Below are 265,270 nucleotides of genomic sequence, written 5' to 3' on the forward strand. Positions count from 1 at the left end.
GCCTGAATTTCCAGTTCCTTCTGAATGTAAAAGTAGTACCTGATCTCACTAATAGCCTGACATAATGTGAGAAGAACATCTGATTCTTCTAGTAAATTAATTTGTTTCAATTCATCATATGGAGAAGCTGACTGCTAATGTAAGTTGAATAGCTTTGCACTGCCATGGTGTCTAATTTGCCAAGATAAGGTTCAGGTCTGGAGAACTTTGACTACTCAGAAAAGGCAACAGTCTGCTGAAGGAAATGTCTCCTGTGCTATATCGTTGAACTACATTTTTCCTTTTGTTCTGAGCTCAATTGTGAAATGAGGGTGGGAGCCTGGAATTTCACTGGCTGCAGTTTCTCTCAGCTTCGATTCTGAACATATAAGAAACTACACAGCGTTGGTCCATGTGAGGCTCAAAAGTATTTTGAGAGCACACAGACTGGCTGAGAACACAGATTGCTCAGAGATTCCTGCAGTTCCTTTGGGCAGCTTTCAAAGGTTAACACGGGATCACTGAAAAGCTATGATCTAATGCAAGTGGAGATACAAAACCTTTCAGGTTTGATAGACTTAATCTGCATTTAACCTCCTCATTATTGCTGTCTCAGTGTAAGAGCACAAAATACCTAGCATGAGGAATGCTGATCATAAAGCAGAAATGAATATATGTATAATGAAGAAAGTGACTTCCAAAAGAATAAGACATCTTACCTGTATGACGATGCTTTCTTTGTTATTAGTGCCATACCTTTGCAATTCTATGTTCCATATCTAAAATGTACCAAAACCGAATTTAGCAGTTTGTGGTTGTGTTCTGCTTCATTCCCATCAGGTTCATGTTGATGGAATGAAAGAAGCCTCTTGCTCTTCAAACTTTTTTGGTCCATCTTGGCAGAAGCCTGTTGCAAGCCAATCAGCCCTGAGGGTGCACAGAGTTCTGTCCTCTGCAGCAAGCATTTGCTAAAGCTGCTTCAGTATTTAATCTCTTTGTGCATTGGCCCTGTACCCATGTTGTGGGGAAAGCACCTTCAGTAATTCACATACACAAAGGTGACAGTCAACACTGATGTTTAGGCAACTCACAATAGCTGTGTATTCAGAGAAGGGAGTTTTCCAAAGACTTAGTTTTAATGTTTGCGAAATACCTGTACATTTAATTATTCTTGTCCTCACAGTGACCAAAGATACATCTACCTGATTCTGACAAAAGTGATTCCATAGTACAAATGGGCTCTTGGACCAAGTTGTCTCTTTTTTTTAGGAATGTAATTAAATGCTGCTGAGGTGGGCTGTGCGCTTTAGGTTTGGTTGTCTTGGTCTCTTGCATTGTACCTTTGCTCTCACAATACTTGATTTCCCTGCCAGTGTTAAATGGAATTATTTCAGGTGGCGTTTTATGAGTACACCCACTTGTCAGTGTGGTGTTTCTCTGCTGCCAGCAGATGGATTACTATGTTTTCATGCTGAGATTGCAGATGGAAGTTTTTAATATCACTTTTGCTAGGTTATCTTAGTGAAATGTGGTCATTTCCTAGATGCAAACACATACACATATATTTATATTGTATATACATAGAAAGTATTATTTTGAGCTTCAACAGAAGTAAAAAAAAATTGATCCAGCACTTTAAGGTTGTTGCAGCATGAAGAGTGATGTGTACAATTTCCCAGATCTTAAAATGAGTGTATAAATATGCTGACAGCAGAATGTGTATATGGAAAATAAAGTTAATTATCATGTTTATAAAGCTTTGTTTCTGTCTAAGTAGACACAAATGCCATTTCTAAGAGCTTTTCCAGTGGAATTGTCAATGTGCTTGGATCATGATATTTGTGGGGAAAAAAGCTTTTGCTTCTAAACTATTAACAGATTTACATCCAAACTACTTGATTTTTTGTGTTGATTTGGTCAAAGCATGGGTCCAGCATCTGCTAACGCACCTCCTCTTCCAACAGAGTCCTTCCAGTAGGGAATGATATTAAAGTTTTATCTTGTTGCTAGTGTGAAAGCTGTTATTTTCATAGGATGAAACACAATGAGTTTGGTTTCCTTTTAAGACCCCACAAAACCAAATGCTTTAAAAGAGCTAAAGCAATTGGCAAACAGAGAAATGCTTGTGGGTCAAAAGAAGAGCCACTTCTCCAGCAGCACCCTTCTTGGCAGAAGCCAGAAGATGCCCTTGCAGGCAATTTGTGCAGGCAGAATGAATATGTTGCCCTGGTTCTATCAGCGCCATTTGGACAATGATAACTGAGCAGAGTTAGTTCCTAAACTAACTCTGGTTCAGGTATTTAACAGTTGTAAATAAATAATTTTTGCCAGATGGTTGGTTGTGATGCTTGGTGAAGAGTGAGTCTTATTATTGTACTGGGCTCCTTAACTCTTTGGTCTGGGGAAGTTTGTCAAGTGCTCAGAATTCTAGGATGTGTTACATGCTGCTTGGAAATTCAGTCCCTAACTGTGGCAGCACAAAACTGCATTTCTTAACACTAGTGTTTCAAGAATGTCACCACAGAGTTAATTTTACTGTAGTCACTTTATTTTAAATACAAAAAATCACTTCTTAGAGACTGATATAGATCAGGAAATGACAGCAGATAAAGTTCCTTGGCTATGGATGTAGGACAAACATACCATAATGCCCCTGTTCAGTCAGTAATTTTAGTAAGTGTGCTTTCCAAGTGGTACATTATCCCAAGATGTCCTGTCCTGCTGTGTTCTCATAGCTCCCAGCAAGCAGAGTGCACCTGATCTCTTGTCACATCCGAGGGAGGCTCGGGCTGCTCAGGGCAGCGCCCTCTGTGTTTCATCAGCCTTTGGGGGTGATAAACTTATGCCTTCACTCACCCCCAACTCTAACTCCTTAACCGTGAAAGGACTGAGCATTCACCTGCATTTTGCTGCGGCATTATAGCTGTGATCTCTCTGGAACGGGGAAGGAGAGGTCTGAGAACTTAGGGCACTTCTGTGCCTAATCAGGAGGCACTGCCAACCTACGAACCGTGACAGGAGAGGAGAGCTCCTCTCACACATCCCTGTCCAAGAGACTGCTTGATGTTTCCTGGGGCAGAGAGAAGTACTGGAGTGAAGAGGAGGGAGGGAGAAATGCATTAATCTTCCCACTTCAGAAAGGAACAGCTGGAAGGGTTCATGGGCAAACGATATTCTGTGGCCCTTGCTCAACACCTTGGGTGTGCTGAACAAGCTGTGTAAAATGCTGCAGTTAAGATGCTTCTGGGGCTGGAGATCCTAGAAAGCATTTTGAGAGCTGCCATTTTCACTTTTCAACTGTTACTGCAGTCATAATCCAGAACTTTTGCTGTTTATTATTTTAACAAGAATAATGCTAATAAACTACCTCCTTTTTAGCCTTTGCCTGAGAAATGCACATAAAACTATGCTAAAAAATAAGATCTAAAGGCAAGAAAGATGCATTCCACAAAAATCACTCCTAAAAGACCTTATGAAAATAGCATTTGCATACCAGAGATTTTTTTTTCAATCAAAAGTGGAATCTTTTGCAGGTTCTCTCCCCAGGGGAAAACTTTTAAATTTTGCTAATATTGATTTACATCAGAAGATGAAAAATGTGGATCCACACTCCATTGTATCTCATTGGTTTCCTAACTATGAGCAAAAATAAATTAATAGTAATTTCCATGTGCCTGTTTTTCCTAGCAGAAAAAAGTGCTGGCTTGATGTTTTAAAAAGGTAAAAGCCTCTGATTGACTTAGTCTAAATGCCTGGTGTGGGCAGGAGCTACTTCCCAATGTTGAGTGTGAAGATGATTCGGCCCAGGAAGCGGTCACTGTTCAGGTCGTTGATAATTCCTTTCCCATTCAGACGGCACTGAATGGGGACCAAGTAATTCTTCTGCACATCTGTAAAGTGCATAGCCACCAGCGGGGAGGTGTAGTTCACCTGGAAAGATAGGAGATTTAAGTGTAATTTTTGAGGGAGCAGGAAAGCAGGCAGGGCTTTTATGTTCAGTAAAATAATTCATAAATGGTTCATGGTTCCAGGCACCTCAGAGTGTCTGCCTGATGTCCATCAGGGTCCCTCAGTATGCTGAGCCTTTCTGTGTCTGTGCCTTAGCAAGGTGGGATCACTACACATTGCCTCTTGGTCATTGCCCAGGACAACACCAGACCATGGGATTCTCAAATGCTTTCTGCTGTCCTAAAGATCACACACACCCACTCATATCCACTCTTATACACATACACAGAGTTACACACACTCTTACACACACAGTTACACATTCACACACTGTTACAAACACTCACATACACACTTTGTCAGACACAGAAACAGAGCGCTGTAATCCCAGTGCCCATGGCCTCCGTCCTGCCCACATCTGCCCAAAATAGCCTCAAAAGCACATCTGGACCCTGTGCAGCAGCTCCTGCCCTCCCATTCCCAAGGAAGCATAACAGATATGCCAGACCCTTACTCACGTGAGTGAACTTGCCGTAGTAGGGATAATACATGAGGTCAAATGTCCCGTTCCCAGGGTAGAAATCCACCGACCTGAGGTGACTCTCATTGCCTTTCTGTGATCAAAAAAAACAGAGACACATCTGCACACATCAGGCATGGGACACAAAATACAGCTCTCTTCAGAGTTTGTCTCAGAGCAAATGCCCCTTGTCAGAGCCCGACTGAGCTCAGCCATGCTGTGTTTGCTGTGAACCCAGTGGCTGCCCTGCTTCCAGCCAGAGAACAGTGGAGCTAAGGAGGCATGGGCAGGGTTACGGATTGCTGCCTGTTGATTCCCTGCTGCACCTTTGGTCTCTAAGGGTGTAATCCAGCAGCTGCCTGGGCAGTGGGAGCCTGCCCTTCACCCCATTGCTGTTGCTTGCAGGGTGCCCCCAAGACTGAGGATGCTGCAGAGCAGCTGGAGATGTATATGAACACTTCCTACTTCCCACTGAGCTCCAGGCTCTAGCTGGGACCTGGCACCCAGGCCCACAGGCTGCCCCAGGGGCTGAGTATGGTGGTGCCCATGAGGTTGCAGGAGCAACATGGGAAGCAGGAGATTGGAACCTCTTTCACTCTCAGCAGACAGGCCTCCAATTGTGCCCAGACACATGGGCAGCACTGGGTCCTGTGGGGTCTGGGGGCAAAAACGAGGACCAATTGTGCTGAAGTCCCTCAGGAGGAGTCATCTGGCCTTGTTCCCACCACGCTGCTGAGCACGGAGGAAAGCAGTACCTGCACTTTGCAGTCCACACTCACGGGGCCCCCGGCACCAGGGCGGTAGCCTATGATCTGCAAAAGCAAAAAACATCCATGCTTGTAGGAAATGTAGTGTCAAGCACAGGCTGCCTCCCTTCTCCAGGGTTTAAACCTTTCTGGGTGCCAGACACATTGCTCAAGACAAGAGCTGTGTGTCCCTGCAACAGGGTCTGCCACCCCACACACTGCAACCTGCCCATGGCTGAGTGCCAGATTGCTGCCTGAGAACAGGGGCAAAGCAGAGAGCACAGAGAGAGTCCAGACCCCCTGGAGAAACACAGCCTCTTCCCCACACAGTTCACATCCCCTCCATGCTTATTTTCCCAGCAGTGAGCAATGAACCACCATGCTATTAGACTTCAATTAAATTAAATTCTAAGAAAACTCCCATTGTAAAGCGTCTGGGGTGTTCCCCTAAAGCTCAGTTCCTAATAAAGAAAGCCTGGCAGAAGACCCTCCAAGCACTAAGGCCTCAGCAAATCAAATGCAGCGAGTTTTACGGTGGGTTTTTTTTAATGTTTTCTAGCAGATATGGCCAGCAGGTTTGGGAATTCTAGTTCCCTTTTTCCCTGGGCCTGAGAAATGAAGGAGTTTCAGTCCTTGTGTGGTCTTCATCACACTGGGATGCCCCAAAAAAGAAGGAACTAAAACAAGCAGCTTTCTCTGTACCCGGTTCATCTTCAGCAGGATACAGGGCTGGCCTTTTGAGTAGCCAAACGTTGGGTCGTCAATGCCAGAGCAGTTCTGCAGCAGCGAGCGCTTGAACTGGCAGGCCTTCTTCTCCTCACTGTCATTTCCCCCTTGGATGAAGTACTGTCCTGGGACACACTCGATATTCTTCTCCTCCTGAATTTTGTCATCATAAGCTGGGGACCAAGAGACTTGTTAAAATCCCCCAAGTCCTGCACAGACCCAAACTCTCAGAGGACATTCATATGTCAAGGGCCCTAGGAAGTCATACCTGGAAAGACAAAGCTCCCTCCCACAGAAGCTCCTATGACCTTGTGAACCTCCCTTTCCATATGTGGCTCATGAGGTACCCAGGAGGAGACCCCTGCACTGCATGCATGTATCCATGGATAAAAACAACCTCTCCAGGGTGACAAAGAGCTCACCTGCTAGGAAGTGGTGCATGCTGTCCACGTAGGGCTGCCACGTGTTGGGCTGGGAGACATTGAAGGCAATGGTGAACCCATTCAGGTACGGTCTGATCATCACTCCTGAAGGAGACAGACCCTGATAAAGCAAGTGTAGGTGACCAGCCATGGGCTTGGGCTGTGTGTTGCAGGGGCTGGTGCATTGCGTCGGGGCTTGGGCTGGGCACAGGTACGAAAGGGGCAGCAGCAGCTCACAAATCAACTCTCTCCTCCACCTACTGATCCCTCACCTTCCTTTCACCCCAAACACATCAAAATGTCCAGGAATCATGGGAGATATGGAGAGTCTCAGTAGTGTTGTGGGTTAGTGATGCTCTTGGGGTTGCACAGGATGGTTGCAGGTCCCCCATATTCCCAGCTGTGTGGGGCAGTTTCAGACAAGGAACAGGGCAAGGGCCCTTTCTGTTTCCCACCAACACAAAAACACAGGGAAAATTCTGTGTCTGACATGGGGAAAGGATTTTCTGAACATTCTCTTGCCAGAACTCCCCCAAATAATAATACATAAAAGCTACTCTTGAATTGCATTTTATTTTGAAGTCATGAGGTATAAAGGGCCAGCAGCTGAAATGCATCAGCATCACCTGTGAAATACCTATACTTGGCTTTTGCCTTGAGAATAATGATAACAATAAACAGTTCAATTAGAATAATAATTAGCATCATCAGGGTGAATATTTCTCATGGGGCTTTTTAAGATGTCTGATCCTCTCCAGAGAACCTGCAGCTCTGCCAGTGCCCTGAGGTGAAAACACCCTGTGTTAGGGAGGGCTGGGTGACTGTAGGAGTACACAGCTCCAGCAGGGCTTTGCCTCAGGTCCTAGCCATGCCATTTTGGTAGGACACTGATGGGCAGAGGTGCCCAAGGCCAGGCTGGGGTACGTACCTGGCGGAGACACTCGGTCCCGAAACCTGGGCGTGTAGGGGCTCAGCGTGAGTAGCATCACATACAGGCAAAAGGCAAACATTCCCGCCAGGCATGTGTAGAAAATGAAGTAAAACAGTAAGATCAAGCCTGCAAAAGACACAGGCATGTCACTGTTAAGGCAACCAGAGCACATCCCGTGGGATGTGTCCCACTGGGATGCACAGACGTGCTCAGCACGGCGTCCTCTGCAGCTCTGAGTCCGTGGTGGAGGTGGGAGCTTGCACCCCCAGCCCTGCACACAGACTCTGGTGTTTCTGGGTGCAGGACTGCCAGCTGCTCTGGGGCCAGGGTAGCTGCTGTTTGGTTCTGTGCCCCTTTTGCTGCATGCCCCTTCCCAGAGCTGGGTCAGGACCAGGACCAGGTGTGTGTGTTTGTGTGTGTCCACCTGCCTCAGCTCTCTCTGACAGATGGACCCAACATTCCCTCTTGCCCTTCCCACCCCCTCCTGGCATGGTAACATGCAAAGGTACCCAGTGGCTCCAGCCAAACTCCTGACGGGGCTGTGGAGCAATGCTCTTGCCCTGATTCCTGTCCCCTGTATGGAAGGGACCCTCGTGCTGGGACTGAGCAAGCAGCATCACTCAGGGCTGCAGCACCACTGACTGTTTCATAGCCCAGACATTCAGGGAATGGGTTTGTTTTTCCTCTGGACCAGGCTGATGGCTGAGGATGTCTCAAGAGGCCACAGCCTATGAATAAAACCCAGCAGCTCAGAAAGCAAAGCAAAGCCCTAACCCAAATATTTCCCAGGAGAAATGTTTCGGCGGCTTGGAGGAAGCCCTGGGAACACAGATGTGCACTCCTGCCGTGCTTCTGCCAGGGCCACCATGCTGGGAACCACTGTGGGGCTGTGTCCTGCTGAGGGCTAAGCTGGGGCTGATGGGACCATCACTGCTGCTGGTGGCATAGAAGGGCCAGTGTCCAGCCCTGCCAGAGTGATGATGGATGGTGTTTCTGCACCAGCCTGGCAGAACTGGAGCTGCTGCTGGAGCACCAAATTGATGCTTGTTGGGCCCTCTTCCTACTTCTGCTCCCATTTTTATGTTCCCTGCAGTGCAGCAGGGAGAGTAGTCAACAGCAGAGAGGGGGGTGAAGCCTGTCCCAGGGATCACCTTGTGGACAGTTGTGTCCCTGCATTTGGTGAGTGCAGGTCCCCCTGTAGCCCCCATCCCAGGGAACAGCTTTAGAGCCAGCACAGGGGTGCAGCCCTAGGCTGGGCAAATTCCCTCCTCCCCACCCATGAGATGAGAGTGGGAAAGTTCAGCTCCACTCATGTCCAAATGCTCTCACTTTAAAATAAATTTTGATTTTCATAATGGCTTCTCCTGCCCCCATGTAGAGACATGAGCACGTGTCTGTGCACCAAGGGCACACATGAATATGGGCAGTGGGGTGACAGAGCAGAGCACTGTGATCCCAGGGAGGACAGGATATGCTGGACCCACCCCAGTGCTGCTAGCACTGCCAGCAGTAGCCTGACAGGGTCACATCCACACCAGACTGAGCAAATCCTCTGACAAGGATCTTCTCAGGACCTGGAAGAGCCTCCAGAAAACCAAACCTACATCACTAAGGACTGCCACCTTACTGCTCCCACACTACAGTCTATGCCTTCCCATCCAGCAAAGAAGCAGAATAACTGGTCTGCCTCTGTGGCCTGCAAAGGACATGAATGTCAGGGTCTGTCCCCGACTCATACTTGCAGGTCTTCAGACTCCTCTGCTGCTGGTGGGCAGTTTCCTCTGTTTCTCCCAGCTGTCACCACAGGCTTTTCAGGAGACCCAGAGCTCTTGGCAGGGGCATGGCAGGGCTGTGAGGCTTGTGGTGAACTGACAGTGCCCGCCAAGGGCAGCAAACACCAACCAGCAGCCTCTGGTAGTTCACAGCATTACACTGATGGATGTGCAGGTGGCTGTGGGTCAGGTTGGGATTTTCACTCTGCCAAGGGGGCGGTGTGCCGGCAGAACAGAGCTGCCGAGGTGGGTGGCACCGTGTGTGCTTGTGGCACCTTGGTTTTGGACCAAGCCTGCAACAGTGCTCGCCCCACAGGCTGCTCTTAACCACCCGGGGCACCTCCAGACTCAGCAATAATTTTTGAAGGCCACATGGATGTGGATAAAGTAGACAGGGTACCCAGAACCACCAGAGCTGGCACATCCCAGTCCACCGGCTCTGACAGCACTGTGGATCCTGCTGTGGGCACCCTGTCACTACCTGGGAAACTGTGGGGTGACAGTGCTGACCAACACTTCCCTTCCCTGTCTAGAGTCAGGGCTGCTCTGCCCCATGGTGTGCACCCTCCACAAAACACCTGACCCACAGCCCAGGCACTCTTCCCCCACCAGCCTGATGGTGCCAAAGTCACTGTCCCACGGGTCCCTGACTTACACAGGCAGGGGCAGGAGTGCAGGTGGCAGCAGGGGTGCACAGCTGCAGCAGACTGACCTGCAGCTCCCATGCTTGGAACTTCTTTTCTAAACTTCCTTCTGGGACACGGTCTGGGCAGCCTGAAATCTTTGCTTTCACATTCTCTGTCAACATTAACCTCCAGACCACGGGAAACTTTTGCATGGTTTTCTGCTTGTCCTCCTCACTAGTTATTTATTGCACTAGTTAGAAACATTAACACTAAAGAAATGGGCAGGGGTGGTCAGTCCAAGCTATCAAGGACATTCACAGGCAAGTGAATCCATTGTGAAGCAGAAAAGGCAACAATCCCCAAAAGTGGGGCTTGAGCAAGGACCTACCCCAGCTCTTGGCTGTTCTCCCCAAGCATGTTCTCTCCTCCGGGTTCCACAAGAATATCTTCATCTCCCCAGCCAGGTCTGCCCAGGTTTTGCTCCCCATGTCTGTCTTAGGCTCGTCCTTCTCTCTGTCAGGATCCTGGACCTTCTCCTCGTGCTTTTTTTCCTGGAAGAGTTGCAGAACACAACCCCCACAGGCAAGCTGAACTTCTCATTGGCCAAAAATAAATGCAAAAGCACTTAATATCTGGAAATGTTTCAAATTTCCATTTTCCCATCATCACTCTTGAGTTAAAGAGAGGCAATTTTGGCTGTTCCAACTTAAGCTCACTTAGAACCCAGCATCCATTTTTCCATGACATGTACGTCACTGCTGTCACACTGGGTACTGTCTCCTTGTGCTGGCATTTACAGAAACTCCTATTTTTCCACCTGCATGAACATGACCAAAGAAAACCTGTGATCTTGGAATGCTGGGACTGTTCCCACACTTCTGCAACATCTCTGAGTTCACGTGCACATTCTCTGTGCTGCCACAGATGATAGCAGGCAGCACTATTTAAGAGATCAACCAGCTTGTTTTTCTTGGCCTCTGAGCAAGTGTTCAGTCTTTGAAGAAATTCCTGCGTTGTTACTTTTTTGATTACACTGAGTTCCAGAAAAAGCATCTCCCCAGGTTGCAAGAGTTTGTCTTTTGCCTAAGAGGTGAAAACTTGTTTGTCCAGAACTCAGGAACACAAATATCTCTGTACCTGTGCCTGGGCAAAAGTCACTTGAGACACGGAGGCTGTCCTTCATTCCCCTTGAATTCGGGCAGGTCTCCAAAAGCAGGCTGGTGGGAGAAGGTGCCGACTTTGCTTTCAACTCAGGGCAGGGCTGGACCAGGCACCTCCGGGGAGAAGGGCGATGCTGTGATCTGGATGGGTTCATCACCTCCCCACATTTTAATGCAAACGCTGTTGAGGGGTTCAGCTGCTCCGGGCTGGGTCAGAGCCACGCTTGCCCAAACCTGCCACAGCTCCCCGAGGCGGCTTGTGCCTGCTCCAGGCGTGGATCCACAGCAGCTGCACTGCAGGATCACCCCTGCGTGTCTGTGCTCAGGGTCATGGAAACCTGCCGGCCCTGGGCACCTGTTGGAACTGGGACCCACTGATAAGAATTTGCAAACCCTGGGTTTCCCCAGGCGAGCCAGGACATTGCTGACAGCTTGGCAAAAGCATTGCTTGGAGATGCCTTTGAATTGGGGGTGAGAAATTAAACTTTGCTCAGACACACAAATACTGCAAAACAGTGAGAACGGGGCAAGAATATTGACTCCAAAGCCTGAATGTGTCCATTTGGGAGCCTGGGCAGAGCAGGGTTTGTAAACCATCCCCATCCCACTGACTGCCCTGATGGGCTCTGAATAAGGCCCCAGTGGGGCTCTTCTGGGAGCACTCCTGCATCAGAGTGCTGCTGCCAGAAAATGCCCACAGCTGCCTGCATGGCCAAGGCAGTGTTTGGCACAGGTCCCACACCCCTGGCTGGAGCCCTTCCTAAGCCAGCTCCTGCAATGGCCTGAGGTGCAGGGTACACAGGGTACCGGACTGATGAAAGCAGTGGATTTTGGAGTCAGGAAGCAGCAACCCCAGCGCGAGTCACCAGCAGGGACAGGACAGGAGGTGTGGGAGCTGTACCCTGCCAGGACACTCGCAAGGGAACAAGTGACTGACAAAGAGGGGGAGGAGGAGGTGTTCTTCTTCCCACTATCCCCAATAAATAAAAGAGCTACCAGCAGAGGTTTTGGAAACTTTTCTTCAGACTGCCAGAGTAGGGGGTACTGCCCAGATAAACTCCACACTGATGCTTAGTGCTGCACTGGGGAAAGCCCTCTGAATTTCATACAAACTTCTACTGGAGACAGCAAGAGCCCACACTCAGAAGCTGCTACCAATGCTTAGAGCTGGGGGATATGGGGACAGCCTCCCCCATCATGGGACCTCACCCTGGAAACTGAAGGAGGCTTTTGCAAGGAGGGAACTTTCCAGCTCTCCTACCTCTATGCTGTGTGACCCTTCACTTGGTGAAGAGTCCTGCCCTACCGGCTGGGAAAGGCCACAAGGGCTCCATGGCTGAGGAAGCCCCAAGCTCACCCCGTGGATCTCTGTGGGGCAGCTGGGCAACATGGGATGATCCCAGTACCAGGTCCCTGGCAGATGTCTCTCCGCTACGGAGGTAGGTCATGTCTGGAATGAAGCACAGGTGGTTTATCTTTGCAGCCCAGGACAGAGACAGTCTTGGAACAGGCCCTTGCACCTGGACAAGGGGCAGAAGGAGTGGCAGGAGTGCAGTGGGGCAGGGAGAAGGCAGAGCCACAGCAGGATATGTTGGGACACTGGACAGTCCTGAGTTTCTGCCTGCTGTGACAGCTTGAGAAGAAGATCTGGGGTTCATCTCTGGCAAAATCATTCTGTGCTGACTGTTGTGGGTGTCCTGGGGGAGCTTACCCCCATTCTCACCTCAGACAAGGTCAGCTCTCAATGTTGGATTCCCCCTGCTGAGATTCAGGTATGTAAAGTGTCACCCTCCCCGAGTGTTCCTGTGCCTCCAGTCCCCCTCACCACCCAGCACCACTGGCCAGACCTGCCACTGCCCTTTCAGTCCCACCAGCCCCCCATACAAAGTGCTTTGCCTAAGAGACAAAGCAGCATTTCCTAAAGAAAAGTAGTTATAAATTTATCAGCCACAAAGCAGGTCCTTGCAGCAGCTCCCACCCCACCTTGTGAAGTGAGGCTAGCACCTCCCAAAATACTCACCACCTTCTGGCTGGGGCTCCTGAGCTGGCCCTCCATGCCACTGGTGCTGTCCATTCTTTGGTGGGAAACATAGGAAAAGTGAGTGTTAGCACAGCAGCACTGGGCCCCCGTGTGCCAGTGTCATGTCGTCCTGGCTCTCAGAGACTCAGAGACAGAGCCCCCTCCCCAGCACTGCCCCCAGCCCTGCAGCACCCCCTAAAACAGCAGCTATGCCAAGGCTGTGGGGAGTAACGCTGTTTCCCTCCCTACCCTGCAGAACCTTGCTGCTCAGGAGTGGATCAAAAAATAACTTGCCTTCCTAAAGGGGGTAAGCTCAACGCAGCAGGATCCTATCTTGAGTCCTCTGGCATCTGGTATCCTTTGCAGCACCCTCAGTGCATCCTGCCTCGTATTTGAGTTCTCATCACTGCCAGCCAACGCCCTACATGGGGAAGCCGGGCTCTTCCTCCAGGAGACCGTGTAGCTGTTAATAAACATTAACAAATCGCTGGGGTTTCCGATGGCTAGAAGTGTCGGTCAATGTGTGCTTGTCAGTCACAGCGGGGCCGGGGTTAATGATTGCGAAATCTCTTTTGCGGTGAAAGGGCCAGTGAGAGGGGCAGGCAGGTCTATATTTATCCCCGCGAACAGAGACGACAGCCAGGAGTTCACAGCACCCTTTTCCTTGCCTCAGGTTTAAGAGCTACCCACAGAATCTCAGACAAAATCCAGAGGCACACCTTGCCGTGACACCCTGCAGACCGGGGCTGGGGAGTGTCAGATTTTCCTCCATCAGTGAATCACAGGCATGAGATGATGCACTGGGGCCTCCGGGGCGCGTGCTGGAGTCCTGCTGCTGGAACAGCTCCAGCGGTGCGATGGCACAACGGGGGCGGCCCGTCCCCGGTTGTGTCCACGCAGCTCTCGAGGAGCACTGAGGCTCGTTTTACACATCTGTCCCAGCCTGAGTTCGGCACGATCCACCTGCTCGTTCTCTTGGCCCGTTTCCAATGGCATCGGCGACCCTTCCGTTCGCCAGAGAGCCAGGCCCTGTTCAAGGGTGCGGAAAGGCTGCCTTGCCCGGGGCTGGGACTGTGCCCGAAGGCACAGGGACATCTGTCCCCGGCTCCCGCAGGGCTGCTCGGTGCCGTCCCAGCTGGCAAAGCACCATTTCTCCCTTTCCTCTCCTGAGCATGGCTGAAAGCCGCTCACCGGCTGTGCTAATAAATGGGCGCAGCGGGAAACAAAGAGGTCTGGCAGCTGCCCCGGGCTGAGCAGAGTTGGCCGGGGCTGCCACTCGTCTGCCACCGGTACCGGTATCGGTGCCTGCCCGCAGCCAGCCCGCCGGCAGGAGGGCACGCCGGCAGCTGTGCCCACAGCAGGACCGCCTGGCCAGGCCGGCGCCGTTGGGTCAAGAAGCTCGGGAGGTGGAATGGGATGCAGGGATTTAGCATGGCATGAGCAATTGTAGGGCACCAACTGCACTCCGGGAACACGCGTGCCCTGTGCTGCTGCAGAGCCCGGCCCTGGCACGGAACAGAATGGAAGAGGAACAAGAGACCTGTCTCCTCCGTCACTAGCACAGGGCAACTGAGCAGGAGGGGACCAGCGCCAGCCCCTCTGTCACAACCAGTGAGTTCGGGGCTTCTCTAGTTCGTCCGAAGTAAATAACTGCTATTTCTCTGGAGATGATGTGTTCTTCGCCATTAATTGATCTGGGCATTTGCCTCTCGTATCACTGTCAGTGTGCACTTTCCCTTTTCTCCTGGGAGAGGCTGATCATTAGGCTTTTATCCAGTAAAAGTGTGGGTTTTTAAAAGCAGAGATAGGATTAGTTTCTTTTAACTTGATGAAATATGCTTGAAATAATTACATGATTTGTGTTTAGCACTTCTCAGGCCAGGACATTAGAATCATTTACAAGAAATTATGAAGCCTGCTGGGAAGATGCTTTTATCCCCATTTTGCAGATAGGACATGGAATACGGAGGTTGAGGGCCTCTTCCTGCTCCTTGGCCATGGACAAGGGGATTGCAGATGATTGCTGTCTCCATGGAATAGGGCACAGGCAGCAACAGGCATTGCTACCTGTGCAGAGATCTCAGAGCGCCGAGAAATGAAACACTGGGCCGGTGGCCGCGTCGGGGTGGCTGCCCGGGACTGTCACCTGCACCTCGGGGAGGAGGGAGATGGGGAGAACGGGGCAACAGAGAGGTGCAAGGGAGATTTTGGGGAAGGACAGAATGTCCTGGGGCAGCTGGACTAGAGGAGGGTGGGAGCTGCTGAAGGCAAAGGGATGGAAAATGGTGGGGAGAGAGGTGGGGAGCCCCTCTGGCCGAACTGCCGGTGACTGCGCCTAGATCTCCCAGAGGCGGGACAGGAGCTCTGTCCCTCCGGAGGCAGAGCAGGAGCACTGTCCTCTCCGGAGAAGGGGCGGGAGCTCCGTCCCTCCCTTCCCAAGCCCCCCTGGGGAAAGGCCTCCGGCGAGGTGGCCCCGGCGCCGAGCAGCCGCTTTGGGCAGAGCCGCTCATCGCCGATCCCTGGCGGGCGCCGGGGCAGCCGCGGGCGGAGCGGAGCGGAGCGAGGCGCAGGCGCGGCGGGGCCGGGGCCGGTGCCGGTGCCGGGGCTGTGCCGCCGCCGTGGCCCGGCGGGCTGCGGCGGGAGCGGCGGCAGCATGCGGCAGTCCCTGACTCAGCAGCGCCCGGCCGGCGTGGCCCTGCCCGACTCCGTGGGTGAGTGCCGGTCCGGGGGGGGATCCCGCCGGCCCCGGGGACGCGGAGCGGGGTCGGCCGCGGGGCCGTGCGGGGCGCTGGGTCCCCGGGGTCCCCGCCGGGGCTGCGGCGGCCGGGCCGCCCCCGCCGCTCCTCCCCCCCCGCTCCGCCGCCGGCCGAGCGGGGCTCGGCCGTGTGTCCCCGGGGCCGCTCGGCGGGACCCCCGCGGCGGGTCATCCCGGACGGGGGCGGCTGCGGCCCCGCAGCAGCAGCGGCAGCATCCTCCGGAGCGGGGCGGAGCGCGGCCGCTGCCCTCCCGCACCCCCGGTGAGGTCGGGGACCCCTCGTACCTCACCGCGGTTTCCTCTCCCGTCCCACCGCCCCAGCCGGGCATGAGCCCCGCAGCTCCCCGCCCGTGCGCTGCCGGGCCCGCAGTCGGAGCCGTGGGGTCACGGCTCCCACGGTGGCGCGTTTCTAGCAGAAAAATGGGACGAAATGAGAGGGGCTGGGAAGAGGGAGGCTCGGTGCCATCTGCCCCCGGCTCTCCCGGGGTTAAAAGTAGATCTGGCTTCTTCCTTCCACAGAGCTACTCTGTGCCTGTTCCTCGCTTCTGGCTTTTCCCCCAAAGAACAAGATGGAGAAGTCGGTCGTGTTTCTATGCCATCTTGTCCATTTTTTTTTCTAATAATCCGGGGGGGGGGGGGGGGCGTGAATCAAGGGCAGTTCGAAGGTAAGCATTTTTGCAAACTTTTTAAAGTAATCTGGAAAAACTTGCTACAGCCTTGTCTTCGGAGTGGTTATAGGGCAAATATTACAAGAAGATGTTTCTGATGCTTAAAAGAAATAATCATTCTAAAAACCAGTGCCCGTTTGGAGTGCCATTTTGGCAAAAGCAATAGCCAGGCTATGGATAGCATTAATTTCCTTACAGTTTCCTAACAGAGTTAAGCACAGTGTTTTGGATCCTGCTTATGTTGTGGAAATCACTGCAAGTTTTGGGGTATCTGTTCGGGATAAATCACAGAGAAAAGGCTATTGCTATCTCTAAAAAACAGACATAGCAAAGCTGCCATAGCTCAGCTTCTGTGTGTAGAACTATACCAAGCTCAGGAGCAGAGAGGAAAATTATCTGATGGGGAATACTTTCAGCAGAAATTAATGTTGAGAGAGAGGATTTTGTCAGAGCAGTCCTTCAGCAGCTATTAGAGTGATACTGGGTATGACTCCATGTATGCTGAAGCAGCTGCAGGCATCCTTACAGAAGTACAAAACCACTTTTTTTACATGCATATCAAGGTGTTTTCAGAGAAGGAAAAAAATGTGATTAATATCCCAATACAGAGCTGAAGTGAAGATAGTCACATTATCTCCTCAGTTTCACATCTCTCTTCAGTATCATGTTAGAAGAATATGGCTGTTTTTTTCAGAACTTGAAATAAAAGCTTTTTTAAAATATATTTTTAATCTTATGGGGAACATTGAAAAGCTTTGAGAAAATTTCCAGTTGAAACCTTATGTTTCTCTTTTCTATTGAATGTTGGTGTATGCCAGTCCCAAGCTGGGAAACAACACAGAAATTAAGAGTGAAGAACATGATAGTGCTGAAACAAATACAGCATCTATAAATGGTGTTTCAAGACGCTTCTTTTAGGGTGGTTTTTGTGGTAACAGTTGTGATGGCAGTGCGGGAGCACTGGTTTGGGTGTGTAAGTGCTGTGCTCGTGTGCCCACGACACCCACCCAGCCATGCCCTGCACACTGGGAGCTGTGTAAGAAACACATGGTTGGACTTTATTTACCCTCTTCTCCTTTGCCATCCAAACCCTAGCAGTAATCAGAGGTTTGGTAATTCTATGGAAGCAAGATGGTTTCATCCTTTAAGTCCTTTCAGAACTGATCCATGTAAGAAACAGCAAATTTTCTCCAATTTTCGTCCCACTGCTATGGATTTTTTAAGACTTTTATGGGACACTTGCATTTAAATGGTTACATTGAAACTGAAGTGTGGCACAATGACAGTATTTGTGAGGCAACACATACAGAATGGCTTAATCTCTTAATGATTTTTGGATTATTTAAAAAACTAGATTTTATATTATTAACTTATTTGGCAGATTTAGGGGAACAACCTCAAATGTGACCTGCAGCAAACAGTCACATACCTTCATCTCCAGCCTGTAAAACGTGGCTTGAAAGACTAAGGATCATTGATAAAATATCCAGCCTGAATCTTGGGGTTCTCTAGGATTTATTTAGTATTTTTTTTTGTTTGAAATAAACAACTGTCTAGGTATTTATTCTAGCTAAGGACTAACCAGTTGTCAGGCTCCTTGCTCTTAGGACCAGTGATGTCCCAGTGGTGCAGTCAGACCTGTGCTCTGGAACATAAGCAGAATGTTTGTGGGTGGAGAGCTTTCCTTCTAGAGACAGCAGATCAGTCAGAAAAAATGGTGGTTTTTTTAATAAATCTCTCTTGCCTTTCAGGGAGAGCAGGGAGGTTGGACTGGATGACCTCCAGTGGTGTTTTCCAGCCTTACCCTTCTGTGATTTTGTGCTCTCCTTCTGTTGGGCTTTTAAGCCCTAAGTTTAACCCTTGTTCTGTGGTTTGATTTGGGTGAAAAGATCCAGCCAAATGCCCATGGCAGCTGTGCCAGCCGAGAGCATGGAGAGGGATCCCTCCTGCCAGCAGCACAGCTCCTGGGTCAGGCTGGAGCAGGTGTGGAGGAGCAGTGGGGAGCTGCTGTGCTTTTCCCTGTGGGGGGCTGTCCATGTGGAAGAAGGGAGATGATTTTTAGCAGTGTGTGTGGGCTGGTACAGCTGGATCAACGTAGCTGTTGGGGTGAACTGATCTCTTTATCTGCTGGGCATAAATACACGGACCCTATAGAAGGGCCTGTGGGCACCTGGGGCGTGCATCTTTGAGACAAAAAGCTGCCTAGCAGGGCCTGGTGTGCTCCTCTTTCTGGAGAATTTGGACAAGGGGGTTGTGCTTGGCTTTACCAAGTCTTTGTCAGGGTGTTTCTGCAGGTGTTTTACCTCACTGTGCGCAGGCTGCTAGGGAGCCCCTGGACAAGTGGGGATTCCCAAGGTGGTTTGCTTTAGGGAATACACTCAGCAGTGGTGAAAGCTGCTCCTTGCCATTGGGATACATTCCTGCCTTTCTCTGAAACACCCAGAGAAGTGCTGGGAGCCTCTGAGGTGGGAATACCCTTACCTGCTCCCATGGCCTGTTGGAGAGCCCCAGGCTGTGGGAATGGGATTCAGGGTGGCCCCAGCGGCCCACATGGAGTGAGGCAGGGGCCGCTACAGTCCATTATCCTACCAGCTGGGTTGTATCTACATAATATATGAAATATGATCAAAAGGATTATTCCACAAAGTGACACAAAGATGGCAAAGCACATGCAGACCAGACACGCCCTCAAAGATGTTGCTGAGCGTGGTGTCGCAGCGGCTTTCCTCTTGGCTGGTGGAATCACTCTTGTATGTTTATGCTCATTTGGAAAATCTATAAATATAGAAAAGAAAAAAATCCCTTCATCATCCAGCAGCTGTAGATGAGTTTTACTAATCCACAAATTCATTACTCAAGCATCTAAAAATACCTGGTTTTTGCTGAAAGTGGAGGAGAAGTCTGTTACTGGTGATGTCTGATTTGCATGGAAAACTGTGGATGCCTTATGATTACAGTCAAATTTCCCCTCTCAAAACAAGCAGCATGCAGTGGGATTATTTAGCCTGATGTAAGTAGACAGATCAGAAAGTATATAAATGTCTAATGTGAATATTTCTCATTAGCTCAATTGCCCCAGGCTAGAGGAGCTGGGAGACTCCAATGTATCTAAATGAGCTTTGCAGAGTTGCGGTTCTTAAGGCTCTCTTCATCTACGTCAGAGCAGTGTTAGTGAAGGTGAACAGTGACAGCCAAACCCAAAAATATTCTCAAGTCAGAAAAAGGGAAATTCATGGTGGTGTGGTTGGCAGTGGGAGGAGAAATTTGTGGTGCTGTGACTCTCCCCAGATGGAATCAGCAAATTCTGTTGTGTGTGTGTGTTTTTAGGGTCGTTCAATAGAAGAAAAAGAAATTCCCTCTACGTAACTGTGACTCTCCTCATTGTGTCAGTATTAATTCTAACGGTGGGCCTAGCTGCTACAACAAGAACCCAAAATGTGACTGTTGGAGGTTATTACCCAGGGGTTATTGTAAGTATAGAACTCCTAGGTAGGTCTAGAAAACTTATTGCCTACAAAGTCCCTTGTAATGCTGAAATTGTTATAAAGGGTGATCTTGTCCTCAATATTTTGCTCAGCTACTTCATTGTCATTTGATTTTTTTTTTAATTATTATTTTGCACCTGCTGCACATTCCCATGCAAAAATCACATCCAGGTGGCAGCTTCCTCTGAGCTTCAGTAATAACCTGCTTTTGAGCTAGTGGTGAGACAGATAAATAGATTTATTATGTCAGTCAAAGCAACTTTGGAACTTCTTTGTTTACACAGATCACACTAAGCCCAGGCAGAAGTAAGGGAAAGAAGGATCTTACTGCCAAAAGCAAAGAGACCAGGTCTTGAAACACTGGTAACATGAACTTATGGTCATAAAGTTTACTTGCAGAAGTGTTTAACAAATTGGAGTCCCTGGATGAGGAGCTGTGGCAGCTTGCCAGGAGAGCATGTACATCAAAGCCATGAGCACATCCGTTTCTTCTTTTTTTGTTATCGGCAGCTGAAAATGGGAAAGAACAATCTTGTAGCTTCTAATGGCTTAATTTAGAGAAGACCACTGGTGTCCAGCCTTCCTGCCATTAGATGTATACTCTCTTACAGAAGCATGAAGCATGTCACGACCCTCCTGGCATGAACAGAGGTCTAACACGAGCTGGAAAGCAAGTTCTTCTCTGTTCCTGTGCATGTCTAAGGCACGCTGAAAAAGAAGCACTGAACTGCAATCAAATTAGGTGTCTCAGTAGATTAAATGCAGCCAGTAGCCCCAGCTAGAGGCTCCTGGTGTAAGAGCTGTAGGATGCTGCACATTTGGTTTGGAGCTGTGAATTTTGAGGCTTGAAACCATTCTGGATAACCAGGTGGAAACTTGTTCTTGTCTTATTGCTGTTTAATTTATTTGCCATGCATGGCTGATCTCAGGGAACTTTATACTTTTCTGTGCCCAAGTTCTTCTCTGACTGAAGGAAGCCTCTTTACAGCCTTAACAGTGTGGAACATTGTTACAGATTATGTTGGGCCTCTTTGGTTTAGGTTTTCTGGCTTGTCCCAGTATCTCCTGCATTTAGGCCTGATCTTTTTCAGAGGGAAGTATAGAAGGAAGGTGTTGAGAAAGGTGACAGCCTGGCTCCAGACTCTCCACACTTACTCTGCAGTGTGCCAGCCTGAGCTGAACCTCGTGCTTCAGAGCCGGTCCTGCAGACTGATGCAAATGGGCAGAGTCTGCTGTTCACTTCCCCTTGACATCTCCCGAGCTATTTATGGTCCGGGAACGTCAGCATCACTCACGCTTTTTAAAGGCTTAGTCTACTCAAGGAATTAGTGAATTCCTGGACTTGGGAAGGGCGTTGAGTTACTTTATTCAGAGGCACCCTGGCAATTTGTTTTTGTCACCAAATTCCCCATCTAGGTTCATTAATCTGCTCTGTGGAAATGTGTGGTGACCTCACCGGTCTTGCTGCACAGGAAAACATTTCAGTGTGCTGCTGGATGTTTCAGAAGGTGCTTAAAATAGCCGATGTTTCATAACAAGCTGGGATTTCTCCCTTTACTGGGGAAAAAGGGCTGGCTACGGTGAATGAATATTAGGTGAGTTCAAGCAGATAGAGCCAGAAGTCTCTTTGTATGCTGGGTAACTTCTCTGTGTGTGGACCAGTTCCATGGCTGGAATCATCTTATGGAACATAGAATCATAAAGTCGTAGGCTGTTCTGAGTTGGTAGACACCCATCAGAATCATCAAGTCCAGCTCCAGGACAACCCCAAGAATCACACCATGTGCTTGAGGCCAATTGTCGAAATTCTTCTTGAACTCAGATATCAAATGTCTCATTGCTGCCATGCCTAAATCACCCTTCTTTCTTCCTTCAACTTGTGTTTCTTGGGCATGCACCTCTTGTTCGAGGAGGAAGCATGCAAAGATGTTTCCTTCTATGCAGGGGTTTATCTTCCCAGGCCTCTGCTTCCAAGGAAGGACAGAACCAAGCACTGGAGACCTTCCATACATCAGTAGGATTTTGTTTGATTGGGTTTTTTGAGGGTTTGAAGTTGGCTTTTTTTTTTTTCCCTAGCAGCTCAGTTTCTCATTGATACAACTGGAGAAGCTGAAGCAGAGGGTTCAGTGACATCCTGTAGCCAGGGTGCCTTCACCCTCCTCCATGACCATCCACACCTTCACAACTACATCAGTGAATACCTTAGCTGTGTCTTTGTGAGAAATGTCCTCACCTGTGGCTGGATGACAGACCTGGGACAGGGAAGCCTAAAGTACAACAGTGATGTTCAGCAGACAAGAGTAATGCTCAGATGCAGAAGACAAGGAGCCCTATGGGAGTGAGACTGTGAGATAGGTGTGCCGTCTCCAAGTTGTAACAGCTGCCACAATCTGTGTAAATGACTGACCTTTCTTAGGCTTTCACTGGCAAACCTCTTCTGTAATCCTTGCCAAGGATGTTGGCTTGGGGCTTTACTCTGGAAAAGCACATTCACTTAGTGTCCTGTCCTCCTTTCAGACAGACATCCCAGGGATCACATTCACCAGCAAACAAATGATGTAACTGAGGAACATTACTAAGATCTCTTTATCCCATCCACAGAAGAATGAGAAGTTTTTCCATTAGTGCAATGAGAATTCCTGTTTATCAGAATCCAACAATTTATTTGGTCTTCGCCTGCTAGATGTACACACTTGGTCTAATTTCTTCTTTTTGAATTATCTTAAATTATCTAGAGCGTTTCACCTCTTGTTTGAGGCTGCTCTGAAACACCATGCTGATATTTCTCTTAAAGCTCAAGGGCCACAAAACATTTTTCTTGAGCATTTGTCTTAGGTGTGCATTGCCACACAAGTTCCTTCCGCTAAATATCAGCAGACTGAAAATTACACCTGGATCCACATCACTGTTAATGCCTGAATCTCCCACATTTTTTTGCTTGGGCTTGAACTATAAATCTCCTGTTACTTTAGGAAGGTGGGGGCGTTGTTTGCCTAAGCTAAATAATAAGCCCAGAAGCAGTGGCAGGTCAGTGTGGGGCAGTTCAGCAGTGCCCCAGATCTCTGCCCTGCCTGTTTGCCATCCCAGTGGTAAGCAGACCCTGACTTCATTGCTGTGCTTCCCACCGTGGCAGTTTGTGTCTGATGTGGGAAGAGTGGCCTGCACGAGCTTGGAGTGCAAGCCAGGCAGTGGGGAAGCAGCAGCCTGAACAGCTGTACCACTTTAATCCCTGCTGTTTGAGCCACCTGCCTTCCCTGCCTGCAGCACTGCACCAAAGCAGGGCAAGGGAAGATTGAAGCCCAAGTTTACATCACATTTGTGCCTGCTAATCTCTGCACATGCGTCTGCCTGTTAGTACTGGATTCATTAAACTTTTGTTTTCTATTCCTGGATCTCAATAACCTCGATTCCAGGTTAGTTGACTCATTTTTGAATCACTACGTGATTGTCTCATGCCTTGTTTTTCTTTCTGGGGAGATTGGCCAATTATTGGGCATTCTCACATGGATCTTCACCGGCTCCTGGTCTGTTGTCTGGATTTGCACTTCCTTAATGTCATAGATCCAGCTGTAGGACTTATCCAGCATTTCTCATTTTGCCAACCCATGGAAGCGGGGTTGGATATGCTCTACACTAACCATAGACCTTTCTCAGTGTGACACAATACTATTTTTGCATCTTCCCTCTTTGTCCATGGTTCCTGCTTGAAGTCTCTGTTTCTGTCCTGGCTGAGGTGTGCTCTGTCCTAGAAACTTCTTAATGTAGCTTAAGGCTATGGAGAAAGGAGGTGGGAAGTTGTTCTCGTGGCTGACTTCACTGAGCTGAAATAAGTGTTGTCACTTACAGCAGCAAGAGAAAATGCTTTTGCAGCAGTACCTTATTCTGTTGGGCCAGTGTGAGCTCTTCTGGGAGGACACCCTGGTTTGATGCATCCTTACCCCTGGAAATGAGGGAGGAGTAAGAGAAGACAGAAAACTGCTAAATCTTCCAAAGTGTAAATCTCCCTTATTTCAGGCTTCCCACTGAGGAACTCTGTGAGCTGAAAACTGAGTTGGTTGTTCACATGCTCACTGAGTTCACAGAAACCTGGTCCTGGAGGTGTTAGTGCATTGGTCCTGCTAGGTTTGCATCTGGAGGCTCCTGAGTGTTTTTAGGGTTGTTCCAAGACAGCAATGCATATCTTCATCCACCAGCCATTTCTCAGCATCACTGTGGGGGGATGGAATTCAGAACTCATCCTTTTGATTTCTACACATGCTTTTAGTGCCATGTTTGGGATACACCTGGTAGTTCCTGCTAGTGAGAGACTCCACTGATTTCTTGCTAAAGGAAGAGTGCTCACACATCAGCAAATGTTCTTTTGCTGCTTCTGGATTTAATTGTGTTCCATGTGTTTGTAAAATATGTTGGGTTTCATCCTGATCTAAATGCTAACAATGCACTGTTTTTCAGCTTGGTTTTGGATCATTCCTTGGAATAATCGGATCAAACTTGATAGAAAACAAAAGACAAATGGTAAGCTCTTTATAAAAACTTCTCTAAAAAATGACAGGAACTCAAATATTGTGTGTAAAGTGTAGTGTTTTAGGTTTTCCTAACTCTTCCAGGGTAGTGTTGCATACCTCTGGAGAACAGGAGATGGTTTCTGGCAGCCTAGGAGCAGCAGCCTGTGGGCACTCTGCCTCCTGCCTCCACTCGTCTCCCTCAGGAGAGCAGCTGCAATCCCCCTCCCGGGTGGTTGTCCCAAGCTCTGGCAGGGAGATCCCTCCAGCCTTGCTCATGTGGGGCTGCAGAGTGCCCAGGGAGGTCATGGTGTCCCTGCAGCCTGTCCTGCTGGGCCGCTGCCTGCCTTGGCAGGGATGGAGGGGGCTCAGGGGTCAGATCAGCATTGTGTGCTGCTGACCAAAGCTAAGGCAGGTTCTGCAAAGGCAGATGGGTGAAATTCCTGCCTGTCCTAATCCAAAGTCTGCCTTTGTGCTGCCTTTGCTTTGCAAATAGCATGCTCCCTGCAGAGCAGGAGGAGAGGGTGAGGCAGATCCTGCAGGAGATGACATTTGCCTTTCCCACAGTCAGACAGGGTGCAGGGGAGGTGAGTTTCCCAGTGGATTTTTTTTTGTTGTTGTGTTCACCCTGGTTCTGCAAGAGCAACATATCCCTGTTCTTTCTGTCCTAGCAGGGTTTCAGCCTCTTGCTCATCTTGTATTAGCAGCATGTCAGTGTCTGGTTGAGCAATGACCATATTGTGCCAGTCCTGTACTCTTCACAGGAGTGCCCACAAGTGACAGTGTGGCTCTGACTTGTTTGATTATTTTGAAGAGCCCTAGGTGGCCTGGGCTTATTCTTTTCATCTCTCTATCATTTTGTGTCCTAAAAAACATTCATGACCCAGCTTTGCAGGGATTGCATCACTGCTGCCTGGGCTGGCAGTGAGCATGTCTCCACTCTCATCACAGGAAGGACACGCTGTAGCTGTCACTTATTGTCCCTGTACTTTAGTCACATGTCCTCCTTACCCAGGAGCGCTTTACAGCGTCAGCTTTGTCCACTGCATGTTTCCATGCTACCACTGGCCGTGGAGGATTTATTTTTTTCAAATTCTCTGAACTTCCCCTGTGTCCTAGTTTGCTAAAAGGCAGCCTTGGTCTGGCTTGTTGTGCAGCTGGAGGCAGAAAAAGTCAAAAGCAACTTGTGCGTCTGTGTTCTTGTGCATGTTCCTGTCTGTGACTGGCGAGTGTGAGGAGTGGAGCGAGCCAGTGTGGCTGTTGAGGAGAGCTAGCCTGAGGGAGCAATTCTCACTTACCCCAGACTGCTGACAGGAACAGACCTCTCTTTTCTTCCCCTCCCAAGTGTATTGACTTCCATGCTGTGCCTTCAGAAGGAAGGGAGAGGTTTTGTGCCAGCAGGGAGGGCCAGCTGCCCAGCAGTGCTGCCCGCACCACAGACGGGTCTGGCACACACCCCACTGCCCACTCAGCAGCTTCCAAGTGAGGAGTCAGCAGTTTACACGCCTTTATGACAGTCATCTGTGCCATGGAAATGTAAGATCCAGCACCTGCACAGCCCATGTGGGGCTGTACCATCACCTAAAGGGAACCTCAGCCCAGGACACTCCTGCACTATCCGAACCAATTTGTCTTTTGTTGTCCGAATGCTGCTTGGTGTGGCTGACTTCATCTGGAGTTACGTGAGTGAAGATCAATCAATAATATCACACTGCTCTATAGAGGGACTTCTGCTTGCTGCAGTAACAGTATTATCAACCCCAAATCAAAAATCTTATTGACAAGTTGAAAACTGGTATTTTTAAAATTAGTTTTGTCAAGAAAATTAACCCGCAGTCACTAGACGTTTATGTCTAAAAAAGGAGACAGAGGAGTCCTGTAACTTTATTCAAATAAAGAGAGAGGCCATGGGGCATTTCCCCTGGGGTCTCTCAAAATTTTTAGGGGATGCAGCCTCCTTTTTATTCTTATTTCCCAGCCACATTTCCTTCTCTCTTTCTCCACTGGCTGAGGTACTTGAGAGATGCAGACTTCCCAAAACACCTAATACCCCCTTCTAATGTATATCCCCCTGTTTTTCTTTTTCCTTGTGTCTCTGTTCTTTCGCTCTAAATCCAGAGATTTAGCACTGTCTCAAGTGAGTAACAGTTTGTGTCAATTAGTGGAATTCCTATGGAATTTATGGTTTCCCCCATTTCTTCTTTCATGTCCCTGTATCTGGCCTTATCTGCCATCACAGTTTGTTTGTAAAGACACCTCCTTCTCATTCCTTTAAATTTGTATGTTTCTATTTGCTGTTTGATGTTTTTTCTCTATCATAAATTCTCAGTGTTTGGTTTTGAGGCTTTTCTTTCTAAATCTGAGAGGGAGAAAACTCTGTGTAAATAAACTGAGCATCAGATACTTACCTCTTGGTAGGGCTTATGAAAGTATCATTAACTCTGGTTTGTTTTTTTCTTTTTAACCACCATATTAGCAGCTCCTATCTGCAAGCAGAGATGACCAACAAATTTCCTAATTGTATATATTTAGTGTTTGGCTCACTTCCTGTCTCTAAGGCTCATGCTATTTAGGGCGAATATCCTCTTTCATGTGTTTATGAAACAGAGGACAGTACTGAGAAAAACTAAACTTGCTGCAAAATAACCTATGCCATAAACCCTGTGTGTTCCACCAAGACTGGATTTTCTCCCCTTATGTGTTTTCACTGGTTTGGTGGTAAGACAGTGTGACTTTGTAATGGATGGTGTGAGTTGGGTTCCAGACATGCAAAGGATGGGGCTGAGTGGGGGAGAAATGCAGGAGTTTACAGCTGACAGAAACAGTGTCAGTGTAGGATCTGGTCCTGGAAAACTTGTCACTTGCTGCCATCTGCAAGTCCTGTGTGGCACAGCATCCAATATTCCAGTAACAGCTTGTTGTGATCATGACATGTTCATGTGGTCACTGGGATCATTTCACAGCCCGCTCTCTCTGCTGCTGCAGGTCTAATGTCTGTGCCTTGAATACTTGCCTCATCTAGAAAACCATTTTATTTTCCCTCATTTTTAAATAAGCAATTGTACAGGGGCCATTTCCACTGTCCCAGGTGAGCCCTCTGGCATCTCCAGTCATTGTTCAAGCTGATCTGGCCTGTACATGGAGGTTACTGGAACAAGATCTGTTTTCACTTAAGAAGATGTAGATAACACCAGTGTGATTAACCTAAAAATCCTGAGGTACTTTAAAAACACACACAGGATCCTTCTGGACTGTATTTGTCCAGAGGGTTGGCTTGTCTTTCAGAGAACTGGAGCCTTATGCAGTGGCAGAAGCTGAGGTTTGCAAGCAAAGTTAGTACCTAGAGCTTTGAAACAAACATCCCCAAGTCAGGAAACCTGAGATATCTGTCAGTCCTGGGTGGGCTAACTGTTAGCTTTGTATTTGGGCTGTAGAGATTTTTACTATGGCTTACAGCCCCCCCATGACTAAAGTCACCTTTGTACTTGTGGAAAAACAGTTTTTAACAGCTGCCAGCAATTGACACTTGAAGGTTGTGGTCACCAGAGTTGGAAAACCACCAGGGAGCTCCCTGTTCTTTACACTGAAATACTGTAAATATATTGAAATAACGTGTTTCAGTGTATGTGAAGTAATATTGAAAGCTGTTCCCCAAGCTGCATTTTGTGAACCTGAGTGTTGTGCTTGCCCTCCCTCTTCAGCCCTGCTGATACCCCCAGTGTGCTTTGGCAGAGGGGATTGGGATCAGTGTTGGGAGCTCTGTGTAAGGAGCTGGTCAGGAGCCCACTGGCAGCAGCTGGGCTGAGTTCAGGTGTGAGAGGGGCTGTGTCAGCACTGGTGCATGGCTCCTCTGAGCCCAGCTGAGCACTGGCTCTTTGGCAGACGTGGTGTTTGAAGTGGTGTAGTGGGAATAGACATTGTTTCTCATACCTGGATTGGAGATTATTTCTGGTTCACCTGCTGAATGCTTTCAGCCTTATTTTAAGAATGGGCAGGATGGGGCCAGTGGAAAAGGAGCATGCCTGTCTGACTGCCCTTGTCAAGCTGCAGGTGGAGGGAAGTCTCTCTCCTTGCAGCTCTCCATTGAGAGCCTGGATGGACTGTGCTTGGCACAGCCTGGCACTGAGGAGCCCAGCCGGTCTGCTGTGAGAGTGTACAGCGCCGATGACATCAGATGGTCACCTGCCTTCTGCTCTCATGGCTTTGTGCCTGTGCCTGCATCCAGGTGCTGTTCCCTGAAGGCACAGTCCCAGCAAAGAGGTTCACACACTGCAGTCTCCTGCATCCTCACAGCTCAGAAAGCGTTCACAGGAGCAGCTCCCCACAGCGCTCTGGAGTGGGGAGAGAAGAAATTCTCTCCTGTGTCTCCAGGGGAGAGTTAAGGACAGCAGCAGCCAGAAAAGAAGGTTTATTCTCAGCCCAAGTTTACCTGTTGGAGTAATGGAAAAACCTGCATTACTCTATCAAGTCCCCAGAGAACCAGTCTGGCACAATGCTCCTACTCCTGACACTTTGCCAGAGCAGACACACATCCCACTGCCTTCAGCCAGACCAGTCTGTGCAGCCCTGCAAACATTTGGGTCATTGATTGCTTGAGGGCTTATCGACTCTGGTTTACATATCCTTGTGAAGAGAGCACTAATCACTTGGTTGTGGAGAGGCAGACGATACTTTGCTTTGTTTTCCTTTCTCAGCTGGTTGCATCGATCGTCTTCATCAGCTTTGGTGTCATCGCTGCGTTCTGCTGTGCCATAGTAGACGGTGTCTTTGCTGCCAGACACATAGTAAGTGCTCCTAGGAAAACACAGGTCCTGCAATGCTTTTACTCTAAGAAAACCAGTGATGGTGTCTGCAATCCTGTATCAGGCCGCATCAAACCCTAATATATAAATATAAATATATATCATGTGCTGAATGAATGCTGCTTTTAATCACAAGCTTTAGAAAAATGTCATCATTTTTTAAAAAATGTTTTAAAATGTAGTAGTTTGAAGGCAAAACAAATGAGAGGCTCCAAGTCAGAGATACAATTTAATAGGGAAAAAAAAGGAAAGAAAGTAAAATAAAATCGATGCAATAATACAAAAGACCACTGACAGAGTCAGAATACAACCTGAGCGTAGTGATGGAAGCAGTCCAGATGAAGTGGTCTTCCTGAAGCAGTGATCCTGTAGAAAGGTCTGGTAGCTCGGGTCCTCTGGGAATCCAGTGGGTAAGCGCCCCTCTGTTGTTCAGAGTCTCAGCTTATATCCAGGCTGGAATGCTTGATTTCTCCCTCTGGGCGGAGCATCTCACAATGGGATGGTGAGTCATGTGATAAGGCCTGATGGGCCCATTAACAGGAGGTAGTCCAGGAGGGGGTTATCTGTCAGCTGTGTAGCAAAGGTGCTGATGGCCCATTAACAGAAGATAAGCCAGGGTGGAGGAGGCAGCGAGCACTGCCTCACCTGGTTTCAACAGTTCTTGAAGATGGTGGTAGAATATACTTCAACCCAGGACATAAAATTAGTGGGAAACACTAAGGTCTTAAAGCTTTGCTTTGGATTTTTTTGGCTTTATGTGTTAGTTACTGAGTATCAGAACACTTAAGATGTAATGTGAATTACAGCTATTGCCAAGGGACAAAATATGAGCAGTAACATCTATTTTGTTTTAAATATGGGCAGAGCTAGTTCTTAATGCAGACTGAATCACTGGATGCTGTAGTAGAATGAAGCAATTTGATACACAGCTCACTGAAGCGTTACAATATAAACAGGAAACATTTGCAGTAGGTTCTCAGTTTCCATTTAGTGACTTAAAAAAATTATGAGCTACTCCTGTCATGACCCATCACTAGTACAGTGGGATGTGCAGAAGCTTTAGTTATTAGTATAGAAGTAAAAAAATTCTATTTCAGCTTTTTGATTGAAAGTTATAACTGCAAACAGGTTTTTTTTTGTCCTGCAACTCTGCAGTTTGATGACCTTCTTTGAAATTTTTGGCAAAAAGGGATAAAAAAGACACATTTTCAGTTTATTTGTATCAGAATGGAAAGGAATTGCAGACCAGAATTACCCACGAAATGAAAACTCCCCGTGTCAGCTGGCTAGTTATGCTCCTTGTGATGCTGTCTCTTCTTTCCTGCCCCTGAGCATTCTAGTGGTAGAAAGGTGGCTGGATGGCAGGATTTGCTGACAGAGCAAAGGGCAGCTATGCTCAGTTGTGTGATGGGTGTCCGTCTGTCTGGGCCACCTCTGACCCCCTTTGCAAGGGTGTGACCTCATGGGTTGGGCTGTGGCATGAGCTGGCACCTCCTCCCAGCTGGCTCTGGGGGTGGCTGTGTGTCTGAGGCAACCAGAGCTGGGTAGTTTTGATGACAAAGGCTTTGGTTTCTGCCTCTTGATGAACAGATGGGCTTTTGGCCTCACTTTACCACCTGGCAGTCCAAAAATGTCACCACCTTGCTGGAGACATGCTCCTGCCATGCTGGCACAAAGCATTCTTCTTGTTGCCAGCTGCTGCCACTGCCCTGCCACCCAGAGCTTTGGATGAGACACCTGGAGAGCCAGTCTGGCTGCTCCTGGGAAAGGCTCGTTGATGTGGATACACAGCTGGGCATTGCTTTCCCTGAAGTTTTGCCTTGGAGATCAAGCTGCCCCAAACGGAGGCATTAATGCATATTTGCAGGCCGGAATGTTGATGATCCTCCAGAGCTTTCCCACAAGACACGTAAGAGCACAGGAAGGACAAATTTGCCAACAATTAATGAAAAATTGCTATGATTCTGCAAGAAGAACCCTCAAAATAGGTCAGGCAGACCTGGGATGTGTCTTGCAGGATGAGGAATAAATCTTTCAGTTCAGGATGGCCACTATCACCCAAACAGCCCAGCTTAAGAGACTGTACCTCCCATGCTGGCTGGAACAGTTTCGTGCCTCTAAGGACCAGGGTTAAACATCACCCCGGGTTCAGGGGGCTGGGGAGGGGGCTGCAGAGCCATTGCTGTATTAAGGTGCTGGTGTGAGATCAGGGTCTCTCTAAAGCCTGGTCCCTTTCCCCAGACACTTTGGGTGATTGTGATTTCGATTTTGCTGCAGGGCTAAGCCTGCTGCTTTTTCTCTGGCAGGATCTGAGGCCGCTGTATGCGGGGCGATGTCAGTACTACTCCAAGAGTACCACCCCACCAGAGGTGAGAGGTTCTGCTGTGTCCTGTTAAGGGACCAGCTTCTTGGTGCAGGTGGAGGAACCTGCTGCCAGGCGGCTGCTCCAGCGTCCTGGAGGTCTGCAAAGTGAGGAGTGGGTGGGAGGCTGGGCCTGGGGTGGGAGCAGGATGCTGGAAGCACTTGGGAGGTGGGTTCCTCCATGTACTGCCTCAATAGTGAAGGTGCAGATGAAGAGAAGGGGATGTAGGATAGGAAAATTCACCAGTTTCTCTAGATCTTCAGCTGTGCATTCATTGCAGGAGCTGGGTGATGGGTTAGGGTTTCAGACAGCAGTAATTCCTGTGTATATGAGCAGCAAGTAACAGCCTCTGCACCTCTCCTTTGTCTTCTCCAAAGAGAAGCCTGTTGGGGATGGATGATGCTGCCACATACTGATAGTGGGTATGGACGTCTTTGTCTGCCTTTGCTGAGCACTGATTGTCTCTCAGAGCTTTCCTCACAAGTCCACAGGTAGTTTTGCATAACCACTATCTACCAAATTAGAAGGCCTACTTGAGGGTGCAAAGTTTCATGCTAGGCCTAAGACTGTCCATGTGAACTGGGGTGTTACCACCCACAGGCACAATTAACCACTTCGGTCAGTTCTGCAGCACTGCGGGAACCTTGCTCTCAATTTGGGCCATGCTGTTGTCAACTCTGCGTTGCCATGGGGTGAGGTGCCTTAGTTCAGCAACGCCCTGGCTGCTTCTAAGAGTTACAAAACCTCCTTCCTCTGCAGGCATCTGCTTGTCTGTGAGTTCCCCACAGCAAAAGGAAACTGCTCTGTTCTAGCCTAGTGCATCTCTGTTCCAGTAACGGAGGACTTTGTGGGAGCAAGATAAGGAAAGAAAAATCTGCCTAGGGCTAATGTGGAGACCGCTGAGAAATCTACACGTAGAGCAGGCCAAACAGCAGCAGAAACTGTGCTTGAGGATTGTGTCATTCTGTCCTTTATGTGTTTTTTTTCTGTATTCACGCAGGCAGTCTGTCACCCACAGCGCCGTGCCCCCTGCACACCGAAAATAAAAACCAATACCTGCTTCTGCTGTGACCTGTACAACTGTGGGAAGTAAGCCAAAAATGCCACTCCTGGCCACGGGAAGGGCGGGAAGGGCGAGCAGTGGTCATGCTCCTTTGCAGTAGCTTGCAACTCGTTTGCAGGATTGTATCAGTTAATGACAGTTGTGGGAAGGGACCTTAAGTTCTGTTCGTTAGCAATGAGGAGTCCCAGACAAAAGCTAATCAAGTAGAGGTAGGTGTGAAATATACCGAGGCCATCCCAGCTGTGGGTTAGCATGATCTGGGGCAGCCCAGCTGGAAAAATGAAGAGCACAGGAGTTGCCATTACTTTCGTGCTTGGTGTTCTCCTCAGGTTTTCCACCTATTGAGTGTTACTTGTCTTACCACCTTCCTTCTCTGTTGGCACTGGGTTGTTTCTTTTTCTTTGAGAATATTGAAGATGCAAAAAAACTGGGACACTGTTCTTCTTCCCCTTGCCACAATTCCATTTCCCACACTGCTAACAGAGAGGAGAGTTAACAGGCTGGTGCCATCTGTACATTCATAAACCAGTGTTCTCTCTGCCCAGTGAATGTCTTTCATGCTCACACGGGGCTGGAAGGTGAACCAGCACTGTGCAATGAGACAGAAGGTGGTTACCAATTGAGAACCTCTGCAGAGTGATCACACTACTGAGATCGGGCTACTGTGCCTAAGCCAGATATATTTACAGCATGCGCTGCTTATACCTTGTGGAGTGTCCAGTGTGTGTCAGTGAGTAATTAATAAATTGATTTTTTACTGCTGGCTCTTGCCTAGGGCTGTTTCAGGCTTAGCATTTCTCACAGTACTTGGCTGGGCTGGCCTCCACTTAAATCACTGACTGTGGTGGAGGAAGGTCAAAAGCTGCTGTTGGGAGAGGGTGGGTGGTTCCCTGTGCTGGGAAGTGTGATCCCTGTTCTCTGTAGGACTTTGTGTGTGTGAAAGAGGGGTGCTGCTCATGCTTTCCTTGAGCAGTTTATAGAACACAATCCCTTTTTACTAGCTGAAGAGAATGATACACAGAGAACTGATTGAAATAGAAAAGCTTGAAACTTTTCTGTATTTCTTTTGTTTTTGTTGGTATTTTGTTTTTCCTCAGTCCTGGTTCTGGGACCTGCCCCTGACCCATTTCCTCCTATCTGATAAAAGATACCAGTTGTTGCTATTTTAATCTTGCTTGATACCACACACATCCTGCACTGTGGAGTTGCTGGATGGTGTCTCAGTAAGATAGGCACGGACACTCAAGGCTGGTTAGTGCACAGGTGAAGGATGGAAATAATGGAAAATGTGACAGCAGTCTTGCATTCTTCCTGATGCTGGGAATCCTGGCTTTGGCAGCACGGGGCAAGGCCCTTGCCGCTGATGAGGACGTGCTGAACAAGGCGGGATGTTCTCACTGAGAGATCTGTTCGCTCGCTCATCTCCATAGGAACGAGCACTTGCAAACAGCACATACAGGTTTTATTGTTAGGGGATCACGGTGAGAGCTCAGGTTACACTGAGGTCGTGCTAGCCAGCAAACAGGTTTTTGTAACCTGGAGTTAAGCTCTGCCTCGATTCTGCTTGAAACCCCCATCTCTCCTTGCAATGTCTCCCACAGTGGCCTGCTAAAAAGAAGGGTAAAGAACTTCTCAATTACTCAATTTCTAAGTTGAGTAATCAGCAAAGGAGAGTTACTCTTGTGAAAGGGGGCAGTTTCCTGCAGGCCTTGGGGAGTCTGCTGAGGAGCTGAACCTGGATCTCCTGCTTCTTTACCTTGATTATGAGCTGGTTCTTCCCCCTTTTCTCAAAGCTCTCATGTGCTTTGAGCCTAACCCTATGTGTGAGCTGGGAGATAAGTCATTCAAAAGCTCTTGGTACTGTTTGTCCCTGATAAATATGCTTTCTGGAGGGGTATTTGCTGTAGGTCACTACATCTGGTGAGCTGTGCTGAAGGCCAGCCTGTCCCCCACCCGGCAGTCAGAGAGAAGTCATTCCTGAAGAATTCCACTGCAAGGCTTCAAGGAGTTCACATGTTGCAGGAGTTGCTTTTCCTTTTCCAAAATAATGACCTAACCAGATTTGACCGAGTTTTCTGTCTCTCTTTTCTGCGTGTGGAAAAGGTTCAAAATGTGAGCAGAAAGACCAGCCAGCCCACCTAGGCTGTTGTAGGGCTGTGAGGGGCACGGAGCTGGACCTGCTTTGTGGCTATGCCCTGCGGAGCCAGGCGGGAGCTATGCTGGTCTGTGCCCATCCCACCCAGCTGCTCTGTGCCTGTGGGGCCGCTGCTGCTCCTCGGAGCACAGACTGGTTTCCCAGGGTAACTCCAAGACCGGTTTGTCCTTGGTAAGCCTCCATCACCTCTGTGGAGATTTCATATGAAAGAAATAATCGGCAGGTTGAGACACAAAGTCATTTGTTTCAGAACGGAGCGAGCACTTAGTGCAGGGAGATCATGGATGCCACAAGCATGGGATCTAGGGGACTTTATCCCCACTCCCTTGGTAGTAAGGTCCAGGTTATCACTGAGCTGCAGAATGCATCTTACTGTCCAGCAGTACTGCTTAGGTTTTATGATATGTGGTGCATTTTTTCATATACAGTGCATTTATCATTACTGTTGTTTTTTTTACTAATCTAGCAGAGTAGAGATTTCTGGAGGGTACTATGAATACATTGATGTCAGCAGCTGCCAGGACATCATCCACCTCTACCACTTGCTCTGGTCAGCAACAATTCTGAACATAGTCGGGCTATTCCTAGGGATCATTACAGCAGCAATACTTGGAGGCTTTAAAGACATGGTAAGAGGATATCAATTTATCTGTGCATTAAAGAAAACAAATCAGGCAAATTGCCTTTAAAAATAATAATGGAAACTATTGGTATTTCAGTGCAAATGATCTATGCATTACTTCAATCAGGATGGAAAGAAGGGCAAGAAATAACTATAATGAAAAAGTGAAAGTGATTCACTTTTCTGATATTATCAACACCAGGCACAGTTAGAAAATATTAACAGAATTGGGAGACCGTATTTTCAAAAGGAGCCATCAGAGAGACATTGGCAATACCAGGATGCTTTAAAATAAGCTCTTTCTTAAAAAATTGTTTTTCCTTTTCATAGTGTTCATATTCTACAAGGAAAACTGTGGTGGTTGCTCATTAATTGTTGATTTTCTAGTAGCAGTCTGAGTTTTACAGACTGTTTAAGCAGCTGTGTTAGACTAAAACTCTCCATCTAATTTCTTCATGGTGCAACCTGAGAGAGTGAACTGGGGATCAAAACCAAACTTCAGATAATTAAAAAAATACTGTTCTAAAAATGTGAACTTTGAAATACCCTCACTTAAGCAGGCTGCCTGTTACCTTCCATACAGTTTTGTTCTAAACTGCACAAATGAATGGGTAGAACTGAATGTTCAACAGATACATTTGGTGCTTTTTTAGTAACTTGTGACTTATTTGGAATAATACAAAAACAGTCACATAGAAAAGAGATTTGTTGTCCTGGCTATATGTTTTTCTTACAAAGAAATCTTGGGCCCTGCAGTAAGGGTACCTTATTTCAGAACTCTGAACTCTTTTCAGAGTCACCAATACCTTCCCAAATAAAACAGGAGACATATTCCCAGCTGTGCATCATAGCCCTTTGAGATTTGATCCACACCAGAGAGCCCGTAAACCTCTTTAAACAAAGTTGTATAGAAATGAACAGCAATTAAAAAAATGCACCTAATTTGGAAGTAATGAATCATTTCTCCTACTTGTGAAGATGTAAATCTGTTTTGTGTGAGAACTGGTGTGCACTGGGCTACTGCCAGCTTGTTCTGTGGAATCTGAAACAATAAATGGCTGTGGAACTTGGAGGTTAGCTGCTGCCTGAGAGGGAACTGGATTGCCAATTGCTAATTCAACAGAGTTGAGGTCTAAGGACACACAGTGCTCCTTTAAATCGTTTCTGCTTTCATTCAGCTGTCAGCTTTCTGTGACTGGGTTTGCAGCCTCATACTCTCTTCTTTCTGTTTTTATAGACTCCTTCCCTCCCTACGCTGAACTGCAGTGTTGAAAATGCACACCCTTCAGTGACCTACTACTCCAGGCCACAAGTGACATCTTACAACTCCTACTACCACAGCACTCCTCACCTGCCTCCCTACTCTGCTTATGACTTTCAGGTGGGCAGCATTACAGGCTGTTTCCTTGTTTAGCAGCAAGGTTAAATCCAGCCAGTCTGCAGGACTACTGGGGTCTGTCTTCCTGTCATTCACGCAGTTTAATTGTCTTGTTCCTGCAGAAAATACCAATTTTTTCCTATTAGGCATTGGTCCTTGGCAGTGGTCTCTCTTTACTAAGGCAGTGTTTTCCTGAAAGCTGTCCTTGAAGTGAAAGCAAGAGGGAGGACCTGCTGCCTGCCTGCCTCCCCATCACTTACTAGTAGAGATCACATTAAAAATAGGAACTGCCTCTGGTACTGCCATGTTCTGAGGACAGAGGCAAAGCCAGGTGTTCAGATGCTAAATTTTATTAGGCCAACAGCTGTGTCTGAGAGAAATAGATGAGCTTTTGGAAACAAGCTATTTGAGCTCCTGAAGAGGCATGATACCTAAAAAGCTATTTTGTTGGGGTATTTTCCACATGCTTCAGCTGGCCTAAGAGGGGTCTCTCCAAACATCACCTCTGCTGTAATGCATCCCTTCCTCTTTGAGCTATGGAGCTGTGCTGTTGGAAATGGCGATTTCATGTGAACCTTGCTGTCAACAACAGCTTTCACTTGTTGAAGCAGATGAGGACATTTCCTCCTCCCCTCTTCTGTCAGGTGGATGTTACCACAGGGGTGGTGTTAATTAACGTATCACACAATCACCAAGACTGGAGACTTTTTTTTTTAATTAAAAGAGTTTAAGATCTTGGTTGTCAACAAAGGGCTGTGTTCTCAGCCACCATATCCCTCATCTGAGCGATGCATTAGAGGTAACATGAGTCATAACCTTCCTGTGTCTGCTGCTAGTGCCACAGGACAATGCTGTTGTCAGGGCTCCTAAACATAATTGAATACTTATGTCAGAACTTCTAGGATTAATTTGTGACTTATTTTTGAGATTCATGAAACATGGGACAGTCACTGGTGCTGTGTAACTAACTCTCTGCAGTTACAAAAATGTCAGCCTCTGTGCATGCCAAACAAAGGTCTGCTACAAAGTCCTTTTCTCAGTTTCTCAGCAGTTCTAAGCACTGTCTGACCCAGAGTTTGCCAGTGTGGCAGCCCCAGTAGCTGCAGAGAGCTCAGCATGGGTGATTTCCCTGCTTTGTAACTGGAAGTACTGCTGGGCTCTGCTAACACTTACAGTTCAGCCTGACAGATCAAAGTGTCTGGGTCTCACTGCTGTGAGCACAGGTGTTGGCTCAGGAGGCAGCACAAAACCTGGGCATAAATTCAAGTCCTCTAAATTTAATATACCCTCTTTGAAATGAAATTCCAAGGCTTAGCCTTGCATATCTCCCAGGGAACTTGGGGCCTGCATGGGAGCATTAGCTGGGCCTCTGGCTGTGGAGACTCTTTTGCCTTGAGCCCTACTCTACTCCAGGCAGTGACTGTACCACCCTGGCCCCTCTCCCTTGCCATCCCACAGGACATGGAGCAAGCCCAGCCTTGCCTCTCAAATATCTTCCGAACGATGCACTCCCTCTGGTGCAAGAATGCTTCCCACTCATTCCACACATTTTTCACAGGAGAAAAACAACACGCCAGAATTCCTGAGGAAGCCTGGGCCCTTGCAAAAACCTGGCTTTCACACACAACTCTGAAATGACAGACCCAGGTTTTTGGAGCAGCCCATTCAGTGTTGCTACTGGTTGGTGTGTGACACCCAAGATTTGAGATAACTCATCAGTTTTCAGTTGCCCAGTCTTTGTGAAATGTAGCACACACACAGAAGTTATGAGAATTTTTTTTTAAATGTCTTCGATTTTTGGATCTAAGGAGCCTCATTTTTCAAAACTGTTACTAACAGGCTGTCCTTACCTCGAATGCAACAAGTTATCTGAAGTGTTATTTGTATGTACATGATTCACCGAAGTGAACCTTGAAATGTTAATTTTGTACTGTTTGGTAACTAAATATCTCTTTGATACAGTATTTTCCATTAGGAAATGGTTACATTACAGCCTTTGCTGTCTCCCTGCAGCATTCCAGCGTGTTTCCAGCTTCCACTCCTTCTGGCCTCTCGGATGACCCCCAGTCCCTGTCACCATCTCCCAGCTATATGTGGGCCTCTAATGCGCCGCCTCGTTACTCACCACCCTATTTCCCACCTTTTGAAAAGCCACCACCTTACACGCCATAAAGAATGTGGGGAAGAAGAAAAACAGTATTTGCCATCAAAATAAGTGTGAACATTTTGTATTTATATTTTACTGTGGGAGGGAGCAGGAGAATACAGAAGATAATTGCAAATAAATACATTAGATTGGACTGTCCTTTTTTGCGAGACTTATTTCAGAAGTTTAGCAATGACCTGTGTCAAAGGGGATAGACTTCTGATCTTTTTATGAGTCATTGAGTAGCAGGTGACCTAAATTTCAGCCTCTTCAGTTCATATAGTCCTTGATTTTTAATCAAGTGATCCAACACAGATGACAGATTCTCGTCTGCCTTACTCCATCTTGTGCCAAGCTGAAGTAAGGGTAGCCAAGATCAATAATTGCTCAAGATTATGTCTGAGGTGAGGGTGCAGACAGCATGACTCGACACTGGTTTTGTTTGGCGTTTGGGCTCCAGTTGCTGGGATTTTGGGGATCTAGCTCACATCACTTGCTGGCCCAACACACTGGAAAAATTCTGGGGGGAACTGTGACAGTGCCTCAAAATGTAACCCTATTGAAAAGGATAACATCATAGGATAGCCTCATGTATGTGTAGCAAAATAATCAGAATATTGCTTGGGGGTGGGGGGCAAGCTGTTCTTATTTCACATTTTTTCTTAAGATAAAAGAGGAAATGGAGTTCTCTCTCTGAATTCTGTGTAAGTAATGCTGAAGTCAAACAGTTTTGGTGGTTGCACTGCCTAAATTGTTCTTGTATTCCTATAAAAAACATCAGGAACCGTCTACAAGTCACTGAAACAGTGCAGTGAAAATGTTATTTATTTGTTTGTTTGTTTACCTTTTCTGTGGTTGGGAATTTCTTTTTAAGTTTGTACTTTTAACTTTTTTAATGGACTGAATCGGCACCCTGAATAAGCACTGGTTTAGTAGCTGTTTTATGGGCTGCACATAAGGAATATCCACTACTAGTTCTCCAAGATAGAAGTCTCACATGGATGAAATTCAACACCCTGTAATATAGGACGAAACTGAGGAATTTGCAATTACTGTTGTGACTTTCCTTTAATCTTCAGCTGATGACTGTGCTGATTGATCTAGATTCCAGCAGATTTTGCATGCATCCTGCATAATAAAAGGTCAGCTTTGATATGTGACACACTGACCTCTAAAGTGTGGTTCTACTCCAGGAAGTGATTTCAGATGATGGATCTGAGCTACTCAACCTGAGCATTCTCAACTGCTTACTTCAGGGATAAAAACAATATTAACATTTTACTCCTTATTTCCTAAAGATATAATTTCCTTAGCATCAGTTTGTTGACCCTAATCCTCAGTTGCCTTCCTTTCCTTGCAACTGATGCAGACAAAAAGGTACCTAAAAGGTAAATGTGGCTTTCAGAATCAAAATGGAATACATGCCAGTGGGTTGGGGGAAAATCCAGTTGGATTTTAAGCTGTGGCTCTTACTTTTAATTAATTTAAAAAAGAATTAAAATGCTGTCAACATGGAAAACAAACACTGAACTCTCTGATCTCACTTTTCAAAGTACACCCACACTTTATAATGCTGTTTTTAATTCTATGCATTTGCAAAGCCTTTAGGCTAGACTGCATATTAACTTTATCACTTCCACTGTCAAATACTAATCAGTATGTTAGTTCAGTAAAGGATGACACTATCCAGAAGCAAGAGTGACTTTTCTCCAGTAAGAAGGGAAAATAAACAGCTGGAGAAAAGAATGCAGGTCACAGGATTTAAAGCAGTAGTGTATGTAGAACATATCCTGGTGTCATTTTGTTTTACTATAGGATGTTGAAGTGCAGCTCCTATAAATTTGCATACTGGAAACAAATTTATATACTGGGGCATCCTCCATTTTATATTACACTTTATTGAATTAAATCTTGATAAAGAAATCATGGGCAATTTCAAAACAGACAGTACTTCTCTTAATAAAATTCCCCACAAAACTGGAATCAGAAGGGCATATTAATTTAGTATCAGAAAACATTTTATTGCTTTTTCTTTGAAATAAAAGCTAACAGTCCTGTCCCACTTCTGACAAACACTGCACCATTTGTGCCTGTCAACTAAATAGGGCTAGAAGGACAAGGGGACACCACAGGACAGGACTGAACATCCTGAAGAGAACAGAACTTAGCGGCAGAGAAACAATTAGGAGATGAATTGTGTCATCAGCTTTGAGTTAAAAAATACTTCCCTTAGGAAATTATCCAAATTCTCATTTTTTTCTAAGGAATATTTTAGCAAAAATTACATTGCTGCTTTAAATTCACTGTAATAGGACAAGTACATTTTCACATTTAAAAACTTACTGGTGATATTTTCTGTTGAATTACCTGCTTCATTCTGCTTGAGTAAAACTAAGCATTTAATGTAACTGCAACATTCTGCACTGTATTTGTCATTTCTTATGAGAATGTCAAGTTCGTGATTCATATGTACCCTTTTATTACTTTGCCAAAGTTAAATAAAATTGTGTGACTTTTGTAAGCATTTGCCAATTCTATTTTACATGTTAGCAACCTTCCTGTTTTACAAGCATCTTTAAGGTTATTTGAAAAAAGTGTGTAAAAATTGCATTTAAAAAAATCAAAGCAAAAAAAAAACCCCAACAAACAAAACCCTCCCCATCTTTATTCGCTATGTTGGAGACATATTTCTACCAGGATTCCTTAAGTTCTGTTTTCAAAGGTGCTCATATCCCCACACTTGATAATTCTGCAGTTTTACCCACATAACAGGGTGGCCCGACCTCAAGCCCTGTAAAGTTATTACTGCTGATTTTTCACATAACACAGATCTGAACAATCCAACCAGTCTCAGAGTCTCAGTGTCTCCTTTGCTTACTTTGGGCCTAATGCTGTCCTGGTGATGTCAGCTGCTCCTTCATGTCAGCAGAGCGAGGCAGAAGCCCTATGCCAAGGAGATAAAGGCATCTAGAACATAATTTGATATATTACTCATTGAATTGCATTCCTTACATCTAATAAGTCTACACAAAGTAAGCGATTATTTCCTGTTGGTCCCAGGTCACCAACAATGGAACTCTTGCAAATCATAACCAGTCAGCAGCTGGTAAGAAGAGCCCAAAGCATGAGTGAGCTGAAAGTCCTGCACTGGTCACTATGTATGTTTTACTGGTCACTGGGTAAGGGTTTTGTTTTTTTTTTCTTTACTTTGAGCTCATTTGCAATGCCAACAGTTGGTCCAACAGTTCCAGGGGAGCTCTGCCTGTCCTGAGAGTTCCCATCTACCCCACCCATTGCAGCATTCAGCTCACAACACACTGGAGTTGTTGAGCTAATTTGCTTTATTTAAAGTGTTCAACAAAACCAATTAGACAGCATCAAAACAAACAAAATTAAGGCCCAAATAAAAACACTTCTCCCTGTTCCCCCCCACAGTGGGTTCCCTAATATTCCCAAAGACTTGAAAAAGGAAGCTACAAACATGTTAGAATATATAAACTGAGTTGCCATCAAAAAGAAACATACTACACCCATCTTGAGAATTAAAATTTTATTTTTGCCATAGAAAGCTCTAAAAACTAATACCATGTATTGATTAATGAAAAGTAGAACACAACTTGAAAAAGTATGTTAAGGAAAGACTGTACAACTATATACATCACAGACTGGGGAAAACCAAGGAATGCTTCACACAGAACATTTCCTAGGCAATACCTGTAGAACTCAGAATTCAATGTATATAGTTGTCAGCTTCTGCACCTTTTTAGAAGCTGCATGCCTTAACAGAACAAAATAAATAAGCAGTAGATGTTATTCAGTATTTATTTAGTTCACATAGTGGAATGTTATGGTATGAATCTCTAAAGAAACCAGACAGTGAGGGTGCAACCACCATTACCATATTCTGCAGCAGATCTGTTAATGGTTTTATATGCATAATAAATGAAACTTTTGAAATTTTGAGATTTTTCATTCCTATATAAATGCTTTGTCAGATTCAACCTTTTTTTTTTCCATTATCCCAAAGCCAATTTCTTAATATTTACATAAGTTTTTTCATTAAGTTAAACTGGAAGTTAAATGCTTACAAAGACAAAAAACCCACAAATATAAGTGCAATAACCAGAAATCTAAATAGAAAAACTTACTCATGGCCCCATAAAAAGTTTTCAAAGAATGGATTTAACATGTTTCCAAACCAATAAATATCAGAAGTGAAATTAAAAAAAAAAAGCTTTACATACCTCTGGACTTTGGATATCAAAAAACACTTCCAAGGAAAACTGAAGACCCTGAGACACATGCAAGCACGAGTCTTCTAGTGAAAATAGTTACAAAGCCCTAATTTTCCAGTTTTCCTCCAAAAAGAGACCTTTACTAGGCACAGTTTAATTTAAGGTTTTAAATATATCAGCAGCAAACAGTGATAGTCATTATGCTTAATTCCAGGTCCCCATACAGGCCATGATCCTTGTGGGTCCCTTCCAACTCAAGACTATTTTGTGATTAAACGTGCATCATGTCAATAACAAAAATAACATTGCATTTGTCTCATCACAAAGGTCAGGAAGTCCCACCACAGCACCAGCCAGCTGAGGCTGAGCCACTTGAGCTGACACAGGCAATCCACACTCATGTCACATGAGGATAATGTCTGACTGCAGAAATGCCACCTCAGTTACATCCCACATTTGGAGCATGACCCATTGTATTCAAAGGGGTCTGCAATACGATCTGGAAATAATCAGGTATTTCATGTTCTTGGCTGACAAAAGAGAAGTGCTGAGCATTATATGCACCACATAAACAAATCCTCCTCCCATCATTGCCCATGTGGATTTCTGGTACCTTTTTTGTAGCTCAACTAATATTTGAACCATTTACCATTTAAGTGCCTTTCTGTGAAGAGTACTGTATGTCTAAACCCTTTAACTTTGAAAGTCATAAAATCAAGATGCTAACTTAAAACATGAAAAAGAAAAGAGAAACCTGAAACTGCAATTTAAGCAGTGAAAGGTTTCCATAACTAGTACTACGCACAACAGTCTTTTTCAGTCACCTCTAGAATTTGAGGAATTTTCATATTACCATTTACAAAAATCAACAAGTCACTGACTCTGAAATGCTAAACTATGACTCCAGTAAACAGCTGTTTTTCTCTACCATTTCCTGATCAAGCTGGATATCTAATTCATTTTTTAATTGCTTAAACAGGCACCAATTGCAAGAAGGATGAAACGGCAACATAATAAACCCAAACCTGGAAACAGCTGACAACTAGACAACCATAGAAAAATTATACTTTGAGTCATGGTGAATAAAGAGTATTTTCTGGTTGTTGGTTTAGTCCTCACCTTCCAAAATGTATAAATGGGGACAACTTTGGGGGGTGGGAAATCCAAAGAGATATACAAGATCTTCAGGATCTCAGTGCTAAACCAGTACAGCACTTAGATGAATTCATAGTTTTGAGAAGCCTTCAGCTAAAAACAAAAGATATTTTTATCATTAATTTTTAAACTCCAGACGGAAGCCATTCTTCTTGAAGTGGAAAAGAAAAAAGGAACAGTACTTCATATCAAACTAATGACTGCCATTTTTTCCAGTAGTAAGAAAATGCAACAACATTTCTCAAGCTTTAAGAAGGTAACATTGTCTCCTTCCTAAGTGTTCTAAGCTTCTTCACTATTGAGTTTTGTGGGGTTTGGTTTTTTCTCATTGCAAAGAGTAAAATATCATGGTCCAGGACACTGAATACTTTGCTCACCATACTGCCAAGTGTAAGTAAATTTTGTTCAGGTTAGCCCTAACTGACTATTGCTTGTTAACAAGACTTTTTTCATGAAGACAGATATAATTCATAATATTTATAAAAGCAGAATTAAAATGCTAGCTCAAAAACAGACTACTACAGTGTAGTAGGGGATCATCTATTTTGGCCCCTTTTTCACAAGTTGTGGGATTATTTTTTTTAAATAGTTCCATGACCAAGAGACTATGATGAAAAAAATCCAACTGTTTTCTTGGTTAACACCTAAACAGAATTCAACATTAAAGTGCTAACATGAAAGAAAGGGTTTACATGGTAAGTATAGGTACAGGAAATACCTCCATTATTTTAGAAATATTTCTAGTTCTTTAGAAGGAATTGTATATTTTCAAGCCACAAATCCTCATGTTTTGATCCAATTTAACATAACAGAAAACACTGCTAGTGCCTTAGAAATGCCTTTGTATTAAAGTAAATTTTCTGATTAATTGCTTCCAGAAACCACTGCAGTTAGCATGGCCCATCTAAGTGTTATATTTGGTGACTTTTTAAAAGAAGTTAACTTCTTTTGACTTGAACCTTTGATTTTACAATAATTTCAACAGTTCTGTTAAAACAGCTGCAATGCTCCTGCACTGAATCCTTTTTCCAGCATTTCAAACATTTCAGTAAGATTCTGGTATCACAAACTCAAACTCAGTACTTCCCTCTGACGGGTTTTGTTTAAAAATTGTTTCATTCCCCTGTGGAACAAAAATGTCATCCCAGCTGATTTGTTTGGCCACAGAGCTGGATGTTGTTCCTTCAGTGCCATCCTTCCCTGAGCCAACACGGTAGACAATTCCCGCCTCGTTTATTCCTGGGACACTGCTGGGGCGGTCAGTGATGTAGGCATACTGTCTGATCTGCAGGGACCTGCAGGGGTGCAGCCGGTACAGCTTGGTGTCTCCAGAAGGGTCTTGGCTGTGAACTGATCTTATGTGGGAGGCCGTAATTTGGTAGCTGATGAAGGATTTGCCACACGTCAAGCACTGGTACCTTCGCTCCCCGGTGTGGTGAAGTTCATGCTTGGTGCGGTATTCTGCAAGGGCAAAAACTTTGTCACAGTAGCGACAGGGGTACTTCTTCTCCCAGGAGTGGATGTTAAAATGTCTCCGCAAGCTCGTCAGACATGCGTACGACCTCTTGCACACAATGCAAATGTAGTAGACTCTGCCGTCCACTATGAGCTCGTAGTGGTCATCGTGCTTTACTTTCATGCGTTTCCCCTTTGGAGATTCATCATCAGACTTTTTGGGTGTGTCATCGGGCTTGGCTTCCCCTTCCTCAGAATCACCCTTCACAGGGATGACTATGTCATAGGTATCCTCACCGATATTGGCATAAACCTTACAGCCTGTGGATAAACCTCCTATTTCAGTTGCTGTATCTAATGTTATGATTTTCTGCCCATCTGCCACATTCTTTGATGCTAGACCCGAACTTAATTCCTTGTTGTTTCCAGAAAGGACATCTGAGATTTTTATTTTAAATTCTCCAGGTTTAGCAGATGTCTCTTGTGAAGATGTAACCACCTGTTTTTTCTGTACACCTGATCCTTCAGTGCTCGCTGCCTTGGGAACAGAAGGCTGCTGAACCAAAGAGCTGCTGCTGACCGAACCAGGACTAAAGGAACTAATGATATCAACATCATCTTCAACAACCTCTTCATCATCAACAGCAGTCGCTTCCACTTCAGTTATGGATCCATTATTGGATGGCTGCTGGTTCTCCTCAACTAAATTAATTGTAGGAGTCACATGTGTTTGATGCAAGGAGCTGGCACCAAGGGATGAGTTAAGCAGAGGCTTGTTTAGCACAATGATATTAGGAGCAAAATGCTGCGGCGTTGCCGAGATGAGTGATTCAGCACCTGGCTGTGTTTGGTTTGGGCTCAGCTGACTGGCAGACAAAGCGAGGTTCTGAGCTGCTGTGGTGCTCGTCAAATGGGGAGAGCCACCACTGCCACAGGATTTTTGGTCAGAAGTTCCAGCTGGACTTGAGCAAGGCTGGTTCTGGCTTGCAGCATTTTTTTCTTTAGTACATTCTTTTGGAGGAACAATCTCAGAGCAAAAAATTACATCATCATCCTCATCATCCGAATCGCTCACTGTAATTTTTGTAGTCTCATATTCTATGCCATGTAAGGAGAATGACTGTGTTATAACTGGCATCCCATCTGTTGCCTCTTGACCCTCTGGCCTGATTACAGTCACCTGTGTTTCAGCATCTCTCTGATTTGGGCTAGAAGTTGAAGGTCCTGAAGCACTGTCTCTGACCTCTCTTGGCACATTTTTGCCTTCAGCCGGAGGTATGCCCAGATCAGCTATGAACTTAACACCCAGCTCCTGCCCTGATTTAATCAGTTCATCAAGTAAATCAGATCGAACACTGATTATTTTGGAACTATAAATATAATTAAGAATTTCTGCAAAAACTTCTGCTCTTACAAAGCTCAATTCAACAACTTGACCAGCCACTGAGAAAAGCTGGTGAAAATATGTGCTTGAGGCTGAAAGGATGTTTCTGTGAGCTCGAAATTTCCGGTCCTCCACAATGACTGTAACATCACAAAAAAGTCCATGGCCACGTTGCTCATTCAAAGACTGAAGGAGCACGCTAGAATATTGTGTGTCTGTTGCGGAAATAAGCTTTTTCCCCTCCATTTCTAAAGGGAAAGCAAAAGATATCAAATTAGTAAAAACACAGATTTACAGTTTTAACCGCATGACAACGTTCACGTATTTACTGTCTATTCTTTCTTTAGGAAAAAACAAATCTGAGATGCTGTTCAGAAGATTATGTGCTACTGCACTCTGCAAATTTGTTTCTTGTTGTTTGTCTTTTCACCTTCTACACAAGGTAAGCAGAATTCTGAATATATTCTCTGTTCTTATAAGGTGGGGAACAGAGAAACGACTCATCTTAGGCAACAGCAAATAAAGTTAATTATAAAACCAAGAAGATTTAAGTTTTGGGTCCCTCATGTGGCTTTAAAAATTATTAGTAATTTCTTTTTAGTTGTGAAATATTCTATAAATTGTTACGAAAAAGCCCAGCAAGATGAAGTTATTTATGGCCAGTCACCAGAATCTGGGTGTCTGTATATTACCAGTCAACTGAGTTAATGAAAACGCAATAAATAGTGCACTTCCTTCCCCAGAAAACTAAACTTTTTTTTTTTAACCCCATATCATATATTCGCAAAGCTTTTTATTTCAAACTGAGACACTGAAGCAGCACCATAACAAATCAGATCTGCTAAGCCAAACTAACCCATGTGTCATCACTGCCCATTCAAAGCCCCCCATTAAGCTACAAAAAAAAAAAAACAACATCAAAATACAGAACAGCGAGTCACGGGCTCTAATTTTACCCGTGAAACTTTATTTCCGCAGGCCGGGCCGGGCCGGATGAGGCGCTGAGGCCGGAGCCCCGCGGCCGCCGCACGCCGGCCCGGAGAGCGCGCCCCGCCCGGCTCCCGCCGCGGTCCCGGGGGGCTTGACCGCGAGAAGGCGCGCTCCGAGCGGGGCCGCCTCCCCCCGGGGCAGCAGCGGCCGGTCCGCGGCCGGAGGCCGAGCGGGAGCGGCGGCGCTGACAGCAGCGGGCCCGCGGAGCGGCCTGGCGGCACCGGGCCCGCGTTGACGGGCGGCCCCTCCGCCGCTCCCCGCTCGCTGAGCCGCGCTGAGCCCCCAGCGGGGCGAGAGGGGCAGCCGAGCCCCCCGAGTCCGCGCTCCCCGCGTTACCTGCGCCGCGCTCCGGCCGCGGCTCCGCTGCCTCCCGCACCACCGGACCCGCCGCACCACCGCCGGGGGGCGCTGCCGGCGCTGCCCTCGGCTCTGACCCGAGCGGCCTCGGGAACCTTCGGGCCGGGCCCGCCCCGCGCTCCCCCGCCGCCGGCAGCCCCGGGGCCGCGGGACTCGGCGCTTCCGGGGCTCCGGACACAGCCGGGGAGGCACCGCCAGCGTCACCGCTCTCGCCTGCAGGAGGCCGCCTACGGCCGCCGAGGTGCCGAGTGTGGCCCCGACCCTGCTTCAGCGCAGGCCTTGGGACGCCTCGGGAGCCGCACACGGGCCTCGCTGCGGCCTTGGCAATTCCCGCCCGGCTCCCCCGCGCTCCGCGTCCCGGGCGGAGGCGGCAGTAAACCCCCGACACCTGCCGTACGGCTGACCGTGTGGATAAGGCAGTGGAGACGCTATTTCCCTCTGAATCTCCTTCCCTTCCCGGGGGCATTGGCGCTGCCCTGCCAACGCTGAGGCAGCCGGCACCTCCGCCCAGCACCGAGGGGAGCTGAAACCCACGCCTGAGCACCCTTGCTCCTGCTGCGGGAGCATTTATTTGGAATTCTTCACACCCTGGTGACACGTCTTAGACAGACTCTGCCAGCGCCCGAACTGACCCGTACGGCTTTGACACAAAGTATCTTTGACAAAATGGGACTCCCGGCAAATTGGATACCAAAGAGACACATCCTCGTCACTTGGAAAACGTTGCTGTTCAGGAATGCTCGAAAAACACCAAGATCGTAAAAAATATTTTTCATTTTCTGATAAAAGAGATGTTACTGATCTGTTCTTTTCTTCTTATTATTATTTTCTATTTTTTTTCTTTTTTTTTTTTTTCTTCCCCTATGCATTCTATGGGCTTGAACCACAGGGGTTCCTGATTTTTCTTAAGATTCAAAAACTTTGACAAGAACAAATGTCCTGTCAAGTTCAATGAAAAACATGAACAGGCCACAGTCACTGGCAGAAATTACTGCAGTCCTTCACTACATAAATCAGCAATGAAATGGTCCTGCCCAGGTTTATGAGCTCTTCTAGCAAGAAAATCATCTGCCAAGACTCCCTGTATTTGTATACTTAGTAACAGAAGTGCCTTTTTGAAGTGAGCCTTCAGATTTTAAATGTTACAAAACCAGTTTCTCTTTATTTATAAGTTTTACCAGAGAGTCAATTGAGGGAGAATAAATAATAGAAAACACTCATCAGGGAAAAAAACAGGCTTTTCTTCCTCATATGACCCTCAATTGTTTTCTCCTTTGATACAGGTTCTTAGTAATTTTTACACAGGAGGCTATATTAAATGAAAACAACACTATCATTGTTTTAATACTTAATCCAGCGCTTTTTTTCCTCCAAAAATGTGTGATGGCCCAAATTCAACAATTTCTTAGCCTTTTATCCTCCAGCTTTAAGGATTTCTCTTCTTATTGCCTCTTCCAACACTAAATAAGTAACAGGAAAATTTACAGCTACAGATGAGCACTGACTTGGAAGGAACCCTGCTCCTGAAGCATCACCAGATCTCTAAAATCAAGTTTGAACCACTTATTCTTAGGCACAGAAATACTGCCTGATTTTTAAAAAGCTGCTGGGAGAGCTGCACCATCTCCTTGAATTTTACCTTTCTCACAGCAGCCTTCCTCTATGGCAGCTCCTTCTGTCAGATATAGAATCTAGACCCCATTGTCACATTGACTGAAGCTGCCACTGTCTTGCTGCATCTGAAAGCTAAAAAAATTTTTTTTTTTTTTTTTTTTTTGGTCAGCATGCATCTCCTAGTTTATGGATTGTTTTTTATTTTTATTTTTATTTTTGTCCTTAGACAAGCCTTTAGAAAGTGTTTGGGGATTCAAGTCACATTAAAATCTTAAAATACAAATAACAATACAAAAGAACCATTTTATCTAAGATATTGACAAGAAACATCTGGGATATGGAAATGCATGGGGTATTCTTGGAACTGAAAAAATACATAAGAGACCCAATAGCAACTTTTGTTTTAATGTATAGAAGTGATCAAAAAAACCACTGGGATAGAGGTTTTGAAAATATCAAGTACAAATTTAAAGAAATTTATGTGCAGGCTTTTGTGAGAAGACAAAAAAGTATGCAATTCAGTAACAAGTTTTCAATTAAGCAATTTGAGGAGCTCTTTTGTTTTGTTTTGTTTTTTTTTTAATCCAGTTTGTGAGAATAGAAAATTCTTTTAAAGAGCTGACAAATTTGAGAGACAAAGTAACATTCTCCATCCTGAAAACATGTATTTTACATTAAAGTAAGTTAAATTTTATAAGCAGAATAGTTAAGGGTTTTCAATAAAATTGAAATTCAATAGTTATCCTACCTAAGACTATCTTTAAAAATAGAAATATTCTTCCACTGTGGAAATTTCAAATAAAAACACACTGCTTCTGAAAGACTCCAAAATAAAAATTTTCCACTGTTTGTGTTTTGAACAAATCTCTAAGAGTATTTCCCCAGCCAATCCCACTATATAAAGTCTCATATAACTGAATTAAAGTCCAGTGATCCTTTTTATTGACATTATAGATGCTGTTATGTACTGCATGAGCGTTATAACTTGTGTACAAAAGCACTTCAAATGACCTTACGATATTAGGTAACACAGGTGCAGAATGCTCCTGAGGCAGATGTTTTAGTCATCATTTAGTCAGATCTCTTTGCCAAAATAATCAAAGGAAGGGAGAAACCAGACTGTCCTCACACAGACACAGGCGACAGTAACACCACACACATGGGCAATCTCCGGTAAATCTTTTCCCTCCCTGTTCTGCACATGGTTACTTGCACCCAAAAAATACACAATTTAAATAGGCATCCTCCGTGTTACAGATTTTTTTATGCCACTTATGGTAGGTTTGGGAGCTAAAATATTGTTTCATTTGTGAAAAAGAGACTGACATACCCTGAAATAATTTCTAGACAGCATAAACTAGCATGGGCTTCCCAGGGTGGAACAGCTGCCCAAAATGCCCCGTTTACACAGAGCTGGCCAGACCCAGCGATATTACACTGCAGTTTTGGGAGCTGAGCAGAAACTCGGGGTTTTTTAAAAGAAAGCTCGGTGGCAACGCGGTCAAACCTGAAGGGAAAGGGCACTCACAGGAGAGTGGATGTCTTATCTGAACACATAATTTGTATCATTTTCATAGGTAAAGGTTAAGGTTGGAAAAGACTTAAGATCATCAACTCCAACCGCGAACCCAGCACCAGCACCATGTTCACCATTAAACCATGTCCCCAAGTGTCATCTCCACGTAACATCTCCAGGGATGGTGACTCCACCACCTCGCTGGGCAGCCTACTCCTGTGCATGACAACCTTTCCCACGAAAAAATTTTCCATGTACCCGACCTAACCTTCCCCTGACGCAACTTGACGCAACATTTCCTCTCGTCCCGTCAGCTTTGCCCGAAGACGCTGCACCGGAGCGGCGGCAGTGTCAGGCCGCGCTGGGGGGTGCCGGGCGCCTGAACATTGGAAACGGGCCTTGCCCGGGCCGGGCCGTGTCAGGCGGTGCCAGGCCCGGCCAAGAAGGGAGAAGCCCACCGGGACACGGTGAGCTGTCCGCGGCGCAGTGCTGCTCCCGGGCCGCCCTGGACAGCTCCCGGGGCCGGGGCCCCGCGCCGGTGCCCGCGGAGCGGGGCGGAGCCGGACCCGCGCCGCCACCGCGCCCCGCCCGCCGCTAGGCCCCCGCCGCCGCCTCACCTTCCGCCGCCGCCGTGCGCGCGTCCATGGCTGCCAGGCAGCCGCCGCGGGGCACAAAGGGAGCCACCGCCGCCGCCGCAGCCACCGCCGCCGCGTTGCCGGCCGGGCGGGTGGGGCGGTGACCCCGCGGGCGGGACCGCCCCGCTCCCGCCCCGCTCCCGCCCCGCTCCCGCCCGGCCGCGAGGGCGGCGGAAGCTGTTGGAAACGGCTGCGCCGCCGCCATGGCGCCGGCGTCCCGATCCCGCTCCCCGCCCGCCGCCAGCTCCGAGCGCCGCGGCCGCCGCTCCCGGTCCCGCTCCCGGTCCCGCGAACGCAATGGCCCGAGGCGCCTGAGCCACCGGCGGAGCCGCAGCCGGTCCCGGAGCCCCGGCGCGCCGCGCTCCTCCGCGCACCACGGGCACCACCACCACGGCAAATGGCCCGAGTACTACGAGAAGGAGAAGGAGGAGATCCTGCGACAGAGGTGAGCGCCAGCGCGGCGGCGGGCCTGCCCTGCCGGGACCCGCACCGCGCCCAAGGGACGGCGCTCCCGGGAGGGGCGGGGGCCTGCGGGTGCCGGGCAAGCGGCCAGGCCTGGTTCCGTGCGGCCCCGTCACGGACACTCAGCCCCTTCTCGGGCTCTCCGTGCGTTCCCCGCGGGCAGGGCCGCCCGGGGAGGACGGGACGGAGCTCGGCTGGAGCGGGGTTAACACCTGCTACCGCCGATCCTCTGCAGTGTGCCGAGCTCTGCTGCCAGACTGCCGGCCTGCGAGCCCTTGCTCCGAGTTGTTTCTTATCCTTGTTGTAGGTGGTTTAGGTGCTTAGGAACACTAACATGTAGGACTGAAAATGTCGGTGTGGCAAACTAGGCGTCAGTGACAGTGATTCCCTTTACAGGAGACTCAATGAGAGAGAGAGAATTGGAGAACTGGGGGCACCTGAAGTCTGGGGCCTGTCACCAAAAGTTCCTGACCCAGAGTAAGGCATATTGTTTCTTCATGTTTTTTATAGTATTATTGACATATCCGTTCGGTTTATAAAGATGTTTTATCCCTGCACTAGTCATGATGCCACAATACTTACTGTATCAGTTCCTTTTTGAAGCAACATAATGAGATTACTACCTTTTTTTCCCACCAAATAATTCCAACGTAACAATTATGCAAAATGTGATTTATTGTAGATTAGGTGATTGTTGTGTTGTGGTTCTGACTGCAGTTCCCAGGCTAAATTAGCTCTTTAAAATTTTACTCCCTGGCAAGGATTGACTCAAAATGTCTTTGGTCATATTTGTACCTTTGATCTTGAGTACAACAAAACAGATTTTAAGTAGCAAACTGTTATTTTACTCAGCTCCGATGAGCACACACCGGTAGAAGATGAAGAAGCAAAATCTAAGAGTAGTTCTTCGGATTCCAGCTCAGAAGGTATTTTGTTTGGCTTGCACAGCTTTTTTGAAAATGGGAAGCTACTGTGGCTTAGAATCTGCTGCTGCTGCTTGCAGGAGGTTCCCTGGCTTAGCTGGGTTTGGAAGTGAGTGGGGTGGGCTCCAGCTCAAAGAGAGTGTTGCTTTGGGAAGATCAGGGAATACATATGTAACTAGATGTTCTTTGTTCTCTAATGTTATCTTTAAAAACATTCCAGAGGAAAAGAAGAAAAAGAAGAAGAAAAGACAAAAGAAAAAACGTAAAGCGTCCAAAAGAAAGCGCAGGAAACATTCTGAGGACAGCGACAGTGACTCTGAGTCTGAGCAGAACTCCAGTGGTAAGACAAGAGGGTTTCAGCTTGCAGTCGTGCCTCAGGAAATGGGATTTCTGAATTTAGCATCCACTTTTTCATGCCAGAGATCTGTTTGATATGTTCTCATATTGACCAGTACTGCAGGGAGCTCTCTACTAATACTTTCCTAGTATAAACAAGCCCCATCAGTGTGTGTACTAGGGAATTCTGGTGGAGGCAATTAGTGATGGAAATAGGCTCAGGGTTGGGATAGTAGTTAGGGTAGTAATTAGGTTAATTGGTAGGGGTACTGGTTAGTGTAATTCTTAGAAGTAGGGTTAGGGGAGTGATTGGGGTTGAGAGAGCAAAAGAGCCTATGGCTCCAGGTGCACTGGGGCTGGAAAAGGCATGCCAAGGTGATCCTGGTGAGGCCCCAGCTGTGCTGTTCCTACATCTTTCTGATCTTTACTGCCACCCCTGGTGATGGGGTTTGGCTTAGGGTTATTGTTAGGGTTGAGAAAGTCAAAGAGCCCACAGCTCCATGAACACTGGGGCTGTAAAAGACATGCCATGTTATTCGCTGCTATACTACTACTATATTAAATAGTAGTAAACCATTTAGTTATAACTAAACATTTCATTTTGACAATAGATACACTTTCTTTTTCAGATGAAGATAAAAAGAAAAGCAAGAAGAGGAAAAAGAAGAGCAAAAAGTAAGTGTTGTGGTTGCTGTGTGTCATTCTGGCTGCTGTTGGCTGGAGGGCAGGTCAGTTTTCTTATCAGGCCCCAAGGGAGCCTGAGGACCTTGGGTAACTTGCAAGACCTGGCAAATAATATTAATCTGATGGATTTTATTTAAATCTACACAATTGTGCACAATCAGTCCTTATAGAACCACTTTCTCACACTCTATGATAGTCAAAACACAACATATATATTGTCTTGGCTACACTGTGAAGTGTTTTGTATGAAACAGCAGACAGCCAGTCTTCCGATAGGTGGAAGTTGCCTTGAGAAACTAAGTATTTGAGTATGATTCCAAGCACCTTTTTCATCTTAAATTTTTATAAATAGCATGTCTGTCTGGCTTTATCACAGGAAGAAGTATAAGAAAAAGAAAGCTAAGAAGAGCAGGAAGGAATCCAGTGATTCAAGCAGTGAAGATTCCGATGATGAAGTGCTTCAAGGGGATGATCTCTGGATCGAGAGGTCAAGTAGGTTCACCTGACTTTAAACTTGGGTGGAAACTTCTTGATTTCCTTTCTGTGAATTCTTTGTTAGGTGTTGCTGACCTGTGAAACACTTCTGATAACAAAGAACAATGGGCACAAGAGTAATCTTCCTTATTATTTGATTGTTGCAGAAAATACTGAAGCTGATAGTTTGATTGGACCAGAGGCTCCCAAAACTCATGCATCTCAGGATGATAGGCCTTTGAAGTGAGTACACGGCTCTAATGGTACTTTGATCAAATCAAGTAAATCAGGTGTGAAAGTTACTGTTCGAAAGGGCTATTGCAACAGTAAGGCATGCAGAGGGAGAAATGCTGTGCCAAAAACTCACAGACAGAAGTTCTAGTGGTGCTAGGCTGTCCCCTGACCTGTCTTTGGGTAGAAAAGTCTGGTTTATGCTTTTCAGCCTTGATTCCTAGAAAAATGAATCCTAAGTGCCTTTATTCTAAAGCTCTGCAGTATTGTGACTTCGTAGTGTCATCAGAATGAACTCAGCTGATAATTTAAGATGTTGTTGCTAGTATTGTCATAAGGAAAAAACAGGGCAATATGTGGGAATGAATAAGAAAGTGCTTAAAAATGCAGCTGTATATAGCAGTGAACAGGGAAGATGGATGTTTAGCTCAGGCTCTCTCTGTCTGAAGACTACTGAAATCACCACTTTTGGTTTTTTTAGCTATGGACATGCCCTCCTGCCCGGGGAAGGTGCCGCCATGGCAGAGTACGTAAAAGCAGGGAAGCGCATTCCCCGCAGAGGGGAAATCGGCTTGACAAGTGAGGAGATTGCATCGTTTGAGAGCTCTGGTTACGTCATGAGTGGCAGCAGGTATGGTTTTGATTCTGGCAGTGGTTCAGTGGAATTTTCAAGGTCTGCTCTCTTACTGACTGAACAGAAGAGTGCTTCCAAGCTCTATTTGCAAGCATGGGGAAGAGGGTGCTCTGCTTGTAATAGTCTACACTAAACTCCCCATTGCTAGAGATGGATAGTGAGTTTTTCAAGGAAGCTTTTTCCTCAAGAGCAAAAGTTCTTCACTGTTCTTCATAGTTCTTCACTTTTCTAATTATTTCAAATGAGGAGGTACTTGTGTCAGGTGGCTCAAAAGTGGTCTGTTTGGACATCCCCATGGATTTGCTGGCCCTTCAGCAGGAGACAAATCATTGTGTGAGAGGTTGGCTGCACTTTTTTCTTTATGACCAACACTCACTTTAATTTTGGGGAGCCAGCAGCTGACACCCTGGGGATAAGGGAGGCTTCTGGCTAACTGCCTGAGAACAGACAGCCCCCAGAAATCAGTTCCTTGCTCTACCACACTCCTTCCTGGGAAGGTTAGTGTGCAGTTTGGATTGTCTCACTTAGGTGTCTGTTTTGCCAGTTGGCAGGCTCTGCATCACAAAAGATGCAGATACTAACTTTTAGGGAGTAAGTATAATTTGCTACAGTGCAAAACTGCAAAGCATTACAAAGGATAAGTAATGCACTTAATCATTACTGCAAAAGATTGCCCAGTGTGATTAAGAATGATACATCACCAGTTATCCTAATACTTTACCATCATTGAGATCTGCACATCAGCTGTGGAGTCCTGGTCACAGCAAAGGATTGGAGAACCATTCCTGGGAATTCCTACATGGTGTGTCCACCTGTAGGCAAGGCCTCCATCTTCACTGTGAGAGGGTCCAGCTTATAGACTGCAGAATAAACAAGCTTACACAACTTCTAGTGCAGGAACATCTGGTTTCATACTCCTCTTGGGTTCCACCCAAAGCCTGGCCAGGGCTTGAGGAGGAACCAAGGGAGCTGGGTTTGATCATATACCTTCAAACAAGGCCAGATGTCTGATTTCATGCCTTTGTCTGGTTTCTAAATGCAGAAAGATAAATATATTCTTATCACACTACATATTTCAGTAATGATCACGCATATTACCTTAATGAGCGGATACAAATACAACGTTTTTGTTGGAAGGTTCATCTAGTACTTCAGTATCTTTTATTTAAAGCCCCTGAACCCATTTAAGCCAGTGGATGGCTGGGAGCTGTGACAGGGCACTGACACCCCTCTGCCCATGCTGACATGTTCTCCCCACATTCTCCCCCACAGACATCGCCGCATGGAAGCTGTGCGTCTGCGTAAGGAGAACCAGATCTACAGCGCGGATGAAAAGAGAGCTCTGGCATCCTTCAACCAGGAGGAGAGGAGGAAACGAGAGAATAAGATCCTTGCAAGCTTTCGAGAGATGGTCTACAGAAAGACTAAAGGCAAAGAGGAAAAATAGTGCTTCATTTGAGCTGTGCGCCATAGCTAGCACCACGTGGCAGCTAATCCAGTCCAGTTGTGATTTGAAAAAAGCTGCAGGTGCTGCAGCACCTTTCACCCAACAGGGCCAAGCCTCAGGAGTGAATTACTTGTATCAAGGAAACAAAGTTATTTTCATCAGGACCTTCTTGGATGGTTTGTTTACCATCTACAAGGAATCCCTGTAAAGAGAAAGGCTATGAGGCAGGAACAGGCAGGAAAGATTAGAGGTGTCAATGTTCTGTGCTCGCTTTGAATCGACAAGCCAAAATATCCCACGAGAAGGCTTTGTTACTTAATGCCAATAAGTGTGATTTTTTAATTCCATTCATTTTTATTAATCGTAGGATCATTTAGCTTGGGAAAGACCTTTAACAAGCTACTAGCACCAGTGGCAAAAATGAAGGAACTCCTGAGTTCCTGTCCTTAAAACAGGACTGTCAACCTCACTATTTTTTCATGAGTCTTTCAGATTTAGGTTTTTCTTCAAGATAGTTGAGTTTGTTTTGTGATTCAAACCAGATGTGTAAATACTTTGTAAATGAGTTGGTAATTTAATACAGATGGGCTTCAGTTACTTTAGAGCAAGCAGATTGCAACTGAGGTGTAAAGTAACAGTGATAGAAAGGTCTGATCTTCGATCCACTGAAACACATGGTGAAGAACAAAGTTGCTTGCTTCTTTTTCTCCTATGTTATACATAGGCATCTGTGCAGTGGGGTGCAGTGATTGGAACCCCTGGATGTACACAGGTGGTAACAAGGATGTATCTTTCAATTTATTTGAAATGTTTTTGTTAATGGAAGTGTTCTAGATTAAACCCTTGTTTTAACTCCTGTAGTATTTTACTTTGGTCTGTTTCAACAGTATTACATGTCTTGCTTTAAACTCTGTGCTTGGAGGCTTTGCTCAGGCGGTACTTACGTGGTGGTTATCTTTGATTCAACTGCATATTTCCAAACATATCTCCTGGAACTTCTTTTCTCAAAAGTGTTTGAAAACAAAATGGTTTTGCAAGATGGGTTGTTTCTTTTTTGTTCTCCTAATTTTTTTGTTGTTGTTCCTATAAGCCTAGCAGCAGAGGTGTCTTGTATGTTTGTATCAAGAAAATAAAAGTCCTAAAGTCCTACAATGTTTTCCCTGGAGTTTCACAGACCTGGCATTCACAAACAGCAAATCCTTCCCAACTGCCTCTTCCCATTTACACTCTGGAACCAGGTTCCATCCTGCTGCCCCCACCCATACCTGCCAGGGACTGTCACACAGAGACAGCTGTCATGTCAGGGCATAGCTGATTTTGCATAGGTTCAATGCCTTTTATCTAACCACAAAATAGAAATGCTGCTAAGGAAGACCTTTTCTTTCTTCATGGTGTTTATTTAGTTCTCCACAATAGAGTATTGGTAATGGTGAATTGGAGCTGTTCATCGGCAAGCAAGTCTTTCTATGCACATTATTTTATTTTCAATTATGTCCTGAAGCCACTTTTCTCTAAACTGGCACTGTTCTGGCCTGGAGAATGGAATAAAAAGAAAGCAGATTGTAAGCATAATACTGAATCCAAGTTTGGCCAGCTGAGAGCTGGCCTTTATTCACCACATAAGGCTATCTGCTGCAATAAAGACCCCCACCTAGACCCATGTAAAGCAGGACAGATTTCTGGAGAATGCAGATGCCCATGGGGTGGCTATTCATGCCTCTGGGGTTAAAGCTAGTGATAAGCAAGGTTGTTTCATGTAGCAAGATTTTGACTTCCACTTCTCTGCTATTATTGCAAACTTATTTTCATCAAGCACCCTGTTTGGTTTTGGAATGGAAAAGCTTGCTACAACAGAAGTGTAATAACACTTACCTCCAAATCAGCCTGCTGGACTCCAGTCTGTAGAAGACCTGCACAGGTACAGTCTGGAAGAGAACAGAGACAGAGTAGAGGCCACCTACAGCCCCTCAAAAAACAGACATTGTAATTAGGTGAGAGCTACTGTTTACTGAAAAAATAACCTCGATATTTGGTTGGGGCAAAAAGGGAAGATACTTCTCAGGGACTGTCTGGGCATTGTTTGGCTAGTGATGAGTAATTGTTTTCATTTGCATCACTTGTCTTTTATAGGTTTTTTTTCCTCAGTCTGTTACTTTCTTTCCCCAAATAGTTACTATTGTTCTATTTATTTTTTAATATTATTACAATCTTTTTTTTTCACTTTCCGTTCTCTCCCTCATCCCATAGTGGTGGGGAAGGAATAAGCAAGCAGCTCTGTGATGCTTAGTTGCCAGCTGGGGTTAAACCACTGACTTTTATTTGGGGATCCATAGCTGTTAAGTAGAAGCACTAAGGTTCAGTATGACTTAAGCCTGGAGGTAAGAAGTCTACTCAGTGCAATTTATTCAATTTTTTTCTCTTGAGTTGCAAGAGTTCATTGTACAGGTGCAAACTTCAGGCTGATCAGGAAAGGGATTCTGAGACAGCTTGAAGAGGGAAGTGTCACTCCCTCTCTACTGACCCCTCATTCTGTAACTCACTCCTACTCAGCCTTTCTTACAGCTGCCCAGAACAATTGTTGCTTGGAAAGGGATGATGGTAACAGCAGGAAGGCAGCTGTAGGATCCTGCCAGATCCTCTTTGTCAAGTTCTGTCAGCCGATGATTAGGGAACTAACCCAGCCTCCTGCTCTGTGCCTTGCTGCCCTTGCCAACTGATAGCACTGAAACTGTTCTGGCAATGTCCAGGCCTTGTCAGCATCTTCATGAGAACTGCTGGCTTGTCTCCAGTCTCTCCACTGTCCTGGTATTTCCCTTCCTCAGGAATGCCACTGTTCTCTTATCTCTTAAAGGACTAGTCCATCCACACCATTTCTGAGAACTTACATCAGGTTTGAATTTGGAGATCACTATAACCAAGTAGACACTGCCTGTTGCTTGTGGGATGGGTTTTCTGCATGTTGGGAGGCCCTAGCAAGCTCTGTAATGGTACCTCTTGCTGTCCTTCAGTTCTTCGTCATCAAGAAATACTGTGTGGTGAAGCCAGCTCTCATGAATGCCCCATGTCTGTTGAATAAATGCATCACACTAAGATTCCCTCTTTCTAGGAGAGCTGACTTGAGGGTGGTGCTGAAATGGAACAGAGGAGCTCTCCTTTAATTTTTCATACTTAACAGTGAGAAGGTGTGGCCTTCCAGAAAGGATGGAACTCTGACTCACAGAAATTAGTTCTTCAATTTGCTGCCGTCCTCCCTCCACTGTGAAGCTTTTCGCTGTGGTCCACTGGATATTTTTGATTACATGCTTGGTTTCTAAAACAAATAAAATGCTGACAAATCCTCCTGAAAAGACTGCAATACATTCTAGCAGAGCAAACACAATACCTTTCTCTTTTTCCTTGGCTTCTGGAACACGTTTGTCATCTTTTTCCTCTCTGGCAGTTTTTTCCTTTTCCTTGTCCGTTGGCTTCACCTTTAGAGAGATAAACGCACTAACACTGAGAGAGCACTGGTCTGAGTGCTGCAGGCCCCATCTGAGGAACATGGGGAGCAGCGGGCAAATCCCTCACCGCCCCTGGTTTGTAACCCGCTCACCCCGCTTGGCGCTCCCGGGGAGGCGGCTGCTTCTCCCCCACTGCCCCGGGCGAGCCGGGGGTCCCCAGGCGCGGCGGGGGCCGCCCGGGGGACTCCGGTCCCGGCGTGGGCGTCCGGCCCCGGGGAGCTGTGCCCGGCCCCGGCGCTGTTGCTGCCGCTGTGCGGGGCCCCGCGGGCACGGGCGGCGCGCCGTCACCATGGCGAGCCCGTGCCGCTCCCGGTGGCCTCGCGGCATTCCCTGCCCGGCACAGCCCGCGGGAGCGCCTCCCAGCAGCCACTGTCTCCCGGGAAGGGAAGACGGTACGAGCAAGAAAATAGCTGTGGGATCCAGGCAGGTTCTCTGCTTGTCATCTTTTTACCATTCTGGACAATTCGGGAGCTAAAGCAGCCTGCAGTCTGTGTTCTGCCAGGCTGGGACTCTGTCCAGCCGGGTGCACGGAGGTGCTGCAGGCTCCGAACCAGCAGCGCTTGCAACACACAGACCTTCAGAGGGAAAGGATCACGGGTACTACCCGAGAGAAGCCAGAAATGTTTTAACAGATCACAGGGTACTGAATTCCCAGCAGCTGCTCTTCCAGGATGACATGCGGCCTTGGGACAGAGAGTAGGAGGTGCTCCACGTGCATTCCCCTACAGCACGTGTTGCAAGACCATGGTGAGGCACCTGTGCCCCTGCCGGTCCATGGTGGAGCAGAGATCCACCTGCACCCCAGGAACGACCCCATGCTGGAGCAGGTGGATGTACCCAGCCTGTGACCCCGTGGGAAGCTCATGCTGGAGCAGGTTCTGGCAGGACCTTTGTGCCCATGGAGAGAGGAGCCCATACAAGCAGGAATTGTGACCCTGCTGGAGCAGCTGGTTCCTGAAGGACTGCACCTTATGCATGGGACACATGCTGGAGCAGTTCATGAAGAACTGCAGCCCATGGGAAGCACTCACACCTGAGAAGTTACTGAAGGAGTCTCCCATGGGAAGGACCCCATGCTGGAGCAGGGGAAGAGTGAGGAGTCCTCTCCTGAGGAGGAAGGAGCAACAGAGACATGGGATGACATTTACCACAAACCCCATTCCCCATCACACTGTGCGGCTCAGCAGGCAGGAGGCAGAAAATACCATGAGTGAAGCTGAACCGAGGAAGAAGGGAAGAGTGGGGGGAAGGTGTTCTATGATTGAACTTCTCATCACCCTGCTCTTATCTGTCAATATATTAAATTAATTTCTCTGTGTCAACTCTCATTTTCCTTCGACAGTAACTGATGAATGGTCTGTCCCTCTCCGTGTCTCAACTCACGTGCCTTTCAGTGTATTTTCTCTCCCTGTCCAGACGAGGACAGGAGTGACAGAGTGGCCTTGGTGGGCACCTGGTGTCCAGCAAGCATCACCCCCCCACAGCAACACAAGTACAAGGGCTGAACACATGTATAGCTTTATTTAAGAGTTAAATCATTTTCTGTAGATACATGAACGTTTCAAAGCGCTGACACCTTAGTCTATGTTCTCCAGACCCTGAAAAAGAAAAACAGCTATATTTGCATCATTCTTGCCACTAATGTGCAACAGGGCATATCTGAAAATGCAGATTTTCAAACTATATTTAATTACCGAGGTCTTAATTAGAACAGAATTAAAACGCACATCCCCAGAGGCAGGCCAGCTGCAGGCACCGAGTGAGATCTGACAGCCCCAAGAGCGACCAGTGCCCACCTAAGCGGCCGTCCCAGAACTCGGGGATGGGGGAGCAGTGCTTGGGTCCCGGTTCCCCCCGGCGGTACCTGCCCAGCGCCCCCAAAACCTACCTTGGGCACATAGTGTTTGTTGACACCCGACAGCCGCCGGTCCCTTTCCATCAGGCTCCACTCGTACGGATAGCGGGCGATCCTCTTCTCCTGCAGGCACAGAGCCAACCGCCTGTTAAGGCCTCGGGCAGGAGCTCCCGAGGGAAGGCGGGGTAAGGGGAGGCCCGGGAGGGAAGGGATCCCAGAGGGCCGCCGGGGACTGGGGGATAACGGGGCCTCTGCGTCCCGGATCTCGGGACCTGCCGCCCCGCCCCGCGCTGACCTTGCCGCCGTGGCAAACGCGGTGCATGAAGACGGTGGCCAGGCCGGGGACGGTGAGGCAGACGCCCATGATGGCCATGCCGGGCAGGATCTCGTACCACATCCCGCCGCTGCCGGTGCTGGTGTCGGTGCCGCTGCCCCCGCGCCGACTGCCGGGGCACTCCCGGCATGCCCCGCGCCCTTCCCGGCCTGCCCCGCGCCCCGCCCCCCGTCACAGCCCAGCGGGCCCGAGCGGGCAGCGGAAGCGACAAGCGCTGCGGGGGGACGCCCCCTTGGCAAGAAATGAGGCCGTGTCCGCAGTCCGATACCGCTCTCGGTCCGGGTCCCGGTCCCGGGCGCTGACCCCACCGGGACCACCCGTGGCGGGCGCGGTGCATGCTGGAAGTGGTAGTCCGGCGAAGGCAGCGGCGCCTTCAAGGCAGAGTCTCGCGAGAGGCGGCGATCATCGGGTGCGCGCGGCGCTGCCGGGCCCGGAGTCAGGATCGGGATCAGGATGAAGGAGGACAAGGAGAACGCCAGGCCCAAGGAGCGGCGCGGGGCCTCCGCCGGGCCGGGGGTTCTCCTGGCCACAGGGCCAGGCACGGGCCCCGCCACCGGCACGGACGGCAGAACCAGCGCCGCCGAGCTCGATCGCCTGGAGCGGCCCAAGGACAAGAAGGAGACCCTCAGCAAGGTGAGGCCTGCGCGGGTCACCCTCTGTAACGGGCCCCTCCTCCCTCCGGTGAAAGGGCTTCCCCTCTGTAACGGGACCTTCCCCCGCTAACGGGCCGCTTGCGGGGGCCTCCTGGGACGGGACGTGTCGGGGGAGGCGCGGTAATGACTGGTCACCGGCGCTGCCGCCGCCCTGAGCGCCGGTCCTGCCGTGCCGCAGGTGGTGATCCGCCGGCTGCCGCCCAGCCTGACGAAGGAGCAGCTGGAGGAGCACCTGCAGCCTCTGCCCGAGCACGACTACTTCGAGTTCTTCGCGAACGACTCCAGGTACGGCCGCCTGCCCAGTCCGGGCGCTCCCGGAAGCTGCCGCTACCGCCAGCCGGGCCCCAGCGGCGCCGCCGCCTCGTCAGCCCAGCGCTCTCGGTTTGTGTCTCTGCAGCTTGTACCCGCACATGTTCTCGAGAGCCTACATCAACTTCAAGAACCAGGAAGACATCGTCCTCTTCAGGGACCGCTTCGACGGCTACGTTTTTGTCGATCACAAAGGCAAGTGAACGGCACTCGATGGATGCTGCTGCTTCCCTGCTGTCTGGGATCTGTCCTGGTTGAGTTTTGGAGGGGTGGGTGTGAGCAGCTACGTCTGACTTGTTTGGATTTAGTGCCTCAAATAACAGTTCTAGTACATCTAGAAATACATACATATATAGTGCCAGTAACATTCTAAGTCCTTTAAATGAGCTGGTTTGCAGTGTAACAGCACACCGTGGTTGCCATACCCAACTGGATTTGTGCAACCATAAATGTAGTGTACCTGTCAGAAGATAAAGTTTTAAAGACTATTTGTAATGTGTTGCATGCCACTGTATTTTGTCAATTTGAGATTTGCCTCGGTTGCATTGACTTAAAATATTCTTTTTTGAATGCTGAACACAGAGTCTGTAGGATGAGGCCATTATGTGGTGTGGTGCCACTGAGGTGGCTGAACTGACAGTCATGGGCAGTCTTAAGTCTAGTGTGTCCTTCTTGTCAGTCTGTGAATTTGCTGGTTTGTTAGTGTGGTGAGAGTGTTAAGGTCATGAATTCTGCAGTCTGTAAAGTGTTTGGGGTTTTTTGTGGGTTTTTTAAAATTATTAAATGGGTTTCCAAAACCAATAACTTTTTTATGCTGTGTAAGCATTGCATATTTCTCTAGTATTTTATATTTCCTGTGAGACTTACTTTCCTGCTTTAGATGTGGATGTTATCATCTATTTTATACCCATTTCATCTTCTTTTTAATGTTTTTTTTTCTCCCAACAGGTCAGGAATATGCTGCCATTGTTGAGTTTGCCCCTTTCCAAAAAGCTGCAAAAAAGAAGAGTAAAAAAAAGGATGCCAAAACTGGAACTATTGAAGATGGTATAACAGCAAGCTAGTTTGTTTTGCATGTTTAGACTTGAAAGTCTTAGCAGTAGTTAGAACATAATGTTTTTACTGTGACACCAATAGGATATTTGGTTGATTACATGTGAAGTTTATGAGCGCTGCTTTGTCAGCTAGAAATCTATTAAATATGATTGTCCCAGACAAACGTAATACAGCAGCTCTTTTCAGAGCTGCTAACTTTTGTAAAGGTGGCATATGAACAGCCCAGCCTTAGTAAGTGTAACTGAGCGTGGTTAGGTCCACAACCCAGTGGATGATGCAAATACTTTTCGTGCTACAGTATCTCTTTTTTCTTTGCCCTCCATTTTTTTCCTTCTCTTGCGTGTAGATCCAGAATACAAGAAGTTTTTGGAAAGTTACAGTGCAGATGATGAAAAATTAACCTCCACTCCTGAAACTTTGTTGGAGGAAATAGAGGCAAGAAACAAAGAGCTAATAGGTATGGAAATCTGTGTACTATAATTACATTTTCCTAGATCACAAAGAAACAAATATATTTTGTAATTTGAAGCTTAACCTGGAGGAGACTGAATTCTTTTGTGTATTTGTGCTTAGTATTTGTTAAACATTTAGGCTAATATTATTTAGTGTATTTTGTTCCCATGCTCTAAATTCTTCTGTAGGTATAAGTTTTAGATGACAAAGTTCCTTCCTCATGCAGATGTTTGTTAGCCAGACCAGGCTGTGGAGTGACAGTGAGATGCAGTGGTGTTTAATGCACAGTGGTGTGATCAGTGATGTTCCATGCAGGCACAAGTTAAGAGATAGTGTGGTTGGGTAAAATACCACCAAAAATGACCAGGTTGCTCTTTTTAAGTATCTTGAGGGATCTCTTTAAATATGAGAGTGTCTGGGGAAAGCCTAAGGCAGACGAGTGTAGAGATAGATGTAATGGATATCCTATTAGTATCCTAAAGAAGTTTATAGAATCCTAATAGTTGCCACTGTTTGGAGATAGGTTTGGGATACTTGTTTCACTGCTGTATTGCTGTCTGTGAGAGGAGACAGGCAGGGGAATGTGTAAGGCTGCTTCCCTTCATATAGAGCATTGTTGTAGGTATTGCAGTATTGGGTGAGGCAAAACATTTACTTTTTATTTTATCTATTCTCCAGCTAAAAAGACTACTCCTTTATTGAACTTCTTGAAAAATAAACAGGTGAGACTTACCTCCAGAACTTTTTTTTTTTGTTGTTGTTATTTGAAAGTACAGTTTGTTCTTTGTATGTTGGTACATTTCTGCCCTTCCTTTCGAAGAAGGAGCTTTTGACCCAACTTGTCAAATTTTGGTTCATATATTTTGAAAGACTAGAGTGTTAGAATGGTGGTGCTTTGTGTACATTCTGGTCACAGCAAAACCCCTCTTGTTGCACTGACAAAACAGATTCCATTTTAGTGCTTATGTTTTTAGTGTTGAGGTCCTTGTAGATGATCTTTCTCCTAGCACATAGTATTACTTTAACTTCTAGCAATGGAGAAGATCAGAGGTGGGGCAGATTTAATTAAAATTTGAATGATAAAGGCTGAGGCCAGTTTGGTATTTGAGTTTTCTAAGACAGTACAAATTAAGGCTTATGAGTAAAAAAAAAAAAAGCCTTAGTATGTTCAGGTTCACAACAACAACAGAGATGACAGGACTTTTTTTTTTTTTTTCCTTTTATAGTAGAGGCAGCTTTGAGGTGAGTTGTTTGATGACTTAAAGAGATGTTTCCTGTTGTGGAGAGACACTGTTTCTCTTTGCTTTTACATACACAGAGACTGAGAGAAGAAAAAAGAGAGGAGAGAAGGAGGAGAGAATTAGAAAGGAAAAGACAAAGAGAAGAAGAAAGAAGAAAATGGAAAGAAGAGGAGAGAAGGAAGAGAAAAGAAGCAGAAAAGTTGAAGAAAGTAGACAGATGTCCAGAAAAAGAAAGAGACAGATCAAAAGAAGAACCAAAGATTAAGGTCTAGAACAGTTCTTTATTATAAACTGTTACACTCCCTTTCCCCTATTATTTGTATATCAGTATCAAAATGTACTTTGGGTATTGTGTGAATAATCACATGAGTTTGGTGTTAGTAAATGACCAATTTTTTTGTAATATCCAGTAGTAGGCATTGTAAAGGTTTACATGCTGTAATGTTTCATAGTAATATTTAAAGTTTTTGTCATGTGACTGTTGTACATGCTGTGGTAAACAGGATTGTGAATTCGCTGTGGAATGGAGACTATTTTTAAGCTTTCTAAAACACCCTGGTTTAGGACAAAAATCCTAGTCTGCTGTGTGAATAATGCTTACTCATACACTCCAGCTTTCAGAAATACTGTGATTTGCAGTAATACTTTTTTAATGTTTACTTCTTACTGGACTGTGGTTCCTTTGATGCAATTTCGGTGTTGTGCCAGACAATATGTATTAGAGTGAGCTTTTTAGTTGAGACTTCTGTTTTCTTTGTAGCTACTTAAGAAGCCTGAAAAAGATGAAAAAGACTTGGAGAGAAAAGAAAAATCCAAGAGACTGGAAAAAGAGACTCTGAGGGAGGAAAAAAATGCGAGTAGTGCATCTGCCAAACGATCTGATGGGGAGACAAAAGAAGAGAAGGCAAAAAAGTATTCTAGTACTTGCTATAAATATATATGTATCTATAACTTGTTTCCTGATTGTACTGAGGCTTAGGCTGCTCTGCCATGACCATGTTTTCAAATTCCTTTCAAATTCTTTTTCTCATATAAGGCATGGGCTGTGTTCTCTGTGCCAGTGCACATCCCCATGATTACAGAAAGCTCTGTGAATTACGTGGAAATTCTTCATTAGGGGACAGATTTTAATATTTTTACAATTCATTATAGGAACTCCACTAAGGGAGCCCATATGTAGGTGACTGCGGCAGGCTGTGAGCACTGTCCTTGCAATGAGATAATTATTATAACCATGGCAAGAGGAGAGGTGTTCTCCAGTTACCAGTCCCTCTAAGTCCTATAAAAAGTCGAAGTGGAAAATGTAATTCTCAACAGCTCCATGATCTGTTCAAGGTTCAGTTATGCCATGTGAAAAATACTGACAAATTCAGATGTTTTTTCAAAGCCAGAAGAGACTCAGCCAGCTATGCAAGTAGGAGGCTGGGAAACTCTAGTGGTCAGTGTCCTCTCTGGCTGTCATGCATGACCTGGGCTATCACGGCCTCCCAAGAGCTCCCTAGTACCTGCCAGTGTGTCGTCTTCCTATTGCACATTTGCACCACTATTACATTGATCTCCCAGCCCTATCTGATGAATCTTTTGAGCTTAATTTTCAGTTTTGTTTTCATACAGATCAGAAGATGAGTGTGTAAAGGACTACAGGGACCGAGATAGAGATTTTGACAGAGACAGAGAATATGAGAGAGCACAGAGAGAGAAACTGAGACGCCAAGAAGAGGAGCGTCGGAGGCAGAAAGAGCGCTATGAGAAAGAGAAGGTTTTTAGAAGAAAAGAGGAAGAGGTGAAAAAGGAGAGAGACTTACTCAGAGAAAAGGGAAAGAAAAGTGATCTTACGGACTTTACCAGCAGCACGGACAAATCTGAGAAAGTGACCAAAGATGATAAAAAAGAGGATACAATTAAGAGGGATCGTATCAGAAACAAGGTGCTGGATTTCTTTAAATTCTTGTGTTGATTCATAGGGATCTGTGGTTTTTAAGATAAAGGCACTTGAAGGAAAGAACCATGTGGTTTCTCTGTTGAAACTTCTCCCTGTTCTGCAACAAATTCTTCCATTGCTAGAAATGTCCACTAAAATTTGCTTAACAGAAGTATTTCTTGTCACTATATAAGAACTAATCCAAGTAAACATGGGTTAAATTGTAAGACACTGATCCTTTTTTATTTGCTTTATTTTTGACTTTTGCCATAGGCTAGCTCTTTAAGTTCTTGATAGAATATCAATAATCTGTCTGTGTCTGCTCATCTTACACGTGCCTGAAAATGCATCTCAAAATGGGACTGTATTTGAACAGGTTCCTTAAAATAGGAAACTGCAACTTGCACAATATGACATGTCCTCTAGGCTCAAGAAATAATGTCTTGGGTGTAATTTTATGTACTCTACAAAATCTGGTTTTGCAGCATCACTGTGCTTGTTTTCTGTATCATTAAGACATTGTCAGGTACAAAAGAAACTCAGGGTTTTGAAACTTTGAAGTTGGCCTCTCTTCTAAGTGTGTGAGCTGAACTCAACAGGAAACTTGTTACAAATAATATCAACTATGAGTAGTGTTCTTTGTGACTTGAACAGGGAAGTTGCTGTTCAACAGAGACAACCTTGATTTGGGACAATTTAAGTTATTTTGCCACCACTGTGGAATAGTTACACTTAGCCTGAAAAGTTTGAATTTGAGCCATTTCTAATACCCTAGAAATGATGCCATAATAACCCTGAGTGCAGCGAGCTATGAAAGAGTCTAAATAGTTTTGATTTATTTCAGGATCGCCCAGCAATGCAGCTGTACCAGCCCGGAGCCCGAAGCCGGAGCAGATTGTGTCAGTACGAAGACAGTGCTGCAAAGCCCCCAGATCAGGGAGTGGATAAGAAACAAGAGGGTGAGACCAGTCACACGAAGGAAGAGGAGTGACTCAAGTGCCAGCCTTATGTGTTCTGACTGTCTGTGCAGCCAAAGAGCATGTACTACGCAATCCAGAAGTGCCTTCGGAGCGAAAAAGGAACAAAGGAAGAAAAGGGGGCATTGTGCTGTTGGATGTTTCTGGTTAAAAAACCTCAGTTATAGATTCGGAATTTTAAATGTGTTCTCATTGTAATATTTTCAGTTATTTGAACTTATTTTCCCAACATCTGACTACAACAGAGAAGAGAATCTTTGCAAAATAGAAAGACTTTATGGCCTTAAGTTTGATAATAAATGAGTTGTGGTCAGGAGGGGATGAGATCTGGATCAAAAGCCAGAGCTCTACTCTAAGGCAGTTAGAGCCAGTGCTGGATGCACTTCAGCAGACCAAACTTGAAGCTGCCTGGAGTTAACACAGGTGTTGCTGTGTTGTGTGGTGCTCCTACATGAGGCAGTGAAAACTAAAGTGTGTCAGTCTAGCACTGAGACACATACACAGGCTGGAGCTGTTAGGTACCAGTGGATAGGAGCCTTTTTGGCACATAATGAGCAGAACATCTGGCAGTGCAGCAACCATGTTAGGGAGGGAAAGACCATCCTCTTCAGTGGTTCTCTGGATAAAGTAACTTAAGTTGGAGTGTATGAATAAGCTGGCTTAATAGTTGAATTTGTCTTGGTAATTTTCATGTAAAGTCTCCCTACATTGAAATGCTTATTTTTTATCAAATGTAGCTGGTTTAGGCATCCTGTTCTTTTCCAGCATCTTCCTTTCTCTCAAGTTTGAAACACTTCTGAACTCCTGCCCTCTCGGAACTGTTTCCTCTTCCCTCATAACTTGAAGTATTGTTTTACAGCCCAGAACGAGACTTCGCCAGTAGCAGCTCCTCCCAAGCTAGCGAATTTTAGCCATAGCTGTTTTTTGTACTAAATCCAAATAAACTCGCACAAACTCTCTCGGCCGCCGCCGTTCCTCACTGCGTGCGGGACCACCGGGCCGGCAGGGGGCGCTGCGCCTGCTTCGCTGTCGCCGCTCCGCCCCCTCTTTCCGCCTCTTCGGACGCCGCCATCGCCGGGACGCCGCGCCGCTCCGCGCCATGGTGAGACATCCGCGGCCATCCGCGCTCTCCCGCCGCGCCCCGAGCCCTCTCGCCGAGGCCGCCGCCCTCGGGGGTCCTGGCGGGCGGGCGGCGGGGCGGAGCGGCCCGAGGGAACGGGAGGGAGCCGGGTGCGGCGTTCCCGGCTCGCCGAGGCCTGGCGGGGCCGGGGCTGTGTGAGGGACTGACCGCTGCGCTCTCTTGCAGTCGTCGCACAAGACGTTCAAGATCAAACGCTTCCTCGCCAAGAAGCAGAAGCAGAACCGGCCCATCCCGCAGTGGATTCGCATGAAAACCGGCAATAAGATCAGGTAACGAGCTCGGCTGGTGTTTTCTGCGAAGCCGCGGCCGTGCAGGCTTAGTCAGGCGGCCTGGGCGGTACTGAGGCGTTTGTGCCAGCCAAAGCTCGGTTTTGTGGCCGTGAGGGCCATGCAGGGATGGAAGGGCAGGCGAGGGCTCTTGAGGCAGTGTGTGGCTTCCATGCCATTTTTCAGCACCAGTGCTCGTGTAAGTGTCGTGCAAGTGTCCACAGAAGTTCGGTGATAGTACGTGTAAAGTGAAAACCTGAACTGTACGTGTTGATGATTCATTCCAGATTTTGTTCCCTAGTAGCTTCTCTGTTTCTAACATTCCCCTCCCTAGTACTTGTCTTCTCTCAGAGCTGCCCCTTTGGGCTCCTGCATTTTCAAGGAACAGTTTCTGAGCATGGGTGCTCCGAGGTTCTGGGGATAGTGTGTAAGGACTTGTTGGATGTATGGGGAGTCAGATTGATAGTATGAGATGCTTGGTATCTGACTGTAGAATTAATTTGCCATAGTTTCTTACTTTCCTGTTGTGTTTGTTCTCAACCATTGTACTTAGGGAAATGCTGAGTGCTGTGACACACTGGATGCGCATGGTGCATGCACAGGGTGCTGTCTGTCCAAACCCTCTGGTTGAAAACTGCAGCATTGTTTTTTATCTTGTACACCCCTTCATCGGGGCTTTTTAAGACAACAGAAATCCCTCTTCTCTTTCTCTCTTTGTCCTAAGCAGTGAGGAGAGCAACAGCAGCACTGGCTGGCTCAGGCAGTGACCCAGCATTGCTAGGTTCTGTTCCTGTAGCTGCTCCCAGCTTGTTTCTAGACAGGATCAGTGATGCATGCACCCAGCTGGATCCTTGTCTTCCACATACCAGGTTACAGCTGGGTTCTGTTTCAGCTAAATTGCAGTACTTTGAAATACTTGACCATAGCGCAAAATCACAGATTTTTGTCTCCTGGCACTTGAGTAGCTGGGCCAGAGGTTCTGTCCAAGCTTTGTGTTAAAGCAGGCTGCAATTGCAGCACTTCCTGCTGTGGGAGTGCTGCCATTTTCCTGCTTAGAGCAACTCTGTTAACACTGTCTGTGGTTTCACCCACACCATGGTGAAAGCATTTGTTATTAACATGGACAAACACACGTTCACAAGTTAGTGTGCTTTCATGGAGAAGACTTTTTTCCTTCTGCTGTTCTGTTCTATGTTTAACAAGTGTGTGTGCACTTTGCTAATTTGTTCTGCTTTTGTCTTAGGTACAACTCCAAAAGGAGACACTGGAGGAGGACCAAACTGGGCTTGTAAGAGAGAGACTGTCCCGGGAGCTCTAGTGAACACTGGTCTTTCTGTGTCAGATCGATAACACCTTCAAGTGATTGCTTCTGTGGTGCTGGACTGCAGTCCTCAGTGTGGGGTTTTTATAAGCTGGTCTGGGATGTTGATGTTAACTGGGAAAATCTTTGTATCTGAAACGTGGAGACTGTGTTCTCTTAGTGTTCTTTCAGGCATCACCATGAGTATTGACAGTGCACAGGCTTATTAATAAATACAGACCTGAATGACTTTCGTTTTTAGAATTACTTCATATGTGTGTGGTGGGATTGTAAAAATAAAATTCACGGTAATGTTACTTACATTCTCACTTAATATGAGAGACCTTGGCAGCTCTTTTCTGGTAGAGTAGGCTGTGTTCCTTTTCACTTACTCTAAACCTTCAGGAGCAAAGTACCAATTTAAAAAAAAAAAAGTCAAAATCAGACTTGAAGAAAAATCTCTTAAAAATGCAGTACTGTAGAGCATAGCACGTAATGCCTGCGTACTCCCTAGAATATTAAATAATGTGAGTTTTGTTCGGGAGTCTCGGTTGATTTGACAAGTCAACACCAATCACTGGTGCAGCTTGGTACAAAACATTCTCAGCAGACAGGTAGAAATTTAGGATGGGGTTCAAAGGGAGAGTTTGCAGCTATTTAGGAAAGGGGAGAGGAAAAAGGGGATTAAAGGTTGCTGGTAGTTGGCACTCCATCACCCTTCTGCTGGTATTCTCTGCTGGGGCCTGTGAAACCAGTTCACTACAGGGAAGTGGAGGAGGAGGCTGTGGCTCTGCCACAGTCCGTTCTGTTCTCAGCGCTGAGCTGGGGTAGCTGCTCTGGTCAGCAGGAAATCCCTGTTGCTGTGAGCCTGTTCTCAGCTGCACCAAAGCCCATCCTGACACTGATGGCTGCCAAGGTGCTGGTTCAGTCCTGGGTTCAGCCTCAGGCCATGGGTCTGTTCCTGAGAGGCAGCTTCCTGAGGAAGCTTCAGGCTGCCATACCTTCTATGTTGCTGCTTTTCGCACTGAAAGTAAATAGATTTATCTCCTTCGTATTGCAACCCAGAGCAAATAACACTGGGCACAGAATGTGCCAAATGTGAAAATGCTAAGAAATACACATCTCAGAGGTCATGAGGTCTCTCCTTCCTAAGGTGTGCTGCAGGGTTCTGTCACTTGGGGCAAACAAGGCTAGGATTTTTACCAACTTCGGGATACTTCAGAGGCATCCTCTTACTTCTTACCCTGTCTGGTAAGAGCGGACTCTAGTTCATCATCAGGGGGAAGCAGTAACTCACTGCAACAGGAAAGCAGCAAGCAGCATTGCCAGAGATGTTTCAACAGAAGCTCACATGGCTGCATCCACTTTGACCCCAGTGATTTTTAAACCCCTTCTGCACTCTCTTTGGAGTGACTGTTCAGAAAAGAACAGCATGGCTGAGGACTGGAGTTCGGCCTTGGCACCCAGTGAATCTCCTCCAGCCTCTCCACATCACTGCTGGCAGGAAAAGCTGCTCATGGAGTTTCTCTGTAATTGTGTCTATGGGGATCTGGCTAAGGAGGAAAATTAATTTAATGGACTTGAGAATGGAAAGAGACAGTTTTTTTTTTCATGGCATTTGTGGGAAAACTTGCCTGAGCAATAGATTGAGCAATTTATTACTATTTATTAGAAAGTCTCCCTATTACTCTCATGACTAATGTTTTCATTAGATGGAAGTAGCTTCTACTAAGGAACTGTTTTGGAAAGTATCTTCTTGTATTATTTTCCCTGTTTGACTGAATCTGCTTTTCAAACTGGACATTAAGGGGTATCACAAAGTAAATTTAGTACAAATTAAACTTAGATTAAATTCAATCTTCTGCAGAACCTTAACCAAACAAATATCTCTGGGTTTGAATGTTTTCTGTTGCCTATCCTCTCCCCCCCCATGAGAGGTGATTGGGAATCTGCAGAATTGGGCTAACACATGATAACTGAGACATCAACAGAAGCTTTAAAGGAAAAATATTTGGATATTCTAGTCCATTGATTTTGGTGGATACGTTTTGGTTTCTGATTGAAAAGCAAAGTTAGAGCTGATTGTATACTTGAGGAACATTTTTTAAACATGTCTCTATATCCAAATCAACTGCCTTTCTGTAGATATGAAAATGAACTGAGCGAGACAAAGAGGTGGGTCACTGGAAGAAAATTTTTTTTTCTTTTTTTTTTTTTTTTTTCCTTCCCTCAGTGGAAATGGACCCAGCCAGGGCAGGGGGTGGTGTGGCAAGGATGTTGTAACACATTTAGAGAAGAAGCAGAGTTCTGGTCCTGCTCTTTCTGAAGTCCCCACGTAAGATTTCTCAGCACAGAATGCAGGGTCTAACCCATGACCAAAAGATTGGCTGTCTTTAGAGGGTTTTGGTTATCTCTCAAAGGAAGGCAATTTCTGAAAATCGTTTTGTTGTATTTAGGTGCAGCATTTGTCAGCGAAATTTTACTTTCAAATGGAACACTGAAGTCCATGTTTCCGGGTGGAGCATGACTAAGCCACAGGTACTATTGCCAAGGAAATGGTTCCTTCAAGGAAATTCTCCTTAATTCCACTGTTTACTCTGTGCCTTACTCAGAGGAGGATGTAAGAGCCATCCTGTGCCCCTTCCCTGACAGCTGCAAAAGAAGACTAATAAGTCAAAAAATATTTTTCAGTCCTGTCTGTCCTATCAACAGCACAGTGGTTACCCAGAACTTGACCCAGTGCTATTCATGGAGTTTGTGCTGGCTTGAGCAGACTTGTGAGAAGCCAGCCTGCTCTCCCATGGCATGGACATGACCACAGGAGTTCCAGAAGGAGCTGTATTGCCAACATCTTCAATCTATTAGAGCTAAAGCATTACAGGACTATTGTAGATCAGGCATTAAATCTAGTTCTAGTGTGTTTTGTATGTATCTGCTGCTGACCTCGGGGATTAAGATGTCCAGACACATCTATATGTCCACCCAGGCACCTGCACTGGGCATTATCCACTCATATGAAGGCTGCTTCTCCACATGTCATTACTGCAGACTGGGTTATTTTTGTGTCCAAGCAGCATTTCAAAACACAGTCTGAATATAACTGGAGTTTGCTCAGGATCTGTGAAACCTCCCAGCTCTAGTTCTCCAGAGGAAGTTACCTGTGTGTCTTTGTGTATCTTTCTGCATCAAGATTGAAATGTGCCTGTGTAGCCAGGCCCAGATCACCTTGAGTCCCTCGGTCACCCCTGCAGGCCCCCTGAAAGGCAGCTAGGAAGAAACCACAACAGCCCTTCTAAAGGAGTTGTCCCTGCAAGGGCTGCCCTGGGGAACAGAAACTTCCCAGTTCCTGCCTGAGAAGCACTTCTCAAACGGGACTGCTATTTAAGGATGTGGGAATAGTCTCATGCTGATGAGAAAGAGGAAGGGGCCGTTGTTTTTCTGAAGATATTTTGAAGCAGTCCTGGCCTTTGAGAATGTAAAAAGCAAGTTGAAATCATCAGGGCAGAGCTCCACTTGGTGAACAAAACACAAACAGGTGAGCAAAGGGTTTGCCATTTTAATGCAGTGACTGAGACATACACATGCACTGTTAATGCTGCTGCAGCATGTTCATCAGTTTCATTTTTGAGCATGCCCTCAGCAGCAATAAAGATAATCTCACAGCATTCACATACGTTTTCCACAGTTTCTGAGAATGAATCATCTTTCCAGAGCTGTTCCTGAACTCTAATCCCCACAGGAGCCACGACATGCTGCCTCCCTTGTGTCCTTCCTGCCTCCTTTGCTCTCGCCCCCCTTCCTAATGAGGTTGAGCATTTCAGGCTTCCTGGGATGGCGATCTCAAGGGAAAGGTTGCCAGTGTGAGTTGTTTTGCACTTGGAAAGGCTTCTCTTAGCCTAGACTCTTCTCACAAACAGGATCCTTAGCTCTTACTCTACTGAGAAACAGCTTTATAATTAGCTATCATAAACAAACATCAACCCAGAGAAGGTGCACATGGCAGAGATCAGGGGATCTCACAGGGAGCTGGCAACGGTTTGCAGCATGGGATCCACACATGGTGGGTCAGCATCCTCCTGTGGGCATGCAGGGTGTTGGAGCAGCTCCCCACAGCAGAGCTGACATGTGAGCCCCAACCATGGTGATCTGCTGGGACGCAGCAACGAGTCCCCACCCATGGAGGCATGGGGCAAAACCCCCTCTGCAGACAGGAAGTTTTTTGGAAGGGCTGTCCCAAGGTACTGCTCCCAGTGGCCATGGTGCTCCACACACACACCGGAACAACCTCAAAAGACCACATGACCCAGGGTGGCCATGGTGCACTGGCTTAACCCTCCCTTGGCCAGCATTTTCAGTACCCAAGTTTCCAGCTCCCTGCAGGCTTTTCCGGCTGCTGCCCAACATGGGTTTATTGGTGAATGGAGCCAGGAGAGCTTCAGCGCTCATAGAAGAAAGCAAATGCCTGTCTAACAAAACCTCGGAGGGTCGACAGGCTCCAGGAGTGCTGCGCTGTTCCCTCGGCCCCAGAGTCCACAGAGTCCTGCCCAGCCTCTCTGGATGACTTACAGTTGTTGTTGGTATTGTGAGAGTGCAGCTGGACCAAGTCCTCCTCCAAGGCCCCTGCCAGCTCCTTCAGGTCCCTGGAGGCGTCTGCTGGCAGGTACTGCCAAGCCTTGCGCCCGTTGTGGTCCCTGCAGGTGGTGTCTGCCCCATAAGCTCCCACCAGCACCTTGATGAGCACCTCGTGCCCCTGCAAGGCTGCCAGGTGCAAAGGGGTCAGCCCACCGCTGGCTGTGGGGATATTCATGTTGACAGGGTAGCCTTTCTTCTGGGCGTGGGAGATGACCTGGATGAAGCTCTCATGGTGGCCATGCTTGGCAAGCCAATGGAGAGCAGTGAAGCCTGTCACAAAGTCTCTCCTGGTCAGCAGGCTGGGATCCAGGTCCAGCAGCTTGATGATACTGTCCGCATCACCCTCAGCCGCCGTCAGCAGCCAAGCGTGCTCCAAAGGATCAAGGACAAGGTGCAGCAGATCAGGGCTCTGCTCAGGCTTCTGCTCTTGGTGCAGCCCTACAGGAAGACTGCTGCTGCTGGATGTCTTCTGAGCAGCAGCAGACCGCATGGTGCTGCCAGGGTTGTTGGTCTGCAGGAGGATTTCCTTCAGCTCCTTCCTCCGGGTACTGCTGGGGCTAACAGAGAACCTGCCTGAAGTCCTACCCCAGCTCCCCAGGCTGTGCCTGCCCCAGTTGATGTTTTTGTTGGTGTCCATCTTCTGCAGCGTATGGAAACGCTCCCTGCTCCCCAGGGTGGCTGGCCAGAGGTGGGAGCTGCGGGCCAGGCCGCCCACTCGGGACTGGGCGGCATCTAGGAAGGAGAACCTCCGGGAGATGCCAGCTGCCTTCTGCTCTGCCACGCTCTTCTCCCGCTCCTGCCGGGCCATGGCGGTGCCTCTCGCAGGGCTGTCCCCAGCAGGGCACAGCCCACGCTCTCCAGCACTCACTCCGCTCTTCTTCTCGAGGCGCTGGGTGAAGGAGGAACCGATTCCGCCCGGCGGGAGGGCACAGCGGCGGAGGCGCGGCGCTGCCGGGGCGTTGCAGGTGACCTTTGGTCACGCTGTGTCCATGGCTACCGCCGGTGCCGGGCACGGCCTCAAACACGGGCTGGCTCTGCCCCCCCGACCACACTCGCCTACAGCGTCACAGAGAGAGCGCGGCCGGGTGTGCGGGGATACAGGAGGGTGCGGGAATACAGGGAGCGTGCAGAACCGCCGGACCGGACGGAGGCACGGGGGTCCTGGGCAGCTCAGTGCTGACGCTACAGCAGAAACTGATGAACTGTATTCTCTTGCCTGTACAGTCTCGTTTAGCACTGCTGGCTCAACATTAGCACCTGAAGTAGCCAAACCCTTAGGTCGTAAGAGCTGAATAAACATAAACTTCTGATAAAACGATGCTGCTAGCAAAGCACTCCTGGAATTCAGCAGCTATGAGCAGCATGGAGATGATAAGGACCAAAGCAGACAATCTCAGGAGAATAAAGTAACATCAGAAGGCAGCCAGCCCAGCTCCAGAGAAACTCAGCAAGAAATCAAGATACTGCCTACCAGAATTTAGTGATTGACTTGGACTGGGTGATGAGTGTCAGGCGTATAACTGAGAGGTGTGAAATGGGGTAGGGGTTCCTGCCTGGAAGCACCAGCTTGAGCTATATAACCAACGAACTAACAAAAGACTTACTGGAAACATTCACTTGAACCCAGCATTCTTAGCAGGGTCCTAGGGTCAGATCCTGTTACATTGTCTGGCATGTGTATATCCATGACTCTGGTCCCAGGACACCTCTTCTGACCCCAGCAGCACCCCGAGATTGCCTTACTGAAGCGATTACCTTAGAGCCCCCTGAAATAGCCCCCCATGACTGCAATGCTTCTCCATGGTGCTGCACTCAGGAAGGCCCAGGTTACTGCCCCAAGAGGCCGTGTTCCCAGTGGCTGGTGGGTCTCTCTGATGTAAGGGAGACCCAGCCTGGGACACTGTTCAGGTCCTTGCCACCCAATGTTTCATCCCACGGGGAATTTGGCTTTCCTCTCTTACCATGATTCACCTTGTAGCACAGTCCATGCCTGGCGTTGCTGGCAGCTGCAGCCACCAGTAGTCTGTACCCTAATTTTGTTAGAAATCAGGACTAATTTTTCTGCCGCAAAAGCTCCCAGCCCTCTTTCTCTCCAGAAGTTTCTTACCCATGACTGCTCTGACACCCGTGGCTGAACTGTCACCAGGTGTTTTTGTAGGTGTTCAGGCAGCCAAAAGCTACACAAGCCCCTTGAACCCTTTTTCTTCGCCTTCCCGAAGCTTTAGCCCTGCTCTGACTTGCCCTGAGCTGGTTGTCAGCCCTTGAGGGCCTTTGCCTTTTTCCAACCACTTGGACCAGTTTTTCTGGGATGTGTGGGGAACTGGTGTAATCTCAAACCCCAAACAACTGGTGGCAAAAGCTTAATTGTCCCCTTGCTTCCTTTCTGAAGCTGCCTGGTTTTGTCACTAGGTTTTGGTGGCTTCTGTGGTCCCAGGGAGGCAGAGAACTTGGACAATGTAGTCATGAGATCCTGGTGAACTGTTGAAAACACCTTGGTGGCATCTGGAAAGGAAGAAAACAAGGAAGGAAATAAGGAGCTGCTCTTGGGAAATGAAGGCACTAATGTTGCAAAGCAAACCTCTCATTTAGGGCCACTGTGCATGCCTGCATTAGGGACTTGAACCCACTGGCGAGTTCTGACCATGATAAAACCAGGGTGACATCCTTGGGGACTTTACTCGGGAGTCCAGGGGCTGGGAAAGTTACTTTGGGGAAGGATTGACTTTCTTCTCTCTCAGCCTTGTTTGGTGCTTGTGCTGCCATCAAAGGAAGGGAAACCCAAGCGGCACCAGCTACACCCTCGGAGCAGGAGCTGTGCTCATGATAGGCCGGGAGTTTAGGCTGCACCGCCGGGAGGAGCCGGGCCGGGAAAGGAGCTGTGGTGCCACAAGGAGGGAAATCGGCACAGCCGCACTCAGTCGGGTGCTCGGGTGGGCCTGACCCGTCCAGCGGACCCGGGACAGGGCAAGTGCAACATCCCGCTTGAAACAGCAACTCATCTGCTGAGGCTGGGGAACCTGAACGGACCCAAACCGCGAACGCGAGCCCAGCCTCGGGGCTGCAGGGCTCCGGCCCGGCCCAGGAGCCACAGGACATCGGGACGGGTCTCCCTGCGTGGGCAACCCTTCCCCGCGCTGAGAGCGAGCACGGGCCGAGGGGCCGCGGAGGCAGCCGGGCAGCCCGCGGGGCTGCGGATCCGCTGGGCGGGGGCTCGGGACCGATGGGCCGGGGCTCGGGACCCCCGGCCAGAGCTCCACGCTCCCCGGGCCCCTCCAGCCGCCGCCCCGAACCTCTGCCCGCCCCGCCCGCAGCCTGGGCTGCACCATCAAGGGGTGCCGCGGGGAGGGACCGGCGGCCCCGCACCTCACAGAAGGCGGCGGCGGCGGGACCGGCGGGACCGGTGGGGTCGAGCAGGGCCGGGGGGGCGGCGGGGCGGGGCGGGGCGGGGAGCGCGGGCAGGGCGGGCTCGGGGGCGCGGCGGGGCCCCCCCGCGCGGTGCCGCGGTGGGCGCGCCCGGAGCCGCCCGCAGGCCGGGGAGGAACGTGCGGCGGGCGGGCAGCGATGGCGGCGGCCGAGGTGGCGCGGCAGGTGCGGGCGGGCGCGGGGGCCGCCGCATCGCGGGGACTGGGCAGCGCCGGGGCGGGGGGCCGGGGCCGGGGGGGCGCCGGGGCGGCGATGGGGAGAGCCGGGCATGGCTGGGCTGGCGGGGCCGGACTGGGGGGCGCCAGGCGGGCTGCGAGGAGGACACCGGCCTGGGGCCTCCCGCGAGTTCTGAGACTCGGCTCGGAGCGGCGGGGGCTCCCGGAGGGTCGGGCTTTGGGGGCCGACCCGAGGGGAGCTGAGGTTACCTGGATGTTGGGGTCTCCCCCGCTGCAGCCCGGCCCGGCGACCTTGGGCTGCCCGTGCCGCGGCGGGCGGGGGTCCTGCCCCGCCGGTGCTCCCGGGCCCGGCCACGGCCGGAGCCGCCGCGCTGCCCGGGGCCGGCCGGGCTGCAGCGCTGGGAGGCCCGGCCGTGCATCCCTTACCCAGGTCTGGGGGCCCCTCGCCGGGCCGAGGCACGGCAGTGGCATCCCTGTCTCTCCGGGGATGCTGCTGTCCTCGCAAAGAAACCATCAGCCCTGTTCGGTAGGGCGTGATGCGGGAAAGGAAGGTCTCCAGTATGGCACCGCGGAGGAGCTGTGGGAGCCGAACACCGGCACCGTGTCCGTGCCGCGCATTGTCCCCGAAGGTCCCCGGTAGTGACCCCGGGTGCCGCCGGCCGCTGCCGTGCTCTCCCGCCTGCCTGGCGCGGCACAAGATCCCTGTGTGTTTGCGGAGAATTATCCAGAAGAGGAGCAGAGGGAGTTGAGCCACCTCTGCGTTTGTCAGAGAAATGCTAAGGAGGCATCCGTAACGTGTTTGCATGTGGAAAGGTTTTGTCTGTGGTTTGATGGGCTTCCAAGTTTTATGTCCGTGTGTTAATACAGAAGTAATACTTGAAGTGAATGCTTTCCAATTTCATTTTCAAAGCGATATGTTTTAGCAGGGACCCAGTCTTGCAGAACGGGTAGATGTAGCCATTCCTTACCAATTTGTGATGTTATTTCCTCCTGGACATACCCTTTGCCTTGTATGTGACTGCCAAAATATGTGAAGTGACTCAGTTGCTCCCCTGTCTTTTAAAGAAATTGAGCGTTAAGCTTTCCTAAGATAATGTACAGGAGTTTGAGACATCTGCTTGTGGTCTGGAATGAAATTATTATACCACACAGCTTCGCTTTGGAGGCAAAAAGGAAAGCTGGCTGTGAGACAGACTTGAAATTAGTGTGCTGCAAATTGAAAATGTCCTTTTATGAACAGATAACTTGTCAGCCAAGGTCTTGGGCATCTGGTCATGTCTGGTTCCTGGAACAGTCAACTGTAATGTCCTGGTGGTAAAGGGTTTGAGGTGTAAGAGCTGGGGCTGGGTTTGTGGAGGAGCTGGGGTTACCACCCTGCTGTTGTCCTAGAAAACTGTAGATCAAACCCACACTTACTGCAGGGATGGTTGGTGAAACCCCCTTCTCCCCAGGTGGGCAGGGTGGCCTTGTCACCACCAAGCTGAGCCCCTTCTCCTGTCCTCTGCCAGCGGGGAGGATGGGTGCAGAGGACCGGCCTGCCAGACACTGTCCAATTCTCAGTCTGTAGTAGAGGTCAGAAAAATTACTGCAACTGCTGATAGTGATATGCATCTTTCAACTGCTGGAGGAGACTTCTCCTGGGAATGCATCCAAACTGCATGGCATTTCTGCAGCCTTTTGTTGGGGGCATAAAGAAGTGTAATCTTAAGAGCTGTCAGAATTTGAGATTTCGGGAGCACTTGACTGTTTGTGAGTTTGAATGGCTGGGTGATGCAGTGCGGCTGGAGAGGGTGGTTGATGGTCAGGACTCCTGGTGAAACACTTCTTGCTTTCCCTGGGGCCCGATTCAAAACTATTTCCCTCCCATTTTTGTGGTGTTTTTCTTTTATATTCTTGAGGATCTTTTATCAGCTGAGCAAGAAAAAATAATACAAAGTCTTAATCTAGACTTTACATTCCTGATTTACATTTGTCTCATGGAGGATGTTTATAGTGTCTGCTGGATAATTCTTTCATTACATAGGAGAATTACATACTTGTACAAGTGAGAAATAATTGGTACAAGTGTTGCTCTAATTTGCTGTTTAATCAGAGCCAAATGAGTCTGGGGAAGTGAATGCCAGAACGCAAAGGTCATGAGAAGGGATCTGATGTTGTTCTAGCTTAAGGATGATGTGAAAAACTATGGTGTGGAAACCTGAATTCAGGTTCTGCCTTGCTTTGCCATTTGACTTTTTGTGCAAGCGTTGTCTCAGGTTTGGGGGTTCAGCCCCCAGGTCTCAGCACTAAAGGCAGCAGAGGGGCAGGGGGTGGCTGCTGTGAGAGCTGGCAGTGGTGGGGGAGCTCTGTGAGTGTTGCTTGGTTCACTTTTGTTACAGGATGGTGCTGCTGTGTTTGTTGTGGCTGTTTGGAAATTTTTCTAAGGGAGTCTCCAAGGCCTCAGGGTTTGAAGTGATTCTCATTTGGGGAGAGGTGAGAAATTGTGTCAGAAGTACCAAGTGTCAGCTGTCACTGTCCTGAACAGAAACACTCAACTAGATTAGGTATTGTACTGCAGCCTCTGAGAGCAGTTTTGTGCTGTGTGGGCATCATTTGGACACTGAGCCCCTTGGGTTCAGCGCTGTAGCATTCTTTATTTTCTTTGCTGTGCTCTGCCTGAATATCAGCAAGTGGAGGCTTTGCCTTTGCCGTGGTACCCTTTCTCAACATTCCGTTAGACCTGGCCACAGACACAGTCCCGAATAGGCAGCGTTGACATTTGCAATGAGCAGCACCACTGCGTGTGCTCTGCTTTATCTCCACAAAGTAGCACCGGCCTCTCAGGGCTCCGAGGACATCAGGAGGTGACAGTGCTGTACCTGCTTGTCCTGCTAAGTAGATCAGGGCACGGGTGTGTATTCAGCAAGATTTTCCTCTAATCGTTTTTTCATCCTGAGGACCCTGGAGTGATTCAAACACCTGGAGACTAAATCTTGCCTCCTTTATGTAAACTAATAGCTAATGTATGGTGCTTTCAGGCTTGGGGTCACTTGTTACGACATCTTTGTATTTTCCGTATGATTCAAATAGTTTTCTGTAAGAGTTAGAGTAGGTAGCATGGCTTCTGTGGCATGGAGAAGCCCTTACAAAAGGCTGTATAAATCCTTCTAAGGAAGGAAGAAGTAAAATAGCTTCTCCAGGTGGCTACTTCTTACTTTCACTCTGCAATAGCCCTGCCTGATAATACAGCAAGAGAGTATGTTGCTCTTTTTGTTCTTTGAACTTGTTTGTGACAAACATGCTTCACTTCCTCCCAAGCAACAACAGCCCATTCTGTCTAGGCAGGGGGTCACTCTGTGTATATGGGGAAAAAAAAGGCATCTGGTATCTTGGTGTGGTGCCAGTGTTCACACTGGCTTTCCAGAGATTCCATCTTTGTCTTCGTTCCAAGAAGATGTAACCTTAAAATAGAGAGTACAAAGGCTCTCTGCCATCCAGCGCTCACTGATGCTCCTGGGAAAAGCCTTCATACATGCAGTAGTTAAACTTTGCTTACCTTGTTGGTACCTCTTCGTATGTTTTAAATTTGATCTGGTTTGGAGGATGAATGATGGAAGAGTCTTGGACACCTTTTCAGCAAAAAGCTTATAAGCTTAACATATTCTCCTTCAGTGTTGAACAAGGGGATCCAAACCTACATTTAATATACATCCAGGATGACTAATCAGTGTGTTCATGTGTTGTTTATGGTGGTGCTGTTTATATATAGCAGTGCTCTGGTACAGAGATATCACTTGGTGCTTGAAGACTGGTGACTTGCACTGTTCTTGGTGGATCAGACAGAAAATGTTTCTTTTCTCTCCACTAGTTTGGTAATTGCTGTCAACTTTCTGATTTGTGTCAAAACCAGGCTGATCTTAAAACGTTATTTTTTTTTTCCACTGCATCCAGTCACTTGATGCCTTGGCCAAGGAGGCTCTAGATTTTTAGGCAGAGTAGCACAATATACCTTACGGCTGCGTACTTAACATGGAGGCTTAGCTGCTGTGCCTGGAAATCACATTTTTCGGTAGTTGTTTCCTGGCCTGTACCAGATGTGAAGTGTAGTTTAACTGCTTTGTAAAACCACAGGTGACTAGAAAAAGAACCTACAGGAAATTACTTGCAGGCTCAATCCTGTGTGATGGTGAATGCCTTCTCATAGTTGAGAACGGTTTAACTTTTACCATTTGTTTTGTTCTGTCTGGATCACACTTATATTTAGGGATGAGGGGATGATTTGCTCTTAATGAGAGCCCACACTCCTGCCCACACTTCCTGGGGAGAGTAGTGTTCAAGCAGGTTCCAGTGGTGTGGTTTTAAGGCTGAGTATTAAAAATACACTTGACATTTCTCCTTCCCCAGGAGCCGTCTGCTGGTGGTTGCGTCTTGTGCCTTTGTAGGCTCTGTCCCCCACCTGTGTTCTTCACCAAGACTGTGGGGCTGTTGCCACAGGTCCAATACTGCCATGAGATTCCCCAGTGCTGGGGTTTTGTTTTGGTGAATGCAGTTTAAGAGAGTTTGAGTGTGTTGTCACAAAATCTGTGTGTTTGACAGCCTCCCTTTCTTCTGCATTACTGGACCTCACAGCTGCATTGTCAGTAGGCAAAACCAGAAACTGCTGGGGAGCCTGAGTGCCTTCCTTATGAACATGTCATTAGGAGGGAAGGTGCTCAGGGATTAATGAAGCACCATATTTGGTGAACATCTTGTCAGGAAGAGCCAGACTAATACACAAAATCTGGTAAAGGGGAAACATATTTACACATGACAGACTGGTAAATATGGTTAATGATTGAAGTGTGTTTGAAGCCTCATATCTGAAAAAAACCCACCCAAATCCACAACAGCAAAACAGTAACAAAACAAGAAGTTATACAGATGGGCTGCTGTAGTAAATGTACTCCTTGGGGATGTTTTCCCAGCCTAAAATACCAGTGTGATTAGCAGAAGAGGCAAAACCAGTTCCTATAAACAGGCTTTCAAGAGATGTGAAAGCATGATTGTGAAGGCATAAATTCAAAATCACACCCTATAAACTACTACCTTTTTGCTGTAGTATTTTTTGCAAACTGGTGGAAAGCTAGAGGGGAATTTTCTGTTTTTCACACTAAAACGCATTTTTAAGAAAAGCCTTTGCTTCAGAGAGGGAAATACCTTTTTGGGGCTGCAGGAGGACAACTTACCAGTACACACCAATATAGGGGTGCAGCACTGACTCTTCAGTTTGTCTGGTGCCATTTCTGTGGCTGAACCTCCACATGTCATGTTTTACTGGGCAGGGTTGGGACCCAGGGTGCCTTGGCACAGACTGGCCAGGTGAAAATTTCTGACCCCGCTCTCAAGGGTCGTGGCTCTTCTGGGCGTGGAGCACCACATGTTTCTCTTGGCTGGGGGGACCAGATTAGTGGTGTTGAGCACAGGAGAGAGCAGGGTGCAGGAGCAGCTTCTTAGGAAGTCCTTTGGGTGGCTGGGCAGGAGCAGCCCTTGCCCCTAGCAGGAGATTTGGGTACCTCCACTCCCAAACCCTCGTGGCAGGCTCCTTCAGGCCTGTGAGGTTATGAGCAGCTCAGTTCTGGACACTTTTTCTCTGCCTTGTTTTCCTGTAGGTACAGTTCTCCTTACTGTTTCTAGCTAGTTTCTATAATTGCAGCTGTGAATGGGAATTACATGTGAGTTCCAATTCATGTAAAATGAATTTGTAATAGGCTTGTGGGAGGAGGTGTCATTAATAGGTTGTTTTGCACAGAGGATTCTTTTTGTTTTCAGTATAAGGTGTGATTTGAGTTTCTGCGTATTTTTTGAAGAAGCAAGTGTTTTTCACCTCTTCATTTCAGCAGCTGTGTTTGTGTACATGTTTTGCACATTTTAGTGTTATTCTGTCAGGGCTACGTTCAGATGCTTGGCAGATGAAACGTTCTATTTGTGCCTTCTGGAATTGTTTTAGAGAAGAGTGAAGCATGCTGGCATGATTGACAGATCTGTTCAAATCTCTGCCTGTACTGTGCAGTTGATTCCACTTGGGAGGTCTTAAGGGTTTATACAGAGAAGCGTATTTTGCTTGAAAATGACACAACTATTTCATTGTATTTCAGGGTGAAGGCTGTCGTACTGTGCCGCTTTCTGGACACGTAGGATTTGATAGCTTGCCTGACCAGCTGGTTAATAAGTCAGTTAATCATGGGTTTTGTTTCAACATCCTGTGTGTGGGTGAGTATTTCCATTTTGGGAAGTTCTCTTGCTGAAAAATTTTCTGCAGCTGGATGTAGCTTGTAGTTTACAGCACTAACAAGGTTGCTTTGATTTAAATTTCCCCAACTGCTCCATTTTCAGTAATAAGAATTACTGGTGCTCTGGGAAATCCCCACTGAGGTTCTGCAGTATGGCTTTTTACCGAGCAGTGAAATAAAATGCCTAAAATCACAGGCTGTTATTATGATCTCTCTTTTTGTCATATGTTTGAATTTCACATTTTTAAAAGAAAATAGGTACTCATGCCAGAGTGCTTTGTCACAAGGTCTTGTTTGGTTAAGTATTGAATTATTATTATTATTATTATAATTATTATTATTTTAACAAAATACTAGTCATGCTCCTCTTAAATCACTAAAAGCTATTTTTTTCTCCTCCCTTCTGTGCATACTTGAATTGAGATAGTGTCTGGCCAAGGCTTAACTCTTCTGACAGTTATCCAAGCTGCTCTGTGGTGTGGCTCGCAGCTGGTGCCTGGCACTGTAGCAGGACTTGGTGTCTGTCCCTGCAGCCCATCTCACAGGTCTTTCCCAGAGTTAGGATCCCAAATAATCCCTTCTCTTAGGTAACGGAAGTAAAACCCTCTATGGCTTTGGTACCAGATTTTGGGAAGGTGAATTAGGAAATTAAAAATAGAGAATTAGTAATTGTCTGATGGGTTTGCTGATGCCAGGATGGGTTTCCCTGCCTCTTGGAGCAGGAGGTTACTGCATGGCCATGGCTGCTCAGACTAAGCTGTGTCTGCAGATGATCCCAGCAGTGCCTGTGTGGCGGAGGGGAGAGGAGCGGCTGTGGATATCTCCTGGGGACTCTACTGATGGTCAGCTCTGCACCCACACAGAGGTTTTTGTCCCCTACCATGAGACATGGCAGCTCATGGTATGGACCTGGTGTTTAGCCAGAACAGGGTTAAGTCTGAAATGAGAGTAGTAGAGCAAGGAGAGGAGAACTGAGCCCTGTTAAATGGAGCTGAGAAGACAATTTTCCTTACAGCCCCATTCCTGTGAGATGGTAAACTTTGCTGACAAGTGGATGTCACTGTCAGGCTGAGTCTCTAGGTGATTTCCACAGTACATGAATGTGGTATGACCTAAGGAAACTCCTGTCCCCACGACAGGAAAGTCTGAAGGCATTTCCTTTTCCAATTACTGGGCTGCAATGTTGTTTTTACAAGTTCTAGGTGTAGGAGTGGGTGCCTCCTGTAGTTATACCTTCACTTTGATGTGTGGTGGGGAGCTGAATGCCTGTGCTTTCCTCTTTGCAGGGCAGAAATGGAATGCATTAATCACTTGTGGAGGGGAGGGACTCACCAAGATCAATGTACATTAATTACTAATGTCAGTTTTTTATGAATAGTAATAACACAATCTTGAAATAAGAAACTTTGTAGAAAAATATAATAAACTTCATAAAAAAAAGATGTGCAAATATTTGTCCCCATGCTTAAACATCCTGGAAAAAGAAAACAAAAATTCCCAGTGTTCATCTGTCATTTGTTCAATTGGATTTCACTTGTACAGCAGAGTTTGGGATTAAAAATTGGAAGAACAAGGAAGCAAATGAAGATTGGATGGGGATCCTATAGGTAGGCTACAAAACACAACTGAAAGGCACTTCATTGCCCCCCATTTTTCAGCTGTGTGTGGCATCTGTTGGATGAAAAATCCAGTGATAATTCTAGTCTGTGTCATCCTGGATCTGAGCCAGTGATTCCTCCAGCTCTTGCTGGAGCAGCCAAGGAAAGCTTCAAAAATGACTCTCAGCAGCATGTCCAGAGTGGAGCAGTTTTTAGCTCTTCTCGTGCTGAAAGCTGTCTCCCCCGTGAGACTAGAGCCAAAGCCAGAATATATGAGAAAACCTCTCATTACATGCTAGGTGTTGCAGATGGTTTCTCTGATCTTTTATTTCTCAGCACAACCATTTTCTTCCTAAACCTTACATGATAAATTTTTGGTTGCCTCTTAGTTCAGTGCAAAAGCTGGAGAAGTGTTTAATGGCTGAGACTTTCTGTGCTGACTGTATTTCTCAGTGAGATAGGGGAAAAAGAGGAGGAACAGGCTGCTAGTTTTTGATGTAAACTTTCTCAGTTTTTGACAGGGTAGATTGTAGTTGCATTAAAATAGTTTCTCAGTTTAAGCAGGATTTCCCCCCTTCCTCTCTCCCAGGTTTTGCAGGGAATTTGTTCTAACTGGTCTATTCAGTGCAGTGAGAAAGGCTGTTTTGTGGCAGGAATACTTCATTTTCTCCCGGGACTGTACCAAGACTGTTCGAGGTCTCATTCCAAAGGAGTGAGCCTGTGATGTGCAGAAGCTCTCACCTTGGGGGAGGGAGGGATGGGCACAGGATTCCTGGTGCATTCCAGCAGGCAGCTCTCTGGGGTGATGAGCTGTACAGCCTGGAAGTTGCCCAGTGGTTGTTTCTGTGGTCACTGGTGCAACCAGCAGAGGAGAGAAGAGTTTCTCTAATCAAAATGCCATCTATCTGTCTCCTCAGCCTTCTCCTGCCCTGTGCTGCTGATGTCCTGGGGTGGATGCCAGGAGCTGGGTGCTCCTCTGAGGTGGTGTTTCAGTGTATTTTGTGAGTCCTTGTTGCCCTCCTTGCCCCTGCAGCCCAGGCTTTGCCTGGCAGTGGGGAATTGTGTGGTGCCTCTGCGTGCCTGTCAGATGAAACAAACTATTTTTCGCTCTCTCCTTGAGATATGGCCTTATCAGTCTGAGTTGCCTCAGGGCTTGTCTCAGCAAACCTGCTACATTGGATTAGCTCCCATTTCTACACATGAAAAGGCTGTGCATGCATATACATTTTCTTTAAAATTGAATTATTTGTTATCTGGAGCCATAGTTGTAAATCTTGTGGAGGACAGGTGCTGCTCTCTCATGAAAGGAAGCTCTTGTGAAAGCTGCTCCCTGCCTTTGAACTGGGGAATACTCCAAGGCCTCCTCTGTCCTCCCACAGAGTTGATTGATGATGATATGATCGGGGCCTCTTAAATCCTGAGAGTTGTGGGAAAGAAGGGCAGTGAGCAGTTGCTTGTTTCACTTAGCACATGCTAGGGAGAAGCAAATTAAATTTCCAGGCACAAAAAGAGGAGGTACAGCTTTGTGGTGTATAATTCAGCTCATTGCTGCAGGTGCTTAGAATGCTAAAAGTTTTGTGAAGAGAAGCCATGAAAGTTCATTCAGCACAAAGATGCCTGTCCTGGTTTGGGAAGTTAGGAGCTTGTCCCAGCTGTAGTTTTGCAAGTGGCTCCACCACTGTTCCATCAATGTGAGACTTGATGAAGTGCTTCCATAGAGCAGAGAAGATACCATGTGCACGTGCAGCTGGAGCAGGGAATATGTCTCAGGAGAACGAGAGGATGTGTGGGGAGCCCAGCACAGCTGGCCTGTTGGGCATTAAGAGTGGATAGTGTTTTCTCAGCACTGATGTAGGGCTCCTGCGTGTCCAGAACCTGTGGTGTAAAAAAAAAACCCGATTTTTTAATGTCCTTGAAAACTGTCAGATTTAACAGCAAAACTCCATCCCATGATGAAAGGTACAACACTCAGGTTTTCCACTGCTGTCACATCTTCCTGGTGCAGAACTCTACCAATAAAGGTCACTCTCTCTGCCCTCCCCACAGAGCTTTGTCAGCCCTGTTTCCGGACAGCAGACCACTGTCGAGTTGCATAATCCCTAAGTACGGTTTTGGAGATCAAATCACATGTGTCCATAAAGCCTGACATCAGGAAATAATCCCCTTGTCAGGGATGCTGTTTTTTTCAAAGTAATTCTGCTTTTTAAAATCCCTGTTCATAATTCCTGGTTTTTGGGGAAGATTCCAGTGCCACTGGATGGAACAAGCACAGACCACTTGTCCTTTTTATCAGACTGTCTGTTCCATCTGGACTCCTGTCCTTACAAGAAGTAGTTGCCACCATTCACATCTTCCAGCCAGTAAAAAGTTGCCTCTGTGTGAGGCAGAAACTCCCTGAAGATTCAGAAATTCTTCCTTCTGTCGTTTTGGCCTTCAAAATAACACTGACTCCTCTGCTCATATTTAACACAGCAGAACACTTTATTAGTGTCTTCAGTATTTTACAATTTCATGTCACTCTGTCAGTGTTAACATTCTTTCAGCTGAAACAGTCTTTCCCCTCTTCTCTGTCTTCCCTGGCAGGCTTTAATTCTGTGTCAAGTCAGTGGGGTTACACAGTGCAGGGACAGGGGTATCTGCTGGCTCAATGTAAATTTGGGAGTGCAGACTTCATATGAGATGCCATGTTAGTGCCTGGATGTTTTAATCGTGAAGGTGTTTGGATGGGCAACTCCCACCTGTGGAAAAATGCCACAGTTCTGATATTCCCCTTCCAAAAGGAAAAACTCAGTGTTTGAGTTCAAAGTTGCCTTTGCTGACCCTGTGTAGCTGGCACGAGGTGGAGTGTAAAAGCATGTTCTGCATCTCTTAAACACTTCTCCTAGCCCCTCTGACAGTTAAAGTCACTCCTGCTGGAAAAAACACTTTAGATGGATTTAAAGTAGGCAATGATTAACAGGTTCAGGATGTGCTCAAACAATAGTCTTGGCCTCACATGAGCGTCTTTCACCCAAAAGAAGGAGGGAGGCAGAAATGAGAGGTGACTTAAAGGGTGCAGTCTGCCCAGAAGTCAGTGTGGTTAATAGATGACTTGTGTATCCACTGCAGAGGGCAGCTCCCTGCCCTGGTCACTGCTGCTGATCCCCTGTCACCCTGTCCTGTAGCCTTGGAGCTGCTCCAGGGGCCTGCCAGGCTGTGGGGCAGTGGCACAGGAGGAGGCTTTGCAGGACTGTGTGTGGGTGATGCTCCTGCACTGCAGGGCTGAGGGGCTCCCCTCTCCTGAGATGTCCCGTCAGCGTTCCTGGCATTCACAGGCAAGCAGCCAGCTCACTGCTCTGTCCCACCCATCTCTTGGCAGGGGCTTTGGAAATGCTGCAGCCTTCTCAGGCTGTTTAGATTTTTGTCTTTTTTTACACTGCTGTTTTCCTGGAATCCCTGAGAACAGCCTGGGAGGCCATACAGGCTGTTAACTCTAAAAATCCCTGTCCAAACCATGGCAATGCTCTGGTCTGATTTGTGCACCTGCTCCTTTTTGGGGGCAAATGGTCCCTGATAAGTCCAGACAATGAGATTCCAAGTCAATGAAGGGCTTGTTGGACCAGCTTATTCTTCCAGTGACAGAGGTAACCTTGTGCTTTGCTGGGTCCCCCTCCCTTGGTGTTGCCAGTGCTGTTGTAGGTACAGCCGATGCATTGATGCAGCACAAGGGACTGCAGCCATGTCAGCTCCTGGTGCTGACTCCTTCTTCTCCTCTTCAGATTGGAAACCAGATTGATGCAAAGAGCAACTGCACTGGTGATTGTTCTAGCTGCAGCTGGTGTTGGTTGGTGATGGAGCACAAGCTCTCATCTGGCTCCCAGGCAGTTATGCAGCTCAAGGTGTACATTGACTTTGAAATGTTAATGGATCTTTCTGCCTCTGGAAAGACACTGGATATGTCATCCTGTCAATCAGGGACAGTTCAGTTCCCAGAGCAGGGGATTTGGGACCACACAATATTCCTTCTAACCCAAACCATTCTATGGTTTTATGATTCTGTGTTTGACTTGCTCTGCCATGTACTTCAGCCCTGAGTAAGGAAAATCCCTTCTGAGGCCAGAATAGGAATTTGTCTGCTTGCAGGGGTGAGGCTTAGAGATTTGGACATTTTGTTGGGGGAGGGTGGGGAGGAGTTTCCCACTTCTTGAATTGGGCATTTCATGCAAGTTTGGATCTGCTACAGAGCTCTAAACCTACAAGAAATAAGAAGCTCTTTTATTCTGAGCAAAGTGGGAAAATGGTGAAGTTGTTTTGGTTGGGAGCTGAGGGCTGGGGGAAGGAGGGGAATGCTCTTGCAGCCAGACACAGTCTCCCTGTGGTCTCACAGCAGGCTGGAGGAGCAACCTTTACAGAGGGTGGGGTTCGGCTGCTCTGAAGTTTCTCCAAAAGCCATCTGGGCAGCTCAGAAGCTGCTGTTTCTCTAAAACACATCAGCCCTCACAAGGCAACAGACCAGACTGTGTAGGAAGTCAGATCTTTGAGCTTGGAGAGCTGGCTCTGTTGTCAGAGCCTGGTAAGGCAGGCTGCCCTGCGGAATGTGTGCACAGAGGGATTTGTTTTATTCTTTCTGGGATGTATCTAAAACAAATTCAAGACTGGTCTCTGGGATTTGTCTCTTCCTTCCAGACAAGGAAGTAGTTGCCCATCGATAAATGAAAGCCAAATAGCAGTTCAATACTGATAGAATACTAGCAGAATACTGACAGTACTAGCAGAACTTTTGGAAGCAGATTTTGCAATATTGCACAGCTTGTGTAGGCCCTAAGGTATGAAACCAGAATTACAGAAAATGCCCCCTCCCAGTGTAGAAGGCTGTTTGTCCAACTCGTTATGAGAAACCAACTGCACAACTTGCTGTGGGACTTGAACCAGCTCTCAGGGTTTCTGCATGGAAGGAAGCTATTTCTGTGGCTTCTTGTTAGTGACATTGATCCTGGAGCAGCTTTTTTTGGAAATGGCAGTGAGCCCCATTTCCTCTCCCACTTTTAAATGAAAACAGCATCTTCTGTAGTGTAGTTGTGGGTTTAAGCAGGATTTGAACGATGCTTTCCCCTTTGCCTTTTCACCTCTTTCTTTTCATCTCTATTTTCTAAGGACATTAATGGCCATTAGACTGTGAAATGTAATTTGCCCAGAATACAGACCTCCCATTGTTCATGGCTTTCTGTTTACCAGACGCTCCCTTGGGAGCATGAGATCTGCTTTCATCTGCTACAATTTCACCCCTGTTAATGTTTGGAAGCTGAAAGGCCAACCCATATTAATATTCAACAGAATGTTTCAAATCTCTTTTTCTCCAATAGGGGAAACTGGCCTTGGTAAGTCCACCCTCATGGACACCCTTTTCAACACCAAGTTTGAAGGTGACCCAGCATCTCACTCACAGCCTGGAGTCCTGCTGAAATCCAGTACCTATGACCTGCAGGAGAGTAATGTCAACCTCAAGCTGACTATTGTAAGCACAGTGGGCTTTGGGGATCAGATCAACAAAGAGGACAGGTGAGTGTGGGGAAAAGGGGCTATATTGTGACCTGGCTTTTCGTTCTCCCTGTGCCCTAGTTGGGCCTGACTGCACTCCAGTTTTCCTGCTTGCTTCTTAGGAGTTGTCCTTGTCACTTCTTTGGGATGGGACAGGTAGGAGAGAGGACAGAGGCTCTGGAGTGTCAGCACTGCTTCAGCAATAAAGCAGCTTTTCTCATGCTGTCAGAGCAATTTCTGCCCTGCTGGCAACCTTCTGCCCAGATTTATCTGGTGGGGAGACTGAAATGCTCCAGGGCATCTGGGCTTGTTTTGGTTTGTGCTGACCTCAAGCTGCTGACCAAACCACTAGTGTGGTTTAGTGTCTGCTTGGCTTAATATCCACTTTTGGCAGGGCTCTTCCATGGAAAAGGCCAAAGGAAGCACAAAAAGGTGCAGTGAGATACCCTGGGGGGAATGTCTCTGGCATCTCACATCCCAGAGTGGCTGGAGTGTGTTGATTAAGGGATGTGCAGTTACACCAGACAGTCTCCAAGGTGCATCTCTGCAGAGACGTTGCTGATGAAATTTGCTTTTTTGTGGGTCTCTTAGATATTTTTTTAAAGTTTATTTAAAATGCACGAGTGTCCTTTACATTATGAGTCTGCCAGGATCTGTATTCCAGAAGGCCTTGCAAGGGAGTTGCAGGAATTTCCTACCTCAGTGCACTGCGCAAAGGTAGTACTGAATGAAGCTGTGTCTTCCACCAGCAGTACTCAGGGCTGTAAGAGCAGCAAGCCATTCACTCCCTGAGTGCAAGCAAGGGTTACACACTGCTGCAAATGAGTCTACATTAGCCTTGCTTTAGAAAGTCTCTTACCCTTGCATTTCAAAATATGAGAGTCTGCTTTCCCTGGAGAGGATGGTTTATCTGCTGACCTCTGCTGAATCCCAGTACTGTGTTTTGACAAACAGGCTGCTAGAGTCTGATGTAGGACCTTGTCAGCAGTGCAACTTTAAAATTTCTTATAGGTGGGGAGCAAGGGAGGTAGTGAGAATTGGTCTCAGGAAGTGGAAAATGGAAAGTGAATTCTATCAACAGCTTGTTTCTTAAAAGCAAGCCAAGGGGCATTGTCCTATTTGTTTTGCTCTCTGACTGTGAGATGTAAAGCTTCTTTTTTTCCCTTTCACCAAAGCTATAAGCCCATCGTTGAGTTCATTGATGCTCAGTTTGAAGCCTACTTGCAGGAAGAACTGAAGATAAAAAGGGTCTTGCACAACTACCATGACACCCGGATCCACGCTTGCTTGTACTTCATTGCTCCAACAGGCCATTCCCTGAAATCCCTGGACTTGGTAACGATGAAGAAGCTCGACAGCAAGGTTGGCACAAGTAGCTATTACTGGGCAGATTTACTGTTTGCATAGTGGAAAGGCTGCTGCTTTTCCAGAGGATCTCCTCACCTTGAATAGCCCTTCTGGTCTAAACGACTGAGTTGGCAGATGATTCTGTAGATTTATTGAGCACTTACAAGTTTTTGAAGGTTGTATTGCAGACTTAGAGAAACTCCCATGGGCAAAGTTGATTACTTCATACCTCTGTTTTTTATTAGGTGAACATCATTCCCATCATTGCCAAATCTGATGCCATTTCCAAGAGTGAGCTGACCAAGTTCAAAATTAAAATCACAAGTGAACTGGTCAGTAATGGAGTGCAGATCTACCAGTTCCCGACAGACGATGAATCAGTGGCAGAGATAAATGGGACAATGAATGTAAGTGACTAAGTTATTTTTCCTCTCCCAGAAAAGCACTGTCAGTGTAGGGATTGGTGGCCCATACTGAGATGTTTCTTAAATCTACTTTCCCATTTATTTTGTGTCTTAAAAACAGAGGATTTCACAGGAATTTCATCCTTGTAGTGTTATCCTAGGCTAGGAGAGATTTTTGGTAGGCTACTGCCTGTCTGGTGGGCTTTTCTAGTCAGAAAACAGACTTTTAATACCCTCCTTGTCCTTGCATGTATCTGTTGAGGGGCGTATAAGAAATCAGAGTTTAAACCCTTTTCAGCTCAAGGGTTTGTCATTACTCCTGTCCTATGCATCACCTAATGGCCTCCCACAAGTAAACTTCCAGGATCCTGTGGCAAGGAATTACACAGCTTAACCAGCAAGGTGTGAAAAACAATACACAACTCAGACCAGACCTGCCTCCAAGTGCCTGCAGGTGCCATTCTGGCTTTGGCCTTCCCAGCATTGTGGGTGCCTGTCTGTGGCTCCTTGAGGATGAAGCAAGCTGTCCCTTGGCCCTTTGGGCAGCACATCCTGACCATGGTCCCATTTTCCAGAAGGCTTTTCACAGGAAATCAAGTAGGGGAAGTTGATTGCATTACTGCCGTGGATGTAGTAGAGGTCCAGCTGATGTCCATTTGTGCCACCTCTTGATTTAGTATTAATAATTGTAGAGTGTTCTGGAGAGGCCTGAAAGAAACAGGAAGTTTGTCCTTACGTAGGAGCTGTCAGTGATGGTTTCCTGGTCAGGGCAGTTCAGTGTTAGCCCTTCTGAGGGTGGAAGTGAACCTCTGCTTGTCTTTCAGCCATTTACTTTTCTCCTGGGAGGGAATTGCTGCCTTGGGTTGCAGATGTTCTGGGTTGTGTCAGTTGTTGCACAGAAAAGTCAACTCTAATCCTCTATTACAGTCAGAATTACCAGGTTTATGGGGACAAAGCAGGCCAGAATTTGACCAAGGCAATTTTGCAGGTCTGGAAAACTTGTGTCCAAATACTGATATTATTAGAAACATAAGACAAATATTACTCTTACTCTGTGTGTATCCTATGTGAGAGCAGGGGGCCAAGGAATACAGGGGAAAGAGCCCATCTCTGTGAATGCTTGCTGGCAGTTCTGCTTTGTTTGACTGTATAAGCCACACTCTGAAAGCAAAAACATCATCTCTGAAATCTTTTGCTTGTACCAGCTGTCATGACCTTGTCCAAGTTTTTAGATAAACTGTGCAATTCACTACCTGCTCTTGAGAGCAATCTAGGTTCACTGGTCTTCCATGTAGTTGGCTTCCTGAGGCCCTTTCCTTTATCCAGAATTAGGTACACTTTAAAAGCTTTGCCTAACAAATGTCACTTCACAAAACTCAGCAGAAAGGGTTGGTGCAAGGAGCTGGGAACTCGAAGTGCTGAAACTTTGCACTTGAGTTCCTTGCAGCTTGGCAGAATGCAGTTTAGTTCTGAGGAGCCAGAGAGGAAGGGAGAAATCTCACTTACAGAAAAAGGCAGCAAAGTACGATGGCAATGTCTGGGGGGTTTGCTTGTCTGCCTGAGTTTTGGAAATGAGAAGACTATAAGGTGAGCTCTTCAGAGCCTAGATAGGTGTTTGGAGGGTTTCAGTTCCAATTTTGCTGAGCTTTCACTGGGCAAATCTCTTTTTGCCTTCTGCAGAGAGATCATCTTTAATGAGAAGTGACTATTTCTGATTTCTGAGTTTCTGAAAAGCAAATTACACAGCGTTTGTGTAATATGAAGTGCATATCTCAGCTTGAAGAGTATGACCTTGGGTCACACTGGACACTGTGGCTGGGGACATGTTCAGCCCTTCCTCACCTGGGCAGAGGCAAGCAGGGAGGAAGGAGCTGTTACTCTGGGGGTGAAGGATGGACTTCCATCCTGCTGCTGTTTCAACACGATCTGATGGAGCAAGGTATCTTGTGCTCCAGCATGAGCTAAAGTGGTGGGGGGATAAAATCAAGAAGGCTCCAAGACCTCTTACTGCTTCTGTGCTTGTGCAGATGTTCTCCTCAGGCACGGCAAGCCCTGGGACAGCACCGCAGCCCAAGCCGCAGCACTGTGTTCCAGCTGTCACTCTGATGCCAGTCTTGCACTGGCTCATCTCACCTGAGACTCTGTGGCTGGGAGGATCAGCCAGGTAGAAGATATAGAGTGGTAGCCCTAACAAGGTTTCCAAAAAGAGGACCTACCCTGCTACCCCTTGTCTCGGACTAGTGGCCAGTGACTAGACTCCCTGAGTTTAGCGTGTGCGTAATGACTGTCTTGCTCAGTGGCTGTGCTCATCTATGTGCTGGTGGGTCAGCCAAGTCGGAGAGGGACTAACGTGGATATCATTAAATGTGTTCCAGGCCCACTTGCCATTTGCAGTGATTGGGAGTACGGAGGAGATGAAAATAGGAAACAAAATGATGAAAGCTCGTCAGTACCCTTGGGGCACAGTGCAGGGTAAGTTGAGCCCTGGGATTTTCTTGGCATGAATGGTGACACTTGTGCAAGGAGGCAGTGGGCTTCCATAAAAGGAGCAAGGGCCTGCTGGACTTGAATTATCCTTTGTTAAATCCTTGTGTCAGGCCTATAGCACCAGTTTTCTCTGCTTGGAAGGGCTGGGGTTAAATCTGTTGGAGGAGTAGACAGCTGGGGAATGTGGGAAGAGGTCTTAGTTTCTGTCCCCATTTTTCCTCTTTACCATGTCTTCCTACAGTGGAGAATGAAGCTCACTGCGACTTTGTGAAGCTGCGGGAGATGCTGATCCGTGTGAACATGGAAGACCTTCGTGAGCAGACCCACACACGCCACTATGAGCTCTACAGGCGATGTAAACTGGAAGAGATGGGTTTCAAGGACACTGATCCGGACAGCAAACCCTTCAGGTGAGATGCCTGGAGGAGACAAGAGAGGTTGAAGGGGGCATTGTTGGATGCGCTGTGTGCTTGTGTGTGTGTGTGTGTCCTTGGAGGTGCACGGAAAAAACCAATGCAGCAAGAAAAACTGCCAGGTCAGATAAATCCAGACTTCAGCAAAGGTCTGACTGGGAGAAGGTGAAAATACAGAGAGGATGTGCAGGACTGACTGTGAATCTGCAAGTATGGGAATAGAAATGTCTGTGCTGCAGAGAGACAGTGATGCCTATTTTGGGCTTACCTAGAAACAGAGGCCAGACAAAGTTAAAAGGATAAAACCGGGTATATTTAATGAAGGGCCTTCAGGTACATTAAGGACAGACAAAGCCTCCCAAAGAGGCTACACCCAAAATGGACGATGGTCACGAGCTTTTCAGACAGATACAAGTTTGATCTATTTACATATCGGGTGTTAATCCTCTCATTATGACTTCAGGTAATGAAGTCGTTTACCCCCAGTTTGGTCCCCCCCAGTTCACTTTTATTTATACTTTTCTGGGCCTGAGGCTATAGGGTGTCCTTGGATCTCACGCCCAGAGGGATTGTTTTGTCTGACCAAAATGTGAAGACAGTTAACTAACATTTTATATGGAGTTTAAAATTATGCACTAATGCACTACAGGCTTTGAAAAATATAAAAGCTGAAATCTTAAGGCATCAACAGCAGTGTTGCTCTGAACCAGTGTTTGTTGCCAGCTGGTCTCTTTGAATTGTCCAACATTCAACATACAGAGAAGTGCCAAAAATCATGGGATAAAGAAGACCTTGGGCACATGGGGGGATAAAGAAGACCGTGGGCACATGGGGGTGTCTGAGTAGCAAATGTGTTATGTGCAAAGCAATAGTCATGATGAGGGCCTGATTTCAGAGGGTCAGGGAATACAGTTTGTCCTAGGTCTTATCACTGGACTTCCCTTCCTTTTCAGCTTACAAGAAACTTATGAAGCCAAAAGAAATGAGTTTCTGGGAGAGCTGCAGAAAAAGGAAGAGGCAATGAGACAGATGTTTGTCCAGAGGGTCAAGGAAAAAGAAGCAGAATTGAAGGAGGCTGAAAAAGAGGTAAAGACTGCAGTACTTGTGTCTTCATTGCTGATAAATTCACTCCCAAGTAGGTAGTTGTTACCAAAGCACTTTCTGCAGAGTGTGGTTTAGGGCTTTCTTACCAAGAAGTCTAAGGTTTCACTTGGATGGGATGTTAAGGTGTTCTGTCTGTAGGACAAAACTGAATAACAGTGCTTGTTCTGTACAGCTTACTGCACCAGGAAATGAGCCGAGTCTTGATTCTGATGGGGAGGTGCAGTGTGGTAAAAGTCAAGGAGAGAAGCAGTCCTTGAGATGAATTTATTTTACAAAAAGTACACCCAAACAACTTTCTTAACATGGTGAAAAATCCATTGATTTACTGAGCTTGAAAGGAGAATAAGGCAGAGACCCCTGGAGATGGATTAGGGGTTTTTTTACGTTTATGCTCTCCCAGTCCTCTGTTCCTAATCTGCACAATGATGCATTACTAGAACACTGCCTCTGAGTTATTGTGGAAGGAGACTGTTCCCTGCCCTTTGGGCACTGGCAGCTCAGGAGCTAGAAATGATATGGGGACCAATGGAGACTCAAAGGTTCAGATCTCAGGGGATCCTTCCATCTTCCTCTTTTCTTGTGAACAGAATGTCTGGTAGTACCACATCCTGCCTCACCTCTCTCCTTTCCCTTTAGCTGCATGAAAAGTTTGATCGCCTGAAGAAATTGCATCAGGATGAAAAGAAGAAGCTAGAGGACAAGAAGAAGTCTCTGGATGATGAAGTAAATGCATTTAAACAAAGGAAGACAGCAGCTGAATTGCTTCAGTCACAGGCTCAGCAGGCTGGAGGATCGCAAACTCTTAAAAGGGATAAGGAAAGGAAAAAGTAAGTTGCTAACCCAGAGGTATTTGCTTTTTGGTAATTGTTCTCCTTGACCATTTTTCTGGGTAGTCATATCTCCCTCCAACATTGCCAGTCCTTATCAGGGGAAGGTTTGCAGCCGGATTTAATCCCTAGTAAGGCTGAGCAGTATCTTGAAGCATGTAACATTTGCTGAAGAGCAGGGAGCAGTGCTAACCTCCCTCTTTGCTTTCTGACAGCATGGGAGAGGATAAACTTGTTTTCATTCCCCAAGATTCCCTACTCCTCCCTTGGTCTCTCAGTGTTTCTAAAAAAGTGGAACCATACTAGTTGCCAAGGCTAGGGTGTGGGTAGCAGGGATGTCCCATTACCCTCAGAGAGGAGCATGTTCTCGCTCAGGTTCTTACTTGTTTAGGTTGAGAAGATAGTGGAAATTTTTCAGGAAGACTAACAGTCTTGAATTCTGGAATCTGCAGAATGTAAGACTGCGAAGTGAGGGGACAAGTAATAGGACCTTGTTAGCACGAGTACTCTTCTCCTATCCTAAATCATCTTTTTGCCCTCCACAGAAGCAGTGGAAGATACTGCATGGCTGTAGCAGGGGTTCCCCATGCCAGGGACTGCTGTGACCTAATCCAGCCCCTTATCAGGGTCTGGGATCTGGGCTGTCTGCAGTGCCTGTGCCAGGCTCCTGAAGCTCTGCAGTTACTCAAGAGCAACCAGCTGTAGAGTGAAACAGATCTCCCAGTTCTTCCAGCACTGAGCAGTTCCCTCCCTACTGTGGTACATTTCCCTAAAGGAACACTGTGCCACCTGTGCAGGTGTGCAGAGAGTGGTGTGCAGACAAACAGGGGTCTGGTTTTGTACCACTGCCATGATCCCCACTCTGCACAGCCCTGGGGCAATCCTTGCCTGCACTATGCGGTCTTAAATATATGAATAAGTGCTGTTAAACTGGACAGTATGGGGTATACCCAAAGTGCTGACAGCACTGTTTGTCAGGGAAAAAGCCTGTGGCTGATAAACTTGGGATCAAATGAGACAGAAGAGGAAAGACCTAATTACAAGAATGAAATCCTGGTTTAGTCTTTTAGTTTAGAGCTGAAGCTGCTTCAACATGAACACTTTTATGATGAGCAATTAGTGCTGCCCTTTTCTCACTCGCCCATTCCTTTTTCCACTGCCTATTTTGATTTGTTCATTTGAATCACCTTCAGGGGGTTTTAATATCTTCTCAGACTGAGGAGTCTGAGACAGACTGGGGACAGGCTTCTCTCTCCAGCCTAGACTGTGTGAGGAATACCCAGCTGAGTTCTTTCACATTTAAAGCCCTTAGACATCTGCTCACTCAACTGCAGACTTCAGCCTTGAGATCAGTCAGGGCAGGAATGCAGAAAAGGGAGGCAACAGCCCAATTAGTATCAGCAATTAGTTGTTGTGGCCCAAGTCAAACTCTTGGTTCTTGAAGTGGTTCTTATCTCAGAACATCTCCTTGACACCAAGCATGTTGATATGGAAAAGCTTTGGTACTGTCCTTGTCAGTTAAGGGCACAGAAAACTCCATGACAGAGATAGGTCAGTGCTTCAGTAAGGCTTGGGAAGATAATAGGAAGCCTCTTTTGCCTCCAGGAAAATTGCTGTGCTAGAAGTGGTGCTGCTTTCTTAGCTCTGCAACTTCTCCAATTGTCCTTAATAATGGATCTCAGTATTTAGATTTTTATTTTTTTTCTTAACAATCCATGAATTTTGCAAGCTGAAGCTTAATTGTAGCTTTTTTACCGCTGGCTGGCAGTACAATAGCCTTTTTCTTTCACAGGTGACTTGTTTAAACCCAAGCTGTGTAATTTGCACTAATCATGACTCAGTTGATTTTGTTGTTGTTGTTGTTGTTACATCATTATCATCATTATTAGGTCTTACATGTGTGCTGTTTTACAGTTAGCTGCTGTTTGGCTGCATGGTGCATGAAGCACATTGTCCTGGTAAGCGTCATTAACTAATAGACCCTCACAGTGGGATCAGTTACCTTTCCTAAAAAAGCAGACTGCGTGCAAGTCCTGAAGCTTATAAGTATTATCTCTGTCTCCTCTGCTTTCAGCCCCACTATATGTGCTCTACCAGTCACTCTAGATGTGCAGTTGTAGAAAAAGTATGTAATTATCTTTAAAGACTCTGCAAAGTTAAATTCAGAGACTCAGGATATGGAACATAGAAAAAATAAGGATCATGTCCTCTTCATTTTAAATCTTCCCCACACTTCATGGGCTCTGTTCTCTTTTTTCTATCTCTCTTAAAAATAAATTATATTCTTTAATCACACAGGCCGCATTGATACTATGGCAACAATTGCTATGGAGATGTGGTGCTGATGAAATAGCCCAGCTAGCCATGAAAATGTCTCTCCCGTTCCTTTCTCCTTCCTCCCACTCCTCCAAGCTGTAATGTTAACTTGTGGTTACAGTGAAGGTGAAAGTAGATGCAAGACTAGTTTCTATCATCCTCATTAGGGTTATTAGTTAAACTGTTAATGGCAGTGGTCTACTTACAGCTAGGTTGAGTGGGTTTAATTGAGCATTTTTAATTTGCTGATGATTCTTTGGTGAGAGGAAGAGGAAACCTCACACAGGAATGTCTTGCTTCTTTACAGAGCAGCAATACTCATTATCCAAGGCGACTGTGACAGTGACCCAGGCTGAGGTGCACAGGCCCCCGAGAGAAGGGACCCTGTTGGAAATAAAGTATAAAACAGCCTAAAAAAACTCACCCTTGAGCCCACCCTTCCCTGCAGACAAAGCTGAGACTTACATTTTCTCCTGGATAGTCCAAACTAAATTATGGTCTACCCTTGAACTGGTAGAAGCTGATTCCAGGATTCCTTCCCTCTTAACTCCACCAAGGGAAATGGAAAAGCAAGTAAATATTATGCTGCCAGTGAGAGGCATTTGAATGTAATTTAAATGGGACCTTCCACTTAACAGAAGAGCTGCAGAAGGGTCTTGCACTGACTCGAACTGGTGCTTGCAGTCGTCTTGAGCTGTCCAGTTGAATGAATGTCTCTGCTGCCAATGGTAACTGTAGAACAATGAAAAGAACAATTCTCTGCCTATCAGGCTCTGAATGTGGAAAAATAAGCTCAAAGAATAACAGTGTTCATTCTGGTGCTAAGTACGAAGGCACAGTTAAAGTGCAGTTAGAGTGAGCATTACTGATTTTTGTTGGTTTTTGGATTGCTTTTGGCAGTCCTCATAACTGTACACTGTTGTGTGCTGGGCTTTGAATCAAATGAAGTTCTTTGTTCCCACTACACAAATGCAGACAGTGCCTTTTTCAATGGGCATTTGTCATTGCTAAATTAAATATGTATATGTGGTACTTTTCCAGGATTTAGAAAAACACTCTCCATATTGATCCATAAAGTGTTGCAAGGCTTCACTTTTTTGCAAAGATACAAACAAGTCACAGTTGATGAGTTCTCTAGCATGCAAAATGATGAAAGGATTGTTTCAGAAAATAAATTTGGTTCATCCCACTGCTGAGTGTGTGTGTGTGTGTGTTTGTCTTCATAAAGCATGTTTTGTAGTCAGATTAAACCTTATTAACACTTAGCAACATTTTCTTTTTTGTGTGCGCGTGCGCATTAGGAAAACTTGTATTTTTATTTTGGTTTTTTGTCATTAATCCATAAAACCATTAACCTGCCTTTTTCTTTCGTTTTCAGTTCGGGTTTCCTGTAGAACTTTCCCTTGGCCCCAGAGGCGAATGCCCCACCCTCGGCTGTGCCATTGTGCCTGTCTGCTCACCTTACCCATTGTTCCCCTCCTGCGCTCACCACTCGGGGTTAAACCAGAGCTCTTGGCTGCTGGGATTGTTCCTGTGAGGGACCCTGCTGGGCCGAGGGGCTCGTGCCACGTTCCTTCTGCCCCTTGGCAGCAGCAGGACACCCACTGCTCCTGGGCAAGTGTCCCCTCTCCCATTGCTCAGCTTTTCCCCCGCTCCATGCTGTCAGAGCTGCTTGGGGGGTGCATTTAGCTCCTGCTGTGGGTGCAGCCCGGTGCTGCCCTGGGGTAGGATGTGCTGCCTCCAGAGACTGGCTGCCCTCTTCCCATGTTAATTTGCTGTCCCTAAGCCCTCATTACCCCCTGTGCTGCCATGTGTGACTCAAATAACTTTCAAGGACTTTTTGCAACACTTGACATCCTCATGGGCATGGGCCTGAGTCCAAACCTCTAGTTCCCAGGCTTGAGGAAATCTCAAATTTGGATCCATGGTTTGCAACTAAGTGTTCTCTGAATGCTGCAGGGGTCATGAAGGATCTCTTGCCTGGTCTCCCTCTCAGTGTGCTGGCCTGGATGCACATCCTGGATCCAGTCTCAGGGAAAGCTGGTCACCTTGCTGTACATATCAGTGTTTCTGAAGAAAGACGATGCTGTTTCATTGACTTTCTTCTCAGTGATTCTAACAGTTTCTGGTTTTAATGCAAAAAAAAATACAACCTTTATTTTTTTTTAATCTGGCATCTCTTTAGAACTGTACAGATGTTGACAGGTTTCTTTTCGTATTTTCTATTCAGCAAAAACCTTGTTTTTACTGCAAGATTTGTGCTATAAAGGAGGGTGTTTTACTCACTGGGCCAGGAGATCACTCTGGCTAAGTGCAGCAGTGGTCTGCCTGCAAGTGTCTTCTCTGTGTATTTCTGGCTGAGTTTTGTTTTAAATAAAGTGTTCAGCGGACAGTGAATTCTGGTTAACATTTACTTCTTTTGTTTTTTTTTTTGTTTTCTTTGCCCTTCTTTTACAGTAACCCATGGCTCTGTACTGAGTAATTACCCCTGAATACAATGGCCTGGAATGGACCTTCATTTACTTGTTAAATCGGAGGGTCTAATAAAACATGACAGCATTTCAGCTGTGACCTTTCCAGGGTGTTATCCTTGCTCTCTCCTATGTCCTCATTGGGATTCTGTCTTTACTGTGTATTGGTGGTTATTGCTTTTATTAAACAATGTAAAATTAGTCATAACATGATTCTGGATGCTACAACTTTAAATCCTGCCATAATTTTTTTCCCCTACAATTAATGGATTCCCCTTTTTCCTGGTCTCGTTCCACCAAGCTAAATAAGGGATATGGAAATAAGTTCTGTGAGTTATTTTTGCTGGCGAAATAACAATGCAGTTTAAATATATTTATTGATGACATTAAAATGACAACACCATCTTAGTTTAATTATCACGTAGTTCAGAGATAAAACACTCTTTTTTCATTATATTTGGTGTCATTTTCATGACATCATCTGTCTTTTTTCATTTGCTTTTATTGTTTTCTTTTGCTAATTCATGCTATCTGAAAACTAGCATGTAAATCCTCTTTTCCATTTCAGACTTGTTTGTTGTGGCCCCGATCCTTCAGTCATGCTGTGGGCAGGCTCAGTGCTCTCTATGTGGTGAATGCACACATCCTGCCCCTGCTGAAAGATCAGATGTGTGCTGCCAGGCAGCCTGCACAAAGCCCCTCCAGATCCTGGGGTTTTAGAAGATGAGCACACGTCAGGCCTAGCCCTGATAGGTGATGCTGTTTAGTGCCAGCAGCTGCTGAGGTTTTACCTGAGCAGTGCTCTGGGTGATGCCACAGGCTCAGGAGCAGTTTCAGCACAGGGTCAGCCTGGCTCCTGCTCACAGCAGCAGCCCCAGGTCAAACCATGGCCTGGCCTCCATACCCAGCAGTCAGGGCAGTCCAAACCCTTGATGTGTTTTCTCAGGTATTCTGTTTCACCATAATTACAATTTTATTTCCCTTAGCGCTCTTCGATTGCTCTGTGGTTTGGGATTTTTTTAGCAAGTTAAAATGATTTGAGTATTTTCTTCTTCCTCTACTTTTGAATGTTTCCCTGCTCCCAAAACCAGTCAATATTAATCTGTTAATGATTTCTAGATTATCTGCTAAAAGGACAATTGAATATGACTTTTTTTACCATACTGCAAGTCACTGTTCCTCCTGACCTTATTGGAATGTTATTTAAAGTTATGTGAAATGTTTTGAAAGATTTTAAAGAAAAAAAGGTTTAAAAGACTTTAAAGAAAAAAAAGGTTTTTACTTGTGTGATTTCCCTGAACTACTTGAGGTACCACAAGGAGGTTCCATCTCTCTTCTGTCGGCTGTTTCCGTGTTGCATCTCTTTGTCTTGCTTTTTGAATGTCTTTCTCTTTTTTGCTAATCTTCTGTTTTTTTCTCTTTTTTCCCCTTTTCTCTCTATGTAGCTTTTTTTAATCTGTCTTCGCCAGCTGCACTGTGTCTGAGGGAGAAGACTGCCACTTCTAGAAGAGTTTAAGGGTCTTATGTCTGGGGAGGGGGGTACAAATCTTCAGTGTTAATGTCTTGGAAAGAAGCTCTTTTACTGACTTGCATGATACTTAAAATTGAAGTGTCTTGTAATTTGTGTGACAAGACAGGGTGATGCGGGGGGAACTGATGACCTGGAATTTTGAAGAGCAACAGAAATGTGATGTTGGGACTAATGATGTAGCGAATACATTTTCAAACGTTGTTATGGGCATATGTTTTTTCTAATGTTGTCTTTAATAATATAAATGTCATGGGCTTCCCTGAGGAGTGAAGCCTAAGGAATATTTTCAATATACTATTGTTTGATTGGTTTTGGAAACCGTACATTCAGAATCAAAGGAAATACAAACATGATGCAACTTGCTCTGTTGTCAGCCACGAAATATTTAATTTTATCAAAGAAATAAATTAAGAACTGTGTGTTCTCACTGGTGTCCTCCTGTGTCTCACCATCCTGTTAAAAGAGTCCTATTGGCTGGTGGACGTGAGTCAAGTGGTACTTTCTCTTTCCTAACTCCACCTCCTCTTGTTCTTTAAAGTTAGGATAAATTGGCAGTGCCAGGGAGGGGCGATGCCGGGGCCGGTGTGAGGATGCATTCCGTGCCCGCCGTGAGCGGGGTGCAGTGTCCCGGCGGTGCCGCCCTGCCCGCGCCCCGCATGCTCCCCGAGCCACCGTCCCTTTTTACAAATGCCAGTGCGTTCTGTATGTACACGGCCAACACTGAGGAGCCAGCACTGTTCCGCCTGTTACCTTTCTAACTTTCATGTAAATTTTAAATAAAAAACACGAAAGCCAGCGCGGCTGCTGTGGTGTGTGTGTGTTCCACTGGCGGGGCCGGCGGCGCTGGGCCCCGGACAGCTCCGGGCGGTCACGGGGAGGCCGAAGCCCGGTGAGGATGAGGATGGCGTTCCCGGCCCTGGGCAGCGCATCCCCGCGGGCAGGGCCGCTCCAGGGGCGACCGTGGCCGTTCGGCAAGGCCTGGGGCAGGGTCGGACCCCAAGGAGAGATCCCCGGGCCCCGGGGAGGGCGGGCGGGGAGTGGGACCGAGGGGTCCGTGGGGACCGTGGGAACCGGCGCTGCTTCGGGGCCCGCTCCGGCCCGGCCCCGCCCCGCCCCGCCCCCGCCCCGTTCCCGCGCTTGGCAGCCGCCGCCAGGGGGCGCTGAGGCCCGCGGCGCCTTCCCCGCCATGGCGACTGTTTATCGCGGCGTCTCGCGCGACCTTGACGCGCGGCCACGTGACGCGGCGCCGGCCGGGCCGGGCTCTTGGGGCCCGCTCGAGTGAGGGGAGCGGAACCGGGAGCGGGACCGGGAGCGGAACCGGTGCCGCGACGGCACCCGCGGGGCGGGACCGGCAGGGAGCGGGGCCGGGGTGGGCAGCTGACGGGGGAATTGAGGCCGGGCCGGGCCGGCGCGTGCCGGTGGCCCGCAGCGAGCCGCGGCCTGGTCCACACGTGGGGCCTGGTCGCGCCGTAGGCGCCCGGGCCCGGTGAGTCCGCGCCCCCGGCGGGGTTCGGCCCCGCGGCCTTTGCCCGCCATGCCGCCGCCGGCAGAGCCGCAGCCGGAGGCGGTGCCCGAGCCGGTGCTGGAGCAGTGGCGGCAGTACAACGAGACCGACCGGCAATGGGCGCTGCGCCGCCGCTTCATCCTCCGCCACCTGGCCGCCTACCCCGGCGCCGCCATCGACCAGCTGCTGGCGCTCTCCGTGCTCTGGACCAACCACGTCTTCATGGGCTGCAGGTGAGGCCCGGGGAACGCACCGGGCGGTCTCTCGGCTCCTCGGGCCCGGCGCTCGGTCTCCGGCGGGGGTACCCGCAGGACGGCGGGGTCCGGGGCTCAGCTGGACGACCCGAGCCGCAGGCAGGAGCCAGGGTGGAAGTTTGAAACCGGGACTGGAGCCCCCGCGGGGAGAAGGGGCGCGGGCTCCCGTCGTGGCCGAATCTCGGCCCCAGATGCGTTTTAGAAAGTAGCTGCAGAAGAGCTGGGATGAAAGGGGCTGACGCAAGAGAACTTCTGTCCTTGGCCAGTTTTGGTTGCTGGAATATGCCGGTGTTTGTACGTGGAGAAGAGCAAGCTTCTGGAAAAGTTTATGTATGTTTTGCGAGTAGTTCTTAATGTCCCGCCCCCGGGAGTCGTTAAGCTTGTGATGCTGTGCTCTGTCATTTAAATGAGGAGACAGTTTCCCACAGAGCACAAAGCAGCCTGTACAGTCCCCTGAACGCGCAGCTTTTCTGGGAGAAATAGGCTTGGAGAATGGAAAGGCTCTCCTTTCATCCAGCCGTGCTGTCCATAACCAGGTTGTGGAGATCTGCAGAAACGTCACCCACGTTCCAATGACATCTTTGATGATGTGATTGTTTTTATCTGGATGGAAGGGTGGAAGCAGCTGCTTAATGACCAACTTCTGCAAACCTTTCAGTGACAGAGGAGCTTTTGAGCATTGATGGCACACAGATGGACTTTTAATAATGTTCCATCCCGCAGCCTTGTGGGGGAATACTTTGTGTCATCTCTACAGAACAAAGTCAGTATCTTTAAATACAGATCTGCCTGATTCCTTTTTTTTTCCCCTGAGTCAAGTGCTAAACTGTTCTGCTCTGCAAGCTCCAGAATTTAACATAGGTTTATAATAGTTTCTAATTCTAAAGTTTGAGCTATATGTTCAATTTGAGAATGTCTTCTACATATACAGTCTGTGTGGTCCATCCTAATGTGTTTGTGTGCTGTTCTAATGGGGGACTTCCTCTGTGGGAATGGTGCAATAAGCAGTTACAGGGTGCTGGTAATAGAAGTGAACAACTGTGTTCACTTCTGTTACTGGAAGGTTCCAAATCCCCAAAACTGATGCAGTTTAAGCCTGTCAGTGCACATACTTTCTGTGATGGACTCCTTCACCTGCAGCTCTCAGGGGAGGTGAGATTTGGGCAGAATGCAGTCTGGAGCCATTATCAGTGAAGATATTTTCCCAGAGCTGGTGTGCCTGGCTGGGAGCACAGCACGGGAACATACTATACTGTTGGAACAATTCTAGCTTTACTTACAGTTGCCTGAGGAAGGAAGGGATCCTCAGCGTTCCCTGGAACTGTCTTTTGCTGTTTGGGAAGAGCTGTTGTTGATATATCAAGTAAATAGCTTCAAAGTTTGAGGGATTTTTGGTGTTTTCTCTTAAGTTTGTTGACTGGTGGTTGTTTTGGGGCTTTGTTTTGTTTTCCTATTGCTGATTTCTTGCTAGCTGAAGACAATCTATTTGTCAGAGCGGCTCAGCCTGGTTAGAGCAGGGTGCTGATAATGGAAATGTTGTGGGTTCAATCCCTGTATGGGCCATTCACTCAGGACTTGGACTTGATGATCCTTGTGGGTCCTGTCCAACTCAGACTCCTCTGTGATTCTGTGAAGAACAGATCAGGGTCTTTGTTATGAAATTATGAAATCTGAGTGAGTGTTCTGCTGGGAGAGGATGTGGAGAGCATCCAGAACGCTTAGAAAACATGGGCTGTGAGGAAGGGGTTAAATAAAAGGCTTTATTTAGTTTAGGCATGGATGACAGAAGGTGGTCCTATTCCCAGATATGTCAGAGGTGGCTGAGAATGGGATAGTGTTGCAGGAAAGCATTGTGCTTCAGAGCTACAGGGATCAGTGTAAGGGATAACCTATTAAAGTCACAGCAGGAAGGAGGACTTTAGGTGCTGGAGGCACTAGGTTCCTCTGGACAAATTAGACAAACACATGTTGAGAATGGTTGATCTCCTCCCTGTCCCCTGCAGCATTATGAGACCTAAAGGTAGTCATCTTTTGTGAAGAGCAACGGGTGTCAAATCTGACACTGTTCTTGCACTCTGATGGTAAGGGACATTGTCCATCACAGGTAATGTCATCTTGTCCGCTGTAAGCCAGAGAGAGAAACAGATTCCCACTCCTTTCCCCTTCGGCTGCGAGAGGATGAGGGTCTGCCTTGGTTTGAAGGACAGGTGTCTGCCAGTGAAGGTGGGAACCTCCCTTGGAATGGAAAACATGAATGACCCCCTCTCCTCCAAATTATTTTAACTTGAAGGGGCTTTCAGGCAAAGATATGGGGGAAGGAACATCAGTTCTTTACTGGTCTATTCGTGTAAAACCGGGCAAACAAACACCAGCAGCAGCAGTGCCAAGGGACAGAACACAAACCCTGGGACAGCCTCTCTGGGCTGCGGCACGTTCCCCTGCGGTGCAGTTCCGGGCACAGCCAGCAGGGGCGCTGCTGGCTCCGGGCCGGGCACGGCCCTGCCGTGATTCCCCCGGCGGAAAACAAAATGTAACAGGAGCTGCTTAGCCCTGGGGCTACAGGGGCTACAGGGCTACAGTGTAGCCAAAAAGCCCCAGGCGGCCAGGAGATGCGCCCTCTGGAAAGGGGCTCAGGGTCCCAGGTTTTTTCCCCTGAGGCACCCGAGTAGATGGTGAGGGTCCGTTCCAGTGAGATCGGGTGTGAATAAGGTCCCAGTTCGGTGGCTGCTCTTAGGAGCAAAGGCTCACCCGCGGTAGGAAAAGCAGTACAGGGCTGGGCTCTGGCAGCAGCAGCGAGTTCTCCCCATAATAAGCAACAGCTTGACTGTCCTCCTGTCCTTCTCCAATACCAACAGCGAGAGAAGGAGAGAAGCTGAGCCCAGCTAAAATCTCATGGTATCTTTGCCCTTCCAAGGAGAAAACCCCCCAGGTAAGAGAGTAGCAAGCTGCACACTTCACTCACCTTGGCCATTTCATTAGTCTCTCTTAAGTACTGGTCATTATTTTCTCTTAGCAACAGATGGGACAAAATTCCATGAGAGAAAGAAACAAAAGGAAAAATCCTAACCCCCAACAGGGTATCACCACTATCTCATCTCCCATTGATCCCTCCTGGAATTTTCGTCCCATTCCTGGTTCCATTGCCTCCACTGAGGACTGAGCTGTGTCGGTGAGGCAGGGACTGCAGTAGTCTGTGCTCAGAGTTCTCACCCAGAAATTTATATGGATCTAATTTCTGCCTGGCCCACTAAATCAGAAGCAGAAAATACCTTTCTTGAGTGGCGCTTGAGTAGATTTCCAGAGCCCTTGGAACAGCAGTATTTAGAAGCTGGTGCAAATGATTGCAGCCCTGGCTATTGGGACAGTTATGGGCTCCTGTCTGTGGGCAGTGCCCTGATGCTTTCTGACTTTGGAAGGTGAGCATTCCCTGGAATAGGTATGCAGCCTTGTTCTTCCTCCTTTCTGAACCGTGGTGTTAAGCTCTCAGGGGGTGGTGTCAGGCCGTGTTTGTAGGCTCTCCTTGGATAAAAAGGTTTAGTTTTTTTCCTGTTCAGCCTCAGTGTGGAAGTGGCATGAAATCGTGTGATAGATCCCCGGAGGAATGGAAAACTGAGCTGGTGGGGGATGTAAGGCATAGAGGGATGGGCCTCTGTGGAACTGTGGGTGCCGCAGTAGGGTCAGGGTTTGCTCAGAGCTTGTCACAGCCACCTCACCTCTCTCGTGCTTCAACAACCTAGAACATTCCAGTTACAGCACCCAGGCAGACTTTAGTTTGGCTTTTTAAGGGGTGGTCAGTGAAGGCTGAGTAGTGCCTTGTCATCTGTCATGGCAGTTCTAGTGCTGGTGATGTGCAGGCTCTGGCTGCTGCCCCACAGAGGACTCCAGTGCTAGTCTGAGCTCCTGTGTTTGATTCACTGAAGCTGCTGCTCCTCCTTCACACCCCAGTGTTCATTAATGCTCCTGGCAGCTCTGCCAAATACTGAATTTTGTCAGATAGTGTTTCGAAATTTCAGTTTAGAATACTGTCAGTGTGGTGGCTGCATGGTTTAATCAGAAGTGGGTTCATGCAGAGCCGGGTCAGCTGGTGTGTGGCTGTGTGCCTGTGCCACACCAGCTGTGGCAGGGGGACAGTGGTCAGTGCTCTGCTCCAGCAGGATCAGAGGAGCATCTCCCTTGCACCTACTGCTGTGTCTCAGGCAGCTTTGGTTTTTGTTTTACATAATAAAAGCTTGTGTGTGCATGTGTGCTGCCTTGTGGGGCCGGCTCTGAGGTGTTGTGCTGTTGAACCCACACAGGTACGGAGTGCAGGTCATGGAGAAGGTTCTCAAGATGGCTGAAGGCATCGACATTGGGGAGACGAGGTCATACGAGTTGGTGCCCAACAGGAAGCTGAAGAGATACCGCTCTCCCTCGGACAGTGAGTACAGCTGCCTGTGCCAATGGCCCCTTCCCTGTCCCTGTTGGGTGGGCATCACTGGGTGCCTGGGGACACCAGTGTGCCATGGGCCTGCCCCTGGGACAGAAGGCACAGCAAACCGAAAGGAAGTGGCCGTGGTGTGCTCTGCTGGACTGCAGAACAGTTCCCCTTCCTCTGCCCTGTGCATGATTCACACGGAGTTCTTTCTTTGCCTAAGAAAATACCATTTTACCAGTTTTCATTTCAATTATCAGGTAATTGGTTTCCCCTAGGGATGGTGTCTGGAATCAAATACCTGTCTGGCTTTGTCTGCTGTGGTGTGGGGTGATCTTCTCACCCAAGGAAGGATTGTACATGTACCTAGAGATGTGGAGTTCAGCTCATTGATTTTGAGTTACAACCTGTTTTGAGGGGATGGGGAGTAAACATGATGTGTAGTTTTGGGGTTTTTTTCCCTCCATGCTGGCCCTGGAAGCATGCTGTATATGTCAGCCAAGTCCCATGGTCTTAGGGATCAGTGTTCCAGCTGTAGCTTTTCCTGTGTAGGAAATGCAGCAGGCAGAGAGGGCTGGCAGTTCAATGGTACCGTCTGCTGGCTTCTTCATGGCACCTTCAGAGCTGCCTGCCCTCCCTCTGGAGAGGGGCGGGAACTGTGCCTGGGTGCAGGCAGGCCTCTGTGTCAGTCAGCAGAGGGGCTGTGTGAGGCGCAAATGGTCAGACAGCACAGGACTCCTCTGGGCTTGGATATAATTTCTAGCTCTGCCAAAGTTGCTTCCCTTATTTTGACAGCCAGCAATCTTTCTGTGCTTCCATGGGCCAGCTGCAAAACTGAGGAGATACTGCTCTTCTCCTGTGTTTTGTCTGTCACAGGCAGAAGCCCTGAGGGTTCTCCAGGGCTTGTTGCACAGGCGGCATAATGAGCTGTTCTGCTGGCAAGACCCTTTAGGTGCTGCTGCAGTGCAACCATCAGAAACAGAGGAAGAAATGCAAACCTTGCCATAATTCACTGAAACTGATGGGCAAAGGATTTAATGCGTAAGAGCTTTGCCACCTGATTTCAGTACGAAGAAAGGGCTGCTAATGCAGTATGCAGGTGTTGTTTTCACCTGCAGTGAGCTGGGTGGTGATACCTGTGCTGTGGTGGTTGATATCTAGACAGTCTGACCTACAACAGGGCTGCACACATTGGCACTGGATGAGGCAGCATTTCCCAGCACGGAGCTGACGTTTTGCTCCTCCGATGAAATTACACACATATACCACATCAGCATGTGGGTGCTGAATCTTCCACAGGAGAAGTCTTGTGTAACCATCTACTAGATGTAACATATTTGCTTGTCAGCTATTTGATTCTCCCTTTTTGCAGTAGCTGTGCACACCAGGATTATCTGTCTCATATGCATTTCTTCTGGAGAAGAAACAGGAGGTCATAACAGTCAATAATGGGGCCCTCCGTTGCTACAGCTGTCCCTTGAGGCTCGGGCATGTTTCTTCGTGTTTGCTGCCCTTTAGCCCAGAGGAATTACATACACTGAGAGAGAGTGTGCTTCTGTTAAATCAGTAACATCCCCATGTGTTTTGGAAAGGGGGGTTTGGTACCTCTGTGTTCCACCTCAAATGAGAAGACCTGATGCTAAAGTAGTTTATCTGACTTGATCCTGCAGGCCTGCAGCAGAGTCAGAGCTGAGGCTGTAGTCCTGCTCTGGTGTTCTGTCTTGTTGGCCATAATTTTATTTATTTTAGTAGATTTGAAGAGATTAACTTTGGAAATTACCAGATGAGTCAGTGGGCAATGTTGGAAGGCAGAATCATGTGACTAAATATGTAGAGATTTTTGTGTGGTAGTTGTGGAGGTTGGAAGTACCACTGCAGTGACCTGCACAAAAATGACTGGTTGTCCTTGATGAATTGTGAATGTCTTTTGGAAGAAAACCTTTTGGGTTTTGGCTAAGGAATGCAAATCCTGTGTTCAGAGCCTGCAGGCTTCTCTTGAAGATCACTTTCTGAAAACACTGTCTTCCTGTCACAGCACACATTGGTAACTGATTTTTCTTCCGTCTCATAGGTCCAGAGCCAACAGAGATTTCTGAGCCACCCAAAAAGGTGGTGCCCAGGTTCCGAGTGCGACCACGCTTTGAGCCCATACATTTTGTCACCAGTGCTGAGAAGGATGGGAAGAAGGACAATTCTCTGGATAACAGAGTGCAGGAGGTTAACCAGGAGGCAAATACAAACAGCATGGCACACCCAGCTCAAAACTGTACAAAAAATTCTTTTGTGAATGCACGAGAGGCGGATCCCCAGCTCTCCAGCACAGCTGGGCTTGGCTTTGCAGGCCCAGCAGCAGCAGCCAAGAAGGCTGTGAATAGTGTGGACTCTACCACAAGCAGCGCCTTGCAGGTTGCTGTTTCCCCTTCAACTGCCCCGTCTGCCTCAGAGACTTTCCCTCCGTCAGCAATAATGCTGAAGCAGAGCTTTATGGAGAAACTGTCAGCAGCTGTCTGGAAAAATCTTACTAATCCAGATGCAAACACTGGGACGGATAAAATTAACTTTACGTATCTTTTGACGCGTTCAATTCAGGCATGCAAGACAAACCCTGAATATATTTATGTTCCTCTGAAAGAGATCGCCCCTGCCGACCTCCCCAAGAGCAAGAAGCTCCTGACAGATGGCTTTGCTTGTGAGGTGCGATGTCAGAACGTCTACCTGGCCACCGGCTATGCTGGCAGCAAGAACGGATCCCGGGATCGAGCTGCGGAGCAGGCAGTGAAGCTGCTGAAGAAATCCGTGGAAGTTCGAGTCGTTCAGCGGAAGTTCAAGCACACCTACCATGAGGACCTGGTGGTGTGTGAGGCAGGCGTGTGCCGCCCAGATTTCCCTCCCGCTCTCAAACCTCATGAGGAGTTTGTAGTTGCCAACAGGGACTGTGTCCCAATGCAGCCTGGTACTGAATCCACGAAAGGTTCCACAAATACCAATAAAGACTGGACTAGTTTTGTCCTCACAGAGAATGCCAGCGATGCAATAGGAATACTTAACAATTCTGCCTCATATAACAAAATGGCTGTTGAATATAAGTATGAATTAATGCCCAACCGCTCGTGGCGTTGTCAGGTGTATCTCCAAGATCACTGTCTGGCTGAGGGATTTGGCACAAAAAAGACCAGCAAGCACGCAGCAGCTGAGGAGGCGCTGAAAATCCTGCAGAAGATGCAGTCAAATATAGCATCCCTCAAAGTGACCCAGGTGCAGAAAGTGGGCTGCTCATCACGGGGCTCCGGGAGGAAGAAGGACCTGAAGGACCTGGTGATCTATGAGAACTCCAGTAACCCAGTGTGTACCCTGAACGACACTGCCCAGTTCAACAAGATGACGGTGGAGTACGTCTTTGAGAGGATGACAGGCATGCGATGGAAATGCAAGGTGATGCTTGAAGATGAATTCATTGCAGAAGCAGTTGGAGTGAAGAAATCTGTCAAGCATGAGGCAGCAGAGGAAGCCGTGAAAATCCTCAAAAAGACTCAGCCAACTGTTGTTAATAACTTGAAGAAAGGCACTGTGGAAGACGTCATCTCCAGAAATGAGATTCGGGGTCGTTCAGCAGAAGAGGCTTTCAAACAGAAGATCAAAGAAGACAACATTGGGAATCAGATTTTAAGAAAGATGGGCTGGACAGGTGGTGGCCTAGGGAAAGATGGTGAAGGAATTAGGGAGCCTATTTCAGTAAAGGAGCAGTTCAAAAGGGAAGGGCTTGGGCTTGATGTAGAAAGGGTGAACAGAATTGCTAAGAGAGATATTGAAGAGATCATTCGAAACTATGCACGCTCAGACAGTCACATTGACTTGACTTTCTCTAGAGAACTGACTATGGATGAGCGGAAGCAGATACATCAAATTGCCCAAAAGTACGGTCTTAAAAGTAAATCCCATGGGCAGGGACACAACAGATACTTGGTGGTGAGCAGGAAGCGGCGCAAGGAAGATCTGTTAGATCAGCTGAAGCAGGAAGGCCAGGTTGGACATTACGAGCTTATCATGCCCCAAGCAAACTGAGGTGAGGTGTCCCCTTTGAGCAGAGACTGAGTTTCCTGGACACTCGACAAAAGAAAGAGATGCTGCATTTTTCATGTGGGTAATAATGACATTAACAACTTAATGACTTCTACTTTGGCAATATCATTTCTAAAATGTTGTTAGGTGTGTAGGACCGACCGAATTCTGTTCAAGCACATTAGCACAACCCAAAAGCAGTAGTGCTGTTACTGTATGTGTCTTTGATATTACTTGTTCCTTCACATTTTAATAGTTTTGTAATAGCAAACACACATGCCCAATAAGAAGGAATTTGACATCATTTAAAATTATAGGTCCTTTATTCTTCTTGAGCAAGGAAGGAAAAAAAACCTTTTTAAAAAAAATTTAAAAAGCAAAGGAAATGCAGTCTGGGGGCATAAACTTGTATGTAAAATTGGTATTAATGACAACAAAATAAAGTTTTATTTCTGGAAAAAAGGGTTTGTCACACTTGGTATTAAAGAAAGTGTGAAAACTTGATTATTCTTGAGAAATACATATATTGAGGTCTTGTCTCTGCCGTGTGTGTATGTACAGTATGTAAACCTTAACCAGTTTAGTGGTAGTTTTATTCATAGATTTCTACCTTGAGTCTCCCATTCTGAGAACCACTGAAGGCGCCTTCATTGCCAGCGAATGGGACTGAGAGAATTCCAGCGTGTTTCCACCTTGGAGAACAGTTGACATGTGCAGATACCATGGTGAAGTGTGAAATGTAAAAACTGGAGGTAAATGCAGAGCCCACGCTCAAAGATGCTCATGTAGCTTGTGGGGACTGTTATATAACTTATTTTTTTACTTGGAATATCAGCTCTTTAATCCTGAATGAAACCGAATCTCTGCCTGGTTATTTCTCTGCTCCATCTCTGTGGTTGTGTCTGGTGAAGGCAATTCCCCAGGAGACTTCTGGCCTTGCTCTGACCTTGTGTGAGTGTAGATGCTCTCCAGGGCCGGCTCATGCCACTGGGAGGGCCAGTGTGCTTCTCTCCTTTACGGGGAAGCAGCCTCTGACCTCCATCTGCACTGCTCTGCCAGCAGGTTTCCAGGGCACAGGGCCTTGGAAAACAATCCATGCTTGGGAAGCTTAGAGGATAGCAGTTGACCTTGGAAAGAGCCAGGAGTGAGGCATTACTAGAGATGCTGGTTATTCTGTCAGCAGTGGGGTCTGCAGATGATCCTGTACTACTAAGCCAGTCCTAAGGCAGTGTTTTTGCCTCGTTGCCTGTTGCCATGTCTCAGCCATCACCTTCAGTTTTCTGCTTCTTATATTTGCCTCTCCAAATCATTACCCCCTCCTCTACCTTTTTTCCCCACCTCTTGTTCTGCTTTGTTTTTAAATGCTCTCAGGGCTGAGGATGCCTAACCTCAGAATGTCCTGGTGGTGAGCAGTTAAGAGGGATTTTCATCCCTCAGGGTGCTGAGGAAAGGAGAGACTGCGCTGGCAGGTGAGACTCAGGAAGCAGAGATCAAGCATCCTCTTCACTGCCTGGCTGCAGCACACCTTCTGCCTGCTTGGCCTGCTGAGTAACAACTTGCTGCTGCTCTTAAAAAATAATATGGCAGTTAATTCTGAAAGTAGGTTTTTTCCATTTTTTTGGGGGGTTGTTTCTTGCGCATTATTTCTTCTCCCTATGTCTGAATTCTGCTCTCAAGAACACTGGACTCTAGCAGATGTTGCTGTAGGAGTGGAAGAAGCCTGGAAGCCTTTCTAGGGAAAGCAGTAGTGAAGCTCCTCCTCCCTAGCTTGGGTTTGCAGCAGATTAGAGCTTGGTGATGCCAAGGAAGGCAGTAAGAGCACCACTGGTGCTCAAGATGAAGAAGGCCCCTTTTGGGAGAGGTGGCGTAGCTGTAGTCACTGTAGCTCAGCAGAGACAGCTGGCCCAGACAGTCTGTGCAGGACATTGCCTTTCCGGTCCTGGGTCGTGGCTGTGACTCCTCAGCCGTGCTCAGTGCCTGTGCAGGACCTGGGGGCGCGCTGGGTTTGGCTGCCGGGGCCTCACATGGGAGCAGAGAGCGGCAGCAGCGCTGACCCCAGGGGGCCGTGGAGCGAGCCTCAGCCTGCAGGAGAGGCACCACGGGGCTGTGGATAAAGGCCTTGCCCGAGCAAGGCTGAAGGTGGGAGTGATGTTCTTCCGCACCTCTGTGCTGCTCATTTCTGGCTGCCTGAAGCGTTCAGGCTCTCTCACTCCATTGGTTCAGGGTTAACTAGTGGGACAAACACAGGAACAGTGGGACTGCTACGAGGGCCTCTGTGGCCTTTAGAGGGACTTGGCCCCCTCAGAAAGGGCTGTGCCTGCAGCAGGCAGTACAGCTGCTCCACGTAAGGCACATGGCTGTTCTGGAGTACAAGCTGTTGTCACTGCAGGTACCAATCTGCATTAAATTTTTTGAAAGAGCCCAGCCACTTATAATGATGGAGCTCAGCAACAGAACCAGCTTTTGTTATCTGCCACTCATCATAAATCCTGTTCTCCACCTGCTCAGACAGGAGGAAAATAAATGCAATTCCTCTATCAACTGAGCTCACGAAGCTGGTGTAACTAACTCAGGGTAACAGACTCGTTGCTATCCCCAGCCCTGTCCCCACCCTGACATTCCTGCAGGTGCAGCCAGCGCTGTCGGTCCTCCACTGCCCCTCCCCTGCATTACCCCAGGCACAACCTGCCCCCACTGCTGCCCACAGTGCTGGAGCTTCACCCCCCAAGCAACTGCTACCAGCCCGGTTAAATAAGCACAGTTATACACTGCTTGCCTATTTATACAATAAGCACTAAGGTTACACTTTATTTACAACTTTTGAAAAATGTACAGTTTCTTACATGGGTTACTTGTGCAAAGTTATACTTTTCAACTAACAGACCAATGTGCACACAAAAGACACTGGAACAGTGGACAACACAATTGCAGGTTCCATCCCACACTGCTGCTTAAGGTATTTTGTATCCAAAGGTACAAACTTGCCTTACAAAAAAAGTGACTGGACTTAAAAATGTTTTTTCAGAATTGAAAAAATACTTTCATAAAACCGAAGGGAACAAACTCAAGCATGCAGCAGTAGCTCACACAAACCACATGGTCATCTACAAAGAGCAGAAACTGCAGAGACTCGAGTGCCTACCATGGACTTAATTCAAACTTTCCACGAAACAAAGTTCTCTTTCTCAGCTAATAATAAGGGGCCAGGTGAAGGACACTGAAGGAGAGTAATTCCATCACTGGAACAGGTGAGGCTTTACCTCTCAATGTGGAAGGCCTTTTGCTGAGTTGACCAGCTCTACCTGGCTTTGTCCAGTAATGTCTCCCTGACAGGACTAAAGAAACCTTGTGACAGTGTCTGTAGGCATGTCCTTTAAAATACTGATTAAAAACAAAATCTTGTTTCTCAACCTCCTGGCAAAGATCCAAGTACCATAGCCATAGTGATTTATGCAGATCTGTACACAAATGGTGCATGTGAAGTGCAGAAGTAACAAGCATTCCAGGGTCTTACTAAATCTTTGAACTGGAATCAACTGAAGAGTTAATTTTTTTAACATACGTAAAGGAGTTGATAAACCAATACGAAAGGGAAACAAAATATGATTTTTTCACCCAGTACTTACAAACGCAGTGGGGTCTAAACCAACAGAGGTTAAGTGACCAGCCTGGACACATCAGCACTTTAGTTAATATCAGTTAAAAAATGTGTATGTATATAAACATCCCTTTTATCAAGCTACACATAAGCATCACTGTGTATAACACAATTACAATTAAAAGCTTAGTGTACATTACAGAAATGCACAATACTGCCCTAAGACTGGAGAGGAACCACAGAAAATGAATTCAGCATCAGTAACTCTTTTGCAAGTAACCCAAGTACAGAACGTTTTACTTCAAAGTGGGTGCCTTCTGACGTCCAAGGAGAAGAAGCTTCAGCAAGGGAGGGTGGCAACAGCACAACAGCTATTTTGCTTGCAAAGTAAATGCTAGGAGGAAAAAGATGACTCGGACACTTTGTTTCTTTTCCTCATCAACAGTGTTCATTTGCATCATCCTGGGTCAACAGTCACGCCAGCTCTGTTCTACTATTGCAGACACCCGTTTTTCATACTCCCTCTTATTCTCTTGGTATAGCTGAGCTGCCTGGCTGTTTGCTGGGCTGTTCGGATTTGGCTCATCCAATAGGGACTGTGAAAAGAAAAAAAGATCCTCAGGCACTGCAAAGTACAGTTTTCCAACACATTCTCTGAACTATCCATACTAGTAAGAGCAGAGATGTTAGTCCAGGTGCAGCACACTGCATCCCTGCAGCTGGAAGGCTTTACAGGCTTTGGCCACCAGTGTCACCCCTGCACAGTGCAGGAGGACTTGCTGTGACAGCCAAGCAATGCGTTGCCAGTGGGACCCTACAGGGACACATGCAGTGACCACCTGCGTCACAGCCTGGCCAGTTTACACCTGGGAAGGATTCACACACTGCCATGATCAAGGTACAGCTGCTATACTGGCTCTTAGGAGAGGGGAAAACATTTCCTGAGCTGTTTTTGTCATAGCACCCCAATGTCATTCTGTCTCTTCATGCAGAGTTCTTTTACCTGTATGGATGTTAAGATGGAGGAGACATCGTAAGTGGGGCTCCAGCGATTTTGAAGGATATCCAGACATATACTACCGTCTGCATAGACTGTAAAGGGTCAAAAAAAACCCAGTTTAAAACAACTTGTACAGCTACCGGCTTTTCTCCCTAGTATTGCCTGATCCTGAACACCTATGTACAGACACACTGCAACTGTCCATAGTCTCTGACAGGCTGAAATCCTGCAAACAGGCCTGTAAGTAGGAAGCAGTGAAGCTCCTCATCAACAGAAGCCTGAAGTATTTAAACTCAAGCTCTGGTTATTCTCTCACAAACTTCTCTGTGTCATTGCAACTACCACTGTGGAAAACCAGGAACAGATTTTAAGTAAAAAAAAAAAAATTCCGCTACCCAGAAGTAAACCAAACAAAGAACTCCCACAGTTGCTCACACTCAAGGTTTCCCCACGAAGTCTCTACAACAGAGTTCCAGTCACCTTACAGCAGCTACAGGAGAACCTTCCCTCTCTGCATTGTACCCACACTTGCCATGTTGGAAGGTTTCTGGTATTTCTGCACAAATCTAGTATTTTTTTGGAGGCAAGGAATACCTCTCCAGCCTTTAGTTACCAAGAAGAGGATTGATTAAACAATCTTACTGTCACTGGCTATAGCTGGACCCTAACACTACATTTCATGGTGTATCATTCTTACAGGCATTTTGGGGAAGAAAAGTGATAGAAAACAGCTGCATTCACGGGTGTCACTATGCTACGTCTACAATACATACAGACAGAAGTCCAAAGCACTGCTATTTAAGTACAAAACATTCTTCTGCAAGGCTTAACAGGCAGCTGAGTGTCTCACCAGTACTGTGCTGTAACACCTGAAAGGTAAGAGGCTCCTTTTATTGCCCCTTTCTTTTCAAGCCTGAGCACTGCTCACATATCCATCCTTACCAAAACGACACAACCACATTGCAATTTTGCAATATTAGATAGTGAAAACTTTTATAATAGTAGACCTTTTATACAGCAAGCTATAACAAAAAAACACCCCAGCCCTCTCTTCCCCCTCCATCACCAAACCTCCAACAAAACAGCAAAAATAAACCTAGGCATTGTGTAAGTACTCACCATTTGGATGAAACATTTTAGAGACAAATCTGACAGTTGGTGGCTTATTTGGGTATTCTTCTGTGAATTCTATTGTAAGTTTGAAAGTTCCTGGAGTTGAAAGAGAGATAAGCAACATTTATTCCATATGAATTTACACAAGGTATGGTTAAGAAGCAATCCCCACAATACACATTAACACTATTGTGCTTGCTGGATATGGAAGTCACATTGTGCAATCCCACAGCAATTCCTTTACTCTCATGGAGTTAATCATGAAGTCCCAGACAGTACTGGTACTAGAGTATTTCCTGTGACTTATTTTTATTGCCAAAACCAGTCAAAAGGTTAAGGTAGGGAAATAAATCTGTCCTTAGAGTTTTCTTCCAGAGAGCCTAATCCCAGTACAAGACTCTACAAACAACAGCAGTGGGTGTAGAACCATCTGTGTAACACAACACATTCAGTAAATCCTATCTAATCTATGGAACATGCTGTCATGGCAAGGAGCTTGTAATATATTTCCTCTAAATTAAAAAAAAAGGTCATGTTTCTCAACAACTGTAAGGTAATCATAGTATTGAATGCAGTATCCAAATCTGACACTTTAAAATATAAACCTGACATTTACTTCACACTAACTGGTCATCCTTAGAGAAAGACTAATTAAGCAGAAACAGAAAACTGTAGCTGAGTCTCAATCCAACCATTTTAACAGCCTGCTCCAACATAAGTTATTTTAGCCCTTCTCCTCAAGCTATGACAATCTGAGAATAAGAAGTCTGTCAACTAAGCTGCACATATGGGTTCAGGGGATTAAGGACTACTGATTCAGCTCAGTAACTAAGGAACTCTGCCTACTCCACTGCAGACCATGCGAGCTCCTCCCAACCACGCCACGCTGCCACCAAGAGCAACCAGCCTCAGAGGCAGCTTGGGATCTTCCTGGGTATGCCCAAAGAGAAACATATGAAGCACCTTCATATAAATATACAGCTCTCCTGTAGAAGGACTGCACCTGACAGTAACAGCTAGAACAAGCTGCAGGCGGGGCATATTGCCTATTGCCTTTTTTGAAAGGGCATCCCTATGTATCAGTGATGAGTCAGGTTCCACCCGTCCCTCCCATGCTCAGTGTCGTTGCTTCTACTCTGAGGGAGTTCTCCAGCACTAATATAATCAAGTAATTCCTTTGTTTGACTGGCAAACATGTGCTAACAACTGGTAAGCCACAGAACACATTTTTGGTTTTCCATTTTTTTTTTAGATCGGCAAGGGCCTGCAAGATTTCCCACAGACTACTTTCTTTATGAGATAAGCTGTAACAGTGAGTTGCAAGGCATGAAGGTCATTGCTTTGACGTTCCAGTTAGCAAATGAAGACACAGCACAGATGCTTTAGCACTTTCCCTACAGCAGCGGGAAGTCTCAACACCCTAAAAATAAGCTTATGTGTGTTCAGTATTTTTATTAGCAGCCTAACAATGTAACAGCAGAGAGCCAACACTATGCTATCTCACTGTTAAACAAACGAGCCAGAACAGTAGAGTTAGGATTGCTGAAATTAGTGGAAGTCTGCAATGGGGTTTTCAAGTTTACTCCAGCTTAATCCAGAAGCACAGAGCAAGGTCTGAGATCAGCTTGAAAACCAGGACTGGGAAGTTAGTAACAACTTCTACCAGCTGCAAACACCAGCCCCTTAGAACCAAATGCTTAGAGACTCTATAGATATTCTCAGCTCTCTCTGCCCCAGTTCTGGTTCTCAGTAGCCTTCTCCAGGGGAAGGAGTGACTAAGTGTTGGGGGTTAGGTTTGTTCCTTCTTTCTCTAAAGAATTTTTTCCCCATAAGTTACCAAGGAGACCAAGTGTTGGATACTTGAGAGTACTTAACCGAAACAAAGAGGTGGACAAAAGGTGGAAGGGGGAGATAATGCAGGTAAAAGACAGAGCTTGAGGCAGCTGCGGGCTTTTCTTTTTCTGGCGTTCATTCAGGGAGGGAGAGAACGGCTGTTGCTGGCTGGAAGAGTTTCACTGTGGCCAAAGGGATCCAGTCCTGGGAAATCTACTATCACCGGTTCGGCCTGAATCCTGAGTTTTCTCTGCCACCCGCGGGAGCTGGGCCACTTCTGCCTCGCCTTCGGCTTCTTCGGCGCTGCTCCTCTTGCTACAGTGTGACCCTGCACCCCCTGCGCTGCCGGGACATCCTGCCCCTGCCTGCCGGGACACCCTGCCATCCCAGCTACCAGCCCGGGACTTTTCTACAGTTTCAGCTTGGTGCTCTGAGGATCCTGCAGGGACACCGAAACCAAACTGCCCTGGGTTTTGTGAAACAAAGCCCTCAAGGTTCTTGGTACTGTTGTCGTTTGTTATTAATGCTGTAGTTGTTTGGTGGGGGGTTTTTTTGTGTTTGTCTGCTTTGTAATACATACTAGTAAAGAACTGCCATTCCTATTTCCCAAATCTTTGCCAAAGAGCCTCTGATTGTAATTTATAATCGAAAAAGAAAAAAAAAAGGGGTGGGGGTTTACACTCTCCATCCCAAAGGAAACTGCAGTTGTTTTTTTTTTTTATTACCTGGCAGATACCTGTCTTCCCAAACCAAGACAGATTTTGGCGCTCAATGTGGGGCTTGAGGGCACTGAGAAAAGAAACCGGAACAGAAATAGCAGTTCTTAACTAACCTAGTACTTTCTTTTGTGTGCGTTGGATATAAAAACCTCATTAGGCTGCATCATGTGGTCTAACTTAGCCTGGTTTGGGTGGCATGTGGTTGTGGCTGTATTCCTTCCATTTGCAGGCCCTTATCTAAACATGGGCCCTATAACTAAGGCTACTGTGACTGTCATCCAGTTTATTTTATGGCTTAATAAGGTGAAGAACTTATGGATTTTTAATTTCCTCTGGAAGGCAGGCACATGGATTCAGGGCTATCGTACACTAACTGTGTGTTTTTGGAGTTACTTTAACAGTGGTACCTACTGTGAGGAAATGACACCGGGGGAGGTTTTTTTTTCCCAACCCTTTACCCATCTCTTTGGGTCTGCCCCACCAGTTTTTGAAGGGTTTAAATCCTCTCTGAATGCTAATGATATCATACAATGGCTGGTGCTGCTAATAGGTGTATTCTATTTAGCATTCAGAGATAAGGGAAGATTGACCTGGATAACCACCCTGATACCTACCCCATAGAATAGGGATGATACCCCAGAGCCTGACTCTGCCCCACAGCCTGCCTCAGAAAGGACCCACCCGGATTGGGTTGAGGTTCTGGTAAAAGAGATGGGCCAGATGCTGAAGGAGTACATTTCCCCAGCTCATAAAAAACCCTCCCCCTGCCCCGAGAAGGCAGAGACTGATGGTGCAGCAGTGGAACGCACAAACGTTACAGCTGTCCAGGTTCCAGCTGAACCACAAGGGCAGCCACAGCCAGCAGCAGTCGCCCCTGTGGAAACAAGGAAGTGTAAAGTGAAATCATCAGATCCTGGTATTAAGGATAAGAAAGGAGGGTCCTCACAATCCACAGAAGAGCCACAGGTTGAGATCACCACTGAGTCCCTGACGTATGAAAGTCTACGTAATCTGCAAAAAGATATTGTACGACGAGGACATGAGGCTTATACAGCCTGGCTACTTCGAGTCTGGGACCTTATGGGTACAGGTGTGCAACTGGATAGTGCTGAAGCAAGGAATTTGGGACCCTTGACCCAGGACTCAGGTATAAATCAGGTATTTGTAAGAGAGCAAAGGCCCCTTTCCCTTTGGGAATGACTTCTAATGAGTGTGAGAGAGAGATTTGTCCACAGAGACAGAATGCAAGAGCACAACAATAGAATGCAATGGAAGACCCTTGAGGAAGGAATCCAACAGCTGAGAGAAGTGGCAGTATTGGAAGTACTTTTTGGGAGGACCGGACAGCATGATAATGACCCCGACAAGGTTAAATGCACAGGGCACATGTTGTGGAATCTGGCAACTCATGGACCATCCCAATACGCCACATTCATCGCAACAATTAATGCCGAGGATAACCGAGAGACAGTGGGTTCTGTTGCCAACAAGCTCAGAAATTATGAAAGTATGATCAGTGGCCCAATGCAGGCTCATGTCTCTGCGGTGGTGAAGGAACTCCAAGAGGAGATGAGGGAAATGAGAGAGGAGATGAGAAGGAACAGTTCCCATGTAGCACCGGTGCGAGTCACAGGCCCCAGAATCAGAGCCAACATTCCCCAGCGAGAGAGAGAGGGTACACCCCTCGAGCTGACCTGTGGTTTTATCTGCGGGACCATGGGGAGGACATGGGAGTGTGGCATGGGAAACCCACTTCTGTCCTGGCAGCACGGGTACGTGAGCTCAAGGAGAGAAACGCTAACAGAGGGAGTTCCACTAGAATGAAGGTAGCCTCAGCCTCCCATGAGCAAGCTGCCAGGTATTACAGAGGTGGGAATGCTGTGTCGGATTCCCTCAAAGGAACCTCTACCATGTATGTCCAAGAAGGGAATAATAACCAGTGCTAGAGGGGCCCTGCCTCTAGCCAGGAAGAGGCATGGGAAAATCGGGTTTTTTGGACTGTGTAGATTCGATGGCCTGGCACATCAGAGCCACAAAAATATGAAGCTTTGGTAGATACTGGGTCGCAGTGTACTCTAATGCCATCAGGACATGTGGGGGCAGAACCGATTTCCATTGCCAGGGTGACGGGGGATCACAGGAATTGACTCTGGTTGAAGCCGAGGTGAGCCTGACCGGGAAGGAGTGGCAGAAACTTCCGATTGTGACCGGCCCAGAGGCTCCGTGTATTCTGGGCATAGACTTCCTCAGGAATGGATATTATAAAGACCCTAAAGGACTCAGATGGGCTTTTGGAATAGCTGCTGTGGAGACAAGAGAACATTAAGCAGTTGAACACCTTGCCGGGACTATCAGAGAACCCATCTGCAGTGGGACTCCTGAAAATAGAAAAACAACAAGTACCTGTTGCCACCTCGACAGTGCACCGTCGGCAGTATCGGACAAATCGGGACGCCGTGATCCCCATCCACAAGATGATCTGTGAGCTGGAGAGCCAAGGGGTGGTCAGCAAAACCCACTCACCCTTCAACAGCCCCATCTGGCCTGTGCGCAAGTCTGATGGAGAATGGAGACTGACTGTGGACTATCGTGCATTGAATGAAGTGACTGCACTGCTGAGCACTGCTGTGCCGGACATGCTGGAACTTCAGTACGAGCTGGAGTCCAAGGCAGCGAGGTGGTATGCCACTATTGACATTGCCAATGCATTTTTCTCCATTCCTCTGGCTGCAGAATGCAGGCCTCAGTTTGCTTTCACCCGGAGGGACGTGCAGTACACCTGGAACCGGCTGCCCCAGGGGTGGAAACAGCCCCACCATCTGCCATGGGCTGATCCAGGCTGCACTGGAGAAGGGTGAGGCTCCGGAACATCTACAGTACATCGATGACATCATTGTGTGGGGGAAGACTGCAGCTGAAGTGTTCGAGAAAGGAGAGAGGATCATCCAGATTCTGCTGAAAGCCGGGTTTGCCATCAAGAAGAGCATAGTCAAGGGACCTGCCAGAGAGATCCAGTTCCTGGGAGTAAAGTGGCAAGATGGACGGCGGCAGATCCCCACTGAGGTCATTGATAAGATCACAGCAATGTCTCCACCGACCAGCAAAAAGGAAACACAAGCTTTCCTAGGAGCCATAGGTTTTTGGAGGATGCACATTCCTGAGTACAGTCAGATCGTGAGCCCTCTCTACCCGGTTACCCGCAAGAACAATTTCCACTGGGGCCCTGAACAGCAACACGCCTTTGCCCAGATCAAGCAGGAGATTGCTCATGCAGTAGCCCTTGGCCCAGTCAGGATGGGACCAGATGTGAAGAATGTGCTTTACTCTGCAGCTGGGAACAACGGTTTGTCCTGGAGCCTTTGGCAGAAGGTGCCTGGGGAGATCCGAGGCTGACCACTGGGATTCTGGAGTCGAAGTTACAGAGGATCTGAAGCCAACTACACTCCCACAGAGAAGGAGATCTTGGCCACCTATAAAGGAGTTCAAGCCGCCTCAGAAGTGACTGGCACAGAAGCACAACTCCTCTTGGCACCCCGACTACCAGTACTGGGGTGGATGTTTAAAGGAAAGGCTCCCTCCACGCACCATGCCACCGATGCCACATGGAGCAAATGGACTGCCCTCATCACACAGTGTGCCTATATTGGAAACCCAAATTGCCCTGGGATTTTGAAGATAATTACAAACTGGCCGGAAGGAGAAAACTTCGGTCTCACGGACGAAGAGGAGCAGGAACAAGTGACACGGGCTGAAGAAGCTCCTCCATACAACCAACTGCCAGCAGAAGAAACACACTACGCTCTTTTCACTGACGGTTCCTGTCGCATCGTGGGAATGAACCGTAAGTGGAAAGCAGCCGTATGGAGCCCCACACGACAGGTTGCAGAAGCCACTGAAGGAGAAGGGGGATCAAGTCAACTTGCTGAACTCAAAGCTGTTCAATTAGCCCTTGACATTGCTGAAAGGGAGAAGTGGCCAAAGCTCTACCTCTACACTGATTCGTGGATGGTAGCCAATGCTCTGTGGGGCTGGCTGGAAAGGTGGAAAAAGGCCAACTGGCAGCTTAGAAGAAAACCAGTCTGGGCTGCTGATGAATGGAAGGACGTTGCCACTCGTGTAGAGAAGCTGCCTGTGAAAGTCCACCATGTAGATGCCCATGTTCCCAAGAGTCGGGCTAATGAGGAACACCAAAACAACAAGCAAGTAGATCAGGCTGCCAAGATAGAAGTGTCAAAGATAGATTTAGATTGGCAACACAAGGGAGAGTTGTTCCTAGCCCGATGGGCCCATGATGCCTCGGGTCATCAGGGCAGAGATGCCACCTATAAGTGGGCCTGAGACCGAGGGGTGGATTTAACCACGGACAGTATTTCTCAGGTTATCCATGACTGTGAGACATGTGCTGCAATCAAGCAAGCCAAGCGGATGAAGCCCTTATGGTATGGTGGGCGGTGGTCCAAATACAAATATGGGGAATCCTGGCAGATTGACTATATCACCCTTCCCCAAACCCGCCAGGGCAAGCGCTATGTGCTAACCATAGTGGAAGCCACCACTGGATGGTTGGAGACCTACCCTGTGCCTCATGCTACTGCCCGGAACACCATCCTGGGCCTGGAAAAACAAGTCCTGTGGAGACATGGCACCCCTGAGAGAATCGAGTCGGACAATGGGACCCATTTCAAGAACAGTCTTATAAGCACCTAGGCTAGAGAACATGGCATTGAGTGGGTGTACCATATTCCTTATCATGCACCAGCGGCCGGGAAAGTTGAACGGTGCAATGGCCTGCTTAAAACTACCTTGAAGGCACTGGGTGGGGGAACCTTTAAGAATTGGGATATTAATTTAGCAAAGGCCACCTGGTTGGTGAACACTCAAGGTTCCACCAACCGAGCAGGTCCTGCCCAATCTGAGCCCTTGCAAACGACAGACGGAGATAAGGTTCCAGTGGTATATATGAGAGGTATGCTGGGAAAAACTGTTTGGATTAATCCTGCCTCCAGCAAAGACAATCCCATCCGTGGGGTTGTCTTCGCTCAGGGACCAGGTTGCACCTGGTGGGTGATGCAAAAGGATGGAGAGACCCGATGCATACCTCAAGGGGACCTTGTTTTGGGGTGAACTACCCATGACAATGTGGCTGTATCCATATTTGCATGTATATATATATATATATATATATATATATATATATTTTTTTTTTTTTTTAACAGTTAAAACTCAATGTAATATGTTGGTATGGGAAAAAAATTCGGGGTGGATAATGTTGGGGGTTAGGTTTGTTCCTTCTTTCTCTAAAGAATTTTTTCCCCATAAGTTACCAAGGAGACCAAGTGTTGGATACTTGAGAGTACTTAACCGAAACAAAGAGGTGGACAAAGGTGGAAGGGGGAGATAATGCAGGTAAAAGACAGAGCTTGAGGCAGCTGCGGGCTTTTCTTTTTCTGGCGTTCATTCAGGGAGGGAGAGAACGGCTGTTGCTGGCTGGAAGAGTTTCACTGTGGCCAAAGGGATCCAGTCCTGGGAAATCTACTATCACCGGTTCGACCTGAATCCTGAGTTTTCTCTGCCACCCGCGGGAGCTGGGCCGCTTCTGCCTCGCCTTCGGCTTCTTCGGCGCTGCTCCTCTTGCTACAGTGTGACCCTGCACCCCCTGCGCTGCCGGGACATCCTGCCCCTGCCTGCCGGGACACCCTGCCATCCCAGCTACCAGCCCGGGACTTTTCTACAGTTTCAGCTTGGTGCTCTGAGGATCCTGCAGGGACACCGAAACCAAACTGCCCTGGGTTTTGTGAAACAAAGCCCTCAAGGTTCTTGGTACTGTTGTCGTTTGTTATTAATGCTGTAGTTGTTTGGTGGGGGTTTTTTTTGTGTTTGTTTGCTTTGTAATACATACTAGTAAAGAACTGCCATTCCTATTTCCCAAATCTTTGCCAAAGAGCCTCTGATTGTAATTTATAATCGAAAAAGAAAAAAAAAAAGGGGTGGGGGTTTACACTCTCCATCCCAAAGGAAACTGCAGTTGTTTTTTTTTTTTATTACCTGGCAGATACCTGTCTTCCCAAACCAAGACACTAAGCAAGCAGTAGGCTGAAAACCAAGCACAAACCATCACACAGGTTTGACAGTAACAGGAGTTTGGTCTTAGAATCTATTTAAAACTACTGAAAGAAAGGGAAGCTACTGTCCCACCAGAGACAGGGCAGCACTACTTTTTACACAAATCTGAGCAAGGAGCTCATCTGGAGCAATATCCAGCTGGAGTATCTACCTAGTCAGATTTCCAAGGCATGGCCCAGAGTGACAATGGCTCTTTGGAAAAGGTGCACAGTACGGAAACCCTCGCTTTTGAGCTTTATTAAAGGGCAAATCCAGAGATTTGGATACCGAAGTCCAAGGGTCACTCACACTAAAAGCCCACAACAGGTATCACAACACACTGCTGGGGAAAAGGCCTTCAGTGTCCAGTCCCTTCTGTCACTAATTTTAACGCTTTCAACAGATATTTCTCACAACTTACCTTAGACAGACATTTTTAAAGCATAAACGATCATATTTAGTGTCATTATTGATAGTGGGATCACCACTAATCATAGGAGAACATTCTCTTTTCTGCCCTGTACTTACCTTACTGATCACTTCCACCTCAGGATTTGAGAACCTGACACAGCCAAGAGGCTTCTGCACGGGCTGTGCACCAGGCCCAGCAGCTCCAGAGAACAGAGCCTGTGTCCCTGCAGGACCCCCTCACTGCAGCCCCCAAGAGCAGCCCCTCCATTCCACTGCCCAAAAAGCAGGGATGAGCTCCTCCACTCCTGCATGAGGATACAGGATCCATGTTCCATAAGCAAGGCATAGATCACACAGAAGACAAATGCCTTGTGTTCTCTGTTCAAGCCTCCTGTACAATCACGGCAAGGCAGGATACCACAGTAGTGAACTATTTAAATCTCTCTGAGCCAGGATTCCTACACTGACCACAGTATCATCATCCAGTTTCAGACAAACAGGTCTAAAGGACTGGGACAGCCTGGATTTCCACGGCTGTGCCAGCATTACCACTTTAGATGCCACATACATACAGATTCTTAGAAATGTGGTGAAGGGCATGATAAATATCCCCAGGGTCCTACTGCAGACACCTGCAATCGAATCCTCTTAAACCAGAAGATGGAAGTTATGCTGCTGATCTAAATTAGTGGTTGCTCCTAAGCTGAGCCAGCCTGCACACAGAGTTGTGAAAACACCCTCCAGAGTCTGGGGGTGGAGAAAGAGTGGTATCAGCTGCAGAATGCTGCACAGCAAGTAAACAAATGTGTTTCAACATCAGGCCTGGACAATCTACACCACCTCAGAAGCTGCAAGCAGGGAAGGGCCTCACCAGAACAAGGATAAAAAACAGTAACTCTCATGATGCTGGCATTATTATACCTCTAGAATAACAACCTCCCCCCATATTTCACAGGCTAATTTTATCAGAACTAAGCTATCTGAAATTTTACAGTATCACCATGGAGTGAAAGTGCCTAAAAATGAAAAATTATAGTTTCAGTGAACCTTTGAGTCACAAGGGCCTGCGCAAAGCAGCGCAAACTAACAGCAAAGCAAGTCCAAACTAACATGTCAGTAAATTAAAATTTCCTTGCTCTTACCTACATGAAGCTGAACTGCATCTGGACTGCACTACCATTATCTGAACTGTGCTACTCCACTCACTCCATAGGCAAGCACAGCTGAGGCACCAACAAGCCCTATCTCCTGGCACCACTTAATGCTTTGTTATCTAGTAAGGTAAGATACATCCAGAGGAGAAGAGATAAGCAGACATCCTGCAACACAAGACATGCATTTTCCTGAGCACACCGTGAAAACACAGACTTTCCGAAGAAAAGCGCAACCCATCACACCCTGAGATTACGTTATGACAACAACCAAAGCACGAGGACAGCAGCAGCAGCCTCAAGACGAGCCTCCAACTGCTGTGAGTGCAACACATCCTCAGTATCCAAGATCAAGACACAAGGCTACTTCAGAAAGCACAGAGGAAATCAATATGTCAGGGCTCTCAAAAGCAGTCCTCAACCATCTGCAACTAAATGAAAATATACGGAAAAAAAGCCCTTATAGCATCTGTTAACCACATGCTGAGCTGGAAGAGCCTGAGCATGGCAAGAACCTGCATTTTAGCACACTGCAAGGAGACAGCTTTCTGCTCCAAACAGTGAATCACTTAACTAGCAGCAGTGCTCCAAGAGCCTAAGTAGATCTAGCAACCCCCACAGAAGTTTAAGTAAGCCCTTCTTTAAGGGTTACCAGATGAGACAGCAAAATACACTTAGTGTAGCTGTTCTATTAGGCAATGTTTTAAGTCCAAGTTCTAAACATTAAGGCTGCCAAAGCAGCTACTCCAGCAAATTTCTTAACTAATGAAATACATTAAAAAGAAGCGAGTCTTTAGCGTTTTCTTAGGCCTGATATATTTAAAGTCTTCAAAATCTTAACAGAGAAATATAATCTGCAATTTAGAGACACATCCACAGGTGCTACCACCAAGGATAAACAAAGGCAAGTGAGCTGGCCAAGAACAACATAAGAGTTAGGGAATTTTTCCTATGCTTTTGTCGTGAGTCATGGAGATCTAAGATTAATTATAGCCTACACTGAAAGTATCTTAAAAAATGCATCACTGATTTCAGTTAGACAGTATTTCATGTCTAACAGGTTTTCACAAGATGTTTAAGTACTCATACAGCATCAGTAAACCTATTGGTCAGTAAGACCACATGGAAACTACAGGTATGTCACCAGGACCTACTTAGTCAGCTTTTAAACTTAGAAAGTCCTTTCAGTCTTAAGCCCTGAATGATACTAATTGTAGCAGAATTAAATAAATGGCAAGAAAAAGCCACTCTTCTGAACTTCCTCAAACATTCAGCCCATTTCCTGCTTCAGCTGGCTCATGTTGGAACTTGCTCACAATACATTTCCAGCATCAGAAAAAACCAGAACCCAAACAAAAGACAACAGTTCTGTACCAAGTTATTGATGGTTACCCAAACATGAATGTCCCTAACAACGTGATCCAGAGTTCAGCAGAAAAGTTTTTAGAGATCCTTAAAATGACTTACAAGAGATGATGTAGCAATTTTAAGCAAAACTGTACAAGCTAATTTGTATGTATCAGTAAGTGAACACAGCAATCTAAATCTACAACACTTTCTGAGAGCATGATTAGAAAAATAATATTTACATGAATCAGGCACACACGTGTGTGGTCAGGTGAACATGCACCCACGTCCCCCCCACCATCCCCAGGCCCACACCTGTTGCAGAGTCTACGGTAGTGACACCAAGGCCGTGTCAAACCGCAGTTTACCACGAGAAAGCCAAACACCAGCCCCGCACGCCGCACTTACCGTCCTCGAACGGGGTCCCCTCGGGCCTGGAGAAGGGAAAGCAAAGCACAGCGTTACCCCGCTGGCAGCCCGGCTCCAACCCCCCGGCGGCTGAGCGGCCCCCGTGGCCCGCCGCCCCCTTCCCTGCCGACTCACCCGAAAATGACAGCGTTCCACACCATGATGTTGTTCTCAGAGGGGGCCCCGCTCACCCCGGCCGGGGGATCCTCCTGCAGCCTGCAGGGCACAGGGACGGTTGAGTGCGGCCGGCGCCCCCCGCGCTGCGCAAACGGCGTAACCCGGCCGGCAGCGGCCGCCTGCGCAAACGGCGTAACCCGCGCCAGGCAGCGCCGCCCGCGCTACGCAACCAGCGGAGCGCGCCTTGCCCCGCCGCCATGTTGTGCTGCCCCCTCCTCCCCCGGTAGCGCTCGGCCCTTCGTCCTCCTCCCGCCCGCCCGCCGCTTTACCCTCGTCCCGCGGCCTCGGTACCTCTTGAAGTCCCGCATGAGGCGCCTACGGGCCGGAGTGGACATGGCGGGCTGAGGGTTATAGCTCAGGCATACAATGCCAGAGGGAGCGCTCGGCGCGGATGAGGTGCAAGCTCCGACTGAGGCGGCGGCGCTGACGGACAGGGGCGATCGCGGCCTCTACCACTACAGCGGGCGCGCGGGGAGGGGGGGGCGGGAAGCCTGGGCTGCACGGACTCCTGCGCCGGCAGCCGGACGGTCCTGGGATATACCAACGGCGCGGGGAGAGGGGGGCGGAGCCGGATATGGCTGAGCCCCCGGCCCAGCCTCTACCACCACGACGGGGGGCGGTGCCCGGCGGGCGGTACCAACGGCAGCGGAGGGCGGGGTGTGACGTGTCGTGGCGTCACGGAGGGGGTGGCGCGGCGGCGGCGCTGTGGGTTGGCATCTAAACTGTTCGACCAGGAAAGGAAAGGCCGGGCGCACGAACGAACAAAAACAAGGCGCTCATTCCCCACTTCCTCAGGGCAGGCAGGGCTCCATCACACCTGACGGTGTCTTGGGAAGACAAACACCATCACTCCAAATGCCCTTCCTTCCCTCCTCCCCCAGATGTAATTGCTGAGCATGCGGCCGTAGGATCTGGGATATCTCTCAGGTCAGCTGGGATCAGCTGTCCTGGCTGTGTCCCCTCCCAGCTCCTTGTGCACCTCTCGCTGCTGGGATGGGATGAGGAGCAGAGAAGGCCTTGGCTCAGGGTAAACCCTGCTCAGCAGTAACAAAAACATCTCTGAGTTACCAGCACTGCTTCCAGCACAAATCCAAACCTAGCCTCATACCAGCTAGTGTGAAGAAAACTAACTCCATCGCTGTCAAAACCAGCACAACCTGCTACACTGCGTTTTCTGCTTTCCCAGAGAGTGTTTTCCAAGGGCGAAAAGCGCTATTTTCTACGTTTCTTTAACAGCTTTTGGAAATAAAGAATTTCTCCACGGTCATATAAGGCAGGCTGGCTGGGCTCTGTTTCTCGGGTTTATGCTCACTTGTAATTTCATATAATCCAGCTGTGCGGGGAGGCGGCTGAAGAAAGACACGGGAGAAAACCCAGTGGAAGAAAGTAAACATTGCTATAACGGCCGCACCGCGAACCTGCCGTTCCGGACCTTTCCCGCTGTACCAGCAGTAAGAACCATGTGAGCTCTGGGCGCTTCTCAAGAAGAGCCTTGCCCAGTGTCCGGCCCTTTGAGGCACAGGAGAGCCGGGAGCCGCCGGGCTCTGCGCTCCCCCGGAGCCGCCCCGGCGGGCGGGGCCGGGCGCGGGGGGCCGGGCCAGGCGGCTCGGAGCCCGCCGCCGCCGCCGCCGCCGCCGCCATGCCCAAGGTGGTGTCGCGGTCCGTCGTGTGCTCCGACACCCGCGACCGCGAGGAGTACGACGATGGAGAGAAGCCGCTGCACGTCTACTACTGCCTGTGCGGGCAGATGGTGCTGGTGCTCGGTGAGCCGGGGGCAGGGGCAGGCGGCGGCCCGGGGAGGGGCAGGCCGCGGCCCGGCGGCGCAGAGGGGCCGGGAAGGCGGCGGCGGGGTGTAGGTGCGGGTTCGAGATGCGCGATGCGGAGGGAGGGTGCGGATTCCGGGTTCCCGGCGCGGGTGCCCCTCCCGGCCCCGCCGCCAGCCCGGCCTCGCCGCTCCCCGCAGATTGCCAGCTGGAGAAGCTGCCGATGCGGCCGCGGGACCGCGCCCGTGTGATGGACGCGGCCAAGCACGCCCATAAGTTCTGCAACGCCGAGGAGGAGGAGAGCGTCTTCCTGCGCAGGTGGGCCCGGCCTCTGTATCCCCCGTCCCTCTAGCCCCAGGCCCGGGGAAGGGGCTGCCCTCCCCGCCCAGCTGGGAGCCGCCAGCCAGGCACGGAGACCCCGTGTCCATGTGCTCTGCTCAAGCGCTGCCTCTGTCCCCCAGGCCCGAAGGAATAGAGCGGCAGTTCAGGAAGAAGTGTGGCAAGTAAATGACATTTTTTAGTCTTTTGAGTGACTTTTAGAATCTTTTTATGAGGAAACCATAGGAATCCAGAATTTGGGTTTCCTCTCAGCTATGCATATTTCTGTTTCCAGGTGTGGACTGCTGCTCTTTTATCAACACCAACAGAAGAATGCTCCTGTGACGTTCATTGTTGATGGTGCTGTGGTCAAATTTGGCCAGGGTTTTGGGAAAACAAACATATATACTCAGAAACAGGAGCCTCCTAAAAAGGTGATTGACTTTAGAGGAGAGGGTTATCTTTGCTTTTCTAAAGCTGTTGTGTATAAAATAACTTAATGGTGACGGCAGAGGGGAGAGAAAAGAAAAAGGAATGGACCTCTGAACAGTAACTCAGTTTGGTGTCTTGTCCATGTCTCCTTTAAGTTTTCCTGGACAGAGGTCACTGCAGTTTGGAGTCCTTGCACTAATGGAGAGCAAAATAAACTCTAAAAATCTAGTTTGTGCCTGATACTTAGGCTCAGTTGACAGAAAGTACATCAGGTTGGTAGTCTGCACAGTGATTCTCAAAGTCTGGCTCATCTGCTGTATACCAGTGAGCTTTTTTCTGGTAATAATACCTCTAAGCCCAGAAATCATTGAGCATAACTCCCCTTTGCCGCCCACAGAGTTCAGGTAATCTTGATGGCTTGCATAAGCAGCCTTAAAAGCTTTGGAAGGAGAAAGCAATCCCTACTAGCACAACTACTGCCAAGTTTTAACAAAATATTCTTGTTTTTCACCCAGGTGATGATGACCAAACGGACCAAAGATATGGGCAAGTTCAGTTCTGTCACAGTCTCCACGATTGATGAAGAGGAGGAGGAGATTGAAGCGGTGAGTTTTGGATGCCCTTAGTCACAGCCACATCTGAGCTGAGCAGAGCCAGCATTGGTCTCACTGTTTGGACGAGATGTTATTCTGGGGTTTGCTGATACAAAGTGATGTGTGTATTTCAGAGGGAGATTGCAGACTCATATGCACAGAATGCAAAAGTGATTGAGAAACAGCTGGAACGTAAAGGCATGAGCAAGAAAAGGCTACAAGAGTTGGTGAGTTTGGTGCTGAACACAAAGCTCTGAGATGTGTTGGCTTTGTACACAAAAGCTATCTTGCAGATCAGACTGCAAGTATAGAGGGGTTCTGGTATAGTCACAGGCATCTTGCAGCTTTGTGAAGATGAGATTTCCTTTACAGGTTTTATAGACATATTCTTCTAGTCCCCCTGAACTTAAAATTGCATGCCATTGTGTGGAGCGCTAACTGAAAAGCAGCCACCAGAGTGTTTGCAGGGAGGCTTTCTTTGACCTGTTGGAAGAGTAACAAGGGAAGGAGTAATCAGGCCATGGCTTTGCCAGCCTGTGCTCTCATGCCTGCTTGCCAGAGCAGGTCATGGCCATGAGGCATCAGGGCACAGCAAGTAGCTCAGCTGCTACTGCAAGGGACACGCGAAGAATAAATGGCAAGAACATCACAACTGATCTTACCTCCTGTGACAGGAGGGTAGTAGATGGAAAGGGGGAGGAAATGTGCAGCTTCCACCTGAGGATAGAAAGTATGAAATTGGGCAGTTGGTCTTGGACTTTTTACAATTTTTAAGATGGTCCTTGTTTTGTATGTTGGCAAAGCACTTGAGCTACTCTTGCTCCTGGTTTTGGGACTGAAAAGTTTGCATTGGTCAGACAAGAAAAACAAACTTAATTGGAGCACTGAAGGGAAAATTATCCAGACATTTAATTTTGCCTTAATTTTTCTATTCAGGCTGAGTTGGAAGCCAAGAAAGCCAAGATGAAGGGAACCCTGATTGATAACCAGTTCAAATGAAATGCTGTGTATCTTCTGGGTATTTGGAGACAGGAGAAAACGACCAGGAGCTATCACAGTTCTGTCAACAAAGCAGAAGTAACAGACAATGTTCAAGAGTTGCACTGTGCTGCAGCCAGCTTGGAGGATGAGAACCTCTCTCTATGCCTCTGTATAAGTGATACTCTGGGTATCAGTTTTAACTCCAGTGGCACTGGAGACTTTGTTCAAACTGCAGTTTTCTACAGACCCGGTGTTATGAGCAGGCTGTTCCAGGCAGAATATTTGCTTTCAAGAAAATCTTTGCTGGGTGCCTTCCCAAGTTCACCTTCAGATTCCTGTCCTTTTATTTTGTAGTTTTCAAATGTGTTTCCTTGAATACATTAGAACGATGGGTAACTGTACAACAAAGAAATCCTTATAAAAGTAAGCTCTATACCTGTTGTTCATTTTGTTATTTTTTATGTGTCCAAAAGGTGCAGCGGCCTGAACCATGCTGCTCCAACACAGTCTGGAATGACTGGAATGCATGGCTTGGGCATGTAGCTGCTGCTCACCCTGACCTGCCAGAGGCAGTCAGCACAGACTGGGCTGCAGCACTGTAGTCTCAGCACCTGCTGAACATCACAAGGCTGCAGTTGCACAGAATTACACTGTCATAATGGACACATACAAGAATATAAAATCCAAGCCTGTTTTAAACTACTGTAAGTAAAAACTACTAATGAGTTCAAATACATGGTTGGAAGTTACTGATACAGCCAGTGGCCATTTAAGAAAACAACTGCACATCTGAACTAGCCCATTGGGCAAAATAGTTTCAATATTTGGAGTTGTGAAATGTGAAGGAAAAATTGATTTGAATGTACTGACCACTAAGGACTTGGATAGACAACACTATACACCAGTTTTTAAAGTACTTTGTTTGTGTAATAGTACTTTGTGCCTCTTGCATGATGTAGTAACAGTGCTCTTTAGCCCATGTCTTCATTGCTCTAGATTGAATTAAATTCCATGTTACAGATTTGAACTAAAATACCTCTCCTCAAATGTTCTTACTCTACCAAGTAAATGCATCATAAAATGCAAGCAATGAACAAGATGCTTCCATGTCCCACAATTATTATGGAAAACTTCCTGTAATCAATAAAGGTTTTCCATCTGGCTTTATAACCCTGACTGGGAAAACTCAGATCTATTTACCTAAGGATTTATCCTTTCTTTCTCGGGAAAACAAGGAGTAAAAGAGGGAGTAAACTTGGCCCAGAGCTAGCAGAGATGGGTCTGTAGATCCTGTGACAATTTAATGCCAGGCTGGTAAGCAGGTATTCACGTTAACTCACGCAGTGTTGATCTTGTTCCCTGCTCATCACCTGCTAATCTGAAGCCTATTTCCAGAAGCCTGCGGCCAGAGGCCCTTGGTGGTGTGCGGTACCTGAGAAGGGTAGGAGACGTGTGTGAGTGCACAAATCCCTTTCCCAGTGTGGTAGCACAGTCTGGCCAGGCGAGGGCCTCAGGGTTCCTCTGGGAACGATCCAAGCCTGGGGTAACGGCAGGTTGCTCTATAAAAATTCTTTTTTTTTTCCCCGAGCAAGAGTAAAAGACTTTGACATCTGAAAATAGGTTTTGAACCTTGTGAGAAGTGCTGGGAGGTAGATGCTGAAGCTCCAGTTGTCCAAGGATGAAGTGTGATCTTGCTTCAAGTGACACTAGACCAACAAGCTAACTTGGGGATGGTGTGATTTGTTGTCAAGGTTAAGGCTGGGATTGACAAAAGGATTCAACTGAGGAAGGGCTGTGAAGGGGCTGCCAAGTGGGGATAAGACCATCTTTGTAGTTTGGTGAGGCAGAAAGAGAATCTAGTGAGTGCCCCAGCTCAGCATAAATTGTCCAAAGTAGCTGTTACCAGCTGCCATCAACTTCCTTAGCTGCCACTTGGATCCTTGAGACAGCACAGCACAGGCTTCTGGAAGGCCAGTCCATGTTCAGTCTGTGTTTTGTCTTGTTTGGAAATCTGCCTAGTTTGGCTCAGGGCTTGCGCATAGACCCAGTCAGAAAGGGGAGTACCTTGTTTCTTCTGAGGTGCTTTTAATATACTCTAGTTGTGCAGTCCATGGCTGAAACAACTCCTACACAGAGAATCTGATCCAATACATTATTACATATTTCTTAGTTCAACTGGAGGTAGTTCACAACAGTGTAAATCAAATTGGGTTTTTCCTTTCTAGATCTAAATGAATTAAAATATATTAGGTGACTGTAGCAACAGGAATCAGGGTCACCAAGTTCAAACAATTGATGAAATGTCGTGTTATAATAGATAAACCAACTGTCCTGCAAGGTTTCCCATACCCTGGTAGCAAACGTGCAATCTGTAGCAGAGTTCAGACCAAAGGAAACTCTGATTTCATGTCACTGTAAAAGTCAACGTTTGTTTTTATAAATCAGTAGATACAGGTAAGAGATAGATTTGTTTAACTGAGCACCATATTGTATGTAAGAACTTGTCCAGATGGAGAGGTATCACAAAAAGTGAAATAAAAGTGAAGGAGGGAATCTGTTCTAAAAGTAATGGCATACATGGCCAGACTTACCTTAATGTAATTTCATGACTTAGTCCAGACCAGTTTCCAAGCACCTTCACAAAACCCTAGTCTGATTTACCACGTCAGAACAGCTCTGGATGTAACAATGCTGCCTGGTTTCTCATAACCTGTACAAAACCTCCACACAGTGTGTAAACACTCAAGTAATAGTGAATCCAGCCACCTCCCTGTTAATCCCAGCTGTGCCTGGGGAGCAGCATGGTGTCCTCCCCTGCTCCCGAGGGGAAGTTTCTGGGCAGCCCTTTCAGCTCTCCTTGTGCTCCATGTTTGTACTATTCTGCTCACTGACTGATGTGCAGATGGCTCGCTCTGACTTCCTAGACTGTTGCATTGATAAATGCAGATTGCTAAATACACATAACAATGCGTATGACAAAGTGATCAGCTTGGGAGCAGCATTAACTGCCTGCACTATTCACAACCTGACTCAAAGTAGACTCAGCATTTGCTGGTCTCACTGTTTCTCAAACCACTACCCCCTAGCAGCTCGGTATGGTTCCAAGGTGTGCAGAATGGGGGCTGTGTCCCTGCAGGCATATGAGCTTATCTCTCTCCCCACAGCCCAACCCACCATGCATGTGCTTTGGGCAGCTGGTGAGGCCACCTTGCATGATTGGGCAGGGGCAGAAACAATCACCACTGGGAACAACTGATTTTACCCTGTTCCTCTGCACCAGATGCTGCCAGTGCAGCACATGTAAGATGCTGGGGCAATGCCTGCCAAAAGTGACAAGGACATAGAGGCAGGGCTCCATCCAAAGCCCAGAGACACAGCCTGGAGTGACCCAATGATTGCTGAAGGGGACAGTGGGGTGGACAAGCTGGCACTCTGCCAGTCTTTTACCAGTCAAGTCCTTGGGATGGGATACTCCCTACTGCAAGACCCAGCACACAGCCAGGCACAGCCCAGTTGGGACAGGCTGGTGGACACTGAGCCATTCCAACCATCCCACACCAATCACCACCTGCCCCAGCCATTGCCAAGCGTGTCACACGATCCCCTGCGCAGCTGCGCTGCATCAACACCTCCTAAGCTTGGGATTTATGGCTGCTGGGTGAGGGGCTGAGACAAAAGTGGCATTACAGGCTTTCACCCATCTCTTCCCACCAGCAAAGGAGCTGATACACCAGGCTGGACACAGCTCCTCTGGAGGAAATCATGACATGTGTGATGTTCAGCCCCTTCCCACAGGAGAATCAGACTTAAAAGGAAAATCCACCTCCATCCATGCCATTCTTGGGACAGTCCCTTTCTCACAACTCAGGTTCCCCACAAGAACAAAGCCCTTAATCCCTGTACATTGTGCTCCTGTGGCAGGCAACAGCAGCAGCTGAAGCCCCCAGCATGATCCCCAGATAAAGCGGCTCCCAAGGAGCTGCCAGGAGGGCGGAGGTTAAAACCCCAGAAGGCGTACTAGCCTGTGCTACCCAACAGTGGAGTGCAGGAAAACCCCCTTGTGGGCTCTGCCCTGCATCTCCCACCTGCCAGAGCTAAAAACAGCTGTGAAACACGTTCTTGTTTCCTGAATCCCCAAAGCAGTCAATAGGGCAGGTAGCTCAAACCCATTTCACTCAGTGCCAGCCCCGCACCCCAAGTCCAGTGCACAATCTGTAGGTCTTAAGGACTTAGGGATTCCCCTGCTCAGCTCCTCTGCAGCCTGGCACAACAGCCTAGCTCAGTGCCTCAGTCACCCACCACTGTGTGCAGGAAGAAATTATGCACTTACCTTATTGAGCCAATGGCCTGGTTGTGCATCCCCCCTAGAGGGAAGGACAGGAATGGATGCCCCATGCTCAGCAACCAGCAGCATTTCAGAACAGCCCTTGAAATCCAGGTGAGCTTAGCAGCAGGAGGCTGAGAGCCCTGAATTAATAAGCTGGCACTTTCCACAACAGGAAAGGGCTCCCTGGTAAAGCTGCCCCATGGCAAAGTCCCCTGCCAAGCTGCTGCCTGTGCCCCTAGCACTGCCCACCGCTTGTGGCATTGCTTCACATCCCACCTTTACATTTTATTTCCACAGCAGGCAGTGGACGGGACCTCACAGTGCAGCAGACCAGGGGCAGTTGAAAATCATCAGCAAGGACAGCTGGCTCAACTGTGAGGCACACAACTGTCTCCCATCAGGAAGGCATGTGCCCAGTCACAGGCACCCTGGCAAGCCAACACCACCTGCAGCAGGCAGGTGCTGGGCTCTCATGCCTGGATGCCTTGCTTAGATTCCAGCAATAAAACCAATTCTCGCACTTGGCAACACAAGATCTTTAGCTGCCTTGGGCAGTGATTGAGATTGGTTTCAGTGATTGAAATCAACTGCTTTGAGCAGGCCTGGGCAGCCATAAAGGACCAAAGGCATGGGAGAAGTGAGAAGATTCACTGATCTGAAGGGCAGAAGACCAGGAGAGCACCCACTCACCACTCCAGCTCCCCAGGCAGAAACCAGGCAGCTTCGCTGGGGTGACTCACAGACCTACGGAGATATCTGGTAAAGGCAACACCATAAACATTGTTCCATCTTGCAGTTTCCCCCAAATTGTCCCAGCAGCATAAAGGAGATTTCCTCTTTCCCTGGAATTTTGAACCTTAAATTCCAGGGGTAAGGAATGCGCCTGAGAATGCACCTCCCTGCCTAGCAAGCACAGCTGGTACAGAAGCTGTCTCTGCTCAGCTCCTGCATCCCCACAGCACAGCACCTTCTGTGAGAGCAAGGCTGGCCAGGGAAGCTACAAAACAGCAGCAATTAACTGCACTTGTGTCCCCTGGCTACCTACATGTCCAAGTAGGTAGCTCAGTTTCTATGGCAGAGAACATGATGCCAGGCTCTGCTCCTCCAGGGAGCAGCAAACACTCCCTTAGACATTCTTTCAGCCTCCCAGGCATTCAGTGCCATAGGGAGTGCTGTGCTTTACAGACAGTTTAGGCACTTGGTACAGCCACAGTCAGGTTTCACGAGCTCCAAGGAGCAGACAGGCCAGAGGCAGGATTATGGCACACACTCAGTCCATTATCTCTGGTTAGTGGAGTCTTAGGGAGGTCAGCTGGGTGAGCCCTTCAGAGCTGCCAGTCCCCATTCCAGCCTACACCACTGAAGGAAACACTACCTGGCTTCCTTGGCAGCCTGCACTGTGTTTACATGCCAGTACTTAGCAGGTACCAAGGCTTGCAGGATGGAGATGGTTCATCTTCTTCTCTACAACTGCTGAGATCCCCAACCCCCTCATACTTCAACTGCTGTAAGAACAAACATGAGATGAGTAAAATTGGTTTCAGATTTTTATTTCTCTGTACTCTTTAACCAGGAGTGACCAAAATAGAAACCATCATGAATCCCATCAGGAGGAACAGTTTAATAAAAATAGGGCAGGCAGTCACCTCTGCCCCATGCCAACCTGTACAAACATCAGCTGCCACTGTTTAGTAACTAGATGGTTTTCAAACAAGTCCATGAAGGGTCACAGACTACACAGAACAACATTCCAGTTCACAACAGGAAACAACTTATGTGTACTTCTTGATTTCATCATACAGGACTAAGACAAAAGCAGCACCCATTCCTCGGAGTACATTTGACAATGCACCTTTGAAAAAGGCCTTGGAGCCCTCATCCCGGGCAATCTTCCGCCAGCAGTCAAGAGTGCCGGTGTACATTATGTCAGCTGCAGGAGACAGACAGCTTTAGGAACTGGATGCCCACGACCCCCAACACCCAGGTCAGAAACAGCCTCGTGTATTTACTAGCTTTACAACTTAATGTGCATCCCATTTCTTGGCTGACTTTCTCCAATACTTGCACATCAGAGGACAAGACTGCCCAGGAGAGATGGTGCTGCTGCTGTATTGTTCCTGGGAGACACTGGAAGGACCAGCTCAAGCAGAAGGCAGCACTTTGACATCAACACTTCCAAACTTAAAAGCACAATTGGCCAGGCTGTGCCTGCTATGGAAGCTGTCTTTTCTTGTCCCAGAGACTTTTTTTTTTTTTTTTTTTTCTGCAACATACCTGGGCAAGTTCTGCCATTCTTACCTACTGACATATACCTGACTTGTGCATGCCACCTTACAGGTGTGCTACACAAGCCAACCTATTCATGCCCCTTTCTGTCACCTGCTTCCACAGCCCCTCCTACACCCCTGCTTACAGGAAATGAAGATATCTACATAGGCTGATGAAAGCCAAGCCACTCTCCCTTCACTTCAGCTCCACCACCAGCTATTGATTCAGGTATGCCAAATAACTCTTATACAGTGAGGTAGAAACTTACCTCCTTTACGGCCAGACTGCATCATCATGCGACGACGAACCGTATCAAAAGGGTAGGAGGTCAAACCTGCGACAGCAGTGACGGTCTGTGCAATCATCCAGCTGACAACAATGTGGGTGTTCTTTGGGTCTGGAAGCATGCCTGCAGGAGAGATGCTTTGATGAGAACGGCAGGTAAGCCACCAGCACTATCGAACTGCATTACAGGCGTGTCGCAGCCCAGCATCTCCCTTTCAGTGCCGTTTTGGTCAACCTACCCTTCGCGGTGTCGTAGATACCAAAGTAGGCGGCTCTGTAGATGATGATGCCCTGGACAGAGACACTGAAGCCCTGGTACAAGCCCCTAATGCCATCTGAGCGGAAGATTTTGACCAGGCAGTCACCAAGCCCACTGAACTCCCGGTCGGCCCCGGCTTTACCCACATCCGCTGCCAGGCGGGTTCGGGCAAAGTCAAGGGGATAGACGAAGCAGAGGGAGGTCGCGCCGGCGGCACCCCCGGATGCCAGGTTACCGGCGAAGTACCGCCAGAACTGGGTTCGCTTGTCCACGCCGCCCAGGAAGATCTCCTTGTACTTATCCTTAAACGCGAAGTTGAGGGCCTGGGTGGGGAAGTACCGGATCACATTGGCCAGGTTGCCGCGCCAGAAGGAGAGGATGCCCTGCTCCCGCGGGATGCGAACCACGCAGTCGACGATGCCCTTGTACTGCTTCTCGGCGGAGATCTGCTTGCTGGCGTGCTGCACCTGCAGGGGCCGAGATGTCGCTGTCAGCGCCGCTCCCCCGCGAGCCCCCGGCCCACCGCGGCCGCCCCCCCTCTCCGTGAGGAGACCGTGCGACGGCCCCGGCCGCCGGCGCTCACCTGCAGCAGTAGCTTGACCCTCTCGATGGGGGCGACGGCGGTCTTGGAGATGGCGGCCGCCACCCCGCCGGCAAGGAAATCCTTAGCGAAGGACACGGCCGCATCGGTCATGCCGGGAGCGGAGCGAGCGGGAACCGATGCCGGGCGAAGGAGGCGAGAAGCGACTCTGGGGGGGCGCCGCAATGGCCGTTAATATAGGGGCGGGGGGCGCGAGGGTGGGCGGGGCGCGCGCCCCGTTCGCCCATTGGCTGCGGTAGTGGGCGTGGCCGCAGCAGGCGGACGGGGCCGCCATTGGAACCGGTTGGGGGCACATGGCCGCGATGCCGGGATGGGGAAGCGCGACACGCGGGATCCCGGGATGGAGTTCCCCGGGACTGGACATCCCGGGATGGAGCACATCGGGACGGGGCATCCCGGCATGGAGGATCCCACCAGCACCGCGGGCGGGACATATATGCGGTCTCGGCCCGGTCACACCGCCTATCCCTATTCCGGGCACACCACGTGGCGGTGACGGGGCCATCCGTGACCACGGCCCCCAGCCCCTCTGCGCCATCCCAATGCCATGGCGAGAGCGGCCGGGCACAGCACATCCGCGACGCAGGCTAGAATGGGGCGGGCTCTGCGGCTGCCTGATCCGCGGGCACGTACAGGCCCTCATCTCTCTCACACGTGGCCGAGACCCGCGCTCACAGACACCTCGTGATACCGTCACCCTGCACACACAGGGCTCCCGGAGTGACCGAGGTCCTTCTGTAGGCACAGTGCTGAGCTCAGCTGAGATGCTCAGACAAGCATATCCCAGCAGGTACTACCCGCCCTATCACACAGCGGCATCCAAAAGTCACTCAAGTAGGACTTCACCTATCCAAGGGTTTAGCCTCGCTATTGACTGGTTCCTCATGGTCACACACCATTTCACATCTTAGTGATACACTGATGAAGGGCTTTCTTTCAGTGACATCTTAAATATTTTAGTGCTGCCTTCTGGAGATTTACCATGTGTATTTGTGATTTTAAAGGACAGGCTTGGTAGATAAAAGGTTAGTTAGTACTTGTTATAAGTGTATATTATAGGGTTGGCTTTCCGCAAGATGTGTGTTATATGAGTAATAACGTTGTGGTAAGGATATAAGTTTTTCCTTTATTTCTGCTATTAGTAAAGAAAACTAAGCATAGTGGTAGTAGCTGATATAGTATGCTTAAACTGTCTGTTTGGCCAGAATAACATCCAGTGAACGTGCAAAAAGGGACTCTGCTATTGATATACCGTCTAGCATCTACCATCTGAAGAAAGCATGGACCAAGGCCCAAACTAGAGGTAAAAATGAAGACACAGCCAAGAAACACGCATGCTCTAAAAAAGGCGGACCCAAGGAGGGGCCATGCAGAACAGTTCCTAGAATATGGAAACTAGTTTCTGGGAAAATATGAATATTCAACAGACTGATGCAATGGAAAGGGTATTTAAAGTATAACTTTGATATAACAGTGATATATGATATAACCCTGCCAGCCCTACTTTGTTTTTTTATCTTTTTATTGCCTTATTATTTTATTAAATCTATTTCTTAAAATTTATATAGAAAGTGAACCTCTTTTTTCACAGTACTTGACAGGTCACAGGAGTGCACTATAATACAAAGGTGGTAGTAAGCACATCAGAAACAAGTTAGAGATAACTTTTTGACTCAACTCTTACAAGGTTTGAAGAGCTGATCAGACACTCATATGTACCCATTCAATCTTTAAAATCTATTTAGAAATACAGTGTTAGTAAAAAAACACAGGTATGCTTGGACAAGGCAAGAAATCCATTCGTCCCCAACATGCTTACAATTTACATCTCCATATCCATACATGTCCAGTAAGTCTCAGTATTATTACCTGCACTGTGCCCATGGGAAAACTGAGGCACAGAGAAACATGGTCACCAGGCAGGTTGATTAGAACCAAAAGCACTTACAGCCTCAGTGTCATGCTCGACCCACCAGATCTGCTTTCTACCACCTTAACTTTTTGCTATCTATGCTTGCACTTCTTCACTGAGAAAAAGATCAGTAAGAAGCATCACTGCAGCAGAACAGAGCAAGTCCATTAAGAGAGATACTGCAAGACTTCAGCTGCAAGATATATCAACAATGAGTTCTAGGTGCAAGGCAGGTCTTACCATCATCCCAAATCTTTCCGCAAGTTTCTCTCCACAGTTACAGACTGTTCCTGCATGGATTTGCCAATGCCTCATCCTGCTGTGACATGTTCTAACCAAGCAGTTTCTGAGATTTACTTATTTTCATCCATCAGGGGTTATAAACAGTGTAAAAACACAGATGAGGAGCAGTGTAAAGCAGCAAATGTTGTGCTGAGCCCAGGCTGCTGCAGCTCAGGCTGGAGCCAGTGTGCACACACCTTTGTGAGCTGCCGCGATTCTCATGCTGCCAGGGGCACAGCCAGCTTCCTAAAAGGACATGGGGTTTAGGATTTATATAGAAAGGCACTGGGATGGGGCTGTTCCATAGCTGAACTTCTACATAGGAACTGGAGCAACACCACATTTCCTCTGATATAACATGACATGATCTTTTGTTGTCCAAAAGCTCCCAAGAGGCCCATCTGTTGCAGTGGCACTGGCAGTAACCTGGTGCTCCTGCAGAGATTCCTACCTACAGGACCTGTCTGCAGCCCCTGGAGCACATGGTTCAAGTGGATCAATCACAGGGGCTGTATATGGTACTATTCTGTGTGCAAGTGCAGAGCACCATAGTAGGCTTAGGTCTGTGCACTGGAACTAAAAAGTGGTCTAATAAAAAACCAGAGCTTTAAAAGTACCTAAACAACATGACAGAGTTTGTGGCTCTGAAATATCTAACACTTTTAAGAACTGCATTTTCAGTTAGAGAATTTCAGGAAAATTATTTTTCAAAGTGTGAAGTAATTCACATACATGCAGTAACAACGCATGAGAAAGGGAGAAATCTTTTGAGTATGCACTTAACTTTGCAAGATTGTCATTCCAGTGTATTACAGTCCATTTTGCACATTACAGTTCTGTCTTAGCAAAAGCACAGTGGCAGCAGCATACATTCACCTTTATGCTGGAGATTCAGACAAAATTATTATTCTCAAGTATATCTCAAAAACTGAGGAGTGGATTTGGGAGTGTTACTGAACTAAGACTAATTCTGACTCTGTAGAATGTCACGTCCACACAGTATCACTAAAAAAAAAGGAGATTTCAGTAGAAATTCTCACATATTGCATATATTTTATTCTGTTTTATTATTTCTGACTGACTTGGTATCTCTGATTGCTTTTTTAAAAATCCATTTTCTTAATGTTTTCGAAGACAATTTATACTCTCATCTCTATTCTCTTGCCTTTCTGCAGCTAGTTTAATTTCAAATGGCTATTCAGTATTAAAAAGCACCTAAAATGATGTCATTTCAAGTTCCAGTAGTATAGAGTTTTCAAACTAGTTGCATCTTTCCTCTTCAGTATGTGCTTGCCAGTCATATTCTTTATATCCATTCTGCAAATGCAATACAGATTTATTCTTTCCTGTCACAGGTGTCTCACCACAACAACCATGCAGTCCACTGAAATGTCAGCACCTGTAGCTCAGCTTGTCTTTCTTGCAAAGTTCCTTAAGAAAGGTATTTGTATATCTGCAGTGGACATTCTGATGTCAGTTTTCAAGTGCTGATTTCCTTGGCTCAAAATTTTCCCTCCGGAGGAGCTTTAATTCTCTCAGTTCTTGTGGGTGTAAGCTCTGGTCAACGCCAGGTGTTAGCTTGTAATTTAAAGGAGACTGAATATAACCATTTCTGTAGAGACAAACTCGCTTGCAGAATTCAAAGGTGCTAAACATAACACCGAAGTATGGCACAATCTGATAAAAAAGCAAGATAAAAAAAAAAATAAGACTCAATAGTAGCATCCATAGCTTATATGTTTAAAAAAAAACCAAACAAACAACTTCTAGGACTTCAGATCTGATCTGCTAACAGACCTTGTCCTGATTTATATAAAATCAGAGTCTCATCTCAAACTATGCTGGTAGTTGCAGAGTGCTACGAGTAGGAGTTTATTGTTCTTACATAACTAATTATAGCAATATTGTGAGGAAGAAGGTCTATGCTTGCCTATAGCTTACCAGAACTTGTCCAATACCCAAGCACATCCTAAGCAATCTCAGCAAATCCTGTCAGGAAATGTGGAATTTATTCTACATACACTAGAATGACTCCACAATTTTCTTCTTTTGCCCTATGCAGAGTCTGCAGCTACTGGCTTTGTATTAGCCAAGGTAAGGCTGTCACAATCAATCCCACTGTCACTCAGTTAGCACTCATTAGCTGACCTATAGTAGTACTCTATGTAGGTAATCCTCATCACAGCACTACAAAACGTATTTATGTAAATTAAATTACCTTCTGCTTAAGCTACTATGCTTTATTTCATGCTTTCAACTCAGCAAGGGCTGCAGTAACTGGTACACATGCATTAAATAGCTGGCTGAAAGCACTGCTTTGGACTTCTGAGCAAGTGGCTTATACAAGCAAACTTTTTTTTTACAGCTCACAACAACATGTCAAATTACTGAACCTCAGGTCAGAAGGAGAACTTGTTTAGCTGTCCTAAGTGGATTGCTTGCAATCTCCCATCCATTCCACGCCTTGTGTGTTAGGAGTATTCCCTTCTTCAAAGACATTGAAATGAACTTTCAACATCTAGAAGCCAAGCTTGCATTTGGGGAAATACAACCAAACCAAGTTTCCAAGGCTGGTTTATAACCTGTTTTGTCACTGATTCTGTCATGTAGAAGCTAGTAAGTACAAAGGTATGTCATAAGCTTTCTATCCCCAACTGTACAAAACTGTCTTGATTCCTTCAGGATGGTATTTGACTGGGATGAAGGCAAAACCTCACCTTGAGCAGACTGGGTGTGAGTCCACTCCAAAGTCCAAGCACACCTTTGTTCTTCACAGTTTGCCGGAAGCAGTCAGCCATGCCAGTAAAATGGACATCAACTCCTCCATAGTGGGGAAGCCAAGGACTCTGGGCCTGTCAAGAGACACCAGGAGGATTTATAACAAGCAGAGAAAACCAAAGTAATTATTTTCTCCATTCTGATATATAAGTCAACACCAGGTTTTAACAGACTGATCTGGATTCTTCCCAAAAGTATCTAATTTGCATTAAAATATAAATTTAAAAGGGCAAGAACTCACCCTTTGACAGGTATGAAAGTGAAGAGTAATTTCACACATTCAACAGTAATTTCACCTCATTTTGTGCCATGTTGTTACTAGAAATAAATCCCACCCTTGTGAGGACAAACGATCCAAACCAGAGCCAAATATCCCATCAGCCCCATGCCAGCTGCTCAGGTCCAGGTAGAGACATTTCACATTCCTGGCAGTGGAACACTATGAGAGGGAAGTTCAGAGCCACATTGCCTTTCCTGTAACTCTGATCAAACCAGCTGACTTGTCTCTGGCTGCTAAGGCTGTGTCTGCATTGCTGTGAGAAATATGAACCATTGTACAGGCTTAGGAGCAGCAGCACAGCAGAAATGGAAGGATGGAGATTTCAGCCCAGGCTGTTCAGGCCTACCAAGGGCTGCAGGTGAGCATTTGGTGCCCATGCTCCCGTATCAACGTGTTCAGTTGATAGGGACTAGTTAAAGTTAGCTGGGGAGAATCCTGTTGGTTAGCAGCTGAACTTCCAACTGCAGTACAGTGTCTGTTCACATGGAAGAAGTGTAGTTGGTAATTTTTAACAGCTAAATCCTTTCTTCATTAATCTCCTACTGAGTTAGCCCAGACAGAATAACCTGACCTTGAATAATCCCATCCTCACCCATCTGTGCACATGCAGCCATGGATTTATTTTGCATCGACAAATCAGAGTTTCACTCAAACACATGGCCAGGGACACTTCGGTGTCAGGGACCCCATAAAACAGGTTGATGACTTGCAAAAATGCTCATCCTAATGTAGAAGTTTGATAAAAATGGGTCTTGTTCAGTTAATTGATTGATGAATATGGGTATCATGATCCCCACATTGATCTGAAACACCATATAGTGTCATGATTTTTCACTCCTTGTCCAGACTAACCTGTAGCTTCTCAGAGCTGCTAAGCCTATGACAAGCCTCATCAACTGACAAGTGGTGATGACACTAGATGCCTTAGCAATAGCACTTCAAGTACTTGGCAACTGAGATGCTGGAAAGGCAAACAGATCAAAACTCATGCTCTAAGTATGTAAGAGAAATTGCTAATCAATTAGTTACTGGCAAGTATATTGTTAAATTTAAAGGCTGAAAAAATCCCCCTGATTACCCCCCACACTAAGGGCATAGTCTTCTTTGTCTAAAAAAATCACAGGTCATGATTTTTTTCTCTCTTTTTTTTTTTTTCTGCCTCATTGAAATGCATGTGAAATACCTCTTATGGCAAGTAACAGGTAAAAACTTTCTGCACAAAGACTTTCATGTCTGCACTGCAGAAGATGCTGAGTGCTCCAACTGAGACTTCAGAAACCAGTTCAATAAGAATGGTGATATTAGCACCAACAATGCTTAGAAGAAAACTAAAATTATTAAAGTATCACTAAAAATGCAATGGCAGTCATAGGAGAACTGGATCCAAAACTCTGTTCTGCTTTCTAACTGTCAGCCAGGTTCCACGAGGGTTTTTTTTGTAAATGAAGTTATTAGCAGCCAAGCAGTTAAGAAAGACAGGTTTCTGAAATGTTTCAGGAACACAAGAATGCTATTAACATGTGATTCCCTTCTTTTTCAGTCCCTTTGTGGTAGGCAGGGCATGACCTGCCGGAATTTACCGGCATCAGTTTGACTTAATCCCCTTCATTACTGTACACACTGCAAAGGCACAGATCAAAGGGTTTTTTTACAGTAGTCTTTCTTGCAACACCAAAAGAAGTGACAAGCACAGTGCGGGTTTCAGTAACATAGTAAACACCTCCAGAAGGCAGTTAAAAAGGAACAGGTAAGTAAAACCTCTAGATTTCCAATCTGCCCATTGATACTGACCTCTTAAGAGATTTACTGAAATTATTTACAGTACCATTCCTCACAGATAAAACTGTTTCTAATATTTCAGTCTGTGAAATGAAGTATGTGTTGCCAGCCTTTCTGCTTTACAGGAGCTGTATGCTTCTAGGACCCTACATACAGTATGTAAATAATAATTGTCCACAGAATCTCAGAATCACCTACTGCAAGAGGAAAACTAAAAACTGTATCAGTGTGCAGTTAAAACTTCAGAATTTTGGAATATATCTAAATGAAGTTGAAATGTATTAATAAAGGAATAATACTGTAAATGTGTTTCATTTGGCACTGTTGTTCATGAAAAACACTAGCTGTGGGATTTGGTGGTTCCTCATCTAAGCATGTCCACCACACTGCAACCCTCAGAATCACCCTGTGGCACCAGCGCCAGAAAACAGAAGCAACAAAAGAGATCAAACTGGTTTCTCTGCCTCTTGTGCAGAAATCTACCATGACATACAAATCAAATAGCTAATCTCATTCCAAAAAGGTCAGGTTTAGGACAGAGAATTTCATGCACCTCAAAGCAGCTGAAATTCCTTGCTTTTGACACCCCTTGATACTAAGGGCTGCTGCATGGAAACCTGTTTGTTAGGAACTCTTTTAAAGGCTTCCTTCCGCCCAGCTGCAGCTGTCTCAAACTGCAGGAGGCTGGGGATACAGCTCCCTGTGCTGATAACAGAGAGCCAAGGTGTTACTCATAGGAGTAGCAGGGCTAAGTTGCTTATCTTTTTACCTCTGATGGACAGTGGGTTCTCTAAACTATTAAAGGACATCAAATGAAGAATTGGCTCCATCTGCTCCCTCACACAGACAGTATTTTTATATCCAGAGCCCACCAAGTTGACTATGTCACTGTAACACATCCACAGAGGTTCTACTGCAACACTCTAAACCCAAGAGAGATGTACAAAATAATTCCCAAATACCTGCACTCATTTTCTTTGAAAATAAACAAAATATTTAAATAAGGGTGCAGTGTCATGACAGCAGGTTAATTGTTATAGTTAATTGTTACCTGAAGACTCTTCAGACACCATCTCTCCCATTGTCTGCATTACAAGGTGACTGCCAGCACAACATAATTCCATTTTGGGAGCTGATCTCACAGACCTTTTCAATGACCTACCCCAGCCACTCTCCTGTGCAGATAAAAAACTTTTCAATTGCTTTTTGTGATATTTTGGTTTGCAATTACTTGTATTCACATGTATCAGAGACTATGAATTCATGCATTTAATTCATGTACTTCCCCCCTCTTCCCTGTTTGTTGGTACAAGTATTTACTTTTTATTTTTTGAGTAGGCAGTACTCTTGGCACAGAAAATGGAAGATAACTAACAGTGAATAACTGTCATAAGTGGCATACTACTCTCACGGTGGATAGAGTAAAATTGCTTGTTATTTACACACTATCAAGAGATTCAGGTGTCCTACACTTCTGACCACTTAAAAAAAAGTAAAGTACAGGAAGACAATTCACACACAGCTCAAGAGTTCATACTCTTAATCTGGAAGCTAAAAAAGGAAGTCTTTGCAGTCTGGGTTAATAAGGGCACATGCAACAGGCAAGTGCAGCTTTAGTTTAAATGAAACTGAAGGTCAAGGACTGCAGTTTTCATTCAAGTTAATACCACTCCAGTCAACAGAAATTTTACGGAAGTGAAGACTGGATACTTGAAAGAGTGTTTTATTCCACTACAATGAAAAAAAAAAATACAATGTAAGTACATGTTACTATTTTGGGGAAAAAGGCATCCTCTTGGGCTTGGTCGATTCTTCATCTTAAAGGTCAGCCTTACTCAGCAGTCATTCCCTGTCAGTGGTTTGGTAATGCTGCCTAACTCGTGGTTAAAGTCCACCCAAAGGTATTCAGGCACAGAGGAATGTAAACCATGGCAAGCTATCAGAATACAGTCAGTTCAGAGCAGTACAGTACAGCTGACCTCCAGCGTCCTGCACTCCAGGAACATCTTGTCCCTTCCTCTGTAACCCGAACTGGGGCCAAATCATGCCTTCTGGGAAGAACACCACCAACAGAGCAAAACAGCTTCATGCTTGGTCAAAACCTTGACTCTTTGCTTTAAATATCTATCACCAGGCCTGTTGTACCCTGAGACTTCACAGTTTGTGAAGAATCCATCCTTTGCTGCTGAGCCTAAGCCTCCTCTGCTTTGACACTTGTTGTGTGAAGAAGTCTTTAATACAGAATACAGAAGTCTTCTTTCTCAAGGCAGTGCAAACCCCTTGCATGGGCAGCTCTGGGTGGCTTCCAAATGCCTCATGATGGTTCAGCTCAAGCCCTACAAATGGGTGCATCATTTTCATGCACATTGGCACTAATTTATTTAAAGGTGCAAACCCTTAGGCAGACTGGCTTGGTCCCACACTTCATATAGTGGATGGCAATGCTAGTTCCTGCATCTCCTGCTGCCTATCTAGGAACTGAGAAGAAAACTAATTTTTAACAGGATTAGGGCTTTCCACAGGTCATAATTTCATTTGCCTTATGTAGATGAGTTAGGATTTACACCAAATCAAAATAAATCACCTATAAAAGAATCACAGAATGAACTAGGTTGGAAAAGACCTTTTGAGATCATCAAGTCCAACCTATGATGTAACACCTCCTCATCAACTAAACCATGTGCATTGACATGGTGTGTTGACCGAATGCCACGTCCAGTCTTTTTTTGAACACATCCAGGGACGGTGACTCCACCACCTCCCCAGGCAGATGATTCCATTGCCCAATCACTCTTTCAGTGAAGAATTTTTTCTGACGTCTAACCTAAATCTCCCCTGACATAGGGGAAGTTTAATTTATTCTTAAGACTATTTGTTCCTCTTGTTCCGCCAGTTGTGCCTGCGAGAAGAACCCGACCCCTACCTGACCACAGCCACCCTTCAGGAAGTTGAAGAGAGTGATAAGGTCACCTCTGAGTCTCCTTTTCTCCAGGCTAAACAACCACAGCTCCCTCAGTTGTTCCTCACCGGGTTTGTGCTCCAAGCCCCTCACCAGCCTCGTTGCCTCCTCTGGAAGCGCGCAAGTGCCCCAACATCCTTCCTAAACTGAGGGGCCCAGAGCTGGACACAGCACTCAAGCTGTGGCCTCACCAGTGCCCAGTACAGGGGAAGAATGACCTCCCTGCTCCTGCTGACCGCACCATTCCTGATCCAGGCCAGGATGTCATTGGCCTTCTTGACCACCTGGGCACACTGCTGGCTCATGTTCAGCTGCTGTCACCAGTGCCCCCAGGTGCCTTTCCCCCTGGGCACTGTGCAGCCACACCATCCCCAGCCTACAAAGCTGGAGGAGGTTATTGTGGCCACAAGAGTGTTGATCAAGTTTTAGCTCCCTCTTTATGGAGTGTTTTCCATAATTAGTCACCTCATATGTCATAGGCATGTCACTCCAAGCACAGACAAATGGATACAAGGCTGTCCCGTATAACTGATGCAAAAGTACCCACGTTGAGGGTAACAGTAATAGCTGTACCTCCAGAGACATTATTGTCTCCTGGCTGAAAGATATGTCTGTAAAAGCAGTGTGTGAACAGCAGTGAACTCAGCCTGTGTCAGGTCCTGTCTGCTGCATGAACTTATGGAGTTTAAAAAGGTGGGCTGACCAACCCATTTGATCTGTCCCAAAGCAGATTAAAGAGCTCTCACTCACACCACGCTGATGACAGAGCTGAGGCAGCTGTAACAGGCTGGCAGACATGATCAGCTGGCACTACCAAATCTCAAGACTGGGGGTATTGTGGCCACTTCAGTGTCTGGGAAGATGATTTGAGAGAATTGCATTTTGTCATCCCTCAGACCTCCTGCACTTCAAACAGGTGCAATATGTTTTCCAGCTTTTCTTCAGCAGGCCACTGTCACAGTGCAAAGCTAATCTACCTCAAGGTGAGTATTACATAATTATCACACCACAGCTTCTTGGATGAACAGGTTTAGTGTCAAGGCAGACCTCACAGTAAAAGCAGCCCAGTCCTGCTCCCAATTCTTGATCTACATTTCTTCCTCTTATCCAGTTTTCCTACTAACACTGTTCAGTATTCTAACTTGACAGACAATCAGCCCTCATGCTTTTCTCCTGTGGAAGTCTGGGGAACTAAGAGAAATGCTTCTGAGATCTGTTCAGATTCATAAAAGTTGATCTAGGCTATTACAGAAGGCAAAGTGTATGTTATGCTCCATAGGTTTTTCAGGCATTGTCTTGACCATTTACCAGACCAAATACTTCCCTAAGCAGCAGAGCAGTACTCTGCAACAGCTTCAGAAAGTGGTAAAAAATATCTTTGTAACAACATCGATGAAACAATAAAAATTGCAGGTAGCTCAAAGTATTCAGATACAGTAAAAAAGAGAAGAAAAGAAGGGATCTTAGCACAACCAGAATCTGTCATCCATTATCTATTTGCTCATAATCAGAGGAGCCAGACTGGTCTCAAATTCAAGTACACCCAGGCCATGGGAATCTGGCTGATGCCTGAACCCCAGCAGCAAGAAGGTGAGTGTGAGATCACAGAGAGGAGTAAGAGAAGTAAGAACTCACACTTCAGCCTCCCCCTTAGAGATGAGACTCTAAGTATTTCACCTATCTGTGCAGTTGTTTTCACAACACTTGATGGAAGTTCATATATCTGAAAATTCCACTCTTTTGTAAAGTTTACTTGAAGTTGGATAGCAGAATCTAAAGTTATTGGTGGCAAGGACAAGGACAGACAGCTAGCAACCATATAAGCCTCACTGAGGAAATCATATTTTAAGTAGTAATACTGATCTTCATTTGCTTCCACACTATGGAATTCGTGTGGTCAGACGGCACCATTTCTGAAAATTTTTGTTTCATGCTGTTCACTATTAAAGGGTCTTCCTGCCCAAAGTCTCAGAGCATGTATGTTTTTGAGATGCTGTGTGAACCACACGATCCAAGAAGAATTTCTTAGACCAGGTCATGTCTTCAATATCTTTCATATTCCCAGCTGACAAGAAAACAGATCTCACCACCAGCAGTGACACTACAGCTTGTGAGCTTCCAGAGGCTGCATGCCAGCCCAGTGACTGTCCCAATGACAGAACTCTTTGCAAGTCACTCATGCTTAAGCAAAGCAGGAGCACTGCTCATCATTTCACTAGAGAGAAGGAACATTGATCATTCTCCTTTTCAAAACTCTTTATAACCCAGCCCACTGGGTTCTTGCTAGACTGACTTTTACCATGCAAGAGGACTATTTTTAAATATATACTTAAATAACAGTATTCCTTTTAAAAGAGAAGCTTTTACTTTGAACAGTAGAAGTACCTCACAAAATAAATGACTGCTTAGTTTTTTTCACATTATTAACGCATAGCATTTACATAACTTACAAAAGACTTCACATTTGCAGAGCATCTTGTGTTCCTAAGAACAAAATAATCCAACAAAAAACCCAAAACACATTGCATATTTATAGGCAGCCTAGGCAAAAGTGATCGAATTTGAAGAGGCCACTTCTTGGGTGATGCATGGCAACAACCTTCACTAGCCAAAACCAGTAAGCCTGTTTGTTTGCAGGAGTGAAGCCAAGTCAAAGCCTGCACTTTTGAAACAGAAAGATCAGCACTGAACAATGCTTTCCCCACAGAGATGTCCTCACAGCTTGAGGATGCAGTGCAGTCAACACCAAAAATGAGCTGATTCCTGCACTTTACTAACAGTATGATTTATTCTGTGTTATAAGGGTTTGATGGCAAAGCTATACCTGAGTAGCATTTACTGGTGAAGGAGAGTTTAAGAAAGGTTTTAGTCAAAGATATTAAAATATGGAGACAGGGCTGAGCTTCTGAAAACCATACAAAGTTCGTTCATGCAAGCAGGTGACAAGTAGTTATGGAGTATCTATGAAGCTTTAAGGACATCTTTGTGCATTTTGCTTAAAAAACTACTAAGGTCACAAGTCAGTCTGGGACGGAGGCTAAGAAGTGCCACTCAGGGCACTGAGCCCACCTCTGCATGTCCTGAGCACAGAGGGAAGGGACAAACTTGGCTACTGGGTTTGCATTGACCATTTGCATGCTTGTAAGCTTTCAGTTCCGTATATAGCCTGGGATGGATGCCATTCTAATAATAATCTTCTGTACAGCCTGTAACAGCTTTAAATTCATCTTCCCTTACTGAAATGCCACAGCTCAGTCCAAAAGGCATTTACAAAGGTTATCATTGTCCAAAAAAAGATGTGGGAAAGTAGAAACATTACCAGTGCTTCCTTAGACCTAGAGTCATTCAAAGGAAATTTTCCCTGCTAAAGGTAGCAAAAAATTTGAAAAATAAAGAAGTGTTCTTGTATGCAAGTCTGCAAGGTAAAAAGGGCAGCACTTGAATATGGCTTAGAAACTGGATTTAACAAAGAACACTGTTCTTGAGGAAAGGAAGGAAAGCTAAGAATAAGAGTCAAAACGATATAAAGATCCGTGAGTTTTAGTTCAGAAACTGATACATCATAAAAGTAACTCAGGAAAACACTTAATATAGAGCATAACCCTCTTTTTCATGAATCCCCTTCTACAGATGCACAGTAAAAGCCATATTTCCATGCTGAAACATGCATACAGTACCTCTGAATTCTCTAACATGCCAATCAGGAGCAAAGTGAAAAAAGGAAGACAAAGGAATAAAATTAGGACAAGCACAACATAGAGGACTCAAATATTCAGTAAGACTCACTCATATAATTAACATTTCTTTTAAGAAAAACATTCAGGTGTATATGTAGCAAACACAGCAGCTTAAAAAAAGAAAAGGTAAACTGGATGAAGCTAATTGTAACAGCAAAGGCGGAAGAAGCCATGGTTACAGAGCAAATCTGACATCATAAAGCATCACCAAAACACAATTCTTCCTCAAGAATTGTTCACTGACAGTCAGCTCCTACTCCCACAGCTGTCAGTGACAGAAGTGGCCAACGTCAGTAGTGTAGGATTCAGATATGTAAAGTGAGAAAGGATGAAGCAAGATGATTACAATGGAGATCAAAAATAGCAATTTATCTTTCCTCCCATAGCAGAATTAATTTCATACTCTATGCAAACAATTCAAGCATTGTCCAGATGAGGAGATAAACGGAACTAGCTCTTCTAAAACTGCACAGCATATCAGGTAGAGATCTGAACTGGGTGTCCTGGTCTCATGTTTATACTCCACCCCTGAATCAATGGAGATAGCCTTCTGTCCTAGTTTCTCAGTTTTTGAAGCTCCTGAGATTGTCTTACAACTCTCTGGCTCCTCACCACCAGCAGCTTCACTGGAAAAATCTTCTTTAGCAACATATTCCCTCCATCTGTCAGACTGGTGGGACAAAAGGGAGGGAAAAGGAACCTGATACACTTCCAGTATGTTGGGTTCCTCTTCATACACCATAAACACAGCATTCACTCCTTCAAAAAAAGCCCAGCACATCTCCATGTGCACTGCAGAGAACACACAAGGCCCAGAGGTAGCTGAAAGCTTTGGTAACCAACCCCCTTTTTCTATCAGCCAGAAAGTTGAATCACTAAACAGGGGCTGCTCAGAATAAGATGTCTGAGAAAAACTGTGATCAGAAGTATCTGCTTCTCCATTTTTTACAGAACTCTGAAATGTCTTGAAGTTAGTTTCCTTTCCTTTTTTCTCCTCCTTTCTAGGTCCATCCCTTTGCATGATACTTTTCCTGGTGCTGTACTAGGCATTTCTGTCTTCTACCAGCACCCTACAAACTGCACAGACCAGCGAGCACAAAGAGGAGCTGATCTCTGCAAATCTGGGCCATTCCCTGGTGGTAACTGGAAACCCCAAACTTCTTGGATAACGTTGCAGGAGTTCCAGTGCACTCTTGGTATCAGTGTGGGTTGCAATTTTCAACAGGTCTCTTTCCTGGACAACTCTACATGAATTAGTAATTTCCAGTATCCAACAAATTACAGGATTTTGCACCTAGGCAGCTCATTCTTTTGAAATACCTTTGCCTTCTTCCATGCCTTCAGAATAAATCACTGAACAGGAGGTGTTTCTTTAAGCTCAGAAAATCAGTATTCAGCGCTGAAATGCACTTCCAAGGAAGAAACCCTCTCTGTTGATGGGCCTTTTGTTTTCATGCAAAGTATTTTCAGCCTCTCCACGTCCTACACATTTAGGCAATAAATCCAGCTCCTATATCGCTGGAAGTGCCGATCAGATTATTAAGCCTCCCTTCGGTGGAAGAGCACCGCCTACTGGCAGGAAAATGAAACGCGGAACTGTCCCACTTCCTCACATGCCTGTCGTCCGTCACGACACAGCCTGACACAAAACATCACACCAGTTACAGCCAAAACCTACTTTCACACTTTGAACTGATCACAAAAGCTGAATGTTCAAGTAACTGTTGCATCGACAGAAAATATTTAAAGGGAAACAGCACAGTAAATGCCTTAATTTTCTTTTATTCTTCAGGGCAACAGTATTGCTGTGAGCCTAAAGGTATAATGCACAAGAAGGTCTGTAAGAGTATTTACTTTTCTTAGACCCACTGGTACAGCTGGATAAAATGACCAAGTTTTAGTACTCAGAATCTCTTTCTCGTCTGAAATATTTTATACGATACCGAATGAAAGTGCTCAGTTTAAACCTTGACTTCTGGACACATCAACTACATGAGCTGGGCTGATAAAAGCCCTTGCTCCTTCTGCTGAAAATCTCTGCTAGAAGATGGTGAGGGGGTAGTGAAGGCTTCTGTAACACAGCATCTGAGCCCTGAAAAGGGGAACTCGGAGAGCAGGAGAGGGAAATTCACAGTTTCACTGACCTCTTGCTACCTTGTGACTTGCCAACCAGGCTACCACTTGATGAAGGGGGCAGGGACCTATAAAAGGCTGCCACAGTAAGTGACTGTTTTTCTAATAACATCACAAAAGCTTCCCTTTGTGATAAATAAATAATAAATCTGCATTGCCAGGAACTAGGCTGAAAACCAAACTCATCTGCCCCTGTCAGAGAATGACCATATGATGAAATATATTCACTGTCTCCCTGCTGATGAAGTTCTAATGGAAAGTCAATATCAGCAAGTGAATTATGTTAGTGAGATGGAAGCTGTGGGATAGCGGTTGTTTTGTGGGGTTTGGGTCTTTTTTAGATCATTATTTTAAAGTTCTGGAGAAAGGATCAAGAAGATATAGTAACTCTTATTTTGCTGATGCTCCAGGAAAACAGCAGCACCCGCAGCTGGTAAGTCACTTTTTAACCAGAGGAGTCAGAAATAAGAACAAGGACAGTTATGATTCTTCAGACAATACTGAGCAAGTTTGTTTTGTGGTGAGGCATAAATGGCAGCCAAACAGGCTCTGAAAACGACATGGATCTCATTCATCCCAGCTATCACTAAGGGGACTGAATTTCTTCAGCTGGCAAACTTTCACCTGTATTTATTTCACCGAAGGTCTGCAGTTCTGAAATCTGAGAATTTGATGGAACTGCTATGAAAAAGGAAAAAAAAAAAAGCTACAGACATGGAATCTGAGAGCATACGCATATTCCCATGATAGTACCTGAACTCACATTAAAGGTATAACAACCCATTTGTAGTAATGATTTCCAGACTCTAAAAACAAAACAACAAACAAAACCCCACAAATGAGAAAAAAGAAAAAACAAAACAACAACAAAACCAAGGTCTCTGTAGCCTATTGCTAAGAAAAATAAAGTGGCACCCATGATCACCTAGCTAGTCTTGTCCCAAGCTCTTGCACCAAGCACCTACAACAAAGTACTGGTAACGTGAATGTTCTGTACCTGCATCTTCCTCTTGACAGTCTCAAAGGGGAAAGAAAGTGTCTGTGCCACTCCAGCTGCTATACAACCATTTATGAAGTTCTGAAGAGGAGTGAAACGAACTATGGGTTCTTGCCAGATTTTGTCCAGACTTTTGTAAACAAAGAATGAGCCTGCAGAAAATGGGACAGCACCTAGAAAGCAAACAAGACAGGATTACATCAGTGCACTGGACACTAAGAGAAGAGAGCTGCCCATCACATAACTAGAAAGATGGGAAGAGCCACTGCCAATTTACACCTCACATTCCACAAACCTAATCCAGATTTTGAAGAACTTTACTCTTTAGTCCCTCGTTTACCACCAAACACCCATATTATACCATCTAGATATGCTGATAGAGGCATACATCTACCTATCAGAATGTGCATGTTGTCAGAATTATTAACTGCTATAGTCTCATGACAGTCAGGTGTTTCTCCAGGTTCTCTCTTGTGACAAGCTCTTTCCCAGTCCAACCCAACCCTAGGACCTGTACAAGTAAATAGAGCTATGTCTTCAGTCAGGTTGATGAGGGATACTTCTGGCCTTTTTGCTTGTTACATGCTCTTATCATTTTTATAGTGGGATTATATATTTATTACTATTATTGTTGTTGTTACGCATTTTATTTAATGTCATTTTGCGAAAAAATGGACTCAGTTGAACGGCATTTCTAAATGCTATGGAGAGTAAATAAATAATTAAAAATTAATTTCAAGTAAAGAGACAATATAATTAGTTGTCACTTTTCACACCTACTATACACTACAGTTCACCAGCTCACATTGGTTTCACTGAACAGCTCAGGAGACACTCTCACACCCAACAGGAATTACAAGCACTCTATGTGTGTGTATATAAATGTTTTTTAAGAGTTTAATGATGAAAATTGTGCATCTAAACACAATTAGATCATCTATAAAAGAAGGAAAAGAGTATTTTGCTGAACACTTAACCATATATAAAATGCTACACACTTGGTCCTAAATTGAAATAATAAAGCTGCAGCAAGGGTTATCAGTATTGCAGTCCCTTGCAAATCTCCACATCTACAAGAAAACATTCCTATCTGCTTTGGAAATCAAGAGAGCAAGTAAACACCCTACACAGCTGCAAGAAAAACCAGGCAGTGAGGTGATTTCACCCCAGTATGGCTTTACCTAATATTGCTGGTGAAACACCCCGGTAGAGTGCACGGAGCCCTTCCTGATGATAGATCTTGTAAAAAGCATGAGAAATTCCTTCGTAAGATGGTTCCAGCCGGTTCTGCACGATGAGTCGCGTCTTAATCACATCAGTGGGGTACGTCACGATGGTGGCAACCATGCCAGCCAGGCTTCCTGCCATGATGGCTCTCCAGTGGGAGATATGGCCCAGCTCATCCATGAAAAGGGTAACAAGTCTAAAGGAAACACATAAAAGAAGTACTATTAATGACACTATGAAGAAAACTCATGAAAAATAAGGGTGGATGATTCTTGATGCAAATGTACTTCTGTCCACAAGCCACTTTAGCAGCAGGAACTGAAATTTCAATATGTGATTCATCCAAGATCTTACTATACATAACACCACACAAGCATCCGTCTACTGGATGAAAATCTTTCTTTAATATTTCCACACACAGAATGAAAATTACCATGATTTAAAATACATCTGCAAGAAATTATCCGATCACCAGTTGACATTGGTCCAACCTGCCAACAGTTAAGGTTATCATGTAAGAGAAAAGATTTAGATAGTGACATCACAGGCCTTCTGAGAGCAATCGAACCTTCTTCTGTTACTTATGTTGGGACAGAAAGGTTGACGGGGACACACCTCTGGAGAAGACTTACGTCCAGGCACTATTATGCTCAGGAGTCTAAGTCTCAAATTGAAAATCTGAAATTGTAGTACAGTTTTAAAAGCTACACACAAATCATGCCTTTGTGCCACACTGAAAGATTTTTCTATGACAGGAAACTCCTACATCGGGGAGTAATATCCTGGAGGCAGCAAGAAGCAAGTAAAAACATTTGAGGGTTTTAGGTGGAGATAAAGAAATATATTATTTTATTTTGGAAGCACTAACTAAAACATTTAAACAGCACATCTACAGTTAACCCGCATGGGGTAATCATGTGCAGAACAAAATAATTTTCAAATATTTACAGGTCACTGCTTGCTCAGTTCATGTCTTCTCACATGAATGTGCATTTTCTACAACATGACAAATCCCTGCATCTACTTGTCTCAAGTCTTGGGAGTGCCCAGGGCAGAATGCCCAGCCAAGCAAAAGCAAAAGGGTATAAACCTTTTTTCCTGTGTGTCTTATGCAGTCCTTAAACCCACACAGCCTAATTTTCCTCTGTGTGCATAAGTGAGTGGGAAAGGTGGTGGGGCATCTCTGGGCACTACCTGATAACTTTTAAAATGACCATGGAAAGACAAGAGCCTGTGCAGAATAATTGCTGAGGGAGCGTGGAGTCACATCCCCGGGGAGCTGACTGTGCTCCATCCTGCTCCTCCTGGGACTGTTTACCCAAGCTGCCCTATAACATTTCTCTTTCTGTGTTTCTTGCCTTTATACACACCATTCTCCCAGTAAAATACACTTTCAAAAACCCCCAAATAGTGTATCAAGGATTAAGCATAGGCACCTTGTATTTAATTTCCTGGTAGCCTACTTCCATCCGTAATTCAGAACACCCTGTACAAACTAGACACAATCTTTAGCCTTGCAAAAGGAATACACTGTTTCCAGCTGAACAAACAATGAAGTTATTTTGCTCAAAATCAACTGCTTTATGTTGGTGCAACACACTGCCTTTTCTGCGAACTTTAAATTACATTTAAATTACTGTCTGTGCCTTCCCACTCGCATTATCTTGCTCTTTGTCTGACCGCTGCATCCATTATGGCACAAAAAACCTGCCCAGTTTTAGGGTCACTTCATTTGTGATCTCCTGCAGGGTGCAGGCAGTGATGGGCAGGTGACTTGCTGGGGCAGATGAGTGACAAACCCAGCAGGTTGGCAGCACCAGTGGGGCTGTGCTGCTGCCCAGAACAGAACAACTCATTGCCCAGCTGGGTAGAAATGTCATGTGCTACCATGAGCAGCTGACTGTCATTTAAAAAAAAAAAAAAAAAAAAAAAAAAAAAGCCCAGCCCACAATGTCAAAACATTCTGGTGTGTGCAGTCAGTCACTCCCTGCAATGGCTGAGAGATACTGGCAGCAGAAGGGAATCCTAGGAAACAGCACGGTTGGCAGAGCTCCACCAGCACTGCTCCATGTTCATCCTGCTGCAGTCCTTCCAGCACTTACCTTAGTTTAATATCTGTGTAATATCAAAAACAAGATCTTAAAACAAATAACGTCACATATCAACGTCAAAACCGATGAAATTTGCTTAACAACTCCTGCGTGATAGGGTAAAATATCTGACTTACAATTTTGTTATTTTCTTTGATACAGACATCATAAATACTTGAGGGCGTATAAATTAATTAAACACACTGGCTGCAAAGAACAGATGTGACAGCCACACCTGCAGGTTGCACTGTAACTTCATTTCTAAATGAACCTAAGCAAAAGAATTTTAAGACTATCGACTCTTCATCATGTAAAGAATACCCATGACTATATAAGCAATTGCTGCCGTATCACCAGGCCCTAACAATCGCTACGCGCTGAATAGATTAGGTAAATAAAATCATAAGAAAGGGTCCGCGTTTTTGGGGAGAAGGGGCGCCCACCCAGCCGACCATCCGGCAGAGACAGAGACATTAGACTAAACTCGGCACTCTCCATCCGCTCCCCTCCGCTGCTACGAAGGTCCCCGGAGCCCCCCGGAGCCCCCGCGCAGGCCGGTCGCTTACCGGCGGGAGGAGGCGAGCTGCAGGGCGCTGTAAGGGCAGAGGCGCAGGCAGGCCGTGAGGTTCCCCTTCCAGAGGGCTCGCACGCCCTCGGTGCGGCACAGGCTGAGCCCGGCGCTGCGCAGCCCCCGCCGGCAGTGCCAGGTGCCCACCTGCGCCAGCACCGTCAGCAGCTCAAGCGGCGCCGTCAGGCTGAGGCTCAGCGCGCCCGCCAGGCCGGCGCAGCCCAGGCGCTGCAGGGCGGTGACCCGGCCGTCCCGGCGCAGGGTGGCCATGGCCCCGCCGGCCCCGCCGGAGCGGAGCGGAGCGCACGGAGCGGCCCGGCCCGGCCCGGCCCGGCCCGGCGGGGCGCGGCCACAGTGGGGGCGGTGCTGCCCGCCGCGGCCGCCGGGGGGCGCTGTGGAGGCGGAAGGAAAACCCGGAGCGGATGCACGGAGCGGAGCAGCCCGGCCCGCGGGCGAGCCCGGACTGTGCCCCCACCCCTGTTTGCACCTGAATTCATGGATTATTACATTATTTCCATTTATGTAGCCGGAAAAAAGCACCCTCGCGACAGTGACGCAGCTGCACTCAGATCACGCCCCTTTCTCCTTACAATTAAACGTAGTTCTACAGGGAGAGAGTGCAACAGCGGCATAACCACACAAAAACATCTCGTTCTGCTCCTGAAGCACTCTGTGTTGATGCTGGAACTGAGTAACTGAGTGAACATCATTAATAAGATTTACGAGGTCAATTAGTTAGGTTTTCTTGACGTACTGCCAGAGAAAAGAAAAAAAAAAAGGCAGAGGGATGGGAGAGACGTAAGCGGAAAGGAAATACAAGTTGAGACCAGAATCTGTGGAGCGAGGAGATGACAGCCAGTACGGAGGTAGTAACACGGATTCGTTCCAAAACAGGATGTTCTGTTCCTTGTAATAAAAAATTCCAAACAAAAACCCAACCAACCAAAAAACTCCAATCAAACTGAAAGCTATATTCAGTATCTTCTTGCAGTGCATCCAACAGAACAGTGTCAGATGACTTTTGGCAAGAATGCTCTACTGCTGATCCAACAAACTATTCCCAGATCAATAAAAGACCTAAAAGACATCTCTCTAGAATAGCATCTCTCTCCAGGAACTCAGCTACTTATGCTGTTGTATTTTCTTGGTGAGAAGAAACCATTTAACCATTAAGGAGCAGAGAAACAACAATTAAAAGTTCCAACTTGCTGTACATTAATAGTGCATGGAAACAGAAGATTTCAAACCTTACTTCAAGAATTCAAAGAAAAGGGTGATATTTCTTCCCAGGGTTTTTCTTTTGTTGCTCATCTACACAAGACAAACCTCAACTTAAGATTCTTACTAAGCACTGGTATTTTTCATATAGTATTCCCATCTCCATTACTCATTTTGTGGCAAGTTTATACATACTTGTTCTGGCTGATAAAAAGAATCGCCAGATGACCTAAGCATCCCACAGCAATCCTTGGAGAAGAAGGTCGTTGGTATGAGTCTCTGTTGCTTTTTTTTTTTTTTTTTTTTTTTTTTTTTTTTTTTTTTTTTTTTTTTTTTTTTTGGTAAAGGAACCTGCCAGAATAAAACCAGCCATACATTAAAAAATTGGACACGTTCAAGGTCAGGTTGGATAGAACTTCGAGCAACCTGATCTAGTGGAAAGTGTCTAAAGTGTCTAAAGTGTCTGTGCCCATGGCAGGAGGGTTGGAACTAGGTGATCTTTCAAGGACCTTCCTTCCTTCCTTCCTTCCTTCCTTCCTTCCTTCCTTCCTTCCTTCCTTCCTTCCTTCCTTCCTTCCTTCCTTCCTTCCTTCCTTCCTGCCTGCCTTCCTTCCTGCCTGCCTTCCTTTCTCCCTTCCCTTCCTCCCTTCTTCCCTTCCTTCCTGCCTCCCTCCCTCCCTTCCTCCCTCCCTTCCTTCCTCCCTTCCTTCCCTCCTTCCTTCCCTCCTTCCTCCCCTCCTTCCTCCCTTCTTTCCCTCTTTCCCTCATTCCCTCCTTCCTTCCCTCCCCTCCTCCCAGCAAAATCATTCATTTACATACAAAGTGTTTCTGAAGTAACTTTCTTGCAGGTTAAACCTATCACCACACAGAATGATTAGAAAGTCTGGATGGGGAAGTTAGACACATTGAAAAAAAAAAAATCACTGGGTACTTTCTTATATTACCTTAAACACATACAAGCTCAACAAGTTTCCTGTACAGCCAGCTAGAGGATGGCAGCACTCAACCTGTTGTTCACTTGTTCCTTGCTAGAAAACGGTTGTATAGGTAAGCTGCCTCTCCTAAGCAACTGATCACATTAGTATCTAAAAAAAGGTTATTTCAGACGTAGTTTCCTAAGTCAAACCTGCAATGACAGCAAATTGCAGTAAGCAAGGTTGTATCATTGTTTTTTACGAAACAAAACTATGTGAGTTTTCTTCCTGTCCCTTGGAACAAGTATCAGTTTTCTATTTCAAAATTAAATACAACTCTGATGTTTGGGTTTTCCTACAGACTGTACGATCTAGAGGTAGAGGACCTATACCTACATTCTCAATCAGGAAACATATCTTAGCTTTTAAATTACTTCAGTGGTAAGTAACATCCAGACGTCATTCCTGGAACGATATTACAAAGCCACAAGCAGAAACATAACCAAGAATATTCCTTTTATGTGTTTAAACAAGCTTTGCGTTCATAGTTTCTTCCAACCATCCTCCTCCCCAGCCTAATCCTGAAGCTTCCAGAGAAGTTTGTCTATCTGCCCTGGTCGCCAAACTTTAAAGCAAACTCATTTGGTTGTGATGTCACTCTGTGTATTCCCTGACTCCTTTCCCAGAGGAGCCCTCCATAATGCTCCAGCTCTGTGCTCAACCCCAGCAGAAGGATATTCTTCAATGGCAAAAGACCACAGCTTACAGTGGCTTGCTCTCTGAAATACAGAATATAAAATAGATTGTATTGGCACATAATTTGCTTAATTACAGGCAAGGAGCCGGTTTTCTGCATCCAGCGGGCACACCCTCAGATCTTGAAAGAAATAGCTTTGTATGGCTACATTAAACCTTTAATTCAAGAGCAAAAAACTTAAAATTTCTCAACTTGTTGCAGGTTTGGAAAAGCAGTAGGGGAATATAAGGACCCTGCTGCTGCAAACTAATCTCAAATACCAGTTTGCCTGTTTGGGTTTGGAAAAACTATGTAGAAGGAAAAAGAAAATCACATAACTTAGAGCATATTGGGAATTTGTATCATCAAAAAGCAATTTTATCTCTTAAGATAAAACCCCTCAAACAAATGTCAGCACATAATAACTCCTAGGAAACATTCCTAACACAAGAAGCAACAACTGTAGAGAAGGCAACCAGACCAGAAGGCCATTCGTAAGTAAACATAGGATCTTTGTCTTATCAGCTTGTGTAGTGAGAAAGCACAGACATACTTTTAGGCACACAAAATTCTAAAAGAAATACACTCCCACAGTAAATATATGTGTAACTCTTGGTCTCAGCCTGTAACTGAATACATAACAATTAGACCATTGCAGAGTAGAAATGGTTGGTACACCCCTTCTGCCTGCAGCCCCTAGCCCTGTGTGTATCCCGCGACCATCACCCATCCTAGTCACAACTATATTGATCCAGGAGAAGAGGGAAAGTGTTTGTTTTTAACAAGGTGGACAAAGGACATAAAAGGTAGGTGTGTGTGTGTGTAAATATATATATATATATGTATATACACACATATATATAAGGCTGTACAACTGCATTTAGAATACCACAAGAGACAAAAACCCCAAACTGAAATCTGACGGAGCTTTTGAAAAACTGGCTACCCTGCCTCGAATCCCCTCGGGGATGCTAAACAACCAAGAAAGTGGGGACGGTACCATTAGCAGCACATGGGCGAACGCTGCACCACTGGGAGCCGACAGCCGTACCGTACAGAGACACAGACAGCGTTTTCCCACCGAGAAAACACCTACAGCCCAGTAGTAAACCAGAGAAAGGCTGACATAAACCCTCACACACCTACTACTCATGAGCAGTGATGGATGAACCACCTTTGCTATGGGAGAAAGGAAAACACAGTATTGCATCACAATCGAGCCTTTGCTCTGCCTGAGCGAGGCAGCTGCCGAGGAGTAATTTTTGGCTCATTTTTAATACAATGCACACACACGATGCCCACAGGCCGAAGATGCCGGCAGCAGGCTGCTGCAGCCAAGGCCGGCAGTGCAGGTCACAGGCGAAGGGCCGGGCAGGAAGAGCAGCCACTGGCACCTCCTGGGACTCGCTTCGCGAACCGTTCGGGAAGAGAACCCGTGAAACCCCCACAGACCGCACAGCGGGGCGGGCAGCCGAGGAGGGCGGATCGGCGGAGCCGCGCCCCGGGGCGGGTCCATGGGCGCTGCCGCGCCCGCCGCGCTCCGCCCCGGGGTGGCGGCCGAAGGGCCGGCGGCGGCGCGGCGGCCGGAGGGTAAGAGCGGCCGGCCCCGGGGAGCGGGCGTGGGGCGCTGCCGGCGGAGGGCGCTGTGGGCCGGGGTGGGGCGAGCCGGGCCGTGCCCAGCCGGGCCGTGATGCTCGCTCCGCCGGCGAAAGTTGCCGCGGCTGCAGGGGCGGTTCCCGGCGGCTCCGCTGGGTCTGCCCCGAGCCCGCAGGCCTGCCGGGACGGGGCGTCAACCCTCCCGCTGCTCCGGCCCCGGGGCGGCGGCGGGCTGGGACCGGGGGTTGCCCGGCCCGGCTGTTGCGGCGCTCGGGCAGCCCGAGCTGGGTCCGCACCTGCCCGGGGCTCGCAGCCGGGGCGGGGGAACGGGGCCCCCCGGGTCGCGGTTCCGCGGCTCCCGCTGAAGCCGCCGAGGGCTGGGCCTTGCCCGCCGGGCTGTTCTCGGCCGGCGCTGCCGGCACCTGGCTTGCGGCGCTCCCGGAGCTCGGGGACCGCGGCCTTCAGTGGCTCCATCCGTTGGGCTGGGGCTGGCAGTTTGTTTTATCCTCACCTCAGACAACGTTGAGCACAGCGGTGCTGGGAGTGTTCGCTTCAAAACGCTCCTTTATTGCAATGGTTGTGAGAGCAGCGGCATTTCTGATTTTGCATAGAGCAGGCTGATAAGCTCATTTGTTAAAAGTCAGTTTAAAGCTCTTCTTTAAAATTCTGCAAGTGACTTTCTGGTAGGTGCTTGCCATAGAATCACTCGGGTTGAAAAAGCCCTGTGAGATCCCGGAGTCTAACCAGTGACATTTACCGTGATTACTGCTAAACGATGTCTCCAAGCGCCATTTCCACAAACTATTTGAAGACTTCCAGGGATGGTGTCTCCAGCCTCTTCCAATGCCTTATCACCATTTCAGTGGAGAACTTTTTCCTAATACCCAATCTAAACCTCCTCTGATGTAATTTGAGGCCATTTCCTCTCACGTTACTTGAGAGAGGTGGCCGACCCCCACCTGGATCCACCCTTCTTTCCGATGATTGTAGAGAGCCATAAGGTCCCTCTGAGCCTCTTTTTCTTCAGGCTAAACAACCCCTGCTTTTTTTCCCTGCATGATAAGCTCTGCTGATGTGGATCAATACATACAGTTTTCACATTGCATTAGCGTGTAGTGCTCCTGCAAACCCACCTCTGTAGAATTAAAATATTTCCTCTACCTTAAGGTTGCCTTCACCTCTGCTGGTGGGACTGCTCAGGGGCTACACTGTCTATGAGAGCAGGGAAACAAAATGCCTGAAAAGAACCTAGCAAAATATATTTCTTTTTTCCTCTTCAAGATAACCCTTTTTCCTGACCTGGTTAATGGTATGGTCTCTGAAACTCTTGTGATGGCCCAGGGCCTGGCATGAGTGACCAGCTGGGAAACTGGGGATGGTAAGAACTGTTTGAGCTAGCAGTACAGTGAGCAAATGTGAGGGATGCCTTTGGAACAATTATTCCCAATACTTGCATGCTGCTCATGTGGACTATGTTTCAGGTTAGATATTGCCAGATTGTTAATTTTTCTCCTAAAGTGTTTGTTTTAAAGTATGAACTCAGGTGACACAATTTAGGGTGTTGTAAGATAAGGACAGTTCAGCCTGCAGTTATTGTGGTAAATCCTAGTTCAAGGGCAGATGTGTTCCAAATATTTTTACCATGGCACAATGGCCAAAAGGAAATAATAATGTGATAAAGGGGTTTAACTTCAAATTCCTTGTGATTTGTCAGTTGCAAAGGTTAAAGTTAAGGTAGTGGCTTATTGATATGTCAGGGTTGATTCCAAAAGGCCGTGCTGCTGAGCAGCAATTCAGTGGATCAGCCCGTAAATAATTCCGTGCTTTGTACACAGTTAGGTGGTGAGAAATAAATTTGTGATGCTTGAAGAGCTCCTGGCTATGAACAAAGGTGGGCAAGAGCAAGGCTAATGGTGTGCACTAGCAAACCACTATAGCTTACTCAGCTCTGTGAAGAGATTTGAGGGCTTTTAGGTGATTTATTGCAGTAGTAGGAAGGTGGTTGCAGCCATGATGGTGTAAGGATATAAGTGAAAGAAGATTTGCATGGGCAGGATAATATATCAGTTGGTTTAATAGAAGATGTACTTGCAAAACAGAACAAGATTTTGTGTGCACCAGCTGGTCTTCAGGCTTGACATTCATATCTCTACAGGTTGTAACAACAGTGTCCTGGCTGTTTTAATCTGCTGCACCACAAATCTTAGTGGGGTGGCAGAAGTTTGGCACTAACTTGGTGGAAAGCTTTAGAAAGCTCTTTATCTGTATGCACAGTGGGCAGAAAGGACTCTAGAGATTGCTCACTCCTTCAGTTTTGTAGAAAGTACTTTGTGTATCTTTGCTTAGATGAGACACTGAAGGTGTGTCTGTATACATACACAGCTGTGTGTGGAAATTCATCCTGAGAGATTCATCCTTGCCTGACAAAGTTACAGTTAATTCTGAGTGCATTTGGCAGCAGTTCCCTAAGAGGAGCAAATCAGTGCTGCAGTCTGTGCTGTAGCTGCTGCTTCCAGAGATTCCTGGTTATTTCATGTTAATTACACTAGCTTTTTCTCCAGTACATATGTGGGTTTTTTTTCTTCATCATTCTCAATAAAGTGTAGTCACACTCATTTATCAAACAGTTACTGTGCTTCTCTTTCTTTGTACATCCCCATGTTGAAGGCAAACAGGCATTTTTCAAGTAATAGTGGTATAGTTTATAACCTATGAAAATCATCTTCCAAACTTTTTTTCATGTTTCTTCAGCAGAAGCTTCTATATGGCATTCTTGCAGTTCTCTTTGTATATGTGTCTTTTTTTTCTCCATTTGATTCACTCTGTATTTATGTTAAAATGGTATCTATAAAACAAAGAAAAATACAGCATATGGACAGCATTAAAATACACTAAGCTTTACTTGTAACTAGGTGCTGAGACTTCGTGGAGGAAACTGGCGCAGATGGTGGTTTCCCAATTTCAGTTTCTTTCTCCTTGAATTTAGGCCCTAAAAAGTCCTTGATAGCCAGTGGAAGCTTCTCTGTAAACTTTTTGGACAATTAAGCGTGTGAAGGGCAAAAAAGTCCTGTGTGATCATCCTATTTGTACTAGATGTAGGTATACTGATGTATGGAGTTCAGGTATTGCTGGAGTCCAGGGCACGGGGAAAACCTCTCAAACTGCCCTGGGGGGTCCTGGACCCCTACTGGGACCTCAGGAAAGTCTTGCCTTTGACCTTAGCCCATGGGAAAAATTGCCAACACTTATGGAGGAAATGAGAACAACAAAAATTTAAATTAGATAGTAGTTTAGTTTGTCACAGGGTGAGAATTTGTAGTTTTGGGTTTTTAGAATGGAAGTAGATAGAGGCAAGATGGAGAATTTTGGGCGGTGTCCTAAGTTCTTCTCCTTCTTCTTCCTACTCCATCTTCTGCTGTGACGGTGGCACAAAGACATTGGTAGAATGTGGGTGATGTAGAAAATTGTGTATCTAGAATTAGTAGTAATTATTGGTACAAACTTGTAAATATAGTACGTTTCAAGTGTTAATTGGGTTAGAAACCTTTAAGAGACCTTGGAGGTCAGGTCTTGTGCTCTTGGCAGCGTGTCTTTCAGCGTGCTAAGCCTGGTGCACCGACCTTCAGATAAGAAATTTAATAAACACCTTTCAAGACCGAGCTGCGAGATCCGTTCTTCTTGCAAATTCTGGCACGGGACTTCAAAAAGGAAAAAAAAACCCCTAATTAGGGGAATCTTGGACTCAAAATACAAGAAGGTATCTGAACTTAATTCCTTTAATTAAAACCCAGCATTACACTGCTTTGATTTCCTGAAAAATTTCTCTGGGTGAGCTAAAGGTTGTCAATATTTTCAGTGTAGTTGGTGCTGAAACTGGGAGATGATCTTAGGAAATGATGAGACTCTGAGAAATACTTAGTTTCTTATTGTTAAATTTGTAGTAGGTGTAGCAGCTGCCAGTGATTCTTGGCTAGCTAATGGTACCTATTCTCTTCTCTGTACCTTTTTGTTTAAGTGTATTGAGAGATGAATCCACTGAAGTGTTATCCCTAGTGTTGCATTATAAAAGAAAATGTGGAAACTGTAAGCCTCATTTCAGCAGCCTATTGGTTCACCTCCATAAGCACTTATTAGGGAGTAATAAGCTGTTTAATTTTTTTCTCCTAGCTGGTAGTTTCGAAACTGTGACCCTGAAATATTCCTCTATGTTGGCAATAATACTCCCTATTACTTATTTTTCAGTATAGGTAGACCTCAATGCAGCTTGCTTGAGTGTTTTCTTTTAATGTGCTTAGTCTGGGCATTTGAAGCTGTTGAAATGCAGCACACATCAACAGAATCCATCAATTTTTAGGCAAGCAAGCAAGCATTGGATCCAAAAGATGTTGCTCTTAGAGTCAGTGAATTCTGGTTTTTGCAGAACTGCATGTCTCCTCCAGCTAGGAATGCTGTGCTGAACATGCCGAACTTTGAGTCCCCAGAAGAGCCTACCAGGAACAGGTTTGGTCAAAGGTGTGATGTCAGATTGTGAGCCCCAGATGTCACAGCAGGAGGAGACATTTGAGCTTGATTGACAACCCAGCATGAACTTCAAAAATTCTGGTGTGTCAGGGTAGAGAGAGGCATTCTCACAAGTGTGGTGGTATTTTGGTAGTCACCTGGAGTCTCTCATTTGCTCAGCAGGTTGTCTGTGTTTGTATAAACACACAGCAAACTGGGCTGCTAAGTCCGGTTCTGCTTCTTCTGTGACAGGTGGCTTTTGACACAACCAGACGTTTTTAGTGAAGGAACTATAAGACAGAGAAGCCTGGAAAGACTAAAGCTGCAAGAACAGGAGCAAATTAAAAAAGGAGTAGAAAAGAGAGGGGGTTGGAAAGTGAGGGTATATTTAGAGAATGTCCCATTTTCTTGAGATTTGCTACACTTCCTCGTACCAAGTAAAATACAGGAAGAGTGGCTGTGTAAAAGTCCAGGCTTTGAGGAAACAGGAGTTGGAGAAATTGAAACAATACTATACAGTTGTTCATTTATGTATTGGAAAGAAAACCATAATGATAATTCTGCATGTAAGGCATCAGATGCAGGGGTCTGGATTATGAGAAAGGTTGGACTGGAGATATGCCGAGGTCCCTTTCAGTTTGGATTATTCTGTGATTCTGTGGGCCTGCAGTGAAATTAGAGAGCTGTTGCTCTGAAATTATTCTGAGGGTTGATTCCTTAAGGTTTTGCGTGTGGGCTTTTTGTATTGCTTTATGCTGCAACATTTTTAATCAATGTCCTTATGCCCTGAAGTAAAATTAATGTGATGTACATGTCTCAGTGCCTCCCCATTGACTGGAAGGTCCAAAGCTATGAAATGAATACTTTTCTGTCTTCACCCATATTTGCATGTTATTTTTTATTGCTGATGTCTTTAGTGCAGTGTTCTTAAATTTGCATATGAGTAATCGTAGTATATTGAAGTTTTAGTTGTTTAGATAATGTGTTTGGATGGCATCCTAAACTGTCACTAGTAATCAATCACGTTATGCACCTTCTTGAAAAAAAGACACTTAGAATGCAGAGCACAGTGAATCTAATGCTAGGTCTCTAAAAGCATTGCTGTGCTTCTGTTGCTAATTCTTCCTCATTCAAATACTTCTTAAAAAACTGTTTTAAAATACTCATTTGTGTGAACACTGTTCCTTGATTTTTCTGGAGGTTTCTGTGATATGTCACGTTGATTATTTGGTAGAGATACTTCCTACAGGGCAAAGTTTCCAAAAGTGGTAATAGCCTGCTGTGGTTTAACCTCAGCTGGTAATTAAGTCCTACAACAGCTGCTCAATCCCTCCCCCTCTCCCCAGTGGGATGGGAGGAGAATCACAAAGGTAAAAGTGAGAAAACACGAGGGTTGAGATCAAGACAGTTTCGTAGGTAAAGCAAAGGCCACGTACACAAGGAAAGCAAAACAAGGAAAAGCAAAACAATTCATTCCCCACTTCCCGAGGACAGGCAGGTGCTTAGCATCCCCAGGACAGCAGGGCTCCACCCCATATACAAGTGACTTGGGAAGACAAACACCATGACTCCAAATGCTGCTTCCCTTCCTCCTTCTGCTCTCTCTTTATTGCTGAGCATGAGGCCGTACGGTCTGGGATTTTCTTTGGGTCAGTTTGGATCAGCTGTCCTGGCTGTATCTCCTCCCATTTCCTTGTTCACCCCCAGCCTCCTCACTGGTGGGGTGTGTGAGGAGCAGAAAAGGCCTTGGCTCTGGGTAAGCCTTGCTCAGTGATAACCCCTGAATTACTCTTGTTATGCCTCTTAAATGGGACCCTCATGCCAATCTGTAGGGGAGAATTGTTAATTTAAGAATCAGATGATCCAAATTATTCATCTGTAGTTGTGTCCTTGGGGACAAACAATCATGTGATGCTGTTATCTTGGCAGTGCTTATAAAAACTCCCAAGGATACAAACTGAGGAGACAACTTTCTGGCTGTGGGGATCAGTTGGGTGTGTGTAATTTATGTTTTTTTCAAAATGTTATTTAAGCAAATGGGATTCCTTGTTAGCCACATGTGATTCTTGATGAGTGTTTGCTAATTATTAGCACTTCAAAGACTTAAATCCAATTCCCCAGGACGCAAAATGTAAAAAAAGTGTCATCTAAATTGTCCCATATTGATAATTACCTAGAAAAAGACGTGGTGATGAAAAGAAGTTCAAGAGAGAAAAAGGAAAGCTAAGCGCGAGAGGAGAGAAGAGAGGCAGATAGATGGAGATGAGGAAATCCCCCAAAGCAGCAGAAGGTACCGGCTGAAGAACAGCAGTGGCCAGAGAATATGCCTGAATGGGAAGAAAGGAAATCCCTGCTAGCTCAGAGAAGAGTGGAGTCTGTCAGACTGCTTACAGTGCTGTTAAATCGTGTGAAAGTAAGACTATTTTAAAACATATTTTAAATTTTTAAGGATATTTATTAGAGCTTGAATAATTCACTAGACATTTGATATCTTGATGCTATTCAGAAGACTGCTTTGGGGCTGACTGATCACTGAGAAGGCCTGAGGCCCATGTCTTGTGACAATCTGCTCTCAGTCTTGCCCTGAGAGCAAACACAGTGCATTTTCACCCAGAAACTTTGCCATTGGTGCTTTTTCAAGACCTTGTCTTTACTGAGTAAAAAACAGGGCTGGAAAGGCTGTATTAGCTCTTATTAGACTTGATCCAGTGTTGCAAGCAAGGAATTTTAGAGTGGGGACATAAGTGGTGGTCTCTCTGCTTGTTTTGGTCTCAGGTCTACAAGTGACTGACTTAAACTGGCACAGATTATACCAGCGGCATTTCTAATTGCCTCTTCTTTTTCTTGGCCAGAACTCATTACAAGGCTTATTTCAGTTTGATTCAGATAATGTCTTGAGAAAGTCAGCAGAGAAGTGATAAAAATTTGAATGTTTTGCACACAGATTAATGTTTCCATGTTTAGTTTAGTGCTTTGGGCAAAAAAGGTTTCAAATGAAAACAGGGGTTTTAATTTCTAATATGCCTTTGTCTCCTCTATTTGCAAAGAAAAATTTGCTTGCAGCTTTTAACAAGTGTGTATTTTTCCCATTCTTAATGTAGAAGATTTCTAAAGGACTGGAATTTACTATGGGCTGAAGTTAGAGGCTACGCTTGCCATTCTGCATGAATTTTAGGGCCCCATTACATCTGACACTGGCCTTTATTATGAATGTGGTGTGTTAAATAAATTTCTATTTTCTTGGTTTCACAGTTGGCAAGTCAAAAAGTGGATCCTTCAGTGGATATAAAGAAAGATGATTCATTTTCTGAAACAGCATTTAAAGACATACAGCAGGAGCTGGTTAACTCCCCTTATCATACGCACAAAGAGCTGAAATGTAAGGAATTTAAGTGCCCGTTAACCCAAAAAGATAGTGGTTTATGTTGTGAGGAAGGAGAGGTGAGTAACTTCCAGGCACCTACTTGTCACATAGTCAGGACAATTTTAAATGATCCCCCTCCAGCCCCGAGCTCTGACAGACGGCCTGGCAGGGATGTGTGTGACTCCACCCTGCTGATCAGGGTTACCCAGGACGGCAGGGTCATCAAACCTCTCCGTGGAAGGCACCACCCACCACTGGATGTAGTTCACATGCAGACGGTGTCTGAGGAAGATGATTGCAAAAAGCAGAAGGTTTATGAGACTGATGAATTCATCCATTATTTACTAAACTACTACCAGATACCATGCTATGCACGGGTTTTCTTAGAGCCAAAAACCACTGCAAATGAGTCCCAGTGGAAGCGAGTGGTGTCTGATGATGGTAGTGGGTTTGATATCAGCTTGAGTAACAAACGTGGTCAGCACTTCAGAGAAGTGAGTCCTGTACAAAACCTCCACAAGAGAAATTGTAGTAGTGATAGTAATTATAGGCTGGTTGTCACTCTTGGGGAACTTGAGTCAACAGACAAAGTGTTAGAAAGCAAAGTCCATGGGGGCAAGCTTGCAAAAAAGCTGCAAGTGCAGAGGAATGACTCACTCACTGTTGATAACTTCGCACACGCTGGACTGAATAATTCTTTGGAGTGCACTACTATTACACATAATAAGGAATTCAAAGAAGAAGATAGTAGGCATGAAGGCACTGTACCATATGGAACATGTAGATCTGCTTGCAGATTAAAGGATTTGTTCAAAGAGATCAATGATTCTGAGTACTTTAGAGAGGCATGTGGTGGCTCAGTGAAGAGACCTGAAAGAAGGTATGAAGAAATTCACAGCAGTTGTAATAAAGGGTACTTGTCTGCAAGAGCCGGGGAAAGAAAATTACTGGTTTATCATAAAAATGTAGCTCTGGAAAGTCAAGAGAAGGAAATCAGCCAATGTAACTCCCGTTCTAATTCTGTTCATGAGGGCTTGACAAGGCAGTGTGAACCTAAACTTAAAAAGGCATACAAGAGGTCTAGTAGTAAACTGAGATATGAAGGAAAGAAAAGTGAGAGGCAATCCAGGGAAAAGGAGAAAAAGGCTCATAAAATGAAGAAAAAGAAAAAAAAGCTTTCTTCTAATCTTTCATCTGATGAATGTGGCTTTTCAGAGATGGACAGTTGCATGCAGCTGGAGTCACTCAGAAAGATACAGAGAAAATGTAAGAAAATGTTGCACAAAAAAGTGAAATTCAAGACACATCACACCTCTATGGAAGCACCAGATGTTACCCCTCATGATGGCTCACACCTTCAGGAGACCCTTCAGAGGAGAGGTGAGAGAGAGGGACACCACAGCTAAGGGGCCTGAATTTGACAGGTCTGTGGCAGGTTAGGTTGCTACAGTTCTTACACTGATGAATGGTTTTAAAACGTATAAGCATGGCATAAAAAAAACCCAGTGCAGCTTCTCTGCAATTAAGGGTTTGATCAGTTTAGCTCTGAAATAGAGCTACAGCTGCAGCTCAAGAGTAATACTTGTCTACTTAATTGGGTAGCACAGTACCTTCCCTGGCCATTAGCAGATGGATGGTTTTTCTGTTAACAACATGCATGGTAACAACAGGCTTTAGACAACTAAAACATTGATAGACAATTCAATGTGTGGCACAGGTGTGTGGGAAGTACTGTCTCAGGTGAGTACATTTTTACATAGCTACAATACATTTGATGTTCATACTGGCTGTTCTTTCAGCATTTTTTACAATTTAGTGTGCTTCCAGTTGGTTGGTGGATACCCTGACAGCCACCTCCCTTTCCCTCCCTGTCCACCTGACAAACTCATTTAATGAAATGTTTTCTTATCTACAGGAAATGAGAGGAAGTTAATGTTGAGAAGAGAGATGGATGCAGATGTCAGAGGATGCCCTTTATTTCCTCTTGAGATAATTCAGACAAACCCCTTCTCAGATACTTTCTGTGGAGAGCCCAGAAGAGGATGCTAAATAGCTACTGTATTATAGCTCTGAAGATTTTATAAAGAAGTGGGAGAAGAAAGCCCTTTGATTATTAAAAGGTGTATGAACTACTGGGTTGGGTTTTGATTTTTTTTTTTCCTTAGGTAATTCCTTTGGTTAGAATATCTAACTGGTGTAGTGAGCCACAAAAGCAGAATATGTATTTGCCTTTTGGATAACAGGACCAAAACGTTCCCCAGAGCTAGAACAAACTTTCGTGGACTAGTGGCTAAAGAACTTGAAAGGACACAGACTGAGGTCTTGGAGCATTACATTTTGATTGAATCAGGGAATCATGTAAATTACAGTATTTACTAATAATGAGTCATTGGGAAAAAACCTAATTGCTAATCCTAGAGCAAGCATATGAAGTGCCTCCTCTATCAGATTGTTACAAGGATGGAACTGGAAGGTGTGGGGGACATGCATACTCAATTTTGAGAAATAATAGATTTCCAAATGTGAAAAAGTGCCATCTTCTGTAAAACCCACACTAGAAGAATCCTTGTTTTCTATTCATAATTCTAGAAGTGTTTCTGAAAACTTGCTGGTCTTTGGGAGGAAGGATTTCACTGAACTTATGCTCAATGTAGTGATTCCAGGAATCTGAATGGTTGTGTAAGCAAAGCTCTGAGTGTTAGATAATGAAAGGGCAGTGCATATCAGCCTGCTGACAGTCCCCATGTAAATGCAGGTTGACAATTCACAAGATTTTGAAGGCACATATAGTGAGGTAGCTGTTTAGTATGAGTTTGCTTACAAATGCTTTCCAGAAGAATTGTGAAATGTTGCTAGAGTTGTGCTGCATGTAGATAAAAACGTGAAATGCAGTCTAGGAGTTTGAGTTATATCCATATTTATTCATCTGGCTATATCTAGAAGACAACCACAATTGCTTTTGGACAAAGTCCCTTAGCAAGATACAGAGTTTGAAGTTCAATACACTGATTATTGCAGGTTTCATTTTATGCTTTATTTATTACATGTTAGTAGATGAAGTAAATGTAAAAATGTTGCCTTCATTACGTAAGATCTTGCCCACGTTTGTAACTTCTGCTCTAATAAATAGTAATAAAAAAGAATAATTGTAATTTTTTGTGGTAGATAGGTTTTCCCCAGTCTTCAATACTGGTGATTCCTACAGGCTTCAAAGCCAGGTTTTATCAGTCTTTCTGTTCATATGTTCAGATGTTGAGTGCCTTTATAGGATCGTGAATGACAAATAGTTGCTACTCAAAGTGCTGTTAATCTATTACTTTTATCTAAAAAGATGTTATTTTCTTGACAGAAATATTTTCTGACTATTTTGGAGAACATTTAGGCCCCTCTTAAGCCTCCACTTCAGTATTTTATACAGTTATAATGAAGAGGGACTGTTGTATTTGTTGACCATGTAAAATGTTTTCAGTTGCACTGATGTGACATACCAAGGGTGTTTTTTCTCTATGCAATATTTGCGGATTAAAGATGGCAAAACTTCCCCCTCTGTCAATCTATAGAGAGTTTTGTGTCCATGAGTACCCATTTCCCAAGGACAGGCCTTTTGGTGACAGGTGAGGAAGTATTTCTTTTTGTTAATCTAGGGGAGAAGGAACTAAAGATTTCCTTCAGTGTAAATTTCCAGTGTTTTATCAACATGCTGTTACAATAACCAGTAACAAATAAATACTCCATTTCTGTAATTGCTTCATGTGTTCACCTGTATTGACTGAAACTGATAGAGGATTTGCTTTATCTCCCAAGTCCTCATTCCATGTAAAACATTGTTAGTTAATAAAGCATGCATGCACTTTAAAATGTGAGACATCGTTGTAATCTTCTCACCAGAAGACGACTTCTGTGTTTCCTGTTTGACATTATTTAGAACCTGATTTCAGGTGTTTAAATAATAACTTTACTTTCACAAAATCATAGAATGGTTTGGATTGGGACCTTAAAAACCACCTTGTTCCAACCCCCATGCCAAGGACATGGGCACCTTCCACCTGCTCCAAGCAGTGTCCAACCTGGTCTTGAATACTTCCTGGGATGGGGCATCCAGTTTCTTCTGGCAACCTCTGCCACAACCTCAGTATGCTCACAGGGAAGAATTTCTTTTTCCTGTCAGCACATTTAATATGAGCCCCACCTTTTCATACACTGGACTGCTTAATATAATTTTATTATCCTGAAGGCTAATCTTTAAAGATTCATGTAACAGCTTGCTTTAAAACTTAAAATGCATGGCTTTGTAGATTGGATTTTAGTTGTTATAAATGCCACATCTCATGTATGAAAGTTACAGAATGTTTTGGCAATTAAAACATTTATTAGAGTAAAAGATGCATTAAAAGCAGCATTTATATAGTTCAGCAATGGAAATGTAGAACTCTTCTGACATAATTTCACACCTTTCGTTCTGAACTTGACGTGTGCTATTGTGCCCAGCTGCTGTTTCAAGAGGCTGGGTGCTTTTTATGGAAACCATTTACTCTGACATGTATGAAGTTGGACCCCGAGACTGCAGATCTTGCCATCAAATCTAATTTTCTGTACAGAACTAGTGAGAATGCCTCCTCATAGAACTGGTGTGAAGAGAAGTTGGCTGAACAATGCTTTGTTACTGAAAATATGTGACCTGTGGGTTGTACTTTGTGTTAAATACTGAAGTCAAAATCCTACAGGCTGGTTTTAAAACAGAAATACACTAGGCCCATTATTAAATCAGTCCACCTGCTTGAAATACAATACAGCAATTATAGTATAAAGCCTGTATATTTCTTCTTAATCCAGGGATTCCAGGCAATGCATAGAAATGTCTCACCTTTCATAAGACCCCTTATATAACTTCCAACAGAAGCATTCAATACTGAAGGGTTTTTTTGTTTAACTGAAACAGCAGGATGTAAGAGCTAATAAAGGTGATTAAGGGCAGGTGATGTCCAGGTTACGGAATACCTGAATTTTACAAAGCAGTTAACAGTATGAGTTTTCCTGGCTGGAAGATATGACTCAATTGATTTATCCTAGAGTAGATCTTTGTGACAAGTGTTGGACATGACAGATGAGGGAGATTAGTGACATTTTCTGCATTTAATTGGTCATCATGTCCTACCTGTTTCAGGAACAGCCTCATAAGCTGCCTGGTATGGTTCTTTTTGCATAGTCATTGCTGCCAGTCACTCTTGAAGGAAGGGTTCAAGTTGTGATGAACAGACTAAAAAGGAAGCTAAAACCCATCCATTTTCTCAGCACTTTGGAAGAAAGTAAAACCCATGGCTGGTGCTTCATGAGCAGTTTTTGTGACTCTCCTTTCACAAGAAATTCTCCGTTTTCCTTGAAAGAGTCTTACCAAAGTGCAATGAGCTTTGTCTTGTGTTACTGCCTGTTTTCTGCATCATTTTTGTTACTATTTTTCTTTGTGATGCATAACGTTCTGATGTACAGATTAATACTTAAAATGGTGTTTGTTCCTTGGGAGACGTTATGGAGTAACTTAAGACTTAGGGGTTGGGTCCGCTGAAGGGTAGGTTACAGCCTTCCAAAGCTCCAGCTTTTGCTCATTATTAGCAATTACTTGGGGTTTTTTTCTGCCTAACACTGTTTTTGCAATAGAGCATGTTCTCTATTTAATATTCTATTAAAATTTTACAAGTGAACTGCATTTACAAGCATTCCATTTAGAACATATTTTACTCAATCTATGCATTGGATAATGTGACACACTGGAAAAAGACAATATAAAACTTGAAACATTAGGGGAGTATTAAATATAACATTTGGTTGCAGTAAATAAAAACAAACACCACCATTATGCAAGAGTATTTAATTTTCTGCCTTAAACAAATAAAAGCACATTTCCAATTTGAGGTAAACCATTAGTAGTAGTTTGCAGAGAGTGTAAGTGTCTCTAAAAATAAAATAGCAACACAAGGGTCATGATAAGGTCTACCCATGTCTCTAGACCTTTGTTAGGTAGTTCATACAGTACCACTTCGCACAATCTCTCTGGCTCTAACAACCTCGGTCTTCATCAGAAGGCCCAGTGCAACCAAAAGGAAATTGCAGGACAGTGTTGGGACTGAGGGAGAGTCAGTTGTTCTCACCACAGATAGTCTCAGGCACTTCAATATGTTGTGTAAATTTGTCTATGAAAGCTGCTGTTGTGCAACATACTCTACTTCCGAACACTTTTGCCTAATTTACACCTTCCCACTCAAGACTCAGTTCATCACTTTGGTCATGTTGCCAAATTGAAACAACCAGACAGCCGAGCCAGGAAATGAAACAGAGGGAACTATACCATATAGGCACCCTGGATATTCTGCACTAGCTGAATCACCTGGACAAGTTCACAAGTGATCAGCAAATCATTACTTATCTTGTAATTTATAAGAAAGTTTTAGAGAAGTATTTTGGATGATGAACATTTACATTTTTTCTTGGTCATATCCATTTACCCACCCCTCTCTAGTTAAAATATTCCCCTGCAGCCCCCCCCCCCCCCCCCCCCCCAGCTAGCTCTTGAGAGGCTTTGGAGGGATATCTCAGAGGGACAGGACAAAAGATTCCAAAAGAGGCTCCTACCCCAGAATTATTCCAAGGCGTTTATTCTCGAAGGGTTCCAGGGGCAAGAGGAAGAACAAGGAAATACAGGGGTCTTATCTAGTCTCCCACTCTGGGAGGATGGCTGGCACTCAGCCAGTTAGGTCAAGAAAGGAAGGAAAGGTCAAACCATATGGTTACAGGCATTTAGGAGTCTTGGGGGAAAAACCATTCCCCAGAGAAATACAACACTCTGGTAGGAGGCAGGTCACTTAGAAAAAAAAACCTAGTAATTAAGCATAGAGGTAAGCCAAGAGAGCAAATAAGAAAAAAGCAACTCAAAGGTCAGGTCCACAGGTATTGCATTGCTGGTTATGCATGAGATTGTGCCAATTCTTTTAATGGCAACATTCCAAACCACCAAAGGCCGCAATGCAGAAACAGCTTACACTGTTTTATTTTGTACATAACTTATGTAAGTTATGTTGACCAGTAATGCCTTCCTGCTAGGTAAAGGTGCATGTACAAGAGCACTTGCTAATCATGCCATACCAGCAACTTCTTGTTTTTTAGGCCTAGGAATCAAGAGCAGCTGATCTTCCATGTTTAATATAATTCCGTTAACATCCACAGGAGCGCTTTTTACTAAGAAGGAAATAGAATGAACAATAGTCAAGTGAAGTCACACTCCATGGTGTACCTTTAGGGATGCCTAGTTCCATTCATTATCTAAACTTTTGTAACACTATAAATGTGTTTTAAAAGTAAACAGAGAATTCTAGTCTAGGCAGAATTATGCATGTTGAATACATCAAGCATTCATCAGCCTTTATTAAATATTTAAAAGTGATTCAACCTCTCAAAAATTATGATCTTTTTTAAAAGCATTTAGTGTTTCATCTCTAAGTTGCTAATGCAATGCTTTGAAAGCCAAAATATCTTATACGATAATGAATTACATTGCACAACAAATGAGTATGATGCTTTGTGGAAAAACAAAATATAGTTCATTTCCTAAAGGAATTACAATCCAGGGGCCAGATCCTGCAGAAGCTAACACAAAAGAAGATTTAGTGGTGTTTGTGAAGTTACATATATGAAGTTATTCATGTGGTTGTGTCCACAGTGTTAGGTTGGTAATGAAAAACTTGATTTCAACCTACTTTCCGCTAAATGGTGATAGCAGAAAAACAGTCCTTTATTGCCAAAATTGCAGTTTACTTCTGCACAGACATTTGTCATACTTCTATTTGTATACTTCTTATTTGTATACTTGTATATATATTTGTATACTTCTTATTATGTGGGTTTAAAGGAAGACAGATCAAAGACCTTGAGAAGCTTCCCACTGAATTTGAAATCTTTGAGAAGAAACCGTTCACTCTGGAACTTTTGTAAGCCTTGTTGCTGCTGCACCTTGTGAAACAGAAGTGGAATGTTACAAATCATCCTTTATGGTTCAAAACCAGATTGTTCTCACTGCAATATCTACTCTTTCTTCGCATCCCGGGCATCTTTTTCGTCTTCATCAGAGTATACAGTGGGCTTCTCCCCCTCCTTCAGCAGCTTACCAACATGATGATACTTAACTGGGGGAAAAAAAAAATCCAAGTAATTTTTCTGCCCTGAAGAGACACCTTTTAAAACTCCTCCAACTGTTTTCTGAATGAACAGGATACCTATATTTTAATAAAAAAGTTCTGAGCAACTTCTTCCAAACACTGGAGGAAAGGAGAAAAGCTAAAATCAACTACTACCCAAACTACTATTACTGTTGTTGTAAGAATTATGTGAAGTGAATGTAACTCTCATTTTATTGCCTAAACCAAAAGATGAATAAACACAAAATGATGGACTCATCCAGCCAAAGAAACAAAATCCTAAATTATTTCTCTTGTTACAAAGCTGGTTTTTAACCAAAGGCATTGTTAAGACTATTTACATCCATTAAACATGCACATACATACGTGCACGCATACACACAACTTGGAGGGTGTTTTAATTTTGTAATGTGTATTAAGAATAGGACAGAAGGGAGATCCTTTCTCCCAAAGATAAAGATGGATCTGTTATCCGATTATGTGATTAAGCCTCTGATTTATTTTATAGCTCCTTTTGAGCATGTAAAAATGCCAAGATCACGTACATGTAGGGACTGAGAGCTATACTGTGTTGCCTATCTGTCGACTTCAACAAAGCAAAAGAAGCCCCCGATTACAGGTATTTCAGACTAGCAATGTTGTAACAATTTAAAGCAACTATTTGCCATATTTAATAGGAACACAGCAATAAAAAGAGTGGACTTCACTGTCAGTCCTGATGCTCAATACTTGTAAAGGTAGATTTTAACACCAGTTCAAGTCAGATATTTGATAGCATAATTCTGGTTACTGCGACAAGGTTGTTAGCATAATAAAACAGCCATTCAGTGTGGCATGATTAACAGTCTTAATTAAAACAGGAAGAGGGCCAAAATAGTAGGGGCACATCAGGTCAGGACTGAGATTTCTAATGACATCATGTGGAGAAAACTCCATTGTAGCTGGTTATAGTAAATCTTTCAACACTAGATTTAAAAAGAAAACACATTTTATTTCCACTATACTAGTTACTGGTGTATGCAATTTCCATCATTTATATATGATGGTTACAGCCTTTTAACTATTGCGTCCCCTATTACCAGTTAACTACTTCTTTGTAAATAGGTTTAAAATTGCTTACAAGTGAACTGTGACTCCCAGTCCCTCAAGGTCTCTTGCTGTGTAGCGTTGAGATCAGAGAGGTCATCATACGTATCCCTCAGTGCCTCCTTATCCAGGCAGAAAGTGGCAAGACCTCGGGATGCATCTCGACCAGCAAAGATCCCATATGGGCCCTCTTTAAAATAAAAACATAAGCAGCATTATTGCAGAGATAATGGATGCCATGTTATCTTCATGGATCAGAGTCTCCAAACTAAAACAGATGGTGAGTTTCTACCCTGAGCCATGCACCAGGTGCCTCAAGCTTCTGAAATGCTTTAACATTTTACTCTAATTGGTAATAAGAGAAAACAGAGGAAGAGGACAAGAAACAAAATCATGGAGAAAGATACTGAGGTTTGCTGAAACATCATGACAACGAACCACACAATGGTGCATGGCACATATAAATAGGGTAAGAATAAGCATACAGACTGGGACACACATCCTTGGAATAAGAAACAGAGGAAGGATTTCTATGTCTGGGGTGAAATTAATGTTTTCTGACAGGTACTCCTGAATTGAGATGAAAGGATGGCTGGACAGAAAACATAGTGGAGCTACTAGAAATTATCAGGTTGGAGAAAACATCTGTTAAAATGCAAGATGAACTCAAATGATCAAAACATGCAACTCACAGCAGATCAGAGACATCAAGATAAACTCTTGCTAAACTTCATTAATGATTAACTTGCTTGCATGACAAACCAAAAATTGAGATATTGCATATTCAACTAGACATTCAAAGTTCTTCTAAAAGGAGCTTAAAGAAGTTAGATGTGAACTCTGTTTTTTGTAGAGCACATGCCAACTTCTGGAATGTGCTTTTTCCTAAAAAAAATTTTTGATTTTTCTTAATCAAAAGAATCTTACTTTTCCACTAAAATGAAAAACCAAACTAGCCAGACATTGTGGTGAACCATTCAGCAATTACAAAATCAGATGCAACAGGCAGCTTTTACTGTCATCAAGGAAGGCAGCATCTAAAACTTGGACCTTATGTCAAGTGGATTTTAGTTTGCACAAATACAATGCCGCATATCTGACTGGCCATCCTGACTGCTGCAGAATGCAAAGTTATAGCCTGGCATCATTCAGTGACAGTCTCATCTATGTTTGGCCCGTAAGTAGTAACATAGTGCTTTCAAAAACATGGTGTCTCCTGCATTTTCCTCCTTGTCTCTAAGTAGCACTGTCAGCTCACTACTGCACCTACCAGGGTGTCTGGACAGCTCAGGTATGGTTATGCTAGGCAGATCCTGGAACAAATCAGGAAGCCTCAGTGAGCCGTTTTAACAGGCAGCCTCTAATAAAAATAAAACCCCCTGCCCTCATGGAGGTGATAAAACTCTTTCACCTGGGTGCACATACTCCCATCCACATCATCACTGGCTGCCCTACGAGTAGAGGTTATTCAATCTTTGCACGTTTGAACTATGCTCCTGGTAGAAAGCTGGTTTAATCTAAACTGCCAAGTATTTAGTATAAATATTATGCAATAGAGTGCTATCCACTGAAAGTTGGGAATGGTATGTCAACACTAAGAGAACACTTCGCTTCTGCAGCCTGCCATCAGGCAAAGGCAACCCAGGCCGACAGAGCCGCCCAACCCCTTACGGTACCTGTAGCCTGCCATGGGAAAATACCGAGAATAATGAAACAGCGTAAACTGGTAAAGCCGGAGTTTCTGCAACACCGGGGCCCTACTCTGGAGCCCGGGCGGCAGCAGTCACCCTGCCGCCGGCTCACCGGCACGCAGCTCTCCCAGCGCTGCAAGGGCACGCAGCCTTCCCGGCTGCGAGCAAGCCGAGCCCTTTCCAAACCTCCGCATCGGGGCCAAGGCCGGGATCGGGTCAGGCAGGAGCGCTGACCCCCGCTGAGGGAAGGCGCTCCCCGCCAGCACCGGCCCCGACCCGCCCCGCGCTCCCCCCGGCCGCTGGCCTAGGGCACAAGGCGCGGAGTGCCCGGGCCGGGCCCGTCCCGCAGCCCCCGCCCTCACCCGGCCCGTAGAACTTCCTGGCGCGGGTCACGTCGAAGACTTTGCCGTTGACGGCCATGAGGATGCGCGGGTCGCTCACGCCGTCGAAGGGCCGCAGCTGCTCCAGCGTGAAGTCACGGCGCTTCATCTTGGGCAGCGGCGGCGGGTCCGCCTCGCCCGCGGGGGCCGCGGGCCGCTCGCCCCGCAGGATCTGGTAAAGCAGGAAGAGGCAGAGGCCCAGCAGGCTCAGGTTGAGCGGGGAGCCGATGATCTCCAGCAGCAGCCCGCCGCTCTCGCCCGCCGTCCCCTCCTCGCCGGCCATCGCCACCTCCTCGCGGGCCATGGCGCTGGACTGTGCGGCGGCTCGGCGAGCTCCGAGCGCGCAGCAGCGGCACGGAGCACACCCCGCCCGGCGGGGCGGGCCGAGCCGAGGGGCGGTGGGCGCGGCGGGGCTGAGGCGCGGGCGCGGGGCCGCCCCCGGGCCGGGCGGGGGCGGCGGCTCCGCGGCTGCTGCCGGCGCTAGGTGGTGGTGCCGGCCCGGCCGTGCCGGCGGCTCCCCGGCCCGGCCGCAGGTCGGGTCAGGGACTGCGGCTCCGTGGCACACGGTTCCGCAGAAATTCTGGGAAAAGTAACCTCCGTGTGGCGTTAGACTCGTGTCGGGGCTGCCGCGATGGGCTGTGCGAACCAGCCGGGCCGCGCTGGATGGACGATGGAGCCAGGCTCAGCTCCCTGGTGCCAAACGCTGAGACGAGGCAACGGGCAGAAATTGATGCCCGGGAAGTTCCACCTGAACATAAGGAAGAACTTCTTTACAATGGAACTGACTGTTCTGAGAGTTCGTGCAGTGTCTCTCACTGGAGAGATTCAAGAACCGTTTGGATGCAATCCTGTGGCTCTGGGCTGACCCTGCCTGAGCAGGGAGGTTGGACCAGATGACCCACTGTGGTCCCTTCCAAACCGACCTATTCTGTGATTCCTTGCACTCGCTCCAGCTGTGGTAGTGCACATCTTTGTTTTCTTGGCAAGGCAGTGGCTTTTCTGAGTACTCTAGAAATATTGTCAAACTTAACACAGAAGAAAAGGAAATACAACACCAAACTTCTGGGTTTTTCTCATTCAGATATTACCTCCAGGCCCTACAAAACTACAGAAGCAGCAACCACAATTTACTAATATAATATGAAAAAGAAAATTGTCCTGTCACAGAGTTCTGTATTCATGTTTTTCTTAGTGAAGGCTTTGGTGAATTAAAACTTAAGCTGAAGGAAACACTAACTTGGATGTATCAACTAGGTATGGTGTTCATATGGTGGAGCAAATGGAACCCGAAATACAGGTAGAATACGACTGGTGACATCTGCTCCTTGGTATCAAGTGTGAGAAAGCAGAAGTGATGCTTTGGGTCTGAGTAGTTGCCTCTGCAAATTGTGTCCTTCAAAAAGAACACAGACCAATGCCCTGCCAGAGAATTGTCATTCCCTCTACACAAGTCAGTACCTCAGGGTACACACAGAGAAGAAATGCAGTGTACCAGCCTCGATCATAAAATCATTAAGGTTGGAAGAGACTTCTGATATCATGAAGTCTAGCTGTTAACCTGAACTCACATTACAGCTTGGCAGATAGTTCTGTGCTTCAGGGGGAAGAAGGCAGTTTTTACTGAACCTAGCACTGGGAGATGTAGTTACAGAAAACTGAAAGAAGTGCATTTAATTTACTTTCTAATTCTCAGTGTTAGGACAATTTTTAACTATGGGTCACTACAGGCATGGATAAAGTTTTGCCTTTTGGGATACACGCAAGGGCTTTGAGAACTAACATGTTTAGACATTTTTGCTCTTGCAAGGGAGGGTGTTTGGTCCCACCTGCTGTCTCCTTTGGGAAGCTCCTTGTTTTATTGATCAGCACTTCAACTTAGATCTCTCCCATCATGGTATGAACTGACTTTTGCTTCCACCTGCTGTGTAACTTGAAAAACTCCGTGTTTCATTGTTCTGGTTGTACTTGTTAATAAAGTAGCTCTGCATTTTGACTCTATTTTGGATACTAGAGAAATCTCTGAAACTTCAGAATTATTAAAACTGGGAGCTGTATTACTTAGACAATTCTGTTTAGTGTAGATATGACACTTTATTGTGTCGATATTATGTTGTAGAGGAAGAGATGCAGAAAAAAACCAGAAATGTGGAGGGATATTTTGCATTTTTTTTTTCAACAGTAAGGAAAAAAACCCAAGACTCCAAAACAACTGCGACCCTGAATTTGACCTCGAACCAGACACTAAGGCAGGGAAATGAAGCTTTTTATGCCTAGTATCCAAGAGAAATGATGCAAGAACACTTCATTCTTAGATTAAGAAGGGCCAGGAAACATTGCCAAGATTGATAGAATCTCAAGTTGTTTGCCATGCAAGCACTGCTACTGGAAGTTACAGTGACCCAACTTTTCAGCTCTTTATAAAAAATATTTGTATGCCTTAGAATGCACCCTAAGCAAAAAATAAGAACAGATATTTGGAGATAAAAGGGTATGAATAAAATTATAATACATCGGCTGGAAATACCTAAATTCATGAACCTTTTGTATACCTTCCCCTCTAGCAAGCCTACATGGCAATTCCGTTAAACAGAACTGAGGTTCTAGTCAGACAGAAGTTGACCCCAGCTCTAGTTAAACACCACTGGCATTAGCTATGCTCCCACACAGATTTCCTTCTCCATTTTATAGACAACAGTAGCTTTCTCCTTGCAACCATCTCTTTGCATCTATGAGATGTATTGATAGCCTTCCGCATAGTGTTCAAGTATAATGCTCTCTTCTTATTAAGTGAAGAAAATACTGGAACTCAGACAACTTTCATATCTTTGCAAATCAGGATACTTCAAACAGTTTTAAAATACTCCTACTTGTATTTTTTAATAAGCAGCATAGATCTGCTACAGATGAAGCAAAATTAGCTCTACTACACCTCATCATTCTTCTTACTGTGCTATTTCCACCCTGTATCTTGTCTGGTAGGTTTAATGCATCTTTTAGAACAAATTTAATGATTCTAATCAAAGTGTGCTTTTCCCGTGTTCCCCATGATACTGTTGTTGCCAAGCTAGTTTTGGGCCTCACTTTCTCTCATTGTTCCTTTGGAAGCCCTTCACAGGAATTCCTTTCTCTGATTTACCTGATTGACCATTTTAATTTAAACTAAGGCTGGAAGTTTTCGTAGATGCTAATGCATGCAATGCTCATAGATGCTAATGTTCTTTTGTATTACTTGTGATTCCCAGAGCTGCAGGTCGCCTGGAACTATTGCTGGTCTTACTTGACCTGCAAGGGCCCAGGGTTTCCAAGGTAGAGAGGAGGTATCTTACTCTTTTAAGTTACTGAGAACTGGTGAGGAATAAAACCACTGGCAAGTTAGATCTTTGCTGCCCAGACTGAAGTCTGATTTGTAACTCCTGTTCAAAAATCTGAGACTTCAGGAAGGTGTTATGGGATTGCATTACAAACAGCTTGTGATACCATGTTGCCAATTTTTGCCTTGTGCTCCAATGGCCTTCTTATATGAAATGGGTCCTGACTTAAGAATGCCCTGAACTACATCTAGTCCTCAGATCAAAAGTGCAGACCATCTTTTTGCTGGACTTGCCTTTTTTATTAGTTTTTCTTTCCATCTTCATCACATTTCTGGGTGTTTTTTTTGCTTTTTCAGTTGCATCTTCTGACTTTCTAACTGTGCTCTCCCTCCAGTAATGTGCAAGGAGAAAGGGCTGTGGAATGTGAAGAAGGCACTATACTGAAGGCTATCAAGATCCTGTTGTTCCTGGAGATAAATGTGTAAACATCTGCAGCATAAAACAGCTCCAGATGGGATTTTTTGCCAAGTTTTAGAAAATATATCAGAGAGAGGTATTGGAAAGGCAGACTATTTGTGCTGGGGATCAGCTTTCCTCGAAATATTCTGTTGTGAGCTTGCAGCTAAAATCTTTCCCTCACTGGCTTCGTATTCCCCCCCTTCCAGGACCATAGGTTTCCATTTGATCATGTCAAACAGGACTGACAGTCACTGTGACAAGGAAGCTTGATTGGTCCCTAGGTACAGCAACTACACTAGGAAGTTTTGGAGGTGTCTTTTAACTACAGATGAAAATCCAGGTGTGAATTCTCAGTATTGGCTCCTTTTTTCAAAAGGCAGCAGATGTCAAAACCAATCTGCACAAGCTGCAGATACTTCTGGAAGAGGCAAAGAAAAAAGAAAACATAAATCCACATGTGATTCTTGCAAGGTAAGAGTCTTAGTATCCCTAGGAAGCACACTCATTGACACTGAAAGAGTAAATGAAATCCCTGACTTCCTGAAAATAACAACTTGGCTTTCCTTCCAGGTCTAATGAGCCAGAAGGATTTTATATATCAGAAGTAACTGGATGATGTGAAGGAAAATTGGTGCATACCCAGATCAGGTCAAACCAGTAGCACTATTAGAGGGATTAGGAAATGTTATCTCTGCTCCATTAGTGTTGGATATGGAAATGCCATTCATGGCATGTACACGTTGTTCACAGGGACCTATTTTTACTTACACTGGAGACATTTGCTTTGTGTTTTGGACCACATGAGCTGTCTCCACTCGTGTCACTGCATCCCTGAAAGAAGGCCTGTTACTTCTCTGACAGAGTGATGCAGTGCCAGTTCTGCAACAGAGCAGGTCAGTCTGTTTCAATGGGAATTGGTAACTAACTTCAGCATTACTAGATTCAAAGATTAGAAGATGGGAGTTATCGATAAAAACTGTGTGTTTTCCCAGGTGTAACCTTGCAATATTTTAGTTGCATAAAATCATCAAGATGGATGGATTCTCATCTCACTTTATTTAGCTGAGATCAGTTCAGTCACTGAACTTGATCTGACACATATTAAGACACTACATAGTGATCCAGTAGAATCCAGTTTTCAACAAGCTAAGGAAGCCTTTGCATTGATTTCTCAGCCTGATGCATTTCCATCTGTTCTAGTTACACAATGCCCTCAATGGGAAAATCTTTCAGACCCTCAAAGTCATCCCACAGCCTGAACAATGTTCCCTGAATCGTGTTGCTGAGAAGATGCCTTGCACTGTGCCTTGAGCCCTCCAGGTAACGTGCTGAGTGCTGACTTAGGTCAAGCTAAATGTTTTCCTGAGACATTCTGTCTCAGGAGCCGAGCCCCAAAAACTGTCTCTACCATCACATGAAGCTGAGTCAGGGAAGGTTTAGGTTAGATACCAGGAAAAGGTTTTTCACCCAGAGAGTGTCTGGGAACTGGAACAGGCTCTCCAAGGAAGTGGTTACAGCACCAAGCCTGTCTGTACTCAGGGAATGTTTGGACAATGCTCTCAGGCATCTGATGTGATTGTTGGGGTGTCATGTGTAGGGCCAGGAATTGGACTCCATGATCTTGATGGGTCCCTTCCAACTCAGCCTATTCTGTGATTCTGTGGTCACACCATGGTTGTGTCTTCACAACTGAGTTGTTACAGGTTTCTCAGGCTGGAGTCTGTACGATTCCATGGACAACAAACCAGTAGGAACCCTTCGCGGTAGCAGGGACTTCACATGCCACAAAGGCCTGAGAAAGAGCCAAAATTCCTTCAGCGTCAAACGTCTCCGTTTTGAGTAAGGTGCTCTCCCAGGCCACGCGCAGGCTTCGGGCGGAGGCAGCGCGTCCCGGCGGTTCTGCCCGCCGGGATGAGCCGCTCTCCCGCGGGGGCCGGACCGTCCCGCGGTGTCTGAGCTCCCGCGGTGCGCGGGAGGTGGGGCGATGCCCGGTGCCCGGTGCCCGCTGGGCGGCGGCGGCGGGCGGGGCCGCCCGGGGCGGCGGGCGCGGAGCGGCGCGGGGCGCGGGCGGCGGCCGGTGAGTGGCGGCGGGGCCGGGGGCCGGCAGGGCGGGCGGTCATCGGGACGGGCACGGGCCCAGCTCCCGGCACGGGAAAGGCTCCAGCCCGGCCGGCCCCTGGGCTGCCGCCGTGCCGGGGGAGCTCCTCGGCGGGCGCTGCACACGCGAAGCCCCCGGCTGGCGGCGGGGCCGGGGTAGCGCAGGCGGGTGTTCAGCGGCGGGGGCGGGCGGCTGAGCTTTCCGTGAGGCACGCTTTGTTCCACCACTGTATTCTCGGCTCCCTTCGGCTGCGAACGTAGAGGCTGACGGGCTACATTGGCATCCTCATCCCGAACTTACAGACTTGCAGTCTTCCAGTGTCGGACCTCTACGTTTTATGCTCCAAATCAGGTTTCTAACCTCTATTAGGTAGCTGGAGTTAGGTAGCGGGTTGTTAATATAAATTGGACTTTATTTTGTCTCTTGCGTCCTTTGTAGAATTGCTGGAACTGGTGGCTTTCTCCTAGATGTGTGGTCTTAACACTGGTGTGGGGGACTTGGGAGAATCCATGTGGTCTCCGAAATTCTGTGCAGGAGTGACGTGAGAGAAGTAGTAGGGTGTTGTAAAGGGTCGGATCCATAAACTGTTGTAGAATGAGAAGACATTGTGTCATTTCTTTCATTATTATTTTGCTGATACATTTAATTGCTTGATCTTAACAAACAGCTGTGTGCAGAAATAAAGCCCTAATTTCATAACAACTTTGGTGAATTTTCTATGATAACTACACTTGTACAAGTCAGAGTGGCTTATGGAAGAGCAAGTGCTTTCATCCAGGTGACAGGCTGCAGACAGGGTATGAGCACAAAATGTCCAAGAACCCCAGCAAACCACCCAGAGTATTTTTCATTTTCTAGTTCAACTCCTCTTTTGAAAATGCCTTTCAGAGTGACCCTTTTTCTTTCCATGCCTTGTGCTGTGTCCTTGTTCCACATCCTGTGTGTGAGTGGACTGGTCTGCCTAGATCTATGTACTGAGCAGGGCTTGTGTGATACATATTTGGATGGGGTCTTACTCATTTCAGACCTGGTGTAGCAGACTGGAGAAATTAAGAGTTAGGCTAGTATACACATTCTGATCCACTTAGGATTACAGTCACTGTGAATCTTTTACACTTCATACTGTCTTTCTGGTATTTGACAGAAACTGAAAACAGTTACAGGTAACTTGAAGTGTACTGTTTGAAACCTTTAAAACAGAAAGGCAAGCTTCATGGCCTTATTTTTTATTTACAGCTTCATGAATGTGAGTTTTCTATTTCTTTTTCTCTCACACAATATAATAGATGATAATTAGGACTCTAATACCTTTGCAGATCCATTGTAAGATAGGAAATGCAAATATATATTAGAATCACTGTTATACAAAAAATACAATGAAATCTTAGTCCAGTGTTTCAATAGGCATGGAATAAATTTTTGCACTGTTTGCTCATCTGGTTGTTTATAGTTTGGACCTCTAGCTCTATAATACGTGGACCACTACATAGGTAGTGCTTCAGGCTATTTCCTGAAGAGTATTGTGCCAGAAAAATTTACATTGACTTAGTGAAATTGCTCATCTGTTTCCAAAGAATGTCAGTAGATGAGTTATCATAAGTAGATGACTTATCAAGATGAACACAGCCACACTTCTTCACACTGAGCTCCTACACAGTCACAAGGAAATGCAGTCCTATCACACCGAGACTCTGAGGTTTGCAAGGATTCCAGAACTGTCCAGTCCAATGTAGAATTTTAGTCCATATCTGCAAAATTAAAAGTTAATTTGGTTCTCACTATGGTATAAGAAAGTACAAAGCACTTCTTACCTTGGATTTGAATTGACTCAAGTTTAGAATATATTTAGATATTTAGGGCATTTATTTACGTATATAAATGCTTTTTCTAATGCAAAACCAAATTACTTTGATGTTATATGAACAAAAAGCAAATCCCTCCATTTTTTCAGATCACTGTGAGTTGGAAGACTTTTCCACATAAGCAGTTTGCTTATGATTCTGTCAAAGGTTTGATGGAAGTTTTCAAAAAATGAAATGTCACAGATTCCTGTGACCACAGAGATGGAGACATGGCTAATGCAGATTTGATGATTCAAAACTCTTTGTCCTTTGGAACCCACAGTACAAGGTTTCTGGCTGCATTCAGATATTTGGGAAGTAGATCCCCTTTTACACTTATTTTTAGTTTTCCCGGGAGCCATTAAGCGCAGGCAACCATCAAAAGTTAAATTTTACCACTAAAGAAGTTTTACTGGCACTGGTTTCTGTTTCAAAGTTATTATTTTTTTCCACTTGTAATGGTTCTTAATTTGCCAGTCAGAGAATTTGTTTCAGACAAATGTGCAGCTATGTTTTCTTTCACCAGAAGATGTATGGCAGTCAGAGAATAAACAGGAAGTTGTACTTAGTCCAAAGACTTGCTCAATACAGGCCCATTTATTTAAATTCAAAATACACTTATTTAGAGATCAGTGGGTACTTAGAATATTTCACAAGAAAGCAGTAGCTGCAAGTGCAAATATTGGAATCTTGCATAAGCTTTAAGAAAGGGTCTTAGATGTTACTCAGTTTTGAGCAGCCGTGAAAATGGGTACTTAGGAAACAATACTTTGTGTGTGAGAGTCTGATACATTTAATATAAACAAACACATCTTTAGTTGTTCCTGTTTAATATCTGCTAAAATCCACTACAACTTTGACTTGAATGCTTCCTGTATCTGATACTGTTGAAGTCTGTTAGACATTCATTCACAGATATTTATTGATTTATATGAAGTCTCTCTCTATATAAATGAAAAGAAAGTACACACAATATGTTAAACTGGGGAGCTGATTTTTTTTTTCCCGATGTGGATTTTCAGTAATCCTTATGTTTGTACTGTGGACAGTGTGCGTGGTGTGGTTGGTCTCAATATCTTTAGTTATGTAACATAAACATCAAGCTGTGCTGTAAGTCATACAGGGGACAAAGCAGTGTGACTGCAGTCTCTGTGGCACATCAGACTGCAAAGCTGAGTGCTATGATCTGAAGGGCTGAATTTAGTGGAAAGGCTGTAATTGATTTTAATGAGCTCTGGATATGGCCCAAGCTCAAGAATCGGTGGCTTGGTTTTATTGGAGTGCCACCAGCATCATGTTGAGTCACGCATGCACAGATACATATACATCCTCTCAAAGTTTAAAAGGAGTGCCAATGCCACAAGCATAGATGCCATGTGTATTTCATCATTTTCTTTTAACTGAATTCAAACACACTGCATGAGATTTTGGTACTTGACACTGGGTTTAGTGGAAATGCAGTTCTCATCATTCCCTCAGATGAGTTTCTATGCCAGTTCTTCTGTCTAAGTTCAATCAATTGTGTAGTCTAAACATGAGTAGATTTCTCTCCATTTGGAGAGGTTTATCTCCATATCTTCAGTTGACAGCTTGTATGTGTAATGGGAAGGAGTGCTACAGGTTAGAACTTGAAACCACCTCTTTGGCAAGCAACAGACACTCGCTGATGTTATTAACAAGGATTGTTTGAACTGCTGTTCATCCCTGACTCCTGCTGACTATTGCAGTTCTCCCCCAAAATCTTGTAAGATCTCATCAAGTCATAGCTCACACAGTCAAGTGATCATGCAAGACTCTGAACATTATTCTGAGTAACCATAACTGCAGCAAAACTGCCAAAAAACGTACTCAGTCACAAAGCTTGAAAGCAGGATATTTAATGTTTCAGAAACTCAAAGAGAGCCCCAAATATTATTTCCAATATACCCACTTGTTTAAGCTGTCTCATAGTTTAGCTGACTAAGGAATGCTGAATTTGGGGTGGCTGCACTATTCTAAACTCTTAAAACTGTAGGAAGTAATGAGGATTTTACTTCTTGAAATTGCTGCTAAAAGCCTGTGGGGGGAAATAGAGGTTAGTGTGCGTACCTATTTTGCTTACGACTTTGACACCCTCCTTAGGGCTAACCTCAGCAAAATGGCATGTCAAGGAATCACACAGCCCATCCTGTCATTTCACTGCCATCCTTTTCATCTGCTGTTCCACTCATTTTTCTTTCTGCTGAACATGCATTTCTTAGAATTTCTTAGAATTAACTGATATTTGCCCATAAAAAAGGCTGCCATCATTCATAGGATTCTGTAAAATATTATTGGTACAATTTGCAGCAAATCACATTATAGTACCTTGTGGTCAAATGTTTCCTTTCTTTTCTCCAAGTTAATGCTTCATGAGACCATTTTTTGTATACCACAAGGTTAAGTGGGAAGGGTATTTGCCTGCACTCAGAAGGTTAATGCTGCTGTAATTGGCTGGTTCTTTGCCAGTCTTTGCTCTTTTGAGTGCCAAGACTTTTTTTCATGACTTTTTTTTTTCATTACTTTTTCTTTTTTTTTTTTTTTTTTTTCTTTTTAAAAGATGTCTAGCTTAGTAGAGTTGAGCTATTGTGCAATATGGGGACATTTGTTTCTCTCTGAATCCTGGTGCCTGGCAAACTGACCCTTTTCCCAATTCTATCACTCACTGCACAGAGCTGCAGCCAGGTAACAGAGATCTAAGGCTCTTCCTCACAGTGTCAGGATACATTTCATCCCATTGCTCAAGAAGCTGGTTTGTGTATACCTAAGCACTAGTAATGACAGGAGGGGGAAGTTTTGGAGAAGATGCATTCTCTGATCCTGTTGTCTCTCCGAGAGTGTCAGGATTTCTGAGCTCTCCTGAATTTACCCTGGTTTTTAATATGATAATGATTTAATTATCTCAGTAGGAGGAAGTGAAAGAAGACAGGAGAGATAGGGTCTGTGGTTTGCTTGACATTTGAGAAATGATTCAAGTGTTTCTCTGTAAATTTAAACTATAGATCCATAGTATGACTTCCCAAAAATGTGATAGAAGCAGGGAGTGTTTATGAATGGTGCTTGCTTGATTTTCTTGCTTTTTCAATTTATATGTTATGTTTAAGTCTGTCTTCAAGTTACTTAACATGTAATAGAGACCTTCTGCATTTATTTAATTGACTCTTTAAATCTGAATTTAAAAAGCTGGAGATGTCAACACCATGTTATGGAAAACGAGGCACAGAAAACCTCCTATGCATTAGCAGACTAAACTTGGCTGGAGAGGCCATTTCAGAATTGCCTCGTGTACAATAGTAATGAAAGTTTTTCCAAAACCTTCTGTTCTTTCTAGATAGATTGAGGAAGACCTTATTTACAGATGTATTAAACTTTAATTTTTAAAAGGTTTTTGTACTTTGAAAGAGGCATAGCATGCAGTCAGGCATAGCATAACATCAAAGTAAATTTCAAAACCGCAGTGCAACCTGTTTGTGGGCTCTTAAGGGTTCAAGAGCAGTCCAATGAACAGAGGAACATGAGAATGTTTATTCACCTGTTGTTAACTACCAGAATGTGCTTCTTTGGGCATTTTTTAGTGCTTATTTTCTTTTTTTAATCTATCATCTGTACATTAACACTATGTTGCTACTGAAGACTATGTACTGACTGAGGAGTGAATTTAATGAGTTGAACTCTGGAAGCTGTGGGTTGTGCAATAATTAAAAGTGATAACTTATTGTATAAGAAAATACATAAAGATGTTAAGGTTCCTGCAATAAATCAGCTTAAAGCAAGAAATCTGAGCCCAAGAAAGACTGTAATTTATCTCGGTTCTTGCCTTGGTTGATTTGTCAAGCTTCTAGGCTATGCAAAAGTTTTTATATTATCTTTTTAATACATATCAATGTAAAACCATGTTAAGTAGAGAAAAGAGGAAAGAAATGAGCAAACCAGCCATAATTATTGTGATGAGTCTGATGAAACTATGTTATATCAATACTATCACAACTTTTCTGGATTGAATGGAGGAAAAAAAAAATTACAAGCAATTTACTTGCTCTGACAATTGCATTTCTTTTGCTCTACTGGTCCTCAAACTATGGCCATTGCATCTCCTCTTCATTCAGTAGTTACAAGAGGGCTAAAAAGGGTTGTAGGGTGTGACTTAGACTTTATTCTACCCTACATTACTCAGCATCAGCACAATCATGTGTCCTCATTCCTGCAAAGGAAACATATTTCAGATTTTGAACAGGTTTTCATTTTGGTGGAATGGGTGTTACATTTATTTGTATGGTGTATGGGTCTCTTCAGAAATAAGGCATTTGCTGTTTTTTTAATGGATTCTGATCAAAATGAAAGCTTAATCATGTCATCACTAATACCATTTTAACTGTGACCAGTGGCAATTCTGCAACAGTCAGTGGCATTTCCTTTAGATGGTTTTGACTAATATCCCATTGTATTTAGCAACTACATGGTGAGAAAACTTTGCACAAGCTAAGAAAAATATCTGGAAGTCTTATTATTGTTTAGCATTTGTACATGGTTGCATTTGCCTTTGTGAAAAATTTAATCTCTCTCGTCTGTGGTGAGAAAATATTACAATATCAATTTTGCATAATCAGGAAGGCACTGCAAACCCATCTTGTTAACTTAGCTCATCAATCTTCAGTGGCTTTTAAATCCTATCTAGTCTTATGTACATTAGATATAATCAGTCCTAAATAGAAGGAGGGCTTACTTAGTATTCCCATGACCAAAGGGAGCTCTCAGAGTGCAGAACAAGCAGAGTTAATCTTTTGGCCTCACAGTAACTTATCTCCAGGCAACATATAGAGTCCCTTGGGGACTCAATTAGTACCATGCCAGGCAGTATCAGTTATACTGGCCTCTGTGTTATATCCAAAGCAACTGCTTCATGAGAGGAACTGAGTTTGTGTTCTTGGGTAGGTGTTGACAAAATCTGTAAAAGGGGTAGGTGACTTTTCAGCTCTATGGTGCATGGTTCCCCTTTCTGTTTGGACCTGCAATGTTGTCTGGCATTCACTGTATGAATACCTGGGTGGAAGGATCCACTTACCATCAAGGATGATATAACACCTTATGCCAATACCAAGTATGTTCTATTTAAAGGTTACCTTTAGGAGTGGTATTTATCCTAAGAAAGCTGTAGGTATACCCTAAACTCCACGGTAAAGCAAAAAGATACTATAACAATGAACTTAAGTTTGACATGGGTCTTAACTGCAGCTTTTTTGGCTACCACTGTTCCCGGGATGATAGATTGACCCATCAACTCAGCAAATAGCCTAAAGTGTGTGCCAGCCTCTGTGGCTGGGAAGGACCAAGCAGAGATTCAGTTTAAACATATGATTATGTGACTTAGTGACACAGAACTGTGGTTTATTCAACAGTTTTAGGTAAAATTCTTCTGCAATTAGCTTATTTCCTGCCTCTGGGTATGTATCAGATATTTTCCCTTCCCACTACTGTGGGAACAGTTCCAGCATATTTAAGAGACAATTGAGAGCACACTGGGATATTTAAAGATTGCCAGAACTTGTCTGAGTAATATGTTAGGCTGCTGTGTAAGGACTCTGGTGAGCTCTGTGCTATACTATGGTGAAATTGGCTCAGTATGAGGTATTTTTTATTATGTGATGATTTTAAAACTCTTGATATGTGGGATCAAATCTTGTTGTGCAGTCACTGATTTCTAATTTAACTCAGCATTTTGATGCCAATATTCCTGTAAGAGTTCCCATGGCTGAAGGCTGGCTAGTGAACTTAAAGTTATCTTGGATATTTATAGGGTGCCTATTCTTGTAGATTCTTTCTGGCTGTCCTTATTGAGCAAGGAAGCATGGGGAAAGACTCTAAAATACAGTTTCAGTCACCAGGAACTTTTGAGTTCAGTTGCAGTTTATGGATTCTGGAATAGTCACTGAATTACCTGTCCTCAGTTCTCCCCACTCTTTCCACAGTATGGAATAATATATTCTGTACAGAGGGACACAGGTCTGATATCTCACAGATATCAAGTGGTAGGAATAAATTTATTATTACTCAATATTTTCACTTATTTTGCTGACTGGGGAATGAACCAGGTACTGTATTCATGCCTTTATACAGTGGAAAGGTAACAGAGAAAACACTATGTTACCATTGTGTACTCATTTGAGTTAAATGTCAAGAGTATGCAGTTTTGAGTTTTATTTTTCTGTTTATTTCCCCTTAGAGCAATAAAGCCTGCAGGCAGGACGTTCTGGGACTTCCCTGCCCTTCTCTGAAGGTTAATGGTCATCTTATCTTTAGCCTTGTGTTTGCAGGCATTGGAGTCAGACAGCCTTTTCCCCAGAGCTGTGCTTCTGTGATTTCCTGTATTGTTGCTTCAGTCGACAGTCACTGAGATGGTATCAGAGATGACCTTCGCTTTTGAAGTTTTATTTCAGTTGCAGCTGGAATTCAGGATGTTGATGTTTTAGGAATATTATTTCAGATGTGTGAGTCCCTGGTTCTCATCTTGCTTATACCTGGACAAACGAATCAGAAGTAACTCTGTGGAAGAGGTGGGCCTACATTAGTGTTAAACTAATATACATGGGAAGTCATTAAACTTGATTACTGTTCACAACACAGACATTAGTGGCAGCGTTGGTCTGATCTGTCTCCAAGGGATCTTGGCAGGAGTATTTGAAGGGCATTATATGGATCTATCCCTAGAGGGGAGTTCGGGAAGAACGGCGTGTAGAAAACTCAATTCATTATTCACATCATCTCAGGGTATTTGTTTAGACTCAGTAACTGTTACCTCTGATGTTCAACATTTAGACCAGGCACTGATCCATGTGCCTGTAGCTACATACTGTGTTCTCACATTTCTTTCCAGATGGTCTTGTGTATTGGTGCCTGCCTGGACACTGAGAAGGAAAAGTTGTGTTGTTGGAACCTAATATTCTTTAGCATGGTATTTTCTTAAGTCAGAATGTGCAGAAATAGAGCTCCTTTGTTCAGCTTCTGCACTAACCCATCTAGGACAAAAGAACCACAGTTTCCCAGTATATAAAATATTGACCATGCTAGTATTTTCACAGGAAACCAGCTCTTCCACTGTGTCAAAAGTAATCTGTTTTTCATTCAGATTCTTTAAAAGATTTTAGATTTATGGTCCTGGATGAAAAAAGCAGAGATGTGAGAGACAGCACATCCTGGTCTGTATATACAGGGATGCTGTTACTTATCTAAAAATAAACAACATATTTATATCCAAATAAATCCTCGTAGATTGTAAAATGTCAAACCAGCAGTTCTATCTCTGGATTTGTATTATTTTTTAGGCAATTGATATTTTCTCCCACTGAAGTCTGAGGTTACATCTGTGATTGTGTTGCAAATCTAGGGGAAATTACCTTTTGAATGACACATGGCCTGACCTTCATCTCCAGTTAATCCAGGAAGAGTTTACATTTGGCTGTGGGGACACAAAGGATAGATTTTGAGTGCCAATATTTTTCTGGTCATATTTTAGGATTCAGTAATGCACTGAATGTCCTATACCACAGTTTTTCTTCTCTTCTTCCTCAGAGAAGAAGACAGTGTGTTTGTGATGAACTTCCAGGAACAATGAAGACTCAGAATTATCAAACACTGGAATCAAAGAGATTATATTATTGCTGTGGTCTTTGAAATATTCTCATTATTGAAGGAGATTGCAGGAAGTCCCTGTAACAGGGATTGACAACAACAAAAATCCCCCAGATCCCACACATTGTACACAAAGTGTGAAAACACACATAATTAGAGCAGCATAGAGTAATTAGACTCCAGAGCAAATATCATAGCAAATTCTTCTGGCATGAAGAATTAATTCATATATATATAAGTAAATGCATAAATAAAAAGCTGAAATAGTGCATAGTTGGATGCCTCTGACTACACCCTCTACTTTCAGTTTCAGAGATAGGCTTTGACCCTCATTTTCCTCATAATATTAATCACAGATGGATGTATAAACTCTGCAAGGCAGAAATCCTCTTATCTCCACTTCTTTGTTGTCTACAGACTAGTGTGTTTGTTTCTAACCCTGTTTGTTTAAAGCTCTGATAGTGCGTCTTTTAACAGTGATGCGTGTTTAGTTGTTTCTTTGGAAGTGAAGAGTTTTCACAGAGAATTTCTAAGCCTGGCCAATTTGCCAGCCTGGGAATTTAAGAAAGCTGAATCCATTTCTTCTCCTTCAGCAAAGTATTTCTTGAGAGCCGCATTTATATTGGCACACAGTTGCAAAGTGTTGCTGGGGGTAAGAATGCGACTTGCTTGTAAGGAACACACAGAATTTTCATGACATAAAATCCAAGTGGCTCAAGGATCAGTACACGATGGCTCACCATATCACAATGTGACATTTACCTTGCTAAGAAGAAGTCAGTTCAGCAACATCAAAATATACCTGTAATCTGAAATGCTACCGTCTACCAGTTTGGTGTAGGATTTTTACTCCTATTTCTAAATTTGTTTAGTGAAATGCTCAAATGAAACTTCTGTCCTTTTCGGAAAATAAATTTTAAGAAATGTAAACCAAACACGCCTGTTTGAACACAGTTTGTGAAACGTGTGATTTCCGAACTGTGTGACATCTGGTCTGTTCCTGCTGCTGTGCCCTGTGTGTCTCGATGCCAGGCAAGCCGGCTTTGGATGAGCCTTTGGCAAAGTGTGTTTGCAGTCAGTGAGGTGGGGAGGCAAGGATGTGGTTAGCCCTTAGGGTTCCAGCGGCAAGAAGCTGCAAGAGACACAGTGGCTCTGTGGGACATGAAACTTATTCCGGATTGCAGCCTGTGTGTATAGCTCCTAAAACCTCTGCTCTCAGGCTGTTGGCATGTACCCTGGGTATTTTTAATAATATATGTGTATTTGAGTTTCCTCTACTGCATTAGTAGTTGTTGTTGGTTACTTAAGTTGAAGAGGACTTTTTTGCAATGACTCAAGTGACAGTGCATGTGGAACAAATAGTTTGATGATTTTAGGAGCTGTTTTTTGGTGCAAAGATTTCTCAATGCTTGGGTGGCTGGACCTAGCTCAGTCTTGCCTCCCTCATTCCCTTTGGAGAAATTAAGAAACTTGTTGGGAAGTGTACCAGGAGCTGCGAGCTTGCTGCTGGTACCACTGTGGGAGGGTAGGCTGCCCCTGGGACTGCTTTTTCTCCCTGTAGGGGAAGCAGGGAAGATTTGGATGTGCAGTGATTTGAATGTGCAATGATTTGGATGTGCAGGGGGCTGGTGCAATGTTGGGCTGTTGAGGGAAAGCCATGACAGTGAGTTTGAAGAAAGCCATGATGTTCAAATCAAAAGAGGCCTAGACTGGGCTATTTCAATCTAGCCAAGCCACAAACTTTAGAGGAAATCCAGATCTGATTGAAATTTCAGGTGTTTAAACTTTCTGTCTTCTCTATCTTTGAAGAACCATCTTTGCTTTGGCAAAGCCTGTGGGTATTTGGTGTTCATCTACCTCCCAGCTGAAAGCAGCTTCAATTAATTAACTAGCAGCAGAGCAGCCTGTTCACTTTACCACTTGACAAGTGAGGAGCAAATATCAGTGCAGTGGTGTCTGGCTGTCAGAGAAGGTACAGCACATACCTGCTTGCTTGCACTGATTTTCCTGTGGACACAGAGCCGTGATGTTTATCAACATCTAAGATTTCAGGGCTGTACCCAAAATGCTCAGTGTGTAGCCATTTGAAGCCATGCTAGTGATAAAGAGGCAGAGCAGTGAATAATAAATCCAGCATGAAGTGCCTTGGAGGGTGATATGAAGATAGAGAATCAAAAAATATTAAATCCTGAGGTGGGATAATTATTTTTAATTACTGTTTACTAGTCTGTGCTTCTTGGAAAGTAAGGGGGTTTGAGATGGTGCAATGTGTGTTGCTAAACAGTTAGTTGCTAGGAACAGATCTATGTTTGACCTAAATGGAAGCCAACAGATGAGGTTTTGCATGTTCAGGTAAGTAACTTCAAGAAAAAAATGCATGAAAGAAAAAAAACATATTGAAAGGAAGCATATTCTAAAGGCAAGCCATCTGAGGAGGTTTGGAGGCAGGAAATATGCTTTAATTAGAAAAAAAACACTGATTTTTTGAAGCTTCCAGGCTGTGTTCTACGCCAGTTAAAGTGATTAAATTTTTCCAAAGTCATCAGGATTGCACCCTTCCACTAACTTTAGGGATTGTATTTTCCCACTGGAAGGCCATTTGACCTTTCTTGATTTTAAGTATAAATATGAATTTCTCATGAGGTCTCCTTAATTTCTTACTGTACTATATATGTTTCTGTGGGCAGTATTTTTCTGAACAAAAAGCCAGGCAGATTTCAGATGCAGTCCTACATCCAAGGTTTTGTGCATTATGCCAGTCAGAAGATTTCTCCCGTAATCTCCAGGAATTCCTTCCTGGTACTGGTTGCCCAATAACTGAAGCCTTGATTTTGCATTTTTTTTTCCTGTGGGCTTTGTCTGATGGATGGAGATTAATGCTCTCTAGTGATGCTTTTTCTGCTGGGATTAAGAGTTCAGTGTGAAGTCATCGTGACAAGTGCAGTAATACCCAACAGTGAAACTTGTTTGTGCAAAACTTCAACTAGTGCTACTGTATTTTTACTGCTTTGTCTTTTCCCAAGAGACAGAAAATGTATTATATCTGCTTGAGGTTAGCTTTGGTCTGCAAGTGCAAATGCTCTCTCTGGAGGGCATTGAAGTTGGCTGCTTATAGAGGCTTTTGCTTTCCAGCTAAGTGGGAAACTCGACTAGAGTATGATTTGTTTTGTGTTTGTGATGGCCCTTGCACTTGTTGTTATCTATTATTTGTGTGACAGCTTTCCTTTGTGTAGGGGCCTTTACAGAAGATTGAGAAACTGAGTTGCCCATTCAGATGTCAAACTCCTGCACTATTAGAAAACTGCTGCAACTGAGCCACTTATGGAACTCCTCACCAGAGATCTATTTCTCAAACTATATGTGTCTCTTTTGAGAAAGGTATTAAAATAAAGTATGTTTTCCAAGTATTCCAAAGGACTTCTCCACTGTAGATCTGGTATTTCTACTAAATGTCTTTAAAAACTTATATAGAAATATGTAATTATACTCCCTCCTACTGGCTTGCCAGACCCAAGTATTCAAACACTAGGTACCAGCTGAGAAACACAAATAAATGTGGTTTTCTTCTGATCTGCTAGGAATGACTGTAAATCTTTGCCTTGCTATTAAGAGAGTTATGAACCTCCTCCTTTTAAATATCCATGCAATTTTTAATCAGGAGCTGATATTCTTAGCAAGCCATGCAGGAGCAGGCTCATGCTGTGGCACTGGCTGCTGCTGCTGCTCCCTCCCTGTGTGCAGGCAGCACAAGCAATGTCTTGCCTCTTCTCTGCTTTTACCTCAGCAGAGGCCCTTGATAGCCATGATGCAAGTTCATTTCCATATGAATTTAATGCAGTGTAATGCCAGAAATGTGTACAGCTATGTTGTCCCCAGGACTTGGGTCACCCCTGTGAATTAGGCTCCTTGAGGTTTATGATCCCCAGCATTAACCAGTTTCCACATGCAGTGAGTGCCTCCTTAGTTGTGACAGTGAGTAACAATTGTTGGTATATTGTCAGAGGTCATCACCAGGCAGTAAATTCTGTCATATGGGCGTGCTGGCTAATTCAGACTCTAGAGCTTTTTGCCTGACCTCCAATATTGCAGGGATGCAGTTGTTTGGTGTTGTTGTTGTTTTTTTTTTTTTCTTTCTTTCTTTCTTGTTAATGTGCAGAATAGCTTGTTAGAATAGATTGCGATTTAGGGTGTATTGGGATAACGCCTGTTCTGATAGATCCTGTGCACCCCTTTTGTGCTGGAGAATAACTACAGTTTTTAGTCATTATTTCAAAGATGTTGCAAGCATTTTGGGTAGCTTTCCTGTGTCTGAAAAATAACAATAACAATTAATCTCCTCAGGGCTTCTTCACATCCTAATTACAACCAAGCCTCTCATTAGTCCCACAGGGAGACGGAATCAAATGCCATATGGTATTTTACACTTTGGATGCTGTGCGTACCAAGGGCTGGAAGGAGACAGGGAAAGGGGGAGTTAACAATTCATAACCATTTATGGAGCAGGCACAGCCCTCCTTGGACCCAGTTCAGCAGAGTCTGAGCGCCTCAGATCGGGAACTTTATCTGGCCAGGAATTGTCGCGGCGCGCTGGTGTTCCCGTGCGCACATGGAGTGCTGCGCGGTGGCAGAATCCCTGTGCTGGCATCCACACACACAGGGATGAATTAAATGCACACACGCCTCCCGGGAAGCACCATGGCTGGGTTCTACGGGTGCCTGAAAAGTAAAAAGTAAGTGCCATGCTGAGCCCTCCCCTCCACCTTCCCAAAGGGAGCTGAGGCTAGTGGGTGCTTTGAAATTCTGTCTTTGTTGTGTTGCAGCTGCAGCGTTGAACGAAGTGGTTGTGCCTTAGGTCTGAAGTACCAGCCTGAGCATGAAAGTGCAAAAAATAAGTCCTGGCTAAAATATAAGTTTGGTGAAAATTGGTCATGGTTTTTTTTTTCTCCTTCAGAGGTATAAACATGAAGTATTAGATAGGAAATAAGGACCTTTTCCTGTTTAATTGTAGCAAGAGGGAAAATGCCCTCTTCCCTAGTGACTAGCTACATTGTATTTATATTAACACATCAAAAGAAGAAATATAGAAATTCACATTGGCTTTTAAAAAATGTTCAGCTAGAAGTCTGGCAGTAAGTGCTCTTTTAAGAACTTGATGAGCTCAGTTTTTCTCTAAGAAATCTGAAGTTTGTTTCTGTAATTGCTCCCTGTTGAGAGATTTGGTTGTATTTAAAAGAATTATTTTTTATTTCTTCACTGGCATGTTCTGTTGGAGTAGACTATCAAGGGAAAAGAGAATGAGAGAATCCATGTTAGTATTTGTGCTTTAAACCACCATGAAGATGCATTTTGTTTTGACATTCTCCCTGCTAAGGAATGGAACAAGATTTCCTGCTGCCAAACCTGAGGAGTGTTTTGATCATGTTTTGCACCAGCAGACTGCAGAGGGCTCTATTCTTGCACCCGGTGAGAGATTACAGACAGGGATCATGCACAGTGGAAGGCAACTGAAATTGTGTCTAGAGGTTTAAGATGTGAATTCTGATAGTTAAATGTGTGGGTAAGTCCTGCATAGCAGAGGGAGGAAAACAGTTCAAAAGTGGAGCTGGCAACTGACTCTTTTTCCTTCTCCCAAAGGTTGTATCCTTCACACCAGCAGTTTGTCTCACATCACTCTGGTGGAAATGTGTCTTTTCAAAGGCACACCATTCCTACTGGATTTCAGTTTGCATTTCCATCCTGTATTGACTCCTTTCCTCCTCTGAAATTTTTAACGGGGAATTAATATTTGGCAGAGAAGTTTGCTTCAGATAAAGAGAGACTGTGCCATCAGAATTAGCCAAAGGGCTATGAGTGAGTCCTGGTGAAGGTAGGTGTATTTGCACTTGACTTGACAAAAAGTAGTAAATTTATATTGTTTGATCCTCCCCCCCCCCGCCCCCGCAATCCTTCAGAACCTAATGCACAATATTGAAATTCAGAGAGAGGCTATAAAGGCTGGATAGATGAAGCTTTTTTACATGTGGTAAACCATCTCTTCCTTCCTGCCTGACTTAGTAGGAACAGTTTTTTTTTTCTTCTACAGATTCTTCTTTCTTGATATTCTTCAGTTAGGTCTCTACACCTGATATATATACACAGGTTATATTTCTCAGCCTGTTATTTCAGCCCTATGATGAGTTCCCAGGTGAATTAATGCAACTACTAACCCTTTGCAGTCTTCTTAAATTTTATATGCTGATTTGGCTGTGGTTGTCGGCCAAATTAAGTTCAAATGAGTTCGAGACACCAGTTGCAATAATAGTGATGTTTTTAGCCTGAGATTAATTTTCAATGAAATTTGTTTGAAGTTTAACATGAAGTATTTGTCTTTCTGGACAAATGTGTCATTGGAATGACTTCCCCAAATTCTCACATGGTCATTTGACCTGTAGGAGTTAGTTTGCTTTCTGAATGAAAGCTCTTCTGGAATGAAATTACTTTTATGCTTTAAGCAGTTGGCTTGGATACCAGTTAGAATGTGGCCAAAGAGACCTAGAGCTCAGTACCTGCAAAGAAACCTGCCATGGACTTTGGGTAAGGGTTTCCTCCAGGACTTTGAGCTGCTGAGTATAGCTAAAGCACCTGGAGTGTTTTAAAAGCTGCTTTAGGTGGTGCTCCCTTGTGCTGCTGTCGCATTTATCCCACTCCCCCATATGTTACAAGGGGAAGCAAAGGCTCTGCCTTGGTTAACTGTGATAATGTGTGGCTGAATCTGATCTTTGTACACATAGTCTTGTCCCTGTGCTTTGTTAATGTCCTCTTATGAAATGATAAAAAAGAACCCAAAGCATAATCCAGGTAATTCTTCATCACAGTCGCAATCTTGGCTGCTACTTCACTGAAATAAAATGTCTAGATTGCTTTCATATTTCTCTATAACCAGCATATACAAACTGAGTAATCTTGAATTGTTCTGCTAAGTTTATAGCTCATCACACTTGTTGCAGAGTTCTGTTGTTTTCTTGCTCCAAGCATTGTGCCAGGAAAAAAAAAAAATCTGAACAGATATGATAAAGCTTCCTAAAGCCTGTTGAGGAATCTTTGCATATGCTCCTCAGTTTTTGGGACTAGCCAAGTATGTTGTTATGAGCTGAAAATGTGGTTGCTTGAATAGTAATGTTCACTGAGGGTCAATGCAAACTGCCAATTTCCAAAGACAAATATAGTGTGTTAGAAGCTATATAAAATGTTCAGCTGAAGGCTTTATGTGCCACCTCAGACTGGTTTCTCTAGCAGACTATAAGAAAATGTATTTAACTGTATTTAATGTGGTCGCTCAGGATTTCATGATGCCTTTCACAAACAGTCCCAGAATTATGGGCATTTCAACTTGAATGTCTTCTGCTTTGCCAAGCTTTGCACTTGCAGTGGGGTATTGTGTTCTTATCCTGTATTTTATGATTTTTAAAAAATGCTGATGTGCACTTTTATCCCGCAAAGAAGTTCAGCATTTGGGTAAAGCAAGTTGATCAAGGGATACATCAGTAGAATTTTCAATATATTTCTAGACTGTTTGAGATGAAAGCAATTGCCAATCTAAAATGATGTTAAGACCATGAAATTGAGTAAAATATGTTTTCTGGGTTAGGTGCTGTTGCTGTATTTTGTATTGTTGCCTGTTCAGATAGGGGTCAGGAAGAGATTGTGGTGATTACCAGGCTTATTCCAAAGATGGTACAGAACTGTCCACCTGGATAAGCTGTCTGTTCACTGCCCCTGCACCTTTACCCCAGCCTTCTTGTTGAAAGGGCTCATATGGGACAGTGGAAATCCTAAAAATGCCTTTGTTCTTGAGGCTAGTTACAATTTTTAAAACTTTAACTTGTTTGTGTGATCCACAGCAAGCAGCTGCTGTTTCAGCTTGGCCAGTGACAAGTGGATTGGAAGGGGTTTAAAGCTCCACCAACTGCTACTGGAGTAGCAACTTGACACGTGGGAGCTGGGGCAGTTTGAGCCTGTTGGTTCTTCTCTGTCAGCAGCTCGTTTGCGTCCTGTGGCCTCTCTCCCTTTCTGGAGGCATGTAATTGTCACGGGGGCTGAGGAGCTGCGTTGCTGACTGACTGCAGGAATGATGCTTTGCTCTTTGGCACAGTTTCAGACATGAAGCATCTCTCCAGTACTGTTTAAAGCCACACACTGAGTTCCCTGGCCATCGCTGCCTGTGGTATCCCCCAGCATCATCTCGGCTCAGCCGTGGTCCGTGGGCTCAGCTGTCAGCTGTCAGAAGGCTGTGCAACTTTGGGATCAGTGCAGGCTTTGTGGGAGCTGTGGCAGAGTCACTGCCCCTCTGGTGAGCTGGGATCTGTCTGTGTGGCTGATGAATTCAGGAGAGATGAAATGCTTCCCATAAACACTTTGGTATTCTGAAATATGTCTGTTTACATGTCTTTTTATTGTACATCACTTTAGCAAATTAATTCACAACGAGAGCAAGAAGCACTCCTTGACAGTTTTCAGTGTTGGGGGATTTAAAGATGAAAATACCTGAGTATGATAGGTGATTTCTACCCAGCAATGCAAGTTCACCTGTGCAGAGACAATCCTTGGATGAGTTTCAAGAAACAGCTTTTATGGAAAGTGGAGAGCTCTCCCCACTAAGGCCAAATCACAGAGCGTGAGCTGAGGTGAAAAGACTCCTCAGGTGTGGTGAGTCTCTTGGAGGAATCTTTCAGCACACACCCTATGAGCATGTTCCTGTATTTGGCAATTACACAGTGTTTGGACATTTGTGAGCATTTTGTCTTCAGCCCACAGGACTCATTCAGTGCTCTGCCCAGTATTAAATGTATAGCTGCTTAAGTCATCTCTTCTTATTCAAAAAAAGCAGAGAGGGTGAACAAAAGCAGTTAGGAGGTGTCAGAGCCATGGCACTGCAGGCAGCTGGGCACCGTTAGTACAATGGTGCTATATTATTAACAAAATAATCAACTATTTCTCTTTGTGATTCATTCTGTTTGACTCATCTTTGTGCAAGAAGTTCAGTTCTGGCTTAATACACCAGTGAGTCACTCCCATCTCCTCATTCTGGTCATGCTTCTCTCTGGATGGTGTTTGTTTTAGCAGCCACAGTGGTACAGTGTGTTTGCTGGCTGTAGGCAGAGGAATTTCAAGCAGGCCTGTTTATTTGGTTTCAGTAGAACAGCCCTTTTGCTATCACCAAGGTTCTGAGTATTTGGCAGATATGCTGACAAATTGACCTCTAATGCTGCCTGTCCTACATCACTTGCAGGGGAGCAGAAGCTTGGGTTGAAACAATCTGCTGAATGTGAGTGTCACTCTTCTGCATCATCTGACTGTCAGGTTTTTTTGTTTGCATTATTTTGGCAGACTGAGCCATGAAAACATCTTGTCAAAATTTACGCTTGTGTTCTCTTCTAAGACAGAAACTTCTGCTGCTCCAAGTGTCTAGCTTTGTACCCCTAGAGCTAACTGGAGAGATTAATTTGTCATTTTCTACTTGTGCAGAGGCCTACAAAGTTTTAGGCTTTCACATCTGCTGTGATGTGAGGTGTAGAATTGGATGTAAAAGCTGAAATCTGATGATTTAAGGGACAAAAATGCAGTGGGTTCAAGTTGTATTTCCAGTAGATGACCTACCTGAGCTGGTGTAGGGCAGCTAGAGCTGATTACCAGCCAGATTTGAGAAAATCTGAGATAAGTCTGTCCATGGGGAAACAGAAAAAAACCCCAAGGTAATTCCAAGGTTGATTTCCTTCCACTCCCAGTTTTTTCCTGCTGTAAGAAAACAGGTGAGCAAAAGGTGTTCTACACAAATGTGATTCAAGCTTACAGTTCTGCATTACATCTGTTAGAGTCTCAAGGTTGGTAAAACTATTATGGATTAAGTAGTTTTATGTATTATTTTGAATACAACAAATACTAACTGAAAACTCTCTTATTTTATTTTGTTTATCATGTTATTTTATTCTTAATGATTTTTTTCAAGTTAGCAGATGGCCTCCCACTCCATTGGAGGAGTCACTGTATAAACAAAGAAAAAAAACCACTCAGCCAGCTGATATCCTGTCTGATTTTGCTTGCAGATGCTGAGCTGTCACTGCTCGTCACTGTGCCCAATAGTCAAGGTTGTGCCAACAGCCCAAGGTTTCCAACAGAGTGTGTGTGAAAAGGGTGTGATCTGGCCCACACACATCATTATTCATTTCTTTAGCTGTATTGTTGTAGCTGCGTGTGCTGCAACATTTGGATAAGTGTACAGGTGCCAAGACATTCTGTGCTCTGTTGTATCCTATCTCCATGCTATGGCATGTTAGTATCTTTGTGACTGTTGTGCTTTAACCCCAGAAGTTAAGCCCTACAACAGCCACTCCCTGGTGGGACTGGAGAGAGAATACCAGGGAAAATGTGAGAAAACTCATGGGTTGAAATCAAGACAATTTAATAGGTAAAGCAAAGGTCATGCACACAAGCAAAGCAAAACAAAGAATTTATTCCCCACTTCCCCAGGGCAGGCAGGTGCTCAGCATCCCTAGAACAGCAGGGCTCCATCACATGTAATAGTGACAGGGAGACAAACACCATGCCTCCAAATGTCCCTCCTTCCTCCTTCTCCTCTAGATTTATATGCTGGGCATGAGGTCGTGTGGTCTGGGATATCCCTTGGGTCAGTTGGAATCAGCTGTCCTGGCTCTGTCCCCTCCCAGGTCCTCATTCAACCCCAGCCTCCTCACTGGTGGGGTCGGATGAGGAGCAGAAAAGGCTCTGGGTAAGACCTGCTTAGTGCTAAAGGAAGCATCTCTGAGTTATCAACACTGTTTCAAGCACAAAACCAAACCACAGCTCTATACCAGCTGCTATGATGAAAATTAACTCCACTTCAGCCCAGACTAGGGTGCTCTTAGAGGGAATTGTAACACTCTCAATCAGAGCAGGGAAACTTGGCTGTCCAGACAAAGCTGCCCAATCTTGCTTTCTAACCATCCATCCAGAGCCAAGGTGGCCTTCCAGCTTCAGAATTTTGTGGTGGTTGTTCCTTTTGGCCTCTGAGATTCAAGGATCTGATGTTAATTTGTGAACTAAATGCTTGACATTTATTCATGATGACTTCATTTATGCTTATACATTCTCAGAAATACGTAACTCTGGATTTCTGCTGGGGCTTCCAGGTATCACTTATCTAACATGGCACTTGTGATCCACACAGTAGTTCTGATGTAAATGAGATGTATTTGAGTGGTCTAGCTCAGAATTAGGATGGAGACATTGTGGTAACCATCAAGCTGTCTGTGTACATGGAGAAATGCAGACTTGACAGAGGTGTGGAAGAATTGTTTGCTGGTTCACTCTAGCAGTCAAACTGCTTTCCATCATTTCAGTTTAGTGAAAAGAATGTTTCAAAAGCTTAAATTAAAAAATATGCAAATTGTCTTACTGCTTCCTTTCTTGCAGCCTTGGCCTGTGAAGATCTTACAGAATGTCTGTCCCCATTTGATTCTCCTCCCCATGTGCCTGCTAGTTACTACCCCATCTTGCAGTTCTTGTTGTCTTTGCTGTCACACTCCTGAGTTTTTCTGTTGTCATGTACCATCTGTGCTCCCCAATGCTACTGTACCACTGCCTTAAAATACAGTTGAATTCAGCTTGATACCCCATTGATGCAAAACAGCATTAGCTCAGATAATCTTATTTCAGATGATCCTGTTTTAGAGAGGTATTTGTGTCTGGAATCCCAGAGAAGTAGGATCCCTTTTTAGTAGTTGCTCGTACTGGAGCGAAAGGTCAGTTGTTGCCATTGGGACAGAAATGACTCAGGAGCTGCTTTGGGCACATGAATGATCTCCCTTGGCTCCAACAGTTCTCCATGTGCTTCAAGACCAATTGTACTTCAGGAGCTGCCTAACTCAAGACTCTAGAGAGAGCAGTTGGGAGAGCAGAGCAGGGACAGCAGGAGGTTTTCTTTAGAATAGAAGAAGGGAGGGAAATCATCAAACTTCACACACTGCTGCAGAAGAGCCCCTTTGCAAGCACTGAGGCTGCCTCTGGCCTTCCTTGATCAGGAGTCAAAATGGGCTCTGGACTGCAGAAATGCCCAGGGGCAGTGGGAACTCGGTTAGCCAGCCAGACCCAGTGTGTTTCAACATAGGAAGGAGCTGGCCTTGTTTTCATTTGTTGTGTGTACAGGCAGTAGATACTGACAAATAGGTTTTGGGACTCCACATGAAGAGAGATTTCCTGAACTTCCTGCCAAAGGCAGCTTCTGAGACCACAAAGCCTGCATTTTATTTGCTTCTTTATGGCCAAACATGGCTGACTGGCTTTGTGGCATTTTGATCTTCAGAGTGAAAATTCGTAACAGTTTGTCCCAAAAGTTTCTGTTTGTCTCCCTGCCTTTTTTTTTTTTAAGTGCACTTTGAATTCTTAGCCATTAAATGTCTTTATTGTCTCTTGTCCTGAGAATTTCATCTTATCTGAAGATTTTTTTCTCCCCATCTTTAAACTGCTTTTTAACCAAAAATTGAGGGATAAGTGACTGTTTCGAAAAAACCTTTTAAAAAGAGAAAGCTTTAGATACAGTTTAAAATTCCATGTTTCATTTCTGGTGTTTAGTTCTCTGTTGTTTCAGCCTCATTTTTCCTGCAATAGTCAGACAGCTTAGTTTGGTAAAAATGCCTGCAGTCTCTTTTCTTTCAGGCCCAGGATGTAATGATTCTTCCCAGTTTCTGAGAATAACATATTGGAAATCACCATGACTCAAATAAGGAGCCATGGCAGATATGCAGATTGCTCTTGTGAAATTTTATGGGTTTTTTTTTAAATTTACGTTCTGTGTTGTTCTGGCACTTGTGCCAGTCCATATGGTTCCAGCACGCTGGCCTCCTGCAGCAGAGGTGATACTTAACTCTTCCATAGGACTCATTATGCTTTCCAGGGCTTCAGTGTGGTTACTGTGTTTCCACAGGTAAAGAAACTCATGGCTGAGTGATAATTAACTCGGCTCTTGTTAGAAATCCAGTAATTTGCCCTGTTATTCAATGATAGAACCAGGAAAACTAGTGAATTTACCCAAGTCCCAGCCCAATAGTCTCCATCTGCTGAAATACATTTAAAAGACAAGCTCTGTCTCACAGATTTTGCTGTCTAAACTAATACTTGTCACCATCAGAGTTTGCAGATATTGGCATTTTCCATGAAGTTCTCTCAGGCTCACAGTCTTTCAAGGCCCTGTAGAGCAGGTTGAAGCCAGCTGATGGCAAACCTCTTTCCTTTGCCACCTTTTGCTGACCCCGACAAAGCAGCCCATAGACTCCAAGGGCTCTGCACACCACAGGTCAGATCCCAGTCATCCAACTTTATGCTTGAAGGCTTCAGGTGAAATAAAATTAATTAGGAATTCGGAGAGGCAGTAAAAAGCACATACACAAGCTAGCAAACAGTGGCTAAATATGGCCACCGTCAGATCTGGGATGGAAGATAACACTTAGTTGTTGAATTTGCCACTTGGAGAGGCAGGGGCAGTAAGCTTGGCTTTTATTCCCATACTTGACTCTCTGACATTTTGACTCTGCTGGCATAAGGCATGTCTGCTGTTCAGTGATAGTGGCTTGACATTTCCTGTTGCTTTGCCTTGAAACCATTTCCAAAGGCAGTAATGCACACTGGGAGTAGCTCCCGAACTGGCAAAGGCAGCCTTTGGTTGCATCCCTGTTGATCTTTAAATGCGTGTTCCTCCTCCTCCGCAACTACTTCAAATGTATCCATGTCAAGTGGATCTGAGAGTGTCTCCTACTGCTGGCAACTGGTTCCTTTAGTGTGGTTGCTGGAAGACTTTGCTATTCTTTTTCTTCTTTTTAGGAAGACTGGGAGAAGAGCTTCATTCCAGCTGTTCCCTGAAATTTCCCCAGTGTGTTAGTGTAAAGGATAAGAATTACTACATGAGAAAAGCTTACTCCTATACTAATGCCAAATGGTGGAATTTAACTGGATCATTTAATGTCCATTCCTTTAAAAGGGAGACAGCCTCGGGCCAAAATCTTGCTGTGGCTTAGATCATGACTGTCTTTGCCAGTCTTGACTTGGGCAAATTTCGGTCACATTTCTCCTGATTGGTACTGACCCTCAAATGCACTGTAAAATCTCCGTGATAAATTGTTATTAGGGATGGGCTATCAAGAACCATTTTCCTTGGCTTTGGCTAACAGAGATATCTGCTCTATTGTCTGAGCCGACAAAACTTCCAGCAGAGATCTTGCACAGCTACCCAAGATCGTGCTAATAAGCACAGCAGAGTAATTAGGTGCATGAGGGCAGCTTGAAGTGGCACCAAACCAAGTTAATCTGTCTGGTGTGGGTGCCAAGTGTTGCAAAGCTCTGGTAGCTTCAGGGACTTCAGCTTGGCCTCCTGAGCCTGAGTACAAACCTAGAGCTGTCCTACTGCTGGTACCTGCCTCAGGTTTATGGTACCAGGTCTGTGCTACAGTCCAGTCCCCACATGCAGGCACACAGTTGTCTCCTGGTAAATCAATAAATGGCAGGAGTGCAGGGAGGGAGCCTGGGGAGATGGGGCAGCACTGCAGGAGGCATTGAATCTCTCAGCTTTTGGACTGGTAATAGACTGCTTATGAATTTTTCCCATTTGCCCTTCCCCCTTCTTATCCTCTTGGCTTCTCACACAATTACAGAATGAGTCTCTGTGACTGTATGAAAGGCATTTCCTCCTCTTACTTTTTTTTTTAAAGTCTGCTTCAGCCCACCAGCTGCTTTCCATTAGTGTTACACACACACTCACTAGGAGGGCAGGACATAATGCTTCAGGCACTGTTGAACAGCAGAAATCCTTCAGAATTGCTGTCAGGCAGAGGCTCCTCAAAGCAGATTGTAGCTAACAAGAGTTCAGCACATTGGGACCTGTCTTCTGGTGAGTCTTCACAGAGGAGGTAAGGTGGGGGAGAGAGCAGGGTTGGGGGCATTGTCTGAATGCAAAGTGTGAGATCTGTGGGCAGATCTCTCCATGTGGTTGGTTGTTTGCTCTGGATATCTTGTCCAGGTTAGCAGCTGCATGTTGTCTGTTGCTATGGGGAGTTACGACCCTCTGCTTGATTCTGGGAGAATATTTTATTGATATTAAGTATTATCTACATGCTTATCCAGACTTCCTGGTGGGTACTACTGCTGTATTTGTTATTTGTGATCCTTGGAAAAGGACCTTAAACTTTCTCTAACTATGCCTCCTTCCGTGAAAATTACAAAATCAATATTCATGAACTTTATAAACTCTTCCCCTCACTATTACCAGTGGAGAATGTAGCAAGAATCCTGGTGTAAACTGCTGTTTGTGCTATTCTTTTATACCTACAATAAAACATGGCACCCCATGGAAGATACCAGATGGGGACTGGCAAAAAACCCTGGAATTTCATCCTAGAAACACTACATTGTAGAAGAGCACAATGGGATCTGCTGTACAAGGTCAGGTCCTGGTTCCCCCTGTCATGTTGGCTTGTACCCTGTTTCAGCAAAGCTGTTTGTGGAATCCCACGCTGTTCAGCATATTCTGTGACCGTGGGCCTTGAAGTGCAGGTCACGCATCTCATGGAGAGCAAAGGGAGCTTTGGTTGCTGAGTTTCTGATATGCTCAAGGGACGTGAAAATTGAATAGAAATCTTGCTGGCTATTGCTGTATGATTGACTGTGAAATCCTGTTCTGTGGAGTTGCAGAAGGTAAGCTTTACTTCACGTAGCTGTCATTGAATTAATGAGTTCACTGATAGCATGTCGGGTTCCCAGAGAGGAAGACCATCAACCACATTTTGTCAGAACAAGGTCCTCTAATGTGCTTTAATAAGAGAGAAGAAAATTTAACCTCTTAGTCACCTTTCGGTGCAGAATGTAATCTGAATATTAAACCATCCTGCATTGTGTGTTTTTTTGAGCCTTGGTTTTCAGGAGAAATAAAGGGCCTTTCTCTGAGGTCCTGCAATAGCTTGAAATGTGTTCTGGGGGAGGCTGCCTACAGGGTGGTGACCTGAAGGACCAGATGAGGTCCACAGGATCCATTTCTCTGTGCTGATGCATCTTGCTGTGAAAAGTGTGTGTCCTGAAATCTGGAGCATAAGCTTGATTTCAAATAATTTTAGTAGCATGGAGGAAATCGGTCTTTAAAAGCTCCAGGCAAAAATTTCACCTCTTCCTCTTGGCTGCTTGCCACTGTCTGTTTTCTATAGGCTATGAAGATGCTAACTGAATGCAGTGCCTCGCATTCTTGAGGCTTTATTTCCTCGAGCATTTATTTGATAAGAAAGAGGCTGTTCAGGGTTCAACATCTTCTTTGATCTCTCTATCATAAGGCCTTCTGGAATGCTTATGCAGAGCCATGGGACTGAAGCTGAAGAAACACTAAAGGTGGGGTAGGAGCTTGCTTGCTGTGCAGTCTCCAAGTCGTCTGCTCCACTGGAGAGACAGTAAGGAGGCTGTGCTCCTTTTCTGAGGCTGAGCAGAAAGCGTTTGTCTTGGACCTTTGTTGAATGCAGGAAACTTGAGTCCTGTACAATGCTGACATCCCAGGAGTCCTTAAACACACAAACCAAGCGGTGAAAGGGAATTGTCTTTTATTCATTTAGCATTCTCCCACCCCTCTACCCCCCCATGTACGTATTATGTCTTGTGTTCAGCTCGCCAAACAAATGGTCAGAACACCATCCTGGAGCTTTATTTTCTTTTATCACTGCCCTCCTATAGAGTTCTCCAAATATTTGTCCAGTTGGTTCAGTTTGTAAAGGGGAGACAAGGACATTTCTCCTCTTCCTGGAGATTTCTTTTTACTTTTCGGACTCATTAGTCCCCCGTAATGAGTTGAAGAGCTCCAAATGAATGCAACACAGTAGGGTTATCCATGGAAATTTTGTATGGGGTAACAGAGAGCCTAGATCTAAAACATCAAACCAGGTGAGTATCAAGGTGACCGCTAAGTTCCATTGTCTGTTTTGAAGGTAAAGCAAACCCTACAAGTCTGTAGGAGTTTAGTGGCTTTAAAGTACACCCTAGCAGTGCAAAGAGGGTCTGATAATGTCAGTATTATTTTGTGATTGCATCTCCATAGGAAGCCAGTCTTTGCAAGTAGTTAATTATTTCACAGTTGTGGTGATCCAGTCCATCACCCTGTGCAGGGAGAGGCAAACTCAGTGCTTTTGGTAAACTTTCAGTCTTTTCCATGGCCCTACACAGGAATTGATGCAGTGGACTTACTGGCCCTGGCCAACTCTGGCTTTTGAGGGGTGTGGGAGAGATTCAACATCTTGTGTGCCCTGTACCTCTGCAGCAGGAGATCTGTGCATATGCAGGGATTGCAAATACTGTTTGAGACAGGAATAAGAACATATTAGAAAGCTGTAGACTGGGGAAATGTGCCCACTGTTCCACTTTTAGTGAGAAGCAAACAGTAGCTGTGACTTGGCAGCTCTCCTGTCTCCGCTGGCCATGTCTGTCCCTGCTCCCACACTGAGGAGAAGTCTCCTGCATCCCTCCGAGAGCATCTTCTCCCACCTGTCCTGTAGCACCTCAAGAGTATCAGAAATGCTGCTCTAAAAGGCTTTTTATTTAACCTGATATTTTTATCACTGAAAATCAATATACAGATGGCATTTGTTTGAAATTTTGTCTTTAATGGTGTAATGCTCTGGGAGAGCTCACAGGGTGTTAGTACAGCTGATTGAACTGGATGTACATGGTATTGATACATCCTGACACTGTGTCTGTCTGCTGTTATTAAGGCCTGTAAGTAGTGAATATCTGGAGGTTCGATTGGTTAATGCCTGTGCTCTCACATGTGTTTGTATTGAAGGGTTTTTGTCCTCTTTTTCTCCATTACACTGATCCCCAGGCTAGGGTTGTTGCTCAGAGCATTTGTTAACTGTTCTCTGTAAAGCACAATTCACTGCCACCAGAATTCGAAGTCTAAATGCCATCTAATTGCTAACTTTCCTCCAGGTATGTTGTCAGGTTTTTAATGATGGAACCTCCACTCTGCTGGTGGAATATATGCATCATATATTATATGGGTTTTTTCCTGTGATTCAGCTACTTCAATTAACTCAAAGCTTGAGAAAATCTGTGATGTTCAGTTCACTGGAAAAAAAGTGATGAGATATTCAAAGGCACCAAACCATTAGGTCCTGAATGTGGCACCCTTGTAATTGACAGTTGAGCTCCATGTCCCCCAGAGAACTCGGCTATAAAACTGAGTTAATGCTGGAGCTGATTTGACTGTGAAGAAATTGCCTCAGAGCTTAACTGCTTTGCAGTTGCAGTTTTACTTGTATGAAAGATATACCAATTGGAAATATATGCTTGCAATTATAATAAACACTGTAGTCAAAATACCTTCAAAGGCTGGAAGGATTCTGAGTGAGCAGCTGGGATGCTTGAGTGAGTTACATAAATGTTGAACTAATGCAAACAAAGCTGGATCTGAAAGCATCAATTTTCTCTTGCTTTGGTTTAATTGAAGGTGGGTGAAGCAGAAGTTAGAGGTCTAGATGAGCCACATGCCAGGTCCACTCACATTCTGTGAAAATAAACTTAAGTCTGGAGACTTATCAGTTTGTCCTTGTAAATTTGTTGAATGCTGTCTTGATATCTTATTTCAAATGCTTTTCCCTTTACCTCAGAAAAATCTAACACAGTATGCATGGTGTATGAAGTTGAGAGAAAAAATTGGAATCAAATTTCTTTTTAATATAAAGAGTCTATAAGAATGTCTACTGATGACTGCTTTAAAGAAAGTATGCAGGAAATGCAAATATTTTCACAGATAATTGATGGGATAAGGGGAGAAAAGGATAAAATTCGAATGGTTATGAACATCCAGGAAATCTTATTTTTTATTGCTTGTCAATACTGTCTGACAATTGTTTCAAGAACAACCTCAGTGCATGTCAGTTAGAAAAGATGTAATCAGTCCTGGTTGTTGCAATGACTTTTTAATTGTTTTTTTAACAAGTTGAAGTGAGATTATTTGGAACTACATTGTGTCAATGCTCTCCTGTGCCCAGTGCTCACAGGGGATCTGTTTGGCTGCACTTTGCTTCTCTTTCATACCACCCTTATTCCTGCCCACAGTTCGGCAGCTTGACAGTTTACATGTCTGTGTGGCCAGTGCAGGGAATGCTTAACTTCATGGCCTCTTTTTTCACAGGAGCCCTGCGTGTTTTACCTCTGTGAGCTGCTCCTTTCTTTTCTCTGACAGACGCCTCTCCCTCTGATTTTGTGCACCTTATCTTTTAAGGCTGTCTGAGGATGTGGGCTCATAGAAGGGTCCCGTGCTTTTGGGTATGACAGATTTTGGAGTATGTGGGTGATACAGAAGAAATGGAAGACTTTAGTGCTTGGCCAGATCAGTACAGAATCACAGTCTTGTTTGCTTTTGAGATACTTGACTTGGCTGTATTGTCACACCACTTAAATGTGCCAAATCGTTAGATGTGATCTATGCAGAAAAGGGAGCACGATTTGGTTGTAAATATTTCTTACTCTTTGAGTCCTGACGGCATATGGGAACCTCTCATTATATAAAGTATCACTGAGGTATCTTGCAGAACAAAGGACAGTATTTATGAGCTGCCCTGCTAAACTGTCACATTTCCATTGTTGCTTGACATTTCTACTGTAACTCTTGTGGTCTGCTGCTTCATTCCTTTGTCTGTGACAGACACCCATTTGGAAAATACAAAGTGGAGCCAGTTAACACTGAATGATCTTAAAACTAGGCTGAACTTCTGTTTTCATCAGGGAGGAAGATGATGCCATCAGCTAATTTGGTTGATCAATAGCCCTGCTGGCGATAAGGTTTCAGAGCTTGTGGTTAAAAGCTGATTGCACTGGATCCAAAATTAATTTGATCTATTGGTTTCCACACATGTAGCATAGCCTGGAATGATGTTTCAGTGCTGATGCTTAACTGGTTTTAATAATGATGACAGACTAGACTGGTGCCTGCTGTGAGGACAGCAATGCATGAACCCTGGGCAGCTGAGCACTTACTTATGTTTTTTACAGTAGTGTGGAGCTGTCACTCTCTAGCAAAGGTTCATTATTCTAAGACTGGGAAGCATTACACTGTTTGCTGAGCAAGTGTAATGACATCCCTCCTGAAAGCAAGCTTTGATTCTGGTCTTCTAACAAGAGAAAGGTGCTGGCAATGATTAGACTGGATTGTTAGTTGTGACTGGTGAAATAAGTGTCTCTGAAAAGCAAAAAGTTCTGTGGCCAAAGTGCAAAAAAGTGTGCAAGGCATGTTTCTGATAACCATTCGGGCATATAGTTGTAGAAAGGATTCAGCTGTGTTCTTTCTTCATGCTGGGTGGGACCATATTCTGCTGGGGAGATGGACTAAAATTTAACTGATGCTTTCATCTCTGTTTCAGTGACTATATAATGGCTACAAGACCCACAGAGGTCACACAGTCACCTGAAACTGGAGACACAGTCGAAGAGTGCACAGGTAAGCAGTTGTTCTCTGAATGTATAGCTGATTTGGGAGATTTGTTTTCTTCAGTTAGTCAGTTCTGTAGTGACCTGTTTTGCAGTGTTGTTTTTTTGGGGCTTCTTTTGTAGTGCAAAGAAAATTCTGTATGTCGTTGTCAGCTGTCAGTGTTATGGAAAAGATATTTTAATGTGCAATACTGGACCAACATATCCTGTTGGAGGGCATTCTTTTTGATTCTGCCTTGGATTTTAAAAGCAGGATGTTAGAGCTTGAAGGGCTGATTGGTGTGCCTGCATTGATGTATCCTGCAGAGGTGCGAGCCTCTGTCTGTGGGAGCTGTATCAGTACCCCCAGCAGCCTCTTTCTTTCTCTGCTTCTGGCCACAGTCAGCTGTTTGTTACTTATTCTTTTATCTGGTGTCATGGTCTGATGCAAGCAGTGTGAAGGGATGGAATAATAGGCAAGAAAGGAAAATATCTTACTTAAGCCAAGGACTTGTCTACATTAAAGGATATCTCCTTTGCCAGTTTAAGTATGAGGAATAGCATCATGTGTGAAGCATCTCTGGAGAAGTGGCTGTCACACCATTTGATTTTTATCTCTTTTCTTTGGCTAATGTTTTGCAGTCATCTTAAATGTTTGTGTTTCAAAGGCCATCTTGCTTTATCCTTTAGAAATATATTTGCCACTATGAAAATATTCTTAGAAGAGGTAAGAAAATGGCAAAGAGACTGTTAGTTGAACTCTGCTTGGCAGATGGATAGAGGTGAAGAATGTGTAGTGATAGATGCTCAGTCCTCTCTGGTTTCTTAGATTTATAATGTAGTTTGTCACACAGTCTAGTGCTATCCCAGCAAACTGGTAAGTTCGTGTGAAGTCCATGCATGAAAATTTTGTACTCAGGTTCACTAGAAGATTCAGAAAAGAGATCAAATTCTGACCTGGGAGATAGGAAAAGCAGTAGATGGCTCATGATCTGAAGTGTCGGCTCTATATCCACCAGGAATATTTCTGACCCTAAATGAACAAAATTTTAAGTTATTAAAGGCTGCTGTGCTGTTGCCGAGGAGTTCAGGAGACACTTGGCTGGACATGGATAAAGCCATTTTAGAATCTTCTGTTTACTTCCAATGTAATGGAGGATTGCCTCACCTCTCCTTCTTCATAATTAGCTCATGATGTAAAGGTTCTAGGAGGCTAAAATCCCCACTCTTCACAGCCCAGTGAATCAGACTGATTTCTTGAGTATGCCTTATTGTTCATAGTACAAGGCTTCCAGTGCATGCTGTGCCTTCTTTGTGGCAGGAACCAGTTTGCTGTTCAAAAACTGTCAGCACCCATGTTAGTGGTACTAGATTCCATAATTTTATTGCCAGATATTGCCAATATCTGGTATTTTTTATGAAGCTAGAATCACGACATTTTCTGAGAATCTTGTCTATGGGTGGGGATTTTTTTTTTCAGGTGTTTTTAATGTTGAAACTATCTAGTCCTTGGATTTGAGAGAAAAAAGTTAGAAAACACGTCCTGACTGCACTCTAGGAAGATCCTCAGATGCATGGTTCAATTTAAATATGATCATTGACCTCCCAAATCAGATGTTCCCTATGCTTTTTGCAGTTTCAATTTTTGCACTGGAAGAAGCATCCTTTCCTTTTCTATCTTGTTATAGGGAAGAACTATTCAAAGAGCAGAAGTTCATTCTCTGTGTGCACAGGTGACACAATGAATTAGGCAGTACACAGGCAGTAAAAAAATACAGAATAGACAAACTTTACAGAGAAAGGAGATGCTTATTCCTCCTTCTTTTCTGTTACAGTTGGCTAAAACATTGCATAGGCAACTAATTTTTGGGCAGGCAAACTAATTTTGCCTTTGGCAACTAATTTTCCTTTTTAGGGCAGTAATCTAAAAATCTAGTATTTTATTTTTAATGCTATAAAACTGAAGACTGGCAACCATAAGATTTCAAAAATCACCAGTGGATGAAGGGGAAATAAGCATAGTTATTTGAGCTTGTATTTTTTTGTTATGCAATGATTTTTTTCCCCATTTTGAGTATTAAGGTCCTCTTGTCTTTTATTAGCTGAAGTATCATTGAGCATTCTACCAATTTAGTGTTATGTTGGGCTACTTCACAGTGCACTGAGATGTAGGCACCTTTAGCTTGAAGGTGGCATCCTTTTAGTGGAGTGCAAAGCCAGAGCACAATTGTTCACAGCAGGAAACAAACAAGAGCATTTTCTTTCGGAACCGTAGAACAGTCCCACAGTTTTCATCTGCATCCAGCACTAAAGTCTAGTAGTGATTTTATCTTTTTTTTGCATAATAATTTGGCAAGTGTCAGTCTCTGGAACTGCAGGGAAACTTACTGTCTTCTCATTCATTTGAGGCAACTGAATGTTTGCAGCTGGGCAAAGCATGGTTGAAGTGGAGTTGTTGCTGGAGGGGATGTACCCAGCACATCAGTAATAAATTAGAGTCTAGAGGAGGCACTGCAGTAACTGATGTGTCTGCATCAGATACTCTCTGTTGCACAATGGTACAAGTGTTGTCCCATGCCAGCTGGGGTTTGCTCGTTGGCAGTGTCTGGAAATCCTTTCTGCAGCCTCCATTCTAAAGTTAGTGCCACTTCTGATCCAGATGAGTATTTGGAGTAGTACCTTGGCAATATTTGCATTTGTGGCAAGACTTATGTCTGTTTCTCTTAAACATCCTTAGGATCACTTCTTGTTTTGTGGTGGGTTTTTTAGTGTGTGTGTTTGGTTGGTTTTTTTTAACACTCTCCTGATTCTCTGGAAATACCCACATCTAATTAAGCTCGTCAGTAATGCTTGCGGTAGAATCCAGCTTGTTTTCTGTCTGTACAACTGACAGTTCACCAGTGTACATGACCAATGTACACTGTTTCTCATTTAGATAGCTTTTGAGTTGCAGAACTCCTTGCCTGTCTCAAAGTTTGCTATTTTGTTCTATGAGTCATTGACTGTGTTAGCAGACATTGCAGAACTGGTATTTTTGGGGAACTGCTTTCATTAAACTGGTTAAACTTTTGTTTTGCCTATCTAAGATAAACCAGATCAGCTTTGACAAAGTTTCCCGGAAGAATACCGTACACATTGTCTAATTGCTGATATGAAAGACAGGAATGGTCAGGATGTCTTCTAAAGACTCTGAAGCACACTTACCATACTTTTTTTTTTTTACTTGAGAGGCTTTGTGTGCTTGCTGTGTGACCTGTCTTCTCTTGCCAGTTCTTGCTATGGGTGCAGCATGAAATTCATTGAGCCCTGTGGGAGCCTTAACAAATCCCAAACCCTTGGGATTAGCTCTGTCGTCTGGGCCACAGCAATACAACTTGTCTGTGTTCTGTGACTGTCTCATTCACTTACTGCCTGATATGCAGCAGTGGAAGATAAAAAGTCCACTGATAAACCCTCCCTAAGAGCAGCCACATTCCCATTGTTATTGAGACGAGTGGGACTCCAGTGAGAGTTCAGAGAGTTCCAGTCTTAGAAACAGCCCAGGTCAGCAGCGTGCAGGTCTGTGGTGGCTCTGCACAGGGGTAGCCGTGTCACCAGGCCATGCCAGGCACTGTGGCAGTATCCTTGTGTGTCCTGACACGTGGTGCTGGCGTGGGGCTGGGGAGCAGGGAGGGGACAGGGGGAGTGGATCTCAGTATCATTGTTTATTTCTCAAAGTGGCCACTGTCTGATGCAGCTGTGTGGTGGCACAGTTTCAGCCCCGATAAGGCCTACTGGCGGAGATCCCCACACGTACAGGGCACACGTTGAGACAGGGCATTGCCAACTAAATCATTGCTGGGAGAAGACAATAATTGTGTTGAAATAATGCCTCACTTATGAAAGGACTCTCCAGCTGTGGGCATGTATTATGCCAACTGCTGTAAAGTATTAATTGAACAATGAAGTTGGCTCAGATATGCAATGGTGTTATTGCTCTGAGTATGTATTCAAGTCAATCACAGGGGTCTTAGTACAATAGTTTGGCCCAAACCACTCAAAGTGACCCCTCAGTGCAAGGGTCAGGGACAAAACGCAGTACTTGTGTGCTGAAAGAAAATATACATAAGAATATTGAAGTATTTTAGATTATTTTAAAAAAAAGAGATCAGTGATGTTTCATGGTGGGTTTTTTTGTTGTTGTTGTTCTTTTTGTATTTTCATTCGGACTGTGGAAAATCTGAAAATGAATTAACAGTTTTCCAGTTGTGTTCTTAGGGCTGCTATGTTTGGGGCATTCATGTCCTGCAAGACAATGTCTTAAATTAAAGTTTGCTTCTTTGTCCCTGGAGGAGTTGCTGATTTTATTTTGGGACAGTTGTTAAATGTGGAAACAGATATTTTGGGTTCAGAGTTTATAAATTCTTTTTCCTGATTTAATCTTTTTGCCAATGTTGAGTGTCCTTCAGGTGTTGTCTCCTTAGAGCACTGAGTGAAGAGTAAGCAGAACTAAACCAAACTAAGTAAAGAACATTAATAACTAAAGACATTGACAGCATTTTAAATTGAAAATATACCAAGTATGATCACTGTTCAGTTGTAGATAGATACATTCTCTATAAAAGGTGTATTTTTGCATAGACTGGAACCTAGGTAAGCACCACTATTGTCTGCTTAATGCCAGTGTTGCTTTATAGGAACCAAGTAAGAATTGAAACTTCACCTTTCACTGGACTCCGGCACTGAATTATTTACAGAGGAGCTAACTGAAACTGAATGGGCAGCTCTAGCTTTGAGGTTTCCTCCAGAATTTAAGAGATAACATTAACCAAGCTAAGCAATACCACCAACTTCCAAAAGTTTTCTCTTTTTTTCATATTGCAGGAAAGAAAAAATCCAAATTTCAGACTTTCAAGAACTTCTTTGCCAAGAAGAAAAGGAAAGAACCTCCACCTCCCAGGGGAGAGAGTAATTTAAAACCTTGCCAGTCCAGCAGCGATGTCAGCATCGCTGTGCTCGACACTACTGCACTTCATTCACCGAGGGAGGCTGGGTAAGCTGGCGGGGAAGGAAAATAAATAAAATGGACCTCTCACAGCAGCAGGGTGAAAGCATGAGTTGGCCCCTTAGGAGCAACCTCTGTCCAAATTTGTGCAAAACAAGCCCTAATGCTGATGAAGGAATTCCAGGAATTTCCTCTTTCTTTGCTAGTGCTTGAAGAGTCAGCCTGGAAAGGAGGGGGAGGGCAGCCGGGGGGAGGGGTGATCCAACCTCTTAGTGTAAGACTGCAGATAGCCCAGATTGCTTTGATTGTTCTTAGTGTTTGAAATCTGTCTAGGAAGGCCTGACCAGCAGCAACTTTACAGGAAGAGGATGATGACTGAATACTGCTAGTATAGAGAAGTGTGGAGCTGTGTGTTTGTTTTTCAGCATCAGTGATTCTCTCTATCCCGGCTGCAGTAAAGAGAAAAGTATTTCTGGTGGATTATCAGTGTGTGATTGCTTCTTTAACTTTCTTACCTAGCCCTTTAGGCAACAACTGAAGGCGCCTGGTTTTGTGTCAGCCACCCCTGGAGGGCTGTGTATGTAAGTGAGGTTTGCAAGTCCATGAGAGCATTTCTCAGCTCTCTGAATGGTGTTGATCCAAAACAATGTTGTTTTCTTGGTCAGTGCAATACAAACTGTCAGCTTGCATTGCAAACGCTGCTTCACTGACAATCTTTAGAACATCAAACTACACAACACCTCCGTTGCAAATCTATAATTGACTCTGGCCTGGAACAACCCTCTGGCCATGGTCATGTCTCTTTCCAGGGGCGTCATGGAGTGATATCAGGTAACCTGTGATTTCCAGCTCCCCACCCTCCTCATCCTCCCCTGTTAGCCACTCAGCCAGGCTTCCTTCTGGGTTGCTCTAGGCCTTAGGTTGCAGAGCCAACGCACTCAAAGTGTGACCAAACACTGGCTGTGTCCAATGGTATGCAGTGTTTTGCTGGAGGAGTCACTGGATGGAGGTGGCACTAGCAGAGGGCATGAAGAGATGACTAGAGTGGGACTTGCTGAAATCAGCACTGTTGCCAGATGCTTTCTGTCATCAAACAAGGCATTTGGTGGAGGTGGACGCTGCATTTCTTTGGTGGAAAACTTGTAGGTATTACTTTCTCATGGGTGCTTGCTCCTCCTTGCCCCACCTTTCCCCACTTGCTCTGTGTGTCATGGAAACGATCTGGGAATGAAACAATTCATTTTGTTTGTTAGCATAACAGCAACAGATTAAGTGACCACACAACCAGTCTCCTGGGGCAAGGGAAATTAGAGTCAGCCCAGTCCAAAATGCTTAGGAACATCTGAACTTGCCCAATCAGCCCATAGGAGGGATCTGGCTTAAAATCAGCTGTCTGCTCCAGAGGCACCGTGGGTGAGAACTCTTTTTCTTGCCTTAACCAAGTATTTCAAGTCCAACTGCTGTTTACCTCAGTTCTATCCTCCAGTGATTATGAACTGTTACGCAAGATCAGAGATCAGGAAGTGAATAAAATCCTTCTTTTTTATTTCCCCCCCCTTAGAGATAGGATAAGAGGGACTATCCAAAAAGCTTAGGGATATGTTTGTGCTACTTGAAACCCCTGTCATGTACAGACTCTTACTTTGTAAGTACCTAAAGAGACTGAACTACATAATCCTTTATACAACCTGATCCTGAAAGCCACTGGAAATACAGCTTCTGAAGGGTTTATAGCAGGACCCTGAACTCTGCAATTTCTGACATGCAGAATATAAAACCCAGTTCTAGAACAATGCTGCTGTTAGCTTGTTCTTTAGGCAGAAGCACTGGCTTCTTTTTTTCTTTTTTTTCCTTAAACCATGTGTGGTAGGCTGACACTGCTGGACACCCGATGCCCACTGGTGCTACTCTGTCACTCCCATCCTCAGCTGGACATGGGAGAGAAAAGTTAATTAAAAGCTGTATGGGTCAGGATAAGGGCAGGGAGAGATCACTCACCAATTACCATCACTGTTTGTCCCCCAGCTTCAAATACTAATAAAAGGAGTGGGGTTGCAACAACAAGAAATGGAAGATGGAACAAGCCATAATGGGTTTGGGAACCTTGTGGCTGCCTGTAGAGTCCCATCATTTCCTCTGCCTTGGTGGGAAGCTTGAATGTTGATACACATGAATGAAGTGAGCATTGTATAGGGAAATCAGTATGAACATACAGTGGCTGAAACATCTGGGCTTTAGTTAGTGCATCTTTAGCACCAGCGTAAATATAAATATAGATATAAATATAAATACAAATATACTGCCTGGAATTATAGAGGAATGTAGACTTGCACATAAGAGACTGATCTGTACTAAAGCTGCAGTTAATTCTGATTTAATCCTATGCTTTTTTGGTGACTGCTAGAAGAAAATACAGTCATTCTCTTGCAAACACGTATGATACATATGCAGAGAGAGAAAGAAAGACAGACAGAGATCTTGTACTGGCAGTCTCAAGAACAAGGAGACCTCAACCCTTATGGGTAAAGAATTCCCCTGTTAGAAAGGCAAATATATCCTAATGCAAATGCATTCTTTGCAATAAGTAAAATATGCCAATTAATAGTGAATATACATTACAGTAAATAAAAGCTGCATGACTGTTTTTCTTAATGCAGTAAAATTATGTCTTGCTCACCTGGAGTACCTCTCATGCTGAAAAGGACTATGAAATCAAACACAAAAGGATGGGATGTCTTCATTTATCATGAAATAAGGCATATAGAGCTCAGAACTTATAGAACTGCTGTCCTGTAGACTAACACAGACATTAACCATGATGTATAATGGGAGGAAACTCAAACTCTGACCTGTGCTGTGAGAGAAACAGCTCTGATTGCCTTTGACACAGCGTAAACTTAGAGCAAATTTATTTTGCCCTACTGTGAGGCTGTGTATAACTGTAGACTGACTACACCTTTGGGGAACAGAAGGGTTAGTCCAGCAGCTAGAGGAGGTGTCTCTGGAGATGTAAAGAAGGGAGATGCAGGAGGAGAAAGATAAAAAGAGTAATTTGTTTGGGTTTTTTTACATAGTGTATTTACTTAATGAATGTTCACAGTCTTTCACGGGTTTTGTCTAAATAAAGAGGTAATCTATGGTTAGGCAAATAGAAGAGACCTCTTATGTTTGATTTCCTTGCAGAAGAGCTTTGACATACTGAGTTTTTCTTTTCAGAGTTGTGTTAGTAATCATCCTCTGTTCCTCAGAGTCAAACTTCAGAGGCAAAGCATTGCCTGTGCAACATCTGAGCCAAGGAAGCCTTGTAATTTGTATTTGTTAATGGTCTCATGGCCAAAAGTGAGAGAATATTCTATGATGTTTTCCAGTTCAAGACTTGGATGAAATCCTGGTAGAGGGTATCCCTGTTGTCTTTTGTATTCATTACAAAGTAATTAACAAATAGTACCTGCCTATGCTGGTGGAACTTGGCTAATAAATGATTTTGAGCCTTCCTTGTTGTGCCACTCAAGTGCAGAATTTTCTCTCCATAACTTAATAGCCCAAGCCCAATCAATCTCAGTTAATTGCAGCTCAGTTAACAGCTGTCGTGGGAACTCATCATTGCTTCACTGGGCTGAACACCCAATGAGCACAGAAACAGAGCAGGAATGTCTTACCTAGGCACTTTAACCTGGCCATCAATAGGTCTGTAACTGTAGTCATGGACACTTGTCCCATCTACATTCTTTTAATGTGCTTGGGCTCCGATCATATTTAGGATATGAGTGAATGTAACTGGTTTTATTGCTGGACATGAGAGGATTGGAATCAATTTTATTAATATATCAAAGTTAAATTTTCTACCCACATTTGCAAGAAGGGAAAAAACAATCCACCATCTTTGGCAGGTATGACACACACCAGACAGCAAAAGTTGTATCCTGAATGTCTCATGCTAGGCACACTGCCACTGAAGGAGGACAGGGGACTCCTGTTGTCCCTTTCCGCACTGTTGGCCTTTCTTAGGGTGGTTTGCATCCATCTAACTCCTGACATTGGACCTAATCACGCTGGACTCCCTCTCTAGTCCACAGACTGACCTGTGTGTTCAATGCAGCTGCTGAGTGCATTGCAAAGGGACATCTGCATTTGATCAAATGTGTTTCTCCTCCCTTCTGAATATAAAAGAAGCAAACAGCGACTGTCTCAAACATGCACGAATCTGAAATTAAGCATAATGCATCCCACTCTGGCCTCTTTGTCATCCTTTTGCCCTGGTGGAGTGGTGTGGGGAATGTACCTAGTGCACTGACCACTTGTCCTTCTTTCCTTCCTTTCCAGGCCCAAGGGTAGCATGGGAAACAAAGCCTTGTCCCATGACAGCGTCTTCATTTTAGAGTCTGCACCAGGAAATGTGACAGGTGATGTCTTGTCTCAGGAAAACATACCTGGAAGAGTGAAAACTTTGCAGGTAAGAACATATCCCCTCATCAATTGTTCTGCTTTTTGTCAGCTGTCTCCCAGGAAAGGCTGTTGCTTGATTCCTTTGCTGTTTGCCTTAGGATTTTGCTGACTGAAATATCCAAAACTAAATTTGCTGCTTTTGGATCTATTCTGCTTCTTGGAAGCTGAATTTTTGAGCAGTCCTGGTGCTTTCAGCCTTGCCCAGATCTCATAGTGTGTGATGTCAATCCAGTTCATGAACTCCTGGAAACTTCCCTTATTAAGTGTGTCCTCTTCCAATGGGTTTTATATTCTTTACTTCATAGCTACTGCTTTTGGGCTAAGGCCATGTTTTTATACTGTAGTGTGTCCCTTACACTGTTATTCTTTAAATATTATCTCTGTTACTCTTTTTGGCAGTTCTGGCTCAGACGTTTCCACTATATATGGTAGTACCAGTGGCTGTGTAAGTGTGTGGGATGATGGATATGTCAGGATGCTCTGACTGCTTTATTTTATATAATTATTCATTTGATCTCTGCCAGCAAAAGATACCGTATTCTGCTGGGTCATTTCCTCCTTCCAAGGCAATACTGAACCCTCCTTGACAGCTCCCTTATGAACGGTTAATTATATTACTTGCATTTCACTAACTGGCCAGCTTGGAGCACTCCGATAAAAGTTTAAGGTTTTTCCAGAGACCGAATACAAATGGTTGATAAAGGAGCCAAAGGTCATTGAAATTCTTCCTTTGCTCAGTGTGAGCTTCATGTTGCAAAAGACAATTGAGTCACGTGTTAAGTAATAGAAGATGCACAGAGAGGCTTGTTCCTCTCTAAGACTGCAAAATAGGCAAAGCTATTTTTTGTATAACAAAAGGAGTAGCAGAAGAAATCATGTTTATATATTACAGAACATTGTTGGGGGGGAAAGCTCTTTTCATGCTGTTTGCAGTCCACTGTGCCCCCTCCTCATCCATCATTCTGCATAGTAATGTAATACTGCCTGCACTATTTTTGTAGCTTTAACAGACAGGCTTTTTCTGTAAGCTTCACTCTTGTCAGAATAAAAGCCAAGCATTAATAAAAACAGTTACTTTCTTAGCAATGTAAATTAACTTCTACCAGTAGAAGGCAGAATGCAAATTCAGTTTTGCCCACACCACTTTGCTGTCTGCATGTAATAAATTTAATAAATCTAAGATGGGAAGTTGTGGAGAGACCAAAGCAAAACTGACTTTCTTTCTTTTCCTTCCCATTAAGTGCACACTTAAGTTGTATGCCTTGTGTTGCCTATATATCACAGTATTACTATATATTGCTCATGAATTGCAAAAGAAAGCTGTTTGAATGGAGGGACTGGCTAGACATTGTGCTACCCTGTGTGGCAGTCAGATCTATAGGAATTATATTGCAAATGAATCTTGTTGAATAAAAATTTCAGCTTTTTAGGTGTATTTTACAGAGGTATAAATGAATTCATAGATCACAAAAAACCCACAAAACTAGACTTAAAATTACCCAATATGGTTTAATAAGTGAAGAAACAGAAAAAAATAGGTCTGCATGTTTATCTTGGGAAATATTCTGTTGAGATGTTTTCAGTTGAAGGACAAAGTTTGTGCTCAGACCTTGTTTCTTTTCCAGCTTTACCACAGCTGACAGACTTAAGCCAAGAATTTTAGTAATGGTGTTTCCTGAGGTCTAAACATTTTTAGTTTGAGGGAACATCTGGCTGCTTGTGAGTTTGCAGACTTTGTTGTATTTTTCTAGGGTCAGGGCCTGCCAGAGCATTCTTTTGTGCAATCCTGGAAAAGAATCCCCATGCTCCTTTACAAAGTTGTTCCTGACTGCTGTTCCCATTCTTGTTGTAGATACAACCAAGCTGTGATGATGGGGAAAATTAACAAGCAATTCATTAGGGTGGACCAGAAATGAAATTAATTTGGTATTGTATAAAAATTGTGACTCAGCTACTTGTGTGGGAGAGGGTTGTAGCAAGCTCTCAAATTTGGAAGGACTTCGTGAGGGAAAGGTGACTACATAAACCTGGGATTGGGAATGCTGACTGGCATTGCTTTGTGTGACTAAATACTTAAATTTATATGACTAAAGAATTAAATCTGTAATTTTAAAAGTTTTTAATTTAAATTGAATTAAACTGTAGTAAATTTTCTGGAATGGTGATATTCCTGTCTTCTTTTGGTAAATTCCTGAATAAAACTGATTTTGATTTTAATTTTATACCAATACCTGTTTTAATGATGGGTCCTTGATGAATGTAGGTGGATAAAATTTATCAGAGACTCTTTTCTATATATGGTCTGTTACTTCAAGTTTGTCTGTTAACTAAAAGATTCTGCATATCTAATTGGAGCATCTGGGTTACCATGTCCAGAACATCACATTTCCTTTAAGTTGTACCATTGAAAGTTTATGTTCTTTATTTCAACTGCAGCTTCAGCTGCAGCAGAACGTCAGACTTGGATCACCTCCTCTTGTTATTACTGGGAAAAAACTGGAAGATGCAGGTGCTGTTTCTGAAGATGATGGTTTACCTAGAAGCCCTCCTGAAATTTCAACCCTTCATGAAGTTCTGACAGATTCACCAAACAAGGTATAATTGTCATGTCAGCTTAGTGACAATCCATACAGAAAAGATAAAATCTGCCTAGAGAAGGGGAAGACCTTTCTGTTTGCTTGTGATAAAACACGACAGTACAGATCAGTCAGAACCAGAAGAAATTACCTGGATGGATTATGGACTTTTCACTCTGAGGTGTATCTAGAAATTGACTCTACAAATACCCTTTCTGGGTACAATTTTCCATGCTTTTATGTACACCCAGACCCTGACCTCTATCATTAGCAAATGGATGATTTTGGACTTCAGTGAACTTGTGAGAATTTGTAAATCTGATGATGTAAAAACAATAACCCATAATAACTTTTTAAAATACACTGCCTCCTGTAGTCAACCTTCCTGGCGTATCTCAATGCAGGAGAAATCTCCCCTACTTTATATTTGATGCCAATGAAGAAATTAAACCTCCTGTGTAAGACAAGGACCTAGTGAACCTTCCTTTATTTTTCCTCTTGTGTTTTCTCATAATTAGCACTGGATATCCAGCTCAAGGTAATTCAGTGTGATACTTCCCTTGACTTACCCTCTTCCTCATTTTATCCCACAGTCCTCCAACCTTGTTCAGCGTCATAGCTCTTTGAGTTTAGGCGGGACAGACAGTGAAGATGAACAGGTAAATAGCTCCTTTTCCTGCTAATGAACTTCCCTGAGATGGCACATTTGGACTCTCTATGGAGCCAGTACAGTGATTTTATTTTTTAAGATTTATTCTGGGTACTGTGTAACCTAGGAAACAATTCTTTAAGGGTCCAGAGTGAGGCAAATGATACTTAAAATGTACCTCTCAGGGTTTTGAATAAGAAATAAAGAGGCAGAAATGTACTGGCAAGTAGGTTGTATGAACAGCACAGAGGCAGCTCTGTGACACAATATGAATCTATAAAGTTATGCACAAAATTGGACCAGGCAAAGCACTTCAATTCTGCTTCCATGTCCCAGGGCCCCCACACCAAATAATCACACCTTCCCATCAGTAGTACCTTGTGAACAATGCCCTTTATCTCTCTCATCATGGGAAATGATTGCAGGACCAACCTTTCCTGATGCCAGGTATTTCACAGGAAAGGGTGTGTTTTTATTTGCAATTTTCTTTGGATGATAAACGACCATGAGAAGCAGCAGGTTCTGCTCTCAGAACTACACAGTCCTTGACTGGATTGGAAAAATTTACAGAGGTCATATTTTCTGATGTACCCTAACAGTTTTTGTAGATGAGATGTGGAGATATTTTCATGATCTTTAAAACTGCACCAGCATACATGTTTGAATTGCTGTGTTATATCCTAAGCTAAATGGAGAATGCCAAGCACAGTGCAATGGCTGTGTGTCACCCAGCTTTACGGATTAAGCTTGTTTGGCATGTCATTTTGCAAGTGTTCCAGAAAGTTTGGTCTGCATTTCAAAAGAGTAGCAAAACCACTCAAACTTCATGTTTAGGGGCTTTTCTACAAACATTTCTGTAAAGCCTTATTTTGATTGCACAGTCTAAGGTTACTGCTGTTCAGTTCCCCAGAGCAGCATTGCTGTGAGGATGAGATCCACATTGTCTGGGAGGTTGTTCTGGTATACTGAGAAGTGTTTGATTTTCCTGAAAGTGGATGTTGAAAGAGAGAAGTGGCTATGGCAACTTTCTTTGACATAATGAGGAGCAAGCATCCGTGCTATTTCTTTGGCTTTTTAATAATGTATTTCTGCACTGGGTCAGGTTACTGGGATGAAAAGGCAGCCGTACAAACGGCAGCAGTGTCTCCTGCTGGTGTGTGCACATAGTGCAAATGGGTTTGCAGATGAGAGCTGGGGTGGGGACAAGCTGAGGCTCTCACTGCAGCACGGACAGGTATTTCTTCTTCTTTGGTACATGCAGTTGAACACACAGAATCGAGTAATCTCTCTGCAGTGGTGACTTTAGGCATGCATTTTAAAATGAGGATTTATGTCCAAAACTACAGCTGTTTCAAGCTTCTGCAGTGGGATGAGCTAACAAAGGAAATGTTCCAGAGATGTGGGGAAGTAAAGCAAAATATATACAGCATTGTATTTCTGTTTTACAGATACCTTCTGGAGCTTCCTCCAGGCCCATCAGTCCTTTATCCTCTACCACTCAGGGTACCCCCATCTCGAGAGGCAGCAGCTTCCTTCCGGTTGATTTTACCATCCCTGCCAGTCCCCTTGGCTGCCTGGACACCTCAGCAGCCAGGCACAGGATTGCCATCAACCCTCGGAAACAGAAAGGCTTTACCAACAAGCATCAGCTACCCCTCCCGGTAGGTGTTTTCTGGAAAAGAATCACTGAGCAGAAAGAAATGAGTGAATTTTTAATTATTATTTTAAATATTTAATTTTTTTTTCTTTCCTATCCCTGTTCCTTTACTTCTTCCATTGGAAGAAGGGAAAACACCTCTTTTGCACCGACCAACCAAACAAAAAAGACTCTGAAAACGTGAATATCACGGAAACTGAAGAAAAGTGTAATTTTTGTTTTACATTACTTAGCCAAAAATTGTGGGTTATGCTTCATTTGTAAAAACACTTCTGGTGTTTGAAAAGCCAAGTGTCAGTTTTAAAGAGACCTAAGTCTATTTTTACAAATCTGTTTCTTTTCTGGACTAGTACATTACCCACAGTGTTGGTAAATTACAGATTGGAGGGTTTTTTGTGTGTGATTCTTCAGTTAAAGCATCTTCACTTCTTTAGGTGGAACAGCTGGAAAATGAAGCATGTCTTCCTGCAGCTCCAGAAAGAAAGGGAAATTCAACAGAATTACTTGAGAGTGATAAACATAAAAGCAATTGGGAAGGTAATGAAGACATAGGTATTGCTACTTTGTGTGCTTGAACTCTTCTGTGTAATACTGATAGGACCTGTTTGAATTTTAAGTCCTTTCGAACTAGGTATCATTTAGTTCTATAACATAAAAACAATCCTAGCTGCTAAATTGTTGTGATGGAAAAAGTCAAGTACACTCAACAAAGTGATGCTTAAGTAGTGAACTTTGAGGGCAGCATTAAAAAAAACATGAGGTGAAAGCACCATGTTCGGAAGCACCTGCTCCACACAGCTGGCTGGACCTCAGTGGATGTGAAACTGAGTTCCTTGACGCTCAGAAAAACCTTAACTTTGGCATTATTTGTTGTGTGTCAGGTGACTTTGATTGGCTTCTCTTAACTGGATCTTCCTTTGCCACTCACCCAGAGAGAATTTTCCCAGTCATTGTTGATGGCTTTTCTAGGCACACACATACAGAAATGTCTAGGGAAATTTGGCTAGTTGTCTTACAACTAAGGGTATGCACAGAAAAAAACTGAACAGTAACTAAAGTGGTACACCTGAAATAGATAGCAACTTTCAGTCATTCCCTGGATTAGGAATGTTCAAACTATACTTTATTAGTCTCTCACTTGGACAACCCTTTACTAAATAGTCTCTGAACAGGCTTTTTTATCAGTCATCTGTACCCAGACATGGGACATTCATGTTAAAGGACTGCACTGTCTGAAATGCATACAGATGGTGTCTGAACTGTAACCTTTAAGTGCACACTCTTTTCCTCTGTTTAATATAGGATTATCAGCCCAGGTGGGACACTGTGCAAAGGGAGGTGGTTTTAAGGAGACACCAGGTGTAAAAAATCCCACTGATGCTGCCCCTGATTCTCGTGATTCCACACCTGTGGTAGAAGACCCCTGTGCTTTGCTGCAAGAGGATAGGTGCCTTCCTGGTGTGGACCATCACTATAAAGGAGCCACACTCCTTCTGAAGCCTGAGTCTTCTCCACTAAACCTGGAAGAACACCACAGAGCAAAAGTGTTTTACTCTGCAGATGCGACTGCTAATGAATCAAAATTACATTCACAAAGTACTGGTGCTGAAGTACCTGCACTTCCAGAATTGCAACATGTTGAAGGAGAAGCTGTTGTGTCTCCAGACACACCAGCAGCTGACTTGTTTAGCAGTGGTGTAGAAACAGTGAGCATGGACATATTGCCAGATGTTGCACAAAGATCCTCAGTAAACTCTGTGGATCTAAACATTAAAGTCCAGGAAAAAGGCGATCCACTGTTTACTGGCAAAGAACTCTGCTTAGCTACTACTGGGGATCATTCCGACCGTGCTGTCTCAGATACTGCATTGAGCACTCCACAAGTTGCAGTAGCTGACTCAGAGTTTTGTCCTGACATCAAGACAGTGCCTGTTTTGAGGTCTGAAAAGAGTTCAATGGCAAAAAACGACAAAGAAACTTGTGAAACTATGGAATTTCAGTTATCCAAGGACAGTGTGGAAAAAAAGACAGGCACTGCTGCTTCTGTCTCTGAAGCAGTTTGTGTGGCACCTTGCAGTAAATTGGAAGTATGTTTTAATGCAGAAATTGTTCCTGTTTCGAAGAGCAACCAAAGCAGTAAACAGGCCAATGCATCATACATTTCTGAAAAACTTTCCATTGGGTGTCTTGCCTCTTCAAGTTTGGCTGGCTTGAAGAGTAATATATCTTCTGATGCTGACAGTAAAGAGTACCAGATAAGCAATACAACTCCTCAGAGGAAAACAGCAGAAGGCAATCAATCATCAGATGAAAATGTAAAAAGTCCAGTGAAGACTGCTTCTGCTAAACCAGTCAGATTTACCATTGCACCAGCGTGGCAAAGATCTCTCTCAGGGGGTTCAAACGCAAAGGAAGATTCCTATTCCAGAAGTTCTCCAACATCCCCTATAAGACCAGAGTTCTTTGAAGGAATGACAAAAGAACACACACATTTTGATGCAGTTATGCAGGAATCAGCAAAAAACAACTCAGATAGATTTGATCGAGATTGTAAGGACAGAGATCTGCATTTGAAATCTTTTATGAAGTGGGCTGACCATGAAACACAAAACTTTGACAACCCTTTTGGGGTTAGACTAAGAAGAACATCATCTTTACTAAAATACCAGAATGAAAGTCATGTAGAGCCTCCAAAGCTGACCCCCTCAGCTGTTCCAATTGCTTCTTCTGCTTCAGTCAAGGAGGATCAGAAATTGATGGGCACTGGAAAGCCACCTCCAAGCCTTCCTGTTAACACAAAATCAGTTGTTAAAAAAACAGATCTCCTAGAAGACAAAAATCCTGCCAAGGCAGGACCAGAAGAAGTGGCAAAGAAGCAAAATAGTTATAAACCTTCAGGTATTTATGCTGTATTTGTATCCAAACTTTGTGGAAAACGATGGTCATGTAAAAAACCTTGGCAGAGTGGCAACAACAACAAAAAAATCCTCTTGGCTGAGAACCAAATTCATCCTTGAGTTCATCACCACTATAATTTGATTGGCTTGATGATTTAGTCGGTCAAGAGAATTCTTGGCTTATCTTAATGAAGGGTGTGTTCCAGTGAGAATAACAACAGAATAATAGCTTGAATGTCTCTGAAACATTTCTGGTATGAGGTATTTGTGCATATAATTGGAGTTTTAACAGAACTTTTTAAAACTTGCTGCAGTTTTGTAGTTAAAAATTCAGACTGCAGCTGCTCAAACGTTGACTAGGAGTTGCATTAGGTGTAAATTTTTTTAAACAATGATTTAATTAAAAATATTTTTTAAATTACAAAGAAGCCTGGATTTTAATGCCTACATAAAGAAAAATCATTGTTGTGGTACTCATTTAATCTGCACTGGAAGGATGTTGTTTCCAAGGCAAAATCCAGTTCAGAATGATCTCAGTTGGACATCTGCCATTGACTTAGACAGAAACGCAGTTGAGTCAAAAACTCAAGAATAAACAGAAAAAACAGTTATTGCCAAGGACAAAATCATCAGGGAAGGTAGTTTTATCTCCACCATGTTCAAAGGGTATTACAGATGCTGAAGGATTTAAAATTTGAAGCACTAGCTTTAGGCTGACTTGACCTTAATCCCTTCTTTACTTCAAAAATGCTTCTTTTGTAGAAAAAGTCTCTCCATATTTGGAAATTGCTTCCTCTGAACCAGCTTGGATCTCCATGGCAAAGCTAAAACAAAAGGGTTTCCAGGACCATCCTCTTGCCAAAGAACATAAAGATGAAGACAAAGCTTTGACCAAAGTGGATCGAGGGGAGGTAGAGTACCAAGTGATGTTGCATGGGTGTGAATCCTGTGCCAGGTCACCCAGGTACTTTTGCAAACTATTCAGTATTGTCTTCATGGGAGATGTACTACCTCAGAGAGAGCTTTGCAGGCCTGGCCTCCAAAACACTGAGACAGACAACTGATGCAAGTGAGCAAACACCTGTGACTACGCTGTCACAGGGTTTAGTTTCAGAGCTGGATTGTCCTATACGTTCTTTTGCACTGCCCACACCTGAGCCTTTTCAGGGCTTTCTTATTGCCCAGAGCATATTTATGTAGCTCTTTGAGTTGCATTAGCTTCCTCACTGCCTTCTCCCTCCCTCCTACAGGATGTTCCCAACTATCCTTGCCTGGCTTTTGCTGCATTCCCACAGCCAGGTTTGAGAGGTTGCCAGGGTAAGCTTTTTGAGTGCCCATGGCTGGCAGTCAGTTGCTTTTTTTTCTTCTCTCCTTACATTGCAGCAAGAGATCTGTGCTAGTGAGAACACACTGAAGAAGAATATGCCTTCCAGCTCTCAGGATAAGAAAACACAAATGAAGACTGATGTGTCTGCAGCAGCAGGTATTCTGTTTCTTTACATAGTGGCCAGTTTGCACCAGTAAGTGGTGCAGGTGGTAGGTGATGGGGGAAGAGGGACACCATTTTTATAATCACCACGCTTTATATAAGGCCTGTTCAGACCATGGTTTTTGTATAAGTCAACATAATGGCTTGTTTGCTCAGCACGGAAAGCAAGTGAGGAACTCTTATCTCCACTGCCAGTTCATGAAATGGCATTTAAACAGTCTGGTGATTTATTACTGGCTAAGATCAGTACTAAAGAATAGCAGTTGGAGAGTGTCCAGAAGAGAGCAGCAGAAAAGGTCAGGTCTTCTAGATCTCCAGTCAGACAGGAAATACTGATAGGACTTGTTTAGTCTAGAAAAGACAACTAAATTTTCTGCACAGAACAAGACTAGTCTTTATGACCAGCATGAACTTAAAATGCACCAGAGGATGTTTAGTTTAAATGTTAGGAAATACTTTTTAACAATAAGAGCAGTGAGGTGCAGAGAGTATGACTTGCATATGGAGAGTATGCAGTTTCCATAGCCAGATGTGTTGAATAGGTAAACATTATCAAGAATAATTTAGGTAGAGTCAGTTTCACCCCCAGGTGAACACAGGAGCTGGATGGCCCCGCTCCCGAACACTTAGCTGTGTTTCTCTAGATGAAAGATGCAGGGGAAGAGTGTGACTCACTTGGTGACTCACATTACCTCTTCCAAGGCTTCTGCTGGGCTGCAGCTTCTCCCTCCCTGCTCAGTGTGGTGCCAAACCTCACAGACACACTCCAGCTAGATACAGATAAGCCAGTCTTTCAGCTGTGAAAGAATTTTGTGCAATGCTGAAAGCTACTGATTGCAGATACTGCCTAAGTAGATAACAAATGCACCACTGTATCAGACCTGTGGCAATGGATGCAGATTCCTGTAGCTGACACAGTAAGACATGCTGTCCCTAGAGAGAGCCCATGCACCTGACCCCTTTCTTTCCCTGTGTAATCCAGCAGCACCCAGAGTTGTTGTTCTAGAGATATTTGAGAGTACCTCTGTGCTGCTCCCTCTAGGAGTTATTGCTAGAGCTGTTAACCATTTCTGAATCTACAGGTTCTACTTAGCTTTCTCCCTTACTACAGTAAGTGTCTGGCTCAGGATCTTTGCATCTGCACAGAGGCTCTGATGTCAGTTGCAGCTAATTTTGTGTCTGTATGTGTCATTAAAATACCACACCTTTTAAAAAGGATTCTACTACAGGCCAAACCTTGTCTTACGGTTTTAGGTACAAAGTGAGAGATGAAACATAAACAGGCCAAGATTTTGCTCAAATGAGGTCTTCCTCTGAAAGGCTGGTTTTCTGGATTTCTATTTATTGTATTATCCTAGCTTTGGAAGCCCAGCAGCCTTTGGTCAAAATTCAGAACTTCACTAATTACTCTGCTACTCATTTATTAGAACTTACAGTCTTTGTGGTGCTTACAGTACAATTACTAGCTTTGGTGCACTACCTCTTCCCCAGAATTGGCCTGGTTTCCTGACATCCAGTGACTGTTTCCTCTCCTCCAGAGGGAGCATTTATAGGCATATTCTGGTGTCCCACGACTTGAGCATCACAAAAATTCTGACTAGTGCTGATGCTTAAGGAGAACACTGCTTTTGTGCTGCTCAGAAAGCCAGGCCCTATTGTTTAGGAAATGTTCAGCTCTGTCTACACATGACTAGGAAATTTGAAATCCCAAATGTAAACGTTTCTCTTCTCTGATTTGGTTCCCATTAGCCTAACCAGGATTTTGTCTAGTTGAAAGTGCTGGTGGTGGAAAGGATGTAGAGTTAATATCCAGGAGTTATTTATTTGGATTGTTGTGCTCATTATGAAAAATGTTCTCTCCCAAAATGTGGAGAGTTAATTTTATTAATTTAATTAATTCCCAAGTTAATTTTCAAAATCAAAATTTCAGTAACATGTTAATTCCTACCTCATCTTAGATACTTCTGACAATTTCTTGTGTATATAGAACTGCAGCCTGTTTAATGGACAGTATCCTTCCTCCAATATTCTAAAGTACGGTTTGCCTCCTGCAAGAACTAGCAACCAGCCAGAACTTTTAAAAGACCAGAGGCCTCCTGAGTGAATGTAGGGAGCTACTTTAGATCTGCTCATGGAGCATGACTAATAGAGTTGATGGATATTTTCCATTGATTTCAGTGCAAGCAAGACCAAATTCTTGTACTTAACATGGCTTAGACATTAATTTTGAAACATTTCAAACAAGATGAATGGAGCAGGCCTTTTCTAAATAGGAACTGAAAGCCATCAAAGAAGCATTATCTGTGTTCCTACATCCTCTGTGAGTATGGCAGGTGTCTGTTAGGCTGCATTTAGAGGAACACCTAGTACCATCAGAACCCCACCATCGTTAGCTTACAAGTGAAAGTACATAAGGCAGTGGTTTTATTCTTACCTACTATTTAATAATACTGCTGGAGTAATAGTTGTGTTGGCAGTGGAGACTAAAAAAATCTTTAAGTCTTCTCAGTATTGGAAAACATAAACTTTTAACTCCACAGCAAGCCTGGGGTAATCCTTATCCTGCAGCTATTTTGTTTCTGTTTTCCTGCATACTCAGGAGTCTTATTCCTAGATTTTCTTGCTCTCATAGAGCTCATAGAGCAGAATCAGCCTGTAGAACTCTTAGCTATGCACTTTAATAGAAATCAAGGGTTTGAAAATTTAAAAAATTAATTAACCAAGAATGTGAATTAGACAAATAATTGGGACTATAGTCTTCACATGCTTTTTTTATGGGCACATTACTCACAGTTTAGTATCAATTTTCCTGTTGCAGTAGCTGGTCCTCACCATTGCTGTAGCTGGACCAGAGTGTCAACCATAGCCAATTAACAATTCCTTTGGCTTATTGATGAGTCACAAGCATTTTGTGTGGTAAAACAGTTTATTTTGAGTGAAGAAAATTTATTGACAGAAATTGGACTTTTAGCTCTCTAGACTTCTGGTGAGTGATGTATATCTTCTCATGGGCAGGTAAAGTTGGACCAGTTTCTCAGGAAGCATCTGTGGTTCCTGCTGTTGAAAAGGAAGCAAGGCACTCCTCTAACCTGCCAATGACACCCTGCAGTCCTGCTGAACCACCCTGGCTGTCCCTGGCCAAGAAGAAAGCCAAAGCATGGAGTGAAATGCCCCAGATTGTACAATAGCAAATTACATGAGCATCCTTCTTTACATTGCCAATAGCTGTGTTAACTCCTTTTAATCCCTTCTCTACTGTGACTATTTTTTTCTTTTGAGAAATAAGAGCCTTAAAACTTTTGATCAGACTGTTGTATGTAAAGACATAATGAAGAAATGACATTGTGGTCTTAATTTGATGTATTAGGAAGCTGAGCTTTTCGTACTACCAAACACTAGGAGAATTTCATTCACTTTTATATGCTTACACATCTGATGGTGATGTTCTAAGAAGACATGCTTCAGGCTTTGGAAACATTTCTCTATCAAAATATGTTCTTAAAGTTTCTTTTAAAGAAACTTGTTCTTTTAAAGACCATACAGTATTTTGTACAGTTTGGCTTTGAGCTAAGAAATTAATGTATGCTTTAAAATAGGTACAATGCTGGGCACTGATGCATCATGAGTCATGGATAGTGATGTCGTCACACTTTTTTCTCTAGTGCTCTGTGATGGGCAGCCTGACTCTGCTTCAGATTGTTAATGGATCTGTTTTGTGATAACTGTAAGATCTAAACACATTGTGAGTTGGAGTGATTCTGGCTTTTGTGTGATTTGAAGTCTCAGTGCTGTTGGTCTTGTGCTTTGCTCACAGATACCCACTGGAATGGCCCAAGACTGCACACCCATTCTCTCCCATGCACTGGAAAGCCACCACACTGTAGCATATAGTCTGCTTTTAGTTATACCTTTAGAAATCTGGGTAAATTAAACATTGTGCTAAAAAAATCCTTCCTTTCTTTAATTATGGCAAATAGTGGCGGTTTTTTGGTGAGATTCCTCAACCAATTATCTCTCTTAAAGAGTGTGTTGGGGGGAGAACTTGCTTCTTAGAAAGTGGCATCCTGTTTTCAAGAAGTGCCACTCTCCATGTTCATAAGGATGTATATTTAGCCAATTGTATCTAATGTTTGTCATGAAAGAGGCATCTGCTTTCCTTCTTGTTTTATCAGTCTTTAACCATTAACTCAACATCAGTCTGAGAATGTGCAGCTGGAGCAGGATTATTCTCTCAGGGCCTGGCCTTGCAGTCACTTAAACTCACAAAAGTCTTGCTATTGGCTTTGAAGGATGCAGACACTTTAAAAATAAGCTTTGTGAAATGATGTTGGTGGCTTAAGAGACAGTGGCACTTACTGGTCCTTCCAGTTCTTGCAGCATTGCACGTTTATGTAGTTTTGTTTACAGTCAGTGCAAAATTTGAAGGCTGATGGACTGTTTTTAGCTGGAAAGTTGGTCAGAATTTTTGAAGGAAAATATTTTCTATTGATAGGATTAACTACAAACCAAAGAAAAGTGGTTTCAGATCAGCTCAAGCAAGACTTTAATCTTCCAGTCTTGGCCTGAATTTAACATGTAGCTTTTGAAATTTGAAAACAGTATTAACTAGGAGATAGACTGTGATTTTAAAGTTGTTTTTTTTTTTTAATATAGGTGAAAACTTATTTGCCCAGGAAGGCTTAGAATCAATAGATACTATTATTTATTCTGGACTAACACCAGAAAGAGTAGGAGTTTCACATTGGCTTGGTAATTGATGCCTATTTTGTAACTTGTTCTTTCTCTGCTTTAGGAAGCATATCTTTCCATACAAAGAACTGAAACATTTGTATTTCTCTGAAACTTTTGAGTGTAATGTAAAGGAATATACTCAGCTTTGTTTCCTGAAGTTTTGCACAGTTGTCATCCCACCACAAGCTTACTGATCCTGTGTAAAATACAGGCCTTTCTATATTTAGCAAACTCTCTTCTCATTTTGTTAATGGGGATTGTGACTCTTCACACAAAGTACTGCAATGGATACTATAATCTCTCTTTCCCTGTGTTTCCTTTTGATCTTAATATTGTTCCTGTCTTTTATGTTTGGTATGTATATATGTTTTTGTAATCCTTGTCTTGAGGGAACCCCTTTTGTATTCCATTCCTGTATTTGGTTTACTATTAAATGCTGTCACCAGTGATGATGATGATGTAATTTCTGGGAAAAGAAGAGGGATGGATGGCCCTCATTCATTAAGAAAGAAATAAAAAGAGTTTTTTGGTCAATATTGACTCTATACATGGACAAACTGCACAGATTTTGTTCTCAGGTGATTTTGTGTGACTTAAGACTGATCAACACAGCTGGTCAGACTAAGGAATTTTTCTAATCTAAGCTTTAAACATCATGGGAGGGCTGATGGCTCTCCTGTTTTTCTGGAGTTACTGCTTCTTCAGTACAGGGTTGGTTTAAAGGCAGACACTTGTGGTCATAGGAAGCCTTGAAAATGTTTGTTTGCATTTGTTCAAAGAAGCTGTTATAGGGCATTTTTGGAGTGCTTTAATAAAGAAGGAAAACACAAGAAAATCATGCAATGTGCATTTGAAATTCGATTGCATTCTGGATTTCTGCAGTTAATGTTTCCAAGTCTCTCTGTGCAACTAAAAGAACAAAAAGCACGTAGAGAAAACATCAAAACAGAGTCTCACGTAATCACAGGAGGTTAGAAGATGGGATTATAAGATAAATGTTGAAATATCAGTGATTTATGGTTGCATTTACAGAAACGGGTAACTCTATTAGCATGGTTTTGATTTCTTGGCCTAGTGTAGTTTTTAGGTGTTCAATGAGTAAAAATAGCTAATATAATTAGCTCATTTTCGGTGAGTTTTTCTAGACACAGTCACTCTCTTTGAAAATAAGTCGTGTTGAAGTGCAGAGTTCATTGCAGAACATCACTGTAAGGTTTTGTGGCTCAGAATCTGTAGTGGAGGAGGTAGGAAGCGGTCTCTGGAATTCCCTGTGCCTGGGACTTGGCTCTGTGTGACAGCAGAGGGTGCTGGTGCCATCCCTGAGCAGCACAGGAGGAGAATTTCAGTGTGTGTTTGTATGTGCACTGATACAACGAGAGGAAAGCACTAAGTACCAGCCTTCTCACGCAGAAGTTTGGACAGAGAGGGCCCCCCAAATGTGTTACATTATGTCTTTTTAAGGGCTGTTGTCTAAAATAAAAGATGTAATTTGTTTTGAAGCATTACAGTAGAAATTCTCAGCTCAGAAAAGCTGCAGTTCCTTAGTGTGTGCCACCTGCTCTCCTAAGTGCTTTTCAGATCAATACAGGAAAGATATTAGCTTGTGAGGGTACTCTGTCCTTCAGAATTGTTTGTGGACAGCCTGGAATAGTTCTTGATGCAGAGATTCACTGAAACCTCTGTTTTTCATTGAAAATGACTTTTTATGTCATTTGTGGAAGTAAGCAGGTGAAATAAACTGTGAATTCTGGATTTGGAACACAAACCCATGCATCTGCCCAGAACAAAAAGGTTACTCAGGTATACCCAGCTGGGAATTGAAGGGGCATGGCTCGATGATGAGTGAAAGTTCAGCTTGAGAAATGACAGGTTTAGAGTGGGAGGCTACAATTCAAATTAGTCTTTCAAAATGGGATGGATCTAAGTCCAAGGAAGGGCACTGAAAGGGACCTTTAAATAGTGGCTTTTCCTGCATTTCTCTCTGCACATAAGGGATACCAGACTTCATTGCTTTGAACCACATTAAGTAGGTAAGCACCATGACTGCCCTGCAGATCAAAACCTGTTGTGATCTGCTGATCAAGTCCACAGCAGTGCAGCACTTTAAATGGAATTGCTGTATGATCTGTGCATTAAAAATGCAACTTCTCAGGAGTGAGCTAAGCCAAAGTTTAGCAGCTTCCTCTGACTTGAGGGGCAGATTATTGACTATGGAAAATGTGAGATGCTATTTTTATTCTCATTGTGCTAGGAGTGATTTTAAAAGGAGCTCTTTTAATAGCTGTTTACTTTTTAGATGCAGTTCAAAGAAGAAGAATCTAGAGGCAGATTATCTTAACAGGATTATTAACTGTCAAGTCTTGAACTGATCTGTAAACCAAGTTAGTAACTAAACAAGAAGCAGGTATGGAAATGGATGAACTGAAGAGTATTTATTTATATAATTTTGTATGATATAGAAATAGACAGAGAAAGGGATTGATAGACATGAATAACCTGCATGGAAAACGTTGTTTGGTACCTGGAAGCCTCGTTCCAGCCTTTCTTCTGTCTGCCTCAGAATATATCACTTTCCTATCTAAGCACTCTTTTCATTTGGGGGATCAAACCAAATTTTTCCTTAACCTGTTTTGTAGTCATTCCTATTTTACAGAATTTGGATGAAAAGCTGACAAACTCAAGATCACACACCTGTCAATACTGGCAACCCTTGTTCCAAGTTCACCCTAATCTACTTGGTTAAGCTAATACTTCATTGCATTTTCCCTATTATTTCCATAGTTATTCTGACTCCGAATTAGTTTTGATTTACAGGTATTTTTCAACACAGAAGGTGGGATTAACTGCTTTAAAATTAGAGCCTTTCCACATTATTTAGGAATATGTTTCTGTGGCATTGAGGTAACTTCTTCCAAGTTACACAATAAGGTCACTGTGGCAACTACAGCAATGTATGGGAAAAGGTCGAAGTCCTGAGGCTGTGTTGTGTTTCCATAGAGTTTAAATTCCATGCAGCAGCCTCTCTTGATGGTGTCACTGGGAGTGCTGAGAGCTGACAAAGCAGGAGGGGATGGTGCTGGTTGGCTCCTCATAGGTGACACTCAGGCTGTGCTCAGTGTCTACGTCACTGGTGACGTGGGCAGGTGGTATGAAGTGACAGTCACTGAGCAGCAGTGCAGGGGTGACTTGCACCCCAAAGGTGCAGATTTACCAGTTATGCCTGTGGAGTAAAATAACTTCACTGGACTTTGTGACCTGTAGAAATATGTTTTATTCATACAGGAGTAAATAAAGTGACATTTCTCTCACAGCTAGATGTACAAATTAGGATATCTCTACATTAAACTAGAGCTGTGTTTTAAACACAAGAAGCATTTACTCAGTTTGGATCCTGAGTCATATGTATTTCAAAGAGGAGGAATAAATATATGTTTCAGTACAACATTTAATTCATAGAGGGAGTTCTACCCAAAGATGAGTGACCTCATCTGTAGTTGCATGAAAAGAAATCAGAACAGAGCCTCATTTTGTGGGGGTTTTTCTTCCACTTTGACAGAACAATTTATTACATAAGCATCCTTAGTGTTATGATAACTGTCTCCTTACTTTGCATTGTTTATAAAATAAGAGCTTTGGCTGTGAGATGTAATACATATTGTGGTAGAGTAATCACAAAATAATTGCATGTAAAGTGCTAGAAGAATCAATATCAGTTCTTATTTGCTATTTATTTAATATTTAAAAGCATGACTTGCTACTAAAGCCCAAGTTTTGCAAAGTACTCCATCACTGTTCATTGTGGGCTGGGGCTTGGACTGACCCTGTGGGGCCTGTCCAAAGGCAGACTGTGGGTCTAGTCCTGCTCTTCGCTGGACACAGTGCAAATTGGATTATGCCCCTTTTAAGAGACGTTTAATCAAAGTGGAACAAAAGTTTTCAGAAAAGTGTGTTATTTTTGTAATAGCAAACCATGTCATGTAAATTCAAACAATATAACTCAGGGGTTGGTATGGCATGGGCTGATGTGACAAAGTTTAGTGTCACAATCTAGAGTCCAGTCATACTTGGATGGGGGAAAAGTTGGGTCTTACCACTTAGTCCTGGGAATCCAAGCCTGGTAACCAGGCTGGTGTGGTTCTGGGGCTGTGCTCAGTCTAATGGCTCTAGGACATCTGTTTGCCTTAGATTTGCTGGGTGTGAAGGCCTTCACTTATTCCTAGGTAATGCACTCGCAAATGGTATCTGAAGTGGTCAGAAGTTCCAAGGAGATGCATCGTCTCTAAAGCCACATTCAGTAAGTCACCCCTGAGAATAATTTAAATCCCAGTTTTGAGGATTGAGCAGTAGCTGCTCTGTGCAGTGAGTTTGCAGAGGCACCCTGCAGATTTGGCTTTCCAATCAGACAGCAGCTCTCTCCTACTGTCCAGCAGGAGAAGTGTTCCTGCAGCTTCAGTTTAGGGGCTCTCCTGAGAGAGCTGTGGCTAGTCCTTACCCAGACAGGTGTGTTCCATAGTGTGTTTGATTAATCTGACTCAGTGGGTTTCCCACAGTACAGGTGTCTTTATGGCTGCAAGCCACTGATTTGGCCCAGTGCACTCAGTTTACATAAAGAAACTTCACCAAAGTCACTGGAATTGACAGAAACTGAGTGAATGTAATTTGTTCATGTTGGTTTATATCTTATTCCATCCTTCCATTGTGGCTTTCACCTTTGAGGGATGTGGCTCGAAAGTGAGAGTATACAGACATACTGTTCTGACTAATTCATTTTTAGAGCATGCCACTCCTTTAAAAGGGCAGTTTATATCTCTCAAAAGCTAATAACACAGCAGAAGGAGCTGGGATGGAATGGTAGGATGCCCGGGCGCTTCTGTGGAGACATACGGTGTGGCGGAGCCTATTCCCTTTCCTGCTTCACCTTCTGTGCCCTGGCTAGCAGCCTGAGACCTGGCTTGGGAGCAGTGGGGTGAAGCAGGAGGCTGGAGCATCCCGCCGCATCCCTACTCTGGGCACTGCAGCCGCTGCCGCTCTTCCCAGCGGGATCGGTGCCCCGGCTCCCTGCGGGCGCTCCGCGGGCGGCTGCGGCTCTCAGGCTCAAAGCCCTGGCGTTTATTTACTCTCCCCTAGTGATTCCCTCGCTGTGCTGATGTAACCAAGAGCCGTTGCATAATAACCTAGTCCTCAAAATTACTTTCTCTTTAGCTTTTGCCATGTGAAAGGAGTGGAGCCTGCAGTGCCAGCGGTGTCCAGAGCCAGAGCTGCTGGAACATCTGATTCCTTAGCCTCGGACTAGCAGCTCGTCAGACTTCTCACTCTGTTTAATAATGGGAAGTTCAGAAGTGTGTGCACACACTTTTGTATTAACTGAGCAGATAAAACCAACAATTTTCCAGACAGAGTTCATACTTTTGCTAGACTTTTGCATTTGTTTTTATTAACAGTATGGGTCTATAACCACAGTACTGCAGTAAATGTTTTTTATTTTAGGGAGTGACCTAAACAACAACAGCCTTTATGCAATTTTCCAGAGAAATGTTAAATAACAGCAAGGATTTCAGTGCTAAGTGGCACTTTGGGCTTTCTTTCAGATCTGAAGAATAGCTCTGTCAGACAGGAACAAATCTGCTAAAGCCAATGGAATTAGTTTGGTCTAAATAAGATTATAATTGGGCCGTTTTGTTTCTGCATTGCTCAAAAATAAATTCCAGTAAACAACTTGAGGTCAAGTCTCCTCCTAGCTATGCCAGAACTATGTTGAAGTAGGGGAAAGTTGCCCCAAATTCACACTGCCTGAGAGCCTACAGCATAAAAATGGTTGGACATATATCTGTGTTTCCTTGGTAGCCCTTTCAGAACTTGACTAGTAATGAACAGTTCTAGTCTCTTACTAGCATTACTGTTTTGCTGGTTTCTTTGGCTTCCTCGATGTCACTGCTGACACTCCTTCCCCTGCATTGTCCCAGGGTGGGAGATTTCACAGGCTGACCACAGCCAGTTTGAGGCTTTTGTTCTGTGTGTTGTGGAACTCTAATGCAGAGATGCTGCTCTGGTCCAAATTTGGATCTGAACTCCCTCAAAGCGTGGGGATATTTGGAGGATTGTTTTTGGTTTTAAACCCATACAATTTTCTTGTTCTTATACACAGTGTTAATTTTGGACTCACTCTATTAATAAACCTAATAGCAGTATAGCTGCTACTATAAACACATAATGATAAATACTTTTACTGATAGCCCAAGCCTGACATTCTGACTCTAATTAATCTGATTATGCTTAATAATAAATTGTAGTAATGCTTTTGACATATTTTTTATTTGGTGATGCTGCTAATCAGTTTGCTAAAGTGGCATTCACTGGGCTAGAGATTTACCTTGCTCGAAGGCAGTATTAATCCCTGGCCAAAGGATGACTACCTTTGTATTTCTGGAATCATCAAACTAACCTTTGTTTTTCTTTATTCTTTATAGTGCAGTGAGGTGGATTGAAAGAAATCAAATTATGGGAAACAGTCTGTCTACAGCATGAAAAATAGTTTTGGGGTAGGTCTTAGGTTTTTTTTTTGCTTTCTGAAGTCTTTGTTGAGTAAACAGCTGTGTGCTTAAAGCACAGAAATGAGAACTAAACTGAATGACCAGTGACCATTTGTTGCCACAAAGGCAGGCCTATGTTTGGAGGCAAATTTTCTCTAGCTAGGAAGGGTTAAAAATAGGAAGCTGATTTCCTTTCTGGTTTCCCAGAAGAATGTGTGTGTTTTGGCTCCAAAGAAGGCAGGGAGTAGACATAGAGCTTTTTCCTGTTTTCTGCAGGTATCCCACTTCACTCTTGCCTGATACCTATTTTCGTGGAATATGTTCTCCAAATTTGCCTTCTAGCATTGGTTTGCTCTGGAAGCTTGTCCAGCATCTTTTATGCTCTGGTGAGACAAGGCTTTGTGAGACCTGCAGGACTTGTGGGTGGTTGACTTTGGCCAATGTGAAATGATGGTTTCACATTCAGTGCCTTTGCTGAACTACCACTGATGCAAACTGCTTCCACAGAATAAGCCCAGTGTAAACTTATCTTAAAGGATTGAGGAAAAAAGTTGGTCTTTGGCAATGAAATGCTGTTTTTATTTTAGGCATCTCAATGTATGAGTGAGGAAGTAATCTGATTAGCACATTTGCTAGAGAAATGAACCAATGGGAAGGTGAAAATATTAATAAAAGATAGAGTTGATTTATACTCAAACTGGCCTTTAAATTTGCAATATATGCTGTAAGAACATGCTTATATAACCTCTATTTCTATTCATAAAGGTTTATGTGGGTCTATATTGAATTATGCATTTAAAATTAATCCACTGAGGCAGCCCACTGAGATGCCACTTCTCATTTAGTAACTGCATTAAGAACTTTGTGCTTCATTTAGAAACTGTGAGAAGCTTGCTTTGTGCTGTGGAGAGGAACTGGCCTGCCAGATTCAGACTGGCTATTATAGGGTCTTTAAAACAACCATCTCTCTGTCTCTGTCTTTCCAAGTTAACAGTAAAACTCTATTTTGACTTGTGTGACCTGACTCATGCAGCTTGGCTGAACCTGACAGACCCAACTGACTCATGTCAGATTCTTAGAAGGGATTGATGAAGATTTTCTTCCGGGGTTGGGAACAGCTGACTCTGCCTTTGCAAGGCTGTGGGGACCCAGAATGAACTGATGCACACATCAGGTTTTTTTAACCAACAGCTATAATTCAGATTTATTGATTGTTTTCTTTTTGTGTAGCTTTCCAATTCCTCAGACATTGCAAAAGGGTCAAGAGGTCTTCTAGATGGATTTTGCTCTAAGAAATCTTAGACTCTTAGTTTGTCTGATTTACATTCTTCAGAGTGCAATTATGCTGCAAAAATCGTATTGTGAGACTCTGTTTTGTGTCTGAATTAAACTTCTTTGGCTTAAAAATAAAAGCGTACCAGTTCTGCATATCCACACTGGTGAAAATACCGATTGACATATCTACAAAGCCTATCTTATTGATGACAAAAAAATTACTTGTGGGAATGAGTGCCTTTACTGACTTTGGACAAAACTGTTGTCTTCCTATTCTGCTTTTGGTTGTTACTATTATTAAGATATTGTTTGTGGCCTTAGTTTAAAAAACTTGTGAAACACCTGGCAAGACTCAGGTTATATTTCTCATTCTGGGAACTGTGCTCATACTGCTAAAATATTCAAGTGTCTTCTGAATAATTAAGAAGTTAAATCTGTGAATACTGACACTGAAGAAGTTTTCTCTCAGACAGCATTGTGTATCTTCTCTTCCATATTTCCCACCGCGTTGTTCCCTGTCCCTTGTATCCTCCACTCCACCTTGCAGATAGTCCAGAGCCACCCGGAAGTTCACCACCTTCTCTCTGTGTGCATCTGCATGTTGGATGATTGGCTGGCAGGTTGATATTTGAAAGGAGGTGGTAGAAATATATATTTTAAAAAATGGTTAAAAGCCACCTTGTTAAAGCTTCTCAGAGATGATGGACATGCAGGAGCATATTGTAAGTGAAGTTCTGTATAAACCCAGGCTAAAAGTATAAATATTTGTAAGAAGAATATTCTCTCATTTTTACATTGTCTCCCTTTACCAAACGTGTTTTGTTTGCGGCTTTATTTTTGTGTGACAGAATTAATATATGTGATTTACTAGAGGGAAGCTAAGTTGAAAAAAGGGATTTTTATGTAAGTACAGAAAGTGCTTATTCCCCTGATCATTTTTATCTGCTACAGGATTAAATTCCATAGTCTAGATTCAGCTGCTACAAAAAATTTGTCTCGCATGTGTGACTGTGCTCTACTGGATGAAGGTTTCATTGCTGCAGGGTATCATGCAGCCAGTCCCAGAGAGGACTTCAACCCCTTCAGGGTAGATACTTTAAGTAAAATGCAGTAGGTAAGGTAAATAACATCTATATATAATAGACATTATTTTAAAACAGTCTAGCTTTTGACAGATACATGACAAAATGAAGACTGAAATCCTCAAAGTTATTTAGGTGTCTCATTAATACAATGGAGAACTGGATGTCTGAATATTTAGGGACCTGAAGTTCAATCAGAAAATAATGAACGTTTTGAGGAAAGTATTATCAAAGATTAAAATAGACTATAAACATCTTCCTTTAAGTCTCACCATTTTCAGGACACTTTGCAGGTTTATTTGTGTTTAAAATAACAGTAAGATCATAAAATTAAACGTTCATTTTGATATGTGAAAAGCAACTGGTTGCATAACTGTCAAGTTATGAAACCCATATTTTTGTCCTCTGCATTCTGAACATCTGTGGCCTATATTTAATTGTAGTTTTCATCTTCAGTTTGAAGAAACAATGTTTAGCCTGAAGACAAAAGTGATCTGTGTAGTGAAATCAGCTAAATAGTGTGGCTGAGTCTCACTTGCTAATGGAAAAGGCATTTTTATACATGTTCTAACTTAGAAATTTTATTCATTTGATAGTTTAAATACAGTTAAACCTACTCTGCTATTCTGAACGATGTGAAGAACGAAAGTATTAAGACACGGAGGAATTGCACATCAAGAGGAACAGGTGCATAAGGATAGAAACATGGGGCCATATTGCAGCATCAATTTTTAAGCAGAAATCTGTACTGATTCCAGTAGGAAGTAATTCTGGTAAAATATTGATGAAATGATGTGATTTGACCCATGGGCAGGAAATAAGGAAATGTGCAAAGTAAAGCAAGCCAGTAGAAGTAGGGAAAATAATATGAAATGAAGAAACAAAAGAAATGAGCAACTTCAGAAGTAATACTCCTGAAAAGTCTGGAGAATGATATAGAAAGAAAGTTTTACCTAGGGTGACAACACGATAATGTGATCACCTTCCCCTCAGCAGTCCATACAGCCAGATGCTTCAGCCCAGACTTGCAGCTGTGGCCTGTGCTTTGCAGTTGGTCCTTATAAGGGACTGGATTAGGTTTCTGTTTCAGTCAGCCTCCTTTTTTTGACATGTAATTCAAATACAAATGCTAATCTGCATTTGTGACTCAGAAATCTCTAAGTGACATCCTTACCAAAGAAAGAAAAGATGGAGCCTTCATATGTTTGAAGGATGCTCCTTTATTTTTAAAATGCAGGTAGTCAAGAGTTTCTGAGATGTTTGTGGTCGGTTTACTTCCACATTATTGTAGGTGTTAAATTCAAGGTCTCCATAGGATTCTTAGCCCATGTCTGAGCTGCAAATCAAGCTGTCTGCAAGTATACACTGCTGAAAACAAAGCAGGTTAGGGTTAGGAAGCTTTAATTTTATAACAAATTCTGCTGCTAGATGTAAATCTCAGCTTTCCCAGGTGCAATCTTGAGGAGAGATCTTGAGGTAAAACTACAGTTTTCTCTGAACACAATATGATTTATTTCCACAGAGGTAAGGACTTCTAAACTCCAGTTTCTGCCTGCACATCTCAGGAAATAGCTAGTTGGTTTGTCTGGCTTGGGATGGGCTGTTCAATAATGAGGTCTTGTTCATAGCCAGGGCATTGAGCCTTATCGACAAGGTGTTCCAGTTAACTGAATTGAAGGTGGAAGTATTACCATCTGCTATTAAAATGTAGCTTCTTATATTCTGCCAGAGACATAATAAGCATTTTGAGAGTTTTCTAACATATTGCCATTCATTTCCCCACATTGGATCTGTAGATTGAAAAGAACACAAAAAAGGAACCCTCAAACATACGCCAATAACACATGCATATTTATGCAGCCAGTAGTTCCCTTGTTTAAGAAAGATACTCAAAGAATTAAATTTCATAATTTTCTGAAATAGCAAGGACATTTAAAGAGCATCTGTGGATTAGTCTGACTAAGTTTGTTCTGTGAACTTCTTGAAAAGAAAACAGATTCTTCCTAGGTATTGCGACAAATTGTTCCCAGCACTTCAGCTTAATACAGTAAATGAAAATTCAGAGGAAGAACACAATATTGGATGAACCTGCTTCAGAACATTGGCTCAGGCCACAAAGCAAGTAATTAACAAGCTGAATGAAGCATTTAAGCCCACGCCTTATCATTTATGTAACTAACCTTTGAGTTTTGGACGCACTGGTATGCTGCAGTGAAGCCTACACAGTGTTTCTTTTATGTGTGTGTATTGAGCAAATGGGAAATGCATACCCTGCCATTTGTTTTTCACATTTTCAGCACTTATCAGAGTTCTCTGGCTGAGTGATCTTATATTGCAAAAATGTACGCCTCTTGCTCCTTTTTTCTGTAGTGCAGTATGAATCTAGACAAGCCTCAGCCTTGTTGTGTGTGGGGGGATGTATTCTACTTCTAAGGGTGCTTATGAGCTTGTTTAAAGCATCATTAGTAGCACTAGAAAAGAATTAATTGAATGGCACTTTTCACCAAAGAAGTGAGCAACAAAAAGAGTGAAGGGATTCTGCAAAATCCTTGTTTGTTGAGGCAGCCTTCAAAAACAGCTTTGAAAACAAATCAGGAATGTTGTGAACCAATGAGGTCTCAAAAGATGTAGTTTCCATCCTTGTCACACATCTGTTTTTCCCATCCTGAGAAATACTGGGCATGTTAGGAATGCTGAGGCTGCTGATGACAACATTAGTTTCCTACAGAGCTTGTGAGATAGAAGTGGAGTGTAACATCACCTCTGCACTTGGGAAATGAGTCATTTTGCTTATTAATGCTCTCACTTTTGTCTCTTCCTCCTGTTCTTTTCTCTATCACTTTATAACCAGACCTATTTGAAACTCTTATGAGACAAACACCACTTCTCCTTGGCGGGAGGAAAATAAAATAGCATACTTAACATGGTTATATAACACACTGCTATGCATGCCTAAAATGAGGTCATTTTGATTAATATATTTATCTGGTGTGCAGCTGTAACAGGACATGTAATTGTGATTAAAAGACCACCATTTTCATTAGTCTTGCAATAGCCTTTGGTTTTTGTAACTAATATCCCTGAATCTGATGGGAGTTAGTTGCTGGTTATGTCATAATTTGTGCCCTTGAGCTATGGTCCTAGCCTTCCAAACCTTAGAAAATCATTGTAGTGTGGAAGCACAATTTCCTTCTTCTCCTCTTTCCTCTGTCAGAAGTTAGGTAAGAATTCCACACTAATCGTTAGAAGTCAGATTACTTATTAGTCAATATTAGTCAATATTAGAAGTCATCTAGCAACATACACATACAAGGAGGAAAGAGAATGGGGCAAACTGTGGAATTCCTAAAGTTGGAAATGCTGCTGGATGATGGAGAAAGTAAAAAGATGAGTGATAAAGGCAGTTACAGTGAGCCAGGAGAAAAAGTGGAGCAGCATGCTGCAAATGTCTCTAGTATCATCTGTGGGAAAGAGAGAACCGGTAGAATCTGCTTTTGGAATACAAGCAGATGTATTTTTCTTTTGGGATGTTGAACTGCCATTCTTCAAAGTTCTGACGCATCCGGTTCTATTTCGGTGTGATGACTCTTAACTAGACACGTTAGGCGGCTGCTGCTCAGAAGCCAGCATTTAAAAACACTGTTTTTCTGTTCGACTCTTTCTGGCAAAAAGCTCGTTATTCAAGTACTTGCTCTAACCTTTAGTTACCCTGGTTGCATAACTGGAAAGCAGCATCCCACCATGCACTTCTGTGACCCAGTTGTGCCTTTCCAGTAGTGACTTTATGAGTTATGAAAGGTGTGTCTGCCACATTGCTACAGAAACGTTTACTCTACTGACCCTGATTTCCTTAATATTATATAGTCATTGTTCACTAAGGAGTAAAAAACAATGTAAAAGCATGTGGAAAAAAACCACCTGATTCCACAAGGTTGAAAATCCCTGTGTTATGCCCTTTAGCTTTGAGAGTGTTTGGACTTCTCATTGATTAAAAAAAAAAATAATAAAAAAAATTAATACTTGTAGAACCAATTTTAAAATCATTAATGCTTCAGTAATCTTTCAAAATGAATTTTAGATGGTACATTCAGTACTAATAGTCACAGTACAAATCATTGACTCATCCAAGGAAGGGAAGAGCCTGAATAACAATTGCTTTGTTGAACTGATTTGCAGTCTAAATTGATGTGCAGCTTTCACATTTTCTAGACTGTCTGCAGACTTGCTAAAATTCTTCCACATTATCGTATCATCTATTGCCCTGTATTCTACTCATGATAAAACCTCCCTGTGGATGAGAATGAATTTCTAATGTCACATAGAGAAAACTGTTTATTGCTAGCACTACTTTTACAAAATCTTTCTGTAGCTCATAGAAAACACAAAAGAGACATGTGCTTGGTTTTCTTTGCCATCCCATAATACAGCATAAGTCAGTTATATAAATAAAGTCACTTACATAAATAGCTTAATTCTCCTTTCATTTATATGGAATTATAAATCAGGAGCAGATCTACTGAAACAAAAGAGGTTACACTGGCATAAAAGCAGTATTGACAGCATGTGCATACTTCCATTATATAGATTCTTTCAGCCAGTGATTTTTGAGCTTAAACAACTTGATAATCACCCTATCCTAGGAAGTATTTAGTATGTGTCAGCTAAAGGCTGGTCTTCATAGGAAAGCTTGTTCTTTACATCAGTTTTCTAGTAGCCTCTGTATATTAATTTTTGGCATCAATTTTATCTGAGTAGTTAAAATATCACATTACTCTTGTCCAGTAAGCATGATTTAACCAGTTCTTCTGTTTTGTAGATTTTAGTGAACCTGATATTAGTGACTGATGATAAAAACCTGTTTGAAAATCAGAAAGACCTTTAAAAACCCATCCTAGCCCTACAATAGCTTAGTAAAGCAGTTTCTAGTCTTCTTTCATCTGTACATGTGGCCAAGAGGCTGAGAGGTGACGTTCCTTACCTTGTCTTTGGCTGTAAGTAGTATGGAGCAAAGACCAGGCAATCCATGTTCCTAAAGCACGGCTAATTAACTGTTGAAACGAAGAAGTCAGCACTTCTTTTGAAGATAAAAACTCTTACCATTATAGCTTTCACCCAGTCACACAAAGAACCATGGCACATTAAGAGATGCTCCAAGATTTAGTGGTATCTCATTCACAGAAAAAAAGCATGTTACTGGCATTTCAAAGCTGTGGCAGGTCACAGTCAGGAGCTGCCCCATGGCACGCCCTTCTCTTTGCCCATTATGGCACAGGGTCCTGATCCCATGCACAGCAAAGTGGACACAGGGTCTGGTGTCAGGAAACTGGGGAGCAAAGGCTGACTGAAAGCAGTGGCTTTCCTTTAACTGCTTTACAGGATAGAAATCATCTAAAATGGCTAATGATCATTTTAATATGAAGCATTATGTAAGTGTAGATGACTTTAGCATATTTCAAATACCATTTGAATCAATCTGTGTAGGTACAGTGTTATAAAACGAGGACATACTGAGAAAGTAGTGGGGAAATATTTTGCTATCCTATATTTGGGTTAAATTCTGTTTCATATTGGATCTTAACCCCTCTTTTTTATAAGCACTCTTAAAGCTTTCAAAACCAAAGTTATTACTTAAAAACTATAGTTTAAATCAACACATTCCCAAGAAAAGCTCCAGTTTTGACTATTCATTATTTCCTGATGAAAATGCACTTCAACAAAAACTTCCTCTCATCAGACACAAATATATTGTGTTACACATAACAGAGGCCTTGACATAATGAGTTGTAGGCTCACCATAGGCCTTAGCCTGTGCCCTGGATTCTAAAGTAAATGCAGATCCTGAACAAGCTTACCTAAGAGACCAGCAAGGCAACCTCTGACCCCAGCAGTGGCAGGGGCTTAGGCAGCAAGTCACAAGTGTGCTACATCTTGCTTAAATGACAAGGCAAAAGAAGCATCCCATACATATGTAACTTGCAAAAATTTTCCAAT

General features: G+C 44.8%; 16 protein-coding genes, 2 long non-coding RNA genes and 1 other non-coding gene across 35 annotated transcripts; 10 read left to right on the forward strand and 9 right to left on the reverse strand.

Annotated features, from left to right (window-relative positions):
* Window positions 1-2,520: 2,520 nt before the first annotated feature.
* On the reverse strand, window positions 2,521-13,243 carry ATP1B4 (ATPase Na+/K+ transporting family member beta 4). The gene is made up of 9 exons (XM_066182441.1): window positions 13,145-13,243; window positions 12,851-12,905; window positions 10,059-10,221; window positions 7,270-7,398; window positions 6,342-6,446; window positions 5,896-6,092; window positions 5,203-5,259; window positions 4,446-4,541; window positions 2,521-3,909 (listed from the first exon to the last, which is right to left on the reverse strand). Exons 2-9 carry the CDS (start codon window positions 12,902-12,904, stop codon window positions 3,748-3,750), a joined length of 963 nt encoding a protein of 320 aa, XP_066038538.1. The 5' UTR covers window position 12,905; window positions 13,145-13,243; the 3' UTR covers window positions 2,521-3,747.
* A 2,179-nt stretch (window positions 13,244-15,422) lies between these two features.
* On the forward strand, window positions 15,423-41,309 carry TMEM255A (transmembrane protein 255A). Of its 3 annotated transcripts, none has more exons than XM_066182005.1 (9): window positions 15,423-15,561; window positions 19,601-19,743; window positions 24,211-24,273; window positions 28,955-29,044; window positions 31,369-31,431; window positions 32,425-32,513; window positions 35,112-35,271; window positions 36,502-36,645; window positions 38,656-41,309. In XM_066182005.1, exons 1-9 carry the CDS (start codon window positions 15,504-15,506, stop codon window positions 38,812-38,814), a joined length of 969 nt encoding a protein of 322 aa, XP_066038102.1. In that variant the 5' UTR covers window positions 15,423-15,503; the 3' UTR covers window positions 38,815-41,309. The 3 variants fall into 3 exon arrangements, with proteins under 3 accessions (XP_066038102.1, XP_066038101.1, XP_066038103.1); XM_066182004.1 differs by having other exon boundaries at window positions 15,424-15,561; window positions 35,109-35,271; XM_066182006.1 differs by lacking the exon at window positions 19,601-19,743 and having other exon boundaries at window positions 15,425-15,561; window positions 32,429-32,513; window positions 35,109-35,271.
* An 815-nt stretch (window positions 41,310-42,124) lies between these two features.
* On the reverse strand, window positions 42,125-52,200 carry ZBTB33 (zinc finger and BTB domain containing 33). 2 transcript variants are annotated; one of them, XM_066182008.1, is made up of 2 exons: window positions 52,112-52,200; window positions 42,125-47,265 (listed from the first exon to the last, which is right to left on the reverse strand). In XM_066182008.1, exons 1-2 carry the CDS (start codon window positions 52,137-52,139, stop codon window positions 45,224-45,226), a joined length of 2,070 nt encoding a protein of 689 aa, XP_066038105.1. In that variant the 5' UTR covers window positions 52,140-52,200; the 3' UTR covers window positions 42,125-45,223. The 2 variants fall into 2 exon arrangements, with proteins under 2 accessions (XP_066038105.1, XP_066038104.1); XM_066182007.1 differs by lacking the exon at window positions 52,112-52,200 and adding an exon at window positions 48,344-51,878.
* Window positions 52,201-52,317: 117 nt separating this feature from the next.
* Window positions 52,318-57,411, forward strand: NKAP (NFKB activating protein). Its single transcript, XM_066182009.1, has 9 exons — window positions 52,318-52,574; window positions 52,988-53,068; window positions 53,444-53,517; window positions 53,735-53,854; window positions 54,480-54,525; window positions 54,911-55,026; window positions 55,176-55,251; window positions 55,721-55,870; window positions 57,146-57,411. The coding sequence occupies exons 1-9, from the start codon at window positions 52,333-52,335 to the stop codon at window positions 57,318-57,320; spliced, it is 1,080 nt and encodes a 359-aa protein (XP_066038106.1). The 5' UTR covers window positions 52,318-52,332; the 3' UTR covers window positions 57,321-57,411.
* Window positions 57,412-62,322: 4,911 nt separating this feature from the next.
* NDUFA1 (NADH:ubiquinone oxidoreductase subunit A1) lies at window positions 62,323-63,141 on the reverse strand. The gene is made up of 3 exons (XM_066182012.1): window positions 62,971-63,141; window positions 62,709-62,798; window positions 62,323-62,418 (listed from the first exon to the last, which is right to left on the reverse strand). The coding sequence occupies exons 1-3, from the start codon at window positions 63,070-63,072 to the stop codon at window positions 62,398-62,400; spliced, it is 213 nt and encodes a 70-aa protein (XP_066038109.1). The 5' UTR covers window positions 63,073-63,141; the 3' UTR covers window positions 62,323-62,397.
* A 290-nt stretch (window positions 63,142-63,431) lies between these two features.
* Window positions 63,432-70,576, forward strand: UPF3B (UPF3B regulator of nonsense mediated mRNA decay). Its single transcript, XM_066182011.1, has 10 exons — window positions 63,432-63,642; window positions 63,841-63,947; window positions 64,060-64,166; window positions 64,920-65,018; window positions 65,374-65,484; window positions 66,159-66,202; window positions 66,799-66,987; window positions 67,482-67,633; window positions 68,336-68,648; window positions 69,487-70,576. Exons 1-10 carry the CDS (start codon window positions 63,463-63,465, stop codon window positions 69,631-69,633), a joined length of 1,449 nt encoding a protein of 482 aa, XP_066038108.1. The 5' UTR covers window positions 63,432-63,462; the 3' UTR covers window positions 69,634-70,576.
* A 35-nt stretch (window positions 70,577-70,611) lies between these two features.
* Window positions 70,612-72,576, forward strand: RPL39 (ribosomal protein L39). The gene is made up of 3 exons (XM_066182013.1): window positions 70,612-70,721; window positions 70,926-71,029; window positions 72,270-72,576. Exons 1-3 carry the CDS (start codon window positions 70,719-70,721, stop codon window positions 72,316-72,318), a joined length of 156 nt encoding a protein of 51 aa, XP_066038110.1. The 5' UTR covers window positions 70,612-70,718; the 3' UTR covers window positions 72,319-72,576.
* Window positions 72,024-72,155, forward strand: LOC136289085 (small nucleolar RNA SNORA69). The gene has a single exon (XR_010720709.1). It is a non-coding gene; the product is annotated as a small nucleolar RNA SNORA69 (small nucleolar RNA).
* A 4,172-nt stretch (window positions 72,577-76,748) lies between the features above and the next one.
* SOWAHD (sosondowah ankyrin repeat domain family member D) lies at window positions 76,749-77,824 on the reverse strand. Its single transcript, XM_066182442.1, has one exon. It carries the CDS (start codon window positions 77,764-77,766, stop codon window positions 76,762-76,764), a length of 1,005 nt encoding a protein of 334 aa, XP_066038539.1. The 5' UTR covers window positions 77,767-77,824; the 3' UTR covers window positions 76,749-76,761.
* A 2,655-nt stretch (window positions 77,825-80,479) lies between these two features.
* SEPTIN6 (septin 6) lies at window positions 80,480-107,247 on the forward strand. Of its 9 annotated transcripts, none has more exons than XM_066182020.1 (11): window positions 80,481-80,546; window positions 86,671-86,785; window positions 93,746-93,941; window positions 95,096-95,282; window positions 95,513-95,674; window positions 98,047-98,143; window positions 98,400-98,568; window positions 99,525-99,657; window positions 100,312-100,502; window positions 102,417-102,460; window positions 106,735-107,247. In XM_066182020.1, the coding sequence occupies exons 1-10, from the start codon at window positions 80,520-80,522 to the stop codon at window positions 102,418-102,420; spliced, it is 1,281 nt and encodes a 426-aa protein (XP_066038117.1). In that variant the 5' UTR covers window positions 80,481-80,519; the 3' UTR covers window positions 102,421-102,460; window positions 106,735-107,247. The 9 variants fall into 9 exon arrangements, with proteins under 9 accessions (XP_066038112.1, XP_066038111.1, XP_066038117.1 ...); XM_066182021.1 differs by lacking the exon at window positions 106,735-107,247 and adding an exon at window positions 105,276-106,728; XM_066182018.1 differs by lacking the exon at window positions 106,735-107,247 and adding an exon at window positions 104,197-104,895.
* Window positions 107,248-108,211: 964 nt separating this feature from the next.
* NKRF (NFKB repressing factor) lies at window positions 108,212-118,919 on the forward strand. 2 transcript variants are annotated; one of them, XM_066182023.1, is made up of 3 exons: window positions 108,212-108,557; window positions 112,874-112,995; window positions 115,061-118,919. In XM_066182023.1, exons 1-3 carry the CDS (start codon window positions 108,355-108,357, stop codon window positions 117,049-117,051), a joined length of 2,316 nt encoding a protein of 771 aa, XP_066038120.1. In that variant the 5' UTR covers window positions 108,212-108,354; the 3' UTR covers window positions 117,052-118,919. The 2 variants fall into 2 exon arrangements, with proteins under 2 accessions (XP_066038120.1, XP_066038122.1); XM_066182025.1 differs by lacking the exons at window positions 108,212-108,557; window positions 112,874-112,995 and adding an exon at window positions 114,012-114,030 and having other exon boundaries at window positions 115,061-118,918.
* A 906-nt stretch (window positions 118,920-119,825) lies between these two features.
* On the reverse strand, window positions 119,826-135,477 carry UBE2A (ubiquitin conjugating enzyme E2 A). The gene is made up of 6 exons (XM_066182026.1): window positions 135,199-135,477; window positions 134,866-134,946; window positions 134,731-134,756; window positions 122,766-122,855; window positions 121,650-121,738; window positions 119,826-121,242 (listed from the first exon to the last, which is right to left on the reverse strand). Exons 1-6 carry the CDS (start codon window positions 135,240-135,242, stop codon window positions 121,114-121,116), a joined length of 459 nt encoding a protein of 152 aa, XP_066038123.1. The 5' UTR covers window positions 135,243-135,477; the 3' UTR covers window positions 119,826-121,113.
* Window positions 135,478-136,509: 1,032 nt separating this feature from the next.
* STEEP1 (STING1 ER exit protein 1) lies at window positions 136,510-139,427 on the forward strand. The gene is made up of 7 exons (XM_066182027.1): window positions 136,510-136,670; window positions 136,871-136,988; window positions 137,132-137,173; window positions 137,284-137,422; window positions 137,936-138,025; window positions 138,148-138,240; window positions 138,950-139,427. Exons 1-7 carry the CDS (start codon window positions 136,547-136,549, stop codon window positions 139,010-139,012), a joined length of 669 nt encoding a protein of 222 aa, XP_066038124.1. The 5' UTR covers window positions 136,510-136,546; the 3' UTR covers window positions 139,013-139,427.
* On the reverse strand, window positions 138,235-143,421 carry LOC136288623 (uncharacterized). The gene is made up of 3 exons (XR_010720539.1): window positions 143,325-143,421; window positions 138,676-138,730; window positions 138,235-138,496 (listed from the first exon to the last, which is right to left on the reverse strand). It is a non-coding gene; the product is annotated as an uncharacterized lncRNA (long non-coding RNA).
* A 1,447-nt stretch (window positions 143,422-144,868) lies between these two features.
* SLC25A5 (solute carrier family 25 member 5) lies at window positions 144,869-146,869 on the reverse strand. The gene is made up of 4 exons (XM_066182443.1): window positions 146,717-146,869; window positions 146,114-146,600; window positions 145,858-145,998; window positions 144,869-145,251 (listed from the first exon to the last, which is right to left on the reverse strand). The coding sequence occupies exons 1-4, from the start codon at window positions 146,825-146,827 to the stop codon at window positions 145,094-145,096; spliced, it is 897 nt and encodes a 298-aa protein (XP_066038540.1). The 5' UTR covers window positions 146,828-146,869; the 3' UTR covers window positions 144,869-145,093.
* Window positions 146,870-147,734: 865 nt separating this feature from the next.
* On the reverse strand, window positions 147,735-167,777 carry SLC25A43 (solute carrier family 25 member 43). Its single transcript, XM_066182028.1, has 5 exons — window positions 167,475-167,777; window positions 164,773-165,014; window positions 163,592-163,764; window positions 151,646-151,780; window positions 147,735-150,605 (listed from the first exon to the last, which is right to left on the reverse strand). Exons 1-5 carry the CDS (start codon window positions 167,744-167,746, stop codon window positions 150,402-150,404), a joined length of 1,026 nt encoding a protein of 341 aa, XP_066038125.1. The 5' UTR covers window positions 167,747-167,777; the 3' UTR covers window positions 147,735-150,401.
* Window positions 167,778-171,836: 4,059 nt separating this feature from the next.
* On the forward strand, window positions 171,837-183,667 carry LOC136288625 (uncharacterized). 3 transcript variants are annotated; one of them, XR_010720540.1, is made up of 5 exons: window positions 171,837-171,934; window positions 178,618-178,853; window positions 179,693-179,881; window positions 181,020-181,184; window positions 181,720-183,667. It is a non-coding gene; the product is annotated as an uncharacterized lncRNA (long non-coding RNA). The 3 variants fall into 3 exon arrangements; XR_010720541.1 differs by having other exon boundaries at window positions 171,840-171,934; window positions 179,693-179,819; XR_010720542.1 differs by lacking the exon at window positions 171,837-171,934 and adding an exon at window positions 175,532-175,697.
* A 2,770-nt stretch (window positions 183,668-186,437) lies between these two features.
* PGRMC1 (progesterone receptor membrane component 1) lies at window positions 186,438-191,499 on the reverse strand. The gene is made up of 3 exons (XM_066182029.1): window positions 191,130-191,499; window positions 189,111-189,266; window positions 186,438-187,978 (listed from the first exon to the last, which is right to left on the reverse strand). Exons 1-3 carry the CDS (start codon window positions 191,449-191,451, stop codon window positions 187,878-187,880), a joined length of 579 nt encoding a protein of 192 aa, XP_066038126.1. The 5' UTR covers window positions 191,452-191,499; the 3' UTR covers window positions 186,438-187,877.
* A 19,577-nt stretch (window positions 191,500-211,076) lies between these two features.
* On the forward strand, window positions 211,077-250,949 carry KIAA1210 (KIAA1210 ortholog). 3 transcript variants are annotated; one of them, XM_066182031.1, is made up of 12 exons: window positions 211,077-211,230; window positions 226,918-226,994; window positions 231,827-231,995; window positions 236,271-236,400; window positions 238,830-238,988; window positions 239,563-239,628; window positions 241,067-241,279; window positions 241,710-241,812; window positions 242,578-244,173; window positions 244,935-245,083; window positions 245,556-245,655; window positions 248,677-250,949. In XM_066182031.1, the coding sequence occupies exons 1-12, from the start codon at window positions 211,169-211,171 to the stop codon at window positions 248,847-248,849; spliced, it is 2,997 nt and encodes a 998-aa protein (XP_066038128.1). In that variant the 5' UTR covers window positions 211,077-211,168; the 3' UTR covers window positions 248,850-250,949. The 3 variants fall into 3 exon arrangements, with proteins under 3 accessions (XP_066038128.1, XP_066038129.1, XP_066038130.1); XM_066182032.1 differs by having other exon boundaries at window positions 241,121-241,279; XM_066182033.1 differs by lacking the exon at window positions 211,077-211,230 and adding an exon at window positions 212,350-212,366.
* Window positions 250,950-265,270: the final 14,321 nt, after the last annotated feature.

The sequence above is a fragment of the Chamaea fasciata genome, unplaced genomic scaffold (genome assembly GCF_029207755.1).
Source record: "Chamaea fasciata isolate MVZ Bird 193981 ecotype frontalis unplaced genomic scaffold, bChaFas1.0.hap1 SCAF_4, whole genome shotgun sequence".
Taxonomy (NCBI): Eukaryota; Metazoa; Chordata; class Aves; order Passeriformes; family Sylviidae; genus Chamaea; species Chamaea fasciata.

Bases quoted from the DNA above. Each gene is read 5' to 3' on its own strand.
- SEPTIN6 (XM_066182022.1), top strand. From the start codon at position 80,520: ATGGCGGCGGCCGAGGTGGCGCGGCAG. The intron at 95,283-95,512 runs GTTGGCACAAGT...GTTTTTTATTAG, and splicing joins TGAAGAAGCTCGACAGCAAG to GTGAACATCATTCCCATCAT. The intron at 95,675-98,046 runs GTAAGTGACTAA...AATGTGTTCCAG, and splicing joins AGATAAATGGGACAATGAAT to GCCCACTTGCCATTTGCAGT.
- NDUFA1 (XM_066182012.1), bottom strand. From the start codon at position 63,072: ATGTGGTACGAGATCCTGCCCGGCATGGCCATCATGGGCGTCTGCCTC. The intron at 62,799-62,970 runs GTCAGCGCGGGG...CTGTGCCTGCAG, and splicing joins GCGTTTGCCACGGCGGCAAG to GAGAAGAGGATCGCCCGCTA. The intron at 62,419-62,708 runs GTAGGTTTTGGG...TTTCTTTTTCAG, and splicing joins ACAAACACTATGTGCCCAAG to GGTCTGGAGAACATAGACTA.
- SLC25A5 (XM_066182443.1), bottom strand. From the start codon at position 146,827: ATGACCGATGCGGCCGTGTCCTTCGCTAAGGATTTCCTTGCCGGCGGG. The intron at 146,601-146,716 runs GTGAGCGCCGGC...CGGCCCCTGCAG, and splicing joins GGGTCAAGCTACTGCTGCAG to GTGCAGCACGCCAGCAAGCA. The intron at 145,999-146,113 runs GTAGGTTGACCA...TCTCTCCTGCAG, and splicing joins TATCTACGACACCGCGAAGG to GCATGCTTCCAGACCCAAAG.
- UBE2A (XM_066182026.1), bottom strand. From the start codon at position 135,242: ATGTCCACTCCGGCCCGTAGGCGCCTCATGCGGGACTTCAAGAG. The intron at 134,947-135,198 runs GTACCGAGGCCG...TGTGCCCTGCAG, and splicing joins CTCATGCGGGACTTCAAGAG to GCTGCAGGAGGATCCCCCGG. The intron at 134,757-134,865 runs GTGAGTCGGCAG...TCCCTTCTCCAG, and splicing joins TGGAACGCTGTCATTTTCGG to GCCCGAGGGGACCCCGTTCG.
- PGRMC1 (XM_066182029.1), bottom strand. From the start codon at position 191,451: ATGGCCCGCGAGGAGGTGGCGATGGCCGGCGAGGAGGGGACGGCGGGC. The intron at 189,267-191,129 runs GTGAGGGCGGGG...TTTATTTTAAAG, and splicing joins CAGGAAGTTCTACGGGCCGG to AGGGCCCATATGGGATCTTT. The intron at 187,979-189,110 runs GTAAGCAATTTT...TTTTTCCCCCAG, and splicing joins CTGGGAGTCACAGTTCACTT to TTAAGTATCATCATGTTGGT.
- STEEP1 (XM_066182027.1), top strand. From the start codon at position 136,547: ATGCCCAAGGTGGTGTCGCGGTCCGTCGTGTGCTCCGACACCCGCGAC. The intron at 137,174-137,283 runs GTAAATGACATT...TTCTGTTTCCAG, and splicing joins TTCAGGAAGAAGTGTGGCAA to GTGTGGACTGCTGCTCTTTT. The intron at 138,026-138,147 runs GTGAGTTTTGGA...TGTGTATTTCAG, and splicing joins AGGAGGAGGAGATTGAAGCG to AGGGAGATTGCAGACTCATA.
- SLC25A43 (XM_066182028.1), bottom strand. From the start codon at position 167,746: ATGGCCACCCTGCGCCGGGACGGCCGGGTCACCGCCCTGCAGCGCCTG. The intron at 165,015-167,474 runs GTAAGCGACCGG...TGTTTCCTTTAG, and splicing joins CAGCTCGCCTCCTCCCGCCG to ACTTGTTACCCTTTTCATGG. The intron at 150,606-151,645 runs GTGAGGTTTTGC...CTTTTTTATCAG, and splicing joins TCACACCCAGTCTGCTCAAG to ATTGTGCCATACTTCGGTGT.
- TMEM255A (XM_066182004.1), top strand. From the start codon at position 15,504: ATGCGGCAGTCCCTGACTCAGCAGCGCCCGGCCGGCGTGGCCCTGCCC. The intron at 29,045-31,368 runs GTAAGTGCTCCT...TTTCTCTGGCAG, and splicing joins TCTTTGCTGCCAGACACATA to GATCTGAGGCCGCTGTATGC. The intron at 31,432-32,424 runs GTGAGAGGTTCT...GTATTCACGCAG, and splicing joins AGAGTACCACCCCACCAGAG to GCAGTCTGTCACCCACAGCG.
- ATP1B4 (XM_066182441.1), bottom strand. From the start codon at position 12,904: ATGGACAGCACCAGTGGCATGGAGGGCCAGCTCAGGAGCCCCAGCCAG. The intron at 6,447-7,269 runs GTACGTACCCCA...TGTCTCCTTCAG, and splicing joins GGACCGAGTGTCTCCGCCAG to GAGTGATGATCAGACCGTAC. The intron at 4,542-5,202 runs GTACTGCTTTCC...TTTTGATCACAG, and splicing joins GTGTGGACTGCAAAGTGCAG to AAAGGCAATGAGAGTCACCT.
- ZBTB33 (XM_066182007.1), bottom strand. From the start codon at position 48,830: ATGCCCCCGGGAAGGGAAGGAGATTCAGAGGGAAATAGCGTCTCCACT. The intron at 47,266-48,343 runs GTAACGCGGGGA...CTTTCCCTTTAG, and splicing joins GCGGCCGGAGCGCGGCGCAG to AAATGGAGGGGAAAAAGCTT.
- UPF3B (XM_066182011.1), top strand. From the start codon at position 63,463: ATGAAGGAGGACAAGGAGAACGCCAGGCCCAAGGAGCGGCGCGGGGCC. The intron at 63,643-63,840 runs GTGAGGCCTGCG...GCCGTGCCGCAG, and splicing joins AGAAGGAGACCCTCAGCAAG to GTGGTGATCCGCCGGCTGCC. The intron at 66,988-67,481 runs GTCTAGAACAGT...TTTTCTTTGTAG, and splicing joins AAGAAGAACCAAAGATTAAG to CTACTTAAGAAGCCTGAAAA.
- RPL39 (XM_066182013.1), top strand. The intron at 71,030-72,269 runs GTAACGAGCTCG...CTTTTGTCTTAG, and splicing joins AAAACCGGCAATAAGATCAG to GTACAACTCCAAAAGGAGAC.
- KIAA1210 (XM_066182031.1), top strand. From the start codon at position 211,169: ATGCACACACGCCTCCCGGGAAGCACCATGGCTGGGTTCTACGGGTGC. The intron at 226,995-231,826 runs GTAAGCAGTTGT...TTCATATTGCAG, and splicing joins CACAGTCGAAGAGTGCACAG to GAAAGAAAAAATCCAAATTT. The intron at 241,813-242,577 runs GTAATGAAGACA...TGTTTAATATAG, and splicing joins ACATAAAAGCAATTGGGAAG to GATTATCAGCCCAGGTGGGA.
- SOWAHD (XM_066182442.1), bottom strand. From the start codon at position 77,766: ATGGCCCGGCAGGAGCGGGAGAAGAGCGTGGCAGAGCAGAAGGCAGCT.
- NKRF (XM_066182023.1), top strand. From the start codon at position 108,355: ATGCCGCCGCCGGCAGAGCCGCAGCCGGAGGCGGTGCCCGAGCCGGTG. The intron at 108,558-112,873 runs GTGAGGCCCGGG...GAACCCACACAG, and splicing joins CACGTCTTCATGGGCTGCAG to GTACGGAGTGCAGGTCATGG. The intron at 112,996-115,060 runs GTGAGTACAGCT...TCCGTCTCATAG, and splicing joins ATACCGCTCTCCCTCGGACA to GTCCAGAGCCAACAGAGATT.
- NKAP (XM_066182009.1), top strand. From the start codon at position 52,333: ATGGCGCCGGCGTCCCGATCCCGCTCCCCGCCCGCCGCCAGCTCCGAG. The intron at 55,027-55,175 runs GTAGGTTCACCT...TGATTGTTGCAG, and splicing joins TCTCTGGATCGAGAGGTCAA to AAAATACTGAAGCTGATAGT. The intron at 55,871-57,145 runs GTATGGTTTTGA...TCTCCCCCACAG, and splicing joins TACGTCATGAGTGGCAGCAG to ACATCGCCGCATGGAAGCTG.